Below are 288,358 nucleotides of genomic sequence, written 5' to 3' on the forward strand. Positions count from 1 at the left end.
TTTGTATATGTTGTATTACACTAGATCGCCGTTCATATTCTACTTTAATTTCACATATTTTACAAAATAAAACTCTTCCGTCTGCGGAAAATACATTATCCCCAAATTCCGAAATAAAACTTTTTAACCGACTAACTTGTGTTTTTTTTTCTTTTGGCATATTATAACACAAATACGAGCACTAATAAATACAAAATAACGAATACAAATACAAACACGATAACGATTGACGATATATGCATTGACACGATAACGATCGTAGTCCGTCGATCACTGTGTACTGGCAAACAAAATAATACTGTAAATGTAAAAGACAGATTTAATAATAATAATATTGTCTTCAGAGCTATAAATAAAATGGGTTCCCCATAACGCTATTGATTATCGCCTTATCGGTATTATTGCTGACAAAATCATGTAGATAAAATTGATTAATTTACTAAAAATATGATTTAAGAAAAAAATAATCAAAAATAATTTTAAAATATGCAATAAAAATCAATAAATATTAAAAAAATGCATTTGTAGAAAAAAATTCCAAAATATGCAAACATATGCACAATAAACTTTTAAACTTTAACTCCAAACACCACAACACAAATTTGTATCGGATCAGTTTTATTTTATTTACGTCCCGAACAAATATGCAAATGCATAAAGTCCCGAGCCCTGATAATTATTATCGGCGATAAACGACGTCGTGATTTCGGGGAAAAATAAATATCCAAACTAAAAATAAACAAAATTAAAAACCAATGGTATCGTTTGATTCGTAACAAGGAACCTGATCGCCTACAATAAATTTCAGACCGTTATCCCGTAGCCAGTAAAAATTATAAACCATCAAAGTGAACACTATATTTGTCGAGGAGTAGTCGACAAAGGCGACCCGGGCAATGTTGCCGATGTCGACTACCCGTCGACAATGGCATTGAACGTGTTAATGTTATTAAGTGTCAATACTTTCGGTATAAATGATAGACTTTAGCAATAATGAATACATTCCATTATTAACGTGTATCTTAAATGACAATCCAGGTTATTACAAACAAATTAATAAGTATTAATCACTTATATACCCGGCTGTATTGGGAAATGTGTGTGTCGTTTTTTATTATATTTTAATCATTACACATATTTATGATGTCTACCCTATTAAAAATAAACATTTCTATACTTAATCACATTTCATAATTTTAATCTGACGTATTAATATTTATATTTTAATCATTACACATATTCACGATGTCCACCCTTTTAAGAATCAATAGAAACTGTCATTAATTTCTATACTTAATCACATTTTTGTACATTATTATCTCACGTATAAGATTCGAAGAAGGAGCTGTATGGATATGATGCTAGTGACATTCAAATGTCAATGATAATGTTAATTTTAATAATGTTATATCTAATGGCAATTTCTTTTTGATGCTGCAAATCTTCCTCCGGGTTGAAGCGAAGCCGAATGCCGACACATTTTCCTTAACAAGTTAACTGCCTTGTAAATTTCACTGATCTTGCCACGAACGCCTTGAGTATCAAATATGATACACAATCTTCTTTCAAATGTAGCCCTTCTAAATTAACACAAACTTACCAATTACGCCTCGTGTATCACATTTGCTTCTCAACACAACTTGCCACGGTTGCCTTGAGTATCATATATACACTCATTTATTTAATTAAACTATAACTTCATAAAGATAGTTAATGCCAATATAACAATTGGATAAAATACTACACAATATTTTGAATCTTATGGTGTTTCGGCCTCTCGCCTAACTTCATTACTTTTTATTTTCTATAAATTATAAAAATGAAAAAGTTTTCACAAATAACGATTGTTTTAACAATTATAATAATCATTATACTATAATATTATAATATTTATTTTTATTATTATTGTTCATAATAATCAAAAATTAACAAATATAATCAAATAATCAAGCATATAAAATTAAAAAATGTAACAAACTTGTTAATTTAATTATTATCAAACTGATATTCAAATTTTAATAGTAAATACAAAAACAAAACATGACATTTTAATATATAATCAACTTTTCAAAATAATATTATAGTAAAAAAAATCATTTGGTTTTACCTATTTTGTGTTCTTCAGAAAAACATTGAATACAATAAAACCGCTTACAACTAGAACATTTAGTTCTAATTTGTCTAGTAATACTTTGAGCATGTTTACGTCCACCTTGTGCCACCATATGCTTATAACAATTAGAACATCGCCCTCTAGACTTAGTTTCTAATAATTTGTGTGAATTTTCAGTTGGAATCTCTTCTTTTTTTTCTAATAAATTTTCAATCAATATTTCTCTAAATGAAGTAATACTTATTTTTTTTTGAGTTATTTCTTCATACAATGATAAAGCATTCAAAACTGAAGTATTTAAAAGTAATTCAAATGCAATTTTCTTATACCATTTTAATGTTCTCCTTAATGGATTATGATATGAGTTTCGAAGATCACACACATCCACCAGGGATTTACCTTTATTATAATCCAATATAAGTTTTGGTTTAACTATATCTGATCCAAATTTATTAGTTGTTTTAACCATGAGTGCAGAGTGTTTGGTAGAAATAGCTAGTACGTCACGCTTGTCTTTCCATTTCAGTATTGTTATACCTTGATTGCATTGCTTAGCTATTACTTCTCCTCTTTTTAATTTTTTTTTTATAACTTCTGTGGGGTTGTTTTTTCTATTTGATCGTAGAGTACCAACTAGATGAGTAGATCTTTTTAAGAGTTCAGTGGCTAAGTCATAGCTGCTATACCAGTTGTCAGTGTACATTGTTCTACCAATATCTAGGTATTCTTCTGCCATTTCAGTTACAATTCTTGTTGATAATCTCTGGCCAACAACAGCTTCTTTACCAGCATAAATTTTGAACCCAACAGTATAGAAATTGTCAATGCATAATTTAAATATCTTAATTCCATATCTGTGTCTTTTATTTTGTATATATTGCCTAAAAGAAAGACGACCCACAAAGGGAACAATGGATTCGTCAATGCACATAGACTCTTTTGGTGTACGTGCCATTTTATATTTTGATAAAAGTAAGTCAAGTAGTCCACTTATTTTAAATAAACGGTCACCAGGAGGACAGTCATCATTATTACAACAATGAAATGAGCGCAAAAGAATTTCGAATCTTTTTCTAGTCATATATTTTGGTATTTTAGATGCATATATTTCACTTTTTTTCCAATATGAAGCAATTGATGGTTGGGGACATAAACCCATCCACATAATAATACCTAAAAAGGTTTTCATTTCATTAGAAGTTACATCTACCCACTTATGTAGACGTGATTTTGGACTAATTCTAGTTGATAATAAAGACTTTGCATATCTGTTAGTTTCTTTAACCAATAAATGTATCACATCATTATCCAAAAATAAGGAATAAAAATCATAAGGGGTACCTTCAGCTAGTGTATCAATAATATCATGATTGATGCCCACTGGCTCATTATTTGGGTTGAATAATATGTTAGATTGAAATGCATCATCAACATCATTCCAAGAGGGGTTTGATGCATCTTGATGACATTTGTTTTGTTGTGAAGGAACAGTATCAGGCGTAGGCGGAGTAACAAAATCAAAATCATTTTCATTGAATAAGTCATCATTCGAATCGTCGTTTGAATCACTCTGTAAAAAATAGTGCAAAATAAAATACTATAATGTACAGATAACACTAAGTACAAATTATGTACAGTCAAAGATATACCTCTAATTGAAAATCAGAATCAGCATCCGTCTCATCATCGTTGGACCAATCAGACATATCCAGTAACTCTGATATGTTGTACTCATCCATAGTTAACTTTTTGTTGAACAAATACGAAAAACGTTTTATTATTGCCGTCGAAATGGTAAAATAATTGAAATGATAGCGCAATAGGTTATCCATAATGATTAATCAATTTATTAATAATTATAAATAACTATTTAATATTTATAATCAATGTAAAAATATAAACACACAAAAATTGTATACAAATAGATTGATAAGTATTCCACTGGGGCCTGAGTATCAAATATGATACTCAACTTGAATCGATTAATTTTTATCAAAAATTGAATTTTTATCACGAAATAAATAAATGTGTGTAGAAAAATATTGATAATATTCAAAAAAAGTAGTGTGACCAACTTGGATTGACTACAACATTTCTCTAGGATGAGAATGGTTTGATAAGTGAGAAGCATATATGATACTCAAGGCAAGGTTGAAAAGTCTTGTTAAAATGTATAGAACGAATTTGGATAGTTAGCCGTGTATTATATATGATACTCAAGGCAGTCAACTTGTTATGCTCAATGACACATTCTCCGTCGGTGAGTAGTCCATGATCCAGCCAAATGTTCGGTTCCTATAAAACTTCAACTAATGTGCTGATTAAATGTAACTTAAACTTATAGTAAAATTTTTATGTTTAAGAAATCTATGTTGGTGTTCTTTTATTTTTGAATTTAAATTAATTTGAAATTTTATATTCATAATTTATCAGTTAAAAATGTAAATAAGAACTAAAATGATTATAGTATATTGCAGTTTAACTTTCTGTTCGGTGGCCACCTTTTTAATTCCTCACTCTTTTTTATAAGAAAGTTAAACAGCACAATAACTATAAAAAATATAAATTTAAACGTACACAAAGACGAACTAGCTTTGTGATAAGAAAAAAAATTGGTAATTTATCAACGTATTATTAAAATAAAAATAACACCTAAAACCGTAGTACAGTATATTATCTAAAAAAAAAAACCATAAAAATTAAATATAATTTAAGTAAATATTCATAATATACTGTACTACTGTTCAAAAAATTATAGTATTAAACAAAAATAGCCTTGTGACACTTATTTTTGTTATTCAAATGAGCTTCTTAATGATATTGCCAATCATCCACCAGGTTGACATACAAGGTAATAGCGTAGGGGAGACCCGTGCAAAGTGAATATGTTAAGTTCAAAACCAAAAAATAACATTAAATAATAGTTTTAAACTTAATTCAATAATAAAGAATGTTTAGTAGTTATTCTAATTTAAGAATTTTGAACTTGGAATCTACAATAACATAACCCTTACTGAGCAATAAATTTTTTTAAAAAAAAATCAAATTATTCATTTTGCCCGGGTATCCGGGCAAAGTGAAAACGAGTTCAGGGCAAAGTGAAAAGAAGAAACTATACTATATTTTTTAATAAAATAATAATAATTAAAACATGAATTTCAAACAAATAAAATAACTTTAATCCTTCGTATATAAAATATAAAATAAAACAAAATACTTTATAGTATTACTTAAATAAAAATAAAAGAACCATTTAAAAAATATAAAAAAAAATAAGTCTTAATAATGAGATGTACGAAATACTTTTTCGTGGTTTTTAAACAAATATAAAATAATACAATCAATTAATATTATTCAGTCAACATCTTCACAGAAATCACAAATGAATTAAGATTTTCCTAGGTAAGATGTACAGTCTTCGTGCTACCATTTCTCACAAATACAACACATAATGCAATCTTCAAGGGGTTTTCCTTCAGGTCCCTTTAAATATTTTTCTGAGCAAATAAGGCACATGATTACTTTCAGATTCATCTTCGTTTTGATTTGGCTTCTGTTTTGATGTTTTTTTCGCCTTGCGTTTTGGTAATATTTTTGTCGCTTTAACTTGCACTTTTCAGTCTTTCATATTGTAATTTTTTAATAGGGCTACTGGTTAAAATGTCTGCCCGTTGTCCTTTTCGTTTCCTAGTTGATATTTTAGCTAAATCAATTTAGGTATTGGCCGAATTTCCGATGGAGAAACTTTTTGATCATCAATGCAATTTGTATACATTTTTTTGTATTTTTTGATGTAGTCTTTACATAACTTGTTGGTTTTAAAATAGTAGAGTTTATTATTGGTTCTAAACTTGTACTAGGTATATTAGTGTCCGATTCTGATATAGGAAAGTTTATTATTGGTTCTAAACTTGTACTAGGTATATTAGTGTCCGATTCTGATATAGGAAAGTTTATTATTGGTTCTAAACTTGTACTAGGTATATAAGTGTCTGGTCTGAAACAGGCAAGTTCATCATTGGTCTATCAGTAACTGATGCTGGAGCATAGTCTTCATCTCCAAAAATAAAAGGATTTAAAGGCTACAGCCCCGTTGCTTTGAATCCATTTACTGCATTTAAAGGAGTAGCTCCTATTAAATAAGCAGGACTGAAAATTTAAATTCAATACATTTTTTAAGAACTTTTAATCTATCAAGAGGACATATACCACACGTAGAAAATCCAACAATTAAGTTAGTGTTCTTTGATTGTAGTGTATCAACTGTAGACTTTAGAAGTCTAGGAAATTCACTTTTTGGTACAACTCCTCTGTTTGAAATTTTCCAAGTTAATAGAATTTCTCTTCATTTCCTATTAAGGGGCCTAAAAAATGCCACATCTAAAGGTTGACATATATGTGTCGTATTAGGTGACAATAAAATTAACTTTATATCATGTTCTATACAAGTATAAATTACAGATGTTGTAAGCCCGGTTGAATCCGTGCTTACAGAGTTCGTGGTTTGCCGTTTGTCTGGGTTTATCCAACTAGTACTTTCGAACTGAGACGTTTGTTACAACGTTGGTTAGGTTACCCTTAAATAATTTACACTCAACTGTTCGTTCTAGCTATTGGTTTTTTTATTGTACACGTTATAATAATCAATTTAAAGACAATCTCGTAGCTCTACGTAATACAGACTGGCGATCGTGTGAACCCACACGTCCGCTCATACCCGATATGCTGAGTGAACATAACCGTGCGGCGCGTGCAGGGGTTAACAACACAGAAATGAAAACACGACTAGATAAATTGTCACCTATAAGTACACGTGAACTAGGTTTTTTCTTCAAAAATGGTAGTGCAAGGGAATGAAACTAATCATCAAAAATCCTCTCATCAAACAACCACTTTTACTACGATTATACCTAGTTCCTTTAAGTCCGTTTTTTGTCCAAGTTGGATATAAATTCTCAGCCTTATAAACAATGTATGGAGGTAATAATTCACCTTCAGCATTTCCTGCCATCATTACAGATATACTAGTCTTTGAAAAATCTAAAATATTTTCGGGGTGTTTGGAACCCCTTTTTTAATAATATATTTGTTTTTTCGGTTCATCAGTGAAGTTTGTTTCATTGTAGTTTACAATACTACAAGGAGAAACATTGTCAATTGACTGTGATAAATTATCAAAATAATTGTTTACCACTTCGTCAGTTATATTAGCCCTAGCTCTTTTAATATTTTCTCCAAATCGTTCACTTAATTTTGGATGGTGGTTTAGAAAATGTTTTACAAATTCAATTCCAGGTAAATTATTTTTGAATCGTTTTTCAGTACGTCCTATCTTATCAATGTAACTTTTAATTAATAATCTTAAGTCTTTTCTTGTCATATGAAACCCCCATTTAGCACACAATAATAAACCTTCACATAAATTAGTTTCCTCTAGTTCGTTTAAAACTTTTTGTCCTCCATAATTAAGAGTATGAGTACCGCTTACTTTTCTTTCTAAAGTTGATCTTGAAATACCATATTGCTCTGAAGTTTTTCTAAAGGATTATTGTTTTTTTTTACAGCATTTACAGCCAAAGATAAATTTTCGTTATATACTTCAAATTAAAACGTCCTGTGAAGTTCTTTTTATGGTTCCTAGGCATTTTTACTTTTGGTATGATGGACCACTTTAGCCTATGGTTTTAAAATGTAGTACAAATTGTTTCACCAAAAGCTAAAAAAAAATAAATTTGCAATTATAATTGAAAAAATTAATTCATATGAACTTATTGAAATGTTTTTTAAATATGAACATTTGAGACCTAACCTAACCTTGAACTTTTGAGATTTTAATAACTTTTTGACAACTATTGTACAAAAACAAAAAAATGAGGTTAGTTATCAAAATTATTCTGATAACATATTTTGTACGTATTGTTATCACTAGTATCAACAATTGTTCGTTACCATACTGCTATGCAGGTAGAATTTATTAAATTAATTTTGATAAAACTATGTTAAAGTTATGCTGATAAACATTCAAAAAAAGGAGAATGGCCCACTTCATAACTGCTTGTACACTTCACTAATGAAGATAATTAAAAAATATTGAGGAATAGTGCAATAAAGATAAAATATTTCTAAACTTTAAAAAAATATATATAAATACAAGTAATAAATGCCTATAAGAACATAATATGACATATACTTAAAAAAATAACAAAATAATCAATATAATAACATTATATGAAATATATATTTTACAACAAATGAGATAATGAATTAACTGTACTATGATACTATAACAGTATAACATATTAATAATTAAAAAAGATTATAAGTTTGATAATTTATTGAAACTCATAAATGTGTTACATGTAATTATTGTTGAAACTATTTAATTTCATCAGCCTACTCACTTCTATAAATTGAGAATCCACTACGTGGAATTTGTTGAAAAGACATGTTGATTGATTTTTTTTTTATGTGGACATTTAGTCAGATACATTAAAAGGGTTTTTCTGGTCATTTTATGCCCAGAATTAAGCGGATAACATACTAGATTTCTGTAGTTGTTAATATTTCATACTTGGGGCGATTGCGGCATTGTCTTATATGTTCCTAAGACTTGTTTGACGTTTAGATGTAAAATATATTTTTTTTTCATTTACTCTCACTTCTATAAATTGTGAATCCACTACGTGGAATTTGTTGAAAAGACATGTTGATTGATTTTTGACCCTCTTTATGTAAATAAACTAATAATGGTATAGAAGTGAACCAATTATCATAAAAAAAATTATAATTACAGTGCCTTGGTATAAAATAACTCATTCTAATAACTACATTACTACTAGCAGATAAATTTGGGCATGATTCAGGTACCACATTACTTGAGCCCCAGCAAAAATATCAAAGTCATAACAGAAACCTGATTTACCACGCAACACAAAAACTTTGTAACCCCATTTATGGGGCTTTTTTGTATTATATTGTTTTAGTGATGTTCTACTCTTGGTAAGGATTATTTGTTCATCTACTGCTAAATGTTCTTCCTTAGGTATGTTTCTTATAATATTTCTCTTTTAGTTCCTCAGATCACGCCACAAGTCATCGTTCCTGATGAACAGCCACAACATGCTCAGATTGAGATTGCGCCGCAAATCTTCGTTCCCGATGAACAGCCTGGGACGTCGAACCAATGCTCAATAAATTTATGGGACGATGGCATCAATGAAATGGAAATGGTCAAAGCAGTGGACAATTACGAAAAAAACGAAGAAAAATTACGAAAAACCAAACGCATGAGAATGAGCACTACGACATCGGGATTTCGAGAAGTCGCTTCAGCATTTAATGGTATGTGCAAAAATTTTTTTAAAAAAAATGTAGAAAATATTAAAGACTACGATACATTTTTGGAGTTTTCTAAATCTAGTATTAGGGATTTGCTTTATAATAAAGTACCCCATAAAATATAGTATTAAAGTTGAAGCGACGTATGAGATCCCCAACACTCAAGTGAAAGAAAATAGGTCATTTAAAACATTATGCACCTCGCTGTTCTTAGCCTCGGATATTGATAAAAATATAGACGCAGATTTTATTAAAATCAAACAAGAGGAAAATGACATGATGTTAAAAGGAAGTGTTTTTTCATTACTCAGTATTGATGGTATTCTAATTAATGTAAATAAATATACGCCAATAGGAGGTTCCTCATATATACCTTTACCTGCATGTATAGAGAGAAAAAAAGCAACTATCAACGTGCAGAACACAGATGAAAAATATTTCAAGTATAGCATCTTAGCTAAGCACGTATATGCACGTATATGCACCCAATACATGCAGAAAGAATAACATCAAATTATAGTGAAGTTGAAAATATTTATGATTTTTCTGGTTTGACTTTCCCAGTATCATTAAAAGATGTTGAAAAATTTGAAAAAAAAAATCCTGGAGTTTCAATTAATGTTTATGGATTGAAAACTGGAAAGCTGTTACATAAAAATAATGTCAAAAATAATGGTAAATTTAAACAAAAATTCGAACAAACAATCGGATACCCAAAAAAAGTATGTGAGGAAGAATTGGAAGATCACCATGATTTATTATTGATCGGAGACGGCATGGGTAAAAAACATTATTGCCGAATAAATAATTTATAAATTATAATTATGTCATGTGTTTATGCAAACGGTGTTTTAAAAGTTATTCTGGCTTGAACGCTCAACATAGACTCAAACTTCATAAAATTAAATGCAATAAAAATAAACCCATCACCCCAATATTACCTACCCCGAAATCTATCATGAAATTTGAAAATTGGAACCACACACAAAAACATCCATTCGCCATTTACGCAGATTTCGAATCGATATTGAGAAAGGAAAACGATGTAGACGATGTGTCAAATACACGGATAATTCACCACCACGATTTAATGAGCTATTGTTATTATGTTAAGCCATATGACGATATGCCACAAGAATTATTAGATCAATACGAAATAGAGACGGGACCAGTTATTTTCAGAGGAGATTCTAATTCAAACATAGGTGATGTGGCGAAGAAATTTATGTATGAAATTATTGAAGTAACTAAAAAAATAGAAAAATTACTGAATACAAATATTCCGCTTACGATGACTGCTGAAAATAACACCACTCACCGGCAAATTGCGGACCGTGGAATATGCCCGTTGTGTAAAGTTAAATTTAGTAGCAATAACTTACCTGCAAGGGATCATGACCATCTAACCGGGAAGTATAGAGGTACGATGTGCAATAAATGTAATTTAACAATGGTGAAGCCAAATTTTGTACCGTGTTTCTTCCACAACCTTTCCGGTTATGACGCGCATTTTCTTATAAAACAATTAGGTTTCGATACAAAATTAATAACAGTAATACCGAATACAGAAGAAAAATTAATATCGTTTAGTAAATATGTTTCCAATTCTTTCCAATTACGATTTGTTGATACTTTTCGATTTATGGCGACAAGCTTACAAAAATTAGTCAATAACTTGGGTAAAGAAAATACGTCGAAATTTAAAGAGACCGAAAAAATATTTTCATCAAATGATATGGATCTTGTGACACGGAAAGGTTTCTATCCTTACAAGTATACCGACTGTTGGGAAAAACTTGACGAAACTGCGCTACCGCCAATAGAAAATTTTTATAATATACTAAACGAAGAGCATATAAACATCGAGGACTATGAGCATGCGAAAAAAGTTTGGGATCGATTCAACTGTACTACTCTCGGCGAATATAGTGACTGCTATTTGAAAGTTGACGTGATGTTGTTGGTTGACGTTTTTGAAAACTTTCGAAATTTATGTTTGAAGACGTATGGGGTGGATCCAAATTATTATTATACTGCGCCAGGAATGTCGTTCGACTGCATGCTCAAATATACAGAGGTTGAGCTGGAACTTTTGTCGGATTATGATAAAATTATGATGTTCGAACAAGGTATATTTATTTATTTATTTTCATAAAAAAAAAAAAAAAATATTATTAACTTTTAACGGTATGCAAAGGCTAATAATATTATGATTCCTGAATACGACCCAACAAAACCTGATTCATGGATAGTATACTTGGACGCAACTAATCTGTATGTATATATTGTTATTTGTTTTAAGTGATACATTATATTTATTTTACAGTTATGGTTGGGCAATGAGTCAGTATATGCCCAAGGATGGATTTAATTGGTATAAAGAAGACCTGAGCGTTGAGAACATTTTGAATTTGTTAGACGGGATGGATGAAACGTCAGAGGTGGGTTGGGCTTTGGAAGTTGACGTCTCCTATCCCGACTCATTGCATGATGACCATAATGATTTACCATACCTTCCAGAGAAAATAACACCACCTGGTTCTAAAATAAAAAAACTTGTTGCTAATTTACATTCTAAACATAAATACATCGTTCATTACATGGCATTGAAGCAAGCCCTGAAAGCGGGGTTAATATTGGATAAGGTAATAATTGTATTTATTGTTTATTATTTAATTATTAATTTATTTGTTTTATAGGTGCATACAATTTTAAAATTTAATCAAACATTTTTCACCTGCCGAATTTACATTTGCTATAGTTATAAGTATTTTATTCTGTTTTATTTCTCATTTCGTATTTAAACATTAATTTATTTCAGATGCCCAATGATAATTCTTCTCCGATTTTTTCCCCAAACATGGAACTCTCACCTGTACCAGATTATGCGTATGAGGTACAGCACGATCATCAACAGGGTGAAATGATTAATATGTTTAATTTTGAGGTATGTAGAAATATAATAAGTTTATATATTTTTTTTTTCATAACAAAATAAAATATATTATAATTATTTCAGACTCAATCCGGGGATAGCGGTTATAACACGCAACGATATGGGATTTTCTCCCCGTTGTCTCATATGGAAATAGAACCGCAATACGTCATCGGACTATATGATGATGATGAGCCGTTGCCAGTTATTCTATCACCTGATTTGGTAGAGTTTTTTTTACAACCTGGTGGCGAACATAGCTCGAAACCACAACAGAATATTTTGCAACAAGATTTTCTGTCGCCGGATATGTTTGGGCCGTCTCAACAATATAACATTTCAATCACGGCTCCGGGACAGAATAGCGAGTCAGAAGGGGAAATTTCCCAAAGTATATTGGCCCCCCAGCGTAACCGTAGGAAATTACGTCCTAAAGAATCAGACGAAGAAACCTGGATTAATGACGGTTACGATGAAGCGTTGTTTAATTTAATGGTAAAAAATAATATTTAAAAACATAAGTAAATAAAAAAAAAATATTTTGTACACTTATTCATTTTCTTTTTCTTACATAATCTAAAAGAAAGAATATCGTATGTAACACACCCCCTTTGGCTGAAACAGGTTGTATTGTTGCGATTTTGGTTATATTGTTTGACCGTGTTCTTTTGTGGTAAGAATCTCCAATAGTAAAAAGGGGATGATTTCATTGCTACCTGTTTATAAAATGGACACACCATCCATGGATTATTCAGTCGATTCTACACTTGTCTTCGACAACAACGTTTTCTCGTCAGCTCTCTAATGCTTCCTCTACACTCTCGCGAGCTTGCCTCGTTTAGAGGTTGTACGTGGCGAGGTGAGGCGAGGCGCTAGCTCTATACTCTCGCCGAACAGTCGCGAGGCAACCATCTACATTCTCGTTTTATTCAGTTTTTCGTACCTGGCTGTGCAGAATGGACGTGGTTGAAGTAAGTGTTGCAGCAGCATTGTGCGCCTTTGCATATTATAATTTTGCTAATATTTATGATAAAAAAATAATTAAAAAGCCTTGGAAAAAAAGGAGATGGTGGATGACTAAAATACACCGAAACAGAACAAAGTAAGTACAAGTTGATAATTTTTGACATGTACTATGTACAGCATTATGTTATATACATATTGACATTTACGGCTGTTTTTCAGAGCAACTATGGATCATGTATTTACGGAGTTGCTTTTTGAGCCATCAGGTGAATTTGAAAATTTTATACGAATGTCCTCATCAGACTTTGAATATATATTAAAAAATATATCACCTATAATATCTAAAAACGACACTCAATTCAGGGAAGCTATACCTGCCAAAACAAGACTTGCTATCACTCTAAGATTCTTAGCTACTGGGGATAGCTATAAAAGCTTGCATTTTTTATTCAAAGTGTCTAGTCAACTAATTTCACAGATCGTACCTGAAGTATGTAATGCAATTAATGACTTCCTGAAAGATGAAATAAAGGTAAATTTGTTTAAGTACTAATAATAAAGAAATTAAATTAAACTAGTCAATAATATATAACAAGAACATTATTTATTTAATAGTATAAACGTTTTAAGGAAAAAAACTTTAAAAAAATCATTTAAAATAAAAAATAATCATAACTTTCATACACCTTATTAAAAAACAAAACAACTTTTTTGTATATAAAATTAAAAAAATAAAATAACTATCTTTTAAAAAACAAAATAACATCTTATTAAAAAATAAAAATACTGTTTTGTATATAAAATTAAAAAAAAACAAAATAATATATTATTAAAAACAAAAAACTTTTTGTATATTTAATTAAAAAAAGCAAAATAACTTGTATCTTTTAAAAAAAAACAACTTTAATATCTTATTAAAAAACTAAACAACTTTAGTTCAATATTCCTCATTTTCATGAGCAATGTAAAATGCTTGACTTTTTATGTTTGAGTTAGTCATAGTTGGTTGATTTATATCAGTTACATGAATAGGGATAGACAGTTGTTCTGAATAGAGTTGATTTGTATACTGTGGATTGGAATATGTTCTATGCTGTATTCCTGCAGATGAAGAAGGATTGGAATTAGAGTACTCATCACTTTGCGGATAACTTGAAGTTATAATTTCAGGTTCAGAATAAGATGCAAGTGAAGATGGTGGTCGGCTTTGAATATTTGTTCCATGTATTGGTGTTGTGGAGCGTGAAGATGGTGGTCGGCTTTGAATATTTGTTCCATGTATTGGTGTTGTGGAGCGTGAAGGTGGTGGTCGGCTATTTGTTCCAAGTATTGATGTTGTGGAGCGTGAAGTTGATGGTTGATTGTTTAAACGGCGTAAGCAATTAATATATAGTCCATCAACTTCATACATAAATACTTCACGTTCGTTTTCTGGTAGCCTGCGTATTTTTGTTGCTAGTATCTTCGTATAGTAATCATATTCGTCCTCTTCTTTTCTATTTTTGATACAATTTTCCAATGTACTAAATGCTCGTTTCATCTGTTTTCCAGCTTCATCTAACTCGAGAGTAGTACCTCGTCGTCGAGGTTTAGACGGGGTTTGGTTTTCTCTTATGGTTTGGTTGTCTATTAACGTTTCATAATTGAGGGTGTTTGATAAGGTTGTTTCGTTACTATCATTATTTTCATCTTCTTCTGTCTCATGGTTAATTCCTGAATTACTCTCCTATAATTAAAATTAAAATAAATTCACCATTCCTGAAAAAATGTCTTTGGAAAGAACAAGTTTTGCTTAGAAACACCTCAATTTATTGACGTAACTTTTTGACTACGACAAAAAATAATTTATCGACATTAAAAAAAACAGAATATTTTAAAAGCCAATAAATAACTTAAACGTTTGTGAAATATTTTTAACCGTGAAACTCAGTTAAATTTGGTTTTCAGTTGCCGTCTTCTCCTGAAGAGTGGTTAGCGGTAGAAAATGGATTTAGAACAAAATTTCCCCATTGTATTGGAGCGATAGATGGGAAGCATATCGTTATACAAAGCCCAGCCCATTCTGGATCGGACCACTACAATTACAAAAACTCCTTCAGTATTGTTTTGATGGCATTGGTCAGTAGTGACTATCGTTTCATGTACGCAGACATTGGAAGTCAAGGGCGAATTAGTGATGGTGGTGTATTTAGAAATTCATCGTTGTGGCAAAAAATGAGTTTAAATAGACTTAATTTACCAATGCCATCACCCCTTCCTGGTTCAAATAAAGACACTCCATACGTTTTTTTAGGGGATGGAGCATTTGCTCTTGATACGAACCTAATGAAACCATATCCTGGAAATCATACATCCGAATCACCACAACGTATTTTCAACCAAAAATTATCAGGCACCCGAGTTGTAGTAGAAAATGTATTTGGAATATTAGCAGCAAGATACAGGATTTTTAAAAAACCAATTTCACTAGCTCCAGAAAAAGTATCAATTATTACCATGACATGTATACTGTTGCATAATTTTTTGAGAAGGAGCGAAACTTCAGCATCAATATATACTCCACCGGGAACGATAGATTCATACGATAATTTCGGTTCTATAACTCAACCAGGTTCATGGAGGAATGAATTTGTGGGAAATTGTGCATTAAGGCCTTTAAATCAAATACCTCGAATATCATCAATAAACGCAAACCAAATAAGAGAAGAATTCACATCATATTTTTTCAATAATAGGCAGTACCATGATCAGTCAACAGAGTAGGCAGTAACTTCAAAATAATTTCAACTAATTTAATATTAAAATACTTATTTGTAAATTATCAAACATTTATAATAAAAAAAAAAAATTTAGGAACTAAACTAATTTGTATTTTAAATAAAAAAATTAATTAAAAAAATTATTTTTATCTCTTTTTGAAGTCATCAAGTTTAATTTTGTTTATACATACTATTGTTTTATCAACTATTGTCAATTTGTTAATTTCTTGACAAATAAAGGTTTTTTTTTACATTTATATAAATAATATATTGTTTTTCTGTTAGGTGTTATGTATTAATTTTTTTTTTTTATTCAAAGATGATTTGATTTTGCTTTTGGAAACTATTATTTTTAATTTACTAAGTAATAATTCGCTACTGTCACTGCAATACCACGTAAATAACATTTCACAAATTGTTCAGGAGAGACATAAAACTAATTAATTTGTGTGCAAGAAATAATTTTACAATTTTTTTTTTCTTATATTGATATTAGGAGCTTAGTATAGTTTAAAAACAATGAAAATTATATTTTGTAATATCATTTAATTTAATTAATAGTACTTACGTGGTTTTTCAGCAATATAATGAAGATACGAGGTATTGAAGGATTTAGATACGTGTTGTTTAAATACAAATGTTGTAGATACGTGTAATTTATATTTATTTAATTTTATATAATACCTTATTTAATAATATTATTATAATATTAATTAATACGTCTTTAAAATATATCAAAACTGTATTAAAGCAAGCACGTACTCAGGATCAATTTTTTTTTTGGAAGGGGGGTGAACCCCTAAAATCCCCCTGGATACCGGCTTGTATTATAGTATCAAATAATAACCAGCTATAAATACATTTTAAATTTTGAAATAAATGAACCTGTTTTATTTTACAAATCAATAAAAAACATAAACAATAAAATATATTAATTAAAATCAAAAACTTGAACTAGGTGTGTAGTATAAATAATAATAATATAAAATATACAACAGTTAACTAAAATAAAAATATCTTGTTAAAACATAATAATTATAAAAAAAAAAAACATAATATCTGATTTTTACCACATTATAAATTGTTATAATTCCTTATTTAATATTATCTTAATTAATACTGAACACCAATAAAACTGCATTATAGTATAAATAATAATATACAAAATATAACAATTCACTAAAATAAAATAATAAAAAATCTTGTTAAAACATAATAATAATAATTATAACAAAAAAAAAAAACATAATAACTAAATTTTATCACATTTTCTTTCTTTATAAGTCTTTAAGTGAGGTATATTGTCATAATAATCATGGACATCAGTTGGTAGAACAGTTTTTAATTTTTGGAGATCAATCCACTTGGACAGAGTAATAGGAATTCTGCTATTATACAAACAAGGTGTGTTGATGGACAGATCTATAGTTTTTTTTGTTCGATGGTACTGGGGTAATTCTGTATATTCATGTTCAAAATTTATTTTGTAATATATTTTTTTGGTTGTGGGATCATATTTAAGAGCTCTTATATTTCGAACTTCAGGGTCACCCTTTGATCGCCCAGGTCGGATAGACTTATAATAATTCAATTTTTTGTAGTCATAGAAATCTGAATAGTTAACAGAGTGGGATTCATAAGGTGATGGATTTTTCCTTGCTAGTTTTGTTAGTTTCATGTAGTCAGATGGCAAATAGATTTCTTTGTTTTTTATTGTACGTTCGATTGAACTATGTACACTGTCGCATGGCATTTGTGTATGTCCTTTGACAAGGAACTTTTGTTCTATAATAACATTATTTTCTATAGAAAATTTAAGTAACGCATTGGACAATACCGTGTTGCGGTTTTGATACCCACAACCGTCCGAGTATATAATAATGTCTTTTTTTTTATTTTGAGTCTCATCTATGCATTGTTGTTTAATATGATTCAATATAATTGATGTAAATACCGATGCTTCGAGTTCCCCTTGACTTTCATCCCACCAATAATTAGAACAAGGGTGGTTAGGTTCTAAATTATAAACTGTAAAATTGTGTACTTTAAGTTTCATGCTGTAATACAATGCACTAGCATTCAGTGCAGGGCATAGTTTCACAGCTTGTAAATCCATTGTCAATACTATTTTTTTGAAAGCAACTGCATCAAGCGTATCAACTTTAAGCTCTTCTCGGGCTTGATTTTTTTGAGCAATATGTAGCTCATAGTTTTCTTCATTTACTTGTTTGACTTTATAACTTGAGCAGGTATCGCATAAATCTTTTCTAGGTTGGTATATGGAAAATTTTTTTTGTGTCATAAATCTGGAGAAAAAACTTCTACTTAATGGTTTCATATTCTCTTCTTTACATTTCAATAAATATACATCATAAACTTCTTGTTTGCTATTAAACGGACCCTCAAGGTATAGTCTTTCAGACCTCTTTCGACAATAATGACTGGGCATTTTCGGTAAAGACCCAAACCAAGATATGAGATGATTATGTCGTACAGACACTGATACTCGTGGTATAGGTTCTTCAATTTCCTCTTCATTATCAAATTCCAAATTTAGATTGTTTTGTAAATTATTTTTCTTTATATTCTTTGTTGATTGAGGTAATCCATTAATTGAAGAGTTTATCCAATTCCTCACCATCCATTCATTCAAACAGAGCGTATTCAAAAACATTTTTTTACAGACTGGTAATGATATGTCTTCTTTTTTTAAGTGATAAGTGTAGGAATAATCTCTTCGACTTTTTTCATTTTCGGTCATTATACGTTTTGTTTCTGTCTTGGTAATCATATTTACACAAAAAGTTTTCTTTTCTGCCCAGGATGTACAATTATTCCAAAAATGGTTAAACAGCTCACTCCTCTCAGATTTAGAAAAATTGTCGCAGTATCTGTTTTTTGATTTATTGCAAAATGTTGAAGCACATGTTGGTTTCATTTTCCTTTCATCCTTATTTACATCTTGAGATACTTTCTTGCCTTGCCTCTGAAACCCTATGTATGCCTTTCCTAGCAATCTATTTTGTTGCATAACTTCCCTATTCCAATTTTTTTTTTGTGATATTATACCTCTTTTACGCACTCTTTTGTCAGTGATTGAATCTGAAGTTTCAATTTCAATTTCTTTTGAATAGTCATGATCATAATTAATAAATTCATCATTATCAGTTTCAAAATTAGTTATACAGTCAGTCTTGTCATAAATACTGTCATCAACTTGATTTTCAATGGTTGGTGAAGTATTATTAGGAACATTTAAATTATTTTCATTAGAAATATTACCTGGTACATCAATGGAAGTTACAACTTTTATATCCTCATAAGTTAATTCAATATTATCCTTTAAGCAATCTTCATAATTATTAAATTCATCATTATCAGTTTCAAAATTAGTTATACAGTCAGTCTTGTCATAAATACTGTCATCAACTTGATTTTCAGTGGTTGGTGAAGTATTATTAGGAACATTTAAATTATTTTCATTATAAATATTATCTGGTTCATTTATAGAAGTTACAACATTCTCATAAATGAATTCAATATCCTTTAAGGAATCTTTTGTTAAAACTTCATAATATTTTGTTTTTGAAATAGATGAATTGGCTATTAAATTAGTTTCATATTTTGGTTTCCTATTAGAGAAATTGGTAATATTTGTCTTACTTTTTTTTTTATAATATGTAATGTTGTTCATAGCGTCATCTTTATTATTAGCTTCATTAGCAAGATCCAATAGGTGTTTAATTCTTCTTTTTGATGTCATGATGTATAATGCTAAAAAAACATAAATAATAATAATCATACAGTGTACCTAATTATTATAACTATCATCATAAAACTGTAATTTTATTTGAGTAGATAATAATATAATTGAAACTAACTACTTTCATACAATGTTTTATTGAAATAAATTAACTATAACTTAATATTTATAATTACCTGTATAGTAAGACGTTCAATATTATAAGGTCTGAACCGTCTTAGACTAGCAGTCTAGCTCCACCAGCGTTTATGTTGAATAATATTATAATATTGTTCATTATGGTAGATACGTGTTATCAAAATCAAAATGTAATACGTGGTATCACAAAACCTTTAATTTGAGCGGGAAAAAACAATATAATGGACTCGTGGTACATAATAAAAGTGATAGAGAAAATTATAATCTATACAGTGATACCAATATGTCATTTTCAAAAAAAATGTTATTTACGTGGTATTGCAGTGACAGTATCGAATTTTTATTTTGTTCACTTATGTTTACATAATGTTTAATATTTATAAAATTGTTTATTAACTATTTGTTGACTTTATATAAGTAAAGGATTTTCACATTTATATAAAATATTATATTGTTTTTCTACTATTATTTATTATGTTTTTTTTTGTTCAAAGACATATATTATATTATAACCTATTTTACTTTTAGTACCTAACTATTTTCATTTCTTTTAATTAAATAATATTAAGGCGTCCCCTTATTTATTTGTACAGTATACGTACCTGTTCAGTATTAATCGTAGGGTTACAATCGTTGATAGACCCTAAAAAACTATCGATCTGGTTGAACAAAAACCATATTGGCTGATAAACCTCATTTTGTCCAACTCCTGATCTGATGGAAGCCTTTTTTTTTCTTAAATGTCCCCGAAATGTTGCCATTATTGAATTTTTCTTATTTTTCAGCTCTTCAATAGGTATATTTAATTCTTTGCTGATTGTGGTCCAGGCATCGTTAGTTTTTGCCTTATCTTTATGACCCCGGAGCTTTGGGTCCCATAAAATGGGTTGAGATTGATAATACTCCATAAACTTAACTGACAATTCGTTTGTCCAGTCGTACATTTTTAAAATATAATATATAATATTCAAAAAAGTTATTAATTAGCTACACTGATGACAAGCGAGACTATACAAGAGTGTAGTTGATAAGCCTCGCCTCGTGGCACGTGTCCTTTGACTCGTGACAAAAATACCGACACCGAACGGAGCGCGCACGAGACGAGGCGAGACGAGACGACACGAGTGAAGCGACTACACTCTCGTGCTCGTGTTGCCTCGCGTCGCCTCGGCGAGAGTGTAGAGCTAGCATAACAGTTTAAATATTTTTACTATCATAATCATTTTTTTCCAGTGTGACTGTTGTATTTTAAAAAATGTTTAAGTGTATTAATTGTTCGTCTACGTTTTCACGTAAATACTCTTTAAATAGACATATGAAAAAACATGAAGGTATTATTTTCAACTGCGAAAAGTGTTCGGCTACCTTTACCTATAAAACGCACTTGTCGCGTCATATGAAACAAATTCACGGTATTTATTAAGCCAATTTTTTAATAACTCTCTTATAATAATATTTTAATAATTTTTATTTTATTTTTTCTATAACTATTTTCAATATTTTATAAGGTGTTTGCACACAACCGATGAGAAATAATCACTCTGCCCACCCCGAAGTTGGAAAAGAACAAACCGACGATTTTTGGTTCAACGATGGAAATGAAGATTTGTTCGTTGAAGCCGACGATGATTTAAACCCCCCAATTAGCTGTGTTATTTTTAGTTTGTTCATTAATTTTATTTTTTCTAGAAGATAACGTTGCCCCATCAAACCCTAACGAATATATACAGATTGCAGATCGAATTTTTGTCCCGAATGAACAAGCAGGCCCCTCAAATCAAGGTAAACATTTTTAAATATTATAATAATCCAATTATTTATTTATTTTTTTAATTAGGTGTTAAAAATAGGCCTGAAAATCAGGAAGCCGGTAACAAACCGAAAAAAATCAAGTTATCGGCCAACTCGAACGATTTGTGGGGCGATGGTGAAAATGATCAGATGGTAAATGTCTTGGATGCGATATTATTTTGAAAAAAACTTTCTGTAGGTTTAAAAAAAAAAAAAAGTAGAATGACCAACATAGTATCGAAGGGGTTTACAAAAATCCAATCAATGTTCGGTGGAATAGCAGAGTGTTATTTTAAAAAAAAACATTGAACATATTCTATCATATCGTGCCTTTTTAAACTCGTCGAAAAAAGAATTGGTTGAAATACTGTCAGAGTGTGTTAAAAAACATCCGATAAAATTCCATTTAAAATTAGAAGCAACTTATCATAAACCTCTCGTAGAATATTCACATGAAAATAGAGCATTTAAGACGTCGGCGCGAGAGGTTTTTTTCATCGGTACATCGGTACATTAATCGAAGAAAGTTTCGATCGACTTCTTTTTGAGGAAGAAAGTTACTCAGGTAAAGGATCGGGATTTTCTTTGTCATGTATCGATGGGTTACTTCTATGGGTGTGTGAATACTCCCCTTTAGGGTAAGATATAAAAAAAAATAATAATAATAATAATAGTAAATTAAATAAAATTCTGAAAAAAAAATTTTTTTTTTTTGATCGCCATAGTTTGAAATAATCTTCATCATACACTTCGTTGCCGCCATTTATTTTGAACAAGCGAGCTGTTATTAACCCTATTAATAATGATCGTTTATCGTTCAAGTGGGAAATATTGGCAAAGCACGTTTCAACGGGTACTTCGAAATATGTTGAGGAAAATTTTTTATCCGAAGAATATCGTTATAATTTTTCGGGGTTAGATTTTCCAACCCCGTTAAGAAATGTTAAGACTTTCGAAAAAAATAACCCCGGCGTTTCGGTGAATGTTTACGGGTTGATAAAGGTTGTGAAAGAACATTTGAAATACCCCGTAGATAAAGTGATACCGTTGAAAGTGAGTGATGAAGAAAAATCTGTCCACTTTGATTTATTATTGATGACCGATAATGAAAATTTGCATTATTGTTTCATCTCTAATTTTTCAAGACTTGTGAGCGCCCAGCGGACAGCCCATGCCCATAGAGTTTTGTGCTGCAAAGGTGTTTCACAGGTTTCAATTTGATTTCCCGAAAAACGAATTAAGTGGACAGGAAGCGCTCAATCAACACAAATTGATTTGTGGCCCACACAAACCAAATTTACCGGAAATGCCCTAAAAAAACACTATGTTGGGGTTTGAAGGGTGGCGTAATACACAACGTCATCCGTTTGTGTTTTACGCCGATTTCGAAGCTATACTACCAAAGTGTCATGAAAAGAAGCGTGAAAACACTTATGCGATTCATTCGCATAAGCCAATGAGTTATGGGATTTTGGTAGTAACTTCGAAAGACGTTCCGGTGGAGCTGCTAGAGCGCTTCGATATTCCTCAGTCGCCAATAATCTATCGTGGGTATGAATCAGATTCGTCAGTCTCCAAATATTTTATTCAAACGTTGGTTAAAATTTCTTTGAATATTGCAAAGCTTATGAAGGCCAATGTTCCGATCAAAATGACCGAGGGTGATCGACGAGTGCACGACGGTGCCACCCATTGCAATCTGTGTAGTACAGTGTTTACGGTACGAAACCATAAGACTGCTGACCACTGTCATTTGACAGGTAAATATCGTCAAACACTGTGCAATACATGTTATTTAAAGCTGCAGATGCCTAGTTTTGTCCCATGCTTTTTTCATAACTTGACAAGTTATGATTCACATTTCATCGTGAAAGAGCTGGGATATGATACGAATACGATCACTGTGATAACTAATAGTGAAGAAAAATTTATTTCATTTTCTAAATATATAACGAACGTCTTTACTATTAGATTCATCGATTCTATTCGTTTTATGGCATCGAGTCTAGCGATCTTAGCTGAAAATTTGGTTACGCCTGATTTAGCTAAATTCCGCGAAACTTCGAAACATTATGACGTTTCGGCAATGCAGCTAGTTACTCGTAAGGGGGTATACCCTTACGAATATTCAGATTGTTGGGGTAAGCTGAATGGCACCCAGCTTCCGTCGAAAGAGTCATTTTATAATTCATTGACAGAGTCTCCTATAAACGATGATGATTACGCTCACGCTAAAAATGTATGGAATCACTTTAACTGTAAGACTTTGGGCGAATATACCTTTTAATTTACGTGCTGTTGCTATCTGATGTTTTTGAAAATTTTCGTGACATTTGTAATTCAACATATAATTTAGATCCTGTATATTATTATACTGCTCCAGAATTTAGTTTTGATTGTATGTTGAAATACACTGGAATGAAATTAGAGCTCTTAAGTGACTATGAAATGTTACTAATGTTTGAGAAAGGTAAGTTTAAAAGTTTTGATATTGATTTTTATTGTTATAGGCATTCGTGGAGGATTGGTTCAAGCTAGCAAGAGATATGCTAAAGCCAACAATAAAAAATTGCTTGAATTTGATTCTTCAAAACCTAAATCGTCGATTATATATCAAGATGGTAATATAAATTAAAAATAATATTTTTTTTCTTTAGGTAATAATTAAATACGAAATTAGTTAATATATACCCTATATCAGATATTAGTTATATTTTCATAAAAAAAAAATATTTTTTTTTCTGTAGCTAATAATTTGTACGGTTGGGCTATGAGCCAATATATGCCCTACGGAGGGTTTAAATGGGTTGACCCGTCGTTGGAAGGACTTGATGAGCTTACTGATACTTCGGATATAGGGCGAGTATACGAAGTTGATATAGCTTATCCAAAGGATCTCCACGACAAACACAATGATTTGCCGTTTCTTCCAGAAAACTTGATTCCAACAGGTTCTGTCGAATATAAATTGATGGCAACGTTGGATCATAAAAAAAAGTAAATAATTCACTATAAAAATTTGAAGCAAGCTATCGCCAACGGGTTGATTGTAGAAAAGGTGAAATTTTTTTTAATTATTTATTTTATGTTTCCATGATTGTAATTTTTTATCGGAATTATTTTAGGTTCATAGAGTAATCGAATTTCGACAATCACCTTGGCCTGCAAAATATATTGAATTAAATACCGAAATGAGGAAACGAGCAACCAACGAATTTGAAAAGGATTTCTATAAGCTTATGAATAATTCCATTTTCGGTAGAAATTCATTAGTTAATATATAATTAAATACAATAACTAAATATTATTATAGGTAAAACAATGGAGTCAATGCGTAAGCGAATGAAAATGGAATTATCTTCATGCCCACGGAGGTTAAAAAAACTTTTTAAGAAGTTGGTTTACAAAGACTGCCATGCATATGGCGATAATTGAATGGCAGTCACATTACATAATAAAATTATTAATTTTTGTAAACTAATGTATATAGGTATGGGAACAATTTAATATCGATCTCGCTCCATAATCAAATTAATTAATTTATTGTAATGTACATAGGCTTTGCTGTATTGGAAACTAGGAAGACGCTCATGTACGATTATCATTACAATACCATGAAAAGGCATTTTAATGATATAGAGCTAATGTACACGGACACAGGTGATACTTATTATTAATTTCCCATTTAATTATTTAATTTTTTTTTTTATTTTTTTTTTTATAGACTCTCTAATATACAGGGTGGGGCGTGGTTACTTCCTTATTTTAAAAAATCATAACACAAAAATTATTGGCAATATTGATTTAATTATTTTTTCTGTGTATAGAAGTACATTTAAAGTTTTATTTTATTTGGTTTTAAAAACGACATCTCGAAGGTGGCCACCGTTCTCATCAATGCACTGAGATAGTCGGAATTTGAAATTGTTGTCCACTTTTCCAGCATATCTGTGCTTATGTCACCGATAGCATCACGAATATTGTTTTTGAGATGACGAAGGGTCTTTGGACGATCAGTGTATACCGACGATTTAAGGTAGCCCCACAGGAAAAAATCACATGGGGCTAAATCTGGCGATCGTGCTGGCCACTGAAGATCACCTCTAAGAGAGATGAGCCGTTCGGGGAAGTATTCACGCAAAATATTCATTGACCTTCTTGCCGTGTGAGCTGTGGCGCCATCCTGTTGAAACCACACTTCCCCTACATTCATTTCTTCAAGTTTGGGCAGAAAAAAATCCACAATCATGCTGACATAACGTTCAGAATTGACCGTAACTGCTTTTTCGTTCTCTTCAAAGAACCATGGGCCAATAATGCCGATTCTGGATATTGCACACCAAACAGTCACACGTTCTGTATGCAGAGGCTGCTCATGAAGTTCTCTCGGGTTAGTGGGGCTCCAATATCGCATGTTTTGTTTGTTCACACATCCTGAAATATGGAAATGTTCCTCGTCACTAAAGAAAACAAGGGCGTCCTGAGGCAGGTTTTCGAGGAAGGCTTTACATGCATTTTTTCGCGCAACGTAATCGCGTGGATTAAGTTGTTGTACCACTGCCAATTTGTATGGGTGAAAATTAAGTTCCTCATGAAGAATTCGTCTCACTGTGCGACTAGAAATCCCTAAAGCAGCCGAATGTTTGTGTGCAGATCGCCTAGGGGATTTCAAAATCGCCGCCCTTACCCTTTCGATGTTTTCTGGCGTCCTGACGGTTCTGGAAGGTCCATTATGTTTCTTCTGTACACTACCGGTATCCCTAAACTCCGGATTTTAAAATTTCCTATTTTACTCCAGATTTCCGATCTGGCACACGACCTACAGGTGCGATATTGAAATGGTTTCTGAAAGCACACTGAGTTGCGATGATCGAACGGCTGAAAGAAAAGTAGGCCTCCACGGCGAACGCGCGCTCTTGCTTTGTCCACTGCATTGTTGACACTGAACTAGTCATAACAAAAACCTTAGATAACGTGCTTTCGAACAAGCCATAAACCAACGCTCTACTATTAATAGCCGCTCAGTTGCGAGAGTTTCAGATAAGGAAGTAACCACGCCCCACCCTGTACCATGTTTCAACTGAAGATTTCTACGAAGATCTTAAGAACAAACCTGGTCTATTAGAGTGTATGGATACATCGAGTCTACCTCAAGACCATCCGTGCTATACTTCTGCACGGAAAAAGGTACCTTGGCTATTCTCCGATGAAACCGATGGGCGTCTTATTAGCGAGTTCTGTGCATTGAAGGCAAAGTCATACGCTTATGTTATAGCTGGAGATGAGATAATCAAGGCTAAAGGGGTTCGAGGACATGTGGTTAAAAATCATATGTCTTTTGATGACTATAAAATGTGCCTATTTTCCACTGATGAGGGTGATCACAACCCCTACAGAGAAAATGTATCTATTCGATCATATAACCATGAAATAAAAACAATAAGGACTAGAAAGCTGGCTTTGAACAGATTTGATGATAAAAGAGTTGTGTTAAATGATCGAGTACATACTTTAGCACATGGTCATTTTAGGAATAAAATTGTAAAATATTGCATGTTTATTTTACGTATTTGTGAATAATTTAAAATGTATTATATATTTTATAAAATAATTCAATATGTATTATATATTTTTGTAAAATAATTGCATGTTTATTTTACGTATTTGTAAATAATTTAAAATTATTATATATTTTGTAAAATAATTCAATATGTATTATATATTTTTGTAAAATAATTGCATGTTTATTATATTATACTTGTAAATAATACAATATGTATTTTATATTTAGAAAAAATATTTATGTTTCTATATTTATTTATGAATTACGCTTATAAATGATTGTATATCAGGTTATATTTGGAAAAAAAAAACATTGTTAAAATATAATATTCGTTTATTACATATGTTGTAATGTTGTATATATAACGGAATATACGAGGCGGGAGTCAACAAATACCGATTCGACAAAAATTAGTTATTAAATTGTCAACGGCGATGACGGAAACGGAGTGATTGAGCAGTCGTGGTGTGTTACGGCTAACAACTGTTTTATTAATTATTTAATATCTTTAAATTATTTCGTTGTGTTATTATATGCTTATTTTATTTCAATTAATATAACTTTGTTTTTCTTCTCATATCGGGGTACGCACCCCGTAAGCGTTTGTGGCGAGGAAACACAGTAGAAAATAGCAAGACACTATAATACCTTATTTCTCTTCCAGTACTCGTTATCGTGGTCAGTTGAGAAATAGTACGATTTTGTCCAGGTTAAAGAGATCTCACTCTCAAACATCCAGTACTCGTTATCGTGGTCAGTTGTTTGAGAGTAAAGCAACCTCAGAGTTGTAACGTATAAACCCTGCGAGGTATTATTAAATAGTCCTTTGCGCAGTACTCGTTATCGTGGTCACCAAAGGATTGTTGAGTAAGCGCTTACCGCAGGTGTCGGTACTACTTGTTTGACGGTTTGGGAATCGGATACCGAGATACCTATTTTATACGTAAACCATCGCGTGACGTATACGACAAAGTGGTGCCCAACGTAGGCTCGTTACTTCACGGGATTACCCTGATACATTAGTTTAAAATTTTTGTGTTTTTAAACAGAAGTTTAGTTTTATTGTTTTATTTTATATTTTTTTTTTATAAAGTAAGCTTAGTAAAAAAGTGCACGCACAGTGAGTAGAAGTGCATTTACAAAGGATATTATCATTTTCAAGAAAAACTCGAGCCAAAATATCAACTCAGAGCGGAAATAAGTCAACTAACAATAATAAGGTAATAATAATAAAAAAAAAAAAATTATATACACATATTCATATAAAAAAAGTTAATCGACAAAATTTATAAAACCACCTTTCATAAAATAAAAAATTCTTACTAAATAAATACAAATCCTCATGCCTTAATGAATGAATTAAAAAATACCAAATCGGACATCTCAATTTCCATTAATAAAGCCACAGACATTTACATTTTAAAGAAAGAGGATCTTATAAAATATTGTAAAGCAAAAAAATTAAATCCAACTGGTAAATCGGCAGATTTAAGATCTAGACTTAGTCGGTACATAAGAGGTATTTTGAACCCAGACGACGTAGAAAATACACTGAGCAACGAAGAACGTACAGAAATTTTAAATAAAGCAATAACCGGGAGAATTGATCTTGATAAACTAGTAAATGAGGCAGGGTTACCCGTTTTAAGTCCTGAACCCGTCCAAGACAATACAAAAATTACAAATAAACCCACTTATACAGCTACAGACAATTTAAAATTATTTGACAATCTAAATAATAGTGTTAATTCATATTCAAATAAAATTCAAGACATTTTTAATTCAACCGAATTTGTAATGTGTTTTATGTTATTATATTAGAGTTATTCATTTTTATTTAATAATGTTTGTAACAAAAATTATTATTAGGTAATAATTATTTAGATACATAAAGTACATCAAAAATGTGCGCAATACACGTTATAAAATTGTTCGGACTATAATATTTTATACAGATATAAAGTATACAATTTTTAAATCATAGGTAGGTATTTATAATATTAAAATTAAATTTTACTTAGTTTCCACATCACACCACGTCTTTTAAAGGTTTAAGCATTACCTACCTACTAAATGTAATGTCACTACAGAAATTATTTTTAACTTAGCTTTTTATACACGGAGTTATAACGAAGTGTTTTTGTATATTATATACGTCTACACAGTTTTAAATTATAATAGCATAATTAATAATTATACATTGATACTATAATAATACGAGTAAGCGCTAGATACTCAGTAATCACTAATCAGTACGGAGACAGACCACTGTATTACTGCAATACAATAGTGGCTAGGAAACAGGTTGTACTGATAGTGGTTATTCGGTTCGGTATCGCCGTATCGGTATTCGGTACTCGCCAGTCGCCAGTTCACCACTCGGTAAATAATGACTAATGATATGATAATAAAAAAAGTACCGAAAGGAACGATGGAACGAGTCATTTGGAATCGTTCCTTCTGTGAACCTGAAGCGAAAGTAACGATTCACTAAAAGGAACGGAAATTCCCATCACTATTAGGGCAGCAGATGGACTAAACAGACACCGACTCTTTAAGTCAGGAGTCTCTATAATAGGTGGTGGGGGGGGGGGGGCATTTTTCAATATTAATGGATTTTGCTGGAATGTGAGAGGTGGTTTAACCCTTTGTCGACCGACGGTACATGTAAGTACCATCACTTTTAAAATATATATAAAATCAATATGATACAATTTGTACGTTATTTCCCGTCGGTACTCTACAGTACCACTATATCTATCGAAAAAAAAAAAAGTAAGACATAATTCTATTTAATAACTACGTAACGACTATTTTTGGATGGGATTTTCTTGAAATCGGTATCGGGAGATTACTCGTACAATATTATCGTTTATATTTATCAATAATCATTGCATTTAAATTATAAAACGGCAATTATGTTGGCATGTGTGTGTAGATTAATTATATTACTCGGTTAAAATGTTTTTATATAGATTTCATGTTTATAATGCGATTATAATCAATTGGACTTGTGCGTACCGTCGGTCAGCAAGTGTCGTCGCGTCTGACGCGTCGTGTTTTCGTGTCTGTAGCGTTTATTGTCGCGTACTCGCTTGCGTCGTGTGTTTGTCGTTTTGATCCATTATTATTTTATAATTTGATCATTAAATTGCCGTACAAATATGACTAATATTAATGAAGACGAAAATATACATAACTGGCTAAATGAAGAATTTCCATTGGATAATAACATGCTAACAGATGAAGAGATCTCGGATGATGAAAATATTGATTGCGAATCAGATAATGATTTTAGTTTACCCTATGTTGATGAAGTTGCCGAATCGATGGAAAATAATCCCTTCGACAACTATTTAGTAGTTTTGGATACTGACGTACAATCACATTTACCCACTGTAGAAACTCAAGAGCCAGTCGTTATAAATGTACCTGCGACTCCGGTTCCAGGCCCATCTACTAACTTTCTGCCCCAGTAAAAAAAATTAAAAAAAACTTATTACAGACAAATAAAAAAAATAAAAATCAAAGTTCGGACTCTATAACTTCCTCAATAACTACAAATACTGACGAAACTGAAGAATCATATTATGAACCTAATCGAAAATGGTCTAAAAAAAATAAAACAACTGATATACCAAATTATTGCCTTCCAACTGGACCAGTAGATGAACTTTTTCATGGTGAAACGGCTACATCGGTTTTTCTTGAACTTTTAGACGGCTTTCTCGATCATCTTGTTTTTCAAACAAATTTATATGGTACTCAAAGAGATAAAATACTGAACATAAAACGACACGAAATGTTGAATTTTATTGGAATTAATTTTTTTATGGGTTATCATAAATTACCTAGCTGGAAAAACTATTGGTCAACTTGTCCAGATCTTGGTGTTAATTTAATATCTAGTACAATGCCACGAAATAGGTTTGATCTAATATTATCAAATTTACATGTCCAGGACAACACTTTAATTCCTCCAAATAATACAGACAAACTTTTTAAACTTAATCCATTGATTGATTATTGTACTGAAAAATTTTCTAAATCATATTATGGCACGAGGGAATTATCAATAGACGAGTCTATGATAGTTTTTAAGGGAAGAAGTAGTATGAAGCAATACAACCCCATAAAGCCGATAAAGCGTGGTTATAAAATATGGTGTATGTCTGATCAGAATGGTTATATAAACAATTTTAAAATATACCAAGGTAAAGATGAACAAGTGTCTGACGAATTCAAACATTTTGGGCTTGGAGAAAGAATCGTACTGCAACTGTCTAAAAGTGAGTGGCATAAAAATAGATGCTTCATTTTTGACAATTATTTTACGTCTATTCCTCTTTTAGAAAAACTTAAACTCGAAGGTTGTTTAGCTTATGGCACTATTCGACCAAATCGTAAAGGTTTACCAAAATTGGCTGATGATACAAAATCTAAAAGGGGAACTTATGACTACCGCATATCTGATTTAGGTATTAGCGTCTTTAAGTGGAAAGACACAAAAACTGTTCATTTTGCATCAAATTATCATGGATCTGAGGTAACAACAGTTTTACGTAAAAACAAAACTAGGGAAAAAAATAATGTCACATGTCCGCAAATTGTCAAAGACTACAATCGTTTTATGGGTGGCGTAGATCACGCAGATCAATTGCGCACGTCGTATGGAGTAGATCGGAAGTCAAAAAAATGGTGGCACAGATTATTTTGGGGTATTCTAGATATAATGTTCATAAACGCATTCGTAATTTATAAGGAACGGCATGGAAAAATACCACTTTTGGTATTTCGGCGTCAAGTTGTACAGGGCCTTTTATCTGAAAAAGAAGTTATTACTCCGTCTCGAGCACATTTATTTCAAAAACGTAAGAATACAGAAAACACTGAAGTACCGAAAAAAAGAAGAGGAAAACAGCTATCAGTTTCTAAAGACGTCAGGTTGCATAATCGAGGAATTCATTGGCCAAAATTCACTAAAAGTCGTGGTCGATGTGAATTATGTTCATTTAAATATCAACTACAATCAAGACCGTTCTCAAAATGTTTAACGTGTAACGTTTTCTTATGTTGTAATGACAAGAAAAATTGTTTTGCTGAATATCATGACATAAACTGTAATGAATAATTTTTTGTCATGTATGCTCTTAATAATGTTAATAAATGAAATTATTATAACGATAGTACTTTTTTTATAACATATTTTATAAGGTATTCTAAATATTGAAAACCAAGTACATTTCTACAATTAATTACAGGACTTAAAAATTCTACATCAATAGCAACTTTTTAATAACTTGTTAAGTGTAATTTATTTTATACGATATTTTAATTATCGAAGACCTAGAACTTTTTTTAAATTTATTAAAAGGTATGGAAATTTATTTTTAAACTCAAAATATAACCTCAGGTAAGAAAAATATATAAAATGTATCATAGATAGGGCCCAACGGTACTTATGAGTACCATGTTAAAATTGTGAATTTGACCGACGGTACTCTGTAGTACCACCATCGCAAGTCAAATTTGGGTTTTGAAAAAAAAAAAAAATGTTTTCTCTCTTTTTAAGTAAGTATAAAAAAAAATATTGGGTAAAAAAAATTTGAAAATTCATATTTATTTTATGGTTGGTCTACAAAGGGTTAAGGATATACATTATGAGTCGGCGCCATCTTGGCGACACGAGAGAATATGACATTTTAGACACAAAAGTATATCAGTTATTAATGTGTGTGTGTGTGTGTGTGTGTGTGTGTGTGTGTGTGTGTGTTCACTAATAGGCATTTTAAAACCTAACCTAACCTGCCTCTTTCAGAATATATATAAAGACGAGCAGTTAGTGTGAATTTCTATATAGTCATTTAGTTTATTAAATAAGGTGTAAGCTATTAATATATCGAATAATTCTAATGGTAGGGATTGTATCTTATTGTTAATCCGACGCCAAACGTCGGGGCGGCGACGGTAAAGTTTTTGCAAGGTATTGTGTGATTGTCGATGAATTGAATATGGATCTGTGATGGTTTAAGGATATACATTATGAGTCGGCGCCATCCTGACGACATGAGAGAATATGGCATTTTAGACACAAAAGTATATCAGTTATTAATGTGTGTGTGTGTGTGTTATTCACTAATAGGCATTTTAATATTATTAGTGGGCGGCCGGTCGGGGACAATAAGCAGATCGTATCTATTTTTGTATATTATTTCCCCAAGTATATAAGAGGGAACTATACGTTGTGAGAATATTCATATGATTATGTATATTATTTAGAGTGTACTTAAATATATATATATATATATATATATATACAATGTTACCCTCACGATTCGATTCTAACCCATAATATTATATTTTTAAATATATGATAACTGATAAAAATAATGTGTGGTAACTGATAAAAATAAATTATTAACTAATAAAAATAATGTGTGATAACTGATAAAAATAATAAGTGATAACTGATAAAAATTAATTATTGATAACTGATAAAAATAAATTATTGATAATATATGATAACATGTGATAACTGAAAACGTATGTCGCGCACATACGCGATCGTTCGGCGGCGGCGGTGTTTGAATCCCCCATTTCATACTACTAGTTTCTAATTTTAAATCATGTTTATGAATGACTTTATTTTCTTTCATATTTTTATTTGTGTCTATATAAGCATTATTTTTATAATTTCGACGGTGTTTTGTAGAAAGGGCGTAACCCTCATAATTGAAATTGTTGAAGAGGAACATATAACTGCATGAAAAATACAATTTTTAACATACAGTTAGCGAAATTATAATTTTAGAAAATTGAAAGAATATCGATTTCATAGATCATTATTAATTTGCAATACTTACCTGAAATAATTATGTAATTAGTATTTAAAACACATGATTCGAGGGTTAAGCCCATATTGCATTATGTATTATACAGAAGCCCTTTTGATTAAAATAATTTTTAGTGGTAAAAGCCCTTTATGTATTTTTTTTTCACAAGCCCTTTTTAACTTATCATAAAATATTATTATTTAAGTGGTATGTGCCCTTCTTACATAATATTATTTTTCAATAGTCTTTTTTTATTCAAATCATCACATATTAAATTATTATAAACTAAAATATAAACTTGAATAAAATAGTTTTTATTAATAATAATAGGAATTATAAAAATTAACATGAATAAAATAGTTTATAATATAACAACAAACTTAATTATCAACATTTTATAATAAAAAATTAAACAATAACTTGGTTTGTAATATTAAAGGTATTCTTCTTACATAATATTATTTTTCAATAGTCTTTTTTTTATTCAAATCATCACATATTAAAATATTATAAACTTGAATAAAATAGTTTTTATTAATAATAATAGGAATTATAAAAATTAACATGAATAAAATAGTTTATAATATAACAACAAACTTAATTATCAACATTTTATAATAAAAAATTAAACAATAACTTGGTTTGTAATATTAAAGGTATTAGGTAGGTATAATAATAATAGTGATCTAAAAAATAATTTTTGATTTCAGTCTTCTTCGTCAGTTTCAGCTAACTCATCTCTAATTATTGATTTAAATGGGATTTCCAAGTATTCACTATGAAATTTATCTGGGATTGTTTTTTTGGTACATAATTGTTTAAGGTCATTGTATTTGGTTTCGGTTATTGGAAGTTTGGAGAAATATAACTGTTTTGGTTCAACATTTTGTAGTTTGGATCTTAATCTATTCTTAGTAATACTTACATTTTTGTAATCTAAAATAATATTATTGTCATCATTGTGTTTAAAAGAGTAAGCTATCTTAAAATTATTAAGATACTCTTTATTAAAATATACTGTTCTAATCTTTTTAAATTTAACATCACAGCCATCTGTATCTGTTAATTTTGGTCGATTAAACATTGTTTTACATACTTCAGACCAATCTAAAAAGTCTGAATGATTTAATTCAACAGTATTATATGGACCAAATTTAGTTCTTGAATTTCTGATTATAGTAGGCCATTCAGAAGGAGCCCATACAGTTTTTCTTTTTAAATGTTTCTCAATACATGCATGCACAGAATCAACTGGCATGTATGTATGTCCTGGCAATAAATAATTAATCGTTAAACTGATAATATTTTTTGAAATTAATAAGAAATATCGCAACATAGACAAAACAACATGATTTTTATTTTGTCCAGGACAGCTATCACAATAAAGTGCTATTTCTTGAAAAGTACCTGTTTCATCAATAGTTTTTAAATATTTAAATATAATGGAAGCAATTTCATTTGAGCCCCTTTTGCCATCAGGCTCAGACCACAGATAACAATGTCCATTTTTTGTATTACTTTCATAAATACTTAAGTTATAATATGCTAATTTTCTTGAATAAAATAATAGCATACTGTTGCCACATGGAGTGTTCAACACTTTTTGCAGATCAAAGCTGCAGCACAAAAATCCATTTTTTCCACTTCTCAGTTGGTCTTGCTTAAATACTTCATGTGTGAATTTTTTTTCTGCTATGTGATGTTCATAATTAAGTATATCTTCAGCTGTTTTAGTTTCATTATTTGTAAATCCTTCACAAAAAGTGCATTTATCTTTTTTTGGTACATGAATACCTATGTTATATTCAGTATTCCATCTTTTTTTAAATACACCACAGGATACTGATGGCTTGTTATTCAACTTACAGTCTTCAATATAAACTCTGTACACATGTTCCAAGCTATTAAAATCATTAGTAATATATTTTTTACTAGAGGAGCCTTTACAGTAGTGGGATGGGACAGCTGGTAACATTTGTATAAATCTGTCAACATTCCCAATTATGACATTAGCAGTTTTATTTTTTGATGGTTGCTTACCTCTATTGTCATGTTTAGAAACATAGAGATCAATTTTGTTATCACGAGTATATCTTAGTAATTTTTCTGAAATGTCCAATGTACTAAGAATAAATTTCCTACATACTTCTTTTTCAACATTATCAACAGAGACAAAATAACGATAAGTACTAGAACGATTACTTGTATGTAAAACATAAGTCCTTTTAATGGGGACTTTTTCCATACAACTTAATAAATAGTCTCTTTTTCTATTATAATCATTAAGTTCATACCAATATTTATTAAATATAGCTAATCTTTCAGTTTCACTGATGGTTGCACATTCATTTTTACATTTTTTTTTAACCAAACAATCATTTTCCTTCATTTTTTTCTTTCTGACAACTTCAAAACTATTATCTTTCTTCATTTTTTTATAGCTTTCACCTATGGCACGGTTTTGTTTTTTATTTAAACGAATATCAATCTTTCTTTTTTTTTTACCAGACACTCCAACAATCAGATCTTCAAAAGATGGGACATTTATATCAACACCAGATATAATATTATTATTGTCTATAGCATTATTAATATTTACATTCATTTCTGTCTCAGTAGTATTTATACTAATATTATGATCAATTTTATTTTCTAAAACAACCAACTCATCAATGTTTTCAATATTAAGGTTTATATCAGACTCTCTAACAATTATATCTTCATCAGCTTCAGAAAAAGATGGGAGTGGGACATTTATATTATTAATATTAGAAGTAATAATATTATTATTAGTATTATTTCCAATACCATTATTAATATTATTTAAATTAGTTTTTGTCCCATAAATAGTATTTATATCAATTCCATCTTCTAATAAAACAAACTCGTTAATATTATTGATATCTAGGTCGAATGTATAATTGTCGAGTTCGTTTAGAAAAGATTCATTGGCATTATTAACAGAATTATTAAGATTTATATTCTTATTATTAGGTTCCTCATTAACAGTAATAATATCATTAGCTTGTTCATTGACAGTAATAATATTATTACTATGTTTTGCATTATGGCCATATTGTGTACTAATACTAGTGTTACCTTTTAATGCCAATCGCATCAGCTTTAGGGTTCTTGAAGTCATGATGAAATTAATTAAAATATAACAAACACGAAACTGACCAAAACGTAGTGCAACTATGCAACAATGACAAATCTATTTTGTCATGTGTTCTGTGCAGTTCACTGTGTATACTGTATTGTGTAACATTAATTAATACGACCATTACGACCATTGATTATAAATACTAGGTTAGGTTAGATATTTTAATATTTATAATCAATGACAGGGAGTATACATGATTATTAAGAACTTATTATAAGTTATTAATAATCGTGAACGTAAACAACAACTGTCCGACAAACGGACAAACCGACAGACGAAGTGATAAATTATATTTATCATAATAATATTATTTAAGCGGGAACTCCTATGATAACAGAATAACAACAGACTGCCATGATAATAATGGGATCAATTGACGTTTAGATAATATAAATAATATATTATTATTGTATATTGATAATAAATTAATTACACAACATAAACAGTTGAATACTAACAAGTAAAAGTATAAATACTGTAAATTCTAAATTGTTACCCAATAAATATATAATATTTGTGTGGAGAACGCCCTTTTTACAAAATCATATTTTACTTTTATTTTATTAAAAGGGCGCCTCCAATCAGTATAATTGTTATCAGTTAGACACATTTCTTATCCAATGAACGACGTTTTTACAGTTTATGCGTATAATTTTTCTGAAAATTTTGATACCAAAAAGTCGGTTTTCGATTTTTTGAGGGTTACGCCCTTTTTACAAAACACCGTCGATTTAATTTTTGTTCATGTGGTATCGTTATATTTTCATTTGTAATAATATTATTTTCTTTTTCATTATAATTTATGCTGGCAATATAATTGATTTTTGTATGTTTATTGGTAATATTATTTTTGTTATAATCGTACCAGAGTTTGTTCATTTGTATTGTATTATTTTTAATCTATATGTTTTTAATTTTTATTTTTAAAATCGATTATTACGTTATTATTGATATTAAAATCATTTCCCAAGAGCAGTTTGCAATGTAATCCTTCAATTACATATGCGTTTATATGATAATAGTCATTTTTTATTTTTATTGTTATCTCAGTTCTACCTATTTGCTTTAGTTCCGTATTATCTGCACCAGTTATTATGATGTTGTCTTTAGTGTTAATAACTAATAAGTTGCTTATTTTTTGTTAACGAAAAGTCTATACAAGAAAGATTTGACCCTGTGTCTAATATAGCATATTTTTCATTTCCCTCAAATTCCACTATCATTGATAATACTCTTTGTCCACATTCTGTATTTATTATTGTGTTGTCGTGATTTTTGTTTTTATTTTCTACGAAGTTTTGATTTGATAAATTATTTGGATGTTCGTTTAAGTAGTCAGTCCTTGGATTTAAGCATTTACGAACGTATAATAACAATATATCAATATGTCGATCTCATTTTTCGACGATATTCCCAACACACGATGCGTGGTAAGTTTTCAACTATCATTTTATATCGCTCTATTTAAATTAAAATTTATTTTAATTTTAGTCACCTGATTTATTCCCGAAATCGTACGATCTACACGGTTACACACTACGTGTAGCCGGGCCAGGAGAACCCGCCGTCAATAATTCGCTCGGGTTTCAAGCAGGACAGCGATTTCCGTGGGAATCACCAGATTCGAGATCATCATCTTCTGTACTAAACCTGATATCTGGTCAATTCCTCAGCGGTGAAGAAATATTAAGCAAGTCTTAATTTATATATATATATAATACAATTACTAAAAATTAAATCGTGTGTCATATTTTCAGACGACGCGCAGACATTTCATATGAGCTGCGACTATCAGTGGGATGCCAGCCCTCCTAAAGAAAAGATGCATTGGAAGAAAATAATGTTACTGAAATTCGACCTTAAAATGTATATACATAATATTATGTAAATAAAATATTATTATATACTAAATTAAAACCTCTTATTTTGACGAAACTATTTATATTATTCAACTTGTTAAATTATGATGTATAAAAGGATTGACCTTATAATAATTATTAAATAATATATTTTTTAAAACCGACTCATTGCTCGGACAAAATAATTATATAACTTGTTAAATGCATATAATTATATTAAACGCTCCTTATAACTATAGGATCTAGATAAAATTAAAATAAAAACATATTTTTAAATTTTTTTATTAAAAACAAGACATAAAAATTTTTTTTTAAAGTTACATTAGACATCACACGAAAAACGAGCTTAAGCGGGTACGAATGTAATTATAAAGCTTCTTTTACTCATCCCCCGAAAAATGAGGTTTACCGGATCAGCCTCATGTTGATTGTACCGTTGTATTTCATCATTTGGCAATTGCACCGACTTGGGGAGAAATACATTAATTATCCCACCGACAGTCGGATCTTGTAAGACGCACGCCACAGCCGTTCCAAATTTCGTCTCCGCATTATCCATCGATTGTACCCGGTATTCGATGTCCTTTGTCAGCTCCCCGATAGATAGATTCAACACGTTCGTCTGCCGCTGGAGCGAATTTAAAACATCCATAATTAACTGTGAACAGAAAAAATAAACGTTAGAAAAAAAGTAAATTATTTAAATTAATTGAATTAACTCACTTTTTTAATTAGACGACGTGTGTGAAGAGTCGTGTGATGAAGTCGTCTTGATATGGTTGAATGATGATGAATGCAGAACTAAAAAAAATATCGTCTGTTAATTTTATATAAAATATAAAAATTCTCCACTGACATTAGACTTTAACAAGACATTAGTCCCGTGTAATACGTCGGCATATAATGATAATAATTAAATAAAACTCACTTTATTCGTATGGAGGCGTTGTAATATTTATATTTTGAACTGGCGAGCGATGATATCTGGAGAGGTCTGTTTAGTGCTGTAGAGAAAATAGGACTGATTCAATATTGAGCGGACAGCGGACAAGTGTCCAAAATTATTGCCATCGACGGTCACCCCCACCTACACCGTTTAGCGTGCGCAATATTGAGCGGGTACACCCATTGATGTACAGACATGTGTAAATTACAGTGAAAAAGGCCGATCTCCGGGCGGATTTATTGGTAGAAATACGTTGATCACCCCGCCGCCACTATCGTGCTCGCGCAAGACGCACGAAACTGCCGGACCGAATTTGGTGTCCACGCCCTTCATGGACTGGACGGGGTATTCAACATCTTTCATCAAATCTCCGATAGAGAGATTTAGAATGTTCGTCTGCTGTTTTAAATTTTTCAGGAATGCCATTGTTACTGAGAACAGAAAAAATAAATGTTAGATAAAAAATAAATTGTCTAAACGCAAGCATATACGCGTACTTTTATGTGTAAATAGTTATTTTTATTATTTTTTTAAAAAAAATATCTCATTATTTTATTAGAGTAAAAATTAACTCACTTTTAGTATGTATTATGTCTAAGACGATGAAGAAGAAGATGATCACTGATAATATCGTAGACGTCTAAGTTGAGCTAAATTTTAAAAAATATCGACTATTAATATCAAATAAAAATGATGCTTAATTATATTATATTATATAATTATTTAATTAATTAAATTAACTCCGCTTATATTTTCAAAATTATAGTCATAACTATACGACTGCATATAATAATAATTATTATTAAATAAAACTCACTTTATTCGAACGGAGATGTTGATTTAGAGCTTAGACTGTTGCTTGACGGATAAATGTTAGTGCGAAAGGACTGTTTTGTGCTGGCTAGTATATTAGACTGATTTAAAATTCACTGGTCGACGGACAGGCGTCCAAAATTATCATCACTAGACACCACCCCCACCGATATCGATCGGTGCGCGTAATATTGAGCGGGTATAGCGATAGCGGATCTTGCGCGTTGTAATCGGAATGCGCCGCTTCGACCACGCGCGACTGACGGGTTGACCTTTTCCGTCAGATGATGGTATTTTACACCCCGCCCGTAGGGTGGCTAACGAATACGATTGTATTAAAAACTCGACATTCGTAGGCATTATATTATGTATATATATATATATATATATATATATATGGAGATAATAATAATAATATCGTGTATACAGAAACGAAATTATATTATTCTACGAATTATTTTAAAAAATCGTATTATGGAATGCGAGGTCGTTTGTGTGACTCTGACCAACCGTCAATCCCAGATGCGGAGTATATACATGTTATTCACACGCACACAGATATATGCGTAATAAAACTATTTACACGATTATATAATATAATATACATTTATTTCAGAAATATTATATACAATGATTAAATAATATAACACATTATTTTTACATATTATTTTTAAACCATTTAAGCAATGCGAAAACTCGATTATAATATGTACATTGTGCACTATCTAAATTCATATGGTATAAACAGCACGGTTGTATATTTTTGCCCGGTCCCGCGTGTAGCTGGTCGAGTCGCGGACAGTCCAAATCCGCGTCCATCTCGATGATTTCGACATTGGGAATGAAGTCTTGAATGATCTGGCGTTTTTCCTCGCCTTTCACGTAAATGCAATCGAAATGTAACGATTTTAAAATCTTTCCTATTTCCGAATATTCAACGTCCCCGCAAACCGACCACAGTTGATGGTAATTGCGATACAACCACATGTTGACAGAATTGACTTTTGACGTATTTTCGCGCGTTCTAATATGTTTAAAAATCCAGTGTTGACTGGCAAGGCCCTCCAAGTCCACTACCGACATTTCTTTTATCAAATATTTCGAGTCCGACCCTAGCACACACTGAATATCTAGAATAGCTGACGACATTATTCACGCGTTTTGCACTTGCTATATTATAATATATAGATATATAATATCATAACGTCTTACTAGCGGTAGTCTTCGATGAATACTGATATTTATCGATTTTATCCTCGAGTATAACTATCCTATCGTGTGCGTGCGCCAAGTTAGTTTTCAAATTCACGATGTCATTATTAGCAATCTCTACTGTTTCGATTAGAATTTCAACTTTATTGTCGTTTTCCGAAAAATATTTATCGAGAGACTGTACGAGTGTCGAGATTTTTTTCTCGTTTGCGTCAATTATATTATTATGCACAGCTAGCTCTTTTGTAAAATTTCCACCGACTACAGTGATTTTACCGTCGATTATCTCGATTAAATCGACGTGTAAGGCGAGCTCTTTTTCGAATTTTTCCTCCATATCCGCGATGGCTTTATTCGACCGGCTGGCCGGTGAACCTCCAAACGCGTCCATCGTACCGCGGTAACTGTGCTTATATTTTTAAATCGGCCTTATTTATCCAACTATTATGCTCGTCCGTAAAGCCTAACCATCGAACGAATACACGGCGACCCTTTGTGCGAATTACTTTTTCCACCAGATAGTCGTCGGGGTACATAGTCCTACGTATTTTTTCGGCGTAAAAACCGCCAGCTATCGGACTGCCCGTATAATCTTCGAGGATAAATGTTGCCGGCGTAGTCTTATTCACTTTAATAATAGTAAATATTTCCGTAGACCAATTGGGTAAATATCCTTTGGTGAAAACACCCTTGTACACGCTAATGCGGACTTTATCACCGACGCTAAATTTTATTTTCCCCGTTTTTCCAACGTCGTATTTTAGTTTTACCCGCAACGGGCGGGCGTCGGCCTGCATCGGCGTCATACCGATCGTTCTATGCATCGAATTATTATAGTCGTCAACTAAAGCGGGTAAAATCGTGATCCAAACGTGCGAGCCTCTGCTAGTGAATTCTCTAAACATACGAGCTTTAATCGTGCGGTTGACCCTTTCTATTATCGATGCTTTGAGCACGCTGAAAGTACTATAGGGGAGAGCGGGGTAAGTTGTTACAATTTCAACATATATAATTTTGATATTTTTTCTTTCATCAGTATCATAATTTATGTTATACCATTTTATTAAGTAACTTCTTAGGTATCTTTCTGTGTAAAAAAAGTTAGAAAAAGTCAATTTTTAATACTTAAATAAATATGATTAAGTCACCTTGTCAAACTGTAACAACTTGCCCCTGGGTGGGGTAAATTGTTACAGCCCAGGGGCAAGTTGTTACAATATACATTTTTTTTTATAATATGATATATTATTCCTAAAAATAACAAATATTAAGCACTTTTTTATTGCAGTTTATTATAATAAGAACAGCCTTGTGTATAACAATTAAAAATGAATTAAACATATTACAAATAATAATTAATAAATATTTTATTACACAATTTTATAACAAAAAATAACTTTTAAACCTTTTAGAATAAAAACTAACAGTCCCATGTTTTATTTATTTATCAGTCTTACACAAATATTAAGTATTTTTTATTGGAAAGTATTATAATTAAAACAGTATTCTGTATTACAATTACAAATATTAAATCAAAAAACTAAATATTCTTTTACACAATATTATATAACTAACAAAAAAATAACTTTTTAAACCTTTATGTATACAAATTAACAGTCTTATACATTACATAATTGACTCTTAAACTATTCAGTATCTTCAAAATCTTCATCAAGATCAGAAGAACAGTTTTTACAATTATAAAACAATAACCCACCTGCTCCAGCGCATTTATCATGAGCCCACTTCTTACAAGAACAACATTCAACCCAGTCTTCTCCTTTGCGGCTTTTAGAATATGCACCAAGACAGATTATACAGAAATAATCATCATCTTCTTCTTCTTCAGAGTCTACTGTATTGGACTTATGTTTTTTAGTTTTTGGTTTTTGACTAGATTTTTCATTGGTTTTATTTTTATTAAAATCTAATTTACGTTTAGATCTAAGGTCTTTTTTCTTATTTTTCTCATCACGAGCCTCTTGTTCTAGTCTCAACTTTTCAGAAGTTATATTTTTTGGAGTGGCTGATAATGGGAGAGATTCTTTTACTAATAACGGTATATCATAGATTGATATTGGGATTCCAGGATGTGTGTCCATCCAGCCACTAGCTGAATTATTATAAAATGTTTTAAAGGGACCATAGACTGACACATCCAATGGTTGTAAATTATTCGTAGTGTGTGGTGGAAAAGACAGCAACACAATACCATTTTCCTTACAAAAATCGACAACAGTAATAGACAAATGTGAAATATGATTGTCTAAAATGAGTAGGACTGGAGATGATGGACTACACTTAACATGTTTATGAAAATGCTGAACAAACATTAAAAAAGAAGATGCAGTGACCCATCCACTAGGGTGGCTTGCTCCAATGCAACCACTAGGTCCGTTATTTACAAAATGCTGTTTAAAATTAACTCTTGGAAATATGAGCATAGGTGGCAAAGAATTACCTATTGCATTGACTGCAAACACCATTGTTACAGTTGTCCCTCTTTCACCAGAAGTAGACCTTCCAACTTGTTTCTTCCCCTTTTCTGCAACAATTTTTTTTGGTTTTTGCACAGTTGTGACACCAGTTTCGTCAACATTCCATACTCTATGCCCCTCAAAATTATGCTTCACATACAGACTATGTAGATTATCAAAAAAAATAGCAACATTGTGTCTATTAAAGCTGGTGATTCTCCCAAGACTAGTTGCTTCAGGTAAGCGTAATGATAAAGTATGATTTCTTTTTAAAAATTTAGTAAACCAGTCTTTAGAGGCTATTTTGTGTACATCCCACCCTTTGGGATATGCAACATTATTTAATTTTGCATATTCATATGCCAATACCTTAACATCTGATGGTGTAAGACCATAATAAATTCTGCTACAATGTACCAAGTAATTAGATAAAGTAGATTCTAACTCATCTGAAAAGATTTGTTTGTTTTTTGCATAGCCTACCAGTTTACAATATGGTTTTAATGGTAAATTTGATTGTTTCTTTATATATCTTTGAAGAGTCATAAAGTTTATTTGATATTTTTCTGCAGCATTTCTTAGTGAACTTTCTTTTGATGACACTTCAGCAGCAGCATTTTTATAAATATCTTCAGATATTGTACCACGGTTTGTTCTTTTTATATAGTTTCTAACCATCTAAATAAGACAGTTATAGTAATTAATAACTTGTACATACAAATTCAATTTTTTTTTGTAGTGGGGTAAGTTGATACACTGTAACAACTTGCCCCATACAGAAATATTTCGTATGCAGTGTTATCACATGAAAGTAAATGGTTAATTTTGTAATTTGTGAATAAAAAATGAAATAGTATTACCTAATGAATATGTACATAGTAACAAAAATGTCTTATCTTAAGTACTTGCTACGAAAAAAAATAATGAAATTGTCAACTAGAATTTATTACTGATATGTAAAAACAGATATTTATAAATATATTTTGATATTGATAATATACAACCGTTGTTATCACGAAATATTTTTCTCGTTAATTTGTTTTACAAAATCATCTGAACGATACAGTTCTACCATAATTTAAAGTGCAAAATATCCCCAATGTAACAACTTGCCCCTGTAACAACTTACCCCGCTCTCCCCTACATTTTTATATTGTGTTTTTTCACTAGGGCTTCAAAATTTTTATTGTAAAATTCGCGGCCCTTATCAACGTGCAATAGATTAGGTCTGTTCTGTGCGAAAATTTTACCAGCTGCCGCAGCGACTTCCTCGCCCCTTTTGGTCTTCAAGGCCGCGTAAAATAAACGTTTAGTAAAACAATCGATAATGAACAGTATATAGTTATACGATTTATTCACGGCGGAAAATTGTTGCATGTCGACGAGGTCTGCTTGGAATAAATCGTTTTTACCGTAAACAATGACTCGACGCCGCGGATAGCTCCTTCTGGCCGACGCGTGAAGTTCCGTCGCAATCGCCCGCTTAGACATTGGGTATTTTTTTCAATAGTTTAGCCTCGACTAATTCTTCACAAATCGATATTATCTCGTTACGAACTGCCGTGTTGCCCGCAGCGAGAGACGAATACAATAAACGCAGTCTATCGACCAACTCGTTAGGATCGTTCCAATAAGTGATATTGTGCTTTTGCAATCGTATATTAATACCCGCACCCGTTAAAATATTATTTTTTCTCGAAAACAAATTCGATATTATTCCAGATTTCGGTCCTTTAGATTTACGAATACGTTCGCCGTTCGACGTCCTGTGCGCCGATGTCTGAATTAAGATCAGTTTATACGCATTTAAATCCGCCCGTGTATATTTCTCCGAGTCGGGGGATTTAAGGAATAATAAATCGATAAGTCCCGACGTTACCGGGTATGTACGTGTATCGCCTTCTATGCGTATCGCGTTATCGAAAAATTGTATTTCTTTTCCGCCCAATTCGAACGCGTCGTTAGATAATTTTCTCGGACCGTATATTCGGTCCAATGCCGGTTTTGTCCAAGGACCGAAACGTGCGTTCAAATCCGCATACGTTGTAGGCGAGGTCTGTTGCGGCGGCGGTGAACTGTTCACAATAGAATCCTCATCTGGCGATGGCGACGCCGCTCTCGACGGCAACGATGCGGGCGGTGACGATGCGGTCTGGAAAGGTTTCCTTTTGTTATTCGACGACCGTATCTCGTTCAGAGGTCCAATAATGGGGCCGAATGTGTTATTTATTAACGCGTCCGTTTCAAACCTACCCGTTTTTAACGCGTTATATTTTTGTTTTATATTCGCCCTCGCTTGAATTATATCCGTCAATATCGTTGGCGATGATACTGTCGAGTTGTTCTCCTTATCCATGATCTCGAGATAATGTGTAAAATTTGAGCGCGCCGTCTTTTTATATAATGACGTACTTGTCGAAGCCGTGTCTATAACGCCCGTTATCGCGCGCGTTTTCACTACTGATAACGACGAATTCAAATCTTCCACCCCGCCAACACGTCATGCAAAAATCTTTAAACTCCGTGTATTTGATATCGCCAGAGCAATGCTCGTCGTAGACGTGTTTTAAATTCATTTCGTCTTGTTTGAAAAGCACTATAAAATTAGCGTTGTCGCGGATCAATTGTTTCGGGACGCGCGAATACGATTGTGCCAAATAACACACATCTATAAGGTTGTGCCTCGATCTACTGAAGTACGAACGTATGATTCCTTGATTGCAAATTATGACATCGTCAAATAGGAAAACTGAGTTAGGTAGAGCTTTTTCAGGCTGAATAACAGTTTCGTTCTCGCTGAATTTATATAATTTAACGTCCGGAACACCGCTCAAAATTTTATCGAGCATTACATATTAAGCTTGTTCTAACGTTTTTGAATAAATATATACATTTTCAAATTTAATCCCGTTCTCGTGAACCAAAAGCGTGAAAATAAGATTTGTTTTACAGCACCCGGACGGGCCTACGATCAGCGCGCGTATCGTGTTCGGAAACAACGGTCCGTGTGTCGGCGCGTGCAGTGCAGCTCCGTTATTACATAACGATAGCGGGTCGATATTGTCGACTCTGAGCTTTATCACTTGGTCTACAAACCGCATTGTATAAATACGCGTGACGTTCGAGCGACGTGCTCATATAATGTTACCGCGTTCGAAGTACAAGTCCAATAGCGGTGCAGGTCTACTGAACACCGTAATAAATAGTCTACCGTTTGAATTACATCTGCCCGGTTATCAGTACTGCGGGCCGGGGACCGATTTAAAAAAAAGACTCGCTCTCAGCCAGCCGGGAATAAACGGTTTGGACTCGGCGTGCAGGGAACACGACATAGCTTACGAAAAAAGTAATTCTTTGTCCGATCGCGGTGCGGCCGACAGTGTATTGGAAGAACGTGCTTGGAGCAGAGTGGGCGCGAAAGACGCCGATTTTAAAGAAAAAGCCGCCGCGTGGTTTGTAACGACGGGTATGAAGGCTAAACGCAAAATCGGTGCTGGATGTGGGTTCTCTAGTATTGTCGGCGTGTGTAAAAAAGCGTTAAAAAAATCGTTAAAATCGTGTTCGGGAACACCGAATATGAACAGTTTAATTAAATCGACTGTCCTAGTCGCGCGAAAACATGTAAAGTCTGTGGGGACTCGATCGAAAAATAAAAATAAACCGCCTCGCGTCATCAGAGTTCCGAAAACGGGGGGCTCTTTAACTTTAATCCCGGTGTTGGCGGGACTCTCGGCGCTCGGCATCCTGGCCGGCGGCGTTGCTAACATCGTTAGAACGATACGCGGTATTAGATCGGACGTCGGCACATCCGTGCATTTAGGCAAAGGCGTGTATCTAAGGCCGTATAAAAGCGCGGGCTCGTATACTATAGCACGGAAATCCAGCGCTATTACATCGCGGATTAACAAACGAAAAAAATCGGTGACGCGAAAAAAACAAAATAATAAATCTCGAAAAATTAAATCTAATAAACAAAATAATAAATCTCGAAAAATTAAATCTAATAAAAAATCGTTGAAATCGAAAAACTAACTCTGCCCAATCGTGCCCTTTACGATTTTGAAATTAGTGAATACGCTAAACGCGCGAAAATATCTCATTTCAGAGGCGTATATTGCATAGACAGGTTGCCCGTCAGTGGCGTGCAGAACATTTTTCAGATCTGAGGCAAACTATACAATTTGACCACCCACCCACCCTACCACCATCAGGTTTTTCGTTATTATTATTATTTTTTTTTCATTAAAAATTATTATAAATATTATTAAGTTTTATGGTATAATACAAAATAGGACACATTTTTTATTTAAAAAAATATCAACTATTATAATATAAGATTATAAAAATGATTTTATTTAAATAATAAAGCTTTCTTTAATAAATCAGATGATTTTCCAAAAATATTTAGGACTTCATTGATGTCAATGGAAATATTTCTTTCGCAGCTTATCAACATCAGGCTTTCTAATCTTTCTTGTTGCATTGTGGATCGCAGTCTTGTTTTTATCAATTTGACCTGAATGAATAAATTTATCCAAATAAGTTAATATTATATTTATAATAAATATAAATTTTATATACATAATTGGTAATTACATATTGTATAATAATTATATAGATTATAATCATATATCTAAAAAATTGAATAAAGAGTTCAAGTTTCTTTTATTTCATTATAAAATTTGTCATCTGGGGAAAGTATTACCTTTGAAAAAGAACGTTCAGCTGATGCAGACGATGCTGGTATAGTACCAAGTGCTTTAAAAGCTTGATATAAGTTTGGAAAAGCAGCCACTAAAGTGTAATTAGAAAGTACATGAAGAATTGTCTCAATATTAATTGCATTTTCTGTTCCTTCGCCAAAAGAAATGTCATTAAATTCTTCATCATCGTCATCACTACTAATGTTTGCATTAAGTGGCTCATTGTAATTGGACTTATTATTATCCCCATGTAACTTAGTAGTCAAGTTTAATCCAGTTAGTAACTCACTTAAACTACTACTAAATTGGATATATTCTAATCTTAAACTTGCTGTATCAATACCTTTTACCCAATTAGAAATATAGTTAAAACAATCTACTGGAAGTGGCTTTTTTTCTTTAGAAAATTTTAATAATCTTTCAGGTGATAAAAGACATAAATCCTTCAAAATTTCCCTTGCATCGGAGAATCGTGAATTTATTGACATTATAATGTGATCAAGAACTTTATAAAATGTATTTTTTCTATACCTTTCAATAGGTGATTCAGGAATTTGGTCTTGTGTATTTTCACCGGGCATTTTTTTTATTTTCCTCATCCTCACTGATTTAAAATTGCTTGGTAAATCATCATCAAGTTTATGAGTTCTTGTAAATAATTTTGCTTCATTTATAATTGAATCACATTCTTCTTCAGAACGCATGCCTGTTAACTTTACTTTACATGAATCTACCAATTTTAAGGCTTGTATAAAATCAAGCGATTTACTTTGCAAATAATTGGAAAGTGGAGTTGTAATATTAAATATATTTTTTAGTAATATCATTGATAATACAAATTCAAATGTTGTTATTGTTATTGTAAGACTTTTAGCTGTTGAAGCAGTTACTCTATCATTTGACTCCTTTAATATACTTAATGTTTTTAATAATTCCTTATATTTTAAATGTATTACATCAATAACACGACCATGTGATGCCCATCTTGTATCAGAAAAGTGCTTTAACCGTCTTACTCGTTCAGTTGGGTTCAATTCTTTTTGACAATTTACAAATACAGCTGTTCTTTTTCTAGCTCGCATGTATGCTACTAATGACTGCACTTCACCAAAAAAGTTTCTTGTGTCTTCACAACAATCACATGTATCGACTATCACTAAATTTAGTTGGTGTGCAAAACACCATATGTATAAAGCTCTAGGGTTTTCCTTTTGAATTAACGTTCTTAACCCGGAATATTCTCCCTGCATTGATGCAGCACCATCATACGATTGAGCGCACAAATCTTCCCTCCAATTTATACCATATTTTTCAGTAATATTTTTAAAAGCATGAAATAGTCCCATACCAGTACCATCAGTTGCCGTTTCTAAAGCAGCCAATCGTTCTTCTATCATACCATCATCATTAACATATCTTAATACTAAAGAAAATTGTTCCTGGTTTGAAATATCAGTAGTAGTGTCAATTATGACAGCAAATAATTGAGATTTTTTTACTTGATCTAGAATATTGGTACGTATCATGTCACCAATTATTTTTAATAAATTATTTTGACTTCTATTGGATAAAAACGTTAAACGGTTTTCTTTAGTCATATTATTAATTTTATCTAAATGATTATTTAAAGATGGATGAAATTTACTTATTAGTTTAACTAGTTCTAAGAAATTTCCTCGATTTTGTGAAGTAATTTGTTCATCATGACCACGAAGTGGAATATTTTGACGAGCGCAATATATTAATATTTGAATTACAGCTAGAACAATCTCACGATTTGTAGCAACTTGATTATTAACAGACTGAAGTAAAGTTAAATCTAACCGTAAATTTGCAATATAAAGGCCCCGACTTATTTCAGCCTGTAAATGTTCAGGAATTGATTCATGAACTTCAATTGTTCGCTTCAAATTTTTCCAATCATTCGAGCCATTTGTAACAAATTTATTTTTTTTTATTTTCGATAAACCGAACAATTTACATGTAGTACAGTAAATTTTATCCAAGATTGGTGAGTATGATAACCAGATTCTTTTAACTAATTTTCCATTTGATAGTGATTTGTGAAAATATGATTGATGAAATGATCTAGAAAAACCACTTGAATCCAAAGATTTTGGATATATATTATTGAGCAGATCGAATGGGCTAGGTTGACATGGTCCCATTTCCATAAAATAATGAAGTAAAGTATGGGAAATATTATCTGGTATCTTTGATGGATCGTTTGGAAATTTACTTTCATAACTATTGCCGAGACTATTGCCTACGATAAAATAAAAAAGTATTTTAATTTGATTAAAAAACAAAACATGATGTAATATATTAATATCAAAAACAAAATTAAATATGATATTAATTAGAGTATTACATTTTTTTAAATATCAAGAATTCAAAAATAATATATCTAGTAAATTTCTATAAGAAAATATTAATTCATTTAATTTAGCTATTTAAGTATAACATTATCATATTCCACGTACCTGTCAAGTTTATCGATTCAGTTGCCTTTGAAATTGTACTGCTTTCATGGCTATCACATAAATCTCCAACAAAATGCTCTGGTTCGATATTTTCTATATTAAAAAAATAAATAATTAAAGAAAATGTATGTACACAATTTATGCCTATTAATTTTTTTAAATATCAAAAATTCAAAAATAATATATCTAGTAATTTTCTATAAGAAAATATTAATTCATTTAATTTAGCTATTTAAGTATAACATTATCATATTCCACGTACCTGTCAAGTTTATCGATTCAGTTGCCTTTGAAATTGTACTGCTTTCATGGCTATCACATAAATCTCCAACAAAATGCTCTGGTTCGATATTTTCTATATTAAAAAAATAAATAATTAAAGAAAATGTATGTACACAATTTATGCTTATTAATTTTTTTAAATATCAAAAATTCAAGAATAATAAGAAAATATTCATTAATATGGGGCAAATTGCAACAATTTTTTTTTGTCTATTATTGTCAAAGAATATTCAATTTTACTATAATGCTTTAAATAAAAATATATTTCAATTCTTAATGATGAATTTAACCTTAGCTTTTCCCAAAACTAATAAACTTTTCCTAATTAAGAAAAATATTTACTTACCAGAATTAGAATTTTGACATATTAAATAATTATGCTGTGTATGTTCTGTATAATTTTCTTCAATACTAGAGGGTGGAATATCTTCGTTTTTAACTTGAATTACAAATTTACAAATATTATTTATTAAAAAATTTAGAATTAACTATGTAGATATGTTAAGAGGATTTAAACATTGTTGTACAAACTAGCAAACTATAAATAAATACAGTACTGTAATAATATATTGTATTGTTGAAGATATTTTTCCGTCGCCCAAGTCAACATTTAAAACAAATAAGATAGATAAATAGGTACCTAGAATTTATAATGTATTATTATAATTAAGTTTGAGGACTTCTAGTTCTAAAAATCACTAAATAGTGAATATGAAAGTCTAATGTCTTTATGACTTTATGCAATAAAAAACTCAAAATATACATTTAAAAAGCCAAAAATATCCATTAAAATTTTTTTTTATGATTTTATTGGTTAAATATTATGAATTGTATTGTAGGTACTACTTAATTTGTTAAAAGTAAACGATAACAAATAGTTGAAATAATTTTTTTATTAAAAAAAAAAACATAATAATCTAATATAAATAATTAGTAATTAAGATAATTTAGATGTAATTAATAATTTATAATTACCTTTTTTTGGAGAATCCCGTTCTTCATAAATCTTGCGTTTTGTAGTAAAAAAACTAGACACATCGTTTACAACGTTAGATTTTTTTAATTTGGCAATACTACAAGAAGTTAAATGTCTTCTCCAATTGGTGTCATTCAAATTTAATCTTTTTTTACCACATAAACATTTCATATTTGTGGAAATTGTTTTTATGTTTTAAATTTAATATTCAAATGTTCAATATAATGTCACAAGACACAAATCATAAAACCATATTTTGACAACAAGAAAATAAAACAAATACGTTGTATAGTGTATACGACAACGACAGCGTCAACGACGAATTGTGATGATTAAAATGATTAAATATTAAATATTCGTAGACACTTGGTAGCCAGTAGGTATTGGTAGGGGAAAAATAATTTCATGATTATGCCTATTTCTATTTTTAAAAATAGATTATTATCGCAACACTTCGTAATAATATTAAAGATACTTACACTACACACACACACACATATATAATGTATGTACGTATTTATTAGAATGTAATAAACACAGCCCTAAGCCCTTATCTTATTCTAAATTTATATTATACTCCCAATTCACAAAACGACAAAACACAATTAATATGAAGAAACCCAGAAATTATGATAGCATTGATAGCATGACAATATTAATTATTATAATTTATCATCATTGATTTATGTATAATACTATAATATTATTATTATTATTATACTTTTACAACTTTTGACACATTTATAATGCACTGATTTTAAACGTACTGATTAATATTTAATAACATACTTTTAGGGCTTAATAATACTAATAATACCAACTCAATAGATACACTATTATTATTTATTGTATTATCATTATGATTTATGAATTATTAAGTCTAATGAGTTAAGATACACGTACTCCACACACGTTTTTCGTACTCAATATTGATACTTTAACAAACTATATACATTTATATGATATTTAAAACGTACGATCAAACTATTGCCCAGTTCACAGTTGCACACCTAGCTACCCACCCACCCCTATTTTCCCTGAGGCAATTGCCTCAAAAAATAGCTGTTCAGCACGCCACTGTTGCCCGTCACACCTAGACGCGAAGAAGCTGCTGTCGTTAATCTAGACTTTGAAAAAAATAAGGGTACGCCAGGGGCGGACTGGCTCCTTCAGAGCGGCCCGGGAATTTTTTTTCAAGCGGCCCATCGCCCATAAACCATTGTCTAAGGTCTTTTCGACGGCGTTGCCGGAACTACTTAATCATTATATTGACATATTGTCTAAGGCCTAATCTAATACACTATTACAGCACTTACGTTTGAAATACCAGACATTTTCTCAGTTGAATATTTAAATTATAATTAATACTAACAGAAGATAAATAAAACATTTTAGAAATACATGGTAATGATTATTTATTAGCTCAAGGAATTAATAATTTATGGAGTGTTTTGCTTTTTTGGGCTAAACGGTCTATAACAATTTGGTATGGTATATCACTTAAAATACTTTTTTCTGTAGCCATTAAAACAAAAGCTTCTAGGTTGTCCTGTGTCATACTGTTCCTATAAACGGTTTTCACCTGAAAAATAAAATCGCATTCATTTTTACAGTATAATAAACAATTCAAAATTCAATAAATAAATTTATATTTATTTTATTATTTAAAAATGTAATGTACCTGCTTTAATTTTGAGAAGGATCGTTCACAAGCTACTTGCGTAATGGATAAAGTTAATAATATTTTATAAGCTTTATATAGCATAACATATGCTTTACTATACATATTATACTTATGTAATAAAGTAAAACAACATCTCAAACAATTTCTGCAAGACTCCTTTTTAATTATAGTGCATACGTCGTTCACTACAGACTCCGATTCATCATTTTCATCACCACTGTCTATAAAAACCATAAATTATTAATTTACAGAATACTTAAGTGTATATTATTTTACCTGGATTATCGAGGTTTTCGTGTTCATATTCATCTTGAATAGTTTTCTTAATATTGGGCCATTTTTGTGAAAAATCTATTAACTCATCTCGTAATAAAACTTCAATACGTTCTGTCATACGAGATTCATCATCACCGAACTCTGACTTTTCATTTTCACTCAAATGCTGACATATAAGCTGAGTTATTTTTTTAAAAATATTTTTTCCTGAAATACTTTCAGGTTTCATTGGAAAATTTCGAGGGTCAAACAATGACATGTCGGTGTACAAGTCCTTGTGCTTAGTAAATCGTTCCTGTAAGCTTGAAATAATAGAATCCATTATGCAATTAAAACCACTTATTTTATATCGTTGGGCTGCGTCAGTTGGTAATTCATCAGTAGTTTTAGTTTTATATTTATCTTTTTTACCACGATATCTAGTGAGCGAAAATGATGTTTCTACCTCAACTTCAGAATCCATTTCTTCTAACTTTCTGTTTTGAATGACTGCGAAAGTTTTAGCAGTTTCATATATATCTTCAAAACATCTGGATTGTTTTTTTAATGTATCAATCGACGACCGTACTAAACGATGAGCTTGCATAAAATCTAGTCCAGACGTTTGTAAATAGTTGGACAAAGGATTGGTTGTTTGCAATATTTTTAAATAAATATTGGCTGTTATTATAATCTCATATTAGTTAAGCTGTTAAGTAATGTCAAAGCATCAGATCTAGTGTTTTTATTAAATTTTTCTGAAGACGATATTAAATATAATGAATGAACTAAATCTACAAACAGTGCTGTATCTGAATTTCCATACTGGCCAAAAATTCTATTAAGTGCATTACTCTTTGACCACCATCGTGTTGAATTTGCTTTGATCAAACGTTTTAATGAATTTTGTTTTGAATGACATTTTTCTAATTGATTAACCCAGGTGTCCATTCTACGATATGATTCACGAAAAAATACAGCACATTTATTTATCAGACCAAATAAACTAATGGAGGGCACATTAGTCTCACTAGTATCTTTCATAACTAAATTCAGCACGTGTGCGTAACACCATGTATGGATATGTCCTGGAGATTTATTTTCAAGCCATGTAGTGAATCCTGCATACTGACCTTGCATGTTTGATGCACCATCTGTGCTATCTGAAATGCAATTAGCTATGTCAAGATCATGTAATAATAACGTTTTTTCAGTTAATTCAAATAAATTGCGTCCCTCGCCTGAATGACTTTCCACCATTGATAATAGATGCTCTTCAACTCGATCTGTTACGTAGCGTATAATTATTGATAGCTGATCTTTAACTGATACATCTTGAGTGCTGTCAATTTGAATGGAGTATATTCCTGCTTCTTTTATGTTTGCTACAATTTTTTCTTGTATTAATGATTTAAGTATTTGTATGATATATGTAACTGTAGTTTTTGAAATGAAGGTGATAAGATTTCCTCTGCCTTTAGTTATACTAGAATTTGATTCAAGTCTGTTTTTGCTTTTATTAATTACGTTTTCTAAATGATGCCTTAAAACATCGTCAAATTTTGATATTAAACATAATATTTCTAAAAAGTTGCCATGACTCACATTATTATTTTCTAAAGTATATGAAGATTCATTTGTATGAGATCTGTAACTCATACAATTTTTTCCGATACACTTAATAGTTTCAATTATTCTTTCTAGTACTCGGTGTCGTTCCATAACTTCTTTACGTCGAATTTCCCTGGCTGATGAAAACAACATGTGTGGAATATTTGCTCTATGCTCATGATAAAGAAAAGCATCCACTGATTTAACATGGCAAAATGTATCCTCGTGTTCCGCGATACGTTGATAAACATGTTTCCAACTGTTCATGCCCAAAGTAAATGGGTTGCTATCTGTTGACGCACAAAATGCAATGCATACTGAACAGAATAATTTACTCTCAGCTTCAGAAAAAGTCAACCATTTTCGATGTATCCCGTCTGTACGTTTATATGCTTTTTGTGGATTAAATGGAATATTAATAGTAGGTTGGTATGGATGAAATTTAAAAAATGCATCAACTTCATACTTCTCTGGTTTTTTGAATTTGTCAATAATGTTTGTTGCATTTTCGAAATCCACAATAGTTTCTTGATTATTGTCTTGTTTTGTTTCAGTACTACATATAAGTTTTATTGAAGTTTGCTCACATTCTAACTTATTTGTACTTATATTTGGGTTAATTTTTTCTGGATCGTCTATATTAGGGAAATCCACAATACTTCCTTCATTATCGTCTAGTTTTGTTTCAGTACTACATATAAGTTGTATTGAAGTCTGCTCACATTCTAACTCATTTGTACTTGTATTTGGGTTCATCATTGATAAAGTTGGATTTTTGAGGGTAACTGATTCGTTCAGAACGTTTTCGTTCATTGCCATATTATGATTTATTTTTTTAATAAACATGTCTCTTAAGTTGCCACATCTTTTTGCTTCTTTGTTTAATAATTTCGCCTTCTTATCCCGTTGTTTTTCCGCGCCTCCTTTACGTTTTTTTGTTTCATCAATATTCATGATTGCTCTCTTAAAATAATTTTTTTAATTTTTTAATTTGCAGGGTAGATATTTGGTTCTAAAATTTTTACAAAATATAACAATTAGGGATGTTTGATGTAACCAAAAGTTAAATGAGGATTATTAAAATACAGTAAAACGCTAAAACCCTCTACTCAATTTTCAAGCCTTAATTATTAAAATTGAATGTTATATGAATTTTCAAAAACTGCCACTATTATATCTTTCTATATAGTTATTTCTAATAATTAATTAACGATAATTAAATACCATAAAATAGGGTGAATAGAAAAAAATGCAAATGTAAAATTTTGTAACTTTGATGTCCACCCTATTTGCTATCAATAGGTTGGTATATTTCTTTTATATTATTAATCGGTAATCGTCAACCAGAACAAAAGTATATTTTCCTTCTGTGACGTACAAAAACTAAAAAGCTACATAGGTATCATAATTCTTTTTACTTTTTATAGTGTTAAATAAAACCATATTGAACATTTACTATTTATAATGTTTAGTTATCCATAATTTTAAATAAAACACTTAAGAGTAAAAAATATTTGAAATTTTCTATATAAACTTTAAAGTTTTTCTCTTTTTATTACTGAAGAACCTCAATATATAATATAACTCAATAGTAATTTATCATGTAAATAAAATTATATTTTATATTATAGTTATAATTAAGATACATAAATTATAATTGAATAACAATATAACATAAATAACAAAAGGTAGAGTTAAATTATTATTTATTAATAATAATCTAAAAATATTACGTTTGGATGCAGAGCCTTGGTTTTTATCAGCATTTTTATTCAAATACTATAGAAAAGTATAAAATATGTGGTCTTAGGGAACCGTAACAATATGAATTAAGAAGAATTCAATTTAAAAACGACAAAACAACAACACTCGTTGGGGTACAAAATTCAAATAGCTAATAGGGGATAGCAGGATAGGCCTCTAAAACTAATAATTCTATTATATTTTAAACCATTTAACCAATTTTTAATAATGATTGAATATAGATTAAAATGTATAGGCCTTATAACAATAACTTTATTTTTTTTACAATAAATTATAATAATATATTATTTAAAAATTGATTTGACTTACCTTTAAAAAGCTGAAGTTATAGTACAAAATACAAATGAACTAGGTAATAAGTAATATTTATATTTTATATAATATCACAGACGACAGTGTTGTTAGTCGCGGACGAAAACAGTATATTTTTAAATTATATAACAACTAAAAACAATAATACATCGAATTAATAATATATCGTTATCGTATATTATAAACAACACGGCGACGGCGGCCGGCAGGCGGCAGCGTAATTTATATTTATATAAATACCTTATGTTTCGTATGTTTCTTAGAAAAGCAAATTTATATTTAAGGTACGATTATTATCGTATTGACGTATTATTTATGTTATATTCTATAGATTTTAAATTTACCAAAAACTGATAAACTCTTATTATAATCTAAAAATTGTAATTAGTTACTTGTACAACCAAATTGTCCGGCCCCATAATTCGATTATTTGACCGGCCCATCGGGAAATTTCCCGATCTCCCGATCTGCCAGTCCGCCACTGGGGTACGCATTGGGTGTGTTATAAAAAAACCGGAAAATCAGTTTTGTATTTCGACAGTTTCGGTAATCTCCGTCCTCCATTAGAGTTGGAAAAATATTTTAAGGGCTGCGATATCGAATATAACTACGAAAGGAAGCAGGCATACGATACTTTTAATTGCGGACATTTATGTTTAAAATTTTTAACCGCGAAACCATAATAATATATAGTTAAATAATATAATAGAATTTAAAATATTTATACATTTATTATTTAAATTTTCACCACGCCGGCATGTCGTCGCAAACAGTATCGTTGAGCGGTAACAGTTCCGAATTGGAATGTCATTTTTTCCCGCCCCTAGAATTGCCCGATAAATCCGTAATCGGACTTTTAAGCATCCAGACATATAATTCTATACCTAACGTCGAAGCCGGATGCGATACTCTACATATTATACACGGTGGGCTGCAGGGGACGACTAAGATTAAAATACCGACCGGATGTTATGAAATAATTACTCTGGAAACTAAAATACGCGGACTTTTGAAAGACATCGGTGTAAATTTTTTCAGTTTATCGACCGACAATAGCACGTTGAAATGTACAGTTTATTGTAATAGCGATATCGACTTGAACGTCGAGAACAGTATCGCTCCGTTATTGGGATTCGATAAGCGAGTTTTAACGCGCGGTCGTAGACATGAATCGGATCGCGTTGTGAAAATTATGAATGTAAACACGATAAAAGTCGAATGCAACTTAGCTTTAGGTTCATTCGACAACGGACGGCAATCGCACACGATACACGAATTTTATCCAGTCGTCCCACCCGGCTATAAAATAGTCGAAATACCGAAATATTGCGTGCTGTATAAATTGAAAACAAATACGATTGATTTCGTGCGAGTATCGTTGACCGATCAAAACGGAAAATTAATCGATTTTCGTGGCGAAACTGTGAACGTTCGGCTCCTCATAAAAAATGGGTTTGAAGTTTAACGTCGATAAATACGCGAACAACAATGTCGACAACCGCATTAAAGCTACGGCGGTCAGCAGGAGCACACCACAGCACACGGAACGTCATCGTAAAAAAAAAAAGTCGATAATATTTAAAAAAAATAAAAAACTGACATTAGTTAATCGTAAATTTTTACGCTTAATTACCAACAAGTAAATATCTATTCCGTGTTAAGAGGCCGTTCTGGTAGCGAAAAATCGACCGTAAAAACATGCTTTCGTACTTCCCATTTTCCTCAGCTCTCAGTAGTCGTAGAAACATGATTTATACACCAAAATAAACTTGAGAAGTTCCTCTAGATGATCTCGTTCCAGATTTTTGAATTTTTTTTTCAAACCGGAGATATTTGCATTTGAAATTTTCAAAATTTTTAACATTTTTAAAAAATCATATAAAATAGAAAAAAAATGATATCAAAAATCTGGAACGAGAAAATCTAGAGGAACTTCTCAAGTTTATTTTGGTGTATAAATCATGTTTCTACGACTACTGAGAGCTGAGGAAAATGGGAAGTACGAAAACATGTTTTTGGTTAAAAAATCATAAATTTACAGTCGTCATGTGCTGCTCTGCTAAGTATAGCGGCAGCGTTCGAGAACATGAGGTCTCCCGGGTTTTGTTGCCTTGCGGCTACAGCCGCGGACCTTATATTAGCGCTAAGCGCTAGTCAAGAGCCGCGGAGGTTCACGGTCAGCGCCCGGTGGTTTTACCCACCGGACGCCGGCCGCGCGTCGTCTAAGGACCACGAGCACCGGTCACACACCCGTTCCCACCGGAGTCGAGAGTGTAACCGTACCGTTGGCTAAGGCGTGCACGTGCCCTTCACCACCCTGGTAGGGTCGCGAGCTATCCTCATCGCTTCCCGTTTTTGGTCACAGGCAACCTTCGGTGTATATAGCCCTCCGATATGCTGGGTGGGCGCTAAGGAGATACTCACTCGGCAGCCTTCCCCTAGACCAAGCATTGGTCTTTTAACCACACGGTAGCTCCAGCTACTGCCACTTCGAAACCAAACCACCGTCGGCCGCGCCCGGTGACCGTGCGCGACCGCGCTGTGTGGGGGCACAGCGTCAGTTTCCCGACGCTGCGGGCCCCCCACATCCCGAAGCACCATTCTCGCCCCCGTTAGGTAGGCACATCAATGGTGGGATGCTCGGGCCGAGCATCGTCAGCATTGCGCCTCCGCTGTGACCCTCCCGAGATTTGGGCCGTGTACCGCGGGCTCACGGTGGGCCCTTACCGGCAGCGCTCGCTGCCGACGCGGAGGTAGCGACCCCCGAGTTTAAGGCTCGGTAGCCTATACCACGCCTCCCTGAGGCATCGCCGAGACGATCGACCCGCTCTTCTTGAGGTCACGGTCAGAACCTCCAGATCATCGATCTGTTCTTTGTCTGAGACTATCCTGCGCGAATGTTCGGAAGGCCTCGTATGTCGTCTTGTTAGTGATTATGGCTCCATCATATGGTGGCCAAGGACTTTGTTCTTGTCGTAGTTTTCTCTTCAGATTTTCTCTTTGGACTTTTGTTCTTGGGCAGGCTAGGAGAACATGTTTTACTGTTTCGCTGCCATTTCCACAGGCGCATCCTGGAGCCGGTACTCTGTTGAACGAGTGGAGCTTTCCTCGAAAGTCTCCATGTCCGGTGAGCATTTGGCTCGTATAGTGGTCCATAGTGAGTGGCAGTCCGTACCGGATTCTCACGTCCGGAATGAGTTGGAATGTCCACTCCCCTTTGTCCATTGTGTTCCATCTTTCTTGCCAGACCTCTAACAGATCATGCAGGTCCCTTTCATATTCTTGATGTGTGATGTCGTTTGTCTTTAAGGATCTTCGTAGGATAAAGCGTTTCACTTCTAAGTCCAAAGGCAGTTGCCCTGATATGACTTGAAGGGCAGCTGTTGACGTTGTCCTGTATGCGCCTGTTATGGCACGTAAGGCGTCTCTTTGAATGCTTCCTAGTGTTTTTATTGAGCATTTGAGCTCTAGTGCTTTTTGCCATATGGAGGCAGCGTATGTAATTCTCGGCAAGAACACCGATTTGTAAATTATCAGTGACGTGCTTTGTTCTACTCCCCAGTTCGCCGATGTCATGGAGCGTAGGCGTAGGAACATTTCTTTTGACTTGTCTGCAATGCCTTCAATATGTTCTCTGAATGACCTTCTCGGGTCTATAATGACTCCGAGGTATTTTACTGTCTTTGTCGCTGTGATCGGTATGGCGTCTGCACTTGAGCCAAATGGCACCGTGTATGTGGGTTTGACCCCACCTTTTAGTGTCATGATTTGGCTTTTTGCCATTGAGAATTTTAGGCCGTATTTATTTGACCAGTTTGTAAGTTGGTCAAAGTATTGACTAAGTCTTTTCTTGACTGTATCCAACCTTGCAGCCCCGACTGCAAGTGCTATGTCATCTGCGTATGCAATCATGTGTGATTGGTGTCCCATGGGCTCGAACGCATCTGACATCGCTACCTTCCAGAGTGTCGGTCCTAGTCTCGACCCCTGTGGGCAGCCTCGTGTCATTTGCCTCGATCTGATCTCTTTGTCTATCGTGAGTGTCGCTGATCTGTTCATGAGGTAGCTCTCAAGCAGTGCAAGCGTTCTTTTACTGATCTTGAGGACTCTTAATCGTTCAAAAATCGGTGTCCATCTGACGTAGTCAAATGCACCAGTGATGTCCAGGAAGGCACCGATTACTATTTTGTTGGGACACTGATCTGTCCAGTCGTATAATGCCTTAACAGCTGTCTCGGTTGATCTTCCGGTGACATACCCGTGTTGTTGGCCTATTTCGTTTAGTCCGGTTTCTTTTTCTAGTCTTGATGTTATTAGAGACTCCAATGCCTTACCGAGGGTAGGTAGCAGACTGATTGGTCTGTACGACCCCGTAAGAAGTGGGTTCTTTCCTTTTCCTTTCGGAATGATCACAAGGTTAGCGGTCTTCCAACAGTTAGGAAATCTTGCAATTTTTAGGCATTTTTCGTATAGATCCGTGATAGAATCTGAAATGACTGGCCATGCAATTCTTAGCATCTTGGCAGTTATTCCATCCAGACCTGGTGCTCTATCTGGCTTCATTTTCCATATGGCTTCTTTAACCTCCTGTGCGGTTGTGCTATCAGGAGGTGTGTCATCTGCCTGGTGATCATAAGGCATAAAAGTTTGCGTATTCCGATCCTCGGGCAGAAATGCCTCGAGAAACGTGTCTAATGTGTCTTTCATGTTGGTAGTGTAAGTCCCAGCACTGGTTTTCACCGTGGTGGGCATCGGATTCTTCCGAGAGCCGCTCTTAGCCCATTTAAATGCTTTACCCCATCGGTTTGTGTTCATGTCTGCACTGAACTCACGCCAGGAACTCATCTTGGCGAGTCTGATTTTGTGCAGGTGTTGGTTTCTTTGCTGTTGGTATGCCTGTCTGTTTGTGTTAGGGAGGCCCTCTCGCCTGACTCTCTGTAGCGACTTTTTTGATTCGGTGAGTTCGTCCGTCCACCACGGTGGTGTTGTTATACCAGTTTTGGTTCCTCCTCGCTTTGGCATGGAGAGCCTTGCCGCTTGGACGATTGCCTCTGTTAGGCTGCATGCGATTTCGTCAACAGAGTCGCCGAGGATATTCGTCTTTAGGCCTAGGAGCGTAAGTCTAAACTTGTCCCAGTCCGCTTTATCTGTTCTAAACCGTGTACCTGGGTTTACAATTTTCTTTTTAGGACTCTTAAGGTTTAAAGTGAACTCCAATGACCTGTGATCACTGTCTGTCCGGTCAGTCACGGTCCATCCTCTTACTGATCTTTTGATTGAGGGACTTGCCAGTGTTATGTCGATGTTCGACTCACCCATTTCGTTCCTTTTATAGGTCTTTAGGTCTTGAGGGGTATTTATGATGCGGAGATCCTGGTCATCAACCAGTTCCTCAACTATCTTTCCCCTTGTGTTGGTGGAGTTATTGTGCCATCTTGTCGAATGGCCGTTGCAATCAGCACCAATCAATAGGCGTCTATTTGCCAAGCTGATGTTGGTCAGTAGTTCGGTGAACATTGTTGTGGGCTTGTTATATCTAAAGTAAGACGACACTATCACAACGTCATCTTTGCTGGAGCCAATGCCAATTCTGGCAACCGCAATATAACGAGTTGTGAATTGTCCCAATTTTATTGCCTTGATTTTGTTATTTGTTATGATTATGGCAGCTTCGGGATTGTCTTCAGACAGGATCTGACGACAGCCCTCAAAGCAGGTTACGTAGCCATTGATTATCAGTGGGTCTTGGACGAGTATGATATCAATATTATCTTTCAAACATATGTCCCTCATTTGTTCGGAGGCGATCATTTGTTTGTTTAAGTTGACTTGAATAATCTTCAGGCCATTCATTATTTTTCTTCGTTTGTAGTTCCTGTTGTAAGCGGTTGACCGAAGTCAGTCCGCTTTGCAAGGCGCTTCAGAGCTGCTGTCCTTGCGGGACAGTTGTTGCTTGAGGCTTTATGTTTGCCCTTACAATTGCAGCATTTAAATTCTTTGATCTGACATGTTCGGCTGTCATGGCTTCCAGCACAGTTTCGACATGTCATGTCCTCTTCACGGCAATTCTTTGCCGTGTGGCCGTATTTCTGGCACTTGAAGCACTGTGAAACTGAATGATTCAGACTCAGTGTGCTACGTATGCCGCCGATATACGCTTTCTTTCCTTCGATTCTTCTAAGAATTTCAGGACTTACCTCAAGGACAAGGTCGGTGACTATCTCCGATCTTGGCCCTGAGTGATAGACAACTCTGATGTCCCGTACATCGGTCTCGGTTAGACCCAATTCCGGATTGCAATCTAGCAGTTCCTGGATTACTTCCGCGTCCGTGAGGCTGCTGTCTAGGCCCTTAAGAGTCAACCGTGGTCTTCTTGGAATGATTTCCGAGACCAAAGTATTTTCTCTTAGGGCATCTAGGGTGTCCTTATTGTCCGGTATCAGTATCGTCGGACCTTTTGTGCGGTTTTTATGAACCGCTAGTCTTGGGTTTTTAATATTATTCCTTAGTTCTGTCCAGAAACTTTTCCATAATTTAGGATATTCTTCGCTTGTCGCGGAATCCTTTAGGACAAACCTTTGCATGCCTGGTGGTTTTCTGATTTTATTCAGATCTACATTAGTCTTCTTATTACCTGTTCGCTTTTTGGTCCTTTCAACTACTTGGAATGTGCTTTCCGTTGTAGGTTGTCGGACTTTTGGCGCTGAGTTTTCTTCTACTGTCGCCGGTGTTATCTTTGTTTTTGTGTCTTTTGGCTTTTGTTTAGTTGTCTTTTTGGTGGTCTTTTTTCCAAGCCTTCCATCGTGGACACTGACCCTGCCGTATTCGGTGTTCGGCTTATTGCGTTGGACCACGTTTGAATAAGACGTGCCCTCGTCTGTTTGCGGTATAGATGTTTCATCATCATCATTTATGATGATAGTTTGCGGCCTACTGGGCTTAGTTGGCCTTTCTATTTTATTTTTTAGTATCTCTGTGTAAGCCCCTTCGAGCTTTGCGTGTTGATACGTGATGTCTCTTACAATCGAGCAGATGCGGTTGTAAGATCCCGTAAGTTCTTTTCGCATTGAAACTGTTATTCGCTTGCTCAAGCTGTCGCTTTCTATGATTGTTTTGAGGTTGTCTAGTTCCGCGTGGACTAGGTGGTTTAATTCACCAACAGTCTCCACGGGTGCCTCTTCTGTTTTTGTCTTTTTAGTTGTGGTCTCAGTTTTATCAATGGGACTCATGTCTTTCTCGGGTTCGTGTCTCTTCTGCGAAGTAGACGGACCCCCCGGAGTTTCAAAGCTACCCATTTCCAAAAAAGTGTTCTCGGTCGCCGAGACGACCGAACTTTGGCTATCCACTCGTCTAAAGGTCAGTTGTTGTGGGCCCGGGCTTTTCGGGCTATGCAGGATCCTCATTTGGTCGTCTTCAGATAGTTCCTCGTGCATGTGTTCATGAAGGATCAACTGAGCCGTCTCAAGAGAAGCTTTTGATTGTTTTGCAAGGTCGTGTATTTGGAACCTGTTTTTATTAGATAGGCCTTTGATCGCTAATGTGTCGAGGTCTTGTAATACTTTATCTATTTTGTCCTTGACAAGTTCTAGGTTAATGCCTGATTTGATCTTGCATTTATCAAGAAATAGTATTTTGTATATTAGACTGTCTAATACTTGTATCATTTTACCTCGATTGTGGTCGTTAACGGTGTTGTGTTTTCCCGTTATTGCGTTCTTTGGCCAATAACTGTCATCCTGAAAGAACTCTTTAACGCAGTCCAGTTGCCTTTGCATGTTTGTAATGTCCGATTCCGATATATCAAATTTATCCATTTCCGTATTCCAGCTTACATTAACCGAGCTATTGATGACGACCGATGTGGCGAGCTCACCCACATCTGCCGGGTCTGAGGTTTCCGAGGCCTCTGTACCAGTAACATCATCTTCTGTTTTATTTGTTGTGTCCATATTGAGTTTTGATGGGAGCGCCATCTTTTAGCCCAAGTCCCTCTGGCCGCCGGTGGGCTATGCCGGCGGTTGCATGTTTGCCAAGGGTGGATGTCCAGAGTCGGCCTGCTCCGGACAGTTGAAAGTCTCTTAGCGCCGGACGTGTGTCTGGTCGGGCGGGGTCACCGCGACAAGGTGGACTTTCTTCGACCCCGAGCGTTCGAGAACAGTGTTCATGCCACCACCCCGCACGCGACTGCAGCCGTACCGCACCATAGGTTTAAACTGGTTTTCATATCGCAGTTTATAAATAAATATTGTCAATACGATAACAATTATGTTGGCGACCGAATAATATTTTAACCGATATCGAATTTTATATTTCGTGTATTATTATTCTGCACGCCGTATTAAAGATCTCACGTTATCATAAAATTATTATAATTTGTTTAATAAAAGTACGATTTGAATAATTATTTTTTTAATCTTGAAGAGAATTTGATGATTTAGTTAATTTTATTTACGCTGAACCACATATGAAAAAAAAAATATGAAATTTAAATCGATATAACAAAAAAACACCTTAGGTACCTACAATCTGCACGGTTACATATGAATAAATAATAGCCTGTTGAATAAAGTGACAAATTTAATTAATGTACTTACGATATAACTCGATAACTTATAATAATCTAAATAATAAGTGATATAAATCCCTAATTATATTAATTATTTACATAAATCAGTCAAATACTGTAATTATTTTTAATTAGTAGGTACGTCTATTATAGATTATTTATTTATTAAATTTAATAATAACAAATAAACAAATTGAAGCCAATTAAAAATATGACAAAACTAGTTGGCACCAATATACATTTATTTTTTTAAAATTATTAATTAAATAATTGTATATTCATATTTACAACAATTACAACCTATATAATATACAATAAGTACATTTGATACGAGAATGAGAAGCACATAATAAATTGTCAAGTCGTATAAAATAAAAAAACTATAATATAAGAATAATATATATCACGATATGATAATAGTAGTAATTACTAATTATTATTATTATATAATGTTAAAAAATATACAAATATATAAATTAAAAGCTGTATATCATTGCACGTCAATACATCTAGAAACAGCTTTATTTATTTATTTCGTTTTTTTACTTTAATTTTTTTGTTTGTTTTGTTTTTATATTTTCCAAAATATGTTGAGGATCTAAAATGTCATCTACCAACAGTCTCTTTCCATACTGGGGATTGACTATTTCTGGAAGTAAGCATTCTGTATAAAAACTGAAAATAAAATTTGTTATATTTATATAATTACATCAAAATATTCAAAATCCAATTATCATAAATCTAAAAAATAAAGTTAATTTACACTTTTAACTTTTCAATCATTTTTTCGCGCCAGAAAGAATCATCGAAACCAATTATTTGTGTTTCTATCCAATTCGCCGAATAAACAACGAAATAGCAAAAATTTCGTTTTGAAATTTGCATTTGTCCTTGAACTTGATAGTAGTAACTATGATCCACTTTTAATTTCATTTTTCCGTTTTCACTGAGACGACAGAAGGATAACTTTTTTTTTTTTTTTTTTTTTTTTTTTTTTTATTTTTAATCTAGAATTTATACAATCTATACTACAAAAAGTACAATAAGCATAATGTATGTTTAATTAAGTGCAATAGCTTGAATGTCTTGAGAGAAGAAACCGTCCAGTGAAGATACTTCGACTTGAATTTACAATTATTTAGGTGTATTCATATTATGTTTACTTTATAAGGTCACGGGGCCATTGTCGTTTAAGTCTCCTGGTGGGATTTCCTGGGATGGAGATGGATAATAGCTTTTTTATATGGGGATTAGGGTGATTTTGAAGGCGATTCCTAAATTTTGAGTAGTATAGCTTGGCTGTATCAGTGACTTTCGGAATGTGAAGATCTGTATGAAGTGTGTGGTTTGAAATATAAGGAGGAGCATTGGTTATGAGTCGGAGGATTTTTGATTGAAACACTTGTATTTTTTTTGTATTTGATATTTTTGCCGAGCCCCAGAGCTGTATGCCATAGAGCCAGATAGGCTTAAGAAGAAGATTATATATATGAATTTTTGTTTTGAGGGATAATTTTGAGAATTTACCGAGAATAGGTCTGAGAGAGTAGAGTCGTTGATTTAATTTTAATTTTGTTGTGTGTATGTGTTTAGCCCATGTTAGACGTTTGTCGAAGGTTAGACCTAGATATTTGGCTGTTTCGGAGTTTGGTATTGGTTTGCCGTTTATATGTACCGGAGGAGGTTGTCTGTGGCGAAGAGCAAAGGTGGTGTGTACAGATTTGTTTTCATTAATTTTGACGCGCCAGAGGGAGTACCAGTGTGATAGATCATTTAGGTGTCTTTGGAGAGTAGTTGAAACCATGTCAGAATCGGTGTGGGTGGCATATATTGCTTTGTCGTCGGCATATTCAGCTATTTGTGTATTCGGATTGGTGGGTTGGTCTGCAGAGTATAGATTAAAAAGAGTTGGAGATACAACAGCGCCTTGAGGAACACCAGCTTTTATTGGGGATATACTGGAGTATTCGGTTCCTGACCTGACAAAGAAGTAACGTTCGTTGAGGTATGATTTAAAAAAAAGGTAGTATGATGGGGGTAGGAACGATTTTAGTTTATAAAGAAGACCGGGATGCCAGACCTTGTCGAAGGCCTGTGCAACATCAAGAAATACTGCAGAAGTGTACAGTTTCTTTTCCAGAGAATAGGCAATAGTATCGGCTAGTCGGTGCATTTGATGGATGGTTGAATGGTGTTCTCTAAATCCAAATTGCGTGTCAGGAATTAGTTTCTTTTCTTTGATGATTGGGTAGATTCTGTTTAGTATGAGTTTTTCTAAAAGTTTTGCAAAGAAAGGTAACAAACTAATTGGCCTATATGAGGAGGGGTTATCTATTGGTTTATTTGGTTTAGGGAAGAGAATAATTGTGGCAAGTTTCCATTGAATCGGGAAATATGAAAGTCGGAGTATTGCGTTAAAAATATGAGTGATGTGTACTATAGCTTTGTTTGGAAGTCTGCGGGCTATTTCGGCTGTTATCAAATCATGACCAGGTGATTTACCTAGTGGAAATTTTTGTATGAATAATTTTATCCCATTTGGAGTGAATGGTTTGGGTGGAAGTGTCATTGGGAGTGGGCTATCTAGAAAATTGCGTACTTTGTTTTCTATGGAAGGAATGGTGGAATCGTTTGGGTTAAAGACTTGGGAGAGATGATGTCTGTGTACTTCTGCTTTCTCTTTATCGTTTATAGCGAGACTGCCGTCTATTTTTTTGATTGGAAATGACATTGTTTTGATTTTTAAGATTTTTCTAGTGGTTTTCCACAGAGAGCCATCTTTTTCAGTTAAGAGGCTAGTTTGTTTGGCGAAGTCTTCTGAACGTTGTTTCGCCATTTGTCGTTTGAGTAATGTGCATAGGTGATTATAATTAGTTTTATCGGTGGGATATTTTGTTCTCTGCCAGGTTGCTCTGGCACGACGTTTTTGGACAATAAGAGATCTTAAATAGGTAGGCAAAGAGAGATTACTTTGATTGTAATTATCAATTATTTTTGGTTTACAAGAGGACCATGCTGCATTTTGTATTGTTGATGTTAGATATTGTACTGATTCCTCAAGTTGATTTGGAGATTTTAAACTAACGTTCAGGTTAATGTCGTTTGTGAGTATCGATTGGAATTTTTCCCAGTTAATTATTCCATTGATTAATGATGGATTCATTAATCTTTTTTGAGGAGAGGTGTCAAGGGTGAGAAGTACTGGCGAGTGGTCTGAGTGAGGATTCGTTAGATTATCTATGATGGTGTTAAATCTGTTCGGTATTTTAGAGACGAATATGTCAAGGATATCTGGTCGCTTTCGGGGTGATGTTGGCCAATATGTGGGGTCTTGGGGTGAAATGATTAAGTAATTTTTGGTAGTAATAACTTGTCTAAGAGAGTTACCTCTTGGTGAGTTTGAGTGACATCCCCATTGGGTGTGTTTGGCATTGAGGTCGCCACCAACAATAAAGTAATTTCCGAGAGAGTTGAAAAATTGCTCAAATAGTATTGTGGTAATGATTTGGTTAGGGGGACAGTATGCTGCCGAGATGGAGATAGGAGAATGGTCTAGAGTAATTTGTATGGTGAAAGATTGTATGTGGGGTTCGCTAATTTGAGAGACATTGTGAAAGAGAATTGTAGATCTAATGATTATCGCCGCTCCCCCGTGTGCGGTACCGTCTGGGTGGTTTGATCTCAGTATTGTGTAGTCGGGTATGTGTATTTTTGTTCTGTTAGTGAGGTGTGTTTCAGATATTAGAGCTATATCTATACGTTTTTCATGAAGTACAAGTGAGAGTTCGGCTACATGATTATGAATACCATTGGCATTCCAAAGGAGTATGAGCAATGATTTGGAGGTTTGGGTATTATTTGTCATTTTGGGCTGCAAGTTTGGCAAGGACTGTTGTAAGAAGGGAGAGCAATGGATTTATGATAGCTTGGAAGTCACTGATAAATTTAGATAATAAGGTACCTGTGTCTAATTGATTACTGTTGTTAGATTTCGGAGGTTCCTGATTCGAGGTTACATTTGCATAAGTTCTATTTTGAGAGGGCGAGGGATTGGATTCAGTCGAAGAAGTCTTCACTGTGGTTTTTGGATTGGACTGGTTGTTGATTGAAGTTGATTGGATGGTTCTTGAGTTTGGGTTGCGACGTCTTTGAAGCTCCTTGTGAATTTGGCATCCTTTATAGTTTGCAGGGTGTTCGCCCTGACATAGCGCGCATTTGGCGGGTAGATTTCGAGGCTTTAAACATTCTGAGGTGATGTGATGTTCAGCACACCGAACGCATCTTGGTGTATGTGCACAGTACGTTTTTGTATGACCGTATTCCTGGCAATTCTGACATTGTACTAGGTCACGTTTTTTATATGGTTCTTCTATTTTTACCTTAGTATGAAGTATGTGGTTTATGTGGAAGATGTCTTTATTTAACTCTGAAGGTTCGAGATCAACAAAGAATATTGGAAGATTTAATTTTGTTGTTTTATGTAGGACATTTGTGATTTGGCGTACTTGAAAACCGATTTCTTCTAAAGCTGTTCTAATTTCTGCTGTGTTCGTTGTTGGGTGAAGATTTCTTATGACTATGCGGTAGGCTTTGTCTTTTTTGCATTTGATAGGTGTGGAATTCGGCTTCTGCACCTTGTAAGAAACGGATGATTGCTCGGTAGGTTTCTGGGTTTTTTGTTTAGGATTTTGAGGTTGTTAATGCTTGACTTAAATGTGAAGTTTTCAGGACCCACAAGGTCTATGAGTTCCGAGCGTAGACTTACAAAGTCTTTAATTCCTTTTACTATTATGGGAGGGGGTAGATTTGTACTTTTTACCTGTGAGGTGCGCTCTTCAGGGTTGCTTACATTAGGATCTGGGTTTGGTGTTATTGTGTCAACTTCGATTGCTTCAGTTTGCGATAGAACATCAAATCGATTTCTAGAAATAAATAGCTTTTTGTGTCTGTTGGTATTTTGAGTTGGAGAGCTTGGTTCTGAGGAACTTGAGCGGTTTCTTTTCTCGGCTTGATGTGTCCAGCCATCATTATTTGGACTATTTAAGTTATTTTGTGTGGGTGAATGGCTCACGTTGGGATTATTTGTCGATAAGTTTAGGCGAGCATCCTGTATAATGGTTTTATTATTTGTATTATTATTATTAATATTTTTATTTTTAATATTAGTTTTAGTTTTTGGATTCGGCGATTGTGGCATGTTTGTCACGGAGACAAAGGTCACGCACCGCTACGCGACGTATGCGATAACGGCGGCCGTGCGGCGTTCACGATAACGCGACGGCTGTACGGTAATTAAGACACTGGAAATTTACGAACGAACTTGATTCACTTATATAACAGAATTACTAATATAATATAATATATTACATTTGTATTATGTATATGTATATATATATATGTATGCTACATAATATAATATAAACATATATAAATTTGGAAAAATTTGAGCATCTATGATCGAGATCTCGGCGGTATTTAACGGAGCGACAAAGAGGCGTGCGTTAGGTACGGCTGCTCGCGCGATACTATAGAAGGATAACTAAAATTAAAATATATTATATAAGAACATTTTACATTTTTCAAATTTTGATTTTAAATATTTTAATAATAAAATAAACTTTTTATTATATACCTTTTTACTGTTTATAGCTTCTAAAAATGTCTTAGTGTCTTTTATTCCAAACGGACATTTAATTTCCACTATAAAATCATCACCGACAAGGCCATCTATAGATGTTTAAAAAAATTAAATTAGTATTATTGATTTAATTAATATCTATAATTGAGAACTATAATATATTTTACCTGGAGAAGCTGCTAAATAAGGAAAATGTTCATCAATAATAAGTCCACATTGATTTACTTTACATTGTAATTGTTTTTCCAATGCGACGATAGCTTGTGGTTCAGTGGCTTTACCATAATCTGTAGCTTTCGAAGAAAACTTCCTATAAATTATATCATAGACTGTATTCTTGCACGACGTAGTTGGTCGAAGTTTACAAACGCGACCAAAATTTGACGCCGTGAGTCGACTTCGACGTTCAACATGCCAAATTTGTGAATTGGCCTGATCTCTTGTTTTTTCTTCAATGGCTAACCGTTCATGTTTGTCCAATCGTAAGGCATTAATGAAATTTTCTTTCGTTTTTTCTAGTTCTTCTTTTGAAATATTATCTTCCGGTAATGGTTCAGCTAAACCATAATGTTGATCCGGGCCATTATTATACCTTTTTTCCGAATTTCCAGGAAAAAGAAGTTTTTTAGATTTTGGCTGACATCTTTTCTTTTCACTCGATGCAAGAAATTTTTTCCCTATTTCCCCTAAAAAAAAAACATAAATGTGTAAATGATTTAAAAATAATGACTTGACATTTTTAAATACATATTTACGTTTTAAAAAATGTACGTTTTATAGGTGCCTATATCATTTTTCTTTAAATATTAATATATGTCATATTATTATTTACCTGGACTTATTTCATCGACCATATTTTTATGCATTAACCGGAGAAACTTTCCACCTGAGTTGCATGATATAACCGCAGCTTCAACTCGAGCATTATATGAATTTCTTTGGGAATAATTTATTCGTTTACCCGCTAAATATTTATTAATTACACTATTGAATTGTTCACATACGTTATTGTCAACATTCATCAGTAAACTATCAACATTTACTACTAAACGAGATATTAATTGGGATATATCGCTCACAAGCCCTGATCTTTCGGCATCTTCGATCATATTTTTTTCATTTCCTTGCGTACCCTTACAAAAGTATGATTCACATCGATCATGGGCTCCCAAAATGTGTCGAAAACTGTTATTTATATCTTGTCGTAATCCTTAAATAATATAATAATATTATAATACTATAATTGTGTTAATTTATAATGTTATCAAAAAAAAATAATTATAATAATTAACTTGCCTACTGATTTTTGGTAATCTGTTTGGCCTTGTAAACTATTACGATACTCAATTGCCTTAGTTATTGAAAATCTAAAGCGTAATATATTTGATTTTAAATGTTTTCTTAACGAAATCGGATACTTGGTATTTAATGTCATAGCTACTAATTTTGTCCCATAATTTCGCAATAAATGGTTGCGACATTCTATTTTTATGACGGGTAGTCTAGGTCCATAAGGCATTATTTCAGCTAATCTTTTTGTAACGCTTGAGTCTCCGTCTCCTATGCATTTTTTCATTATATTTATAAGGAATTAACTAAAATTATATAGTTGAAAAAATATGCACGATTGTAAAACGTGGAGTAGCTTACCTATTAGTTTATTGTATTTTAGACCATGCATTTCTAAACTCTGTTTAAACCCATCAGCAACACCATCAGCTTCCATACTTGTAGCATCCCTTTTCCAATTTAAAAAACACGTATGTTCAGGTGGATTTAATTTTTTATTTTTCGCCCTCTGGCAAATCACACAAAACCGATTTCTAATGCCCACAAATAAAATTTTTTTCGATCTATAACCAATTATTGTTGCCTGAAATTATGCAATGTAATATTAAAATTTATAAAATTGGTATATGTACATTTTTTACCACTCCAGATAATGCATCATATTTAGTCTTATAACTGCGTTTAGACCATTGTCCATCTGCGACAACCGTACACATAGGAATTCCATCAGTATCTACTGATCCCGCTTCTATTGCTAAACGACGTTCTTCATCACCGGCGATTTTCATTTGTGCTTCTGCGACATCATGAATTCTTTTGTTGATAAATCTTTGAACTAATACAAAAGTACATGACGCCATACATGGAATATCCATTGTCGCGCACAATTCTGATAATTGCGTATATCCAATTCCAGCTGATATCGACCCAGCAACGGCGGCTTCGTTAATTGGTAAATAACTTTCCGGTTTCGATTTTTCCGAGTCAATAAACATAATAATATGACAAATATCACATTTAAATTTAAAAGTTGATCTTAATCCATGTTTTTTTTCGGAAATAAACGTCATGTTTAAAAATGAACAACCAAATGGTCCTTTGTGATCACTATTTTTAATTTGATAAAAAACGTAATTCATATCTACTATTCGTCTACCGGAGTTTTCATATCCAACATATTGATTACTAGATATAGATTGTTCACACACCAAATCATGTTTGTGAAAGGTTTCTTCAGTAACCAAATCATTAATTTCAATGTCTTCCGGTTTAGTTATTTCACTAGAAAAAATTTGAAAAAGCTATATAAAACTAATAGATTGTGTTTCATAAAAATCACAGGCTCAATTTCAATTTGTATTATTATTATTTTTATTATTATTTTAAATTGAAATTGAATTGCTTTTTACAAAATAATAATAATTATAAAATTATAAAAAAATACTTAGGTAGGCACAATTTTATAAGCATTTAAACTTAAGGTCCACCCTAGTCCCCTAAACTGCGCCTATGCATATAATCTATTTAAATAATACATAATATATAATTATAGATTTAAAGCTTACCTGTTTGTTTCCCTTGATGAACATGGTGGTTGATTATCAGCACCTAAGAAAAAGGGTTCCACAACAGGTTCTATTACCTCAGAATCGTTCCTTGAATTAAAATAAAAATGAATTATATAAAATTATATACTTATTTAATTATTAAAAAAAATATTTATGTTTAATTTAAATACTTGTTTTGGTTACGAATTCCAAAAAGGTCCCTCATTCGAGAACTCAGGTTTTTTTTTTAACGATAACTTCTTTGATTGATATCGTTTTTTATTTTTTGATGGATCCATTTTATATTAAAAATACGATGAGTACGTAATAAAATAAAAGTAAAGTGAGAAAATTTAAAGTATAACAAAATGATAATATTATAACAGTGATCTGTGTTTTACTCACTCTTGCGCGCGTATGCCTAAGACTAACTAAAATAATTATAATCGTTTAAAAACTGTGGGGTTAAAATTGATGGCACTCATTATTATTATTATTATAATTATCACAAATATTTAATTGAAATTTTAAACTTTTTACCAATATAATTGTCTTATACATGACATTATGTTTACCATAATCTTACTCTAAGTATAATAAATTAAATGTGATATTTGCATACGTTTATAATTATTTATCAATAATTAAAGGACATAAAAATTATAATTTAAATATAATCTATTTAATTAAATTAGCTAATCTAAAATAATAGCATGTAAAGTTACAATTAAACAGCTAAAAAAAAGGTTATAAATTTGTTGTCCACTGTGGAAATCATTTAGTCTACAAGACAATAGTTACAAATCAAACATCAAATCACTTTTCACGTTCTGGACCAGCGTTACGACCATTTTCAACTTTTCAAGTAAGCGTAAATACTTATTATTGTATTATTTATATTTTACGAATAGGCACCAGAAATTTATGCATTTTTATATTCTTACTAAATAGTCAAAAAAAAAAACTAAAGCAATAAAAATTTGTATTACATCTCAACAAATCTAAATAGGTACTACAAAATTTCATTTTAACTTTTTTGTATATTTCCAGTTTTTTTTTTAATTTTCAGCTTATTAATTTTTATTACTAAATTTCAATAACAAAACAATAAATTAATATACTTTACAAATAATAGATTTTATGTATTTTAAATACACACTAATTTCGTCGATTGACGTGTATATTTGAAATAAATTTACAAATATATACATTTATATTATTTTATACATTTTTACTACAACTATAATAATTTTAGTTTTTATTTTTAAATATATTAGGTGAAAAATATATATTATTAATAACTAAATGTTTATATTAAATTTGTAATAAATACGAATTCAAAGTAAAATTGTATTATTTAATAAGTATTTATTATTATTTTTTAATTCTATTCGATATTTACATTTGATAAAGACATATTTTAGCAATTTTAAGTGTGTATAAATGCATGCTTTTTTGATTAATTTTTAATACATCCATTTCTGAGTCATACTTATGGATAATATTTATTTTATTTAGTTAATTTATTTACTTTTAAATTTTATAGGTTAAACAATCAACAATCAACATGTATATCAAAAATATAATACTTGTTATCATTACCAATTATATACATTTTAATGAATCCGAATTCATTGCGTACGATTGTGATGGGCCTGCTCAAAATGTTACGTCGTTTAACAGTTTAGAAGTGGATAACTGCGATTTTCCAATACCATCAAAAACACAACAGGTACCAAGAATACAATTGCTACAAAGGATTGAAACCTACCCTGTTCATTTTAAATCGTGTTTTCATATCAGTTGATTATTTAATAACTAGATGCTCGATATTTGAAGACGCGCAAGCCGTAGAGGGAGGGTATTTTTCTGAAATAGTAGAATTAGGAAATGCTCGATGTTGGGAAATTCATCAAAAACGATCCTTTACTTTTCCCCTGGGAGGTTTAGTAACGGATTTGCAAATGAATGAAACAACATTAATATCGCACACAGTAGCGGGATCTCTGGACAGATTTGGAAATTGTAAAGGCACCAATTATAAATCAAATAGGGGAGAATGGGAAAACGTTATAGTACAGGCCAAATTTAAAATATATTTATCAGAAGGTACGGCGATAGCAAACAGTAAAGACAACACCCTTATTCTTCCGTCGGGTACAAAAATGAAATTATCTGATAATTATGGTGTTGATACGTTTAAAGGCGAAACTGTATGGACAAACAATCATTATAATTGTGAAGAACAAGATTTTGTTGTTCTATTTGACGGTCCAGCATCATTAATTACCTCGATCACTAACGACAACTCGACTTTATATACGTATATCGTAGAGACAGACAAAATAGTGTTTGCTCTCAAAAAAATTAAAAAAACATTCGCTTGTGAAATCCCTGTAATTCAAACAGAACATACACAATTACTCATTCTTACGGATACCATGTTTTTAAATAATTTTCATATAAAATCAATTTCTCCGCAAAACACTGATTTAATAGCGTATGTAAATACAAAATTTGTATACGTCGAAAATTTTTTTAAATCAACAATAACAGCATTATATAATGATTTATTACAAAAACAATGTGTGCTTGAACGGCAATTATTACAGCAAAGACTTACCTTAGCCTCAAACAATCTTCCCGAGTTTGCATATATTATGGGTGGAGGGCCTGGATTCACTGCCGTCAAGCACGCCGAAATAATTTATTTAATAAAATGTAAAAAAGTTAGTGTCGAGGTAACTAAAAAAGACACGTCGTGTTACAATGAATTAACAGTTTTGTATAATAACAAAACTTATTACATGGCTCCAAAAACGCATACTTTACAAAAATATGGAACGCAAATTAATTGCAATTCATTATTCCTACCTGCATTTAATTTAGATGGAAATTGGTATGGATTTTTTCCAAATATTCAAGAAATAAAAACGCCACAGAAATTAAAACCAAATACGGCATGGACGTGGACATACAAAAGCTTAGATTTTCTCATGAATTCCGGTATTTATACAAAAGATACAATGAAAGCTTTCCAACAACATATAATATATCCCCAAGAAGTGGACGCTGTCAAAAATAATATAATTAGACAATCTATGGGTTACGAAACAGTAAGCCAAGGCCTTCAATTTAAATATTTGATAGACGAGAATTCACTAGGAAAAATGGTTGAAGACAAATTATTTAAATTATGGGGTTGGTTTACTACAATTGGGACTTTTGTATCGGGGTTAATGGGGATATTGTTTGTCGTAAAAGTTACATTAACACTCGTCGATACGGGTATTAATATTACTTTTTTGTATAAAACTTTTGGGTGGAGTACGAAGCTTTTAGGTTGTTTTTTTTCTAGCATTACTCATCATTTAATACTTAGGTATAATAAAAATAACTATTCAAAAAATAAAGAGTTTGATGAAGACTCGTTAGAAATAAAAACCTTTCAATGTCAAAAAAATAAAATAAATATTTATCCAAATTTACAGCACGAAATGGTATAAAGTAAAAAAATGAAAAAATAATTATTTAAAATTTAAGTGATAAAAATCAGTATCAAATGTATTGATTAATAATTAATTTGTTTAATTTGTTTGTACATTTAATATTTTATTTATATTGTAATTATATTTGTAACGTATGTTTATATTTTTTGTATTGATGACGGCAATAAGCTATTATATTATCATTGAATTGTTATACATTATATTTTGTTTCATTATTTTACATTTAATTATGACCTTTTTACATAATATATAATATGTATATGTACATTATAACTATAATGACATTTCATTAAAAAAATATATATTATAATATTATACGTAAGTTATCCATTATCTGTGAATACTAATATTAATTTAAATTATCAATTATAAAAATTATCTTTAATCTAAATGTTGTGTTTAAATCAATTATATTATTAAAAATGTATACTATTATCGCAAGTTAAAAACCTAACAAATTGTATTGTCATTTATTAATTAACATACATTTATATGTATTTATATATATAATATATATTTATTATTTTATATGTCATATCTAAAGTAATAATGCAATAAATATAAATTAGAACTATGTTGTAAAAGAGATTGTTTAGTTAATTTATTTCGTTCCAGATTTTTGATATCTTTTTTTTCTATTTTATGTGATTTTTTAAAAATGTTAAAAATTTTGAAAATTTCAAATGCAAATATCTCCGGTTTGAAAAAAGAATTCAAAAATCTGGAACGAGATCATCTAGAGGAACTTCTCAAGTTTATTTTGGTGTATAAATCATGTTTCTACGACTACTGAGAGCTGAGGAAAATGGGAAGTACGAAAGCATGTTTTTACGGTCGATTTTTCGCTACCAGAACGGCCTCGTTTGTGAACGCGCGCCCGTATCATATTTAAATTACGTAAGTGACCGTATTGATACGAAACGTTCTAGACGGCGGTCCGTTGAATAATAATGTGCCGCTCCCGAGACTATTGCGCGTAGCCCCTCTTTGGTAAAAGTGGGCGTGGTTACGGGTGACCGCCGCCGCGGCGATATGAAATTCAACGCCATCTCTTGAGCGTTGTATACGTTTCACTTTTACCAGAACGGCCTCTTAATATCGCGCGGAAACGATGGATAAATCCTTCTTGGATGTGGGCGGGGCGTATGTTAACGAATCTCCGATACGCGAAATGTTTTTACATTCTTTTTTACCGTTTTCATCGTCCGCGCTCGACAACGGTGACGAAATACGTATATCCATTCAGAATCGCGATGCGCATACTTTACCGAGCGATAGTTTTATCTATATAGAGGGTAAAATAACGAAGCCAGCCGGACTCTTAACTGAGATATCTATCGCGCACAATGGTTTAGCAAATTTATTTAACGAAATGAAGTATGAAATAAACTCTACCGAGGTACAGCGGGTTAAAAAACCGGGAATAACTAGTGCCATGAAGGGTTATTGTTCGTATTCGCCCGCCGATGCGAATATCCTGCAAAACGCTGCTTGGGATATCACTAACAAAAATGCTAGTTTCTTGAAAGACAACACGTTCAGTGGTTGTATTCCGTTAAAACACGTTTTTGGTTTTTGCGAAGACTACAAGCGAATATTGATAAATTGCAGCCAACAACTGATATTGAATAGATCGATGTCGGACACGAGCGCGCTACATTACACCAGCGTGGTGGGGCGGGGACATGGCTACCGAGTCGGTTAAGGCGTTGGTGGCAAAAGTCAAAGTTCAGCTAACGCGAGTGTTGTGGAAAGTTCCAGTGATCAAAGTCGACGACCGGGAGCGGTTGAAGCTGATGAAAATCATCGACAGCAAAAAAATGATAAATTGTGCTTTTAGAAATTGGGAGCTCTGCGAGTATCCGAATCTGCCGCAAACGAGTAAACACTCTTGGATGGTTAAAACTTGCTCGCAGGTGGAAAAACCTAGGTGTTTAATAATCGCTTTTCTCACGAATACGCCGGGAAGCGTGTCGGACGGTTACAGCGGCGATTACGACGCGTGTTCGCTGACAAACGTTAAAGCGTATATCAATTCAATCGAATATCCGTATGAAGATTTCAACGAAAGTTTCGACAAAAACCTGTTTACGATGTTCTATCAAAATTACGCCGACTTCCAGAAACATTATTACGAACGGGATACCGCGCAGCCGTATCTGCCGAGAGAAAAATATAAAGAGTTGGGACCATTTATCTGCATAGATTGTTCGCGACAGACCGACGATGCCAAAATTTCTAACGTCGATCTCCGCCTCGAAATAGAAGCATCCAATAATTTTCCCGCTAACACGGCCGCCTACTGCCTGGTCATTCACGATCGCGTGATGCAATACAATCCGTTTACCGGAGAAGTTCGGAAACTGTAATATTTGCTATTTTATTAAAATGCATTCGACCCTTGTACGGTATATCTGTATTCACATTTTACCATAGAATGCATACGATAAAGTAATATAACTATATATATATATATATATATTATATATTTGTAATTGTGTTTTTGTAATAAATGGAATAATAAAAATACATAACGACTTTTTTTTCTAAAATATAATATAATATGTAATGAACAGTACAAATCTTATTTTATAATAATAATATGCTTATGACAAAAATAATAGCACTCTATACAAGCAGATGGTACATATATATATTTGTATATCATAATACATGTGTTTCATCTGAATATTATTAGCCCCTGGTCAGCATTCGGAATGTCGATGTCGGACATATGGACGCCATTATTCTTAATATGTATACATGGCCGGCCCCTCGTTTTCGTGGAATCCTATAAGCTGTGAAAAATAATATACGTATAAATGCGTGATGTCATAAGATATATTTTTATATATAATATTATATATTTAATCGTAATACGAAATAATATTATATTATTAGATATATTTTAATATTTTACTGTATAATAATCACCTCTTCAATGTCGGCGGGCGTCGCGTCATTGCTCGGGATGTAATCTATTCCGTTATTTTGAATATTAGTCGCCCAACACATCGCCAACTGTTCGTTCGCATACAATTTGATCTGATTTACCAAACTGTTTTCGCTATTCGGGAATATATTCAACGCATGGAAATCGGGGTGGATATTGTGAGTGGCTGTTGAAATTTCTTCTGCGGTCGACGATTTATCTGCATAGACATTTGTACTTAGATAAGTAGCTATCTGATCGATCTGAACCATAACTGCGCATCGCGTGATGTTAGATTTGCGTGAGATCGATTCGCCGATGGCCCATTGCATCTCGTGTATTCTTAATAGATCGCTCCCGCTCAACAGCACGCGACATCCTTGTTGTAAGTGCGATTCGACGGCTAGCATCCCTTCGCCGCGATAAGTGGTTCTGGACAGCGTGTTATTTTCGTCTTTGAGAAAAAGTCTATCGCGGCTTTTAACCGACGGGTCGGATATATTTGAGAGTATGTACGGCATAAGTGAGAAAATTCGTTGCAGAAAAACACTTGTTATGCATACATGGCGAGACGGCGTTATAATCTGTACGGTCACGTTGAATACGTTCGCGACGTCGAGTCCGATGTTGATGGATTTCCGTCCCGCAAAGTCTATGACAAAGTTTGTGGTATCGATTAAATCGTTAGGCGGCTGCACGATACACTGTAAATTTTTTCTCGCGCGTTCACCACGAGTCGCAGAGATTGTTTCAATTTCGCCCGACATTTTTTGTCCTTTAGAATGAAACTCACTTGTTACACGTTAAGCGAATAGAGTGTTACTGATTTGTTTAAAATAATTATTGTACTTAGCTGGCCCGAAAATCCGCGTAATTATTTAAACTTAATCTATTCACGGTGCGAGTGGTGGTGGTGGGGGTGACGTGATAACACAGAGATATCGTACGGATGCGAAAAAACCGCGTCAGCCCGATTTACGGATACGTCTGGACCGTTGGCATTTCGATTCAATAACTAATATGTTTTTATACGTATATGTATATGTTTTATACGTGTATGTATATGTTTTATACTTGTATGTATATGTTTTACATATTTATGTATATGTTTTTATACGTGTATGTATATGTTTTATACGTGAATGTATATGTTTTACATAATTATGTATATGTTTTTATACGTGTATGTATATGTTTTATACTTGTATGTATATGTTTTTATATGTATATGTTTGAAAAAACCGCGTCAGCCCAATTTACGGATAGATGGCGCCACCGTCGACGACATATGATATGATAATTTCGGATGGGCTGGGTACCGGAGCGGTTGGAGGGGTCGCGCGGTATGGAGGCGGTTGCGACGTAGATAGGGGGTGAGGGCGGCGGTGGCCCGGTGTCCAGAAGCCTATGACGAAGGCGACGCGGTACAGCGGTAGGTGTGGGGGAGGGGGTGGCCTGGACGCCTATGACGTAGGAGGCGCGGTGGCGCTGTTGTACGTGAGGGAGGTGGGGGAGGGGGTGGCCCGGGCGCCTATGACGTAGGAGGCGCGGTGGCGCTGTTGTACGTGAGGGAGGTGGGGGAGGGGGTGGCCCGGTCGTCTATGACGTAGGCGGCGGCTGTTGTGCGGGAAGGGGCGGGGGAGGGGGTGGCCCGGACGCCTATGACGTAGGAGGCGTGGTACAGCGGTAGGTGTGGGGGAGGGGGTGGCCCGGACGTCTATGACGTAGGCGGCGGCTGTTGTGCGGGAGGGAGGTGGGGGGGGAGGCGGTTGTTGTGCGGGAAGGGGTGGGGGAGGGGGTGGCCCGGACGTCTATGACGTAGCAGGCGCGGTGGCGCAGGCAGGAGGGCGGGGGGGTGAAGCGGAGAGGACCTCGGAGCGGCCTTTTCCTACTACTACTATCTATTCTTGGTTTCACAGGCGGCAAGCCCACGAAAAAGCGGAACGCAAAACGCAAACTCTTTGATTGATATTGTTTAAATAATTTTGTGTGAAATAAAAACAAGCGTGATACTTAAAACAAGTTTTTTTTTATTTATTAGATTAAGTTTTTACAATAAGGTTTACAATTTATATTTTTAAAACAAGGTATAAAATATTTACAAGGTATAAAAAATAATTATAAGATATTTATAAAATATATATACAAGGTTTACAATTGAATAAATTTGAATTAAAATGAATTTTATCGTCCAATACCACTCTTTTGTCATTGTAACTGTTGTACGTTAATTTTTTCGTTCTTATGGTCATCAACTGGTGTTTGAATGATCTAATCGATACATTATCTCGGTACGCTTCCACTCCAGCTTGACCAAACACCTCCTATGGTCCTCCAACGTCATGTGGGTTTTAATCACATGCTGCTTTACCCCCTTGGCTTTGATCTTTTCACCACCAACTTTGAACGTATTGTCTCTTACCGCATCATCTTCTCCTGCATATATGTTATACGCGTATGATTTTGCACGTAGTGCACAAAACTCCGTCATCGTATGTCCTTTTAATTCATCCGAGAAAAACCCGGGCACCTTCTTCCTAGCTGTAGTGTAACACGGATGGATAGGAGGCAAGTCCGCCGTGTCTAACCTATCCATCAAGTTGGAATTCTCAATCAAGTCTTTGTAAAAATCTTCGGTTTGAATAAGGTATACCAATGAATCTGAAATAATAATATTAATAAATTTATTATGTTTATACTTGAAATTAATTTTAATAAATTTACCAGTATCAGTATACATAAGTTTGATATTATCACCATAGTGCTTCTGCATTACGTTGTAGTGATAATCATACATCATTGTTTTCGATATATCCAATACTGCAAATCCTATACAAAATATGTTAATAAATGTAAAATAGAAAATTTAAAGTAGATTTACCGATGTATATAAGTTTATCAAATTTGATTATTTTGTTTTCCAGTGTCACCGCGTTCAGGTTTTCGCTATAGTTGGTAGCATGTTTAAATGTCGTCTTATTAATAAGTTTTTGTAATCGTCTCTCACACGACACCAACTCCATCTTCATTTGTTTCCTTTTCGATTGCATAGTCTTCCCTGAAAAAGAAACTGTTGGTAACATAGCTAAATTGGATTAAATAAAGTAACATACCAAATACAGCGTTGTTCATTAATTTGAAAAAGTCTTTCTCAAAGTCATTTTTTGATTTCTGCCTCATCTCAGTGTTGAGGTTAATATAATCTGCCAACCATGCGGACTGGCTAAACTCTAGAACTCTATGTACCTATAAATTAAGAAATAATGTTAAAAATTTAATTTAAATATTGTAAAATAAAAATATTTACTTTTTCAACTATCAACCCATTTTCAATTGCCTGCTGTAGGTTCCGGTAATGTATTATGTAATTTTTTTTCTGCTAAAACGTTGCCATCAATTTTTTCACCTTTGAGCCGGGTGGTATACACGCACACACACACATTAATAACTGATATACTTTTGTGTCTAAAATGCCATATTCTCTCATGTCGTCAGGATGGCGCCGACTCATAATGTATATCCTTAAACCATCACAGATCCATATTCAATTCATCGATAATCACACAATACCTTGCAAAAACTCTACCGTCGCCGCCCTGACGTTTGGCGCCGGATTGACAATACGATACACCTTATTTAATAAACTAGATGACTATATAGAAATTCACACTAACTGCTCGTCTTTATATATATTCTGAAAGAGGCAACAGTTCTTCAGTACGTTTTAAGCCGCTGTACACACATCGTCATCGAGTATTTTTGAGTGTTTTTAAACGTTTATACTTTTTTTTTTTTTTTGTTTTACCTTAAAAATTATCAACATGTTTAATTGTGATCAGTGCCCGTTGATGTTCACGCGTAAAGACAGTTTGCTCAGACACAAAATCATACACCGAGGAATTCGTTTTCCGTGCTCTGTATGCATCAAGACATTCAGTCTCGTGTCAAGTTTTAAGAGGCATGAGAAAAATTCTCATGGTATGTATACTTATTAATTTTTATTATTAATATATATCTAACATTTTTTCCAAGGCATCGTTCCGGCTCATCGTCAGCCTGCACCGATTGTTGCTCAACCTACTCGACAGAGCGTTATACAGTTTGCGCCTAGCGTTGCTCCACAGGGAGACTTACAGATTACCCCTCAAATTTTCGTCCCCGATATCCCGGCCGGTGGTTCGAACATGTTATCCGAGGACGAGATTTGCATGGCAGCTATGGACGCATTTGAAAATGAAAAAGTTCAAGACGATAATACAGGTTAGTTTTATTTTTAATATTATAGATGGGGTATAATTTTGAAAGATTCGTATAAATCATAAATATTATTTATATGCTGGCGGGTTGCACCGGTTGTTTATAATTCTCATCGATACGAAATTTATTTTCCCCCGTCACATGCTTGGCTAATACAGCCCACTTGAAACACTGTTGGTCTACATTCTGAGGATTTATTGTGCCCCGTTTTCCTTCGATATACGCAGGCAGTGGTATGTATGACGACCCGCCCATCGGCGTGTATTTGTACACGGCCAACAATAGCCCATCTATGGACTCCAGGGTAAACCCGCTTCCTCTGCTAGTATAAGCTTCTTCTTCGGTCAATAACTTTATAAAAGCCCTTTCAATAATCTCACCAATATTACTACCCGAAAAAACTTCAACTGCTGATGTTTTAAACGCTCTATTTTCAGATGAATTAGGTACGTTTGGTCGGTTATACGTAGCCTCCAGCTTCAAACTAAATTTTATCGAGTGTCTCAAAACATGATTTTTCAGCATGTCTGACAGAGCCGGTGCAAGAGGACGTAGAAAGTCGGTATGATTTTTAACATTATTCAAATTTATTGCGAAATACCAAACGATTTTTCGACCCGCTGACGATAAAATTTCAACTAACCCGGGGGATTTCACCATATCCATGCGCGCTTTTTTTGCTCTAGCAGCCGACGTGGTGTATGCGGTGGAAACTCGTTTGCCGTTTACACCCGTAAATACGAGTCTTAAAAATAAAATTAAAAAAACCTAATAAATCTAATTTTCCTATAATAGTATAAAAAATTTATGTATCGTTTAAAATTAAATCTATCAAACGGTCTGACAACCGGTGCAACCCGCCAGCATATAAATAAAATTTATGATTTATACGAATCTTTCAAAATTATACCCCATCTATAATATTAAAAATAAAACTAACCTGTATTATCGTCTTGAACTTTTTCATTTTCAAATGCGTCCATAGCTGCCATGCAAATCTCGTCCTCGGATAACATGTTCGAACCACCGGCCGGGATATCGGGGACGAAAATTTGAGGGGTAATCTGTAAGTCTCCCTGTGGAGCAACGCTAGGCGCAAACTGTATAACGCTCTGTCGAGTAGGTTGAGCAACAATCGGTGCAGGCTGACGATGAGCCGGAACGATGCCTTGGAAAAAATGTTAGATATATATTAATAATAAAAATTAATAAGTATACATACCATGAGAATTTTTCTCATGCCTCTTAAAACTTGACACGAGACTGAATGTCTTGATGCATACAGAGCACGGAAAACGAATTCCTCGGTGTATGATTTTGTGTCTGAGCAAACTGTCTTTACGCGTGAACATCAACGGGCACTGATCACAATTAAACATGTTGATAATTTTTAAGGTAAAACAAAAAAAAAAAAAAAAGTATAAACGTTTAAAAACACTCAAAAATACTCGAAGACGATGTGTGTACAACGGCTTAAAACGTACTGAAGAACTGTTGCCTCTTTCAGAATATATATAAAGACGAGCAGTTAGTGTGAATTTCTATATAGTCATCTAGTTTATTAAATAAGGTGTATCGTATTGTCAATCCGACGCCAAACGTCGGGGCGGCGACGGTAGAGTTTTTGCAAGTTATTGTGTGATTATCGATGAATTGAATATGGATCTGTGATGGTTTAAGGATATACATTATGAGTCGGCGCCATCCTGACGACATGAGAGAATATGGCATTTTAGACACAAAAGTATATCAGTTATTAATGTGTGTGTGTGTGTGTTATTCACTAATAGGCATTTTAATATTATTAGGGGGCGGCCAGTCGGGGACAATAAGCAGATCGTATCTATTTTTGTATATTATTTCCCCAAGTATATAAGAGGGAACTATACGTTGTGAGAATATTCATATGATTATGTATATTATTTAGAGTGTACTTAAATATATATATACAATGTTACCCTCACGATTCGATTCAAACCCATAATATTATATTTTTAAGTATATGATAACTGATAAAAATAATGTGTGATAACTGATAAAAATTAATTATTGATAACTGATAAAAATAAATTATTGATAATATATGATAACATGTGATAACTGAAAACGTATGTCGCGCACATATGCGATCGTTTGGCGTCGGTGGCTATTGTGGCGGGGTGGGGGGGTTATAATATACGTCACAAACGTAGTGGATGCGTCGGTGGCGGCTGCGGCTGCGGTGTTTGAATCCCCCATTTCATACTACTATTCAACAGTATTTCGGTGATCAAAAGAAAAAAAAAATTAAAATTGGCCGATACTAGATGGTTGGCAATGCATCAGTGTGTTGTGATAATACTATTGAGTGCTGGAATAGTCTCACGCATTATTTTCTTTTAGTCGTCAATGAAGACCACTTGAAAAGTGCAGAAACCATTTTAGAAACATTAAATAATGAAGTAGTAAAAGGCTACTTTTATTTTCTTAAATATTCTTTGAATTTATTTAATTTTTTTAATGCTATGTTCCAAACTGAAAAGGTAATTTCATGAAATGTATAGTCAATCAATTAAGCTCTTAAAGACTCTCGCTCAAAACTTTGTCAAACCTGAATTTCTTGTTTCTCGTGAAATGGATAAAATTTCATTTTCAAATCTTCAAATATTTTTACCTAATTCTCAAATTTTTGTTGGTGCAGAATGTCAAGATTTTATTAAAAATTTTCCTGAAACGATTGTAAATGATTTCAAAACCACTTGTTTGAAATTTTATATCGCAGCTACTGAGGAAATAGTTGCCAGTAAAAATCAATTATTTAAAGAATTTGAATTTTTTAATCCAAAAATATGCCTTGATCATAGGCGTGCGCAGACTTTGTTCGCAGGGTATGCAGACATGCAGCTGATAAAATGTGCCCCCCCCCCATATATATAAATCCCCCTAAAATTAATGTGCATGACATTATATTATAAACTTATGGTTACTTCTTTAAATAAGAAAAAATAGATAATTCATCTTTTTTGATTTTAAGTATTTTTTTTTTTATCAATGAAAAGCATTTTTTTTACAAACATGTTTATTTAAATGAAAATGTATATTATACAATATAATTGTTATAATTCAAGCCTTCTCTTCCCTGGTATAAGGACTTTAAATTCTTCAATCACATCATCTATGTCAATTTCAGTAGAAATGTGTTGTTCTATGAATATCAACATTAATGCATCCAGGCGCTTTTGGGTCATCACTGACCTTAACTTTGATTTAACAATAGTCAATTTTGAAAATGCCCTTTCACAAGAGCAACTTGTAACAGGAATGGTAACAAATAATTTTATGGATTTATAAAAATCTGAAAAAATTTCTGAACGTCCACTATCTACTAACCAATCTAACCATTTTGAAATGTTAATGTTAGATGAACCGCATATAGATTCTATTTCTGGTATATTTATAAGTAGTTTAATTTCTGTATGAATATTTTTTAAATTAAATGCTTCTGACAATATCTTAATGTCTGCATCATCCGTTTGAAGTTTTAACATTTTCCCCATAGATGCAATTAAATTCAATGTTTCTTGTGAAAAACGTTCATCAATTCCTTGAATCATTTCATCTAACATTGGATAAGAAGTAAAATATCTCATTTCTTCAATTTTACTATCAACAGTATAGAGTGTAGAATTGTCATCAATTTTTCTGGTAAATTTTCTCTTTTTAACTTCAGGTATAGAGATAAGATTTTTTTGACAAACACTTAAAACTTCATTGTAAATAACAATAAAGTTATTATCATCAGATCTCAATTTACTGAGGTGTTCTCTAAGAGACTTCACTAGAGATACTGCAGATAACAAATCTAAGTTTGGTGATTGTAAACTGGCACTCACTTTTTGGATCATAATTAAAACTGGACTTAATATATGCATAGAAAAAATAAAATCAAAAGTTTTCATTTGAAAAATGAGACCTTTAGCTTTGGCTCTAACTTCAGATAAATTTGTTTTATCGGAAATTTCCTCTAAACAAAGTAGTAATGCTGAATAGTTGTTTTTTACTGCTTCGATGGCTTCCGATCTACAAGCCCATCTAATAATAGATAGTGTTTTAAGACTTCTAAGTTTCAAGTTAATATCTTTTGAAACGCGTTCTAAAATAGCATGACGCACTGGACTAGCTTCAACAAAACTATAAATAATTTGTAGAACACCAAAAAAATCAAATATTACATTATTTCCCAAAGAACTTACCAAGACTAGATTGAGGCAATGGCCATAACAATGGACATAATATATGCTGGGTTTATTTTCTTTGACTTTAGCTTTTACTCCATTACAACTACCAGCCATCGTAGCAGCCCCATCAAAACATACAGCAATAACATTTTTCCAATCAATCCCAATTTCATTAATTGCTTCAGTTAGTGAGTCATATACTGACTGTGCATTAACTGACAATAATCTTTTGACACCAACAAAGTGTTCTACTGGACGGTTTTCTTTTTTATTAAAATAGCGTACACATACAGATAGTTGTTCGTAATGGCTACAATCACTGGTCTTATCAGCTATAATAGAAACCATTGTATTCTTTACTCTACTTGAAATGTTTCGTTTCATAACATTTTGTATAGATAGAAGAATATCATTTTGTATACGATTACTGATATAACTTGCATTTTTAGGTCCATTTTCTAAATGTTCACTCAACAATGAATCATATTTTTTTAACAAATCAACCATTTCTAAAAATAGTCCCTTTGAAACACTATTTGTATTTTCATTATGGCCACGTAATGATTTCCCATTCTTTGCTAGACACAGTGCAATATCTATTAGGCGGTGCATTATACTTCTGTTAATCATTCGCTGTTCTTCGCGTTTTGAAAGTTCTATTTCTTTTGATTTATTTAATACAATATCAATTGAATCAGAATTTAAAAAAGTTGCCATAGATGATTCACTTATTATATGTGACTTAGAGTTTTTGTGTTTTATGAATCGAGAAGTTGCTATATGCCAGTTATTAAATCCGGTTTTGGAAAAAGTTGGGTCTTGATGACCAACATTTAAATTAGAGTGCATAAATAACCGACATGAGAAACAAAATACTCTGTTCAAGTCAATACTATATTCTAACCATTTAAAACTGTCATACCATTTTTCTTGAAAACTTCTGTAATAATTACCAATTTTAGTTCTTGAAAATAATTTGAGACGGGGTTGAAATGGTCCTTTTAAAACTCTTTGTTTAATTTCAAGTCTCGATGTTGGCAGAGCATGAGAAGGATCATCTGGGTATTTTAATGAAGCTGTGTCAATTATTGTGCTTTCTATTGGGGAAGAAAATAAAACAGATATTAACAATTATATTTACAAATAATTCTATGTAAATTATTCCAAAGAAAAAAAATACGAACCCATTTCAACAAAATATACAAAATACAAATACCTAAAACACTTAACAAATAATTAATTAGTTTCACTCACAAAATATTCATAAGAAAAATTAAGCGTTAGTATTAATTATTAAACTGCAAAATATATAAAAAAAAAATTATAGACAAATAATAAATATCAAATTAATTAAAGTATAGTAAAATATAATATTTACATTAGTAATATTTATGCAAATCTAATATATTTTTATATCACACATAATATGAAACACAAACAAAATACATATTATAATACCAAATAACAATTAGTACTTACCTGTAATTAAACAAAAATTTGGAAAACATATGGTAGTCAACACATTAATAGCCTATTAATTAAAATTAAAATACCTACTAAATATCTACAACCTTCTATCTGCATTATAAAAATAACAAATATGTATTAGAAAAAAAATACTCAATTAAATAGACTATGTTTTAATATTCTTGTCATTATAATATTACCTATGTACAATATACATACCTTCAAAATCATCAACTGATGCATTATTATTATTATTATTTCGTATGGCATCAACTGATGCATTACCTTCACCTATGTAAAATATAAATTGTCTTAATAATATTATAATTATTTAAGTTTTTTGCAATATATTTTTTTTTACTTTGACTTATATCATTAATAGTTGCTTTAGATTCATCATAAATTATTTTGGATGTTGATTTTTCAACACTCAATGATGCATCACCTTCACCTGTGTACAATATAAATTGTCTTAATAATATAATTATTAAGTTTTATGCCATATTTTTTTTTTTTACTTTGACTTAGATCATTAAAATCTGCTTCTACAAGCTTAGTGTGATCCAAACCTTCACCATCTGTAATACAAAAATATGAATCACTAATTAAGTCAATTTGTTTTAATATTTTAAAATACCTTTAAAACCACCAATAAGATTTTATAGTAATCATGTACTTGATAATCTGTTATTTAAGTATAGATTTCTAAATATTATGAAATAAAAGTTAAATATATAAGTAAGTTAATCACTGTACTTACCATTATTTGTATCGCACTTTAATATAAATTTGTCCATTGCACCTCTCATTTTATTTTTCTCGTCATTTATGATAGCAGCTTTTTTGCGTTTCGCGCTACCACTTAATTGCTTAATTTTTGAACTTGACATTTAAATTTTAGCACAAACCACAGTAGATAGAAAAAAATCGTAAATAAATAAAAATATTCGATTGAGTTGTAACAATAATACGTAGAACGTAGAACAAACTAAACAACTTAGTACACAAACGCACGATACTACGATAAGTTAAAAGTCGGTGCCCCGGTAGGATACGCAATTTGATTATAAATGCGCGGTAAAAATATTATTATCAATGTTCAATAGTCAGTAGTGGTCAGTGGTTACAGATATCTAAATTATAGATAGCCATACAAGTGATTATATTGGCACAGAATAGATTATCAAATAATTTAATAATAATATTATTATTTTAGTATCAACTACTTTAACTACTATATTATATTAATTATTATCAGTATTTAGATATCGTCAAATTAAAGAATACATGTAATCGCTGTCATTTCTTGGGACATATAAATAGTAAATACCTACACTAAAAATAAAACCCATATTTCCTTAAATTATTGAGAACCGTCCTAAATTAATTTAAAAACAAGTCCCTATTCCATATCGATATCGCATTACTATTTTATAAAAATCCAGTTTAAATTATGAACTGAGACATTGTTCATGACGTTCATGTGCCTTAAGCGTCTGGTTGCAGGGTATGCAAGAGCATACCCTGCATACCCCGTGCGCACGCCTATGGCCTTGATTATAATAAAAGTATTACAAATTTAAAAATTACAAGGGAAAAATTTCAAAGATATATTAACAAACATGATGTTATAGAAGAATGGCGAAATAACTAAATCTTATTTATCAGAGCATAATAATCTTATTTTAAGCTTTTTTAACACATAAATCTAATCTCTACTTATTACTATTTTATATAGGTAGTACATATCTATTTATGTTTAATTTACAAATATAAAAGTTAAATTGATCATTTTTTTCATTGTAAGTAATCATTATTTTAGTTTTATGAAATAGTATCGTTTTTTATATCGTAATTAGCATCAGTGGCATAATATGTATATATTGTATATATACATTTTAGGTCAATGACCCTGGCACCACAAATTAAAAATTTTGGGGTAAAAATGGTATCACAAATTTGTAACCAACTCGTAATAATTCGTAACCAAAAATTTGGAAATCAATAAGAATACTTAAATATTCTAAAATAATAAACATACAACTCAGAAATATACCTAGTAATAAAATAATTAAAATAATTAAAAAACTAAAAAAGTTCGTTCGGCGATCAATAATCCTGGCGATCAATGTATCATATTATTACATTTTCTTGTTAAGTATAATACAAATAATCTTTATACAATATAATATCTGCGTGAGAATAAATCTAGTGGTAATTTAAAATTGACCAATGATATTGCGTAGTTGAACACAGCTGCTGAAACAGACCTCATGACCTAATATTGTTCATTCCCGGCCCCAACAAATACCATCATGAACTTATTTACACTACAGTGTTTACAGTACAGTGGTATTGACTCAAAAGTTGATAACAAAAATTTAATAAGATATAAGAATATACAGTATTATAATAATAACTAAATACAAATTATATAACAAATGCAATGTTTTCGGAAAAAATGAAATCAATCTACGTAGTAATTATAATTAATGAAATTACTTTAAAAGTATTACATAAAATAAATAATAATATAGGTACCTAGATACATAATAATAATAGCAGACTATAAAAAAGTCTAACAGACTTTTTTCTGTCCAGAATGGCTTTAAATAGGTACATACAATGATAACTATTTCATTGAATTCAATTATAACATATCCACTCGACACATTGTGTTTTCATTTTCAATACAATGTCCATATTTTCCAACCAATATAATATTTGTAATTAATTTAAACTTTCAAACATTTCATAGTAGATAGAAAAAGGGGCTTCTGGAGCCGCAACCCGCAACCCGCAACCCGCAACCGCAACCCGCAACCCGCCGCCGCAGCAACCGCAATCGGCCGCCGACGCCCGATCGCGTACGTGCGCGACTTGTATTATTGTTATCATACAACCAGTTATCATTTGTTATCAGTTATCATTTGTCATCAGTTATCACATGTTATCATATATTATCAATAATTTATTTTTATCAGTTATCATATATTTAAAAAATATAATATTCTGCGTTAGAATCGAATCGTGAGGGTAACATTGTATATATATATATATTTAAGTACACGCTAAATAATATACATAATCATATGAATATTATATAGTTCCCTCTTATATACTTGGGGAAATAATATACAAAAATGTACATTAAGCACCTAACCTGGCGCCGACTCATAATGTATATCCTTAAACCGTCACAGATCCATATTCAATTCATCGATAATCACACAATACCTTGCAAAAACTCTACCGTCGCCACCCCGACGTTTGGCGTCGGATTGACAATAAGATACACCTTATTTAATAAACTAAATGACTATATAGAAATTCATATTAAGCACGTCTGGCGACAATAAATTCCTGACATTAGGTAGCCCTCGATATTAGTACAATTAAAAGACATTAAGAGACATATCAATTAAATATCGATATTCACTCACTACCTTACAAAAAACTCTACCAACTCGACATAAGGGATTAAGCATATTTGGCGTCGTATTGACAATACGATACATTTCCTGCCATTAGGTGGGTATTTGGCGCTTTCGCATACCTTTTCTTAAGGTACGGTTCCCCTGCAGCGTCTAGACGCCATAGAACGACGCGTCTTGACGCGGCGCCTGAACGCTGCAGGGAAACCGTGCCTTTATACGATATTAGAATGCCTATTAGTGAACAACACGATAATGATCGATATTAGTGCCCTTTGCCGGACGTATCTTCATACAATGTAATTTTAATTAAATACCAATATTCACACTGCCTACCCTCAAAAATCTTTACTCCACCTACTTAAATTTATCTTTATGTATTCTGAAAGAGACAACAGTCTTTTAGTACGTCGTCAGTCTTAAACCATCGCGCACTTATTTTTCGTTGTATCTACCACAAGAAGCATTAGTTCTTCATAGCGTACCTCTGATTATATATCACCTAGTGTAGCTGAATCGGTTTAGTCTGCCCCGAGACATTTATCGTTCTCATTCGTTCGCACCGGCTTTAAAAAATTTCCAGTGTTTTAAAATTTTTACAAGTGTTTAAACATTTTGTTATTTTTATTTCGTTTTCACAATTTAAATATGTTTAAATGCGAACAGTGTCTTTCGGTTTTCACACGTAGAGATAGTTTGGTCAGACATGGAAAAACTCATACCGGTATTCATTTTCCATGTACTATATGTCAGTCATCATTCACATACAAGACCAGTCTCACCAAACATTTGAAAAATGTTCATGGTATGTATACTTATTTATTTTTATTATTAATTTATATCTAATATTACATTATATCTAATGTTTTTTCCAAGGCATCGTTCAGGCTCATCGTCAGCCTGCACCGGTTGTTGCTCAACCCACTCGACAGGGCGACATACAGATTCCCCCTCAAATTTTCATCCCCGATATCCCAGCTGGTGGCTCGAACATGGTATCCGAGGACGAGATTTGCATGGCAGCTATGGAAGAATTTGAAAAAGTTCAAGACGATAATACAGGTTAGTTTTATTTTTAATATTATAGATGGGGTATAATTTCAAAGATTCGTATAAATCATAAATTTTATTTATATGCTGATGGGTTGTCAGACCGTTTGGTATATTTAATTTTAAACGATACATAACATTTTTATTCTATTATAAGAAAATTAGTTTCTCTTTAGATTTATTAGGGGTTTTTTAATTTTATTTTTTAGACTCTTATACAACTACGAGCGTAAACGGTAAACGAGTTTCCACCGCCAACACCACTTCGGCTGCTAGAGCGAAAAAAGCACGCATGGATATGGTGAAGTCCCCCGGGTTAGTTGAAATTTCATCGTCAGCGGGTCGAAAAATCATCTGGTATTTCACAAAAAATTTCAATAATGTTAAAAATTATACCGACTTTCTACGTCCTCTTACACCGGCTCTGTCAGACATGATGAAAAATCACGTACAGCAACATCCAATAAAATTTAGCTTGAAGCTCGAGGCTACTTATAACCGATCAAACGTACCCAATTCGTTCGAAAATAGGGCGTTTAAAACATCAGCAGTTGAAGTTTTTTCGGAAAGTAACATTGCTGAGATTATTGAAAGAGCTTATATAAAATTATTGACCGAGGAAGAAGCTTATACTAGCAGAGGAAGCGGGTTTACCCTGGAATCTATAGATGGGCTATTGTTGACCGTGTACAAATACACACCGATGGACGGGTCGTCATACATACCGCTGCTTGCGTATATCGATAGGAAACGGGGTACAATAAATCCTCAGAATGTAGACCAACAGTGCTTCAAGTGGGCTGTATTAGCCAAGCATGTGACAGGGCCGGCGGTATACCGTATAGGAGAAAATTATAGACAACACGAGGACAAATACAATTTCAATGGTATATCGTTCCCAACGCCATTATCCGACGTTAAGAAATTCGAATATAATAACCCGACTGTCTCTGTGAATGTGTATGGGTTAGACAAAAAGTTTCAGCCACCGCGTAAATATCCGACGTACGAGGTGTACCCGCTACGTGTCGTTGATGAGGAGAAAGCCAACCACTTTGATCTGTTGTTGGTAGCAGACGAAAGCGGGTCGCATTACATCTACATCTCGAATTTTTCACGCCTTATACGCTCTCAAAAGACTGGACATAAAGAGACTGTCGTATTTTGCAAAAGGTGCTTTACCAGCTTTGACAATCAAAGATATAAATATAAATTGAATGGGCTTGAGGCGTTAACTCAGCATAAGCTTATATGCGGTGCACATAAGCCAATATTACCGGTGATGCCGAAAGAAGGTGAATGTCTGCAATTTGAAGCATGGAGAAACACTCAGAGACATCCTATAGTAATATATGCAGATTTCGAAACTATACTGATGAAGACGGATGAGAAGAAGGGGGGAAATACAAAAATAATGCACAGACATGAAGCGATGAGCTATGGACTCATTGTGAAGGCGAGCAATGACGTACCGATAGAGCTATTAGCGAGACATGAGATACCAACGGAACCAACATTATATCGAGGAAGTGAGAGTCGACAGGACGTGGCGAGACATTTTGTCGAAACCGTGTCTGAAATAGCATTAAAGATAGAGAAGTTATTGAAAACGAATATTCCAATAAATATGTCCGCAGACGACATACAAGTTCATGAAGCAGCGACGCACTGCAATCTATGCAAAATCGAGTTTACCCCACCTTCAGAGGTACTATATCGTAAGACAGCTGACCATTGCTATCTCACAGGAAAATACCGTCAAGCTCTCTGCAATGTATGCAACCAAAAACTACAAACACCCGTTTTTGTACCGTGCTACTTCCATAACTTGTCCAACTATGACGCGCATCTGATAGTCACAGAACTTGGTTATGACACCCAGACTATTAGAGTAATACCAAACACTGAGGAAAAATACATATCATTCTCTAAATATGTGTCAAGTAAATTCCAAATCCGTTTCATAGACACTTTTAGATTCATGGCATCAGGACTATCAACTCTAGCTAAAAATCTTGTAACACCAGGTCTGGAGAACTTCAGAGAGACCGCTAAAGTTTTTAATAAAGTCGATATGTCGCTCGTGACTCGGAAGGGAGTGTACCCGTACGAGTACACAGATAGTTGGAGCAGGTTGGATGAAGAGAGACTACCGAGGAAGAGGGACTTTTATAGCACGTTAAACGAGTCGGGAATAAAGGAAGAGGAATACACGCATGCAAAGGAGGTCTGGGACCACTTCGGTTGCAAGACGTTGGGCGAGTACAGTGATCTGTACTTGAAAATCGACGTGTTGCTGCTGGCGGACGTCCTTGAAAATTTTCGCGATGTGTGCCTTAAGACATACAACTTGGACGCGGCGTATTATTTCACTGCACCAGGATCAAGTTTTGACGCGATGTTGAAGTTTACCGGGAAAAAGTTGGAGCTGTTGAGTGATTACGATATGTTATTAATGTATGAGAATGGTTAGTATATCAATATAATTTTTAAAAATACGTGTATAATAATAATCTTGTATATTCTTCATAGGTATTCGTGGTGGATTAGTGCAGGCAAGCATGAGACATGCCAAAGCCAATAATATAAAGACCCCAGACTATGACGAAACTAAGGAGAAATCGTGGTTGATATACCAGGACTGTAAATATATTTATTTATTTATTTTATTTTACTTTTTTTTTTTTTTATTATTAATTTTTCAAACTTAAACTTTACAGGTAATAATCTCTATGGCTGGGCTATGTGTCAGTATATGCCATACGGTGACTTCAATTGGGTTGAATCCAACTTGAACGGACTGAGTGAGATGTCACCAACGTCAGACAAAGGGCGAGTCTACGAAATTGATGTCTCATACCCACAACATTTACATGATAAACATAATGACCTGCCTTTTCTGCCACAAAACGGTATACCATCAGGCTCAAAGGTGAAAAAATTGATGTCAACGTTTCAGCAGAAGAAAAATTATATTAAACATTACCGGAACCTATAGCAGGCAATTGAAAATGGGTTAATAGTTGAAAAAGTAAATATTTTTATTTTACAAGATTTAAACAGATTTTTAACATTATATCTTAATTTATAGGTGCATAGAGTTTTAGAATTTAGCCAGTCTGCATGGTTGGCGGATTACATTAACTTAAACACAGAGATGAGGAAGAAGGCACAGAACGACTTTGAGAAAGACTTTTTCAAATTAATGAATAATGCGGTATTTGGTATGTTATTTTACTTAATCCAATTTAACTATATTACCAACAGTTTCTTTTTTCAGGGAAGACTATGCAATCGAAAAGAAAGGAAATGAAGATGGAGTTGGTGTCGTGTGAGAGACGATTACAAAAACTTATTAATAAGACGACATTTAAACATGCTACCAACTATAACGAAAACCTGAACGCGGTGGCACTAGAAAACAAAATAATCAAATTTGATAAGCCTATATATATTGGTAAATATACTTTAAATTTTCTATTTTACATTTATTAACATATTTTGTATAGGATTTGCTGTTCTTGACATTTCCAAGACGATGATGTACGATTATCACTACAACGTAATGCAGAAGCACTATGGTGATAATATCAAACTTATGTATACTGATACTGGTAAACATATTATAACTAATTTAAAGTATAAACTTAATTTATATATATATTAATTATTATTTCAGATTCGTTGGTATACCATATTAAAACTGAAGATTTTTACAAAGACTTGATTGAGAATCCCAACTTGATGGATAGATTAGACACGTCAGACTTGCCTCCTATCCATCCGTGCTACACTACAGCTAGGAAGAAGGTGCCCGGGTTTTTCTCTGATGAAGCAAAAGGACATATAATGACAGAGTTTTGTGCACTACGTGCAAAATCATACGCGTACAACATATATACAGGAGAAGAGGATGTGGTGAGAGAGCAGATCAAGGCGAAGGGTGTAAGACAACATGTGGTTAAAAACCATATGACGTTGGAGGATCATGTTAAGTGTTTGTTCGGAGATGAAAGTCTTGATAAATATACAGAAAATGTATCCATTCGCTCATTCAAACACCAGCTAATTACAATCAAAACAAATAAATTAACATACAACAACTACGATGACAAAAGAGTGGTGCTAGACGATAAAATACATACACTGGCTCACGGTCATTATAGTTTAGAGTAAGTTTTTAAATTATTCTATATTTTTCAAATTATTTTACTTATATTTATAATTTTATAGGGATGATAACGAGCAGATTGTTGATTGGCCAGATCATGAGTTTACTGTAGACGTTGCTGGGCGTGAGTGGGAGGAATCGGATAAAGATTTAATGAGATTACTTCTAAGGGAATGCATGTCAAAATAATTAAATACTATGTTTTTTTTTTGTTATGTATTGTAATTGTAAAATATATCACTTGAATAATTTTTATATATATATATATTAATGTTATCTATAACCATTTATTGGAAATATTAGGTTACCTATGTAAAATAAAAAACAATGTTAAAATATTATTATTGTTATATTTTTAAGAATTATTTATAAACCATTTTCTTATAGCAAAAACTTTATAAAATGTACATTGTTTAGGATTAAATTCCATATGAAAAATACAACAAGGTAAAGTTTCGTCATCACATATTTGATCCATACGAGGGCAGCCCAAGTCTTCAATGTTGATGAGTGCGACGTGTGGTATATACTCCATAAGAACTTGTTTTTTCTGTTCTCCTTTGACATAAATGCAGTTGAACTTTAATGAATTCAATATTCTACTTAGTTCCTCATATTCGACATCACCGTAATCTATAGACAGTTGATGATAATTGCGTTCAAGCCACTTATTAGTCTTTCGACTTTTGTTGTCTTGCATACATTTTGAATTTTTAAAAACCCAGTGTTAAGTCGCCCATGTTTCTATGTCTACTATAGACATTTCTTTAATCATATATTTATTGTTTACGCCAAGAACGCATTGCATGTCCAAGATGGCCGAAGACATTATGGCTTATCTTTATAATAGTATTAACACGAGTGAGTATAGCAGGTATTATGATTTTCTTCGAGTAAATACTCGATTTTATCTAATTTAGACGAAAACGATTTGATCGACTGTTCGAGATTTGAAATAATTTTATTTGTTTCACCAGACTGAGAACTAGCAAACACGTTTATGTCTGTAGCTCGACTGACACTATTTTCTAATGTCACTTGTATTTATCCAGCTATTGTGTGTATTATCGAACCCGAGCCATTTGACAAAAATTTGATCCCCCTTCTTACGTATAATTTTTTCAACTAAAAAGTCATTTGGATAGTTTGTTTTCAATATTTCTTCTGAATAAAAGCAACCAGCAATCGGTTTTCCACTATAATCTTGTAGCTGATAAGTAGTAGGTAACGTTTCATTAATTTTAACAATTTTGAATATTTCTGTAGACCAGCTCGGCAAATAACCTTTTGTAAACACACCTTTATATGTGCTTATACGGACATTATCGCCTATGTTAAATTTATTTTTTCGTTTAATTATTTTACGTTGCTTTATCATCACAGATGTTGGATTTGTATCAGCTTGCACCGGTGTCATGCCTATTGTTCTATGTTTTGAATTATTATATTCGTTGATCAACGACGGTAGAATAGAAATCCATTTGTGCGATCCTCGTGCTGTAAACTCTCTATACATTTTTTCTTTTAATGTACGGTTGAAACGTTCTACTATACAAGCTTTCATAGTACTATAAGTCGAATATTTATGTATGTTGTGCTTCACCATCAACGCATCAAATGTAGAATTGTAAAATTCTTTACCATTATCGAGCTGTAATAGTTTTGGTGTGCGTTTAAGCAGTATAGTAGACATTGCTTTGGAAACTTCTTTACCAGTTTTAGATTTTAATGCTATGGCCCAGGCAAACTTTGTAAAACAGTCTATGACACATAGAATATATTTATAGCCATTATTTTTTTTCGAATACGGTATCATTTCGACTAAATCTGCCTGCCATAGATCGTTTTTGCCATAAACATTAACTCTACGCCGTGTGTAATTTTTTCTTGCCGGTTTGTGTAATTCGACTGCGATTTCGCGTTTAGACATTTGGAATACGATTTATTAACCCTGCTTCGTGTAATTCTTCGAAAATCGAAAGTATTTCGTTTGAAACACCTGTATTACCAGCTGCCTTTGACGCCAATAGTAACTGCAATCTTTCGACTAGCTCGTTAGGGTCGTTCCAGTATACTAAATTATGTTTTTGTAGCTTCATAGATAAGCCTGTGCCCGATTGAAACAAATTTTGGATTATATCATGATATTTGTTTCCACCTTGTTTAATTTTTCTCCCGTCCGCTTTTAGATGCGCCGATGTTTGAGTTAATATAGACTTGTATGCTTTTAAATCATTTTTGGTGTATAATTTTGGATATTTTGAAAATATTAAATTACCAAGTCCTTGTGTTAGTGTGTACGATACATCATCAATAGTCAGCGAATTGTCAATGAGTTTAATTTCTTTTTTACCTAAAACTACTTTTCCATTTTTTTGTACTTTAGGTCCATACGTTTTGTCTATATCGTAAGATTTATACCAGTCGCTTATTTCAAAAGCTTTCGAATCGCCTGTGTCGTTAAAATATTGAGAATCTTGAATATCAATGTCTTGCTGTGTGGGTGGAGTTTGAAATGTTGTTTTATTAATATTTTGTTTCAATGGTTCGATAATCGGACTTAACGACTCTGATACTATTGAATGAATATCTGCTTTTCCACTTTTTAATGCGATATACTTGCGTTTGATATTTTCTTTGGCTTTAATCAGTTCTCCGAGTACTTCACCGCTAGCAGCCATGACTGTGAATGAAGCATTTCCACAATGACAATACTTTATATAACGACAAATGTGTCAAATCCATGACGATATCGACCGTTGTCACGTTCACAGTCTTTGTTTATCACGATAAACTCAAATCTCCCCAGACGCCAACATGAAGTGCAAAAGTCTTTAAACTCTGAGTATGACATATCACCAGAGCAATGTTCATTGTATACATGTTTTAAATTAGTCTCATCTTGCTTGAATAATACAATAAAATTAGCGTTATCGCGCAAAAGTTGTTTTGGGACTTTTGAATAACTCTGAGCCAGATAGAATACATCAACTAAATTATGACGACCTCTGGAGAAGTAAGTTCTTGCAATCTTTTGGTTTTCAGTAATAATATCGTCGAAAATAAATACAGAGTTTGGTAAAGCTTTCTCAGGTTCAATAACTTGCTCATTTTCATAGAACGTAAATAATCCAACATCAGTGCCCGATAAAATATCTCCAAGCATTTTGTATTTAGGCTGATCCAATGTTTTAGAGTATATGTAAACATTATGAAATCTTATTCCGTTTATATTTGTTAATAAAGTAAAGATTAAATTCGTTTTTCCACAACCGGAAGGTCCTACAACGAGTGCACGTATCGTATTAGGAAGGAGCGATCCATGTCTATGATTTTGAAACGAAGTAGGTGGATCTACGTTTTCAACTGTTAGTTTTATTTTTTGCTTAATGAATTTCATTATAAATATCTATGTACCTACAAGAATGAGATCAGTACACAATGTCACCCGCTCGAAGAAGCAACAAGAATAAAGGCGGTGGTCTCATCAACACACTTATAAACAAACTGCCGATCGAGCTTCACGTGCCTGGTAAGTCTAGAATAGCAAATCCGATATTATCATAATAATAATAATATTTCTTTGTAGGTTATCAATACTGCGGGCCTGGTACAAATTTGAAAAAACGATTAGCTCGAGGTGATAAAGGTAAAAACCTACTGGACTCTGCTTGTAGAGACCACGACATAGCATACGAGCGTAGTAACTCTATCACAGATCGTAACGAAGCTGACCATATATTAGAACAAAGAGCCTGGGACAGGTTCAAGTCAAAAGATTCTAGTTTAAAAGAAAAAGCTGTAGCTTGGGGCGTGACTACTGCCATGAAGGCAAAACGAAAAATCGGTGGAGGTTGTGGATACAAAGTGGCGATTAAAGCAGTCAAAAATGTTATCAAGAAAAATATGGGTGAAAAAAACTTGTTGAAATTGACCAAAAAATGTTTAGCTGTTGCACGAAAAACATTTAAAACTAAGAAGACAAAAGTTCCACGAACAATAAATATTCCGAAAAAAGGCGGTGTGTTACCACTCATACCGATTTTCGCCGGGTTGTCAGCTCTGGGAGCCCTGACTGGAGGCGTAGCCAACGTTGTGAAGGTTGCTAATGAATTTAATAGAAACACTCCATCGCATTTAGGCAAAGGGCTTTATCTCACTCCGTATAAAGGCAACTCATACAAAATAGAAACACCACAAAAAAGTGGTGGGAGTGTAATAGCGAAAAAATATAGAAAGTCAAAAAACTAATTGCCACGTTACCCAGTAGAGCGTTGTACGATTACGAACTTATAAAATATGCTCGCATGATGAAAATACCTCATTTCATCGGTGTGTTTACCAGAGATAGGTTATCTAGACGTCCTAAACGCCTAGAATCAGCGATTATTAACTTGGATACAGTAAACGGATCAGGAACGCATTGGGTAGCGTATAAAAAAATCGGAAAAAAAGTCATATATTACGACAGTTTTGGGAATTTGGTTCCACCATTAGAAGTACAAAAATATTTTCACGGGTGTGACATACATTTCAATTACAGCAAAGAGCAGAAATATAATACTACAAACTGTGGACACTTGTGTTTAAAGTTTTTATCATGTTCACATTGACGTTAAACGGAAACTCGAGCGAGTTGTCATGCGAGATCTTTCCACCGTTGGAAGTAGAAAATACTGCACAGATTTGTCTTTTGAGTTTACAGACAAATAATTCTATACCAAACATAGAACCTGGTTGCAATACTATTGCCTTCCGTAATTTGAACAATGAAATTGAGTACGTAATTATACCTACGGGGACGTATGAGTTGGATCAGTTAGAGACAATTATACAAAAAATGATGCCTGACTATGTCAGTATGTTTGAATTAAAAACAAACAGCAGAACATTAAAGTGTATAATATCGTGCAGTCATAACGTTGATTTTGGAATCGAGAATAGCATAGCTAAATTGTTAGGGTTTAGAAATGTGCTATACACTACCGGTGCTAGTCATGAATCTGAAAATATTGTCAACATAATGAAAATAAACTGTATAAAAGTAGAGTGTAATCTAATCATCGGCTCATTCTGTGACGGAGTACCGAGCCAGTTCATACACGAGTTTTATCCTACTGTATCTGTGGGATATAAAATCGTTGAGGTACCTAGGCATCCAGTTTTTTATGGTCTTAATACGACTTCAATAACTAAAGTAAATATTGCGCTAAAAGATCAGGACGATTGTCTGATTAATCTGCGTGGTGAGCCTATCACAATTCGTTTACAAATAACGCGTGGATATGGCACTAAAATTTAATATAAAAAGAACTACAATCAAAAAACCTATCAGTTTACCGTCTGCCGTTAAGAAGTCTACATCTAAACCGAAAAATATCAAGCTCACGAAAAATAATTTAAATTTTCTTCGTTCTTTACAATGATGGATGACTCATATTTAGACGTGACGGCCGACTATGTCGACGATTGTAAAATAACACAAATGCAATATCATTCGTTCACACCGTATTCAAGCACCGCTCTATCATACAATGAAGAAATTAGAATTAACGTTCAGAACATGGATTCTTACACTTTGCCGTGTGAAAGTTATATTTTCATCGAGGGTAAAGTAAACAAACCTACCGATGCTGCTGGAGACGTACGTTTTTCAAATAATGGATTGGCATTTTTATTCTCTGAGATGCGATATGAAATAAATGGAATAGAGATACAAAAATTAAAATCACCCGGAGTGTCGTCTTGCTTGAAAGCGTTCTGCTCCTATACTCCAAATGAAATGAATACATTAGACAACTGTGCTTGGGACTCGGCAATGGACGGTGAAGATAATAAAAATTTTATGACCGGCAATGTATTTACCGGATGCATACCTCTAAAACATTTATTCGGATTTTGTGAAGATTATAAAAAAATTTTACTCAATTGCAATCAACAACTAATTTTAAATCGTTCGTCTACTGATTTGGATGCAATACGTGTTGTGGATGCCGGAGCCACCGAACACGTTGAGAAAAATAAAAAAATTACAATTGAACTGACTAAGGTGACTTGGAAGATGCCTATTATCAAAGTCAGTGATAAAGAAAAATTAAAGTTATTGAAAGTATTAGATTCTCGTAAAACACTATCGTGTGCGTTCAGAACCTGGGATCTATGCGAGTATCCAGTACTCCCTAGAAATACATCGCATTCGTGGACTGTTAAGTCTAGCACTTTGCTCGAAAAACCTAGATTTGTTTTGTTCGGATTACAAACAGGTAGAAAAAACAATATCGAAACTGACGCTGGTCGATTTGATCACTGTCAACTAAAAAATCTTAAGGTACACTTAAACTCTGAAGTGTATCCATATGAAGACTTTCGAGCTGATTTTAAAAATAATACCACCAGCATACTTTACAAAGCTTATACAGACTTTCAAAAATCGTATTACGAAAGAGATTATTGTGAACCATTGTTATCAAAACATGTTTTTCAAACTTATACTCCAATCGTCGTTGTTGATTTGTCGTACCAGAATGATAACGTTAAATCATCGACCGTAGACCTACGAATAGATTTTGAAACGGACACAGTTATTCCAGAAAAGACTGCAGCTTATTGTTTAATACTACATGATCAGATTATAACTTACAATCCGTTTAGTGGAGATGTTAGAAAATTGTAAACCTTGTATATTATAACTCTTATAATTTTAGACCTTGTAATTATTATTATTAATACCTTATTTTTATACCTTATTTTCTAATAAATAAAAAAAACTTTTTTTTAAATATCATGCCTGTTTTTATTTTACACAACATTATTTCACAAATATTATTCACAGTTTACGTTTTACGCTCCGCTTAGTTGATTTTTTCATGGGCTTGCCACCTGTGAAGTCGAGAATAGATGGCGAGTGGTTGAAAGACGACGGACCGTCGTTTTCGTCAACAGCAGGGCCCGTAGATTTTATACGGTTATTATACCATAGGGGGTGCTCGTCCGAATCGTGTCCTGTAGAATGATTGTCTATGAGCACCGGTAATGATGATAATGATGGCAGACTGGTAGGAGCATCATTCTGATTGATATACTAAATAATTATAATCTGTCAATATAAATATAATAAAATTAAATATATGTATATTACCACATTAATTGGTCCATCGTTCTCGTCAACTGTGGAGCTTGCTGGATATGTTGCCTGCGTAAGATTGATCTGCGAACATTCACCATCGAAAAAAGACGGTGAGAATAATTGTCGCGGCGTTATATCCCATGGTTTGGTCGGCGGCGGCTGCGCATCGGTGTCATCGGTATATTGAGGGGACGGTGATGAATATTTGTTCGGAGCCAAAATTATGTGATTGGACATGGACGGCGAATACGATGACGATGTCATCGGCGACAATGGCGAAATGTGGTTAACGATTAACTAAAAATAATAAAAATTAAATAACTATTTAATAGAGCTAGTATTAAGATTTAATTACCTCTGGTGACATTCCTCCGCTCCATCGTTGAGACCATTGTTCAGCTAATTTCCGTGCTGCACACATTTTCAGCTGACTAACAAAATTTAAGTCGATATTCTTGATGATTTGATCGGTCTGAAGGTTTTTAATAAAAATTATCATTTCGTCAACTGTTTTCGGTGGCGATTGCACATTGGTAAATTCCCGGTCTATATAATTTTCAATAATTTCAAATTGCCTTAATACAACTGGACGTATGATGGCTGACTTTCGTGCGAACGTTTCGAAAATACTCTCCTCCATGTATTGTAATTTCATTAAATCTGCACGATTTAGCAATACTCGACATCCAGCTTGTGTTTTTGATTCGATGACAAGCATATTTTCCCCTTGATACACCATACTAGACAGCGAAATAATTTCGGTTTCCAGAAATAAATTTCGCTTATATTTTTGCGGTTGATCCAAAATAAACGACAATATATTCCCCATCAGGGAAAATATACGTCTTAGAAAGTCGGCTGGCATATTAATATACCGCGATGGTGTGATAATTTGTACTACGGTGTTGAATTCGTCCGTAGGATCAAGTCCTACATTCAAAAACTTACGGCCGGTGAAGTCTAGTGTGAAATTATTACAGTCGATGAGCTCTGCAGGCGGTGTTGGTGGTACATATGTGAAATTCTTCTTGTACACTTTAGCCATGTTTCCAATTGAACCAGCCATGATTAAAATTATTTTTGAAAATAAAAACACACACTTTAAAAAACACTAAAATTTATAAAGACGGAGCGAACGAAAACTACGTGTACACCAGTTTAGGGCAGTAGACGGACTAAACAGACACCGACTCTTTAAGTCAGGAGTCTCTATAATAGGTGGGGGGGGCATTTTTCAATATTAATGGGTTTTGCTGGAATGTGAGAGGTGGTTTAAGGATATACATTATGAGTCGGCGCCATCTTGGCGACACGTGTGAATTTCTATATAGTCATTTAGTTTATTAAATAAGGTGTATCTTATTGTCAATCCGACGCCAAACGTCGGGGTGGCGACGGTAGAGTTTTTGCAAGGTATTGTGTGATTATCGATGAATTGAATATGGATCTGTGATGGTTTAAGGATATACATTATGAGTCGGCGCCATCCTGACGACATGTCGATTAAATATCAATATTCAAACACATTTCTTAGCGAAAACTATTATTATTGAAAAACGCCATAGCCCACAAGAAGCAGCCCACCAGAATTATATACAAATGCAGTTTGGCTCAGTCTGCCCTCAGTTTGCCTGCAGCCGTCCAAGTGTCCTGCACAGTGTTTTTACAGTGTTCAAAAATTTTCAGCAAAAATATTAAACATGGCTAAGAATTTAATCGACTGTAACACATTCTTTATCGGCAACGATGTTTACATACATATAGGCTTAGATCCAGAATTTTTATTTAATTGTGTTGTTTTTATTTCAAGTAAGACTCAGTGCGTGAACATGAATGTTGAGTTGTTTAAATCTTTAAATGCGGTTCTTAATATCCTAAACTTTTCACGTACGTCGCACGTAATGTTAAAGGAATTTAAATTGATAAGAATTAAGGAATGCAACGGTATCAATATTCTGTCAATCTATTGTTTGCAGCAAGAGCAGGAAATTAAGTTGACCAAGGAAAATACCCAAATTATTTTGCGATTGAGGGATGCGATGGAAGAAGATATTTAGAAGAAAATTATGCACGTCCGACCCGCTGCGTTGCTCCAGGTCTGTAAGATTTCGATGTTTCTTGGGAAAGAAATGCCGTTACCCAAAGACACAAACATAAATGATGTTGAAGATTATTTGGACCACATCGAGATAAAGAAATTGAAAGACAATATTCCAGTCACAGGTACTTGCTTAATAGCAGATTTGATGGTTAAAGCACTCAGTCAATTGGCAAGAGGATGGTTATATTCATCGTCTGAAACCGAGGTAATACGATTATATTTTTACATAATATTGTATACTAAAGCAAATATTTTTTATAGTCTGAAGACAACAGACCGAGGACTGAAGACAACCGACCGAGGACAAGGGCATTCGTAGCGCGTGAAAGAACAAGACGTAGATTAAGTTATCAGAAATAATGTATGTAATATTTTATTTGTAATAGAATCAGAAAAAAAAAATGTATATTATTATTATATTTTAATATGCCAAATAATTAAACAGCAATATATTTTTAAAAAAAAAAACTTTTTTTTTTTATTTATTTATTTTCTACAAACTATTTACAATTTCCATACAAAAATCGTCTAGAAAGATAGTAGAGTCAATGATTGATAACATGTGATAACAATTATAATAAGTGATAACTGATAAAAATAAATTATTGATAATATATGATAACATGTGATAACTGATGACAAATGATAACTGGTTGTATGATAACAATAATACAAGTCGCGCACGTACGCGATCGGGCGGCGGCGGCGGGTTGCGGGTTGCGGGTTGCGGCTCCAGAAGCCCCTTTTTCTATCTACTTTTCATGTATTTAATTTTCATGTAGGTATTCAAAAAAACTACAATACCTAAGTCTAACTAAAATTTTTCAGATGCTTGTCAATAAATATAAATACCAATAGATATACCTAAGATGTTTGATATTAATTAAAGATTTTTTGAGTAATTGCGACACTTATATAATAATTTTAGCAGTACCCATAAGGCTAAAAAAGTATTATCCGACGACTGAGAAACACCTTGTTAGGCATATATTAATATATTATACGTATTTTGTTATAATTAATTCGCATTAAATGTATTGATCTACGCTAATTAAAATACATATATTTTTTATGTACCGTGTGATTTATGTGTGTGACGCGTGTAATGAATGAATGCAGCACATATATCTAAAAAAATTAGCAACTATACGATAAAATGTTTTTAATTATTTATTATACGTATCGCTTATTTGTTACACTATTTGGCTTACAGCTGTTAGTTCAAAATCTGCTATTATACAAACATAACATACATTATACATTTGGTTACAAAACAATTATGAATTCCTTTTTACGAAAACCACAATTTTTTCATAGTATAGAGCTAAGAAATGTATAAACAATTACATTTTGTGTGCTAAATAAATGTGTATAATATGTATATATATATATATATATATATGCTTACTTACAATATTATGACTAGGGAACGGATTTTATTGTAATAACAAAATCAATATATGTATCAATTTTACATAAAATATGGAATAAAAATCCAAAATATGTAAATATTAAATAAAAGTAATACAAATTATGTAGGTATATAACAGTGGCGTAACTTGGAGTCAATCCTGGGGGGGGGGGCAAGCAGTAGTAAAACTAAAAATGCGTTATTACTATTAATAAATAAAAAAATACTTAAAACTCATTTTTTTTTTGTTTTACATTATAAAACTGATTTATAATGTAATTATTTTTTTTTAGATAGATACTATTTATTGTACCACATGAATTATATATTTACGTTATTTTACTAAGTATTAGTTAATATTTCAGCACCCCCTATGAGCTAAGCTTGTGCTGGACACACAATTCTTATATCATTCAAAGAATTTTCACAATGGGTAAATATTGAATATTAATATATTAATTTACAAAATAGAATAAACTAATTGTAAAAGATGTGTTCACATATTTACAAAAAATTCTAATATATACATACATGAAACACAAATAACTAACTAGTAAAATCTAAATGTTTTACTTATTTTTTAAATCACATTACCTTGATAAAATCGTTTACATTGATATTTAGTAAATGACAACATTTCAAACACTTATATAACCCAGATAGCAAAAATAGATTTTTTTATCATTTATTTGATATTATGTTTCGTATGATATCATTCGATAAATATTATTTTTCTTTATAATTTTTGTTGAAAAAATGTTTAAAAAATGATTATAAAATGACGGTTGGCCGCGAGTTTTACATTAATAAAATATTACCAAAATAATAATTATGAAATAATAAAATTGTAATATCATTATATTATTTTCAAAAAATAATTATTTAACAATACATTTTAGTTGTATTTAAAACGTTAAATATTAAATAATAATAAAACAATACCATTGTAATATTGATTAAATATTATTTTCATGTTATTAATATATAAAAAAAATTGAATTATATTCTGTTAATATTATAATAATATATCAATAATATTAAATGTAATTATATTTTTCTTAATTTATACTTAAAGTTTCTCTTCAGTATTTTAATCATTTTATAAATAAAAATATTTATGACCTAAAAAGAATGTATAAGTGTGTTATAAGAAGTTCAAGTATAATTTTGCTAAAGCTCCTTGTTATAGTCCTAACCACTCTCCTCGTCGTCATTTCATTTCCCACACATTTTGATCGATGATTATTGGCATTATAATTAGTGCCTTGGATTTTATAGTTAAATAAATGTTCATAATCATAATATATATACATATAGAGTATATTCTTTAAACATAATATTTAATTAAAATACAAATATAAAATTTTAATTGCATATTTTACAATTAGAAATCATATCAAATATTTAAATTGACAATTTTTTTTAAATTAAAATTCAGAAGGTTCTGTCTTATTATTTCTGAATTTGGCCCCAGCAATGAATACTTTGATCGGTGTCTCCACATCAATTGAATTGAAGTTTTGAAATTTGTTAATTTTTTTAATAGAGTCTATAATCAAAATATAATGTTAAAAACAAACAATTAATAATTAGCATCTGAACTAGTACTTAAATATTTAGTAAAATAGTATGTAAACTGCTTGGTTTAATATTCAAAATAAGATTTTGAAGATGCAAAAAAAAAAAATCATTTTGACCACTTTTAGGAGTATTGTGGAATAGGGTCGATATCATGTATTTTTAAAAGCGGCGGGTTTCCCGCCATTTAATTGTGACGTCACTCCGCATGTTCTATATCACCCGTGCGCCGTGCGGTCATGCATTCGCGCTCAATATTGTTATTTGTAGACTGTTGTTTTCATGATTCATCAACATCTCCGACTTTGAATGTGCTTTAATTTAAACACTTTATTTTTTAACAATTTAATTTTTGTCATTTGATATTTATTTTAATAATTCTACACAATGGAAACAAACAAACTTAAAAATAGCGTTTATAAATACTGCTTTGTTCCACTTTGTAAAAACACAAGTGTAAGTACTATACCAGATAGCTTTGGTTTTTTCCAATAACAATCAACTGACGTTACTGATGACTCTTCACTTTTTCTATGTAAATACATAAGAAATGCTAAGCTATGTTTACATCCACCTAAAAGTTTAATAAGAAAGAATAATTTTAAAAACTAGGTATAATTTTACATAAATATGTACTTTAACCATAATACTTAAAATGTATACTTTTAAATAATTAGGTATAATTAGTATTTATTAATATAAAATATGTTTTTTACCTAATGAAGCTGCACAGTCATCACAATTAACATCCACAATTTTCTCTTCCTCTTCATCCTCAGTTAAAGCTACTTTATAGTTTTTCTATCTTACTCTATGTTCTGGACATATTTGTCCTTTAACTAAACAAATATTTCCTTGGCGCAATAGTTTGACATATCCAATAGCTGAATCACCATAGCTTTCTCGTGTTGATCTATATACAATTAAGTAGGTACTTAATTTGAGTTTTGTACAATATTGAAATATAGCCACAAGTAGTAAGGAAGGTATTACCTATTGAAAATGTTATAAGTGTATAGCAAACTTACCTTTGGGCTTTTGATCCTCTAAGCTCAGGATCATTAAAACAATCACTGTTTTTTATATAATCATTAACCATGTATATATTTATTTTGGGTATATTACTAGCACAAGCTTTATCAAACAGTTTAGTTGACATTATAATTTTTAAGATAGAAAATAACTCTTTTATACCATAATGAATTGTTCAAAAAAAAATAAAGATTTAATGTTATATAGAAAAACAATATTTTATCACTGCCACACATTAAAACAAAACATCAATAATTATTTTAAACGTTTAATCATCATACGGAATTTCAAGTAGGAATCTATTTTTAAAATCATTGTAATACTAATAGTGTTGACGTGGTGGTGAGTGGTGAGGCTAGCAGGGCCTTTGCCCGTGGCCTCGCAGCTCAAACCATGTACTTTTTTTAATATAAAAGGGCCTCGTAGTATATTTTGCTCAAGGACTCGCAAAAGCTAGCACCGGCCCTGAATACTTACTCGTCTATTGTATTATTATTACTATTACTATTTGTATTTCTATTCGCCATGGTCATTGCGACACTACTCCTAATAAATTTAATATTATTTGTTTTATACCTAATATTATATTATTATAATATATAGGTGTATATTTAAAATACCTACTTTAAGTTATGAATAAATAGTTAAACACATCTACATCTTATATAATAATGCAGTCCATAAACACTAATTTTGTTATTATTAAGGGTTTTTTTTGTTATGTTATATTATGTAACTAATCAGCCCCATCAAAAAATATTCCTGGATTCGCCACTGAATTTATATGCAGTAGAATAATATAATAATCGTATAAAAGTGATATCCTAGCACCTAACTGGGCTTAGGTTGCTTAAACAAGCAAATTGCTTTGCCGGATTGTCGAGTAAACAACGCCTCGCCGCGGTGCCGCGGCAGTCGTCATGCGGAGTGACGTCACGGAATAGACACGCCTACTTATTCCATACTACAGCCGCCCGCGACATTTCGAAAGCCAGTATATCCATAAAAATCCAAAATAAAAAAAAAAAAAAAAATACCATTCTCTATAATTTTTCACGTAGATTTAGAAAAGTATAGAAAAAAAAATTGTTCAGATACTAATTCTATATGATTTAACATCTATTTTAAGTGATTTTTATTTTACTCACCAAAAATAACTGAACAACATTTTAAAGTATAAAATACTTTTTTTTTTTTCTGGCCTTTGAAACTATATTGTTCTAATAGTTGGTCTTTAAACATATATCACATGATGGAACGTACTGTGCTTGGTAGAGTTCCACGCACCAAACGAGATAATTCTGAAATCTAAAAATATTTATATACAATAATATCCTACAAATTTATAATATTAAATTATATTAATTTTATACCAATTTTTTGTTAAATGCTGTATCTAGAAGTTTTTTTTCAAAGATTTCCAATTCTTCCTCATTTGATAGAGGTAGTGAAAATATTAAACCATTCTCCAAATCATCATTGAAAACTTCTTTGAAACCTTTGTTTAAAAGTGCATTCTCGAGACTTTCAATCCTTTCTACTAACCCTTTTATTTCATACCATGTATTTAATGTTGTTCGATTGATTTTGGTTAAAATATCTAAATAATTAAAAAATATAAACATAAATGTCAAAGTATATTTTATTTTAATTATAATAAGACTTTCTATTTAATAAATGTATGTGAATTTACTTTAAATACTGTAGACTATAGTATTTGTTTAAATGATCTTCAAGGGACTTAGAGAATTAGATCATTAAATCCAGATACACGTATGAGGTATAAAGCCAGATATACAGCCGTTAATTAAGTACATATCTATGAATTTTTATCCAGAATATTGTTATATACTGAAGGTGTTTTATTGTTTTTAACTTATTTAAGATATGAAAATTAAAAAAGAAATATAATATTATCATTTTAAGTTATTGTACTTACCATTATTAGAATGCGGAATAGAATTACTGACTGTTACTTTGAATGGCGATGATGAAGTTGTTATTATCTTCTCTACTTCATCAAAATTGATTGCATCTAAAACAAATTAGTATAAAATAAATATTTTGTATATCTTCAAATTATGTAGGAAAGAAATTTCAATACCATATCAACTAACTTACTAGACATTTTAGGTTTTGGGCTCAGAGATTTGCATTTGTTCATTGTACTAAAGTCTAGTTTTCTCTTAAATGATGTACCAGGAAAAGTTTGTGGAAGATCTTTAGAGATTAATTTTTGCTTAGAAGGTGGTGTTTCTGTAAAATAAAAATATAACTATTATTTGAATGATTTAATTACAAAGAATAATTTTTAAATTTGGATTAACAATAATTATCTGTTATAAGAATATAATATATTATATAAAATAAATACAAAACTAATAAAAATATTACAAAAAAATTGTATTACCATGTATTATAGTATTTTTCTCACAAATAACATTTTTAGAATAGCCTGGATCTTTTTCTGAACTGTCTTCTTCTTCATCGATAGATGAAGCTAAAAAATATATCAAGTATAGGTAAATTAAATGGTATATATAAACAAAAAAAAAACATAAATAAAAATTACTTGGGCTTTCTAAAGAACTGGTGTTCCACTTAAGTTTCTCTTTAATTTTTAAATTATTTTTCATAACCTTTTTCTTGGTTTTTTGGAACCGTGTGAGTCTTTCCTCATAAGTTTCATTTGAAGACGAAATATTTGAAGTATCTTCAGATGCTTTTGCTTTTTGTTTAGCTATAATATAGTCATCTGTAATATAAATAAAAAAATTAACTTCACAGTCACAAAAATATTTTCAATTTATATTACCTAAATCATTACACATTTTTTTGGCTGGTAAGTAGTTAAAATCAAATTTATTTGGAGGAATTCTTCGTTTTATAAAATGTGCTGCATTTTTTTTTGGCCATGCACAATTAGTTTTGTGGACCCAAAACGATGGTACAACTTCAACAGTATTGTCATTAATAAAATTAATAACTGACCACATGATTGTAAGATTTGTGCACTGTAAGAATTAAGTGTGAATTAAAGGAAAAGCAACTAAATTATTATCTGAAGGTAATACAATCAATTTTTTTTTTATATTGTTAATGGAATAACAGACTAATGTATCACTCAATTTGTCAACAATATAGATATCTAACTCTGTAGATTTAATAGGTTTATCGAACAATATACTTGTGTCCTCAAATTGCCTACAAATTAAATGTATAGAACTTTTGTGTTCAACTATATTAAAAACTTTAACAATTTTATTATTATTAGTTAAAAGATATCTATCGGCTTGAATGTGTGTTTTAATAGTATATTTCTCCATCTTAAGTGTTGTATACTGCAAACCTTCCATATTTTCTATAAGTGGTCCGCTACTATGAAGGCCAGTACATTTAAATAGTTTTTCTTCTTTTTGAGAATTTGATTTTAGTGCATGAATTTCATTAAACCTTTTAATAACTTGAATGAGGGGTTTATCTGGTTTCCTTATAAGGTTTTTAAGAGTACTCATATAGTTCTCAAATGGAAATGTCGAACAATTATCCAATGCACCAAATTTAATATAATCATCACATAAATGAGTTAATCCATGCACATTGTGAGATATGAGATGACGACCATACAAAATTTCAAAGTTCTTTACAAAATTACTCAACAATTTTTGTGCTATACTAAGATGACAACCATAATCAGGGCTCAATAAGATAATCATCGCCAAACTCAAATTAAATAAGTGTGTCCAATGTTTATTAGATAATACTGGTTTAGTAACAGTACAACCTAAATAAATTATAAACATACGTAATTCTGTAGATTTCCAACGATTAATGAGTTCTAGGCTTCTTGGTTTTCTAGCCATTTCACAGGGTATGTTAGTTTTTAAGCTTACCAATGCCTTTGATATTTCTTTTATTTTCCATGATGCATAACGTATTGGAATTGGCCCCTTTACCCATAATAAAATTAATTTTCTGACAACACCTAAACACACTAAATGTTGGTAGTCTAGAGAAAAATCATTGACACAATTAAAGTTTGTTAAAGTACTTAAAATAGAAATGTTTCCAATATGATGCTCTTCTTTGGATTGAGTAATATAATTCTGATGAGTTCTTTTATGAGGCTGTCTATCTGGTGATGTGTATGGAAAACATATTCGGTTAAGCAAGTATTCTCCTTCATGCTCACACCTTGAGCATGAAAAGAAACCAGAATGTTCTTTGATTTTTAATAAGAAAGATTTGGCAGGTGCGTCACAACATAAAGTATGGATTTCAATTTTAAAAACTTTGTTATCAATTTCTATACCATTGCTTATTAAATCATTTGCTTCCTCGACAAAATATTTTAAAAAATTATTGCTGTCTAAAGGTTTTTCTTTCCCATAATAAATGCCTATTGGAAACACATCACTTTTAGGGCGTATATAAGCCAATATTGGCCAAAATTGTTCTGGGCTACTTTTAAATAACGGGAGGCCATCCACACCAGCAACAATTTGGATAACTGACATATTATCATTTTGTAATAGACTACTAGGAATATTTCTTTTTATTCCAGTAGATAGACCAAAATGATAATACTCTCCGGGTTCGACTTTGTGCAAATTAGAAACATCTATTGGTTTGGAATGCAAAATAGTTCTTGAATCTTTAGGTATTGATTGAAAACATTTATGTTGTTGTAAAACACTTAATAAACCATTAAGAGCAATATGACTTATTTTGTATTTAATAGCCCATTCTCCAATGAATGATAAAAATGCTTGATCAGATTTAATATTATCATTTAATGAAATTGAAACACTACTTTCATCTGATGAATACCAATTATTATAACTAACATCTGAATCAAAACTAATATTTAAATTATTTTGTACATCAGAATTGGTATCAAAAGAGAAATTAGTTTCTGGTATATCAATCACACTATCAGATAAAGGCATAAATGTACAGTCATTAAGATTTAAATTTAGATTGGACATAGAAGGAACATTTTGAGTATCATTAGATGATAACAGTGGTATGCTATTCAGTTCTTCTTCAACTCTTCTCCTTTTAGACCGAATACTCAAGTTGGACTTTTTATGAAATGACATGGTTTCTATTGATAAAAAGAAAATAGACCTTAAGTACTTGAACCACTAAAAAGGTTACAGTAGATATAAATAAAACCAAATTTTTAAGTTATACGTTTCAAATAAAAAAAAATAATTAGCCTAGCTATATGAATAAATTGCTTTTATTTTTTTAACATTATATTTAATATTCATGCCATATTAAATTTAAATGTAAGTACACTGTATACATTTCCTATACGAATGATTTTTTATGAAATTTAACTTTAATAGTTAAAATTACAATTTTATTTTTAAATATAAAATCATATCTATAGTATTTTATTGGGATTGATGTGTGCATAACATAAAAAATTGACACTTAGACATTAAAAATTAATAAATAAGTACTTACCACAAGTTAAATTGTACGGCTTGACACGAGTCAGTACACAACGTACGAAATACAAATTGAACAGAACGACTGATGAAATTCTACCTTAAAATAGTTAATATTACAATTTTATTTTTAAATATAAAATCATATGTGTTTTATTGGGATTGATGTGTGCATAATATAAAAATTGACACTTAGACATTAAAAATTAATAAATAAGTACTTACCACAAGTTAAATTGTACGGCTTGACACGATTACAAATTATAATTTCAATTACACGAATTGAACAGAACGACTGATGAAATAACCATCAAACGATAATATTATTAAATATTATAATTATTATAATATTATATTTTAATAAGTAAAATATCACCAATAATGTGACGAACACGGAAAATATTGTTGACTCGTAGACAAGAGACAAGACGTGTACGAAATAACGCTTCAAAATAACTACAAAAATAATCTTATCCCACATTTGTTATCCGTTATCGGTCAATAATATTTTGTTCTGTGGTCAAATATAGTAAGCGGGTAGGTAGTGGTGCGCCGTGCGATGGCTTTGGTAGATCTTTTTGGAAAAACTATTTATAAATTATAAATATAATACATAATAACTAATAAGAAATAATAATGACGTCATTGAACATGAACAAATAAAATTATTATTATACTATTTTGTGGTGTATGGACGTATGGTACATAATAGCTACAGTCGTAGATTACTTATAATTTATATAACAAAAATATTATTTGTCTTTAATATGTTTCAGTAACGAGTAACGTAATAATTCGTAGTTACTATAGTTGACATTTTTGTAAATATAATTATAATTAGGTATAAAATATTAGAGAAAAAATTAAAGAAATAAGTTAAGTATATTATATATATATAATGATAATATAATATAATCGGCTTTCAAAAATATGTTAGTAGAATAGGGTGACCATAAAAATAAAATAAAAATACGGGACACTTTAGTTACTTAACTAAAAAAAAAAAAAAAAGGAAATTCTAATTTTAACTAAATATATTAATATAAAAAAAACAAATTAAATGTATGTTGTATAATAGTTTTTAAATACAAATAAAATATTAATAAGTATAATATGTACACAAAAGTCCAAAAAAAAATTATTTTGATGACGATGGCATGTAAATTTCTTCTTTTGATGTTTTTGTATACTTTTGTGCTGAACCGATTTCATCAAGTAACCTAGTTTCTTTTAATAGAATATTATAAAACTCATTACAAGATAAGTTTTTAAAGTGTGTTTTTACGATTATAATTGATTTGATAGTTTCAACCAAAAATCGATTTTTTTCATCTGTCCACAACACATTAATGGTTGAAAAAATCCGTTCTACTGCAGCATTTGTACCAGGAATTGCCAAAGAATATTCTACGATTTTTGATATGTTAGTTGTATCAATGTTATGAGCTTTAGTGTATTCAAATATTTCACACCACTTAACTTCTACTTTAGCGGAATTTTTTTGCCATTCATGAATTCGTGATTTAAAAATTTGTTCTACATGACTGAATTCATCAAATAAATTATCTTCATCTAATTTTATGTTAGAATTATTTCGGTTGTTTTCCATAAGAAATTTAATACATTTTTGAACATTTTCCCAAGTAGGACAGTTTATTAGTTGGACCCAATGAAATATTTTCAACTGGTCAAAGTGGCAACCCCATTTTTCTACGTAAGATAAAAAAGTATTATAAAATAGATCAGTACTTTTTTTGAATGAGCTTTCATTATACATATTATTGTTTTTTAAATCATTTAAAAGCGATAAAATATTTGTTGTAAGGAAGTTTAGATGTTTTCTATTTTTTATTTTTCCAACTAAAATTTCTAATTCCTCTGCAACTTCACAGGCTGATATTTTATCTCCTTCTATTTTAGTTACAGTATCACAGACAACCTTTAATTGGCTTTGTAAAAAATGAAACCACACTATAGACATAGGATCGTTAAAAAACGATTTTAATATTGTAGGACACTTTTCCTGTTTCTCGAAGTATGATTTTAAGCCCGGGTAAATATCAATAATTCTTGTTATTGCAGGTAATAAGGATAACCAACGAGTTTTTACACTTCCAAGAATATTTTTATATTCAACATTTGCATATTCACAAAACTCTTTCAAATGTTCAACTCGAACTGTATAGATATGAAAAAATTGAAAAATTTTGTTAACTATGATTTCTACATCAATAGGTAACACATCAGCACTTGATTGCATAGCGTTGTGCAAAATATGAGCAGCGCAACCTACTCCAAAAATATTCGTTTTTAAATTGTTATTTAAAATTGAAAAAACATTATTTGATCCTTTTCTTAAAACACCTCCAAAGTTAGTATTGCAATTATCTCCAGAAAATGCAACAATTTTATCTGACAACTTATGCTTTTTTAAACTTTCAATTATATAAGTTGATAAAATATTTGCTGTTTCTCCTTTTAAATTTGTTACTTCAAAAACTTTGATTTGTATTCCCGAATTTGGTTTGAAATAACGTATTAAAATTGGTACGATTTTTAGGTTCTTATGGTTAGAAGTATCTATCATAATTGTAGCAAAATTTATATTTTCTATTTCCTTATAAATTTGTTGCATGGCGAAAGGAGCTAACACATTTAAAACAATCGATTCAGCCTTAGTTCTCGCACATGTAAATTTTTTATTATACATTTGTTTTAAAAGAGATGATGTGCAGTCCATTGATCGAAATGAGTGATTGTGTATCACGGTATGAAATGCGAATATCCCTTCTTGTGCTGCAGTACGTCTACTTTCGTCAGTGGACCCACTCGGATCATTTTTTAAAAAAAAAGAAGTTACCTTTTCGTGTTTTGATGCAGCTGATAATGCCAGTAAATGTTTTTTTACTTTTGTAACATGTTGTGTTATGTCTGAACGTCCACCATGTTCTATAGAAAACACTGACTTACATATGGTACAAAATATTTTTCCTACTTCGTCAGCATCTTGTAAAAAAGGAAATTCTAATTTTAATTGTGGAGTAAAAACGCACCGTCTTTTGGGCATTTTAAAAAACAAATTAGGTATTATGGTACACTGAATTTTAAATAAGCTTAATAAACTACACGTGACACGTCAATACGTCACTACGACTACGACTACACTGTGAATGTCATCGTGAACTCGACACTCACGTATAAATATTAATAACAAATTATATTTATAATTTTACATAGATATTATAAAATAAAAATAGACATTATATTTGACAACAAACTGGTTGTGGTGAATGGAATTGTACTTATTTAGTAGACGACGTCACACATCAATATAATAATATTAATAACATTTTGTACGTTATCGTTATATCATTAGTATTTATAATCGTCGGTTTAACGTGTCGATAATAATGTGACATTATTAGTTCTCTATTTTCAACTCGCAGCAATTATAATAATTTATTGTTAAGACAAGAATCTAAAAATAATTCTGATAAGTATAGATTAGATGTTTTATTGAATATTGTGATACAAAAATATCGTAGAATAAAAAAAAAAAAAATTATAAAATTATAAATTAACAATAAAGAGAAAAACGGGAATAATACGGGACCTACTTGAAAATACGGGACAAAATGCGTCCCGTATAACTTTTGTCGGGACAACGGGACACAAAGTGGAAAAACGGGACAATCCCGTATAATACGGGACGTATGGTCACCCTATAGTAGAATCACAGTGAATCACCGTGCCTGACGGGTTCACAATGTTCACGTCATGTAAGTCTACTTGCACGACGATGGCGCGTTTTGCTCGCCGATATGGCGCGTGTGAACTTAACTAAAAACCCGCGCGTACGATACGCGTCCATATGAAACAAGTCTAAGGCCGGGGCTATACATGAAGGATATCATACGCCGCATTTTCATCCGCGGCGGAAAATGCTGGTCGACTTGCGTTTTGGCGGACGAACACCGGAATAATAAAAACGCTAACTCCTAATTTTCATTGTATTAAATTAGGATGGACTATACTGGTGACGAAAAATGTCGCGTTTATACCTACATTTTTAGATAATTTTGTACGTGGCGGAATACGCTCGACGGATACGCATTGTGGCTTGTATAGTGAGTCCGTAGGAAAAAAAACAGTCTTCTTTTCTGATTATTGCCCTCATGGATGTTTTTCCACATTCATGCCACCAGCTCGACAGCCCACCAAGATATCAACCTTACAAGGTCATAATCAGAAATTTGCACTGCATAACACTATAAATATCTGACGCATTCTTGGAGCGTCATTTGAGGGGGGTCAACTTGGGAATTTGCCCTAGTCTAACATTTACATCAACCTTAAGTCGGCACATTTAAAAATTATAAGAAGTATTATTATTTTTAATTACTAAAGCCATTTTATAAATTATAATATTGAACATTGATTTGAGTCGGCAAATCAGTGTGTATACACACTGATTTGCAACTATAGTTGCACTAGTCAAACAAAAACTGAAATGACACTACTGTCTTGGAGTTAGGTCATTATTACCATATTATATAATAAATAAATATACCTATATAGTATTTTAGAAAATAATTATATTAAATCCTATTCAGTGGCGTGTCATACATGTGTGCGATGTGTGCAAATGCCACGGGCCCTCGGCTTGAGGGGCCCATTATTGCTCAACATTCCTTAAAAAAAAATAATTAAATAAATACAGTTATGTACGAAAAATTAAAACAATTGTTTTCAATTTCAAATGGTTCTCATTTTCTCAGTCTGATATCAGTATATCATTGTTATAAAATATAAATTTATGATGTATATCCAATATCCATATTATTTAGAATAAAAAGATGTAGGAGGGGGGCCTTTTTTAGTTTTGCACACAGGCCCGTTTTTGGTATAAACCGCCACTGATCCTATTCAATGATTTTATTTTTAAATGAAATTAATGTATTGTTAATAAAGCATCATTATCATTACGAAAATAAATTCATCTAGGATATCCAGCGCCACGGTCGTGGCGCGAGCTAAGTAAAAAAAATAAAAGCGGCGGCACGACAGTGTATATTATCTCGAAGCAGGAGTTTCCCATTAAAACCGTGTAAATTTCGGTGTTTTTTGTCAGATGAGATAATTAATTATCTACTGAATCAATTTATACCTAGTAAATTGCAAAACATGAGAAAAATCATGCAGATGATCCTTTTGTAAAAATCATAAAAATCGTACAGTTAGAAATTAAGTTATTAAAGGAAACGTGAAACATTTTTAATGAAAAATTATATTGAAATCTGGAATCACGGCGGCCGCTTCTCCCGTTGTCGTGCCGACCGGCCTCCACTCACGATCCCCCACTCCCAGTCAACCCTCCCGGTCACCCACTACTATGTACTACTATGTCACTACTATACGGCCTCACACTATTATGTGTATTATCTATGGCTACGTCGCATTTGAGCATTTCATTATTACTACTTCATGTTAATATTTTGTTTCATTTCGTTATCGTCGTCAGCCTGCAGTAGACGCGCACGTTCCGTTCTTTGCATTGCTGCTCATAGCGTGTTGTCTAGTCTGTCTTATCTAATATTAAACCATTTAAAATACGTGCATAGTACATGTTGTCTATTTGTCTCATAGCTTTTAGTTATTGACGCTGGACTTACGCTGTACATGCTTTTTATGTTACGTGTCGTTATTGGTCATTATTTAATTACCCTAAACGTTACACTGTAGACATAGAGCTGTCAGTTGTCACAGTTAAACTGTGTTCGCAGTATTCGCACTGCGCGTACGGCTCACGCTGGACTTGTCCGGTGTATTCCGTTTTAAACTGTGTTCGCACCTCGCGTATAACTGACCAATAATTTATAAACCGTTTAGTACCTATTACTACGTACTACGTATTATTATTGGCAATCATTGCTGTTAAAATAGTCCGTATTAAATTATTTTCGTACCTCGCGTACGACACACTGGACTTGCAAATTAAAATATAAATTAAAAAAAAAAACATAATGTATCATTAATATCTTTGTCAACAACATCTTTAAAAGTTGATGAAAAAACGTATAGTATATGTTCTGCGATTTGTCATCACGGGGAATCATTACATCATGGTCATTATACAAGTTTAATAAAAAAATCAAATCTTTGGTTCAGATGTAATGATCTCACTTCTAATAAAGAAAGATGGCCTAGAGGTGGCAAAGACATTTATATGCTAATCCTCGAGAAGCAAAATTAATAAAAGTGTATTGAGGTATAAATGATAAAAATTGGTGATATCAAAACAAAAACCCTCCGTCTAACTACGTGTAAAAATTAGCTAAGTAAAAAAAAGAAGAAAAAAAATCAAAAAAAAAAACATTGTATAACCAAAACATTTTTCACATAAAACCAGTAATTTCAAAGCACTATAAAGATGTGATATCATAAATAAATGCTAAGTAAACTGAATTTAAGTATATTTAGTCTGTTTCGATAATTTATTTACTTGGCGAGGAAATATTAGTATTAATATAGAGTACACAGTGTTATTATTGGTTGTAGAGTATTATTTTGATTAGTATAGAAATGTTCACTGTAATATTTTTAATTTATAATGTCTTATTGTCTAATTATTCATCCAGCGCCACGGTTCTTATATTGTATCGTATGAAGTAAAAAATTTCCTCGCCAAGTAAATAAATTATCGAAACAGACTAAATATACTTAAATTCAGTTTACTTAGCATTTATTTATGATATCACATCTTTATAGTGCTTTGAAATTACTGGTTTTATGTGAAAAATGTTTTGGTTATACAATGTTTTTTTTTTTGATTTTTTTTCTTCTTTTTTTTACTTAGCTAATTTTTACACGTAGTTAGACGGAGGGTTTTTGTTTTGATATAAATAATCAGATTTAAATGATATTATGATATTTTTATCCCGATATTATTTTATAATTTCGTTTATGATGTCTTATATTAATACATTTAAAATATCATTTAAACAATTCATGTATAATAACATAATGATATTATATTCAGAATATTATTTTAATATTTTGATTATGACGTTAAATTATTAATATTTTCATAATATTATTTAAAAAAATCATAATTTGATATAATATAATTATTTATATTATAACATTATTTTTTTAATGAAGATATGATATTAATGAAATATTATCATTACGAAAATGCTATCTGGGAATACACTTTATATTTACATTAATGATTAATAGTTTATTCAAAAAGGAAATACTGAGTAGAAAATGTAATATGTCAAAATACGAAGTTTTATTAATATAATTAAAACATACGATAAATGACAAGGCCAAACATGGCAAACATATCAGAAATGCTTACATTTTATTTAAAAAAATTTGTTGAGTCGAAGTTGGCCGGCCGTGCTTCGTTGAGCTTTTTGAACCTTGACCGTGTTAACTTGTCCTGCGCAATTTGTAAGCACAAATTTAAAACTTTATACTAGGTGAGCTGATTATAAATTAAGTTTTGATGATAGTTTATATAAATACTTACCTATTTATGTGTTATCTATTTTCATGTGTTTTTTTTGTCATTGTCATCAGAAAAACGGTAATTTTCTAAGGTAAATTTATTATGTTTTTTTTATTATTATATATGCGTATATCTACCTTTTTTCCAGAAATACTAGAAAATTGCCTTTTTCAAGTAAAAAAAAAACACATTAAAATTAGTAAGTATTTATATAAAATATCACCAAAACTTAATTTATAATCAGCTCACCAAGTATAAAGTTTTAAATTTGTGCTTACAAATTGCGCAGAACAATTTGGCAACGTCAAAAACTTTGAATTTTCGCGGAAAATAGCCATGATTTAAACTTTTGTGGATAAGTGAAAACGACTAAGCTTACAAATTTCCAATTTGTGATTAAATAAACTTACAAATTATTGACAAAATTTGGGGAAAAACTTTTCACTTTGGACGGCCAACCTCATGGAGCCCATAAATCCGTCGCACATAGAAAACACTAGTAAAATTTGCCAAAAATAAAATATTGATTTGCAAATTCTGAAAACCAATTTGCAATTATTTGCAATTGACAAAAATATTGACATATTTTTCGAATCGATGGGACAAAGTCAAGGGGCTGCGTGAAATAGGACCCCCGTAATGTTTTTTATAATGATTTATTCGTAAATTCTAAAAATCGATTTACCTACAATTATTTGCAAAATATTGGCATATTTTTCGAATTACTTAAGTAACTTCACATACATCTCATATTCCGTATTAACTCGTACATAACTGGGGGGATTCCTGAGTGCGTTGCGTTTTTAATTTTATAAATAAATAATTTTGTTTCTTCAAATCCAATAAGTTATTTTACTTGCGTAATAATAATAACGTTTTATAAAATTCCCGATACTATTATAAAATATATTATAATATGTCACTTTAACCAGTAATCAAATGATCAATAACCGAGTTTTTAATTTCAATCATTTTTGTTTAATGTTCTTGGACATTGTAAGTTGTAAAATGAAGAATCATCAGTTTTGAAGGTAGTTTCTGATAGGAAACTGAATAAATAAATTAATAATTAATACATTAAAAAAATTTAAATAAAAAACCATAGTTTTTTTTCAAAACAATCATACAGTTAATTAAATTGGGAATTTATATGTTTTTTCAAAAACGAATAACCGTCAAATACATATAATTTTCAATAAATATATTAAACTTCAGCTAAACAAATTTTATAATTTATTAGTTTATGACCAGTTGCGCAATTATGACTATAGAACATGGCTTACTTATTTTTGTAGTTTTAACAAAATTCTAATTCATAAAAGATGTTTATAAAAAAAGACTTTTGGACAAATGTGTATTTAAATTTTGTATGTAGCTATAACAACAGTTTTTGGGATGCCTTGTTTTAAATTTGGATTACACAGTGAAAGCTTTACACTAAACATATCATTAAATATATCCTCCATTCATAATCAAAAAATAAGTTTTATAAGTAATTTATAAAATCTACCTATTCTACTTATTTTATAAAAAAGAAATTAGATATTTGAATTATGAGTATGATGTTAATAACAATTTTAAATGTAAAGCGTTTGAAATTTACAATTTTTATTTCATACAAAATATTATAAGAGTGTATAAAATATAAATTACTCAAGTTAAATAATACTGCACATAATAACTGAAAAGTAAATACATCACATCTGTATTACATATTATACAAGTGTTATTTTACAAAATAAAAATGTTATTATTCCACATTGAAACATTAATTATTATTGCATTTGTGTGTCACACTCACAGCTATTCGTTTCGATTGATTTCGTTATTTAAAATAAGTCACAATTATTTCTCTATTTTATTAATTCAGTTATTAAGTAAAATAAATTGTTATTTTATTGACACCATGTATCACATTTTCCATGTTTTATTGGGACTTCTATGGTTAGGTCTCAAAATAATTCACGGAGAAGTAATTCAATGTGCAATTGGTAATTAAGTTTATTATAAGACTGTATGTTGAAACAATTTAAATATTGTTTAAATAGTTCAGTAATCAAAATAAAAAAAAATTATAATATAAGATAATGAATTTATATTACAATAAAAATCTATTGTTTTTTTTTTTTTTTAATCAAACACTGTTAAAGTATTTTTAATGATTATTCAATATTCCAAATACAATCAATATTTATTTATTTTTTTACTAAAGTTTTTGAAATTAATTATAATAAAAAATAATTTATTTAGGTGGATTAACTGATGAGGGACTCTGCGACAACTTAATTGAAGGTAATATATTAAAGTATCTATTTTTTTTTTAAAAAATCAAATTCATAATACTATGCACACCTAAAAAATAAGTATAATTTAAATTAATCTGTTAAATTTTTATAAACAAAATGCACCATTACCAAAAAGAGCTTAATAATATGCAAGAAAATGTACTGTATTAAAATTACATCTATTTATTTATATAAGAGATGCTTATCTAATTAAATCTAAAATTTTGTAACATTTATTTTATTTACTATTTATAAATACTTCTATACCTACATAATTGATAATAGCAATAATAGACGAATATTTAAGGTATAAATTATTTTAACATTAAAAAAGCTCTCCCCACGACCAAACTTATTTCTTTAAGCTACCATGTTAGATTAGCCTGATTTTATAAGCTTATAGCGTATCAAAACTTGTTTTTACATCGAGTATCGCCTATCTTCGGTACAGAATATAAGATGGACATAAAAAAAACCGACTAAGCAATGTTATTGGAAAATATCTTTCATCTGCATTATGGCTTTATTTGTTATAAGTTATAAGTTATAACTTATGTTGCGGCAGTTTGTTGACATACCTACTGTGCCGTCACATAAATGCGCTCGAAACGATCGGTTACAAACCAATTATGAGCATTTTAAAATATTTATATTTTTCATACTCATAACTCACTTAAAAATTAAAATATTGTTAATAACCAACGAGAAAACACAGATAATGTTCTTACCTAAAAGTTTAATAATAGGTCAATTCACTCTATAATATCGAAACTAAAAGCACTCTATTAAAACTGATGAACGAACATTTACTATGCCGTACGTGTGTAACTGTGTAAGACGGAGACAACACATGTGGGTGCGACATCCTCTAACTACTTAACTAATACAAGGATAACTAAAATCGAGTTGGAGGGGACGACGTAGTGTGGCGCTGCAATGTTATCATTTCTTAAGACTAAATATTTGTTATTATAACATAATAACAATGGCATGATGAATATCAAATGTATTATTATTATTATTTATACATAAATAAACATCATTTACATTTTGCATTTATATTCAATTCGTCATTACTCATAAAAACTAAATCAAACCAATAAGGGCAGTAGTATGAAATGGAAAATTCAAACACCGCAGCCGCAGCCGCAGCCGCCGCCGCCGCCGCCGCATCCACTACGTTTGTGACGTATATTATACCCCCCACCCACCTCGCCACCACAACCACCGCCGAACCCACTACGTTTGTGACGTATATTATAACCCCCCCACCCCGCCACAATAGCACCGACATCAAACGATCGCGTATGTGCGCGACATACGTTTTCAGTTATCACATGTTATCATATATTATCAATAATTTATTTTTATCAGTTATCAATAATTAAATTTTTATCAGTTATCACTTATTATTTTTTATCAGTTATCACACATTATTTTTATCAGTTATCACACATTATTTTTATTAGTTATCATATATTTAAAAATATAATATTATGGGTTAGAATCGAATCGTGAGGGTAACATTGTATATATATATTTAAGTACACTCTAAATAATATACATAATCATATGAATATTCTCACAACGTATAGTTCCCTCTTATATACTTGGGGAAATAATATACAAAAATAGATACGATCTGCTTATTGTCCCCGACTGGCCGCCCCCTAATAATATTAAAATGCCTATTAGTGAATAACACACACACACACACATTAATAACTGATATACTTTTGTGTCTAAAATGCCATATTCTCTCATGTCGTCAGGATGGCGCCGACTCATAATGTATATCCTTAAACCATCACAGATCCATATTCAATTCATCGATAATCTTGGAAAAAATATTAGATATATATTAATAATAAAAATAAATAAGTATACATACCATGAGAATTTTTCTCATGCCTCTTAAGACTTGACATGAGACTGAATGTTTTGATGCATACAGAGCACGGAAAACGAATTCCTCGGTGTATGATTTTGTGTCTGAGCAAACTGTCTTTACGCGTGAACATCAACGGACACTGATCACAATTAAATATGTTGATAATTTTTAAGGTAAAACAAAAAAAAAAAAAAAAAAGTATAAACGTTTAAAAACACTCAAAAATACTCGATGACGATGTGTGTACAACGGCTTAAAACGTACTGAAGAACTGTTGCCTCTTTCAGAATATATATAAAGACGAGCAGTTAGTGTGAATTTCTATATAGTCATCTAGTTTATTAAATAAGGTGTATCGTATTGTCAATCCGACGCCAAACGTCGGGTGGCGACGGTAGAGTTTTTGCAAGGTATTGTGTGATTATCGATGAATTGAATATGGATCTGTGATGGTTTAAGGATATACATTATGAGTCGGCGCCATCCTGACGACATGAGAGAATATGGCATTTTAGACACAAAAGTATATCAGTTATTAATGTGTGTGTGTGTGTGTTATTCACTAATAGGCATTTTAATATTATTAGGGGGCGGCCAGTCGGGGACAATAAGCAGATCGTATCTATGTATCAAGGCTTAATGTACATTTTTGTATATTATATCCCCATGTATATAAGAGGGAACTATACGTTGTGAGAATATTCATATGATTATGTATATTATTTAGAGTGTACTTAAATATATATATATATATATATATATATACAATGTTAACCTCACGATTCGATTCTAACCCATAATATTATATTTTTAAATATATGATAACTGATAAAAATAAATTATTGATAATATATGATAACAAGTGATAACTGAAAACGTATGTCGCGCACATATGCGATCGTTTGGCGGCGGCGGCTGCGGCTGCGATGTTTGAATCCCCCATTTCATACTACTAAGGGCTAAAATTATAAGGTTATATGAAAAATTTTAAAATTTTAATACTAAAAAAAATATTGAATAGTTTTTAAAATGATGAGTGTCTTTCGTTGAATGGATCACCCTGTATAATAGCAGACTTATTGTCTCAAATATAAGAGCACTAGTACGAACTATGACTATTCACGTATAAATCCATAAAATAACTAAGAATCATTTTTCATGAAGACAAAATGACAAAATATGTAACTTATAAGCTCCTGTAGAAATAAAATGAATGTAATCAAAATTCTATAATTATAACAAACAATAGACATTCATACGTCAGTCTTGAACAAATTTATGTTTCAAAATTTACTTTCTTGGAAATGGGAAAAAACTGAATACAGAACTTCTTAATTTCAATACTAATAAAACAAATGTCATAATACTGACGCGGCCCCGCGCAACGACCGTTTGAATTCAAACGGCATTTGCGCGGAAAGCCACGCAATGACTTCTCTCTCTCAACCACTAGTCGATGGCGGACGACACCGACGCGTGACGAACCGCATCGGAACGTCGAACCCGACGCGACCATGAACCGGCCCTAGGCTAATCAGTTTAAACCACCGCACCGTACGCGGACAATAACGGACTGTGCCCCATCTCAACTCGCAACCTCTAGCTTTGCCGAACACTATTAGTTTATTTTGTTTTTTTTTTTTGACGCCTTCCACCGAGGTCAATAAATCACCATTTTTACCCCCGAAAACCTTTGTGTTTTTTTTTCTTTTTGTTTTATCCGCTACACCTTTTCCCCTGTCCCAAGTGCACAGTTCACCAACTCCGACGCTACCTCATCACCACACCGTGACAACAACAGGTACGCGTCATTGCCTTCTAATTTCAAAAATATAATTCAACACATATTCCCTAACTAAATCTAAATTTATAACACATTATGGAGAAGTGTACACAATATCGGTACTTCAACAGCATAGACCGAATATGCCACCCAACATAATAAAATCATACGATGAAAGTCAAACATTGAAAATTATTGCATTATTAAGTATCACAACAATTATATAAGCATATTTTAACTTTTAAAACTAACCTAACCTATGTAATATCTAATATCTAGTATCAAATGACGTATTAATAACTTTTGCTGTTGAATCCTTAATTTTCATATAAAAAAATAAAAAAATAATAATATGAAATACAACATTATTTATTGACTAAGATCAATATAAACATAACGTATAAAGTCCTACATTATTTATGAGAAACTCGGAGCAATATAAAATATTAAATATACTACAAAAAGTAAACACTATATTGTATTGGTTGATAATAATTTATTAACTATATTAGCGGATTATATGTGATAATAAAATATTGAAAACGAAACTACAATTTAATGTAAATTTAACCAAGGCATAGGATAATGAATAATCGCTTAGGTAGCTTTCGGTGATCTTACGTATACGTATATGCTGAGATTTTGCTTTTTTTACAGAAAGTGTCTTGCATAAATTCTATATAGGTAAGTAATATAATTATAAATAAACAAAAGGCTATGTAAGTATTTTAAGTCAAGTATTTTGGAGTATCCCATACCTTTAAATATTTGAATAGTACAAAATAAGATGTTTTTAAGATGCTACCGCATTAGAGTAAATATTTCAAATTTTAATTTACAGTAGTACAGTAGATTCCACTATAACAATAATTACCCGGTAATAATTTGCAAAAAAATATTCTTGTTCTTGAGAATATACTTTTAAGAACATTCTCTTATCGCCTCACTATTCGTAACACGTTTAAAAAAAGATTAAAGCTGGAAGGGAGATATATATTTCAATTGGAATCAGGTCCTACAGGTTCCCTAAGAAGATAAAAAATATATTGACACGTAAAAGATATTACTAAAAATAGTTTAAGAAATACAATGCATTATCATTCATTAGATATTTTAACATATTATTTAAGATATAGAGCACAAAATATTTCAATACAATAATAATGCATCAACATAAACTTTGAAAGTAAATTTTAAAATTATTTTAATTCAGTAATTTTAATCACTTTAAGACATTTACTTCAAAATGACTTCATGTCAAAACGTCAACGACAAAATGTCTTAATTTATAACTTAGATTCACAATCTTGATTTAGACGTTGGTTGTTTATTTAAATAAAAAAAAAATTTCACCGTAATGTTACACAGCGTAATAGAACAGGGAAGACATAGTATTATCGTAGAATAATAATGTATTCCTGAAAATTGATAATGCAATAATTTTGTTATAATATGAATTGTTGCTATTGTTATAAAAATAAATACTTAGAAGTTTGAAATTATTTGACGTTGCAGACAATGTATTCTGTGGCATTTCTATTTCTAATTATAAATATTATTCAAATTTTAGCTAGTTTATTTAAAGAAATAAGTAAGTTATTTTGTAAGAATGATTTATGTTAAAAAAAAAATTAATATATTCAATACATTGACAAACAATAGTTTTAGTCCACAGAAATTAGGCGCAAAAATCAGCTTTATTCGGAATAAATCAAACAAAAGGTTTTGATTGGTTTTTCGTTATAGTTTAAGGTCCTGATTATTCTCCTAAAAGTCCCCGGTGATAACGCATGTGCTAAACTTTTAACCCTTTCGGTCCTGACCTACTCGTATAGGTAGGCAACTTTCGATAAATTGTTTTAAATAAAGTTTTCATCGCAGCAAACCAAATGTTATAAAAAAATAATTCTTAATATATGCACATTCTTATAAAATAATAATATTCATCGATTTTCAGTATAATTGTAATCTTTTAACTATTTTCTTGAAAAAATAATAAAATAAATATAGTCATGATAAGGTCATTATCATCATAACTACATTTCCCGCCAAAACTACCTAACATATGATTCTAAAAATCTGGAAGTTTTTAAATCAATAGTAAACACGTTTACATATAAGTAACAACCATAACCAATATTTTATAATCAATAACTCAACAATTTTACCGCCAAATTTTATCAGTCTTATCACCTACTGCTACGAGTAGGTCGGTCAACAACGGAGTACAATATCAGCATTAGATAACCGGCGTGAACGTCATAACATTGCATTTGTCATTTGTTTTCTTGTTTTCTGTTATTACTTTTTCGTGTTATTTTATTTTTATTCGTTATATTATATTATTTTTTTTAGACTACTTATATTTTTAACATGTCAGACAAACGTTTGAGAGATTGTGATATACTTCAGCTTTTAGATGAACAGTTTGATTTTCCCTCTGACGAATTTGATAATTTGCTACACGAATACGAATTATTTGGTATTGATGATGCTGTTAACACAGAAGAAAGTGAGCAATCAATAAATAATAACATTTTTTCGCCTACGTTGTATGATATTAGCCAAGAAAACAATGTTTCTGCGGCAAATATTACGTCCCCACCGCAGAATCACATAAATTATCGAACTGTTTTGCCTGGATTTCCTAAAAAAATATTAAATGGTCCGAATCGCCATTTGTTAGACCTAAAATCCATTTAAAAGAATTAAAAAAACGTCCCTAATACTTTGCCACCGCCTATACATTATTTTTTAAAATATTTTACTGAAAATGATATTGAAGAAATGGCTGGCTATACAAACATATATGCACAGCAAACAGGTGTGAAAAATTTTATCGAAACAAATTCTTCGGAAATAAAAACATTTATAGGCATTCATTTACTAATTGGGGTTTATGGCCTCCCTTGCGTTCGTATGTACTGGCAACAGAAATCGAGAATTAATATTATCGCTAATAACATGCAAAGAAATAGATTTTTTCAACTGCGGAGAACATTCCATGTTGTCAATAATGATACGATTCCTTGTAACAATAAAGATAAATTTTTTAAAGTGCGTCCTTTGTATAACTGTTTAAAAAAAAATGTAATTTGCTGGAAATTGAGCGTAATTTGAGCGTAGACGAGCAAATGGTCCCATTCAAAGGGCAAAGCTACGTCAAATATTATATGCGTGGAAAACCACATTCTTGGGGCTTCAAAATTTATTTATTATGTGGGTCAAGTGGTCTTGTGTATGATTTGTTAATGTATCAAGGAGGAAATACAGAAATTAACGAGCAAGAAAAACAAATTTACGGGTTTGGTGGGGCAGATGTTCTAAAACTTATAAATGACATAGTAAAACCAAGCCAACATTATTTATACTTTGATAATTTCTTTACCAGTTTTAATTTAATTCATGCATTAGATGAAATGAAAATTTATGCCACAAGTACGGCCAGAACTAACCGTTTTGTGATCCGCCTCTACTTAGTGATAAAACTATGTCCAATTTAGGTCGTGGTGCTTCTTTTGAAATTTCTTCTGCTGTGCCTAATACTAATATAGGTATGCTAAAGTGGTACGATTCAAGATCAGTTGTATTGGTGACTAACTGTGTTATATCAGGGACGCCTGATACGGTAAGACGAAGGAATAAAAACAAAAAAATTTACGAAAAAATTGATCGCCCAGAAATTATTCAAAACTATAACACTTCAATGGGAGGTGTTGATAAATAAGTTTATATTGATTAGTTTATTTCGAACTCACATAAAATCTAATAAATGGACCTTACGTCTCATAACACATGCGTTTGATATGGCCACAACCAACTCGTGGCTGGAATATCGTATCGATGCAAATAATTTAGGCATTGAAAAAAAAAATCAACTGGATTTACTTCAATTTAAGGAAAGGTTAGGTGAAGAATAAATAACAGTTGGAAAAGTTAGCCAAATTAATCCATCGACGTTGGGCATAAAGCGAGGACGTCCACGAAATAATTCAACATTGGGGTCTCCAGCACCACCCGTAAAAAAATGCTTGAGGCTAGATAATTTACCAAATGAAACTATGAAACTGGATCATGTTGGACACTATCCTAAACACGATAACAAAAAGCATCCACTTTTCTGCAAACGACAAGGTTGCAAGCTAGAAAGTCATTGGGTTTGCTCAAAATGCAATGTACATTTGTGTATGACATCATCTAACAACTGTTTTTTTAAATTTCACCATAAATAATGTTGTAGGTACTATATATTTCTATCAACATTATATTATATTTTAATAAAAAAGTGAAAAGTCATCAAGGAATATTGTGATTATTTGTTTTGTTTTTTATTTAGTTTGTTAAAAAAAATGTATTATTTAATTAAAAAAAAGTTAATGTTGTTTATTTTGTTTTACATACTCGTATTTTTAATGATATTTGTTATTTGTTTAAAAAAAAGTTAATATTTTTTATTTTGTTTAATATACTCGTATTAAAAGGTTTTGCTATTATTTTGTTTTGTTTTTTTACCCGACCTACTTGTAGAAATTATGTGATGAAAATTTGCATTTAATTTGGTGAAAATTAATTTTTTTTCCGAAATTGCGTGAATATGTTATTAATGGCTATTTAACCAAGGAAAAAAATTATGGATTTTTTTCCCCCAAAAAAAAATCGGGACGAAAGGGTTAAGGGTGGTCTTTAGGGGGTGAAAATTGCTCCAAAATCAGTTTTTAACAAATATCTCCTAAAATATCAACTGGACAACTAAAATACCTATATACTAAATTAAAGTTGAGTAAATTATCAATAAAAAGGATCCAAAGTCATTAAGTCATTTTACAATTCATTTAAGAACTATGACGTTGATATTTTTATTTGGTTTTTATAAAAGGCTACTAAGTATTATTTTTTGTTTTAATTTGTTTTGCTATCACTAATTACACAACGTGGGCGTGGCTGCGTGGGGTATACATGAATTAAATTATATATTTTACCTTTTGAAAAAAGTTAATCTCTTTAGACGCTTTCATTTTATTAATTATTATACTTTTTATTTTTTTATTATAAATTAAATTAATTTGAATGTATATTTAAATTATATATTTGATTTCATGATTATGTCACGTTTTTAAAGTATTACACTACCTGTAATAAAACATTTTATTTATTCAATTTATATTGTATAATCTACTATTTTAAAAATATTTTTTTGTGTTCTTTAGATAAAATCCCAAGTAAGTGTTTAAATGATTTATTTTAGTTATTAAATTTTCAAAACAAATATCATTGTAAGAAAATTCATGTAAACATTTATATTATAATGTATTTTAATTCTTCATAAAAAAAAATATTGGTTATAATAAAATTAAAGGATACGTCGAAAATAACAGTACACAATTGTTTAATTAATATTTAAATAATTATGAATACTTAGTTCAAAGATAATAATTGTGATCATTTATTGTACTCTTTTTAAAGAAGCATATAATTATTTATTATTTATTTTAGATGTTAAAAATATAATACCTAATATTGTTATTATTTTTACGTACTACAGGTAATAGGTATGAAGACATTGATAGTACGATTGGAAGTACGAAAACAATACTTAATATATCATTATAATTTTCTAAATATTTATTTAAATCAACCATATTATACAATATGAATTAAAATTAAATTTTAAATTATGTATATATATATATAAGTTATGGGCAAAGTACGAAGAAAGATAATGTATATCATGTGGCTTACTATACAACTGTAACCGTTCATAATGTAATAACTACAATACTTTTGAAGTAGTGGTGAGGGGGGGGGCACAATGAGACACTCAATTTTCAAATAGACATATCTCAATCAATTTTAATTATATAAAAGTAATTCTTATTTTGTTTTGTTCTTAAACAAATGTACTTTTTAGTATAATGTTGTGTTTTTATATTTGTTCATTTTATAATCATTTTTAAAAAAAAACCAAAATGTCTCATTGTACCCCAGTGATTGGGCACTACAAGACATAGGGTAGTTTATAATGAGACAGTAATTTATTAAATAGATAAACAAGATATAATATAACAATGTAATAGTAAGTTATAAATCTGTTTTTCTTTTAAATAAAATTCGTCTTGAAAATGTTTGGTATGTATTAAATAAACAAAAACGTACGTGTCTCATTGTGCCCCGTCTCATAGTGCTCTACACAGTTTAAGTTTAATATTTAAAAGAATAACCTTAACGCAAAGTTTCGTATGTTTAATAAATCTCAAAATATGTATTTTTTTCTTCTAGTCAATATAAAACAATAAATACGTATTTTAAAAAAAAATTATGCGAAAGAAAAAAAGTGTCGGCTGACATTTTTACTTTTGATAACAAAAAATGCGGTAATATTGATAAATTTGATAAGGGTTTTTAGAATCAATCTAAAACAGAAAATTTACTTTATGCTCAACGTTATATATCATTGCATATCGGTATGAACCGCTAGATTTTATTCATCTGTTATCTATTAACGTTGTCTCATAGTGCCCCCCTCACTCCTACCTACTGACATTGGAAATACTAATTTGTCTTCTGTTAATAGTAATAACGTCTGAAATGTTGTGAAATGTATTAGGTTTTTTTTCTCCAGTTAATTTCTCATTTTTAATTTCTGCTATTTATCAGAATATTTTGATTCTGTTAAATACACCAAATTTGTATTCTTTTCATTGATTAAGTTAATAAAACTGATAGTTCATAAAAAAAAATAGGAATTTAAAAAATAGGGAACTTTTTTGTACGCGCCCAACAATAAGGAATACGTGGAATGTTGTAGTGTGGTACCCAAACAATAAACTATCTTTACTTGGCCAATGACTACACTATCGCCGATTGTCTAGAGGTAAACTACTATTATGTTTACCCTTTATATTTGTTGGAAACTATATGTACACGACGACACCAAGGAACGGGAAAGTGCTTTTTTGTGAAGAAGGATGCTACAAGCTAATTATCGGGAGGGGGTCTTTGTGGTAGATCCGGTCTGGTGCAATGACCACAGAACTAACAAAATAGGGACAATACTTAAAGTAACTTAACAACTACTGAAGTCTGATAATGGTGCTAATCTGCCGTACGGACTACCGAATACTAGACGACCTGGGCGGTCTCTCACACAACGGAATAATTGCTGGCGGACTTACACGTTGGCACTCTCTCGGTGGTGATGTTGATTCGAGAACAGCGACACACAGTACTCGGGAGACGCTGGCTATGTTTATTGGATATAATGAGATGATATGGTATAGCAATTACTTATGGCGAGATGGGTATTTCTTATAGATGGATTTATTTTGCCCTCACAATGACGAGGAACTCAGTATATTAAGTATAATAGAATATGTGTAATGTGTTTGATTGATATGAATCACTACTTTATAATAATAATAATATCACAATGATATGCGCTCAATGCGACTTCAATAAAAAATGTAAAATAAACAAAATGCTGCAATAGCGGGGACAAATATTTTACGTACGACAACAGTAATAATAATAATAAAATAGGGCGTTGGCCGCAGAACAATAACAAAAACAGAGATAGTAAAAACATAACGATAGTGGATAATATGTTTCTAGTGTCGTTGTGTGCACACGTCTGTTGCTATCGCTCCCTTATCGCGTTCCGATTTCATTATGACTATATGTGTTATTTGCTCAACCACAATAAAATGTGGTCTTTCTGATTCTATTACGTGCATATTATGCAATAATATATTCCACTTAAATTGTATTCCATTTATACAAAGTGATGCAGATTATCTTAAGTGCATTAAAAAAACTTGGTCTTGTAAAAATTGCTTAAACGAGGGAGCCATGTCTAGTAACTCTAAATCTGTTCTCCCAGTTCCGTTATCTACAGATTCAAATAACATTGAGTTAATACTAAGGAAAATTGAAATTTTAACTTCCGAACAATCCAAACTCATCGTTCTCGTAAATAAACAAAATGAGAAGTTAAACTCGTTTGAACGTAAATTGTCCGATTTATCTACACAACTTGCCACCATCAAAACTGAAAGTAACACTCTAAGTAGTAATTTGACTGCTCTGACTCAACGTGTCGTTTTTCTTGAAACAAGCAAAATCTACACTGAGAGAAGATTCTTTTTCTGATTTTATTGATCGTCAAACTCGCTCTAAAAACATTATTTTATTTAATGTACCCGAAAGCCAAAGTGACGCTAATAATTCTGACATATTAACTACAAATCTAATATTTCAAAAACTCAATGTTGAAATGAAATTGGTTACAATCCACAGACTAGGAAAGTTCAATGGACAAACTCGTCCATTAAAAGTAACGTTAAATACAATTTCCGATGTTTTCAAAATCCTGGGTTCGTCTAGACACTTAAAATCTGACCAATCTTTTAAAGATGTGAGAATCGCCATTAATAAAACTCCGAAACAGAGTGAATACTTCCAAAATCTGCGTAAAGAATTAAATGAACGGCACTCAAATGTTGAGTCAAATTTATCAATAAAATATTACAAATGCGTTCCATCAATAGTCTCCACCATTACCGATCAAAAAACCTTATAAAAATCTCAAGCTTAAAATTGTATTACCAGAACGTCAGAAGCATAATTTCAAAACTAAACCCTCTTTAAACTTTTTATGATATAATCACTTTATATGAAACCTGGCTTTCCCCCTCTATATCAAACTCTGAACTTAATTTTAATAATTATATAATTTATCGTTGTGACAGATCCCCATTAAGAGGCCGTCGTGGTAAAAGTGAAACGTATACAACGCTCAAGAGATGGCGCTGAATTCCATCTCGCCGCCATCGCGATAGGCCGTAACCACGCCCATCGTGTACGCGACGGGATCCGCGTGTTGTAATCGCGGGAGAGGTACATTATTATCTCACGGAGATCGTTCTGAACCTTTCTCGTCAAACGTCATTACAGGTCGTTACGTAAATTGTCGCCCGTGAATTCTATACGGTGCGCTGGCTCGCTACTAGCTCGCAAGTCGCAAACCTATTTTTTAATTAAAGCTCCTATTTGCTTAAAAATATTAACCAATAAATTAAGCATACAAATTATTATACACCAGAAATCGATTTATATTTCTAACCCAATTACTTTTTAAAATACATGTAAAATAATAATTTCATTACGATTAAATAGATTTTTTAGTATACGTGTGGCGTATTTTACATTGTAACTTATAAGTGACATTAAACTGTGATCATTATGATACCTTAACAACTGTCTACGATTTAATTTATGATTTTAATTATTGCAATTACGTCAAAATCGTCAAATTTATTGGCGACTCACTTTCTGCTATCAATTTAAAACCCTACAATATTAATGAAACACTTGACCGACTTTATTATATCTTATACGAATCAATTAATAATTTTGTCCCTATGAAACGTATATATAATAATTCATACCCAATCTAGATTGGATTGGTAATCTAATTCGCTAAAATCATTATTAAAAGATAAAAAAATTGCTCATCTCGCCTATAAACAATCTAATTTATTCATTATTTATACAAATAGTTATTTTAAATCTATTTTGATAATATTTATTTTTGTAACAACTATGTAAAATCATGGAAGAAAATTGAAAAAGTATAGCTTTTTTAAGGGTAACACTTAAACTAATTGATACACGGAATACAAATTAAACTGTACTTAAGAACTACAATTAAGTTTAGTAAAGCTATAGCTTAAATCATATATGAAATACCGGCCCTAAGACTGTAATCAATAAGTGCTACCAAAAGTCACCTGCTACGTGTGCGTGTCCTCGCATATGAGCTGGTTAAAAAGTCCGATTAAAAGGGTTTGTTCAGCAATTCCTTAGACCATTCGCATGAAAAAATTGCACACGCATATTAGTTTACAATATGCTGTTTAATATTATATATAAATATAAACGGTTCTTAATAAGGGGTTTAAGTTCTGGAAAATATTTAAATAACTATAATTGCATATGTAGAATGAAAAAAGCAAAAATGAATCAAGAATTCAAATTTCTATTTTTGCTGAATATAAAAACGATAACTTTGAACCTAATAGAGAAAAGTTAAGATATGGGATTAATAATTAATGAAAGTAAAACGCTTATGTAGTATCCACAACCAAACAAAATTAGTAGTAGGACAAATTAGATTTAAAAGGGTAGACACTCTTAAGTACCTAGGAGTAGGACTGGACACAACCAATCAAAGACATGATAAAGTACAAAGAAAAATAACTGCAGCTAATAGATGTTTTGGAATGATGAAATAGTTCTTTAAATCTAAAATCCTCTCAAAAAAAGTCAAAAATAACAATTTATTAAGTAAATTAAGTTTTACGCATGTGTGGCATGTCCTTCAACAAAAACTGATTTAGCAATATTTGAAAGGAAAGTACTAAGACGAATATTTGACTCCAAAAAGAATGAGGAAACCAATGAATATGAGCGCAGAACTAATGATGACTTACCATCTACACAACCATTAGTAGAAATGAAGAGCTAAAGAATCGCATGATGGTCATCAAGTACGATCCTCAATTTCTAATATAGGTTTCCACACCATCATTATGGAGTAGAGCGCCCATGATCGTTTCCCCGGCGGATATGCCGAGTGGGCAACAACGATGAGTGACGTGGTGTTTGTGTTTTGTTAGTGATATATGTATTTTTATATCCAGCCGGTATGTGCGTACAACATTCTTTCTATCTTATAAAAATAAAAATTATACATAATGAGTTATGGTTGTAATGTGTACCCTCGACGTCTACGAGCGTCGGGGCCCCCTCATGAGGTTTTTTTGTAGATACTATAAAATTATATTATTGTTATTATTATATTAACAGTATATGTCGCTAATATTATTCAGATAATTTCTTTAAGTCCGAGTTTTATGCCGTTTGGCTTTCTCGGCACAAAATTAAACTTTTAAATATCTCCACAAAATGTCTTAAATTATTTCCTCCTATTTTTTCTCATCTTTATATATAAATCCACGATATTCCGGCCCAATAGAGCCTCGGTTCGTGGTTGACGACCTTCTTAAAATATAAAGTGTTTGTCATTGGGGCTCCATGAATAGTGAAGCTTCTCAAACCACTCAGCAATAAGCAATGAATAAATTACCTGTATAGTGTATAATGTAAAAAATATAATACATAAATAATATTTTAATTTTATTCAATAGACATATAATGTACATGATTAAATCAAATTATATATTATTAATTTTAATTTTTATAAATTTAAAAAAATTAGATTATACCTGTCTTATGTTAATATTATTTTAATTCAATGTGTTTTATGTATTTAGTTAAATTTGAAAATCCTCATGGTAAATATAATTTATGAATTATTTTACTCATCTAAAAAAATACAGAACTTTCATTTTTATATGGTCAAAAATAAAATAAACATATGTTAGTGTTTCTCGGGATATAGATTTCTTACAATAACGGTGTCCATAATTGACGGAGCGACAGCATTATTCAGAAAAATAAAGAACACTTTTTAAAATTATCATGTTAAAAATTATGATCTAGCTCTATTTTTAAATGAAGTTTCAAGTTTTAAGTGTGAGTCTTGTAACAATAAATTTTTGCTTCCAAAAAAATAAAAAACATAAATATTGTGTCAAATTATTTGGACAAATGTTCTAGATAAATATGTTCATTTATACTTATTGAATTACATCTGTAAATACTAAGTGTCGTATTGAAATTTATCTGGCTGATGAAAGTGATGATCAAGTGGTACACGCATTAATGATAACGTACAACCATCACAAAGATAAGTAATAACTGCACAAAATCAAAGAATAATTCTTTAAAATGATTTCGTTTGCATGGGACTTATGTAATTAATAAAATAATATTAAATCGAGCAAAAATAATTTATTTTCATTAAAAACAAAACTATATTTCAAGTATCACCCTACACTTTGGTTTGATTTTCTTTAAAGTCTTGTTTTATTTACCCTACAGCTACGTCCACAACAAATTGTTTTAAAGCCTTGACATTACGTACACGTAAGTAAATACATACTCAACAATTTACTTTTCAATTAAATTTTTTCATTCTAACTATACAATGTTATCATAGTATAAACTAGACAATTGCAAACGATCTAATCTTGTCAATATGTCATAACTTACTAAATAATATTATGACGATACAGTGGCGTCATTTCAATTTTTGTTTGACTAGGACAACTACAATCTGATTTGCCGACTCAACATTTTTTCCATACAGTTCACATAGAATAGCGCCATAGTTGATGAGGGGGTAAATTTTCGGGTATATGAACGTCACAGACAGGATTTTGAAGTATTAAATTCAAACAATTTTGTCAAACATAGAATAATTAAGTAATGTGTAAATAAATAATAAATAGGTAAAGGTACTTTTTAATACTGCAGATTTACAAGTAGTTAATTGTATTTATAGTCACATGATGTAAATACTAAACATCTTGATATAATATGCTTCTTTAAAAAATACAACAACAAAATTAACAATAAATCTTTATTTATAAAATACCATTATACAATTTTATGATTTACAACAATGGCCTTTAGTAGTTAAAAATAAGACTTCTTATAATTTTTAAATGTGCCGACTTAGGTTGATGTAAATTTTAGACTAGGGCAAATACCCTAGTTGCCCCCCCCAAATGACGCCACTGTGACGATATATTGATATTATAATGATAGTTGTTGTGCGAGAGGTAGCACAAGAAGCCGGCGGACGAGTGTACATGTGTATGTGTGTGTCGCGCAACGACGACGACCTACACGCAACCCGTCGTACGTGAATACTTACGTCGATTGTCGATAACCCTGGGAAGAGATGGGAGTGATGGAAAGAGTGGACTGTATAATATTAAGGTTGATTCAAATAAAAGTATTTAACTACAAGATCGATGTTGAGTACGAGATCCCTAAGATGTCAATTACAATATTTAGTGGTATAGAAAATATTAGAATAAATGTATTGATGTCCCACAATTAAATAAAATATCTTATAACTAGTGTTAATCAGTTATAGCACAATCACAACCCGATCGGCTAGATTAAATAATTATAAAATAAAATATATGCCGTACCACATTGGTGAAGAGCAGAATAATAATAATAAAAAAATAATTAACAAAAGAAAATATTTATGTACGACCTGATAACTCCGCCGAACGTCGGTTGGACAACACAGGTCAACGACCGCGTATACGTACTGCGTACGAGCGTTACAGGGGTTTTATACAACAAACCTTGTATCGCGGACACAAGATTTACGGAGTTGAATTGCGTTTGACTGTATTCCGGTGTTAATAGTATAATACACCGAAAACAATAATCAACCGTTTCGCACTTCGAGAACAAACGGAAGCACTTGTCGCGATCTGCTTCGGTCGCACTGCGAACACTAGGACGGGCGATGGCACGAAGCGAAAGGGGCTATTTGTTTGACGCAAAAGCCGGAACAAAATACAAATAACGGGACGATGAGCGCGAAAGCTCGGATGCGCGTAAACCAAAGGGCGGAATACGGCGATGGCGCAACGGTTTTGCGATGAGCAACGAAAAACAAAAGACTGCTTCGCTAGACGGACAGTAAATTGTAAAAGACAAAGGACACGGCGGTGGGGGCGGCAGCATCATCGGTTATCGGCTAGACCGCAGCGGTACGGTCCTGCTCCGGAGGGACAAAGTTTACACGGAACTGTGTCTGCTGTACATCGCCAGGGTGGCAACTTTACGACGCAGGACTTGTCGCCGCACCAAATTAAAATATTAAAATGTGTATCCAACAGTTGTTGATTAAAGTAGATTGATTTTTGACGAATCTAGAGTATTTTACTAGAAAAATATTTCAAATTTCAAATTTTAAAAGAGATTAAGTTATTTACTAAATAGAAAAAACTAATAATTTCAACTATCAAGGTTATCTTCTCAAAGTCAATATACGAAATTTGATTCAATGTATTATCCAATAATTATAAGTGTGATTTTTTTATGATGGTTAATGTCATTAACTTAATGAATTCTTTGAGTAAAATATTATAGAATGAATTACATTTTATAGATAGTTTTATATAATTGTATAATGATTTAATATTAATTATGGACAGCAAAAGAAGATCTCTATACGATATTTAGTGAGTACAAAATTAAACTTTTATTGAATTTATTTTAAAAATAATTATTTATATTTGTATACAATATAATTATTAGTGTTACAAAGATTTAGTAGTTACGTTTAGGCTAGGGCAGGGATCAGCCAATTTTTGTGACGGAAGAGCCAAAAGTTACAATTAACAAAATTTCCCAGTTTTTAAAGAGACTCTAAAAATTTTCGCTTCAATATTTTAGTATTTGCTTATACATAACTAAACGAATTTATACACGTCTATGACATAATAAAAGCTTGTTGCAATGCTTCACAATTATGTACGAAGAAGAGATGATTAAACATTTGAAGATACTCTTTCTAATGTCACGGAGGACTTTGGAAATGACGGTTAGGTTAGGTTAGGTCTAGCTCATCTGGAAGTTACACAAGTATGCGAATATTTTGCAGACTATTTTATGGGCTCTGGGTCGGTACCCTTTCAATTGAGATTTTCTTACTAAACTATTGAAATTATTACATTATCACTATAATAAAATTATGATACTTAAAATTACAATTCTACATATATTATTTATCTGTCATATAGACATACAGTATTTTGGTATTAACTATTGTTTAAATTTAATATATTATAATATACGTCTTATTACCCTAGTAATTAATACTTGATTGTTTAAAAATAAAAGTCATAATCGTGTCTTTAATATTACTAGGTAATTAATTTAAAAAATGTACTTACTTTTTATTCTTTTTTCATTCTCATAGTTTTCCCATTCATCAAATAAATCACATCCAATATCATTCCATGTTCTCAATATTTTGCATGCTTGTCTGCATAATTATTGCAACTTATTTCCCATAAACACTCATGTTTTCATGTCTCTCGAATACATTAATTTTTATGAATTAAAAGAAATGTAAAAAATTAGCCCACAAAATAGTTTGTATATATCCCCTTCTACTTTACTTTCTGAGAGTATATACATAGTACATATATGCAAATTATATTAACCCTTCCCCCAAATTTAAAATTAAAATTGCGTCTGTGCTCCCGTCTCAAGCTTTGCTTAAAGGGAGTAGGTACTAGGTATCGAACAATATATTAAATTAATGTTACCTTGTAAAGGTATAATATAGAAATACAAAAAAAGAAAATAATGTGTTTAAATATGATTAAATGATAGCTTTTGCTCACAGGAAAAACTTTAATTTATGATATCGATATTCGTGAGTATCTATTTTATTTATTGCATAATTTATAAAAAATCCAGAATATAAAGAAATTTTTTTTTATTATATACCTATAAATATAAGTGTATTTAGTTTCTAGAATTATAAATTCACGTTACGTACGACCACAACAGTTAAACCTAGATTAAATATAAGTACTCCCTTGAACTATGCACGTTCAAATAAAAAAACACTAATTGTATTAATACATTATCAAAGTTGGTAATAATAACATTATTATAATAATGTTTTCTTTGTTTTGGTTGGGGTACTTACGTATACCGCAAGCGATCTAAGAACTTAATCAAAAATAAAGAGAAAAAAAATAAACATACGTATTAGGGATATTCGCATTACTTTATTTTGACATAAAACATAATCTTGATGAAAGGACGAACACGTCACACGGACCGCTATCTTGATATACTAATCGCCGATCATTGTCGCGCAGTGATATATATAGGTATATGACGACTCTAGAATATTCGTGAACTACCGATACACGATCGACACGCGTCATCGCATGGACATTGGCCGGCCGCGTAACCATAGTCACGAACATTCTAGATCATTCTCACATAAATACCTAACAGTTTATAGGTATTTACTACGATAATAATAATAATAATATGATTAAATAATAAAATAACTGATGTGAAAATTTGTACTAATTGTGTACGAAATTCACCATTCATAAATACTTCGAAATATGTGTAAAGTACCTAAATATGTAATCATATTCATATCAGCACGATAATACTGTTAAAATCTAATATATTTTTATAATATATTGTTATAGTATAATAATAAATAATAATTATATTATAATGTATATAATAATATTATATCTAAAATTCGTGTATAGTGACGTGAACGTCAGCAGTCATTTAATATAATTGTTATTCTAGGTTTTTTTACTTTTGAAGCTGTAGTCGGCACCTTGCTGATAACATAATATTAGTGTATCCGTGTAGATATACCGGACGGGGTTAGGGAAAAAAAGCAAATGAATAAAATGCAAGGAAAAAAAAACAGTTTTCATATTGACTTCGAAAAAGCAGCTATAAATGTAGGCACATCTATAATAGGTAGTTAAGCACAGGCGCGGATCTAGAAATCACAAATGGGGGGGGGGGCTACGTATTGTAATAATAAAATAAATAAATAAATAAATACGAAAAATAGAAGAAGAACATTTATTTTATTTTGACCAGTCTTCTATTTTCATTCGCCTTGGCTTTTGTCTAGAAAATCGAGTTATGACATAATCTATATCAATAGGTAAGTGTTTGTGTATATGAAGAACTGCTAAACCATTCAGCCTATCTTCGGACATGGTGGATCGCATATAATTTTTAAGTCGTCTTAAAGAAGAAAACGATCTCTCGGCAATAGCGGTTGTAATTGGTATCGTTGCAAATATTTGTAATAGAACTTTAATACTTGGGTAAAATGTATCACAATACTGTAATGTCTCTATAGCTGATTTTGGTTCTACTATATCTGTTTTTGTCCATTTCAATTTCCAAAGTTCCAATTCAGCTTGTAACTCCATATCTGAGTTTGCCGGTAGGTCCTTCATATAAATTAATGATGCTTTCAAAATGTCATCAATATTGTATACATCTTTATTAGCTGGAATTAAACCTTCCAAAGGTATAATTTCTTTAAATCTGTCAAATATCTTGTTTTTAACTCAATAATAAAATGATCAATAAATGGAATAAAAATTGTAATTCTAAACCACTCCTCAGGACTTGATATATTTGGGTTGGCTCTTTATGTTTACCGACCACATACTCGTGGAATTTTTATTTCTTCCCCAACTAAAAGTTGCTGCTTGACATGCATTTTTGAAATAATTAGAAAATTCAATTTCAGAGTTTCTTTTTTTTTCTTCAAATAAACATATAATTTTTTCAACATATGAAAATGCACCTGACAAATCTTGTTTTGGACTCTGTAGTTGAATACTCAAGGTTATTGTATATGAAAAAAGATTAGCAACTGTTTCTAGACTAATAAGAAAATCACTTCTTTTTATACTAATTTTGTTGTAAAAATGCAATAATTTCTAATCGTAAAGTAAAAAACCTTTGAAGAACTTTTCCTCTACTTAGCCAACGCACCGAAGTATGTAAAAGATCGTCACTGTAATCACCATTCATTTCTTCTAAAAGACTTTTAAATTTTCTATGATTGAGTTCATTTGCTCGAATATAATTAACTATTTTTATCACGCTTTTCATTACTAAATCTACTTCTGGAATAGAGACGCGTGCTGCCAAGTTTTCTTGATGAATAATACAATGAAATGACAAGATATTTGTTAAATTATATTTTTTTTTCAACAGAGAAATAAATCCTTTGTCACATCCGGTCATCGATGGACATCAATCGGTACACACACAAACCAATTTTTTGATATCAATATCATTGTTGTCAAGAAAATTAGTAATCACATTGAGATAATCGATGCCTCTCGTTTGACCTTTCATTGGAATGAATTTCAATAAATCTTCATTAATAGAATTTTGTTCAGTACAGTATTTAACAAAAATAGAACATTGTGATATGCCTGAAATATCAGTGCTAGAATCAAAAGCCAAGCTAAAAAATTTACAATTTTTTAAGTCTTCGATGGTACGATTATAAATATGTTTTGCAATATTTTCTATACGCCTAATGCAGGTAGAATCAGAAAGCTGCATTTTTTTAATTTTCGATATTATTTGATTTTTATTGCTAAACTTATCAAATAGTAAAGAGGAAGCACTTATAAAACATTCCTTCACAATTTCGGCGTCAGTAAATGGTTTCATATGCTTACCGAGTATGTAACAAATTTCATATGATGCAGTTGTGACAGCTGCATCTTGTGATACCACTGACATAACACTTTGTTGTTGTTGCAATGACTTCTTGAAAGAATTTAATTTTTCTTTTCTCATCAAAGACCCGGGACTATAAATACTATCAAATGATTCGTGTTTTTTAGTGTAATGACGAATAATATTATATTTTTTAAGTATAAAACTTTCTCGACAGATGAAACAAGTAGCAGAACCCTTTTTATTTGGTACGACAAAATATTCTTCTTCCCGATTTTCTTCGAAGAGTTTTCGTTTATTTTTCGAAGATACGCCTGCCATAATGTCAAAAAAAGTATTAAAAAATAAAACCACAAATTTATGTCACAACTGACGGTTGAAATATTTAATAAATAAATGTGCCTGACACCAACACTATTACACATTTATAATGCGACTAATAATTCGTTTCGTATAATAATAATGCGTACCTACAAACGAGCTACGGCCAGTTTAGCGATAAGATAAAATACATAAAAATCATTATAAAATATTAATAGTGGAAATACCAAAAACATAATCATTCTTAACGCAATCGCGTAGGACACACTTTAATTGTTCTGTTATACCTATTTTATACTTATATTAGTTTTAACATTTTTTTTTATTAATTCAATGAGTTCTGTTTGGGCCACATATAAACCATTGGCGCGATCTAGGACACATCGCCGTCGCCGTTTCGCCGTCGCTACTTCGCCGTCGCCACTTCGCCGTAAAACCATATCGCCGTCGCCATTTCGACGTAAGACCACTCCGACGTTAAAAAATACCCAATAGATTAAAAAAAGTGTACTCATAAAAAAACATAAACTCGTAAATATTTAATAATAATAATTAATTTTAAAAATGTATATTGATCATTAGGTACATATATAACATTTGTCAATATTTAATAATAAAAAGAATAACTGTGAACATTACATATATTTTTCATTTGTTAATATTAAAATAATCAATAGTAATAAATAAATAAATAAATAAAATAATAATTTTAAGCATTATAGGTACCTAATATGTACCTAGGTACATAACATTTGTCAATATTTAAAAATAATAATTAATTTTAAAGATATATTTTGAATTCAATAATAGTAAAAAATGTTTATTTTTCGTCAATATTTGATAATAATAAAAAGATTATTTTAAAGATATATTTTGAGAAATTCCTCGTAAAAATGAAATAAAATTTAGATTTTTGTAATTACTCACAATTTTTGTTAATCTTTTGTCGACGTCTAAATATTTTTTTTATTTTTTTGGTGGACTTTTCCCCGCTTCCAATTGTGCATAGTATGTATCACTTGGATTTTACGGAGACTTGAAATAAACGACCACAATGTTGGATGGCTGACACCCATTTCAGTATTTAATCTAAAATATTACGAATTTTAATAATATAATATAATATTTTTTTGGGATTGTAAATAATTGTTAATTATTTTTATTTACCTCCGGTTAGCAGCTTCGGCATAATTATTTGTACGATCTTGACCATTTATTACTCGATCGTGTACATTCCATAATGACGGGGGGGAAAGTGCTGGTCTACGTCCATTTTTTGATCTATTTTTGCGGCCAATATAGTTATCCTCAAACCAATCCAAAAGATCCTGCAACTCGTCTGGCAAGTACTCTGCTAGCTCATCTACGGCTTTATCGATGTCTTCAATTTTAACAAAAGCTAATGCAGTTATCATTTTAACGGAGAGAGCAAAATCTGCATTATTATTGTAATTTGAAATCAAACCTAAACTACACAACTTTAATCGAAAATTTTTCGTCAGATGATACAAACATCCATTGATTTGAGCATTTTGAAAATTATCTTTCATAGATATTATAGCAGCATTATCAAAATCACACGATATAAAATCAGGACATAAACTTGGTTTTAATTGTTTTAATCTATAAAAAAGTTGTTGGTATATTTTGGCTTGTTTATTTGGTAAAAGTGCATAGATAAGTGGATGTACGCCTCCAAAATCTTTGGCCAGTATAACGTAAACTTGCGCAAAAAGAGGAGGTGCAATCTTAAATGTTCCGTCACAAAACCATATTTTTGATCGTTCTAAAATATCTAAACTGCTTAATCTACCAAAAATCAAAATTCTATCTAGACCTGGGCCACTGTCATCGAGTAAAAATGTCTCATTCACACCTTCAGATGGTGAATAAATTATATAAGCTTCTGGAATTATCAAAGAAATTAAATCTTTAGGTGCAGAGGGAGCTTTTACAATTTGTTGACGTATACGCCGGATTTTTTTCTTTAATGCACAGGTGGATGTTAGTGTACCCTAAAAATCATAATAATAATATTTATTTTACTTTTTATTAGCTTCTAGCATAATTGACGCAAAAATATTATATCACTTACTTTAGCTGCTTGTGAAAGCCCAGTCGTACATTTGTTCAATACTATTGATGTAGATTCTAACGTTTGTTGTGATAGAATTTTAATTTTAGTCACAGCTACTTCTGCTTCAACTGCCGCGGCATCTGAGTCATGAGAGTGCTCATTGATTCTTTTTAACACAGTCAAATCATCAACATCTGTGTGAATCCTAGCTTTACATATATTTCTATTTCTACATCGCCAAAAACGTTTTTTCCCGTCTGCACTAAACGCATCGAATATAAACATATAACCATTATCTACGAACACATTACGCCGACGAATAGTTTCTACACCTGCCATTTTGGTACTGACAAGCAAACAAATGTCTTAATACTCAGACAACTTTGGGTTAAGAAATACATGTTATTAAATTATTATCTTATGTACCTATGTGCGTTTATCGCTAAAAGCGATTATAAGTTACAATAAAACTCATACACACGAATTCTGCACACGTATAAAAGCCACCGGATATGGGAACGTGATAAACTATTTTTGCCATAGCCGTATTTGATCTATAAATGCATCCTATCGGCTATCGGGTATTTTTTAACGGCGAAGTGGCGACGGCGAAACGGCGACGGCCATTTGACCGTGTTCGCCATTGGCGGGCCGCAGGTTGAGTATGGCTGCCCTAAGGCTTTATTATTTAAACGTCCCAAAGGTTATAAGTTATAACATATGTTTAACAATTATATATATATATATATTACATACTAGATATAAATTATATATTCTTTACACATTGATGGAGTTACTTTCAATGAGATGGCCTTAAATTAAGTCGTATGGTTTTAGACACCAGACGTCTGATGTAATTGGAGTTATCTTATAAATGGATGGCTAATGGATTGACATAGTGATCTAGCCTCATCTCATGTTTGCGAATATATCTTTGGATTTCGTCTGATATTGTTGGCAGCATCATGTCACGGTGAACCACGTTGTTTCTTTCGAGCCGGCAGGCTGCAACAATGGCTCGAAGTGCGATGTGTTGGCTGCGTTGTATTATATATTTTATTATTATTATTATATATTATATTCGACTTACTGGCACTACCCCACAGTTGAATACCTTAAATCCAGATCGGTTTTATAATAGCTATACGGTGGACAATTGTTTTCGATAGTTAACTCGGAGTAGGGTCCGACTAACCAATAAAGTTTTCGCATTTATTTATTTTTAATCTTAATTTTTTCTGATATACGTGGTTTTTCCAATTTAGGCGGCAATCAAGATATATACTAAGGCATTTAGCTAAATCTTTTTGTGAGATTGGTGATTGATTCAATAATATTTAGACTTGATTAGGTGTGCCTAACTTTACCTAACCCACAAACCCCAGGTGCCGTCTTCTTTACGGATAGATGATATCTGAACACGAGGCTCCTTCAAGGATCTTTTGGCTTTCCATAACAAATAATCAGTATTAACGGTCACTATGAGACAACTAAAGTATGATTTAACGTTTAATTTTTAATTTCTTTGATTTTGTAATGAAGAATTTTGCTTACAGGATCCATTCCATTATTTATCGAGTTTCAACAACTTATGCCATGTTCGTCTCACTTGACGTTTTTGATGGATTAGTTTTTTTTTTTTAATTTATTGAGTAGTTTAACTGAAACATTGATACCTAAGTTGCTATTTCTGGCGCATTAACAATGTCAACGGTTAATTTTTTTACTGCAATTTAAATTGTTCTTAGTTGTGTTAAAATAATAATGTATTTTCGAGGGTATTTCTGAATAGAACCCAACTTTTTTTTTGTTTGTTAATAAAATTGTCTTTTGTTTTGCTATTATATTGGAGCTCAGTAAGAGAAGCACAGGGATGTAATCTGACGTTGGATCTATTAATTCATCAACTTCCATATAATTTGATGAAATACCCTTCATCACGTACAAGTTAATGAGAGTAATTAATTAATTTAAATCAGTATTTCAATTTTCTAGTTGAGATGAATTGTGCTCTAACTGTATTTGCAGATTTTAACAATTCCCTCCGTTTGGTAGTAATCAATATCGATCCTCAGAAGGTGTGTTTGGCATTATAATGTCCTTCGGCAATTAATTACTACAGAGTGTTTATATATAATATATATTACAGAGATAGTTAAATCGTTATGGCCTTCATTAATATGGACACTAATTGCTTGAATACGTTCTTGAGGATATTTAACATGTTCGTAATGTTTAATTAATTAATTTACTATCGCTACGGTTTCTTCATAAACGCGATTGCTTGGATGTTCTATAAAAACTGTACACACGTACAGTCCCAAAAAGAAAGTTTTTTTTAAATTAGCTAAAAAAAAAAAACATTTTATTTTTTAAAAAATTACAAAAAAGGGATAATATGTACAATTTCAGTGTAACATCAAATTTATACGTAAAAAATAATATTTTTCGGTTGTCCTCCACTAGCATGTTGACAAGCGGAAATGTGGTCGTGGTCAAGAAATTTAACAATAACATCTTCTCTATGCTCTCTGGTGAGTTTCACGAGGATGTCTTAACCTAACTGGGGCTTTTGAAATCAACAGTTGAACCAGTCTTTCGAATTTTCTATTGTATTGATGACGCTTTGAGAGTAACGTCCCGTCCGACTGTCCGAGTAAGATACGAAGTCGTCGCACAGTCTCTGCATCACTTTCGTTAGATTGGTAAAAGTCTTAACAACCAACACACGAGTTTCAATTGACATTCGGTCTATGGTGGTACTTGTTAAAAACTGATTATATAACAACAAACTGAAATGATAGTAGATTAAAAAATGATGAAAACAATGTTGTAAACATAAAAACAAAAAAAAATGGCAACCGATTTAAAAAAGCGTTCTTTTTGGGATACTCTGACTGTATATATATATTCGATAAGCTTGTAATTTGGTTTCTTCGAGTTTTAAATTAATCATTAATTGATTAAAATTGCTTACTCCATTGGAGATAGTTTGTGGATTTTTACAGAAGTTCTCTTCTTTCGAAAATTTGATTGTTTTTTTTTTTTTAGGAGGTCTCACAATTTATATAGAGTTTCCAGCATTCATTTAAAAAATGTGAAGTAATAATTTCTTACTGCTTTAGTCAATTTTGTTACCATATTTTTCAAAATCACATTGTCATTTTGTATTTATGTCCAAATAATAGCATCAACTGTTATATTTTGCGATGGATTTGTACCCCGACATCCATATTTTTGTACATAGTGCATTTCTGTTAGTTTGAGTGTGTCTAACTTAAAATATATTTGTTTATAAGACCCTACTATCCGTTCAACATTTTGTAGCTGGCTCGTATTGTTAACACTAAAAAAAATTATAATAATTTAGGCAGCACTATTTCGCGGGACTATGAGAGCGAAACATATAATGTATTGATTTCGGTGTTACGGTATGCGATATGCAACAAAAACTAAACATAATACTTTAAATCTCTTCTCAAGAGGTGCAAGAGTACTACATAGAAAACCTCCAGGCAGATAATCAAGATAAATTATAATACTTATTTTATTTTTTTTTGTATTTTAAACATTAGTAATTTTAATTAAGTTACCTTAATTTACAGTTATTTGAATTAAATATTTAAAAAAATAAAACAACAAAAATCAATTCATTTTTTTCTTCGAAATCATATTAATAATGATATATTAAATTATCTAAGTATCTGGTAAAAGCTACCATGACGAAACTGTATTTTTAACGTACAATATTCACCAGCAGCCAACTAATGATTTTTGAGAACAAAATATCCATAACAAAAGCAAATTTCGTGTTGCTTAAAACTTTGTTTTTAATTATATAAATTAGTATTTCATTTTATTTTCAGCAATCCAAGAATGTTTAGATCAAGCTCTTAAATTAAGAACGGACACGTATTTAATTAAGTTTTATTACATGTTATTATCCCAAAATAGAGTAAGTATTTATATTATTAATATTTATTATATAAAAAAACATATGTGTGGCAATGGAAATCCCAAATATGATATATTGAATACCGTGGAAACTTTTTTAAATTAATAATGCCATTGAATATAAAATAAAAATCATATTATGGTATAGATACAATAATAAACAGCCGATTTAAAAGAATCCAATATACATCAATATACTTAATTTAAATATCTCTTAACTTACTATGACAAAGTAATAGATGGAGGAAAAGGAATACTTAAAACTAATTCTAATTATATTTTACAAAACAATTAAATAGATTCTTCAATACATTTTTATTAGTCATATTTTGAATCGAATTTCGTGTGAGTTGACCACAATCATTAGATGACATCAGCTTTAGCTAGTATCGAAAAAAATGCTCTCAGTACCAATGCCATATGTTTGTACAGCTGCCTAAGGATAAAAACATAAAATTTAAACATGAGTACAAAAATTATTTTATTTTTAATAATACAAGGTGTTACCAAAAATTACCAAGATTTTTATTAATTAAAAATTTCAATGAACAAATTTTAAAATATTAGTCTCCTTCAAAATATTCACCATCCGATGTCGTGCTCTTATCTCATCGCTACTATTACTTCATACAGCAATGTTGGATTTTTTTAACTTTAAGATCTTCGAGTTGATTCACCGCCATTTTTTTTTATTATTTCAATTATCACATTAGGTTCATATAAAATATATTTAGGTAGTACAGAGCTTTATTAAAAAACAGTTTGCACGATTATTATATGATAAATTTAAGATTTTCTATAACTTTTTAGTACATAAGTTATATTATATATTCTTAGATTTACTAATATTTACCAATATAATACTTTTAGAATAATGCAAAATGGACAATTGAAAGAAATATGGTGGTTTTTCAATCGTACTATTATGCAGCGAGTACCCATTATTTTTTTAAGGAATATAATTTAGCAATGGCTGTGATCAACTCTGGTGAATACATAATAACATAAATACAATACATAAAAACATAATACACGCATATTTATGAATATTGTTAATTGTATTATATAAAGTATAAAAGAAGATATTATTATTTCTACTTGTTCAAGACGTTATTGATCCAAATTGGTCAAACTAATCTAAATTATTTTTAAATGAAAAAAACATTATTCTACGATAGTTTATTTTTATAGTTATTTATAATCTTACATTCTTATCTTGATGATAAAGATTTTTATTTTACAATGAGTTGCGTTTATATACGATAAGTTGTATATAAAATATTTTGATTATTCTCAATTAAATAAAACTTAATATTTGAAAATCATATGATTAGCATGATTAAATTACAATACCTTACCACATACAAAGGAATAATATAATATTATAATAAAGTAAAAATAATATTTTCTATCGATAATATAATTTAAAAATATTTTGACAAGCTACTTATATACATTATTTATCTTAATTTTTTTTTTTTAATTTTGATAAAAAACTATTCACTATTTTAGAAATTCAAACAAGATCCCATTTTATTGTATTATTTTTACAGACATTTAACTGGTTAACACTGGTGGTTGGTCGTTGATTCAGCTCTCACAGTCTGTGGTTCGGTGACATAAGTTAAACCCACGATTAAAGATATATATATTATATCTTTAATCGTGGTTAAACCGTTCAAAGCGATTCTCGGATGAGTTGCATATGGCCCCATACCGGTTGGATCTGATGGTTGGTTGTTGACTCGGCCGGTCGGCTTTTGAGGTTCCTTCAATCTTCGGTTTTAGTTGTGTTTTGATTGAAAACTGGTGAATAAATGGAATCGAATGATGACTCTCCTTTTGCTTTGCACGACAGCCTTTGTTTGATCTATACACTAGTATCAGGCATGACTGGTTGTATGATTTTAATGGTTTAATATTTTTATTTAATGATAGTGCTCAATCAAAGAGCCGGGTGGTTCTTATGAAGAATGTCGGTGTCAATGATGCTGAAGGAGGTATTTGATTTCTACGGAAGAGTGTTCTACTGTTTTTCTTAATTTAGTTTTTAAGCGTGAAAGTACGAGTGAAGTTGAGTAGCACTGTGCTGGTCATAAACCACAGCCAGTTGGCGACCATTCGTAAACCGATATTTTGTATACCGATTCGATTCTTTCCTAATTTGAGGTAGACCGTAGTGAACCCCACCAGGCGGATCCGAAGTATGTGAGAAAGGAATTCATGTATAAATGAAGCCATGAAGGTAGGTGATCTGAGCTGCAGTGATTTATTACAAGGTAGAGCATGCCTCTTACTGCGGTAGCTCTCTTGGTTTCATTTTGGATATGTTGGTACAAGTTTTCTTTTATTTATTTAAAAAAAGCAATGTATACACTGATATGATAAATTTACATACACGGCGTTTGCAATATTTGCCATTTGGTATAATTATTATTATTAATTTAATACAGAAAATTACAATAAATATTATATTATCATAATCAGCAGCTTGTTGTAATAACCACTCTGTACATTTTAATTTTAATATAACATAGTTAGAATAATCTCGTAATTCATATGATAGATTGTAAATATTTGAACCCGTGTAAAGGAAAGAAGATTATGTGGTGGATTTACGGTACATTAGGGGTAATAATATTATTCAATTTACTTAATGTGTTAAAATTATGGGAAATAGACTTAAATTGATTATTTTTTATTATGAAAGTAAATTATATTTTTTAACACATTTTTTTAATGTTAGAATATTTAGTTTTATTAAAAATTATCAACATGGAAATCTCTGGTTTTATTTAAGATTATTATTAGAATATTATTTTGTGCTATTTGTAGTTTATTTAGATTCTTCTTATTTGCTGCTCCCAATGCAATTATAATTATGCCGTAGGATAGTGTTGATTCTACTAGTGCCTTGTATTAAGTTTTAATTTGATTTTGGTTTGAAATGGTCAATGGAACAATGTTGTTTAAAAGCATAAGAGAATTTCGTTATTTTTGTAGTAAGTGTGTTAATATGCTCTATCCATCTTAGATTAAACAACAGTGTCAAATGCTTTTGCCAGGTCTTAATATACTGAAGTACATTTTATATTTTGAGCTAGTGCAGTATAAATTGAGACGGTAACTTTAGTAATTGGTTGATCGGTGCTTTTTTTTATCTAAATATAGTTTGAGAGATAGAAGATTTTGGGAAATTGATTTTATTATTTTTTCGGATAGATTTGTTACATTCGATATAAGAGAAATTAGTCTATAATTGTCCACATCAAGTTTATCCCATTTTATAAAAATAGGGGAGATTAAGGAAGTTTTGAATATAGTTGGGAATATTTCCTAATATATTAGAGTTCAATATATGAGAAAGTGGTGTCAGAAGTGCAAAAGAATTTACTATTAATATTTTTAAGTTATGTTATCGAAACCAGATGCTGTGTTGTTTATTTAGTGAATAAATTACTTTTATGATTGTTGCATAATTTATTATACCATAACTGTTCAATGATGCCAATGTGTAGGTACTTGAGTGTTTATATTTCAGGAGCTTAGGGTTGAATTTGGTTGTGATTTTGATTTTGTTTTACATTTTAAGTGCTACTACTATAAAATGATTAGGTATTAAAGAAATTGATTATTTGATATCTTTATTATGTTTTTATTTAGTACTATGCGAGAATTTGTTAATTAGTTCCCAACATTGTTTGTTATTATTTTTTGCTTTAAGAATTTCATTATGATAGTAAACTTTTTTAGTTTCTCTAATAAGATGTGTTAGATTATTTCTAAATTTATCATACAAATTCTTGAGTTTAGTATTATCTGGATGTTTACGCCGTTTACGGACCTGTGTGAGCAGATGATCTCTACGTCTAATAAATAATTATTTCTATAGTAGCCCAATGTTTAATTTTATATGTTTTAGCGGATATACTTAATTTACTAGTGGATTCGTTGATTAGATAATTAATTTGTTTAATAAAATTATCTATAGCTGTGTTTATATCAGATTCATTGATTACGTTTTCTCAATTTTGTATAGATAATTTGTTTACAAGTGTATTGTGATTTAGTTTATTATTATTAATATTTCAAAATATGGAATAATGATCAGTAATTGTTATATGGGCTACATATATTATGTTTTTTGAAAAAAATAAATAACGATATTCGAAACCAAAAACGAAATCCAAAAAAAATAAAATTCGATTAATAAATCATACAATTTGAATTATTTCAAATTCTATTATCAGATGGCTAACTGTTGAGTCGTCCGACTTTTCAGAAAATACAGTAAAACGTATAAATAAGGAGATGCGGGTAATTAGATTACAAAATTATTCTGTACTTAATGACAACTAATAAGTGATAACTAGTAAAAACTAATAAGACGTAATAGACAATAGTATATAAAATATAAATGTATAATTATATTATACGTTGTACCTATATAAACTTTACTAGGTATAACCATTGATTTTATAATATACAGATGAGCCATGCTATAGGAATTATTGGAAACACGTTTTTAGTTTAATTAAAATCCGAGAGGTGTCGTTATTATATTTGTAAACAATTATACTTTATTTGGTAAGAAATCTATTTTTATAGACAATAGACGTCTTGAAACTTGTGCAGGTTATACCAGTATGCCACTATTATATGAATTGATCGGCTTCGCGTATTATCAGTTTATTACAGCCTGCTGCCTGTAATATCGTATAAACAAGAATAATAACATAAATAAAAGGTTAAAACATAATTAAAGAATTATTTAATCAAGATACATAATATTTTTCAAAAAAAACTACACATAAATCAGTTTACAGTATAATTTGTTGTAATTTAATATTTTTATTGAGTTACAATACAATAATAAATTTATTACGCATAATAATAATATTTAAAATTACAATATTATATATCTAAAATGTATCGTACTATTACTATGTTTATTATAAAATAATAAAATAACATTAGAGTATGAAAAAAAATTATAAAATTAAACTTTTTTAAACATGACTTAAAATTTTTAATTTTTCAATCTTAGCTAATTTAGATGTTGTTGCATATAGTTGAGTTTTTTTAAATATTTTACAAATTAAAAGTAAATTTATGATATATTATTTATGATCAACACAATTGGTATTAATATTAATCCATGTATTTATAATATCACAATTTTGTAATCTTTACATTACATTTTGCCTAATATTTTTTCGATGCTGCAGATTATCAAATTTTTTTTCAAAAATATTTAATATTCTATCAATTATATTATTGAAATCTTTTGTTGGAGCCCAAGTCCAAGTCCAGTGTCTAAAGAGGAATAGTTTTTGTTCAATATTAACAGTTGATTTTTTTCATCTAATAATTTTTTCGTTACTAATTGACATTCGCAATATTTACAATTAAATTGTTTAATACATTTAAATGCTAAATAGCCAGCAAAATATGTAACGGAACAATCTTCTAAACTCACTGTCGATTCTGAATATTCTTCATTTGAAGAATTTGTACTGGACGTTGAATTTGTAGAAATAGAAAGAGATTCTTCATCAGTATCTGAAGAATTGTCATTTATTTTCGAGTACTATATACTTAATAAAATCGACTCGTGGTTATTTGGTTCTTCTTCGCCATCATCAATATCTTTGCAGTTAGCTCCTTTAGAAGTACACAATGAAAAAATGCAATTGCTTCTAATAGATGTTCTAATTGTTCTTGCAGTCGGGTTTTTATTGTAACCACCTTTTTGTCTTATTACACTAAATAAATTTTCCAATGCGTCTTGATTTAATCTATTAGTTAAAACAAAAGTTAATCCACTACCCGATTTTTCTTCTTCAAAAAAAAATATAATTCCATTAATTGTTTGTGTAAGACCTTTAAAACATGGAGGAGTAGTTGTCTTTTCGTTTTTTATTTTTTGTACATTTTGAAAATATGTTGATGCTTTGATTAAAAATGGTTTTACAATACCTGAGTCAGATAATACACAGTTGTATTCATTTTTACTAAATAATGTTCTACTATTTAAACAGTCAAATAATTTATTAACAAATTCTATAAATTCTGCAGTGTTGTTTGCTGTTTTACTTAATAAATGTTTTGTTCCAATACATATTCGTATAGTGGATGCCATTGTGTGACTCAATAATTGAACAGCTAATTTTACTCGCATTTTTTGGAATGAACTTGGATTGATATGAGCATCCGTTATTTTTAAAAGAGCTCTACTTTTTGTATTTTTTTTTATCTATTTGATATGTTTCCACTATATCACTGAATAAAATTATATCATCGCCCTTTTTAAAACAAGAACCAATTAGGTTGTTACGAATACTTTTGAATAAGTGCGGAACATCAAAAATATTTTATGTTCTTCGACAAAAAAAATGGTTTATTTTCATTAATTCCTAATGATTTTAATGCACTTTGGTTGTTTGTGCCTTGATCACAAATCAACATTTTTGGACATAAACCTATTTTTAATAATTCTGTAAAAAATCAACTATTAAATTCTTTAGCAATTTATGATTTACCCCAGAGTGAGCTAAGAAATATGCAACTGGAAATTTCCATGAGGTATATATTCCTCGAGCCATAAATACCATTACTGAATTTGCGGTTTTTTTTTATCGTCCGTAATGTCCAAAATCTTCGAATCCTTCGATAAAATCGTAATCTTTTGAATATTCCAAAAATTCTTTTATGTATATTTCGTCAAAACTAATACTGCATATTTATCGATGTTTGATTTATTTTCAATTTTTTTTTGAATGTGACTAAAAAATGATGTATTAAATCCAGGTAAAAATTTTGACTCGCCTATCCAACGATGAATTGTAGATGGACCAGGTAAATTAATATTTTGAAGTCTTAAAAATTTGTAGGCTGCAGGCGATTTGTAAAATAATGTTAAAGCTAAATTTTTTTCTGCTGATGTCCAAGGAGTTCGCTTATTTTTAAGTTGCATTATAACTATTGCTCGAGAATTTTCGGAAGTGAATTTGTGTGAATACATAAGACTTCGTAATGTGTTGCGTGTTTTAAATCGAGTTACACACCATTTTAATTTACTAATTTGAGCCGTTATATTACGTAATTTATTCTTCTGTTCATTTATTATTTTATTTTATTTAATTTTCCTTGGGGTGTCATCATTTGTAAACAAAATTTTTTTTGAACATGAGCTAGGCATATCTATTATGTCATTAATTCTAGTTCGTTTTGGAGTGTCACATATAGAAGACGGGCTAGGAAAAATAAGTTCAGTAACATCACTTTTAATTCTGTTGTATATTTTAGTTGGAGTTAGTGTTTTTAATTGTAAATCAATTTCATCCATCTCTTTATTTTTAATAACTACAGGTAATAATAATAATATTACCTATTAAAAAAAAAAAAAGAAAAATAAATTGTTTTAGTATTTTTTATTTGCATTTTATTTCACCGTACATTTTATTTATCAATAATTTTCGAACTATTACATATTTTTAAATGTGATTTTGTCAATATATAAATTAGTCAGATACAATTTGCAATTGCAATTTTCATTATTATTAATTATTGATTTCATATTAAAGGATATCACAACACTAATTTTTTTTTTTTAATTTTAAGTTTAATGGTTTATTATTGTAGTCAACACAATAAAAAACATTTTGGTAAAGATCCGAAGTTAAAAAATTGAATAGCCGCGTGACGTCATAAAGCCGACGACAGATGAGCAGCCGCTTATATTTTACGTGTAAAAGTAGTTTGATTTATACAATGATTTTAATAACTTAAAATAGTATTTCAGATATTTTATTCACAATCCAAAGTACTTATATTTATGTGCTTAAGACGATGGTGTGATTTAAAATTGAATATATCTTGTAGTTTCATACATATTATAAATTATAATCTAGTAAAATTATTGAGTTCGCGCAAACCAAATTTTACGAAATTGACTATAGTACTTTTATTTTCTATAAAAAAATTATAAAGTATACCAAAATTATAAACACAAAAAAATACTTAAAAAAAAATTTAAATTATTATATTTAACGATTGAAATTGTTGTGTTAATTTAGACACTTTTGCACGTAAAACATATGCTGCTATTCGGACTTCGGCTATATGACGTTATACTCGCGTATTTTCAAATGCTTGTATCCAGTGCCGGCCCAAGATATTATGGCGCCCCGTGAACATTTTTTATAGGCGCCCTTAAATATAGCTTAAATATATAACAATTTATTATTATAGAGAAATGTAATTATTACACACCGTTATTATTTAAAATTGTATTTTACTAAGACATCATTTTACAATTTTTTAAGCACCTACAAATGCGCTTCCGACGCCACTATTCTGGAGGCGCCCCGGGCGACCGCCCGGTTCGCCCGTGCCTTGGGCCGCCACTGTTTGTATCTCATTGAATGATTAGTGTTTAAGTGTGAGACCCACACCATATTTCTTAGATAATGACATACTTTAAATCTAAGCAAACTAGTTTTAAGTGTTGTGATGTCCTTTAATATATGACCAAAAAACTTAAAAACATACACTAAAAATAAAAAAGCACTTAACAAATAATTTAAAAAAAGGATTTATTAGGTATGAAAAAATTGTTATTGTTATTAGATATTTTAATATGATTATAAATATTAAAAATTTATAAATCAAATTTCTAAAAATATGGTTTTTGAATATTCTAAAAAAACTATTCATAAATATTAAATAGGGGAGACCGGGTCTAGTTGTAACACTTTTAATTTTTGTGGCTGTATCTTAGAAAATAATATTCACTATCAGTTTTTTCTTATACCAATAGATAGAGAATGTTGTCTTGTTTCATATTATGCTTTGTAGGCGCTTAGTTATAAACACCTAAATTAATATAAAGTTGAATATCATAATTTTTTTTTTGTTACATTTTACCCCAGTAGTGGGGTAAATTGTAACAGGGTGTGGGGTAAGTTGTAACACACACAAATATATTGTTTAATTTCTATATTTATCAAAAAACAAATAAAACAATTCTGTTAGAATAATAATAATAGTCATATAAATTAGGTATTTAAAATAAAATAGTTCTGTCATGTGTAATAGTTTTTACACATAAGTAAGTTGTATTAATAAAATAATAACATTAATAAAAGTAGGTATACATATTAAAAAATAACGAACAAAATAATTTAAAATAAAATAGCTCTTTGTGTCATGTGTAAGTTTTTACACATGAGTATAATATTAATAACAGCATTAAAAATAAAAATAATAATAATAATAATAAACATATTAAAAAAATTAATTATAATAAAATCACTTTTCAGTATTAAGTTAGAGGAACCTTCATTACTTAAGAATAATAAAAAAACATAGCTAATTAGGTATTTAAATTGTTCAGTCTTTTAGTAGCAGTTATCACACCTATAAAACGGACTCTTACATTCCCTTGCACAGTCTACATGAGTCCAGAACTTACACTTACTACACTCAATCCACTGTTCATTTGGTTTACTTGAACTGAAAGTTTCCATGCACACTAAACAAAATGTCTCATCTTCATCTGAAGTATAATTGTTTTCCTTAGTCATTTTAGCTTTTTTGCGTTTTGTAGTTTTGACTTTCTGTTTTTGTTTTGATTCAAAAATGTTTCTTTTAACAGCTTTTGCTTTAAATTTTTTTTCTATTTCGTTCTTTTCTGGGGTATCAGTCAACACAGCACTTTTGCCTTTTTGTCTACCTTTTTTATTTAATTTTTGTTCTCTTACTGCCTTAGGATATGGGCGAATACTTTCTGGTGATATCATATCGGAACTTGTTGAAGGTATTGGATTATCAGCCAGTATTTGGTTTAGAATATTAGAATTTGAACAATTATCATTTGACGCTTGAATAGCAGCATTTGAACTCACATTAATTTGATCAGGACTGATGTGTAATTCTGGTTCAAGACTGCTGTGTTCAGGACTGTTCAGGACTTGTTCAGGATTGTTGACTAATTCTTGTTCAGGATGAGTATCTTGATTTATTTGATGTGTTTCCAGTTCGTCAACATCAGTAACTAAGGATGGTGCAAATTCGTCTTCTCGAAAAATATTTCTATCAAATGGCCAAATACCAGAAACTTTAAAACCACTCATTATATTTCGAGGTGATACTGCATCGGGCAATGCCCCAGCCACAATTTGAGGAATATCATATATTGTCATTCTAGACCCTGGGTGCATGGTCATCCACTGATCCATTTCCCTATTAACAAATTTTTTAAAAGGACCATATACACTACGGTCTAGTGGTTGGAGCTTATGTGAGCAGTGTGGTGGAAATGATAATAAAACAATGCCATTATCTTTACAAAAATCAATCACAGGCAAATATAAGTGTGACTCATGGTTGTCTAAAAGCACCAACACTTTTTTTTCAAGACTTGGTCGAACATGATTTACAAAATGTTCCATGAATGTTAAGAATTCTGGACCTTGCATCCACCCAGATTTGTTGGCTGTACCAACACATCCAGCAGGTCCTCCCCTTAAAAAATGTTGATGAAATTTGACCCTAGGAAAAACAAACATTGGTGGTATAGCACAACCGATTCCATTTACTGCTATACACATAGTAACTAAAACACCCCGTTCAGCTGATGTTATAGCACCTATCTGCTTTTTCCCCTTTGTAGCAACTATTTTGGATGGTGTTTGAACTGTTGTTACACCTGTTTCATCAATATTGTATATGTGTTGAGCTTCAAATTTATATTTTAATAACACTTGTTGAAACTTATCCATAAATAAATTTACATTAGCTTTATTGAAATTCATGGCCCTGGATAAACTGGTTGCTTCTGGTTGCCTGAGAGAAAGACTAGAATTTCTTTTTAAAAATTTTGTAAACCAATCAGGCCCAGCCATAAGGTTTTTTCCCCATACCTCAGGATACTTCAGGCCTAGTTTGTGTGCAAATTGGTATGCTAGTTGTTTAATGTCACGGGGGGTGAGTCCAAAATACATATCTGCCGAATTTTTTATGTATTGAGATAGTATTTGTTCTTGGTCTACACTGAATACTTGTTTAGGCCCCTTATATCCTACATTTAGTGTACTAACATCACCATTGTTCATACTAGCTTTAAATTTTGCTACATACCGCGACAGACTGACATGACACAAATCATATTTTTTTGCAGTACTTCTTACTGATTTATTTTCAATGATAACTTCATCTGCAGCAGCTTTAATCAACTCTGCTGTGAATCCTCTATTTGTTTTTCTTATATAGTGTCTAGGCATATTGAAAGTTCTATAAAAGTATAAATGTGTAATAATAAATTAATATGTTATTTAAATACTATTCATGTGTGACATAATTAAATGGTGAATTTGTTTAAAATAAACACTATGATAAAAAATGTGTTACAACTAGCCCCAAACAGTTTGTTACATTGTATCCCAACATGACTTTTTTAATATTTATTGTAAATAAAAAGGTAATATAATACTTACGCTAATGAGTGTTGTTGCAATTAAATCTGCACAACATTTGGATCGAAGTGTGACTGAAACTTGTGATTAAGTTTTAAAACTGTGATAACAAACTGAATAGTAAGATAACAAAATATTTTCACTATTTACTGATAAAATTAGTTTTATGATTGTTATCGCTTTAATAATTACAACATGATTCTGATAACAACAAAACATATAATAATCCTTATTTATGAATCTAACGCTATCTATTAGAATTCTATAGAAGCAATTTACAAATACTTAACGCCTATGTTACATCTTACCCCATGTTACAACTAGACCCGGTCTCCCCTACCTTAATTATTGATAAAATAGTAAAAGACTAAATATATTACATTAAAAAAAAATTTTTTTAAATAACAAAAATCGCTTACCAGATGAAGTAGATGGCCGTGCTTGTTCAGAATTATGTTTATAAGGAATTGCCGTTGATTTCAAATTTTTATTTAAAGTATTCATGAATGAATCTGGAGAAAAATAACATATATATCTATTATATAGCTGTGTCTTGTCTAAAGACAATAAATTTACATTTCCTAAAAAATATTATTATGATATAATTAAAATATTAATACTTTAACAATAAATATGTATACTATTGTACTACATGTATATAATTTTTTTTTTTTTTTTTTTTGGCTTATTCCGGGCCTTGAAGGTCCATCGCCGCTTCTACTACACCTCTCCACAATTCTCTGTTCTTCGCCAGTTGTTCTCCCTCTCTAATCCCCAGGAGCTTGAGGTCTTCTTTAACTCGGTCTGTCCATCGCTGTCTTGGCCTCCCTATCGGTCGTTTCTTATTTGGTTTCCACATTGTGACATTATGTACTGTTTGGCCCTCCGCTCTCCATACATGCCCGGCCCAGCTTATTCGTCTGCTTTTAAGTATTCCCACTATGTTTGGCTCGTTGAACATTGCCCTTAATTCTGCATTAGTTCTTCGTTCATATAAATTTCCCTCGTTTCTTTTGGGTCCATAAATTCTCCGCAGTATTTTCCTTTCAAATAGAAGTAATCTTTTCTCGTCCGACTTTGTTGATGCCCATGCTCCACAAGCATACAATACTATAGGTCTAATGAGTACTTTATATAGTCTTATTTTTGTATTTTTGGAGATTAACCTTGATTTAAATATAGGTACGAGCGCAAAATAGCTCTTATTTCCTGCAGTTATTCTCCTTTTAATCTCATCATGGCTGTTTGCTTGTTGGTTAGCATCTACTCCAAGGTATTTAAAGTTTGTTACCCTTTTGAAGGTACATCCACCGACTACTAACGAATTTTGTACTTGTTCTCTACGTGATACTATTAAGTATTTCGTTTTTCCTTCATTAACTTGTAGTCCAATCTCTTTTCCCTTACTTATTAGTTTTTCTGCCGACCGTTTTAGGTCCTCTTCGGTTTCTCCCATAATTATTATGTCATCAGCATACGCAGCTAGTGTGATTTGGTGTCCTCCTCCAATTCTTAGGCCCGTGACATCATCAAATACTTCTCTCACTACCGATTCTAAGGCTATGTTAAATAATGTGGGGGATAACGCATCTCCTTGTCTAAGACCTGTTTCAACTGAGAAATTTTCAGATATTTCTCCGTTGAACTTAACTATACACTTGGACTTTTGCACACATATCTTTATCAATCTCACCAATTTTGTAGGGATTCCGAGTTGGGTCATTGCTTTCCATAATCTACCTCGATTTACGGAGTCATATGCTTGTTTGAAATCCACAAATAGTAGGTGCACATCTATGTCGAACTCGTGACTTTTCTCTACTATTTGTTTTATTGTATGAATTTAATCCACTGTAGATTTCCCTGACATAAAACCTGCCTGATATTCCCCTATTATTTCCCTTGTGTATGGCTTGATACGGTTTAGTATGATGTTCGAAACTAATTTGTAACAGGTGTTTAGTAAGGATATTCCTCTGTAATTCTGGCAAACCATAGCGTCTCCTTTCTTGTGAACCGGGCATAGGACTGACATATGCCATGTTACTGGTATTTCTTCTTGTTTCCATATATTATTATCTACTAGTCGTTTTAGTCGTGTCATTAGTTCTTTTCCTCCTTCTATCAGTAGTTCTGCAACAATTGCGTCTTCCCCTGGTGCTTTCCTATTTTTCAACATATTTACTGCCCTTTCTACTTCTTCTAACGTGGGTTCGTCTAATCTCTGTTCGACCGTGTTGAGGTTTTCTTCCACTTCTCCTTGAGTAGGTTGGTTCAGCATTGAACTATATATGTATAGTTCACATGTTGCACATGTATATGTTACCGGAAATGTTGACATTTAGGAAATGATGACAATTCCTAGTAAATGTTGACAATTCCTAAAATCGGAAGGAAATGATATCATCGCCTAGTATATGTTATCATTAACGATAGTAGGCAAAGATGCCAGATTTTTTAATTTAATCTGACTTATTTAAATATTACTTTTATTAAACATAATTATTAATTAATCTAGTATCACCTTAATAAATAATCAATAAATAAACAATTATTTTTTTAGCTTTTTAAAATTTTTTTTATGATTTGCAACGTAGTTACTCATTTTTATTTTCACATGGCAAACTTCCATGACATTTAGAATTACAAATTCTAGATGCCGATCTGCAAGCACACCTGTTCGTCTTGCATTTTGTCTTACATTGACATCGGGTATATCCTTGTGCCCCTGAAATACTATTTACAGTAGCTGCCTCCCGAAGTGATAACGGTTTTTCTGATTGACCTGCCGATTTTAAAACAGTACTTAGATCCAATAAATTTGCTTTGCAAGGATTTATTTCTGATCTCGTGTACATATGTTTTAAAAATCCACTTTCAGTGCCTACAATTAGAAAAAATAAAATAATTAATTTTTATGACGAGTTTGAATACGAAGATGATTAAGACGTTATAAAAATACTAGTGAACTTCTTACATAGCTTGTATAAATCGTCCTTAACTTCTGTTACAACCGCTAATACATTTCTTGGTGATCCACGAGCACGATCTACATCTGGAATACTCAGACGTACTGTAGTTCCAACACTAAGTTCATCATATTTTCTATTGGATGTTTTAACCATTTTTAGTGCTTGTTTTTCTAAATTGTGTGCAGATGATTGACGTGCATCAAGTATATTTTGTTTTCGTTGATCAACTAAATAAATACATTATTAACTTAAATATATTAAACTATATTACATTTTTTTTTTACCAAGTTCTATGTCACTAGTCACTTGTTCCAAGTTACTAGTACACGGTACATTTTCTTCGACTCCCTCGTCTTTGTTTGACTTCAAAATACATTCAATATCTTCCTCAGATTTCAAAGAGCTAATTTCGTCAACCGGTAAACCAATTGATACAACACCTAAACGAGCTGGACAACCAAACATCGCCTCATAAGGTGATCGACCGATACCTAAAAAGAATCAATTAAAATTATTTTTAAAATTAATTATAAATTTTTTAATTACTTATCATACCAGAATGAAAAGCACGATTTTTTCGAAATTGGATAAATTTTAATCCAGATGGCCAATCTGTTGAATTTGTTTCCGCCATCCATGTCGCCAACATATCTTCCACGTCCCGGTTCGCACGTTCTATAGACCCCTGACTCTGACTATGTCTTGGTTTTCCGTGCACTATTTTAACATCACCCCACATAGTATGTAATTCATTAATTACACTATTAACAAACTCTCTTCCATTATCGGAATGTAGAATTGCTGGCGCTCCAAAAGTTGTATAAATTTCCATTAAGTTATATGCTATTTCTTCTGCTCGTTTAGTCTTTAGTGGTTTAAGTATAACAAATTTTGTCAAGTGATCCTGATAATTCATTATAAATCTGTAATTGTTTATACTCTGCGATTGCATATCAATTAGATCTATTTGTGCACGCGAGTTGTATGCTGAATGCAAAATTGGTTTAGAAACAAGACCTCTTTTTGGATTAGATGATTTTTTATGACAGTCGGTACAAAAACTCAAAAAAATCATTATTGTTTCTTTTGTTATATTACAATATTTTAACTTTATTTCAGCCATCATACGATCGCGGCCACCGTGGCCGATAGCTATATGCGTAGAGTGAAGAATATTGAATAGCTCTTCATTTTTAACGAAATAACGTATACTGTCATTATCATGGTTCATGGCTTTAATTAAGCGTTCTTTATCATTTATTAAAATAACGTCGTACTTACGAATATTTCTATAATCTTTTTTGCATTTTGTTTGAGTCTTGGATAATTTTACGTCTTCTATGCGACGATCGTATTCTTCATTATTCATGAACGATTTGTTGTCATCACGTTTAGCATCAATAATTAATGAAATTGCTTTATTAAATTCATTTTGCATTTTATTTAAATCCATTTTTAAGTTAATAACAAAATAAATAAGTACTGCACTACTAATAAATTACTACTAAACGGATCGTGTTGAATGTACAGGTTATATATTAAACAGATAAATACTGCGATATGCGTTATCCATGACATTTTTCAATCAACCATTTTATCGATATCAGTCATTTCCCCACCTGATATTTTTAGATCTCGGAAAATATTGACAGTTGACACCAAACTTAGTGGGTGCCATTACGAGTTAGTCAATGCTTATGTGTAAGAAAGCTTGTTGATTATTAACGTTCATTATCTTTATCTTTATTATTTTCGCGATCTACGATTATTAAATAAATTGTAGGCAGATACTATTTTATGCCCGGGACACACATGTGTTTAAAATCGGCTATCACAATCGACATAAACCCGTGTTTGATATAATTTCATGTCTCCGCACAGATATATAAAATAATTTTATAAGCTTATTTTATCTTTGTTGTCATTTCTATTAATTTTTAACGTACATTTTTAACTATAAAAACCTAACCTAATCTAATATAAAAAAAAATAATTGGAGTAGGTATATAGGTAATATATAGTTTTATTTAATTAATGAATAATAATAATTTGTATCGAAACAATATTAATCAATTTTTACAATAAAATATACATTTTTAATATCATTTAAAAAAAAAAATAATAAATAAATGTCATTTTATGAATTTTTTTATATATTTTTTTAGAACATCAAATTCCTGGGCCTAGTGATAACATTGCCTAATAAACTACGGAAATGATGACAACTCCTAGGCAATGATAACATTGCCTTCCGCTTTTAGGAATTGTCAACATTTACTAGGAATTGTCATCATTTCCTAAATTGTCAACATTTCCGGTAACATATATAATATAATATAAAATTTATTTCTCACCTGAATTAATTATCCATGTTAGATGTCTTTCATCTTTTGGAATTCAGAACATTGATAAATTAGGAAATTTTGTTGTTGTTTTAAAACAATTAAAATATTGACATTTATTGCCAGGCATTTTGTATATACTCGTAATATACTTAAAAAGTCCCAAAGTAAAATAATTTAATCGTAGGTACACTATTCAGTATTCAATATATATTATTCACTTACTTTAAATCACTCATTAATAATTACCTACTGTAATACATTGTACGTAAATTATTTTTCAGAAAATTGTATAAATATTTTTAAGATTATAACACATTAAAACGCTAGGTATTGCAATAATTTTATACACTCGTAGTTCCGTATCCGTACACGTACACACAACGACAGATGAACAGGGATTATAATTTGGTCAGGATAACCGATAAAATGTATTAAACTAGTACCTGCCTGTCCTACCAATTTTGTATAGCTACATTAAACCATTGCAGACTCTCCTTCTTTTCGGTTTGTTTGGGTGTCCGAAGTTCAATGTCCTAATCCCAATAAGTGTCCCGTAGCTATGTTCACAAAACGAGGGAGCATTGTTAATTACAAATACGCAAGATGTACCATGATAATATATGGTGTGTTAGACGTTAGTTGTTTAGAATAAGTTTAGATATATTCAGATAGAATCAGCGCATGATATACTAATTCATGGGCGCAGTACTAAAATTTACAATTTTGGGTCCTAAATTGTTTATTTCTATTTTCTTTGATTCCAAAATATAATTTATACAAAATATATTTTTAATTAATGTTATATGTAATTATGTAATTAGTTGCTTATAAATGAGTATATGGATCATATAATAAAATGTTATTGTCAAAAATATGATCATTTAATATACTGCAAGAACACTTTACATTTTAAATGTGCCTAATTAATGTTTAATATTTATTCAAGTTAGTATACCAATTAAAAAGCAAACTTTAAAAAAAAATAAACATTAGTATTTTGATTATTACTAATGCTAGGGACTTCATGTCCTAAAAAAACCTTGAAATATGCATGCATTTAAGTCAATAAGCCCTAAATAACCACTAAATATGCATTAAAAAAAAATTAAAATCAAATATGATTTTTGCAGTATATAGTAAATCTTTTTATTTTAATGCAAATGATATATTTTACGGACATCAAGTGAGAAACTAATTTGTAGACATGTCATTGATGTGAGTCGTGAGATTGAGTTTTTAATAAGGGTAATTTTAATGGTATTTTTAATAAATATAAATACTCCGTCATTTTGGTTTTTTGGGCGTGATGTAAAATGAGTATTGAAATCAGGTTTATTTAAACTATCTGGGCCGATGTCCTGAAGTCCTAACCATGCTTCTGTTAGTATTATCATGCCAAATTTTTAATGTTTAATTTCAATATGTATGCATAGTTCTTCGACAATTTTATTTATACTGAGAATATTATTATAAATATAATATTAATATTATATATATAGTAGAAAATAGGATATTATTCTTTCTACTTGTTCAAGATATTATTTCATATTTATGCTCTAAATTATTTTTAAACGAAAAAAAAGTTATTCTATTATAGTTTTTCCTGATCAATCGTGATATTCTGTGGTTTAAATTGAGGAAATGTATAGTTTCTATCAGTAATAGAAAACAATCAATTGAATTATTATAGTTTATTTACTTTCTCAGATTTTGAACATGCTAATAAATGAGGTAGGTTTGATAAATGTTTTGATTTTAAGATGAAGTGTGTATGTGTATACAATAATTTGTAATTAAAATTATTCGATTTTGAATAATTTCATCGGAGTATTACTATTAGTTCCTTGGTTATTCGCGATTAAATAAAATTAATATTTTTTGTAATATATGAGTAGTATGATTAAATTACAATTTTAATAAAATTTCTTAGAATCACGAAATTGTAGATATATCCGCAGTTTATAAAATGTGCAATTTTTATGTATGTCTTGAATTTTTAATTAAATTTCCGGGGTAAGTATGTCATACTGAAATCAAAAAAATCTAATAAATACATATTTACAATTAATTGTTATATGCACACTAACTTTTGGAAGAAATTATATATTTTAACTATAAAAATAATAATATTCATTATTTGCTTATAGTTCAAAAACGTGGATACATAGAACTTTAACTTATATTATTATATTTTATACACACAATGATGTAATGATACACTCGCATATTATTGTATAAAAAGAAAGTTTAAAAAAAATAATAATATATGTCAACTGATCAGTGATCACACAAAAATTGCTTGAAAACTTTTAATCGAAAAACAATTGCTCGCAAACATTATTTTAAGAAAAGAATAAGATTTAGCAACAACAGATAATTCCGTTGACGGCAGGCTTAATTGTATTATTTTGATCATAATTAGAAAACATCCATCAATGTGGCGTTTTATTAGAGCTTTTAAGAAAAAAGAAAGCATAAATCGACTCAAAATTGAGCAGTATATATTTGGCACTAAACCTCAGAAAAAAATACCAACATAGAGTTAAAAAAATGTACCTTGATTATAATGTTCTGGACATTATTGATTATCTACTTGACTATGAGCTATAATTTTTAACTACAAATTTAACTTTTAATTATACGTATTTTATAAATATCTCATCAATTTTAGTTAACTTAATTATTTAAATGCAATTTAATAACAACATCTTCTTCTCCTCCTTCTTCTTCATTGGAGTTTGTCGGCCATTAAGACCATCCTGTTACACATCCAATTCTCCAGCCTTCCCTATCCAAAGCTCGTACTTTCCAATCCAGTCCTCGATTCAATGCCACCACATCTTTATTTTTATCATATCTTCCCACCTTAATCGAGGTCTCCCCAGTGGTCGTTTACCAACTGGGTTCTCGCCCATAATCATCCTTACCATGTTGTTCTGGCTTCATCTAGCGTGTCCGGCCCACTGAAGTTTTCGGTTTTTAATTGTATTTACTATGTTTTATTTTTTAAACAGACTTTCCAATTCATTATTCTTTCTTATTCTCCAACCTCCCGTTTCTCTGTCTTTCACTGGTCCAACAATTTTCCTTTCAAAGACCATTAGTTTTCTTTCCTCATTCTTTCTTAATGGCCAGGTCTCTGTCCCATAAGTAACAACTGAGCGTATTAAGGTTGTATATAACTGTTTTTTCCATTTCTAACGACAAGGATCGTGATCCTAGTATTTTTGAGAGTCCATAAAAGCATTTATTTTCTGATACAATTCTTGCCACTACATCTTTGTCAGTTACATTTTTTTCTGTTACTATTGAATAGTAAAGAACAAGTATCTCTTTGTCAAACTACCATGCTTTTTGGAATGGCTGCCTGTGGATGAATATCCTAAATTGTTTATTTGATTTTTTACCTCATCTAGAGTGGGTTCTACGCAATCTTGTGCATCACCATTTTCTATCTTAAAAGAAAAGGTTTCTTCTGGTTCTTCACAGTTTAGCAAGTCTCCAAAGTATTTCCCCCATTTTTAGGCTAATCGTCGTCAGTTGTTATCAGAGAACCATCTTCGTGTCTCAGAAATTTTTCTTTCTTTTTGTAGTTTCCTCTTAGATTATTAATACGACTGTACATATCTCTAGTCCTATTTACTTAATAGTTCTGTGCCGCAATGTTCATTTTATGTTGCATTACATATTTTTATTACTATATCTTGTTATTTATTTAGCAATTTTATTTGACATATTTTTTAATGTATATTTATGAGTAACATAATTTTTAGTTTTCAAAAAACTTTCATGCGATCATTGAAAGGATACCAATAACCAATAGCCAGATAATTATAAGAACTTCCATTATAAATCTTAATTACTACTAAAAGGGACTTATTATTACTAAATAATATATTTTTTTTATTACAAATGTAATGTTATTAAAAATGGGATTTGTGTTGTCAGTTTTAGAAAATTATGATGAGAACTATAAATCAAAGTTTGATGAAAACGAAGAATACAAAAAGCATGCAAAAGTATGGTATATACTATTTCTAAGATTGCAATTAGATACAGTGAAACGTAATGATGAATACTATGGGCTGAGCATAAGAAAGACCGAAAAAATTGAAAAATTAAAAAAAGAAGAAGAGGAATTTGATAAATCTGGTTACGGATCGTTCCCCAGTTCAGCAGTATTATTGTTTCGAAGTTATTTTTTGGACCATGTAAGTATATTCAATAAATAAAAAAAGGTGAGTAATTGGATATCGCTCTGCTGTATAGAAAATGGAAATGAGTAGGTCACTATAATGGATGTGTTAAATTTGAATGCAACGACTGATATCATTGTATAAGAAAAACAATTCTGAACGGATATGATTTGTCAGTAAATGGTAATTAGCAGGATATATCATATTATTACCTATATTTAAATTGTAATATATCGTTATTTTACGCGATTTCGCAAAAAATTTAACTTCATACGCTCATCAAATGTTTTCTATATTGACGCTGGAATTTTTTTTTTCAATTACTTAAAGGAAAACTTATGGATAACCTAGTATTGGATTTTTAAACCTTAAGTATAAATCAAAAAAATTTTATGAATTTTCAACATCAAAATTCCTTGCAAATTTTCGCGATTTTGATTTATTTCGTAAATATTTGAACTTTAAATGCTTATAAACAAAAATTGTGACTAACAATTTTTGATTTTTTTTACTACGATAAGTTCAACTTATAATAAACCATGTATTAAATTTTAAAGATTTTTTGGATAGCCAAAATTTTTTTTTAAAAAATAAAAAATTTCAATTGTCTATAAGTAAATTCTAAATATTTTGAAAATTTAATCGTTAATATATAACGCTAATATAAACATTTGGTGAAAATTTCAAGTATTTACAACGATTCATTTTTGAATTACAGCAAAATTATTTATTTTGTATTTTGTAGCGTAATTTTTTCAGGGTTTTTCCAGACGCTTTTGAAAGCTATTGGAAATTTTTTATTGACCCCCCAAAGTACCAACTAGATGAATTTTCCTTTTCAAAGAGGGGTTGAATTCAAAAATCGAAGCATTATTACTACTCCAAAGCATGATAGACACAAAAAAAAAAACACTATTAAATTTTAAAGACTTTTTGGAATGCAAATATTTTTTATCGGCATTTCAAAAAAAAACTTAGAAAAATCAAAAATTTGTATTGTCTATAAATAGCTTAAAAAAAGTATAATATATAGTGAAAACTGCATTTCAATAATAAAAAATTAATGATTTTGACTATAAAAAGAAAAAAAGAAAGAAATCTACGAATATTACGCCGGGCTTAAAACTAAAATTAAATGTATTACACTGTTCTGTAAGTCCATTAAATGCATTTTGATAGCTTTCAAATTTTTTATCCGATAATAAAAAATAAACAATAGGATAATAATGACCATTATTATCCAATGCATGGATAGTAAATAATTGACAAAAATATTTAGTACAGCATCGGAATGTCCCACCGACAGAAACTACTAATGATAAACTTCGTAAGTCACTTTCACATGAAAATAGAATAAAATTCTTAATATTATCATTGATAAGTAAAAATTGTTCCCTTCGTTTTTTTGATATCAATGGACCTTAAATCGTTATGCACTTATTTTATATTGGTTAGTTTAGCTAGAAGGATTTAGCTGAATGAATTCCTTTTCGAAAACAATTCACATCTGTTGTAGTGATATTCTCAGCTCCTATTAATACAATCGAAAAGAAAAATGTTGTAACTAACAATATGTATGTATGCGAAATTATAAATTATGAACTCGCCACTTTCTTTTAAACCACCATGGATTAATGTTGACGGTCGCTCACAAATATTTTCAATTGCCTTTCTTCGAATACCATTACATATTTGTTGACGTTTTAATATCTAATCAGTATTGGCTTCAGGATTGTGATTATTAACGTCAAATTTACTTTGGCTTATTACAATATTTCTTTATTGTATCGTTTAACAAAACTTTTATAACTTTTATTCGTACAACACCATTTTTATATTTCATTTACTAATGAAATCGAAATTTATATTTAAATGTTACTAATATTTGTTTATTTTCGTGAATTTCTATCATTTAGACTTTATATTTTAAATAACGGTCATGTCTTACACTCGTACGCGTCGTCACTTGAGCGCGGTGTATAATAATTAATAGTTAATTAATATCGACGTTCTGTATGCAATATTAGTGGTGCCTAACTATGACAAGGTTGCGGTGGGGAACTGGTCTGCCACCGGCGCGACGAGGTACGTTCTTATTCCGCGGCGAGTATAGGTAGTATAGTTTCAGAGGCCGGTCACTAAATTGGTTTGAGCTTCTTGACTTAACAAATCAAAATATAATTGCCAATTGGTTAGTTTGATCTAAAATTAAGTAAACAATTTTCATCCGAGATGTCCATATTCAACATACTTAACGATAATCACATTATATTTATTTTCTTCTTTGTCTTGAATAATTTATTTTATTACATCATCCTTAGAGCATTGATGAAAATGAAAAGAATAAATTTAAAAAATGGTTAACGAATGATGAATTATGGTTATCCATAGATGACGATCCTTTGTATAAAAACTATATTTCTATGTATAAGTTCTTAGTATTTTACCATAAAAGCCAAAATCAGTATGAAAAAATAATTTATTTAATTGAAGCGATTAAAAGGCCGGTCTTATCCACAGAAGTAAGTACATTTGTAATTTTAACCTTCGGAAAAAGTATAAATAATAAACTTGTAATGTAGCATTTTATTGTTAAAAACTTAAATATTACTATCACTAAATATACATACAAATAAAATGTGTATTGTATATGTGTAAGCTATACACTATTTCAATATGCATGTCATCAATGTCATTATGTCGATATTGGTAAGTAAAATATAAAATATTGATACTAAATTAATTATATTAATAATTTATGAAATAATGTCAATAACCATATTAATAAAACATTATTATAAATTATAATAACAAAAAAAAAAAAGTGGGCAAGTGGGTATCGCTCTGCTGTATAGTAGTGATGGAGAGTAGGTCACTATAATGGATGTGTTAAATTTGAATGCAACGACTGATATCATTGTATACGAAAAACGATTCTGAACGCAGATGATTTGTCAGTAAATGGTAATTAGCAAGATATATCAAATTATTACATATATTTAAATTGTAATATATCGTTATTTTATGCGATTTCGTAAAAAATTAAATTTCTTAAGCTCATAATTTTTTTTCTTTGTCGACGCTAGAATTTTTTTTACAATTACTTAAAGGAAAACTTATGGATAACCTTGTATCGGATTTTTGAACCTTAAGTATAAATCAAAATTCCTTGCAAATTTTTGCGATTTTGATATATTTCGTAAATATTTGAACTTTAAATGCTTATAAACAAAAAATGTGACTAACGATTTTTGATTTTTTTTTACTACGATAAGTTCAACTTATAATAAACCTTGTATTAAATTTTAAAGACTTTTCGGATAGCCAAATTTTGTTTATCGGCATTTTAAGAAAAAAAAACTTAAAAAAGTCAAAAATTTCAATTGTCTATAAGTAGCTTAAAAAAATTCTAAATATTTTGAAAATTTAATAGTAAATATATTACGTTAGTATAAACATTTGGTGAAAATTTCAAGTATTTACGATTCATTTTTGAGTTACAGAAAAATCAAAATATCGATTTTGTCAAAAAGTGGTTATGCATAAAAATTCCCGTTTTTCCGTAATTTGTTCAGGGTTTTTCCCGACGCTTTTGAAAACTATTGAACATTTTCATTTCATTTGACCCCCCAAAGTACCACTAGATAAATTTTCCTTTTCAAAGAGGGGCTGAAGTCAAAAATCGAGGCATTATTACTACTCCAAAAAGTGATGACAGGCACAAAAAGAAAAAAAAAGAAAAAAAAAACACATCATTGTAAAATCAATACATTTATCACTCCGTTCAGAATCTAAAAAACAATCAATGTACTATATTTAAATATATATATATATAAATTATAAAATATGTTTAATAAATTTTACATTCAAATATTGTATTTGGATGTAATCTATTCAAACCATTTTTCAGAAATACTACCTATCTTAAAACTAATTATAGCTTATAGCTTATAACTCATACCTTTATTATTATATAATATATTTTTTCTCTATTATAACCATTTACTATAAAAAATAGAGTTTTCCCCTAAACATTTGATGTATTATTTTTCGCTATAATTTAGTTTCGTTATTTTTATTTTCGATATTTTAAATTCGCAATTTTTCAATTTGAAATTTTTTTTTTTGCTTTTTTGGCCAGTTCTAAAAACTGTCATTTGTACTATGAAAAATTTGATGAAATCTATCTTGGTTACCTCTTTTTACAATGAGTAATGGGCACAAAACATAAAGGTAGATAAATTATACGCCAAAATTATTTTTGCTTATTAGCTATTAGTATATATAGTATTAGTATATCATATCATATGATTTTTATAGTACCCTACAGCATGCTTTTTCATATAGATTATCAATATAATAAATATTAAACTACACAATTTTTATTTGTTACCCAAGTTGTATAATAAGCACTACATATTGCATTAGCTATCATGATTTATGGTATAACATAATCTTATATCAAATAAGAAATTCTTTAAAGTAATCAACACGAGTTTATATTATGTATAAAAAAATATCATTTATATATTTTTTAAACATTCTAAATATAGACATAAGAGTTACACCAAAATACAAAATTGATTTTGTGGAAAAGTAGATTTGAGTAAAAAAAAATATATTTATATATTATATTATGTACTTATTCAAATACATCAATACGTATTTACCCAACCATAAAACAACTTCTGTATTGGTACAAAGTTCTATTACTAAATGTAATAAAAAATATCTTAGCTCACTTTCAAGATTGAAAATGTAAAGATAATTATTGGCAGTAGCAGTAGTATAAAGTAATTATTTAGGTATTCGAAGAAACGTGCATGTAAAAGTAATTACCCATACCTATTTCAGTTAGACTAGTGCCAACCCAATTTTTCAAGTAGATTAATAGGTAGGTACTAGAACAACGTACTAAAATCAGTAAAATCACAATGTTAAAGATTAAAATAAATAAATAACAATAAACATATATACACATCATTGTAAGATAAATACGTTTTTTATTTATTTCATATAGAATCTAACAGATTAACAGATGATCATAATTTGATAACTATTTATGTCAGTATTAATTTTTTTCTTAAAATAATAATAAAAATATTATTTTTTTAGGATAGATTATTAAACTATGAAGCAATTAAATTGATATCGAAAGATATTGTTAGATTCTGCATCGATTCAACTGAATTGGCAAACAATTTTGAAATATGTAAACAATTTAAAGAATATAAAACAAAAAATGAAAGTAAATATATTATGATTGCTATTTTTATGACTGATATATTATGTAAGAAAAATATCTTAAGATGAATTTGTTAATATTAATTTAAGAACACTTGTTTCATGCAAAGTCAATGTAAAAATCAGTAGTAAAATATTAATTAATTTAACTTATTTTTATTAAATGCTATTTGACTACATTTTTATGCAATACATAGTTATTGAACTGTATCATAAATTCAGCATAACTAAATCAATAGCTATTCTTTATATACTTCACCTACTCAATTAAATTACTTTATTATTGACCTACTATGTATTTTCAGATTTAATGTCAAAAATAATTCCCAAATTACATATTCTACATAAATTACAAAATATACCAAAAGAAAAATTTATAGAAGACCTTCATACAGTAAGATTTATAAAAATATAATTTACTTTAAACTTTAAATGTAGAAACTTTGGTTTATGATGAAGTATAGTATTATTGCTGCCACAAATGTCATGATATATTACTATTTTTTTTTCATTTTTTCAGGAATTAAATAAGGATAATTATATGATTCAACAGGACGTATTACATTTAATTATGAATGCGGCTATAGATATCGACACAAAATCAAACAATTATGAAACAAATATTGAAAATGTTAAGCTTGGTATATACCAACTGCAATATTATACTATCTTAATCATTCAATTATTGCTATCAATTTAAATGATTCATATTAGAATTAAACAATTAAATAGTTAATATACTATGACTATAACTGTATATAATTGCGGATATACTTAAGTAGTTAGTACCTCTTTCCCCACTATCTCCATGTAACGCCCATTAAAATATGCAAACTAAATTTAAAACATGAATATATATTAATTCATAATTTGCTTTAGCTGTTTTTTATTTATACATTCATAATAAACGATTCAATGTATTTTAATAAACATTTAATACTAAACAATTTTACCTAACCTAATATAAGTATTGTAAATATAGCTTTATAATATTAAATTTAAACATATATTGTTTTTATTTTTAAGCAATCCGGTTACTTAATAGTTACGTCAAAGGTCAAAAAAAAATCCTCAGTAATACAAGAAAGTGTGAACAAGAGAATTTGGAAATAACTAATGAAATGGCTAATGAAAAACCTAAAGAAACTATTGACGAAAAAACTAAAGTAACTGATGAGGACAATACTGAAAAAACTGATGAGGAAAATCTTGAAAAAAAGGAATCCATAAAAATTAATTATGATGAGGAATCTACAACAAAATATTTAACGGCTCAAAGAATCAATAATCTTTTTATTGCCTATAAATGGTTAATAGAACTGAATGGAGTTCTTAGTAATAATTCACAATCTGATATATATCAAAATGGTTTATTAAATGCTATAGAAGATGCAAATAATTTAATGATAAAGTATAAATCTGTTTCCGATAGTATACAATTAAACGTAGATGAACATTTTATTTATCTAAAAGCTAAACAAAAGATCAAAGTAATTAGTCTTACAATGTTCAATTTATTTTTTCATAACACTAAAATATTGAGAAATGTTATGTTATTTGAATTACTTTATAATAATATGTGACCTGGGAATTTGGATCATAACTCGAATATCAAATTCAGCAATATCTACGTAATACATTTTCTAAAACAAACTGTAGTAGTAATAAAGATTCCCCGCGCACACATTCACACATTTCTTTCATGAGTTTGATTCAATAAATGTTCACGACATTCAATAGAAATATAATACCTAAATTAAAATCTTAAATATTATATTATATTACTAATTTATGGTAACCTATGACTTTTCCATGACTCATTTATCTGTACCATTGTAGGTTATTATAAAATTATGAAATAGAAAAATACCGTATTTTACGAAAAAAAAATCACTAGACAACAGTCTCAAAACAAATTTATTCAGATCCAGAATAAAATATTTCTGAAGTTTTAGCGTTATTTTTGTTTTATACTCTGTTATTTTTACAACTTTTTTTTCATTTTAATAATACAAGAATAAAAATAAAACACTACAAAAGTAATAAAGTTCCCATCTGCATTGTTATATTAATTTGGTTTCTCAGCAATAAATATTGTTATAGCCTGAGCAGTTATTTTTCATGGAAAATAGTTTTTCAAATAATTATAGGAATATAGACTATGATAGTTTTCTTAAGTATTATAACAACAAGTTTAATCAAATTTATAATAGATTTTTAGAGTGTAAGTAATTTGTACAGTAATTGATTAGTTAAATGTAGTATTGATAAACAAATAATAGTATAATGTATTCTAAATTTATTTATTTATTTATTATTAAATATTACGGACAGTGTCAAATTACAATAAAGTGACATTGATAAAAATAAGTTATTTTAAATAACAGTTTAAAATATAAAATATAGACTTTAAAGACGTATAAAAACACAAAAATTAACAAAATGATTACATAACAAGAGATTAACAGACAAAATATTTATACAAATAGAATATTACATTGGCGAGTTTATTGCCTGTAGACATAAACATATTTAAAGACTAGAAATATAGGTAGTTTTTATTATAAGGAAGGGATATAAAATATTTCTCTGTCACGGGTATCATGAGGACTGATTTTAAAGTTAAAAAGGCTAAGTATGGAAGAGTCGTCAATGTTATTATTTAATAATTTATTAAATGTATTTACTTATTCTACTTTATTTATTATTTCAGATTCTAATTCCCCTTAACGATTGGGAAGCCTCTAATAGGTCTGGTGATTGGAAACTATCAACAAATATTTTTAAAAAAATTAAAGTCAATTTAAGTTTCGGGGAAGAATTAATATATGATAATCTAACGTTTTTAGAATCAAATTATCAAAACTGTCTGTACATTAATAAGATAGAGTTGTATACGTTAATGTTTAGATATCATAGGAAATATCACCAAGATGATTATGATAAAATGTACGAATATATAAAAAAGGCTATGAATGAAATAGTCATTACACCTGAGGTAAATCTATTTTTTAAAACTTCATTTTTTACATACCTAAATAATATTTGATAGTTTTTAAGGAAATTCCAACGGTTTATAACAAATTTAAAAACAATTTTACATATTTTTTCCGAGCGATATCGAATCACACTCAAAATTTCAAATCTATTTAAGACTTAAAAAATATTTTTTACATAATTTACAGTCAAAAATCAAAATAATACTAAATTTATAAGAAATATATATTTCTGGTAGTTTATCTAACCTTTGGTAGCTCTTATGATGATCCTTGTAAATTTATGTGAGACCTCTATAGGTCTGATGTGCTCAAATTTTTGTTTTAAATGTTATTCATCCGGTTTTTTGGTGTTGGAAGTAAAAAACATACCCGAAAATTGCCATAGCTCCTTGATGTCCTTTGGTAGACCATATTCTTGAACGGTTTTTACTCTTTTCGCTGCTGGCATCCATAGTAATATCGATTCCTATAAAACGCACTTTATTTTGCCCAAAAACGCTTTTGTGAACATTAATATTTAAATTAAATTTAGAAAGTTGTTCGAATACCTTGCATAAATGTTCCTTACGTTGTTCCATATTGTCTGGATATCATCTTACACAAAATAGAATTCAAAATTTATATACATGTCGTTCACAAAACGTTGAAATATTCAAGCTGCATTTTTTAGTCAAAATGGCATTAGTACAAACTCAAATAGGCCAAAATTTGTTTTTATTGCTGTATTTTATATGTCATAACTCATAAGCATTAATAGGTATTTGGTTATAAACACGCTTTAAATCTAATGTAGAAAATATTTTCTTACCAACAATTAGGTGGTTGAAGACTGGTGTAGTAATATCATTTAAACGTCTATAGTCAGTAGTCACACAAGATCTACATTTTTGGTTGCTCTTTTATGCCATTTGTAGTGGAGATGCCCAAGGACTATTAGATGGACTGCAAATTCCCAAATTCACCATATTCTGGAATTGTTTCTTAGCTGCAAATAGCTAGTCTTCTAGGTTTTTCAAATACAGGAAGCCCCTATGTTTCAAATTTCAATGAAATATAATGTTTGATGCGTGGTTGTAGATGTATATGTCTGTGGTATAGATACTGTAGGGAACTCACGTAAAATGTCTGCAAAATTATGATTGTCAGAATACTACGTTCTAATTGAACACACAACTGCATTTGATTGTATACCTACCTACTGTTGATAATTTAATAATATTGCCAATTAATCTATGGTTGTAGATATCAACTAATAGGTTGAATTAATGTAAAAAATCAGTACCTATGATTTACTTTTCAATGTCTGCTAATATAAAAGAAACGTCAAAGGTTAAGATTAATTGTTAATGTGACTTCACCGTAAGTATTTATTCTTGTGTTGTTTACTGCAGATAATTTAAGATTGGATGTTTATTAAACCTAACCTATCCGAGGCTGTCGTCTTGATTCGTTTAATAAAATATTAAATATACACGTTAAGTATACATCTTTTATACTATAGAAAATCGATCATATTATATTGTACTAACTAAATTACCCGGTTCTGGCCGTGTGCAGTTTTACTTTCTCTAGATGAAATTCTTACATCAATACACATAGTTGTGTTTTAAAGAATAAAAATATGTATTATCAATATTTATAATTAATCGAAAGATAAATAGTTACAAATGATTCTAATGATTCTATAATAACAATTATAATTTGTATAATCTAACTTTATTTATGAATATTTAAAATTATATAAATTAAATCTTCTTGGTTTACCACATTCAGAGTTTTATTTTGTGGGGCATAAACATATAAATGGGCATTTATTCAAGTTCTAGAAAATGCTACATTAATTGTCCGTATGCGAAACAGTTATTTTTCAAATCTACACCACAATAAGTTAAAGTCTGATCTTGTGCTTTGTTTATTGTCATTGCAAAATAAACTTTAATTGAAAATTTAACTCCCCCCTCTCTATCCTATTAGACAAAAAAAAATGAAAAATCGGGTGACATGGTGACACTAAGAAGAGTATTTGGAACATCTCTGTGAAAATAAGTTGGTAAAAAGTTAAATGGTGTCGTCACAAAATTTGAGCAAAAAAGTCCAGTTATTTTATATATAGGTATAAAGGAAAATGATTTAATAGGACAATTAATAGTTGTTTGTTTATATTACACCTCGTAACACTATTGTACATCTTATAATTATACTTATTTTATTAAGTTTATTGGTATACTGTATATATTATGTGCGATTTTATTATTATATACCTTTGGTTTCTCCATATATCATCTGTGTACACAAATTTGATCACATTTTATGAAATATTTTTGTCATTAATAATTAAAGTAATCTTTTTTTACAATATTACTGATGGACATTAAATCTGCAGATGAATATTTTATAATATTATTAACTGTAATTTATTATTAGTCCAGGCAAATTAAATAAAATAGCGGAAAAAAAAGCAGGAAAGCTGAATTTTGGTATACACCTTTATTAAAGGGTACTTAGTAACATACTAAAAGTCCCCTAAGATCTGATGACCGCTACCTCCGCTAGAGCGCGCTTTGTGCAAGAAAAATCAGTTTTTCTCAAATAACTCGGTTATTATTTAGATTATAAGAAAAATACCTATATACTATATTATAGAAGAGGTAATTACCTATAAAAAATGTACTTACAACATATTTTGTGGGATCAATATTTACCTTGATAATCGGACATCAAATATTATAGAATTGGTAATTTCTGTCTTATGGCGTCCGTAATTGTGACTAACGCAGTTTTTTCTTTGTATTATTTTTTATAAATGAGTGATTTATTGTTTTATAATTATTATTATCTAAACATAAAATAACTATTACATATAGAGGTAACCGGTAGGTATATAATAATACAAATTTATATTGGTTAATATCGCGATGACACAATTTCGGTTACTGCTTGACAAACAAAACATTATTTATTTATTAATTTAAACAAAACTTTATATATAATATAATTATCTTAATTTTTATGTAATTTTAGTCGTTTTTGAACACTAGTAGTAGGTGTATCATCATCACTGGAATGTACCTATTTGAATAACACGACATCGAAATAATTTATATAGAAAAATAATCTATTATTATGTTTAATAATTGTTTAAAATATATAATTATTATCTTGTTATGTTAAATGCACTTTATCAATTTTGACTGATTTGTGTTACTGTTGGTTATAAATAGTATATATTTTTTATGTCCTATTATAATAACTACTATAAAAAAACCTATTACTCTTACTATAAGAATACCCCGTAGTGGCCCATACATAGTATTTCTTTAAAAATAACTTTGACTATCGCAAATCAGTTCGCGTCACGCTAATCTACTTCAGTTGTGTGTCTGCAATATAATAGAGCTTATCGTGTCAATACGTCGCGTATTTTTTATTATATTGTTTTCGATCAATTTATATAATTTTAATTATAATTCATCGTTTATTTTTTATTTGAAATTAGTAAATAGAAGTAGATAGGTATGTCTTTAAGTAAGTGTTGCATTTGTGAAAATCTAATTAACTCGGATAGTGAGGTGGTAACTTTAAAATCTAAAGGTTTAGATTCATTAATAAGTTCAAGTAAACAAAGATTTGACGATAAGTGGTTAACATTTAACGAAAATATAAAAGTGCACCCAAAATGTCGTAAAGATTACACTCGACCCCAAAGTATCAAAGCTGCAATCAATGCAATAAATGCAGCGAAGGATTTACACGGTACCAGTTACACCTCACCAAGAAAAGGAAAATTAAGGTCAGCTATACCAGAATTTAATTTTAAGTTGCAATGTTTGTTTTGTGATGAAGTCATAGATGACGAGTTTTTTAAAAAAGAAAAAAAAAAGAAAATTGAAAGTAGGAGGTCTGTTCATGAAGTCCAGAGTTTAGAAATTAAGATTTCAACTTTAGATATTGCGAGTAAGAGGAGTGATGATTGGGGTAAAAAGATTGTTAATCGTATTACTAATGTGTTAGATTTAGTAGCGGTTGAGGCTAAATACCACGGAGACTGTCATAAAAAGTTTTTTACTCTGCCTAAACAAGGTACAAAACGTGGTAGACCCGCAAGTGAGGAATTGAATATTGCGATGGAAAAAATATACAACATTTTGGAAAGTAGTGATGAATGTCAATATGCAATTGAAGATTTGATAAAACAGGTTCAAGGTGATGGTTATGAGCTCGAAATAAAGTCTGTTGTCGCTCGTTTGAAATTAAAATATAAAGATGACGTTATAGTGTCAACTTCTAAAAAACAAAAAACTACTATTTGTTTTCGTGATACGGGTTATAAAATTTTAACTAATCAATGGTATACTGAAAAAAAAAGTGACGAAAATGAAGAAAAGTTACGGATTGTAGAGACTGCAGCTAAAATTATTAGGGAAGAAATTAGATCTCAAGTTTATGAGCTGGATACTTATCCTTCATCTGACAATTTTTATGTGATTTGCAAAATCAAATTCCTGAAGCTTTTAACTTATTTCTTAAAACGCTTATTAAAGAAAAAAATGAAAAAAATGAAAAAAAATTAAATAGGAAACGTACCGCTGCGGCTCATATTATAATAGCTGCAACTAGACCTAGGTCATTTAATTCTCCATTACTAATTGGAACCTCCATTTACTTACATAGAAAATTTGGGTCTAAAGATTTAATTTCAATGATGTCAAGTATGGGACTTTGTTCAACATATAATGAAGTAATGATTTTTGAATCGTCAGTCCTAGTTAGTGCACAACCCACTTTTATTTCGGGCGCATTTTGTCAGTATGTTTTCGATAATGCGGATCATAATACTAATACATTAGATGGTTTAAATACATTTCATTCTATGGGTGGTATACGTTGTATTACACCAAAACAGTTTGTAAAATCAAATGGTCCGATAAATCGATTAAAATCAATTAAACCATCAAGTAAAATAGGTACTATACATCAAATTGCATTTCAAACATTTGAGAAAGAAGGAAAAATGGGTTTTACAAAAATTATTTTAGAAGATTTATCAAGACTAGGAAACATTAGTGATTATAATTCATTAACAGAAACCTGGGATTTAATTTGGATATGTGGTAAACACTTGACATTAATAAATATTCCTAATTGGAGTGGTTTCATGGATAAAATAACACAGAACTTACCTTTTGAAAAATCTCAAGTATTGTTTTTACCATTTGTTAACCAATCACCTAGTAATTACAATACTATATACTCTGTTTTGGACTTTGCATCGAAAAATATTTCTGAGTTTAACCAAAAAATGTGTTTTGTTACATTCGATCAACCACTTTATATTAAAGCGCGTGATATAGTAGAAAGTTGTGAACAAAATACAAACATTTCTAATATTACTGTTCGCTTAGGAGGCTTTCACTTACTTATGTCTTTTCTTGGATGCATTGGTTTTTTAATGGCTGGAAGTGGACTAAAAGATTTACTCAGCACGATTTATGCTCCCATTTCTGTTGATAAAATGTTAACTGGTCATGCATACTCGAGAAGTTTTAGGGGACATGTATTAGTACAATTAGTATTGGGTAAACTTATTTTCAAAGAACTCAATTTAAATACGGAAGATTACCATGATATTGTAAATAATTTAAATAATTTTCAAAATGATCCCCCAAAATATGGGCAAACTGTTGTAGACATGACAATTTTACATACTCGCTTTAATGAGTGCCTAAAAAACCTCGAAAAAAGAGGCCCAACTTCAAAACTATGGGTTCAATATTTTAATATGGTAACTCTAATGAAACATTTTGTAATGGCTGAACGAATAGGGGATTGGAAACTTCATTTACAGTGTGTTCAAAAAATGATTCCATATTTTCATGCTAGTGGACATTTCCCTTATGCTAAAGCTTCACATATATATTTACAAGATATGTACAAGTTAGAATTCAAAATGGAAAAGGAAGAATTTCAAAAATTCACTAGCGAAGGATATTTTACCATTAAACGAACTGATAAGTTTTGGTCGGGTGTGTGGTCTGATATGACAATAGAACAGACACTTATGCGATTGATGAAAAGCTCAGGGGGGTTAACTCACGGACGTGGCATAAGTGACAGTGTAATTATGAAGTGGACACAAAATATGAGTGCAGTCAATGAAGTATGCCAGAGTCTTGAGGATTTCTGTAGTTTAAGTATGGTTTTTTCAGAGCAACACGTTGAACTAAGAAGTGCAAGAATAAAGAGGGACAATTCTGACATAGTAAAACTGACCAATTGGCTATCTTCTTATTATCCATTTCCGGAATGTAAAGTAATTATGTTTATATTTAGTGGACTAATTGGCGATGCTTCTATTAATTGTCATGAAGCCGTTGAAATTGGTAGAGTTGCAATGGACTCTATAGTAGGCAAACATTTCAGTGATGTATCACTAAAAAGAAGTAGCCGTGTTTTGACGCTAGCCAGCTTGAATTCCTCAATCAAAGTTAATGGCGAAGTAACTCCGATTGATCCACTGTTATTATTTCAACGTATTTCGTTCATTAAAAAAAGTGATGAAGAACTAAAGGAATATTTGAAATATGAGTTAGCCCCGTATCCTCTTTCAATTTATAATGAATTAGGGATGAGAAAAAGTCAAAAATCATTAATGTATAAAATGTTCAAACCTGTTGTAAATATGGAATTATCAAACTATATTTGTGTTGTTGATGGTGGGTACCTATTGCACCGAGTTATATGGCCATCAAATCAAACGTTTGGTAATATTTGTGATTCTTACATATCATATGTTAAACAAAATTACGGAGAAAAGTCCGTTATAATTTTTGATGGGTATGAAAAAAGTTCACAGAACACAAAAAATGTAGAACGCCTAAAGCGCTCTAATAAAACTTGTTCTATGGAAATAATATTTAATGAAACAATGCTGAGTACAGTTAACCAAGAATTATTTTTAGCAAATGAAAAAAATAAAACAAGATTAATTCACATGTTAGCAAACAAATTTGAAAAATCTAATATAACTGTGAATCAAGCCTTAGACGATGCAGATACTTTGATCGTAAATACTGCCATTGATTTATCGTTAACTAATGAAACAGTTGTAATAGTTGGTGAAGATATTGACTTATTAATTATTCTAACAGGCCTGGCTCCTACAACCAATAACATTTTTTTCATGAAACCAGGAAAAGGTACAATTGAAAGAAGAATTTATTCAACTAATAGCTTACAATCACAAAAATATACAAAAAAATCAATTTTATTTGTACATGCATTTTGTGGTTGTGACACGACTTCCTCATTTTATAGAAAAGGTAAAGTACAGTGCTTTAATATTGTTGAGAAGCGGCCTTATTTATTACACTCAATAGAAACATTTTACGATCCTATTGCAAGTAAAGATAATATATGTAAGGCAGGTGAAATGTTTATTCTTGCACTGTATAATGCCAGTGAAAAAGAAACAAACCTCAATAACTACCGTTATCAATGTTTCGCAAAAAACGTATCCAGCAGTAAAAATGTGTTATTAACACTTCCACCTTCTGAAGCAGCTGCGCGAGAACATTCATTTCGAGTTTACCATCAAATTCAAATGTGGCTAGGAAATGAAAAAATACCAGTAGAATGGGGTTGGCATCTAAAAAGTGACTTATTATTGCCAATACCCTTAAAAGGTCCTCTGATTCCCGAAATTTTATTAAATTTAATTTCATGTAACTGCACAAAAGGTTGCACTACTAGTTGTGGATGCCGAAAACATGGATTAAAATGTTCCACGATCTGCGGATACTGCAAAGGAAATTCATGCCTTAATGCGATGGAAGCTATTGATGAAGATGATTTTGAATCAATATCAGATGAAGGTAACAAATCAAAAAAAGAAGCAGATGAAGCAGCGTTTACTAATCAGGTATATATTTTAAACAATTATTAAACATAATAATAGATTATTTTTCTATATAAATTATTTCGATGTCGTGTTATTCAAATAGGTACATTCCAGTGATGATGATACACCTACTACTAGTGTTCAAAAACGACTAAAATTACATAAAAATTAAGATAATTATATTATATATAAAGTTTTGTTTAAATTAATAAATAAATAATGTTTTGTTTGTCAAGCAGTAACCGAAATTGTGTCATCGCGATATTAACCAATATAAATTTGTATTATTATATACCTACCGGTTACCTCTATATGTAATAGTTATTTTATGTTTAGATAATAATAATTATAAAACAATAAATCACTCATTTATAAAAAAATAATACAAAGAAAAAACTGCGTTAGTCACAATTACGGACGCCATAAGACAGAAATTACCAATTCTATAATATTTGATGTCCGATTATCAAGGTAAATATTGATCCCACAAAATATGTTGTAAGTACATTTTTTATAGGTAATTACCTCTTCTATAATATAGTATATAGGTATTTTTCTTATAATCTAAATAATAACCGAGTTATTTGAGAAAAACTGATTTTTCTTGCACAAAGCGCGCTCTAGCGGAGGTAGCGGTCATCAGATCTTAGGGGACTTTTAGTATGTTACTAAGTACCCTTTAATAAAGGTGTATACCAAAATTCAGCTTTCCTGCTTTTTTTTCCGCTATTTGTCAAAATTTAGTCTTATTTGCCTGGACTATATGTCTTATGATTGTAGTATTATTATAGTATATTATTATCATTAGTCGCGGTTGCTGTCTATTCTAGCCATAAATTGTAAAATTTCTCAAGTAATTAACAATATGGACAATTTAAACGAAAAAAGTATTAATGATTGACCGAAACAAAATTGTTATAAAACGTTTAACGTATCTTCATTTAAATATCCAATTGCATAAAAATTTAAACTCCACATTTCTAGGAAAGAAAATTATGCTTTTTTAGTTATTCGATTACTGGGTTTTAGTTAGAATAACTTATTAAAAGGACGCCATACCCGCATGCGTTGTTTCTGTCTTACTAACGTACATCATAACAAATTTTCGTTCAGCAGAATACATTTTGTGATGTTCGTTTTAATATTAGAATAAATTTACCCATTATCAAATTTAAAAGTAAGAATATTATCTAGACAATGACATATGCTTTTAATGATAATATTATTTTAAAGTGAGTTACAGCTATGTAAAATATAACAACTTTAAAATGTTCATAACTCACTTTAAAATAATAATATCATTAAAAGCATATGTCATTGTCTAGATAATATTCTTACTCTTAAATTTGATAATAGGTAAATTTACTCTAATAATATTAAAGCTAACATCACAAAATGCATTCTGCTGAATGAAAATTTGTTATGATGTACGTTAGTAAGACAGAGACAACACATACGGGTTTGGCGTCCTCTTAAAAACATGATATTACATTTTAAAGCCATATACATAAAAATGAACATTTTATCATTTTTAGCAACAAAATAATCTGCATATTTTCGAGATTTTGAATAAGCTTGTCAATAATAAATAATTTTAATATTTTTATCATAAATGGTCGAATATTTTATATGTTAAAATAAATAACTTACAGTTTATTTTTTTTTTAAATATCATTGAGTATAAAAAATAACAGTTAGTCGTTTGACTACTTACATATAATAAACAAGCTATAGTGCATAAAATGTTATTCAGTGTCTACTGTACTACAGTTTAAATAGTTTAGGTACTTATAAACTGTATAATAGAAAGAAAGAGAGAATGAGAGAGAAATGTATCTAACGATTAATTAATTAATTAATTGACTGATATTTTCATATTAATTTGATCAATTCTTAGTATCTTTATTTTTATTTACTTCTATAATTATTGATTTTAGGACCGCATAAAAAATTTGGAAGCGCATGAACTATTTACTATGTTTTTGATAGATCGTAATGAAGTCGCAATTAAAAAAGTAAATAAACTTATGAATTATACTTATTTAATGATTTCTGAATACTCATATTGTTATAATTAGAGTTAAGATGTTGATAATCTAAAAAACACACAAAAATGTCCTAAAAAAAACGCAAAATGCCCTTAAAAAAAGTACAAAAATGCCATAAAAGCTACAAAAAATTACCTTAAAAATGGTCTAAAAAACTAATTAAGCGAAAAAAATGTATTTATAAATAATAAATTTTTATTAGAGATATGGGCGTGATAATGGGTGTAATAGTAATTTAAAATATGAATTATAGATAATAATATTAAAAAAATAATAAACAATATATACATTTACATTTTAAGCATTATATAAAATTATTAAAAATAAATTAAATTTGTTTCTAAACTTGCTCTAAAATCTAAAATTGCCCCACATTGTACAAAAACTACAAAAAATGATCTAAAACATGAAAAAAATGACGTTAAAACACAAAAAACATGCATTTACCTATATCTAAAAAATGCCGAAAAATGCAAAATAAAAATAGAATATTCTGCATCAATAGAGCATGAATCAAATTATTAGCTAGAATAGCATTGTATAGAATTAAAGGAAATAAAATGCAATTCATAAACATCCTAACTCTAGTTATAATATATTTTCCAATTACCAAAAAAATATTACTTTGTTGATGAATTCTCTTAAGCGAATAATTTTCTTAAATGGTAATAAGGTCGATAACTTAAACACAACACTTAACAATTTTTAGTTATTAAGTTAAAGACTTTAAGATACACTGATATATACAATAAAAATATGTTTTATGTATTACTAAAGTTATATTTTAAGGTATATCTTATATATTTTTTAGGCGAATGTAACAGATATTAAAACCGTATATAACGATTTTCTGAAGGATCCTGACCAGCATTAAAACGTATAATTAAGGTGCAATGAAAACAATAATTACATTTTATTAATTCTTAAAGAGTCATAATTTATGGTACCTAATGTATGTTAAATTAATACTATTTATTTATTTATCATTTGTGAAGAGTGAATATACCTACTACAAATAATATTTATAAACTGTTTTTATCGATATCATTATTAATATAGGGCAGAGATGGGCAACTGAAAGTTATTAGAGGGCCAATTTTTAGAAAATTAAAATTTAGCGGGCCAGAGTATGTAATATTGTAATTTGAAAATGTAGCAAGGGCCAAATAAAAGAGGTTCGCGGGCCGCCAGTTGCCCACCCCTGATATAGGGTATAATTAATAAAATAAGTATGATATGTTACAATTGACATATATCATGTATATAGTATATATATAAAATACTAACCATTGAATAAAAAAAATTAGAGTGGAAATGATAAATTATTAGTTTGTATTTCTAATACCACGGGTTGCATAAAACCATTCTTTCAATGTATTATTGAATGATTTTATCGAATCATTAATTTTTTTTTACTGAGCCGTTTGGGATGCACAAACAGTTGAATAAAAATATATTGGTTATAAACATGGCACTAAGGTTTATATCGAAGTTTGAGCGTATCACAAGAAAAATTATCTCCCCTCTTCAGTTGTTATAATTTAGCTGTTTTTGATAATAAAATTTAACGAAATTTAAGAGGGAGTAAATCCAAAAACATTTAATCTGTCACGCCGTGCAGATCAGCTAGTTATAAAATAATAAGTATTATTAATTTTGACTGCAATTTGTTCAACTTATCGTATTACTAATTTTAATTTTAATCACTAATAGCAATTTACAAGGCGGGACATTAATGAGTTAAAAAGCTAAAGTTAATATAAGTTACTTGACGAGTCACTTTTATTTTCATAAGTAACTTCTAACTCAAGAATGATTTTAAAATATTCATTATTTAGCAATAAATTCGTCGTGTTGTCAACAATTATTATATTTTGTTCATAACATTTTATTCGTATTGATTCCTATGACTTTTCATGTAATTAATTTTACATGAAAAAAGAAGTAATTTATTTTTAACTAAGTTAAGTTACTTTTTTCAAATTAATTTTTAGCGAGTTAAATAAATAAGGAAAGTAACTTTTTAAGTTTTAAGTTTAAACTTAACTAACATTTTTGTGTATTAACTTAACTTAACGATTTAAAATAATTAGTTTACTTGCCCAGCCTTGGCAATTTTAATATACGTAATATGATAAAATATCATTTTTAAATAATTTAATGAGAGAACTATATCTAATCAAAATGTTATTCACTTACAATGATTTATCAATGGATTAAATATTAAAATGACACATTTCCCATTTTCCTAGTACCGGAATATACTTAATGAGTAGCATAGGCGCAAATAGCGTTTGAGATTTGGGGGGAGGGCGAAGCCCTAGCTACTGAATGAAGCATTTATGCAAATAATTAACACCTAAAAAATGTTTTAATACAACATATAATAGGTATACCATAACTGCGTACTTAATTACAATATTGACAGAAAATAAAACTTACTAAACATTTTTTCAAATGTACTATTTAATCTACTTATAACAGTTATAAAATTATATTTATAATTAGGGCCTGGAACTTGATGACCAAAAAATCTTTAAAATATGCACACAAAAAAGTATTATAATGACTTAAAAACATCAAAAAATGACCCTAAAATACCAAAACATATCATAACATTTTCAAAAATTACGTTTTTTATTAATAAATTATCGTTTTTAAATCATTTATTTATTAATTATTATTTTATTCATCTAAACAATGCTAATATTTTTATAAATTAAATATGTTTTTATAACTTAAACGATTAAATGTTATATAAATATTTTTAAACAATAATTGTGTTACATTGAACTATCAAAGTGTGTTTAATTTTAATATTTTCGAAAAGAAAAGATCGACGATTGTCCGATATTAAAGTTTTGTAGGTAAAAAAACTCATTGAGTAGATACATTCGACACTTAAAATATCTACACAGCATAGTGACTTATTTAGTTTTTACATTACAAACTTACTTAGTACTTATATTTTTTCGTATTTTTCATGTTTTACTCTACCATATCGTACAGTTAAATAAAATAAGTATCTGAAATGCTTATTCTTTATTAATTATCAACTTTCAGAATTGGTCAAGGCCGTACATTATAAACTTTATATTTATAAAATAATATCAATAGACAATTTCTTAAAATCTAAATTCTAAATGGTTTAAAATTATAATATGTGTTTTACATTATGTTACAGAATTTTATTGATTCTAGAAATGTATCGAATAATTAAGATGACGATGATTCAACATGGGAAAATTAATATTACATTATAATTTAATATTATAATTAAATTACACTATCTATAATATATTATTGTAATTATTTTTAAAACTCACATGAGTATAACATTTTATTTTCAATTAAATTTCATTATAATATATAACATTTTTTGTTGTATGATATAGTAAAAAAATATATTTTAATATTATATCTAAATAATAATGCATTTAAAGTAAAATGATTTTTAGTTTATCCTTCAATTGTATATGGTATTATTATAAATATTTGAAAAATATTTGTATTAACTTAATAGTTGCTCTTAAAACTTGATAATATTATGTTATAGCTACGCCATATTATTAACAGATAAACGACATTATTAACGTAGCCGTCACTAAATGTATTGATTTTATGTTTTGTTGTGTGTTATTTTTATTTCTATCGACACTTTTTAGTAAAAAAAATGGTCTGGTCATTAACTTCGATGAAGGTGGTTATTATAAGAGGTCAAAATTGAAAATGATCAGTACAATTTAAAAAACGATATAAAATAAATATGAACATTTATTAAGATTTTAATATTATTATTAAAAATATAATTCAATCCGTTTACACTGAGAGTCGTTTTAACAATAATTTATTTTTGAAATAAAATATGATATTGTATTTATTAATAACAAGTATGCGTAGTTATAAAAAATCATTAAATTTTAACGCGTATTCAGAAAAACTTTATAGGGTATACAGTTAAAATGCATAGCAGCCATAACAGTTCTTAGATTGTTTTCATCAAAATATTGATTGACAGATTTTTCTTCGTGTATTCTATGTTTAAGATTTCAGATATTTACTTTATATTTAATAGACATACTAAGCACATAAAACCAGTGATGTTCCCATCATTTTGTATGAGAGTATACTACGCTGAAGAACGCCAAAATATAGGTATTTCATTATTTTTACGATAAAAGTGGTGGAGAGGTTTAATTAATAACTAAAAAAATTACTATTACATTTTTATTATATCAAAACAAAATTATAAAAATGAATTATTTAAATAAATTGATAAAAAATTGTTTTCTTAACTCATCTTCTTCGTCGACGGTTTTTTTTTTGTTATTTACCACGTGGAGCTGAATCTGCTGATCTGTGGTTTCGCAGCCAAATTTTTACGTATGGTCGTGGATTGAAGTCTTCAACTGGGGGGCCATTGATGGAGATAAACATTAAATCTGACACATTTTCAATTGTTAAACGAGTTCTAAGATCAGTTATGGTGAGATTCATATCAGAAAATCCTCGTTCACATTCGGAAGTTGTTGTTGGAAGTATGTTTAGTGTTTTTATAAGATCAGAAGACGCATTTCGTGAACGAAAGTTTACTAAACTTTCAAATTCAGATAGACCAAATCTGCGTGACACTCTTTTAACTTCTTCTTCTCCTCTATCATCATCGGTTTCTATTTTAAAGACTTCTCCAATAACCTACAGAATGAAAAAAAAATAAAATTTAAATATTTGGGTACAGTAATAATTATTAATTAGATTATATTTTTCAATATTTCTTACCTTTAGATCTTGTAATATTGTTGTATTTTTATAGTCATTGAATAAGCGCTGACGCATTCTATCGACTATATTTTGCAAGAATTGCAATCTGTTGATTCCTCCAGACTTTGTGATTGTAATATTTATGCCTTTATGAATTCGTTTTTGTATAGCTTCTATGATTTCTTTTTCTTTTTCACCAGGTTCTGTCTTCAGGCTTTCTAGAATTCTAATTGTTCTACACATTTCTGATAGAGCGCGCATTAATGTTGTTTTCCTTGATTGAAGTATACAAGACAGCATTCCGAGTTCAAAAAGGACATCATAAAAGAGTCCAAGCTCCTCTAGGAAAGAAGAAGATTCTAATTTTTTTTTTAATCCAGTTTCAAGAGTTTGACTCAAGTGCTTATGTATCCCTGGATAATTTTCCCACACGGCTTTAATCGTACGAAAACTACTGGCAGACCAACGCACGTTTAAAATACGACCAATTTTTTTCATTTCAATTCCAACCTCCAAACAAGCTTCGTCTAAGGCCCTAGAATTTTTAGGACTTTGGTGATAATAAGAGTAAAGTTTATCCATTAAACTTTGAAAACGAGAAACACCTTGCACATCTTTTATGACATCATGCACTGAAAGTTCAAGGCGATGACATAAACAATGCCACGTAAATAGTTGCGGTATCTTCTCACAAAGTTTAGCAGCTACTCCAGATTTCGTGCCTGTCATTACACTAGCTCCATCACTTGCAAATGCAATCCAATTCTTCAATGCAAAAGACTTAGAAATTCCAATTTTTTCTAAGCTCAACCACAAGGCTTTCTCAATATTTACAGCGTCTTGCCCATCCAGCTCTATTAAGTCCAAAAATACTACAATAGGAATCTCTGAATCGAAGTTTGATAATAAAATATATAAAATAAGTGTACACTTTGTGCTCAGTGTAGTCGATTCGTCAATCATTATAGTGAATTTTGAGTTTGACTCTATAAGACGTGTGATTAGCCGTTGGCGCATTTCTTTTGCGATAACGTTAATTATTCGAGTGGCAGTTATTCGACTGTGCAAGGAAGATCCCATGTTTAATCCATTAATTTTCTGCAGTTCAATAAGTTCTTCAAACTGTAAAAATGGACGATGATGCTTTGCTAAGCAATATGCAGTTTGAAAAATTCTCATATTACTGTTAATCACAGTTTCGGACATATGGTCAAACATTCTATCCAAAACCTTTTCAGAGCCTTTCTTTAAGACGTTTTCAGCTAATAAATGAGATTTACTTTCTGAATGCTGTTTAATTTTACTTCTTAAAGAAGATAGCTGATTCGTACGATTACTTCCAGCAGCCACTATTTCAAAGTCCATCCATTCACGTGACATTCGAAGTTTACCATCAGCAATGGATTTTTGTAATTGAATACTATTTTTTACCTATATGCAAGTACTACAACCTAATTTCCCATCTTTACAATCTATCCACGGATTTTTCTTCTGAAATTCAGTTACTTGTTCATTAGTTCATAACATGGGCCAACTTTTATGTATTTCCGTAATTTTTGGATCACATCCAACGACCCCATCATTATTATCTTCGATATCATTATTTTTCTCGTTGTATGGTACAACTGATGGACCAGCTACAGCAATATCAACATTAGAATTACTTTTTTTTTGTCTGGGGGAAAAGAAACTATCAAGGGGGCCACGTTTCAAATTTGAACTCATTATAACAACAAGAAATTACAGTAAAAAAATGACCTACATAATATGTAATAGACAATAGTAATTTATTTGCAATGTGCTCAAACAACAAAAAATAAAACAAATCGAAGTAACGGCGGTTTACATATCACTGACGAAGGCACGACGCACGAACGATGACTAACATCCATGTGTTAATACTAAATACTACACAGTGTAATATATTACAATATAATATAATTCATCCTGAGTAATATGGTGTTATTTTTGATTATTATCGTCGTACTCTTCGTAGACTGACGACGACGACGACGACGACGATTATGGGAAATACCACCGATAACGATTATTTTGTCGACGTTTTGTTCAACTGCCCGTGACTATTGTTACTGTCGTTATTGAGCGTTGGATAAGAAAAACATAGGCCCTCCGCACACGAGGCGATTGTAACGCGACACGATGTATGCGATATATGCGATACGAGCGATTTCCTTTCAAAGTGAATGGGGATCCTCTAACGACGCAATTTGATAACGATGCGACTTCGACGCGACTGTGACGCGTGCGACGGACGACACGTGCGACCGGCAGTGCTGATCGCTTGGCAGTCGCGTCGCTCGAATTGCGCGTAATTACATTTTTTTTCGTTGTATTATATTATTATTTTAACTATGGAGGCATTCAATATTAAATTTGTTGGTGAAATTGAAAAACATCCTGAACTTTATGATTTCTCTATGTCGGAGTATTCAAGACGAGATTGTCAAGACAAAGCTTGGCATGATGTGTCAATTGAAGTTAATTTATCTGGTAAGTGTACAAATTGATGCTAATTTTATTTTAATATATTAATAATTGTTTTTATTTGCAAACTAAATATTTACATATATAATTATATTCCACAAAACACACTAAACACGTTCCAAATATATAATATTATAAAATAGTATACTTTTACTATCAATTTTAATTTCCAGTCGTATTAAACCAAAATAATTGTTGATTATTTATTTTTACTTTGTTTATTTGCCAACCAATGGGACTTTCCAGTCCTCTTTATATTGTACACGCAACACGCTTCTTAAATAAAACAGAATAATAATATATACTACTTAAATAATGATAATATTAGTATATAATAAAAGCAATATGGAGACCAGTAAGAAGAATAGTTTATTATTTAGTTTATCATTATTATTATAAATGTTACTAATTTATATACAATTATTCCATTGCCATGGAAGAGATGCTTGTGGAGTAGTAAAGTATCGTGATAAATAATCTCTCAAATCATAACATGACGATTGATCGTTTACTGTTTTCTCATTTGAAGTCGAATATTCTGTAGTGAAGTTGTTGGTGTTACGCAGATCAACACTTTCTTCAAAGTTTCGCATTGCATACCGAATACCTTCCCTTTTACGGATAAAATTGTGGAGTATACAACATGCTTTTACGATATTATTGATTTTATCAACATCACGACAACGAATAGCAGTACTCAGCACTTGAAATTTTTCCGTCATCATACCAAATGTGCACTCAATCGTTTTCCTACCACGGCTTAATCGGTAATTAAATACTCTTTTAATGTTATTAAGAGTCCGTCTGGGGTAGGGTCTCATTAGATATTTCGATAATGGAAACGCTTCGTCTGCCACAAAATAATAGGGAAAGTTACAGTTATTGGTATCGTGAGGTAACTTTGAAGGTAACGGAATATCAAGTTGTGAGTGAGTTATATGATATTTCATTGCTGAAGCTCGAAATATTCCACCGTCACTGTTCCTACCTGCATATCCGGTTTCTACCATCGTAAAAAGGCCATCAGCATCACAACATCCCAATAATACTATCGAATTGTAGGCTTTATAGTTGAAATTACTTGAACCTGTATTCGGCAATTTCTCTATTCGAATATGTTTACCATCTATACTGCCTATACAATTCGGTAGATTCCACAAAGATTCATAACGTTCTGCAATATTTTTCCATTGATCCTTATTCGGTTTCGACATCCAATATCCATTCATCACATCCCATATTATCTGTGTCGTCTCTGCCACGATCTGACCAACTGTTGATTCTCCTCGGCAAAAGTACAAGCCTAGCGACACAAATGTACTCCCTGTAGCCAAATATCTGTAAAATAAATATGAAAATGCATTATATGTATGTTTTTTAGTGAACGATTGCAAAGAAAAATGGAGGAATTTAAGGACTACGTTTGTAAGAAGAATTAAAAACTCGACAAGTGGATCAAAAGCCAAAAAGCCGTATTATTTGAATGAGGCAATGCAATTCACGTTACCTTTTGTCAAAACATGTGCTATGCCTAGTGGAAATTTACCACCTATTCCCGATAAAGATTTTGAGACCGCCGATGTGTGGGAAAACTCGGAAATATCGGAGTATACTGAATCAAACCAGACGGACATCGTGTCAGTCTCATCACCAGATATGCTTCAACCACTATCCCCTCACCCTTCTACTTCAAATAGCATACCACTAATTACGACACAATCTGAAACTGAACGCGTTACTACTCCAGAATCGACATTTTCAAAATCCAAATCTACTCCAGGAAAAAGAGTAAAAAGAAATAAAAATATTTCCACTGATGTTGACAAAGCCTTTACCGAATATTTTGAAACCAAGAAAGCTAAAATAGCCGCTACTGCTTCTGATGTCAAGACAGATTCAGTGAAACAGTTTCTAAATAGTCTTATACCAGATCTCTTAACAATGTCAGATTCACAACTGAGAACCTATAAGCGCAAATCTATTGAACTCATTGACGAAATACTTAGTCCTCCCCTAATGAATAGTCATTCTTCAGTTGCTACTTATTTATCTTCGTTTTCGGACGAAAGTACGGTAATTTCAAATTACACAAACTTGTAGTCAATAATGTTTTTTTTTATTATGATTAAAATTATAAAGCCTAATGTTAAATAAGAAGTTAATGTTTTTTATTATGATTAAAATTATAAAGTCTAATGTTAAATAAGAAGTTAATGTTTTTTATTATGATTAAAATTATAAAGTCTAATGTTAAATAAGAAGTTAATGTTTTTTATTATGATTAAAATTATAAAGTCTAATGTTAAATAAGGATATGTTTTTGGTTATTAATATTATAAGGTTTATTATATTATAAATATTAAAAAATATTATTAAAACTATTATTATAAACATCATTGACGTACCTTAATGTGATTAATATTCGTTCTTCTGCACTCACACATTCTCTCATGTTAGTATTCTTCTGATAAATGGCAGGAGATATAATATCTACAATTTCTTTGTAGGATTCCTTTGACATTCTGTAAAATGCTATAAATTTAACGTCGGTTTCCTGAAGTTCTCTAGTCGCAACGAAAAGTCGACAGTGGTTATTTTTTTGAATATAAGGATGAATCCAAAATTTCCTTCTATGATTCTTTTCTTGCTTTTTTCTACCAACCAACATTTTGTACAAATAGTACGTAACAATTGCTTCTTCGTCACTAGATGAACTCGACATTTTAAAAAATGTAACCAAAGAACTGCACAAACGTCAATAATCGACTGATTACAAGCGAATAAATACGTAAACAACGATAATAATAATCGCACAACAATCGCATCGTGTGCGCCCCCGTAATCGCACAAATTGCTTGTATCGTATATATCGCATAAATCGCGCAAGAATCGTGTCGCGTTACAATCGCCTCGTGTGCGGAGGGCCATACTATATTTTTAAGTTTTAAAAAAAATTACGTATTTTTTCATTTTGTATGGTTTGTTTGAGGGTATACGTAGTATAACCATGATATTTTAGAAAAAGCTTGAGAGTATACGGCGTATATGTAGTATACCCTATGGGAACACTATTGCATAAAACGTTCTCATTCCTTACATATTATGTTAGTTTTGGCATTAAGTAAATTTAACATAGTTCAACCTGAGAGAATTATTGAACAACATTTTAAAAATGAATAAAATTGAATACATACAATGTGTAGAACAAGAAAATACGTTTTTAAATTATCAAAACTACTACCGCGGCCCTTTGGAATATAAAAAATAAAACAAATATTTTAATACAATTTTAAACTAGATAGCGCTTACAGTACCACGCACAATGCACAACTTACAATATAAAATTATTATTTTTCAACATCATTATAATATTTTTTAATGTTTAATTAACAATATATTCTGAAATAATTCGAATTGTATTTTTTTACTTTAATTGTTTTAAGTTGCTGTAATTCAAAAGTTTTATTTGGGGCTAAAATTGTTTTTGTTTATTACAAAAACTTTATAGAAAGAATACAATTTAGTAAACGTTACTTTCATTTATATGGACGTTTTTTTTATTTAAAAGTGTAGTTCGAAAAATGTACAATACATGGCTAATATTAATTTATTTTATAACTGTTACGTATAACAGGGTGAAATCTTAAACCATGTTGCACCTCGTATCTAACTATATCATTGTTTAAGACTGAATTCATTTTTAATGTTGGTGGTTAATTTTATATTTTAATTATAAATTTAATTTTATGTACAAAGAAGTTAATAATAGTCATCACATATTAAATTTAATTTTACTTCAGTTACTATTGATTACTATCAATGATTATAGTTTCAAATTTATTGAGTTTTAACATCTATTAATAAGTGTTATAATATTTCAGCTAGTTGATTGTGATTGTCATTCACAGAAATGTTTTAGTTCAGTAATTTATTAAGTGATTTCAGTTGTACACATAATATTCAGTTTTATTCTAAAACAAATTAGGGTTTTCACTAAAAATTGGTAATCATATTTTATTTCTTATGCAACTTGATACCAAGGAGTAATAAGCAATTCTGGACAGAAAAATGTTTGACTAAATTCAATTTTCCATTATAATTTAGAAAACTATAAATGACTTAAATTCAAATTATATATGTTAGCTAGTCTGAAGAAGTTAAAAAAATATATATGTACTTAAATAAGTAAATTTAGATATTAAGAGTAATATGTAATTAAATATATTATCAAAATATTTATAGTTACCAATTTATCATGACTGTCTTCTTTCTCCTTAATTGCATTAGTAATTATTTCTAATTAAGAAATTGGAAATGTTGAAAAAAAAAAGATATTGCCTTATTACTGTTATTAAAATCAGCTGGTGTTGAAGATTTATTAATATTTCCATACATTTTTTCTTTGATATCATTTATATCATTTATATTGAAACTCTAGATTTTGACAACATAATATTAGTTGATTTATATTGTAGTTACATATTTTATTATATAATTTATTCATGTATGGAATTCATGAGGAATTAAGAAAACAGTGAATTACCCTTCAAATTTTCATTTGGATTTATTTTTTGCATATAATTAATTATTGAAGTGTTTCTTTCTTCTAGAGTAGTCTTTCTATAAAATATATTCATTATAAAAATATAGGAGAAAAAATAATTAAATGCACACCATATATTGTACATACAATTATTAATTTTTAATGATCATAAATTATGATATGTTTTACTACTAGCAATCATCACTTAAATGTCATAATATTTATATAATTAATAAGTTGTGTTATGAATCGTAACACTAGCTATTATAATTAAATTAATATTAATATATATTTGTCTGAAACTAATTTTAGTATTATTATTATATTAGTAAAATAATTTATATTTATATTTTTTTGTGTGCCCATAATATAAAAATTACCATTAAGCATAGATAATACTTCTTCATTTACATCAATACTTTTATTTAGAGAATTCAATACATTCATATCCCATTCCACCTCATCTGTAGAATTATGATTACTTTCTGTAGTTATGTATAGTATATTTATTTACCATTGTTTTTTTTTATTTGTGGAAAATCTGGAAGAATTGCAGTGTTTATTTTACTAGTTTTGTATTTAGTTTGCAATTCTTCATCCGACGACGATTGTGATACATTTCTTTTCTTTTTAATTCTTTTTCTCTTCAAATCGGTTGACTCTTTAATTTTTATAGTTTCGCAGTCTGATGTAAACTGTGCTTTATTAGCAATCATTGTAGCATTGTGGAAATTGGTAATTAGAGATTTGCTGAGTATTTTAATAGGACATTTTATCCAATCTTCTGAAGGTTGTAAGCTGTTTCGAATTGATCCAGATATTTTCAATGGGCCACAGTTGTTAGGCCAAAGACATTCACTGAAATTAACTATCCAATTGCTGGGTATTACTTCTACAATGTTCTCCTCGACAAATTGTGCCACATACCATCCAGCTATGATACGCTATATAATAGTTATGCGATATACTCACATTTGAAAAACAAATATATAAAATTATTATAATATACAATTTTAACATATTGTAATGAGTTAATTATATAAAAATATTATACTAACTGTTTGTTTGTAAAATATATATACTATTAATATTATTTATATTTGCTTAAATATTTAAAAATTATGCTTTAATCTTTAACTTAAAAATGAAATTTACTAAAAAAATATTAATGAATATTATTAGAAGTTAAAATCTTATACTTAAATAAAATTTAATATGTATATATTTACTGATTTAAATATACACTATTATATAATTGTATGTAGAAGCGGAAAAACTACAAATCCAGATTTATAAGGAAATCTAGCAAACTTGCAACAAATATTAGTAATAGGTCAATAAGTAAATTCATTATTTAAATTGTCTACATAATAAATACCAAACAATGATGATTTACATGGCTTTTCATAAAAGTCAACTGCAATATTATATTTTTTTCCAATTATTACATTTTTATATAGAGAAGGACTGAATGCAAAATTGTAAATTTCTACGATTGAATTACAAAATAACTTGCAACAAGAATTTTTTTTGTTTAATGTTAACTTAAAATTTGAAAATATTGCCATCTTAAATTGAGGGTTATTTGTACCAGGGATTAGTATACCATCATTGTTTATATTTTCTTTTTCTAACTTATAACTTTTTAATGTTTGCTCATTGTCATTAATTAAATATGTTTGTTGAGCATTTTCTTCTGATAACCTCCTTATGACCTGGGGTAAAACATGATGTGACTTTCTAACCAACTTTTTTAACTTTTGTAGGTAGTTTTCTACAGGGAAATTACTAAACAAATTCATATTTCCAAATTCTTTTACATTCGAAGCTATATGTAACAAGTTATGAATATTATGTGTTAGAAATTCTGGACCATATAAATGCTTGGTACATAAAACAAAGTGGGTTAATAATTCTTCTGCATAATCATTGTAAAGTTGGTATGTTTCAGATAGTAATATAATAGAAGCTACGTGCAAACTTATAAAATGATCATATTTAGTGTTATGTCGATCTCTTTTTAGTACAATTGGCCCGGTATAGAGAAGGAATTGTCGAAATTCAGTTGCTTTCCGACGTTTGCTTTCTTTTAAAGATCGTGGAACCCTTGCAAATTCTATAGGTACAAACTTAGTAAATGAAATTAATGTATCACTCATTATGTTGATTTCTCTTGCAGCAAGCTTTTGAGAGGGTCGACCAAAACACCAAGTGTTAACTACAAATTTCTTTACAACTCCAAGACATATTAAAGGCATGTAGTCCAAAGGTACATCAGTAACTGGACGAAAACCAGGAATTTTTTCTAAAATGGATGTACCTGTGTGATGATCTGAGTAAATTTTTGCTAGAAAATCAAGATCATTTCTTTTAGTAAAATTTAGGTCAGGAAAACATACTCTGCCACAAAAATATTCCCCCTCTTGGGAACATTTAGTACACGAGGAGTATCCAGAATGCCCTTTAATAAAAAGAATACTAGCCTTTGCCACTGCATCAAATAAAAACAAAGTAATTTTAAACTTGATATGTTTATTTTTAATAATTAAACCATCAGTGGTTAATTTTAAAGATTCATTTACAAAATCACTTAACATATCATTGAAATCGTTAGGTTTCTCTGAACCATGATAAATATCAATTGGAAAAATGTTGGGTTGAATTTTCACATTATTTACTATACACAAAATAGGGTATAACTGGCTGGAGGAAGATTTGAAAAGTGGTAAACCATCAATGTTTATACTTACTTCAATAATATTAGGAATATTTATTAAATTAATATGTTTAAACATATTATCCAAACCATTCATTATCCCCAAATGAAAATATGACCCAGGATTAACATAACGCGTAATCGTTGTTCGCGGTGTGTTTAAAAATGTTCTTGGATCCTTTGGAATATTTTTTAATTCAGGCACCAAACATATAATTTGTAGCAATTCTTTTAGTGCTAAATGGGTGATTCTGTTTTGTATAGCCCAAAGTTTAAAGTGCTGTATAACTTGTTCAGATAATGATAAATTGTCAAATAATGTATTTACTGTTCTAGGCTCATTTTCTGTATTAATCAAGTTAGTGTATGTAATTTGATGTTCTATTTCATTTGTATTAATAAAATTATCATAATATATAGTGTTTAGTTTAATTGGTTCACACGGAAGTTCTACAGTTTGGTTTAAGTTTTCTAGTTCAAGTTTAACTGACTGTGACATGTTATTAACAACTATATTATTATTATTATTTGCTAGATTAGAATTAGAATTGGTAGCATTATTATTACTAGTTCTTAATATTGTTAAATTATTCAATTCATTTTGAATGGCCCTATTGAGTCTCCATTTAGTTCTGCCTAGCTTCTTATTCATATTGTGTTTATACAAGTTGGCATACATGCCACAGTCCCCTTGGTCGAGAAAGCAGCGCCGCCCGTTCAGCTGGAACGTGTGGCGTCCGGCAATACTGCGCGACGTTAGAGAAAAACAATAATATGGCCGCCGTTCATTGTCGATGTCATGCGCTCGCTCGCGTCTGTTATAAGTTGTTATTTATTATTTACGAAAGTTACGTTATGTTGTTGTAAAGCCGAGGAGAAGCACGTTTTTTTTCCTTTTATTACTCCGGTTTTTTTTCTGTTATCTTCCGTGGCCAGTTTCGGCACAGAGAGTGATCCCGTGACCAGTTCCGGCTCCGGTCACTTGCAGCTGCACATTTTTCATTATTCACCAGTTCCGGTGCAGTTCCAGATCAACATAAGAAGTGGTCCAGTTTTCTCCTCGTTCCTTTTACGGTACCGTTTCTTTTTATTATATTATTATTATGTGTTAGTATAATCAAGACGGATTGTCTTTGCCCGTTAGTAATATGTTGTTTATATGAAATATTATTTGTAAGACTTATATATATCGTTGTTTTATCTTATTTATTAACCCTACCCTCTCCTCGTCATAGTCAGAACCCTAGTCATCGCCGTCCACAAGCCAAAACAAAGGTAAGTCCGGCGTTGGCGAAACATTTGTTTTGGCTTGAGATTATGTTTTAGCTCACGAGCTTCGTCTAATGTAGCTGCGTCAGTACAGATATCGTCCATATATGTTTGGAGCCGCTTCGCCTTCTCAACAGATATCTGTGAGATGTACAGACAAATTAAGGTGAATGTGGATTATCGCGGTTACCAACATATCCTGTGGAGAGCTACTCCAACGGATGCTCTTAAAGAGTATGAGCTTAATACCGTCACGTATGGTGTCAACAGCGCTCCTTTCTTAGCTCTAAGAGTATTACACGACATCGCTGATCGTTATGGTACACAGTCCCCTTCAGTTCAGAAAGCTCTCCGGCTCCAAACATATATGGACGATATCTGTACTGGCGCAGCTACATTAGACGAAGCTCGTGAACTAAAACATAATCTCGTCAAGACACTGGAAAATCATGGGTTTGAGCTGAAAAAATGGTCTTCTAGTACTCCAGAATTTCTTGAAGGGATTCCAGAAGAGGATTGCGCCTCAGGCACACTGTCCTTCGACGATGAAAGTACTGTTATCCGGGTTTTAGGTCTGAATTGGAATTCAGAAGAAGATTCATTAGGTTATGATTTTAGTTCTATAAAGTTTGTTCACACAAAACGTGGTGTGCTTTCGGTTATCGCTAGGATTTATGATCCTTTAGGGTTTTTGTCGCCAGTCTTGTTGTTTGCAAAACACATAATGCAGCTAATATGGTCATCAGGGGTAGCTTGGGATGATAGACTACCACTTGAGATTGAGAAAATATGGTCACAGTTCGTGTCGGATTTACCCTCTCTATCATTCATTCGCGTCCCTCGTTTTGTAGAAACTCAGTCGGAATCCACTTATAATCTATGTGGGTTTTGTGATGCTTCGATGCGTGGATATGCCGCTCTTATTTATCTGCGCATTGTTCTTACGGGCGGTCAGATAAAAATTCAATTCTTAGGGTCCAAAACCAAGTTAGCGCCACTTCATGACATGACAGTTCCTAGGTTAGAACTGTGTGGAGCGGGTCTTCTGGCACGTTGGATGGCTCGAGTTCGAGAAACGTTATCGGCTCAGTTAACGATTTCAGATTGGTATGCATGGACAGATTCGTCCATCGTTTTATCGTGGCTCACCACTCCTCAGGTTTCCTATACAATTTTTGTTTCGAACAGAATTAATAAAATCAACCAGTTATTGCCCGATTGCAATTGGTTGCATGTATCGTCTGAAGAAAACCCTGCGGATTGCGCGTCCCGCGGTTTGAAACCATCAGAACTGAGATATCACGAATTATTTTGGAATGGTCCTAGTTTTCTTTCTAATAGTGCTGATAGTTGGCCATCGGATCTACCGCGGGTTCCTGTTGAACAACTTCCAGAGATTAAAATAACTTCGTTGTTAGTTAGCTCTGACCAAAACCACGAATGGTTTAATCGGTTTTCCTCCTATCAACACATGCTCCGGGTAGTAGTCTGGGTAAGACGTTTTGTGGCCTTGTGTAAAAAGAAACCGGCATCTCTTGGGACTTTGACGTTCATTGAATTGAATGAAGCCTTAACGGTAGTCGTTAGACATTCTCAGCTCGTTCATTTTAATTTGTTGTATCGTGAGCTCTCTCGAAAGTCCCAGGTTTCCTCAAAACAGTTAGCTCGATTGTCACCGTATCTTGATTCAGCTGGAATAATACGTGTAGGTGGACGGCTGCTTAATTCTCAAATGTCGATTCGTCAGAAACATCCGATTTTGTTAGCAAAAACATCGTATCTCTCCATGTTACTGATACGTCATTGGCATATTTTCTCTTGTCATTCAGGAACACGCTTAGTTGTTTCTCTCGTTTCGAAACAGTTTTGGATCCTGTCAATTCGAAGAGTAGTTGGAAACGAATTGAAGAGGTGTGTTACCTGTGTTCGGTTAGCAGCTGTTAACCCTCAACCGGTGATGTCTGATTTACCGCCCTCTCGTGTCATACCATGCCGACCCTTTTCAAAAGTAGGGATAGATTTTGCCGGCCGTTTGACTATGCGAGAACTTAAACTCCGTAAAGCCCGAGAATACAAAGTCTATATCTCTGTCTTTATTTGTATGACGGTGAAGGCTGTTCACCTGGAAGTCGTCACGGATCTCTCAACCCCTGCCTTTCTGGCCGCATTAGATAGATTCGTTGCACGACGCGGCCTACCGACAGATATCTATACAGATTGCGGTACGAATTTCGTAGGCGCGTCAAAACAACTCTGTAAGTTTTTCTCGGAGGCGAAAACCCAGGATCACTTAAGCTCGCACCTCCCATGCAGTTGGCATTTCAACCCCCCCAGTGCGCCACACTTCGGGGGCATTTGGGAAGCTGCGGTAAAATCTATGAAGAGGTTATTAATACGGGTCGTAGGGGTCCATACTTTAACATGCGAGGAGCTCGTCACTGTGATCTGTCGCATCGAATCGGTCTTAAATTCAAAGCCACTGACACCGTTGTCACCTGATCCAGGAGACCTGGAAAGTTTAACCCCAGGCCATTTTCTGATAGGTCAGCCACTCCTGTGTGTCCCCGAACCCAACATTTCGGACAATTCCAGCTGCTTAACCTCAAGATGGAAGCTCCTCCATCAGTGTCATCAGGCGTTTTGGAAAAGGTGGTCCTCTGAATATCTTAATACCCTACAGCTTCGTTTAAAATGGACCTCCGCTGATACTCAGCTCAGAGTAGGTGATCTGGTATTAATAAAGGATAACCTTACAACGCCATTAGGCTGGCGTTTAGGTAGGGTAAGAATTACTGCCGGTCCAAGACGAAGTAGTTCGTGTAGTCAAGTTGATGACCGGACAGGGTACGTTGTTTAGACCTGTAGTGAAGGTGGTCCGCTTACCTACAGAATAATATATTTAACTTTCAGGTTCCTTAATAACTCTAAGGGCACCTATGTACAGCTTATCTTCTTTGCTCACTCATGTACCCGGGGTTGTTGCTACTCGCTATGTTACCGATGTATGGGCGTCGGTGACTCGGTCTGATTGGGTGAGGGGATTTCATCATTATTATTATATTGTCATTATGCCATTATTATTATTATATTTTTTATTTGTATTATATTGTATTATATCGACTGTAGGTATCTGATATGTATGTTAGGACGTTTTATTTTGTATTGAAGAGATTTTATATGATGTTAAAGTTGAAAAAAAAAAATAATGTAACTAGGGAATCCTTAATTTTATCCGTTTCCTTTTCCTTCAATACCAGCCATCTACATCAAGGCCAAGAAGTACAAGTTCCAGTTTTGTGAGACTACGTCTCCTAAGGGGGGAGTATGTTTATGCAAGTTGGCATACATGCCACAGTCCCCTTGGTCGAGAAAGCAGCGCCGCCCGTTCAGCTGGAACGTGTGGCGTCCGGCAATACTGCGCGACGTTAGAGAAAAACAATAATATGGCCGCCGTTCATTGTCGATGTCATGCGCTCGCTCGCGTCTGTTATAAGTTGTTATTTATTATTTACGAAAGTTACGTTATGTTGTTGTAAAGCTGAGGAGAAGCACGTTTTTTTTCCTTTTATTACTCCGGTTTTTTTTCTGTTATCTTCCGTGGCCAGTTTCGGCACAGAGAGTGATCCCGTGACCAGTTCCGGCTCCGGTCACTTGCAGCTGCACATTTTTCATTATTCACCAGTTCCGGTGCAGTTCCAGATCAACATAAGAAGTGGTCCAGTTTTCTCCTCGTTCCTTTTACGGTACCGTTTCTTTTTATTATATTATTATTATGTGTTAGTATAATCAAGACGGATTGTCTTTGCCCGTTAGTAATATGTTGTTTATATGAAATATTATTTGTAAGACTTATATATATCGTTGTTTTATCTTATTTATTAACCCTACCCTCTCCTCGTCATAGTCAGAACCCTAGTCATCGCCGTCCACAAGCCAAAACAAAGGTAAGTCCGGCGTTGGCGAAACATATTGTATTAATTGTTGTTACAAGTTAGGTACAAATTATACTTATAATATTATATATTATATAGGTACTTACTTTATTAATATGGTATTGAAGTTCAAAACCGTTTCACGTTTGAATACTGCAGTATTATATTATTATACTCATGTACTAATAATATGTTTGATACGGAAGGAACAGTGTATAATTATATATAACTTTACTTAATTTAATTAACACTAATCATTGCAAACACGTTTAAACCTTTGATTGCGGTAAAATAATTGTAAATAGCAAATCACTTAATTTTAAGGTTAAAGTCAATACTCAATAATAGTCTGTGGGTTATTATGACTGGAAAATGGAATTATACTGGTGCGTCTATAATAAGCGCGCGCGGTGGTATATAAATTATTATTATAATAGTTAATATTAGTTTATAAATAGTTGTTGATAATATTAATATAATCATAACAATATGTCAATAAAAGATTATTCCTGTAGAATAATCGTTGATATTATGAATTGTATATTCTTAATACAATATAAAGTTTAATATGATATTTCGTAAGAATAGAATACGAATGGATTGATATTATTTTTTAATTGATTGTGAATATAATATATTATTATGAATATTCATAAAATTATAAAAACTCATCAAAATATATTACCCTTTGAACATCCAGAATAATCAAAGAAGGAATGGAGGATTGAAGGATTAATACTAGAACAATTGGTGTTATTTTGGATAGCTACGCATTACCTACAAATTATGTGTACGAGTATGTATATGCATTTATACTAATTGGTATTAATCAAATGACATAAATATTTTAGGACGAAACAATCTAAATATAATGTCAGGTACTTTTTGTAGAACAGTTCTATGTAAGCAGAAAAAAAAATCACAATCGGAAAAATCATTTTACACTTATTTTAACGTTTATTAGATTTTCATTTTTGTTTGCAAGAATAATCTGCTATATTTCGCTTCGCTTCTTATTATTTCCGAACAGGTTACAGATATGTATTCTCATTCTATTTTATGTACTATTTCTCAATTATTTTGAAAGTGTCACCACTGTGGGATGGCTTTTTTCATCAAAATAAACTCATTTTTTTTTTTTTTAACTCGTATAGCCTATATGTTTATTGTGTCGACTGATGCCTACAGAATGTCTAAAACTTTTTTAAAATAAAATAATAAATAAATGAAGAAAATATATTATAATCTCAATTATACAGTCATATTATGGTGTAGTTGTGTCTAAGATGTTCAGGCAGTGGCGCCAAAGTATATGTTTACCTATGACAAATGTCATAGGAAAATTTGGTGGGTGGGTAGGGGTGACCTTAGTTATTTAGTCTACAAATTTAGAAAATTGTAATACCTACTGGCTTCTACCTACTATCTACCTACAAAGCTATAATATTATTCTAGTAATCTGTGATACAACTAAATGTAATCATAAAATAAGACGCTTCGAAAATACGGTTAGATAATACCGTACCTATACGTGGGAATAGGAATTTAATAATCTGTAAAATAAAACAATATTCATAAATTCATTTCCGTTATTATTTTTTTATTTATTAATTTAATTGGATATTTATAGACATTCGCGGTTGCGATAAGAAACCCGATTTTGAACTGTTATGTACTTGTGTGTGGTGTCGCGCGCAGGTCGGTGTATGTACATGTTGTACAGTGTATGCCGAGTATCAAATTTAGCCGTAACCTAATATAGATATAATTTACTAATTTAGCTAATTTTACGGTAAAATATGCTTTCGTACTTCCAATAATTCGGCTTAATGAATGGTTTTACTCTCGCTGGACAGACTATAGAGTTGTATAGGCCGGTTCTTGACATGTTATTTTGATCGAAATATTTAGTAAATTCATAACAGTGGCGGTCAAATGATTTTGTCATGTGGGGGGGGGATGAGGCTGATTTTTTAATATGCACTATTATTAATCATTAAAATATAATTTATGGTTATGCCTAATATCAATTTTTTTAAATTCAGGTAAATTGTTACTTTATTTATAACAATATAATATTACTAATATTAACAATATTTGTATTATATTATTAAATCTATTTTTTTGTTTTTTTTTGCTAATTCATCCAACACTTCATTGGAAGTTATATTTATAATTCCACGATGAACAGCCATAGTGGCTAGACAATTGAGACGACTCTAGAATAATAAAATTACACAATTAACAAATATATATATATATATTAACATAATGTACTAATATACAAAGCATTATATTGACAGCTCAATCATGCTTACAAGTTATAATTTTACTATAAAATAAATTAACAAAACCTAAAAAGTTAGTGTATAATGTATTTATATTTGAACTGTTAACTTAATACTTATTCCAATTATAGGTTATTATATTATATTGTTTTATAATAAGTACAGCAAACTTACCTCCCCCATAGTATTTCTAAAATATGTGTTAATCGTTTGAGGCATGAAAACATTCTTTCTGGTGTGGCCGTTGATACCGGAAGTGTGCAAAATATTTGTAATAAAACAAACAAATTAGGAAATAATTCATGATTACATAACTTGATAGCATCAAGTCCTGTTTTTGGAGATTTTCCTAAGCGTAAAAGTTTTGTATGCCATAAACTCAATTCTGCTTTTACAGTTTGAATATCAGTAGGAAGTTAAAGATGTACTAAATCATCAAAACCATCAGATTCATAATCATTCGAAAATAAACATTGAAAACCTAGAAAAGTTATTGTTAAATATAATTAAACTTAATTTACAATAAATTTATTAATTTTGTAAATAATTTAAAATTATATGATGTTTTATTTTCATTTTTAAAATAGTGCTATTTAAGTATTCAACTATTATTTATCAAAATATGAAACAAACCTCCAAAAATTCTACGATGTGCCAAAAACCTATCCTCCAATTGGTTTATAAAAAAGTCAATATAAGGGAGACATATAGATACTCGGAAATATTGCTCAGGATCGGGTATAGAACCATCATCTGTTAGAATTGAGTTATCTCTGTATGTTTGTCTCTTATTAATCCGTTTAATTTTAATATGAAAATCCAAGAATTCAGCCATTTCCTAATCAAATATTAAAATATAAATGTTTTATTGCAGTTAAAATTGTACACTTCCATGTTTACTAAAAATATTTAAGTCTCAATCAAAGTGAATCATGTATTGCTTACTTGTGCTTTTTTGAACATTTTATTAAATTCTGTTCTAATATTAGTTCTTAAGTTTTTAAGTACGGTAACATTATCATCTGCAAGATCTATAGCTTCCTTTAAATCAATGCCTTTACTTTGTAGTAATTTACATAATGGTAAACCATAAGAAAATAATACCTAAAATCAATATATTTTAAAATAATTTATATAAATAAAATATAATATAATATTTTAAAGATTCTATACTTACATTTACAATTTGAAGTGATACCAAAAATTCAGAATCAAGCGCTTTAATTAAAATAGAAGTATCTGTTGCAGCAGTATCTTTCCAACTAGAAATGTCTTCTAAGGACATCACTACAAAGTTAAAAAGCTCTATAAAATCATTTATAGCTTCATATCTCTGAACCCATCTTGTTGCGCATAATCGCTTTAAGCTTTTTACATTTGGGTCTAGATCACTTTCTTTAATTGTATTTAAAAGCTTATTTTGGCGTTTAGGAGAATTAAAAAAGGTATACATTTTTTCTATAATGCCCAAGCAATTTCTAATAGGCTGAATATTCCTAGCTTTAGACACAGCTAAATTGACGCTATGAGCAGCACAAGCACATATAATGCTCTAGGGTATGAATCCCTTATAATAGTTTGAACACCTTTTAGATGTCCCGACATATTATTCGCACCATCATACCCTTGTCCTACCATGTTATTACAGTCAATTCCACAAGCATTTAAACCTTAAAATTAAAAATAATTTACATGCATACAATTTTGTAAGAATAAAAGACTAAGTTGCTATGAAATAAAATAATCTTATTATTTATTACCATTGAGAATAACTTTAGCCAAATTTTCTCCTGTAAGACTTTGAATTTCTATGAATTTCAAAAAGCTCTCATTTATGCAAACGTTTTCTCCAGAACCACTTAAATACCTGACACATAAAGTGAGTTGCTCTTTTACTGATACATCTGTAGTCTCATCGACCAACACGGAAAAGAAACCTGATTCATTAACAATTTTAACAATTTTCTTTAAAATAATATCTCCACATGTTTCTATTATCTCATTTTGTGTTCGATTACTAATATATTTGTTTTTAGACTGCGTTTCTAAATAAGATTTCATATAGTCTATATCTTTAGTCTTATACTTTAAAATTGCACGAAAGTTCCCTTCATTTTCATTTGATTCACCTAAACAATAAAACAAACTTACAATACCAACTACTATAAAGTATAAAATACACTGTGTTATTAATTACTCTAAACCCTTATAACTTATTAAACAGTCTAATTAAATAATAAAATACCAAATATTAATTTTAGGCAATTAGGCGTATAGCATTTTTTTTTTAATTTCTACTTGAGACTTAAAAGTTGTTAATTATAATATAGGTAGTGTTATATATACATACTACTGAAACAAATAGGACCATAATCTTTATGACCTCTTAATGCTATTTCCTGTTGGCCACATAACATAATGCATTCAATAATTGGGATTAAACGCTTTCGATTTGTTTCAATCTGTTTTGTTCTAAAAATTAAATTGAAAAATGTAGTTCAAATATATTTCTTACATTTATAGATTTTTATAAAATTAAGTTTATTTATTAATTTGATGTACCTTTCACTATCAATACGAGTTATTATTGAAGAACTTTTATTTGAATAAATATTTAAAAAGTTGTCATATTTAAGCAAAGCTGTTTTATGGTATTCTAAATTTCCATGTTTCTTAAACACCCATCAAAAAATTGAGAAAATATTATATATAACATTTTGAATAAATAAATTTATAAATATACATACTTCTGTAGCTTTTTTGTAATTAGTAAAAGCCTCCACTACCAGGGTTCCTAATTTTTGACCACCAACGCCCCCAACTTTTGAAAATACAACACAGAATTTGCAAAAAGCACCTTGGTACTTTTCAGAATATGCCAGCCAATTATGAGCATTCAGCCAATGGTGCTTGAACTTTAAACCTCTCTTGGCATTACAATCGAGTAAAGGATATGTAGCTGGTGGTATCCACACATCTTTAAGAATCTTAATCAATTTTGGTTGTATTAGTTGTAATAATGAACTAACACTACACATGGTACATGTATAATTAACGATTGACAAAAGATTTAATTCTTACCAAATATCTATCAGCATCAGTCAAAGTACTGTTAATATAACAGCCAATATCATGGACATTGAAATCAACAGCCTAATACAATAGGTAATTTAAATTAATATTACCATTTCCCTTATAAATAAAATATTTTACATTAATTAATTAAACAAATATTACCGGCAAGTCCACAACTTCTTTTTCTGTAATTATCTTAGGGATCTTACTATTTTTTTCATCCGCATCCGCGTGTTTTATGGTAGACTTGGTAGAGCAAGTAAAATATGTGGTTATTTTTCTTTTATTAGACATTATCAATCACAATTTATAGCAGTCACAGTTTAAAAATGTATAATGCGCACACAGTATAACTGTACGAGACACGAGTAACAATTTACGAGTACGATAGTCAAAACAAAACACTGTGGTCTGTGTAACAAAATATTGTGACAAACGTAATAATAATCAATGAATTGGACAACTATAATGACATAGCTACGTATTATTGTATTAATACATTTCGGCCGATGGCCCGGTCAAGGGAGGAGTGTGTTGTTATTGAATATTCACGATCACCGAGCTGGGTAATTCCCGTATATTTTGTATAAGCAACTAATTACTAAATATTAATAATAATAACAGCCTTGTTCCTAGAACGAGTCTAGAATCAAGATAATAATAATATACGCTCATAAGCGTTATTTTCAGAAAAATTAAAACAAAATATAATACATTAACATTATAGTACAATATACATATTATATGTAATTGTTATAAATATTAAGGAAAAAAAACCATGGGGGGGATCTATCCCCCTCATCCCCCCCCCGTTTGACCGCCACTGATTCATAACGAATTTTAAAAATAAACCATATTTATGATAATATCATGTATACTCTAAATACGTGTTGTCTATGTGTGTGTAAACGCGCGAGTGCGTTGTTAATTTATTGTAGTCTATCTGGCATCTACCTGTAGTAAAGAGAAAACGGACTGTGCGCGCAATATATATGTTTACCTTTTCTTTATTAATTATGACTCGTTATTTGCACATATTGCGCACACAACCACACATCTCAAGTTACTACCTTCTTATATGTATATATATCCACCTTCGTCGAGATATATATATATATAAGGATTTAATTATATGGTAAATTGACTTACCTTAATTTGATTGGAGATCCGCTTGATATTAGATGGACGAACAGTGCCGGGTTAAGGGGGGGCAAAGGGGGCAGTTGCCCCCGGCGGCAATTTTTTAACGGCCATAATGAAAGTTTTTAAGATTTCTAATATATTCTAATTTTTAGGAAGAATTATTATTAATCATTGAAAAATGTGGGAACAAAATATAATAATAATTGTAATATAATATAATATTATATTACGACTTACGAGTGTATTGTCAATCAATAAGTTATCACGTCGAGACCATACTATTAGAGAGCTTGGATGACCGACGCATTTCTATTTTCGTCCTTATTATCGTATTATTTTTTATTTTAATTTGTACATGATATGTTTACAACAGTACACACTAATACATTGACACATAATCAACACATTAATGTGTTTGTATTTGTATACTTGTATTATACATTTATAACCAACAGATTATTATATTTAGTATTAATAGTTTCGAATGATTTATTTATACACTACCAAGCAATTGTTTTTAATTTGTATTATACTATTTATTATTTTATTATTCGTCTCTCGATTCTCGTCGACACTAGTCGTAATCAGTCATAATATTACTGAAAAAAAGTGCAACATTTTTGTTAAAAGCGTTAATTTTTTTATAAATATGAGTGGAAAACGAACAAAATTAAGTGGCGCTGAATATTGCAAAAGAGCTGAGGAAAAAAAGAAAAAAGAAAAAGAAACTATTTCTCAAACTCTTAACATTCAAATTTCTTCAAAAAGGTAAAAAAATAACGTACATAATAATTAATTTATAATTAAAACAAAATAACAAATTTATACAAAATAGTACATTAGTACCTACTCCGTACTCGTAAATAATAAAAAATAATTAAATATATGTATTGTATTTTATATTATTTAATAAACAACAATGAAAAATACTAATTATAAAGTCGCAATTAATATTTATAAAAGGTTTTTTAAAACCAGTTTTAAATAACCTAATTTATAATACTATTTAGACTATGATTCTATACTATATTACATTACATTTTACTATTTATTGTTTATTTAATATAAATTGTAGACAATTATTTGACATATGCAATAACTTTTGTTGTATTCAATGTAATTTAATTTTAATTTTAATTTAATTTTTTTTAAATTAATACTACACTAACTTTATTACTTGGATTATTTAAAATATATTTTTAATTATGGCATTTGTTAAATATTGTTGATAAATTTATTATAGTTGTTTTAATAATTAAATAGTTTGCTACTCTGCAGCATGTAAGTTTCTTTTTGTATTCATCTGATTTGATAATTACAACAAATGTGCTGATTAGTTCCTATACTTATCGTAAAATTATGTTTGATGTTTTTATTTTATATATTTGGATACACAAAAATTTATTTTAAAATGTATTTACTGCGTATAAAAATTCGGCGCTGTGGATTGTAAAAATGAATTTAGTTACTAAAATAGTATGGTATTTTAAAATTTCTAGAAACCCGATTCTGATGAATTAATTGAAAACTCATTGAAACTCGATTCTGATGAATTAGTTGAAAATTTGATGAAAACCGATGACGAAACTTTGAAATCTGACATTAATGTCTCTTGTGAAATTACTAATGTTCCAATTTGTCCATCACAAGATCCAGCCTTATGGGATATAAATTCTGATATGGTTGATTATTTTATTCGTAATCCAGTTGAATCAAATCCTAAAATAATCAATTTTGATAATACTATTCGTAAATGTGGTGAATTTAATAGGAAGTTACCATATGATATTTTCAAAAGGAAACTTTTGAATGGTGAAATAAAAGATAGAGAATGGTTGCTATACTCAACATCAAAAAATGCACTATTTTGTTTTTACTGCCTTCTTTTTTCTAATAAAAAAACACAGTTTAGTTCCACCGATTCAGGATTTACTGATTGGAAAAAATGTTTTGAAAAAGTTGAACACGAAAAGAATTTGACGCATAACGAATCTATTCGCATATGGTTCTCTAGACGTAAAATAACTACCGGTATTGATGTTGAGTTAAAAATTGAACTTGAAAAAAAAGAACTTTATTGGAGAAGTATAATACACCGTTTAATTGAAACAATTATATTTTTATCGGGCAGAGGTCTTGCATTTCGTGGCGATAATGAGACGTTGGGTTCTAAAAATAATGGAAATTATCTCGGCTGTTTAGAATTAATTGCAAAATTCGATCCATTAATGTCCAATCACCTTGATGAGTATGGTAATAAAGGCCGTGGAAATGTCTCATATCTGTCCCACACTATTTGCGATAAGTTAATAACACTTATGAACAAATCATCTGTACTTCATAAAATAGTAAATGAAATAACGTCCGCTAAATATTTCTCGTTAATCGTAGATTCTACTCCCGACATCACGAAATTTGATCAATTAAGATTGCTGTTAGATACGTTAATTTAGGTGGGACTGCAGTAGAGCGATTTTTATGTTTTATTCCATCGGTTGGACATAAAAGTAAAGAAATGGAAGTCGCAATATTAACGAAATTATCTGAATTAAATATCGACATACAGAACTGTCGTGGACAATCATACGACAATGCAAGAAATATGTCAGGTATATTTAATGGTCTGCAAGCTCGTATTAAAGAGAAATCAAAAAATGCAATTTTTAGTCCATGTTCAGCACACTCATTAAATTTAGTTGGTTGTCATGCTGCTGATATAACCAAAGAAGGTTATCACTTTTTTTCACTTGCCCAAAATATTTATGTATTTTTTTCTGCATCGACATGGCGGTGGGAACAACTTTCAATAAATTTAAAAAATATACCAAACTCAATGTTTGTAAAAAACTTATGCCCTACTAGATGGTCATCCAGATATAGTGTTTGTAAGAGTTTAAAAATTGGGTTTGAAGCTGTATTAAGTTCATTGAAAACTATTGCTTTGAACATAGATCAGAAAACTAATGTAAGACACGAAGCAGAATCGTTGTACAAAAAAATTGAAACTCTCGAGTTCTCATTTATGATAGCTCTATGGACTCCAATATTAGAAAGATTCGACGCTACAAGTAAAAATTTACAACGTATTAATATTGATTTATCTTGTGTTGTAAAATTGTACGAATCTCTAGAAATGTATGTACAAGATTTAAGAAATAGATTTGATAATATTTTAGCTGAAGCAAAGCAAATGATTGGATATGAAAGGACATTGTACCAAATGCTGAGATGAAGGTAAAAGTATTAAAAAGACAATTTGTTTTTCTGATTTCCCTGGTAGAAAACGAACTGATGATGAATTTTTAATGAATTCTGATGACGATTACCATTTAATAACAAGTGCATTAGAAAAATTCCACACTTAGGGCTAGTAACACAAATCCCATTAGATTATTTGTATTTAATAATAGGAGTTATGAAAAACTCATAAATTTATGGTGTTGTGATGAATTACATGATCCACTACCATTTCGTAAGGTTACAAATGTTTCTAATCAATTAGAAAGTCCAATTAAATATTTTTCTCCGTTTGAATTTCAAAGAAAGTCCTGATGCCTTTTACATTTCCGCCAATGGAAAACAACTGAGTTCAGGCAGTTATTATTATATGCAGAAACAGTTATATTCAAAAATATTTTATCTTTGAAAATTTATAATCATTCTCTCACATTCCATGTTGCCATATCAATTTTGATTTCAAAGAAATTTTCTACTGGAGAATCTCATTTAGATTAAGTTCAAAAATTACTGCAACATTTTGTAACTACATTTAAAATTATTTATGGTGAGCATCATATTTTACATAATTTACGTGGCTTTTTACATATTGTGGATGATGTTAAAAAATTTGGTAACTACAGTTGTTTTTCCTTTGAAAACTATTTGCAAAAGTTAAAAAAAATTACTCAAAAAGGATGATAAACCATTACAACAAATCGTAGAACGTAGACTTCAAGAGTTAGAAAATTGTGGAATTAACCTAAATATTAGTAATATTGAAGCTGAAATTTTTTTTTTAAAAGGTCACGTCTCTGGACCTCTTATTAAAGGATGTACAGTTCCTCAATACTCAATTTTGAAATTTAATGGAATGAAATTGAAAGTACAAAATAAAGCAAATAACTGTGTGGTGTAAAGAATGGAAAAATCATTATAATAGAAAATATTTGTTATAACAAAGATATTAATGATTATTTCATTATTGGTAAAGAATTTTTGATCAAAAAGTTATTTTACTCTCTTCCATGTTCATCATCATATTTAGGCATCTTTCAAGTCTCAAGACTTTCACATAGGAACATGTGGCATTGTGGCCAGTTAAATATATTATGCTAAATTCTTATCTGTTTTCTATTAAAAAAAATAACTCTAACTTTGCTGTTTTACCACTTTTGCACATAGAGCAGGAGAAAAGACCACAGCTCTGTAAGTTGTAATACATATATCACAAAAATAATTAAATGTAAATAAAAATTGTATTAGGTAATTTACCTAATAGAATTATCAATCAAGATGAAAATTAAGATGTACTTATTGATTTATTATTTACTGAATTGAATAAAACATATCAAATAATAATAAAATGATACTTACAATTTATATAGGTATATTATAATATTAAATAAGTACTGTTTTAAGAAATTACAAATATTTATGTTAATTTCCATGTTATATTTTTAGAAAATATGTAGTGATTGAATTCAAAGATGGATTACAACTCGTCCCACATAATTGGATTTTGTTTAAGCAACCATGGTCTTATTTCCCAGACTTGAGAAATATAAGTTCAAAAAAAAAAAAAAATAGTATTGTGGTATTGAATACTGAACCATACAACCCAGTATGGAACACATACACTATTATTAAAGCGTGGGCTTTATCAGGTAAACCAATACATAATAAGAAATGTAATGTGTTATAAATTATAATAATATACTACTTAACTACAATATGCAAACATTTTAAAGGTAATTTTATCAGAGCAAAATAAATAAACCTTAAACAAGCTATTGAACTTTCAGAAACAGAGAATCTGAATTCATAAAAAGATGAATACTTTTCAAAGTATAAAAGACGTAAATTGGCAGCAAAAAAAGTAAAATGCTTAATAGAATTTTCTCCAAATCATATTAGACATATTGCTAACAAATCCAATTCAATTTCTTAATCATTACAAAACATCCATTTATGAAATCACTTGATATAGTATATATTGATACGTTTATTGATACTTTTATTGGTTTCAATATTTTTTTTTTTTAGATGATCAAACTTAGGAGACTTAAAAATAATACAAAATACTCAACGAACAAGGAACAATCAAGATGTTGATTAGTGCAGATGAATAGTGTGATGGTCTGCCACAGATTTTGAAATATGACGGTTACGGAGTACCAGATGGACATTCTACAAATGGTTCTCCTGCTCTTATATTTGCTAAGCATTGGGTACTGAATCCATTTCCAGAACTTCCAGAATATGATTTATTAAGTGACATGTGTGCATTAGGGTGACTCTGTACCTCCCTTTATAAATATATTATTATTAAAAACCAAAATGTTAATACCTACAAGATCTGTGTGCATATTCATTTTTTTTTTTTAACTTTTTAAGCTAGACATAAGAATTTTTAATTTGTGATGTTTCTTATTATTATAAATTTATATGTACACAATATACATATCTCATAAATTAAATTATTCAAATAAACGACATGAAAACACAGATTATATTATTCTTAGCTTTAAGTTTAATAATTTTATCATAACATTAGGCTAGCATTTAATTGTTTGCTATTTGTTATAACTTATAATATACATAGTTTAAAATTTAATAAGTTAGCTTTTTATTGAAAAATATTTTTTGTAAAATAAATAAATAGGTAATTAACTCTTCATTAACTCCTCCCAATTTATAATATTATTATATTATTATATTTATTAAGGATTTACGCCCAGTAAATTATATTTCCACAAGATAGTTATTGTTGTGTAGATTTTAAAAGCGTGTAAAAAATGTAGAAAATATGTTGTTTCCTAATATTCTTAATACTAGTACAGAAAATAATCATAATATTATAAATCCGCCTTTTGTTGATAATGCATCTTTCCACCCTGAAAATAATTTTGAAATCATATTTATACTATATATATATATAGTGGAGACTTCAAAATTATATTTCAACTTCAACTAATGTAAGTACTAAACGTAGAATACATTCAATAGTAATATAAACCAGTATTCGCTTTGTTTGAGTTATAAGTTTTAAAATAAATATATATTTGGTACCTTTACACTATAAATGTATATTAACAATGTGTCTTTATGTTCTAACTATCGTATTTATAAAATTTGTTTCATTATTTTGATAAAAAGTTAATATTGGTTTTTTCGTAGTATAAATATTTTATACTTAATAATTTATGAGTTATGAGTATGAAATAATTAAGTATTTGAAAATGCTCATAATTCACTTAAAAATTAAAATATCGCAAAAAGCCAACAAAAGAACACAGATAATTTTCTTACTTAAAAGTTGTATAATAAGTCAATTCTCTCTAATATTAAAACTAAAAACACACTATTGAAACTGATGAACGAAAATTTACTATGCCGTACTTGTGTAAGACAGTGACAACACATGCGGAACCCCTGGTGTGCAAAATCCAATATGATAGAAGTCACATAGTTACATATGAAGATAGATACATATGAAGTTACAAATAAGTGCCAATTTACTTCTCTGAGATACAACATGGATGCCAAACGCCAGGTTGAGTGATGGTACAAATGCGATATCAAAATGTGAGTACTATAGGTAAGTCAATAAAGCCTCTTCTATTGCATATTGTACAAACTACCTAAAAACTCCACAAGGTAATCACTAGAGTCCAGATTTATATTCTGTTAAAACGTTTGAAATATGATGTTTATATGCAGCTAAAATTGATGAAATATTCCCAAAAATATTCTGAAAAATATTAATAATTCTCTAACTAATAAGTAAAAAAAAAATGCAATATGATTATTGATTATGATTATGAATTTATAATTTATCATTATTTATATAATTATATCTTATGTTACATTATGCAATACATTAACATAAAAAAAAATATATTATACAATGTTTTTAAAAGGATGTACAATAATATATTTTTCCAAATTTTTTCGGAGTAAAGTTAGTACGGTGGTCCATGATTATTGTCTTATATATGCTGAATATCCTTAAATATAATACAATATTACGGAAATATGCTAAAATATTCTATAATATGTACCTTAAACTAAAATATTCTGAAATATTCTCTGAAGTCAAAATAAACTTTTTTTGACAGATTCTACAGGTTATGAAATGCAAACATTTTTTACTCCCATCAAACAGCATACACTTGTTAAAAATATGTTTTCGTAAAAAAATCGGACTCTAGTCATAACGAAATGCCGGAAAAAAATCATACTTACGTGATTATTTGGATGTGTCTCATAAAGAAAAGAATGAAAATTATTCAAAAACTACCGTTCAACCATTAACAAATTTATCATTGTACAATTTTATGGATAATTGTAGTATACCATTCAAGAGACAAGATAAACCTTGTACACTATGAGTATAATTTAATTTAGTAGGTCGTTGTATTGTGTGTAACAGATGGATAATACCCAATTACTCTCAAATAAAGTATACACATAGCAAAGATGAGACACCTTTTTGCGAATTTTCCATAGGTTTTTTAATGCAATTAATGTCTTGTATTATTCTAAATAATTGTAAAAGACCAAGAGAAAACTAGCCAGGGAGGCAAAGGGGCAATCGCCTACGATACCCAGTCCGCCCCTGTATAAGACCATTTGAAGGATAAGTGTAATAATTTATTAATTAAATAGTCATATAAGATTTTACATATTCAATATCAATTATTGTTTTTTCATGAAATTATGATAATTATTGTACTACAACTAAAAAAATAAAACTATAAATAAGTTAATTATTTTAAATAATAATTAATAAATCTAACGTTTATATAAATATTTTTGATTTTTAATAATTCCGTGTGTTCCTAAATTCATCAACTAATCTAGTGGATTGTTCAGTGGATTGGTAATAATTTAGGAACGCTTTTTTTGTTAATGATACCGTGATAAGCTGGAACATGTCGGTTAATACATAACCACAATATACCACAATTATTATCATTGTTTTATCAATTGTATGATTCATTGATATTTGATTTAAAATTTAAATTGTGATTTGAATAAAGTACCTATTTAATTCTATTAAATTTACATCTTTTTATAATTTTTGTATGTGATCAAATTCTTAAATAATGAATAATAATTTAGTATTATTATTTAATTTAAATCACCTACAAGATATAAATAAGTCTTTGGATAAAAAAAAAAAGCTTTTAATTCAACTGCTTTCAAAAAATGTGAAAGCACGTATTACAAACTTCATGTCAATAACAAGTCTATATGATGACATAGATTTTAAAAGTCATTTCAGACTCACAAGAAGTTCAGTCGAGGTAATTAAATTAGGTTTATATAATATTTTTTATATTACTATAAAATATTTTATTTTTACTATTTGTAATATAGGTTTTAATGTGTAAAATGAAACATTTATATAAGTCTCCCAATATAAAAGGAGGAAGACCTGGGGTTGATTTTCATAAAGCTACTTTGTTAACTATTTGGTACTTAAGTAACACTGAGACATTTCGGTAATTATCAAAAATGATTTATTTTGATAGGTATCATTCAGTAATATGAATTATTATTAATAATTTTATAGCCAGGTCGGTGATCGTTTCGGGTTAAATAGAGGGCTTGCATGTCGTACTATACATAAATATATACGTGCACTGTCAAACCTTCTTGATGAATTCATAATATGGCCTAGGGGAAGTTCTGAAACAAGTACCTAGAGTATGATTTTTTGTAAACATTAACATAATTTAATACCACTTTTTATTGTTTAAGAAACTGTACAAGATTTTAAAAATTTACGAATAAATTATGTACCAAATACTATTGGATGTATTGATGGCTGCCATATCCGCATGCATTCAGAAAAAGCTAAAAGGAGTGACTACACCAACCGCAAAATGTTTCAGTCAATTGTTCTACTGGTATGAATTACTTTATAAAATATAGAAAAAAATAAATAAATTTTTTTTTTAATTTTTAGGCTGTTTGTAATGCTCATTTAGAGTTTACTTACATATTTTCTGGTTGGCCTGGGAGTTCGCATGATGCAAGAGTTTTTAAAAATTCTTCATTAGGAAATACTTTAATAAATAATCCACAAGAAATGATTTCTAAAGATCTTCATATTCTTGGTGATTCTGCTTTTCCATTACTTGAAAACCTTTTAGTTCCATACAAGGCTACCCACATATTGTCTGATAGAGAAAAATTATTCAATAGAAGATTAAGTTCAACTCGAGTGGTTATAGAACAAGCTTTTGGATTGTTACTAGGGCGTTTTCGAAGACTCAAGTAATGATTTTTAATTTAACTTAATTTACTGTAGTTTATGATGATACAAATTTAATTTGGGTGCGAAAAGAATACTAAAAATATTACTTAATTTTTAGGTCACTAGAATCAAAATCAGTTGAATTAATGAGTCTTACAGTAACTGGTGCTTGTATTTTACATAATTTGGCTCTTAAGAACAATGACTTATTTGGAATTGAAGATAACGACCAAGACATGGACGTTTCAACTGATGAAATTCATCAAGATGTTGGTGTTTCAATAGCAGTCACACAAAGAAATGGTATAGACAAAAGAAATGAGTTGTCTCTTAGGTAATTTATTTAAAACATTGAAAACTAATTATTTATCAATAGTTTACTTTTAACTAACACTATTCTTCTTTTTTGTTTTAGGTTTTATGAACATTGAGCAAATCATGACATTTCAATTTAATATTATTTATATTTATTTAATATTATTATGTTATTTATTATTATTGTGTAACCCAATTGTTTTAAAAACAATAATAAGAATAAATGATTTAGTTTATACTGTATTTTAATAACTTGAAATCAAAAACAAAATTATACAAATTTATAACCATTCAAACACAACTTAACAAAAAAAACATAACTTTTTATAGATAAATGAAATTAAAAAAAAACTGTATTTCTTAAAATAAACAATCACAAATAAAACACTAATCAGGTCATTTTATCTAGTTTGGCATTTTCTATCTTTATCAACATGTCCATAAAATTTTCTAATTTTTTTTGAAATTCGTCTCTGGACTTACGGTCTTCTTTCATCTCTTCTAATAAAACTTCATGAAAAGTTTTCTTCTTCTTTGTTGGCGGAGTATCTGTTAATTCTTCATCATGAATGGATGATGTGCTTGCTATTTGTCTACTATCATCTAAGTTAGGTTTTGAATTGGGCAAAGAACTTTCTAACAGAGTATTTTTTTTGGGTGCAACAGAATCTTTTTTCCCAAAATATTTTTTCATTAAGGGATAATATTCCCAGCTAATGCCACCTTCTCCTGATGTGTTGGCTCTATGGACATTGTCTCTAAATGTTGCCATTAAGTTTTTAAATTTTACATTGCAATTTGATCCAGATACAATAATTCCACTTTTACATAATTTGTCTGCTATTTTTTCCCATATTTTGTAATTTTTTTTATTACTATTGAAATCTTCTTCAAAAGTACTTCGATTTTCTATAAGTAATTTAATACCTGTTGAAGTCCACAGTTTTGATTCAGGTTTATCTTCAAGTTTTTTAACTGCATTCAAATTTGACATTATTTCTAAAATTGGAAAAGTAAATTTGTATTCATTTTAGAGGACTCCACACAGTCATTTGTTGTCTCCATCTTACAAACGTACAACATGGCAAATTATATGTTCACAAAAACACTAATTTGCCATATTTTACGTTTGTTGGATGGAGACAACAAATACTTTTAATACTATTCAGCATTCATACCAGTTGTACTTTTAATTGAAGCTTTGTTATTTTCAAACTTTCCATTCATAGTGACATCATATTTCATACCCCTAAATACATTTAAATATAATATTGCTCTGACATTGTCCAAAATTACATAACAAATTATAACATAATCATAACATTTATAACAAATCTATAAAAAATCATACATACCATTCAGGTATTTCCACCCTTATTACGTCGTTTTTTTTTAGATGAACACACTCTTTTGACAAAATTGTATGTATGTTAAAACACAATACATCATTATCAAGATCTAAACATTTTTTTAAGATAAATTAGTACTAGATAAATACTTGACTAAATATTTATTATAATTGATATATTATTTAACAGATAATTAATATTAATGGTAATGTGATGCAGTGTTAGATCTAAAGTAATGGTCTGAGCGAATATCTATCATATAAACTTATACTTATAATAAAACTGTATACAAACCATGATCAAATGATGAACACATCGTTTCTATGTCTAAACATTTGACATAAACACAATCTTCATGTGTAAATGTTATTTCCATTTTTATAAGGCTTATAAGAACACAATACTAAATAAAAAATAAACGGAGATACGAATTACGTTTATTCTCAACTACAGTCACTAGTCATAGATAAGTAATAGGTACGGTCTCATTAACTCGATATGACGAATGACGATATAATATTATAGTTATAATATAAGAATGGTTATTTTCGTCTCGAATACTTGATCAATATTCAACGGAATATAATTATAGATATTTACTATTTACAATTCATATCAGTGACTTTTGGCGCGAACAGTTATTATCAATTCCATCTGGTTATAAATTCGCCCAGCCGTAAAATCACAGATTAATGATAAGTCAATCAGCTTGATTACCTCCCCTCCAACGGATTGGCCATCTGCTGTATTTAGGAACAATCAAATCCAGCGGCTGACCAATCTGATGGATTTAGGAACACACGGTATATTATATTATCGTGGTATAAGGCACAAATAGTAGTGACGTCACATTGTCTATTGATAAGACCGACGGTTCATTCCATAAGAAATACATGGGTCAAAAAACATGTTTGAAAAAAAATTGGTTTTAAGTGCATATGTATTTTTTTCTTAAAGTTCTAACTATTAAAAACATGTTCCTTACAAGTTTATACATATGTACCGACCAAAAATATGAAGCTAAACGATTTTTTCGTCAATATAAACAAAGTGTAGTATTTAGTATTTCTATGGCACACACATTATACCATAATATACTCTATGCATTATACACAAATCAGTTAAGTATTATTAATATTTTTTACTATTGCAATTTTTACATAGAAGTATGTACTATTTTCCCTCCATTTTACATAATAAGTATGTTTTATGCATTGTCTATGGTTTTATGACTTTTATATACATATAATAATTTGTTGTGTTTTTCTTTTTGAGCTATTTGCTTACCCAAAGCTCTGTTTCGGCGATCTTCAGTGAGTCAATAAACTGTAGTGTTAGATTTCCTTTTTGAAAAGATTTTTCAATGTGAGTTACTAATTAAACACATTTTACATAATATTTATTCCAAATTAAAATATGTTAAATAATTGTTGTCTTAGTGTTAAAATGGTACAATGTTGGGTACCGCTGTGTTCTCACATTTCCAACCGTGAAACTTGTTAATTTTTTAGATTTCCAGCTAATGATGTTGAATGTAAAGTCTGGGCTAAATCAGTGAGGTAAAGTATTGTTAGGAACCCTCACACACACACTTTAGATTAGTAAGCATATTATACAATAATATAGTAGTGTAAGCAATATGTGTATTCTTTTTGCAAGCGACTGCGTCGCCAAGACAAGAACGTAGAATAACCAAGAGTTAGTCGTGAATAAGTAGCCGATTCGTATAATACTGTGTTGTTAAAATATTCTTATAATCAGTGGTGTAGTGGAGGGTACACGGGGGTACACGGCGTGTACTCACCTCCTAATTTTATCACTATGCGTGTACCTTTAACGAAAATCGTAGTACGCGGGTACACGGAGCATGAATAAGATGAATTAACGTTACCCAGCAAATAATATGTATATTTATTAAATTTTGATATTTAATAGGTAAAAAAAGATAAGCGTAATATGTTTATTCCACGGACTAAGAAAAGATCATAAAAGTCCGTGGTTTACTTGTACCACGGCTATAGTAGTACTATCTTAAATCGTGTTGTACAGAGTCTTTTGTACACAAATCTATTTTTAAACCATTTGGTAACGTTCACAATATTGTTGTTTTGCCCAGTTATCAGTTATTGTTCCAAGTATTCATTACAATTCTATATAAACCTTCTGTCCCTAGTACGTTTTCATATTATTATTATTATAGTAAGTTATGTTATTTTATAATTGTTACTACTTTATTAGCAAAGATAATATTAAACAGTATACACGTACATTTATATAAAATATAATATTATTTTGCACGTTATACATCGAATTTTTGTATAGTCGTGTCTCGTTTTCTTGTGTTCTTGTTTACTTAATATGGAGAGATTTCTCACAAGAACAACCAAGGTAAGACAATTTTTATTATTTATTGGTAGCATCATGTTTTTTTACGTAGGTAAGTCGCTAGTATCTACTGGACATAGTCTAATTTAGAAATGTCGAGGCCTTAAAAATATGATTGAATAAATATGACAGATGTAGGTATCATGTATATTATATTTACAAATTTTTTTTTCAAATTTAATAATACAGTTTTTATGTTTAGACTAAAGTTAGTCGAACTATTGAAATTAGTTTAGCCAAACCAAATATTGTGAAGACTAATAAAAATTCAGATGATGAAGATGATCCGTCACCAGTGGCAAAGAAGAAATCTAAAATGGTAAGTTTTACCAAATTACTTTAAAACACTTTAATCAAAACTTTAATTGTTTAATTAATATAGGATAATAAATCAACCCATCCATTGATTTCAGAAGATGATCAAAACTTAAATCAGGTATAAATTAATAATACTTTTGTAAAGTAACAATAGGTAGTTTAATTTATTATTTTTATGTGACCTGTGCATTAATTTATGTTTATATATTTTATCCACCATTGTAATTCTAGAATATCTAAATTATCTTAATTATCTATATTACCTAATTTGTTTAATATTAAAAATTACAATGATCAAATATTAAATTAGAATTTAATAAAATGTATTAAAATTTAGTAGAAAATATCAAATAATCAAATTTAAGATAATTGAAATATTTAAATTATTCAAAAAGTTTTTAAGTTTTTAATTAATATTAATTTTTTACATAAAATAGTATATTGTTATATAGTTATATAAATAGTGATAACTAGTTCTAAATTTATCATATCAATAACCAATGTATTTATTTTTTCAGATGTGCGACACTATTAACTGCATTACTAAAATGTCAGTACCTTGGCCATCAGATTGGTCTTATGATCAATGGGTTGAAAAAAAGAATAAATACCTTTGGCTTATATGCAGTGATGGAAAAATTGGTTGTGAATATTGTAAGTCAGTAGATACATTAAAAACATTTAAAAGTAAAGGTGTTGAAATATCAAATGAATGGTGCTTAACAAAGATTGATGGTGGTTCAAATACAGTTAAATCAACCAGATTGACTAATTTACGGCACAAAATTTTAAAACATAAAAAGTCTAAAGCACATATAGAAACTGAAAAAATTTCGCAACAAAAATCTTCTAACTTATTAAATAAAACTTTTCAAACTGGCCAATCTAATTTCTATGAAACAACACAAAAAAATTTTCGAACAGCTTACTATATTGCCAAGTATAATAGACCTAATGATGACCATTCAAAGTTAATTGAATTACAGCATCTCAATGGACTTAACCTTGGTACTACATTGCATTCTAGGTACTCTAGTTAAAAGATTATTTCACATATTGCAGATAAAATGAAAACTAAAATAGTTCAAAATATTATGGCAACTGCATCTAAAATTTCTATTCTTATAGATGAATCCACTACTGTAAGTTCTTTATCAGGTATGGTGGTTTATGTTAAAGCATCAATATTAAACTCAGAACCTATTTTTATATTTTTGGATTTGGTAGAATTAAAAAGTCAAACCGCTTCTAGTATTGTCAGTCAATTAATAGAATGTCTTTATGCTTCTGGATTCACAGAAAATTTTTTGGTAGAACATTGGGTATCATTTGTAACAGACGGAGCTAGTGTTCTCCTTGGAAAAAGAAATGGAGTGGCTGTGCGCTTGAAAGAAAAGTATCCCTTAATTTTTAGTTGGCATTGTCTTAATCATCGATTAGAGTTAGCAGTTGGTGATACATTAAAGGACATAACTGCTACGAACCATTTTAAGCATTTTTTAGATTCTTTATATTCCTTATACAGCAGATCTCCAAAAAACCAAATTGAATTAAAAGAACAAGTACAAGTTTAAATGAAATTTTTTTAAAAATTGGAAAAGTTCTTGACGTTCGCTGGGTAGCAAGTAGTTTTAGAACAATTAGTGTAATTTGGAAAATATATCCAGCATTATACAATCATCTTATTCAAGCTTCTCAAGATAAATTTCGTGATGGTAAAATTAAGTCTAAATACAGTGGACTTAGTAAGCGTTTGGGAAGTATACAATTCTTGTTAGATTTAGCCTTAATGTGTGATGTTTTATTTGAGATATCACAACTATCACTTGACTTACAAAAACAAAATATGTCTCTATTGCAGGCTGATGTACTAATAAGAAGAACAATTAGAGTTATTGAGTCATTGAAAACTATGAATGGTAATTATTTTTCAGAAGCTGTTAAAGCAAAAGAAAAAATGATATTTAAAACTGTTGTTTTATCTAACAACGAAAAGATAACTTGTATAAATAAGAACCAGTTTATAACAAGTGTAGTAAATAATTTAAATATGAGACTTATACCAAATGAAGGTGAAGAAAAAATAATACTTGAAGACTTTCAAATATTTGATAAAAAATTATGGCCTTCTGAAGTTGAGATACGCTTTGGTGAAAAAGAAATACAACGTATTTGTGACAGATTTTGTATTAATAAAGTAAAGACATTAAAAGGAATGCGAATCTATATTGATGACAAAGATAATAATGATATAACTTTAATTGAAGAACTTAATGACATAAATATTTTAATCAAGACATTTCCATGCTCAACATCTGAGTGCGAACGTGGATTTAGTGTTATGAACAATATATGTACAGATCTTCGTTCAAGATTGTTAATAAACAACATTTCTAATTCAATGTTCATAAATATTAATGGTCCCCCTTTACAAAGATGGAATCCTAAAGATTATGTAGAAAGTTGGTTAACCTCCCATAGAGATGCTGATGACAACAAATCAAGAAAAGTTAATACCAGCACTGCAACTGAAGATCCAAAATATAAACTTTGGCAATTACTTTAACTATGTAAAATGTATTAAAAATGTTTCATAATAATATGTTAATAATTTATATTTTGTGTTAAATTATACAGTTTTTAATTTTATCAAGTATATTATTTTTAAACATTATTTATGGATCATGAGTTTAATTATCAATCATTCTGTAGTAGGTATTATTGTATATTATACTATAGACAACTGATAAATAGACAAAATATTGGTTACTTGTTCAATATGCTATCTACCCTGAGTATTTGTCTACCATAAATTTATTTTGGTCGATGGTTTAATATGCTATTTATAAATGAAAATGGTGGTTTTGTTTACCAAATATGTTATAATCACTAGTAGATAACATGAACGAGTACTAATTAGGGGGGTGTGGGGGGCATAGCCCCCCACGTTTCATTTTACAATGATTCAGGCGTGTACCCATAAAAATTTTTAGGACTACATCACTGCTTATAATAAAATAATAATAGTTAAAATATTTTGATTTGCGCTTATTGCGCACAGCGCAAAAACAATGAATAAGATTTTTTTTTTTTTTTAACAAAATTTTATATTACGCAATCTGTTACAATTAATGAACAATAAGCTTAAGTGATAAAATAGAACAGTAGACAGAGAAAGACAGATGAAAAACAATGAATAAGATATTGTAATATTGCAAACCTTAAATTGTTAAATAGGTCTAAACCAATAAATTTTTTAGTTGAGTTATAACTGAGAATTGTAATATTCACGTAATAAAGTGTATTGTATACTTAGTATATGGAGGCAACGAAATTATGACGTCACCCGTAGTTTTTTTATTAATTATGGCTTGCTAAATAATTGTTATAAATATTTTTTAATGATATTTCTGTTTTCATTCTTTTTGTGTACTAAATATTTTTAGTGTTTTTTTCCTAAATCTTAATGTTAAGTAATTATAATAGGTACATATTTCGTACATGAAGAAATAAAAACTATCGATAACGTTTAATACCTAGCTTGAATCGCATCATCTTGTCACTAATTTTAATAATTATATGCTTTAGATGTCAGATACACAAGTACTCGGTATAAGATAAAATATAAAATTATAAAATATAGGAATTCGAAATTCAATCGAAAAACTGCGTCGTATATGATATTATTAGTGTTGTATATATGTATGTATATTATAAGCGTAAAAATTTATTTTTATTTTGAACAAACACACACGGGGCCGACTGTGACAAACACCGCCCCACACCACAATCATTGTGCGCGGGATTCCTATAACAGCGGGCACCTGTATTCTTTACATCAAAACATAATACACAAAAGTTTAAATGCGCAGTAGAGATCGGCGGTCGCCTTTGGTGAGAAAAGAATGCCTACCCGAAATATATCACCCCTGACTGAGCGGTGCATTATAATTCCACAATTGTTACAATATGGGTACCCATTGAACCACACTTTATGTATAATAAACGAAGGCATTTCCGCTCTTTATAATATAATCGAATGTACATTTTCTTTTTCACCATATAAGGGCATGCGATTTAAAAGATACCACATTCGTACGTATTGTATTATATTAAGTCCATTATTGATTATTTTTGACCGAAAAAATACATTAGAAGACACCCGCCTACTTATTATTGTTATATAAATTGTAATAATATGTCCATTGGCGTCTATACAGAATAACTATAAATGCGTGTACAATACCTACATCCGTTAACATTTTTTCTTAAAAATATATATTTTTTTCATGTGAAGAAAAAATACAGACTGTTTCATTATACAGAATCAAAGCAGATATGTACTGGACTTGTATTAAACACGCTATTAATTTTTCGTTAATTTAAAATCATATAAACTGGTAATCACGGAATAGAAACATAAAAACGTATTATATTGTTTATACTCTGATGGTCAGAAATGGTTTCTATATAATATATATATTATACATTTTTTTAGGTAGCAGTAAAGCAGATCATTGGCTTTCATACCACTTGGGGAAAATAACAAGGTTTTATGTTGAACTACTAGTTTATTGTTGACTACTAGATTAACAAAATTATTCTTATTTTTTCATTAAACCTGTTACTTCATAAAAATTATAAAACGATCGTTTTTAGATTATTTTGACAAATGTTACTAATTCATATTTTTAACTACTTATAAAACACTAAATTCACAAGTTATTATCCAACTAATATATATATTTAACTGACTACATTTTTTTAGATAGCAGTAAAGCAGATTATAGGCGTTCATACCACTTGAAGAAAATAACAAGGTTTTATGTTGAAAATAAACAAGCAGATACAGATAATAATTATGGATTTATGCAATGTACATATGTAAAGCTGAATGAATGTAATTCATACTAATTTTAATAGTTGTCAAAAAATTAGAATTTGTTAATCATCTGAATAATTAATTATGTAAACACATTTAGCTTGTAATCTTCAATCTTAAAATTTGCTATAGCTATAAAAATCTTTTTATTTTTTTTACGTTTATGTGATAATTTTGACGAAGGTTGCTACTTCATATTTTTAACTTTTTATAAAACAAGTTTTTCTAAAGTTAGTGTCATGAAACCTTGACTACTAGTTAAGGAAAATAATTTTAATTTTTCGTTATTAACTTTCTATATTTCATTTATGCTGATATAAAGAATACACTATAAAACATATGTTTATATAATAGTTATGACGGATATTACCAATTCATATTTTTAACTGTTTATAAAACAATCAATACTCAAGTTAGTGTCTTGAAACCTTGACTACTAGATTAAGAAAATTATTCTTATTATTCATTAAACCTGATACTTCATAAAAATTATAAAACGATCGTTTTTAGATCATTTTGACAAATGTTACTAATTCATATTTTTAGCCACTTATAAAACACTAAATTCACAAGTTATTATCCAACCAATATATATTTTTAACTGACTACATTTTTTTAGATAGCAGTAAAGCAGATCATTGGCGTTCATACCACTTGAAGAAAATAACAAGGTTAAATATGGGCATTGGCTGATTCTTATAGTGGTTTTTTACTGAATCTCGACATATACACTGGAAAAAAATCAAATGGAATACCTGAGTATGGACTAGGAGAAAATGTTGTGTTATACTTGACCAAAAAATTGAAAAACTTATTTTATTGTGTTTTTTTTGATAATTTTTTTACAAGTATACCTCTAATTTTTAAACTTTTGTGTGATGGTATATTTGCATGTGGGACATTTAGAGTAAACAAAAAGTATTATCCAAAACACCTTATGAAAACTGATGGCAAATATAATTCTGGTGACATTGAATATGCACAAAGTGAAGATATTGGTATTATGCGATGGAAGGATAGAGGAAGTAAACCAGTGACACTTGTTAGCAATATGCATAACTCTTCAGATACATCTACAGTACTGAGAAAAAATGGTAAAGGGGAAAGGATTCAAGTAAAGTGCCCTACTGGAATATCAGATTATAATAAATACATGGGAGGAGTTGACAAATTTGATCAATATATGTCTCCATATTCAATTTCCCAGAAGTCGAGGAAGTGGTGGATAAAACTTTTTTATTATATGGTTGATACTGCTATTGTTAATTCTTATATTTTATATAAAGAAAGTTGCAATAAGAATAAAAAAAAATACATTACACATTTAGAGTTTAGATCAAGACTAACAGATGAACTTATTGGAAATTTTTCATGCAGAAAAAAGTGTACATCTTCACCCCACGAACAAAGAAGTAAAAAAAAAAAAAACTTTCCATCAATCATAATTTTACAGGTGTTGATCATATGCCAAAGTTCATTGATAAGTATAGAAGATGTAAAATGTGTAGCACGAAAGCTAAAGAAAAAAGATCAAATATGATTTGTTCTACATGTGAAATAACACTATGCAAACAATGTTTTGAACCCTATCACAAACCTACCTAGAACTGATTATATTTTATTACTTTTCATTATTTATATGGAAAATTTCAGAAGTGTATTGTTTTATTATTAATATTGTACATAATTATTATTTTAAACCAAATTTTTTTTCTTACATTTTTATAAAGAAATTAAAATACTGTGATAATATTGTGATTTATGAACTATAGGTGCAAAGTAATTGATAATGTTTTTTTTTAAATAAGGTTTGTTTTTTAATTTTATTTCATTAGAAATTTATTGGTTGATTTTATTGAAAGGATGTATATTTATTATTTATTTTTTATCAATTTTTTGTTCTTACATTTACATAAAGAAATGAAAAAAACTGTGATTTATGAACTATAGGTACAAACTACAAAGTAATTAATTGTTTTTTTTTTAATGAGATTTGTTTTTTAATTTTATTTCATTAGAAATTTATTGGTTGATTTTATTGAAAGGATGTATATTTATTATTTATTTTTTATCAATTTTTTTTCTTACATTTATAAAAAGAAATAAAAAGAATAACATTATGATTTGTAAACTATACCAAGTAATTGATTATATTATTTTTTAAACGAGGTTTGTAATGTTTTGTTTTATCAGAAATATATTGTTTGATTTTAATAACATAATATTATTTACTTTTTTTTAATATTTATATTAGTTTGAATGAGTCTTATATATTTATCTAAGTAACCGCATAAGTGGGAAATATATTACCATTGCCCGTTCAGTAAATCCCATGGTCGTAAAGGAGCAAAGGGAAACTATTTTCCCACCGCTTTTCCAACCATGCAAAACAAATAAAAAATTTTCCAATATTTTTCCCAAAATCAGTGTACTCCATAGTGCATGTACACCAATTTTTAGAATAATCTGACGATTTTTTTGTTCTGCCCTATAAAGGGTTAAAGTAGATATTTCAACTCTATGGATTAGTTTTTGATGTAATAACATAAGTATTATATTTTTCAGGTTTCTTCAACAGCTGAATGAAAGATTTTCAGAGAAAAGCAAAGATTTGTTTAAGCTGTTTGAAATTTTTGATGTAACCAGCAATAATTTTTTTAATCCTAACTGCCCTCATTTAATATTCTTTACAAACCATTATAGTTATTTTCAATTTAATGAGTCTAAAATGTTATCCGAATTTCCTTCTGCAAAATCCTTGATTCTTAAAAAAAATATAACCAATTTGAATTTAAGTGACATTATTTCCTGCTTAAAAGATTTTCCAGTTGCTTTTTCAGAAACATTAAAAATAATATCTTTAGTTCTAACTTTACCTATAAGTACAGCTTCTAATGAAAGATTTTTTTCTTCACTTAAGAGAGTCAAGTCTTAAATTAAATGAACCATGGGAGATGAACGCTTAAGTGACTTATTGATGGTTAGTGTGGAGAAAGAAGAGGCAAATAAAATTAATCTAAATGATACTGTAGATTCATTTTCAAAATTAAAAAATCGAAGATATCCGCTAATGTAATATACTACCTATGGATTATAATTATTGCTTTATTATAATAAATGTTTTTATTTGTGTAACTAAATGGTTTGTTATTAAATTGAATTTAAGTTGTTAAATTAAAATTAGAAGTGGAAAATTTAGAAATATGAATTAAGTATATTGTAAAATTTTGAACAAGGGAACCAATAAGACAAATTTCAGGTTTAGCTATATTATTTATTTTGAGTGTGCAGGGATAAAAATGTATAGGTTAGGTTCAGATAAATATTATTAAGGTGCTTTTTACCCATAAATTTACTTACCAAATACCACTGGTATCAGCAATATAATATAAATTCATTAAAAGTACCTACACATACTACTTCAAAAAAAGTAATAATATTGTGATGTTTTTATACTAATATAGGTGACATATTAAATAAATTAAACAAAAATTTTCAGTTGTTTTTGTCACCACTTAAAACCACCCCCTTATCCACCAAAAAAAAAAAATGTCCATGTTGCCTGGTAATGATTTGGATGGCCTGCAAAAATTTTGGCACCAACAACAAAAAAGTTGAAATGACGCCCCTGATATAAACTGGTAATCACGGAATAGAAACATAAAAACGTATTATATTGTTTATACTCTGAAGGTCAGAAATGGTTTCTATATAATATATATATTATACATTTTTTTAGATAGCAGTACAGCAGATCATTGGCTTTCATACCACTTGGGTAAAATAACAAGGTTTTATGTTGAACTACTAGTTTATTGTTGACTACTAGATTAACAAAATTATTCTTATTTTTTCATTAAACCTGTTACTTCATAAAAATTATAAAACGATCGTTTTTAGATTATTTTGACAAATGTTACTAATTCATATTATTAACTACTTATCAAACACTAAATTCACAAGTTATTATCCAACCAATATATATATTTAACTGACTACATTTTTTTAGATAGCAGTAAAGCAGATCATTGGTGTTCATACCACTTGAAGAAAATAACAAGGTTCTATGTTGAAAATAAACAAGAAGATACAGATAATAATAATCGATTTATTTATTTATTTTTGTAATGCTTAATTAATGTAATTCATACTAAATTTAATATTAGGCAAAAAATTAGAATTTGTTAAGAATTTTAATATTGAACAGGGTAAACATATTTAGTTTGTAATCTTCTTATCTTCTTATTGGGGGCTGCGTGTCGTTCCAAAGTATTTATTGTTTTTTTCGAATGGTTCCACGGGATCCCAGGCTTTTGGGGGATGACCAAAATTTGGGTCGCTGTACCCTGCTGTTGTTGTTGTTGGATCGGAGAACCAACTGCACCTCTTCTTCCTTAATTTTTCACCCATCACTTGTAAATATATTCATTAATTATTGTTATTCATTTGTATGAAGTGATGTATAAAAATATGACAATATTACATAAGTAGGTATAAAAGCGATAGTTACTTGCGTGCCAATGTTAATAAAAAATAAATAATCATTTACATATTTCATATTTAAGAGTATGTTAGTGCAATATTTGTTTTTTCTCTTATACCCGCATGCAACATATTATGTAATAAGTTTTCACCTAAAATCGTTTTTTATGGCTGAGTGTAAATGATAAAAATCACAATGATTGCAATTGAAAAAAAAAATTTTCACATCTACAAAATAGTATTTTAATTGATGTTCCAATTTTAAATCTAAACAAAATGCAACTATATGAATAATTTTAAAAGATATATCATTTAAATTTATTGTAATAATTAATGTACATATATAAACATTTTTAAAGGGTTAAAATCGTATTAAAAAAAACAAGATAACACTGGACACATTACTATTTATCAACACAAAATGTTACCATCTCAGTGAAATTCTAACAACCAAAAACATGACGATCAAACGGGCACAAACTAACTTATTTAATTTTAATTTTTGTTATTTTTATTATTTTTTTTTTTTGATAATATTATTCACATCACAGAAGCAGACTTATTATTGGTTATTTAAATATTACAATTTATTAATAAAGGAACAAAGAATTTGTCCATATTATGACTATTATTTTCTAATTATTTATAGATATAAAAATTGAAATACAATGAGTATTTTAAATATCTGTTTTTCATTTTAAAATATTAAAAAATGCTTTTTCTCACAATTGTTAAGTATTAAAAATATTTTTTAATGATTTTTGAGATTTTTAATCATTTGTAATCATTTAAATAATTTTTTTAAAAATATTGTTTTCAAATAATATGAATCAAATGTATTTAAAATAATGTTTTAACATTTTATTTTGATTGGAAATAAGGCCATTTGAACATTTTATTAACATTTATAAAATAATGCATAAACCATTTTTAACTTTATTTTTAAACATTTAAAAAATATTTTTTTGCTACTAGGTATAATATAAGCTTAAAATTAAATATCATTAAGTTTATATAATAAATAATATCCTCAGCATATTATATCATTTTATTACCAATTTACCATTATTATTATTTTTTATTTTTAGTGGAGTAAAATTGTGAAATATTAGATTGTAAGAAGTACTTATAAAGTATTTACAACTATCACAGTAGAAAAAAATATAAAATATTAAAAGCAAATCAATAATATATAATGTTTAGAAATAATAAAACAAAATAAAATAATAACATTGGTAATGGTAAAATAAAGTAATAAGTCTTAACAATAAATAAAAATATACATGCACAAAAAATAATATCTATAAATATTTTATAACGATAAAGATTATAATTTTTTTACCTTCTTTATGCGGGAGCTGATGCTGTGCTTTTTCTGGTGTTGTTTGCGGAATCGCGTCGGGTGCATCATAGGTCGGCATCGCCTGTACATATATAGTGACTGCCATAATAATTACGAACAAACTTACAATGGATAATTTCATGTTGATGCAGAGCTGAAATGATACGAAAAATGTTATTTGAAAAATTCCTGAATAAAATATAAACGACAGGCAAGAGAGTATAAAATATGTCATGGGACAAAAAAATAATGTTCGGAAATCGTGGAGTACTTACGTGTAAAAAATATTCTTGAAAATAAAGGTGACTGTTGAGACATAAATGGCGATCGGCGCTCCTACGCACCCCCTTTTATGCCCTGGCTGCGGCGGCGGCTTCTTCGGCGTCAAACTGGTGGTGGTGGTTTCCACCACCGATTACGCGTCGAAGGCCTATTAGGACAGGAGCCTACCGGAGCATCGGGCGAACGGAAATTCTATTTGCTGAACTGCCCTCCGACCTTCCTGCTCACCCATCGATCGGTCAGCCCACTCAACCACCCTCATCGACAAGTACTGCGAACAAATACAGACATGCGCACAAGGTCAAACACTCTCACTAACACACATACATCTGTACAGCGGAGTTTCGGTGGTGGCGGCGATGTTGAATGCCCGAAACCGGATGCCTGGACGACAAACGTCGAATGTAGAGTACCTACCTATATCAAATATAAAAATTTACGATGTATTCGAAATTATATATTTCAATAATATTTCGTAAAATGCAACGCGTTTACCCCTTCTCGACGTCTGACTGTACAGCGTTCACACGAATTTTCTAGTTTATAATATTATATATTATATTATATAATAGGATTATGTTAAATTATTATTATATACGTATATACATACACGGTTACACAGATTGCGGACAAAAAAATTTGACCACCACTGGTTTATAATAATATATTAATATCACATTCAAAATATCCAAAACATTTATTTACCCATAAAAAGTTTTATACCATAAATTACACTAATTGTATTAATAAAATATCATAAGTATTAATATGTTTTGCTTGTTCGTAATCAGTCCCTATTTTAATGTACAGTACATAAATGCATGTGTAATATACTGTGAACTAATAAAGTGTATACGTGTATTTACAAACGTTTTTAGTTTTTAATTATGTGCTAAACAAAATGTGCAAATTTAGTATAATTTTTAGTATGGTATTAAGTACCATATAACACAATATCACTACCGCAGAAATACAAAAACAGTCCTTTTATTCCAGTGGGTAAGTATAGAAACACCTCATATATTATATTATATATTGTATGGTGCAGTTTACCGACAGAATCTTGGCGCCCGATTTTATGTAGACCCGCCAAGTACAACAACAACAATGTACCTACAAATTCCATTTTTGTAATTTACCTTTTACAGTACTCAGACGATGGCAACAATGATTTTTTCTACGGTAAACATTGGACGACATGCGTTCTTATGGAAACTTTTTAAAATGGTAGGCAGGACCTACTTAACAATATTCATTCTACGACGTGTGACCGTTTTCTTTGTACGTGGTATTTGTACCATAGCTCTTATACGTATTGCATTTTAGGTGTTATTGTTGCTTTCAATGTTTTCTACAGTGTCGTACGGCCCCTTAAGAATTCGTGACTGACGGGTTGTTTTAGAAATGAAACTATAACTGCAGGAAATTTATATTGAGATGGGTCGTCACTCGTCGCCTGCAGTGAGTTACGGTGGTTATTTTTCTATAAAGCCAAGAAAATGTTCGAATCTCACGTATTGCTCTCATTCTTCGACTTATTAGTTATTATTACCAGGCGGCCGGTGCCGTGTTCTGTGACTGACCGTACGCGTCCGGTGCCGTGTTCTGTTACTGACCATACGCACGAAACCCTAGACATGCAATCCCCGATGAGCGCATCATTTGAATAATGTGATAAATAATAATTTAATAATAATATTAGTTTAATGAAAATAATTATAATAATATTTTGATTTGCGCTTATTGCGCACAGCGCAAAAACAATGAATAAGATATTGTAATATTGCAAACCTTAAATTGTTAAATAGGTCTAAACCAATAAATTTTTTAGTTGAGTTATAACTGAGAATTGTAATATTCACGTAATAAAGTGTATTGTATACTTAGTATATGGAGGCAACGAAATTATGACGTCACCCGTAGTTTTTTTATTAATTATGGCTTGCTAAATAATTGTTATAAATATTTTTTAATGATATTTCTGTTTTCATTCTTTTTGTGTACTAAATATTTTTAGTGTTTTTTTCCTAAATCTTAATGTTAAGTAATTATAATAGGTACATATTTCGTACATGAAGAAATAAAAACTATCGATAACGTTTAATACCTAGCTTGAATCGCATCATCTTGTCACTAATTTTAATAATTATATGCTTTAGATGTCAGATACACAAGTACTCGGTATAAGATAAAATATAAAATTATAAAATATAGGAATTCGAAATTCAATCGAAAAACTGCGTCGTATATGATATTATTAGTGTTGTATATATGTATGTATATTATAAGCGTAAAAATTTATTTTTATTTTGAACAAACACGCACGGGGCCGACTGTGACAAACACCGCCCCACACCACAATCATTGTGCGCGGGATTCCTATAACAGCGGGCACCTGTATTCTTTACATCAAAACATAATACACAAAAGTTTAAATGCGCAGTAGAGATCGGCGGTCGCCTTTGGTGAGAAAAGAATGCCTACCCGAAATATATCACCCCTGACTGAGCGGTGCATTATAATTCCACAATTGTTACAATATGGGTACCCATTGAACCACACTTTATGTATAATAAACGAAGGCATTTCCGCTCTTTATAATATAATCGAATGTACATTTTCTTTTTCACCATATAAGGGCATGCGATTTAAAAGATACCACATTCGTACGTATTGTATTATATTAAGTCCATTATTGATTATTTTTGACCGAAAAAATACATTAGAAGACACCCGCCTACTTATTATTGTTATATAAATTGTAATAATATGTCCATTGGCGTCTATACAGAATAACTATAAATGCGTGTACAATACCTACATCCGTTAACATTTTTTCTTAAAAATATATATTTTTTTCATGTGAAGAAAAAATACAGACTGTTTCATTATACAGAATCAAAGCAGATATGTACTGGACTAGTATTAAACACGCTATTAATTTTTCGTTAATTTAAAATCATATAAACTGGTAATCACGGAATAGAAACATAAAAACGTATTATATTGTTTATACTCTGAAGGTCAGAAATGGTTTCTATATAATATATATGTTACGGTAAATGATGTAAACGAGGTAAAAGACGTCATTCCCCGGTAAATGACATCATTTACCTAAAAATTGGTAAACGTTGTAAATGCAGACATTCTCCGGTTATTGTCGTCAATCACCAGTTTAATTGGAGAATGATGTTCAATATTTTTATGTCGATGTGAACGATCAGCGATAAGCGTGTAGGTGCTGAATAAGCTTCGTTAGTTGAAAATATCATGCCGGAAGTAGATAGATAAACGAAAATCCCAACTAGCAATAACGTCGATAACCCGAGTAATAATATGAGATAATCTTTTAGTTTATTAGTTAGTATCTACGGGCATATTATAGCGAGTTGTATATGCGACGAGTGTGTGTTTAATAATATTATTTGTAAAAATTTGTGTCACCAGTGAACAAAATATATTAAAAGTTCGATTAAATTATAGTGTCATAGTTTTATTTAATTTTAATATTAAAGTATGGAGAACAAATTTAAAGCAGCAATTGACAAAATTGTCAGCAGTAAAAAGAGAGGTGACAATATATTTTATTTTAGTTTTGAAGAATACAACAACAAGATTCAAAAAATAAAAGAATTAAAAATTGGAACACTAAAAAAAACGGTAACGAATAAAAGACTTATACGTAAATATGATGTTGTGTCAATTGGGGGAAAAGAAAAATTGATTAAACCTATAGTTGATAATGAATCTGACGTTTTATATTACGTCACAGTAGACGAGTTGTTTGAAGTAATTCATGCCGCACATTTATCAGTAGGGCATGGTGGTAGAAATAGGATGATGGCTGTGTTAAAAACAAAATATTGTAATGTGACAACGGAGGCAGTTATGGCATATTTAGGTTTATGCAGTAATTGTCAAGTAAAACAATCAAATCCGAAAAGAGGGCTTGTGACAAAACCAATTCTACATTCCGCATTTAATTCAAGAGCGCAAATTGATTTGATTGACATGCAATCTCAAAACTATAATAATTATCGCTATATAATGAATTATCAAGATCATTTAACGAAATTTGTTATTTTAAAACCTCTGAAGACAAAAAGGGCCGAAGAAATCGCTTTAAATTTGATAGATATTTATACAATATTTGGTGCACCCGCTATACTCCACTCGGATAATGGTCGTGAGTTTGTTAATTCTATTATAACAAATTTAAATGAAATGTGGGGAGACATCAAAATTGTGCATGGCAAGCCTCGTCATAGCCAGACCCAAGGATCAATTGAACGCGCGAATAGGGACGTTGAAGAAATTTTGGCTTCTTGGATGACTGATAATAAATCAAAAGACTGGCCAATGGCATTAAAATTTGTGCAATTTCAAAAAAATCGGGCTTTGAACTCAGGTAAGCTATTAACTAAAAACAATTTTTTTTAATAATTTTTATTTTTATTAATTAATTAATTTTTTTAATAGGTATTGGAAGATCACCATACGAGGCGATGTTTGGTTGTACAGCGAGAACAGGGTTAGCTTCAGTAGGGATACCTTACGATGAAATAGAAAAACTTAAGTCAGAAGAGGATATTGAAGAACTATTTAATAACAGCAACCATTCAGATCATATTAATGCAGTAGAAGACGATTTAGTCAGTGTTGGAGATCTTGAAAATGAAGTAAACTTGGAGACTGAAAATGATTTAAGAAATACTAAAGACATAGGTAATTATTAAATATTTATTATATGTAATTTGGTAAAAATGCTTGCATATTTCTGCATATTTAATGGTATATTTAATATTTTAATATTTAATAAAATAATGTATAAAATAATAGTTTGTAAATTACAAAAAAAAAAAAAAAATAGCAATCGTCATCTATTTACAGATAAAAGGATTGAAAAAATTAAAGACCAACGACAAAAATCGGTTATCTGTCTTGAAAAACAAGCGTCAAAAATGTTGAGATTGACTAACGAAAAATTTTCAAAGCTTGATGTCGGTACAACTGTTCGTGTCCCAATACCAGATGTCGATAGAGCACGAGGTTCTCCGCGTAATTTACTTGCTGTTATTATTTCATGCGAAAATGACATGTATAAATTATGTAAGCCAACTTTAATTTGATAATTTTTATTTAATTTAAATAAAATAAATACCCGAATGTTTGAACCAGGTACAGAATATGGGGTGTTGAAACACAAATATACACGAGCACAAATTTCTCCGTGTAAAGAAAAATTTCTAGAGCTAGATGAAGCCATGAAAAAAATTAAAGACAGGGAAATAACATTAAGAGAAGCCGCAGGACACGGAATAGCTGGTCATCAAGGATTTAATCGATGCAACTGCAAAACTGGTTGTGGTACTAAAAAATGTGCTTGCAATGCAGCGGAAATGTTGTGCAGTTCAAAATGTCATGGAAACCAAAATTGTACAAATAAATAATTTGTAATATGCACGTATTTTATTATTTTTAATCAACCTATTATCCCATTCAAATAAATACCTAAAATAAAAAATGAAACATCCACCAACAATAAATCATTATTATAAATAGTACCTATAGTAAAACAATCAGTGTATTATTTGAGATTTATCATCATTTACCACTAGTTTTGGTAAATGACATCAATGACCGGTGAAAGATGTACATTTGAATTTAAAATCTGGTTTTTTACATCATTTACCTATATAATCGAATCATTTTGGTAAAAGACGTCATCCACCGGAGAATGACGACATTCACCAATATTCATCTTTCACCGTAACATATATATATGTATAACTGTATAAGTTTTAATTTTTGAAGTACATAGCATAGTGCGATTGGGTATAATATTAATATTTATCAATATATGTATATTGTATATAGTACATGTTTAAATGTGTTTATGAGCACGATAATCTGTAGCAGCAGACTTATTTTCCTTGTTGATTCTAAAAAGTGTTTTTATATTAACTGGGCCAAAGGCCACGGTGATGATTGATGAGATAATTCTATACGAGATCTGAACACTTTTGAACATATGTAGGTAAAATGTGCACCACCATATGAAACGCCTGCACGTATTATTTTATTCTACCATCTATTGTATACTAAACACATAGAAATTTCGGAGTTAAATCTACAATAAATATGGGAGTTAAAAGTATATGCAGAGTATATGCAATGTATAAAGTAAATTTAATATGCATACTTAAAGGAGGGATAGTACGATCTAAATGTATCAATGATTGAAATCATAAGCGACTTGTATTTAAATATTTTAACATAATTTAATATACATTATTATTATAATATAAACGTTACTAAATTGCTGTCTGGGATATTCTGTGTATTTATAGGTATACAATGTTCATAATGTTCATAATGTTCGTATTAAACTTCTAATATTCAATTATCATATTAAAAATATCCAACCCTTTTTTCAATTTTATTTCAATTATTTTACGGATGTATTTTTAAAACTTACCAAGAGCTCTGAGGGTCCCTAAGATCTAGGGGCCCCAGGGCACTGCCCTGCTTTGCCCGATGATAGCTACGCCACTGCGCACGACGTGTGTTCTTATGGATAGGTACTTTATAAAATGGTAGGTAGGTCCTACTTAACAATATTCATTCTACGACGTGCCGAAATATTATCTAATTACGGAAAATATAATATATGTTTTAAACAAATGTAACGCAGTATACGGCGTCAGAAAGCCGGACATTTGCATTGCCTGTACCATGTATAATATTATACATAATATATTATGTAAGCGATACACGTGCACTGCACAAGATCTTGTCGTCTTCTTTGTGTTTCTCGTTTAATTATTCTACCCTATACAGCGACAAGTAAAATAAATCGATCTCTGTATAGTTTCTGCTTAGAGACCGTGTGACCGTCTTCATTGTGGGTGGTATTTGTACCATGGCTCTTATACGTATTGCATTTTAGATGTTATTGTTGCTTTCAATGTTTTATATACAGTGCCACCCCTTAAGAATTGTGTGACGGGTCGTTTTAGAAATGAAAAGAACTGCGGGAAGTATATATTGAAATGGGTCGTGTCCAATGCGTTACAATGGTTATTTTTCTGTAAAGCCGAGAAAATGTCCGAATCTCACGTATTGTTCTCGACCTTCGGTTTATTATTACCAGGCGGCCGGTGCCGTGTTCTGTGACTATAACCGTACGCGTCCGGTGCCGTGTTCTGTGACTGACTATACGCACGAAACCCCAGACATGTAGGTAATCACCGATGTACGCACAATTTTAATAATGTGATAAATAATAAGTTGATAATAATATTAGGTTAATGAAAATAATAATAATAATATTTTAATTTGCTCTTATTGCGCACAGCGTAAACACAATGAATAAGATATTATTTTAAATCTTAAATTGTTAAATTGTTAAAATAGGTCTAAACCAATAAATTACTTAGTTGAGTTATAACTGAGATTTGTAATATTCACGTAATAAAGTGTACTGTGTACTGAGTATATTATAATATATATATATAGCAGCAACAAAATTATGACGTCATTTGTATTTTTTATTAACTATGGCTTGCTAAATAATTGTTGTGAATATTTTTTAATGGTACACATTTCACTATTTCTGTTTTCATCTCTTTTGATACTAAATGTTGTTTTTTTTTTTTATTGTGTTTTTGGCCTAAATCCTAATATTAAGTAATTAGAATAGGTGCGTATTATGTACATTCTTAGGAACCCTTGCACACACACTTTAGATTAGTAAGCATATTATACAATAATATAGTAGTGTAAGCAATATGTGTATTTTTTTTGTAAGCGACTGCGTCGCCAAGACAAGAACGTAGAATAAGCAAGAGTTAGTCGTGAATAAGTAGCCGATTCGTATAATACCGTGTTGTTAAAATATTCTTATAATAAAATAATTAATAAAATATTTTCTTAAAGTTAAACAGACCTTGTGTAGTGTTTTGAATACAACCCGTAAGTGAACGAACTCTTTTACAACATATATATACCTTTTGGCCTTAACCGAAAGAGTATATAACAACTGGTGGCAGCGGTACCTTTTCGGAGTATTCTAACACAACGAAGTCTGTCTTTTACTCAGGTGACACAGTCGTCAATTTATATAAATTTTAAAATTATATACGTAACAAATACGTATCTTTACAATATACGTATAATTATATACGTCTATTGTCTATACATCATTCATGCTATGGTGTCTTTATACGTAGCATAATACACCGTGTATAGTGTATTACGCAACGTCAACAACATTCCGGAGTGCGACATTGCAATCATCAACATCGATATTAAAATCGTTTCGATTGTGACGTTTACTCATCATCCGTCACGAGTCGCTGTCGTCGTCAACGCCGCCGTCGTTATCCTTGACCGTGACAGAAAATCTAAGTGGGTCAAACCAACGGAGTGGGACCGCTGAGCGTCCAGGAACGTCACGAGAGCAGCTACGGTGTTTACATTGTGACAATCTATCACTGATAATCAGCCGTATCAATCAATAACAACAACAAACAGCATGTATACGTTAAGCATAAGAACTATACTAGTATTACTGTAAGTTATTAATTTATTATAAAACTTTAACGTAATATTAACAAATTAATATTATAATCACTTTTTATATACATATATATATACATAAGAATATTAATGCATGTCAACTCATACGATTGATAGTGAGGGTAGCAATTCTGATTCAACTGAATTAGATCCTGATTTCGTCCCCACCGAACGGTTGTACCTGATAATCCGTCTAATAAACCATTAACTAGGTTACAAAATAAAACAAATTAATAGACTTAAACGATAAAAACACTATTTTAAAACCAACGAACATAATGGCGAATAATAAACAAACATTACTTTCTTTAGAAACAGCTATAAGACTCGTACCGCAGTTTAATGGAGAAAATCCACAGGATGTATATCCATTCTTTAGTGCATGTGACTTTGTGATTAAAACTGTAGATGAAGAATGTCGCCCTATTCTTTTGCAGGCAATTTTAACAAAATTAGCAGGTAAAGCTTTTGCGATAACACAACATCGAGAGGTCAAATCATGGGACTCACTTAGGGAGTTATTATCAGTTACATTTTGCGCTAAACGAACTCCAGGTTACCTTCAACTAGAATTGTCCACAACCCGATTTAAATCAGGAGAAACTATTCAAGAATATTCTTCAAGAGTCGAGAAATTATTACACGAGCTGTGTAATGTCAGTACAAGCAAAAGAACAATAGCAGAAGCTAAAGCAGTGCACGACTATATCAAAGAAACTACTTTAACTACTTACATTGAAGGATTACCAGATAGCATCCGAAATATCATAAAATCTAGAAACCCATCCACTTTGGAAGACGCTATGAAAGTAAGCTTAGAAGAAGAAAAAATATTTTTATCAAATAAAGAAACACGACGTTTGTTCCAAAATAAATCTAACGCTAATAGCACAAATAAATATTGCAAAAACTGCCAAAAAAGTAATCATAATACGAATGAGTGTAGATATGTAAATCATAGCATAGACACAGGGCAAAACAGCAAACAAAAAAACTCAAATACAAAGCAAGAGACATGCGCATATTGTAAAAAAGCTGGTCATTCCATAGAAAAATGCTATAAAAAAAAAGGAGCGGATGAAAGAAAAAATAATCAACAAGAAGGTGATAAAGGAAATCAACAAAATTATTCGGGAAACGGATCGGGACCGAATGCCTCGGGCAGTCGTTCGGTCAAAGATTTAAAAATAATAGCCCAAACACAATAAGAACCTTACCATTTACAATAAAATTACATAACGACCATGCAATATTTCAAACCTCACAATGTACGTCAGGAAATGCAAAACTCCTAATAGATACCGGCGCAAAACTAAACCTTATCCGACTTGACGTATTGCATGACGAAGTTCTAGTTTCGGATACTAATATTTATCAGTTACAAGGAATAAACGACCGCTTAGTCAACACTATGGGTGGTGTTGTACTTATGATTTCAGATAAGAACCAAACTTTTGAAACCGAATTTCATGTGGTACCATCGTGATTTCCAATTGACGGGGATGGAATTTTGGGTAAACCTTTTCTAAAAGAAAACAAAATCATCATCAACGTAGATCAGAAGGAAATAACTTATCCTGACAATGCCACAACAACCATACCAGCCAGAAGCGAAGCGATAATTCCTATACGAATATTAAACGAACCTATAACTGATTCACAAAGTATTCTTATTCATGCCCAAAACATTAATGAACATATAATCTGTGGAAATGTCTTAAACGAAATAAAACAAAATCAAATACTCATTGCTGTAATAAATCCAACAGAAAACCCACAAACTGTGAAAATTCCAAATCTAAACGAATTATCTCATGAAACTTTTGAAATAGTACCTATAAAATTTACACAAAGTAAAGAAATTCCAAAAAATGCAAATAATCGTATTCAACTATTAAAAGAAAATCTTAGATGCGATCACATGAACAATGAAGAAAAAGAATCCATTGAAAGATTATGCAGTGAATATTCAGACATTTTTTTTCTTGAAGGAGATACATTATCCTGCACAGAAACAATACAACATGAAATCAAAACGTCAGAAACAAACCAACCCATATTTCAGAGACCATATCGTCTCCCTTATTCTCAAAAAAAAGAAATAGATAAACAAATTGAACAACTCGAACAAGATGGAATAATTAGCCCCAGTGACAGTCCATGGAACGCACCATTATTAGTAGTACCAAAGAAAACAGACGCATCAGGTATCCAAAAATATAGGGTAGTAATCGATTTTCGTAAACTTAACGAAATCACTGTGGGAGATGCATTTCCAATGCCAGACATATCAACGATCTTAGATCAGTTAGGAAAAGCCAAATATTTCTCATGCCTAGACATGGCAAGTGGGTATCATCAAATAGCTCTAAAGCCAGAAGATAAGCACAAAACCGCTTTCAGCACGGAAAAAGGGCATTTCGAATTCAATAGGATGTGTTTTGGTCTAAAAGGCGCACCAGCAACTTTTCAAAGGTTGATGAACCGAATCCTAATTGGTTTAAATGGTGTGAAATCATTCGTATATTTAGACGACGTGATTGTGATAGGAGCAACAATCAAAGAGCATGAACAAAATTTACGTCAAATATTTGAAAGATTCAAAAAACATGGACTACAATTATAACCGACAAAATGTGAATTCCTTCGACGAGAAGTAATCTACCTCGGACATGTAATCACAGAGCAAGGCGTAAAACCAGACCCGAAGAAAATACAATGTATGGTAAACTACCCCACACCAACGAATGCAAAAGACGTAAAATCTTTCCTAGGTCTAGTAGGATATTATCGAAGATTTATCAAAGATTTCAGTAAGAAAGCTAAGCCACTTACTAATTTACTAAAACAAAATCAACAGTTTATCTGGTCAGATCTTTGTCAAGAATCGTTTAATTACTTTAAAAACATTTTAATAAATGAACCAATCAACCATTTAATATCACCACAGATGCAAGTAATATTGCAATCGGAGCTATTTTATCGCAAGGGAAAATTGGCTCGGATCTACCAATTGCATACGTGTCACGTACACTCAATAAGGCGGAAACCAATTATAATACGACAGAAAAAGAATTACTGGCGATACTTTGGACAGTTAAACAATTTAGACACTACGTGTACGGGTGCAAATTCAACATTGTGACAGATCACAAACCATTATCGTGGTTATTTGGAGTCAAAGATCCTGGAGCTCGTTTGACCAGGTGGCGACTACAATTAGAAGAGTATGACTATAATATCATATATAAGCCAGGAACGCAAAACACAAACGCAGATGCTCTAAGTCGAATAGCAAAAATCGACAAATTATCAAATGTAGATGACTACAGAACAAAAACATACGAAAAATTCGAAGAAGATATACAGAAAACATTAATAACAAATTCAAATGTAATCGAAATCCAGGGTGATATATTCGAGGCACCTGAAGACATAACTCTTGTAGTTTGTGTATCAAAAAATTTTGAGATGTCACAAGGATTAGCCTTAGAATTCAGAAGTAGACTCGGTCAAATTGAAACATTAAAAGAACAAAACAAAGAAATCACAGAAGTCGCACATATTCAACATAATGAAAAATCTCTAGCATTTATAATCACCAAAGAATTATGCCAACAAACAACTACTTTTGAAACATTTTATAAATGCATCATTAATCTACGAACTTTTTGCGAAGAAAACAATATTACAAAAATCGGATTATCTAGAGTCGACAATGAACTTGATAAACTAAACTGGGAAAAAGTTCGAGCCATTATTAGGTACATTTTCAAAAATTCAAAAATAAAAATCATTATTTATGTCGACATCGAATATTCTGAAGAAGAAAAGCTCAAGATAATCGAAGAATTTCATAATGCTCCACTTGGCGGTCATCAAGGCGTGTCAAGGACAATCAAGCGAATCAAATTACATCACCAATGGAAAGGACTTAAAAGTAATGTTAAAAAATTCATAGCTTCTTGTCAATCATGTCAGCAAAACAAAAGCATGAACAGGACTATCAAACAACCCATGGTAATTACAACAATGGCCAAAAAACCGTTCGAAAAAATATTTCTTGACATTGTGGGACCGTTAACAACAACAAATGAAGGTCATTCATATATACTTACCATTCAAGATGATCTAACCAAATTTTCAGCGGCGTTTCCATTAGTAACTCATGATGCTAACTCGGTAGCAAAAACATTTGTTGAAAAATTTATATGTCAACATGGCATACCTGAATCGATTGTAACTGATTGCGGCACTGAATTTATGAGTAAAATATTCAAAGAATGCTGCAAGCTACTTAAAATAGAAAAAATGAATACTACACCATACCACCCACAATCCAATAGCGGTTTAGAAAGATCTCACCGAACTTTGGCAGAATATCTTAGACACTATGTCAATAAAAACCAAACAGATTGGGATGATTATGTAGCTTTTGCTATATTTGTATACAATACAACAGTTCACACAACAACTAACCATCAACCGTATGAACTTGTTTACGGTTTTCCTGCTACAGTCCCTCACACATTAAGTCGAACACCGCAAGCAAGATATAACTACGATGATTATACATATGAATTAAAACAAAAACTTCAGGAAACATGTAAATCAGCCAGAAATAATATAATAAAAAACAAAGAGAAAACAAAGAAAAAGTACGATCAAAAAGAACTACAAGTAAATGTAAAAGTCGGAGACCAAGTATGGGTAAAAAACCACCAACAGAAGGGAAAGTTAGGACCAAAATGGGTGGGCCCTTACAATGTAATACAATTAAATAACAACGAAAATATAACAATTCAACGAGGCAGAAAGGAAATAAAATTACACAAAAATGAAATAAAACTTGCAAATTAAAATTCAATAATTCATAACACACAATGCAAATATAATAATTACTCATAAATTTGTTTATTAAAATATTCAAAGCCGTATTATATCATTTTGTTTTTCCAATCTTCTTACATTTTTTTTTCTTCTCATTTTCAGAATTGTTTTTGGAAAAACGATGGCAAATTCATTCAATCTAACTCCAATATACAACTCATCAGGAATCTATTTTCACACAATAAACAATTTACGGATATACAACTCTCACTGGCGCTTCTTAACCTATATTAATATTACAAACTATAATGAAAAATACAATAAAATCGGTAACATGATAAAGATATTAAAACACAATTACCCATAGGAGAAGGCATACCAATAGATTTAGATAATTCAGGAATATCAGAATTGTTACGACTAATTACAACTAACATAGTATATATAGAAAATGTATTAATTTTCGTCATAGAAATACCTATAGTTAACAGTTATGAATTTATATTATATAAAAACATACCTTTACCTGTTAACATATACGATAACGACTATGTAATGATAGCTCCAAAATCTGATTATATAGCTATAGATAAATCTAGATTATATTACTTAGAATTAAGTGAAATACAAATATCAAAATGTAAACAAATGATGAATACGTTATTATGTACTTATGATCAACAGTTACATCATTTGGATGAATCCTGTGAGCTAACAATATTTAGAAAGCCAGGTATATTACCTAATTTGTGTAACTTAAAAAATGTTAATTTTAATTTTAGTATATGGCATAGGTTAGACCAGGGTGGTCCAACCTTTTGTAGTTGGCGGGCCAACTTACACTTTCATAAAAACACCGTTGGCCGCCAGATGAAAAAAATTATATTATTACCTATTTATATTTTATTTTATATAATACACAAATAATTAATTATTATTAAAAAATTACAATAATACATTACAAAAAAAATAAACTATTAATGTGATGATTGGCATTGTTTTTCAGTAGCCAATTTATCAATTTCAATTGAACACCCTGTGGTGGCTAATCTGATGCACGATTCTAAAGACGAATCGTGAATACGGTTTCTTGATTTTGACTTTATTAAATTCATTGTAGAAAATGCCGATTCACAAATATACGTACTGCCAAATAATGACAAAATTTCTTATATAGCATACACATTTTAAAGAATAATGATATAAAATATTTATCATTAAATAACATATTGGAATATCAATATTTTAATTTATATTTATATATTATGATCCAATATAAAAATAATAAAATAAACTATAAACATAAAATGTATATCACGTATCATCAAATAAAAATAAAAATATAACTGGTGAGTATTATTATATATAATATTAACTATATTATATATTATAAAAATATTAAATTCATTACCTACATTATATATTATATTGAATTTGGAGTTATTGGAATGGAACTACTAGTGACCTGACTAGTATTAGTCAAATTACAATAGATTATGTTACTATTACTGTTACTACTACTTCTAATGTTGGAATTATTTTCAATATATGAGTGAAACCTACGGAATCGTTGACTTCTACTCAATTCGTTGACTAATTTGTAAGATTTTTAGGCATTTTAATTTAACTAATTATCATACTTACCAATGACAAAATATGTTGACTGTTGAAATTCCGTCCGCAATGAAATAAATATAAAATAATAATAACTGCTGTCTGCTAGTGTATATAGGTACAGGTACAACTGTCAAATGATGAACGCCGAACGATAATGCATATCAGATTGGGTTATTTTTTCACGACCAAGTCGACTATGCCATTGCCATAGCCCATAAGGTTTTTCCGAGGGGTTTTTCAGACGAGCAACAATCACTGTAGATAAAAGTTACTACCTATCATTAAGACTAGAAATATCTCTATAGTCTTTACTCTTCATAATACCAAATACTATAAATGACAATACGGGACAAACAATGATAATTGTAGACGACATAGCCCCATAGTATTATGTACATTCTTAGGAACCCTTGCACACACACTTTAGATTAGTAAGCATATTATACAATAATATAGTAGTGTAAGCAATATGTGTATTTTTTTTGTAAGCGACTGCGTCGCCAAGACAAGAACGTAGAATAAGCAAGAGTTAGTCGTGAATAAGTAGCCGATTCGTATAATACCGTGTTGTTAAAATATTCTTATAATAAAATAATTAATAAAATATTTTCTTAAAGTTAAACAGACCTTGTGTAGTGTTTTGAATACAACCCGTAAGTGAACGAACTCTTTTACAACATATATATACCTTTTGGCCTTAACCGAAAGAGTATATAACAGTATATTTCAAATAGTTATATTCTGTTAAATTTTCACATACATAATTTATTGATTTAAGTTAAACCTTATTTTCGATTATACAACTTTTTACATGACAGAAGATCAGATACATATCCCACAAAAAATAATAAAATATGTGGTTGCCATTTTAAAGATGGTTTAAGAGAAAATGGACCTACTGAATTTAAATGGAATAAAAACTCATCCTTTTCATTTACATCTCCTGAAAAACATACCAAGTTTGCAAAAGAAAATAATTAACATTTAGATTCAATTCAATATTAACTATGTTTATTTTTTGTTTTTTTGTTTTAGTAATTGATTTGTATTATTATTGTATTTTATGTTAGTTTTCCTTTTTTTTTTGCAATACTCTCCTAATAATACTTGTGGGATTAACCTTGCTAATGATACTAGTCCTTTACTTAAATCAATCCAGTCTACTAGTCATACCAGCTATCTTCATATCTCTGTACTCTATTTAACTATCACTCAATTATTTTGTATTCCCATCCATTTCCTTCTTTCTACATTCATCTTCATAAAAAACCCTCACTGATTTATTTTTTTTTTGTTTTAATTGTTTGTAATTATTGTATTTGTTCTTTAATAAAAAGTTGTGGATATTAATATAATGTGTGTATATATGGTTCAAAATAAATTAAATATATGATGTATATTAAAAAAAAAATCTGTTTATTTATATTTTATACAACTCTGTATTTATCTCAAACTAATAATTAATTATAAGGTATAAATCATATTTTGTTTATCACTAATAAATGTGTTAGAGTAGAATTTAGTTAGAATAAAGTTGTATAAGCTCATTGTAAATAAATTAATAAGTAGGTAAGTATTATTAAATTATTTGTACTGACTTAATTATATGATGCATGCATAATTATATTTGTATTGTCAGCATAACAAAATATTATTAGCATTAAAAAATGAAATTTTAAAATCAGAATTTATTTTTTCTATTATTATTTTAAAGGCGTAAGAAGGTAGACAGTGCATCATGTTTACAGGAAAACGAATGCTCAATTATTATTGAAAATAGTATAACAACTGAAACTAATGTTTTAACACCAACAAATAGTAAAAGTGATGAAGTTGAAAAGTATTTTCTTCATAAAGAAATTGAAGAATTAAAAAAAGAAAAATTGTTTCTTAAAAATAACCCTTTTGGTTACCACTCTATTGAATATGATAACAAATTATTTGAGTTTTACTGTGGTATTAGTAAATCTATGTTTGATATAATTGTTGATTTATGTTCAAAAGTTTCTTTTAAATATTATTATGATTGGAATGTAGAAAAATTCTGTTTAAAAGACCAAATCCTTATGACTCTTATAAAACTAAGATTGAATTTAGCTTATCCAGACTTAGCATTTAGATTTAAGACTAGTGAATCCACAGTAGGTAATATTATATTAACATTAATAAGTGTTCTTCATGAAATTTTATTTATTAACTTAATGAATACAGTACCTTCATAAAATAAGAATCAAAATTGCTTACCAGAATGTTTCAATAATTTTCAAAATTGTAGAATCACATTAGATTGTACTGAAATTTCATGTGATATTCCTAAATCCCTGTTGGATCAAAAGCTAACATATAGTTCTTATAAGAATAAAAATGCATTGAAAGGGCTTATTGGAGTGGCTCCTAATGGTGTTATTACTTATGCCAGTAAATTTTATCCTAGATCCACTTCTGATAAAAAAATTGTAGGCCACTGTGGAGTATTAAATATATGACAACCAGGTGATTTAGTGTTCCTAAATAAAGGCTTCCTAATTTCAGACTTAATGCCTCCAGAAACTTCCTTAAACATTTCCCCTTTTCTTATGTCTCCGCAATTCACTCCAAGTGAAGTTCTGAAAACAAAGAGCATAGCTAGAGCCAGAATTCATGTTTAAAGGGTGATGGTTAGGCTAAAAAAGTTAAAAAATTTAACACACATACCAAAAGCACTTTATACAAAATCATCTTTAGTATTTAAATTATGTGCTGCATTAGAAAATTTCCAAAATCCAATAATAAAAGAAGTTGATCATCTGTTTGTAAATAATGACAACACATAAAATATAAATTCCAATATTCAGTTTTTATTTGTTAAAAAAATTATAATATAATGATGATTACGTACTATGTATACAAATATTAATACTAATAACATTTTTTTAAATTATATTATTTAATTATTTATTATATAACGGATATAAATTTTATAATGAAATTGTAAGTATTATTAATCCATTTGTTATAAATTATAATTATATTATTAAATTAATCCAAGTATATATTATAATATGCATATATATATAAAATGTGATATACAAGATATACATTTTTTTTTGTATAAAAATTAAAATATAAGGAATTAATTTAGGATAGTAAAAATGTAATAAGATATGAATATTTGATGACCAATTTGGATCTGTTACTATATTGTTTAAAATTATTTTATTATTTATTATTTATATATATATATATATAAATATAAATATATATAAAGGATATACATTATATAATGAAAATGTAAGTTGTATTAATCCATTTGTTATAATTATATTATGAAATTAACCCAAATATATATTTTTTTTATTTTTTTTATAAGAAATTCCTAGACATAAGGCTATCTATTCCAAGTATATAAAATGTGATAATATATAGAAGGATATACATTTTGTTATGTATAAAAATTAATTGTCTGTTAAAATATAAGGTATGAATTTATGATGATAAAAATCTAATAAAATATCAATATTTGATGACCAATTTGGATCTTTATACATTTTGAAAGCAACTAAAGATTTAGTAGTCCATATAATAAGAATTGCAGAAGACATTTTTGTCATGTGCATTTGACCTTGTATTTGGTCATAATATTCATCGTTGGAATTTAAAACAAAATCATTTTTATTTAAATCAAAGTTAATGATGTAATCATTTGAATTTGAAAGTGCAATTTTTAAGTCTTCATTCTGAAATTTATAAGGACACTTAACTTCACTGCAATAAGAAGAATTTTCATCGAAAAGCAAACCATCTGGACTGGCTTCCAAAAATCCAGATTCATGTAACCAAATGCCAGTTTTAGTCACAATAGAATTGTTAGCCTTCTCAAACTCATCAATTGCAATACTTTCATGTGTTTTCCCCCATTCAATCGATTTAACTCCATCCACAAAATATTTTCCTAAGAGACCTTTAAAAAGTGAATTAGGATATCGATTACTTTTGACTGATTTTATTATTTTATGAAAATTACTCGAAGTAAGACGAAATTTCCTAGAAAGACACCATTTTACATTTGCAGATTGCCCTATGGTCTTTGAAGCTATATCTTTAACCTGTTTAAAAGATAACTTACAAATGTCAGACAACATTTGAACACTATTTTTAGAATTTCTAAATTCTGAAGAATTAAGAATATTTTCCAATAGAAGAATATCACTTAAATCCTGAACTGAAGGTTCTGGACTTAACAACCATGAAAATCCAACTGTTTGATTAGTTGCTGTTAATTTATCAAAGCATAAAGCTTAAAAATCAATATTACACACAATATCAGTAACAGCTTTAAAATTATTCAATACTTCGTCATTTTCTCTTACAGATTTTTTTGACCAGCTGCATGATATATCAGTTACAGATATATTATTATGCCCATGTAAAAGAAGAGAAACCATATGATGACATTTTGTCAAACCTGTCGGACATGTACAGCTGGCATGTTCAATACTTTTATCTTTGAAAAATATCTATAAAGATTAAATATTATATTTATTTTAGGGATCATATTATAAATGATACAATCAAAATTACAAAGTTATTTACCTTAACATCATACAATTTATTTTTCATACTTGCATGCACTTGACCACTAAGTATACTCACATCAGGTATGTAATTAAAACTTTTGACATAGCCACATTCAAAAGAATTTTCTCCTTTAGAAAATATTTTTTTATCATCAATAAAATTAATGGTGCACGAAAGTTTGATGCTGTTTGACGTCATATTTTTTACTGGAATAAATTAATTTTCCTACATTAGTAAATTGACTAATGAAGGATAATATATATTATACTCACTTCAAGAAGGAAATCTGACACTACAGTATATTGACTCTAATATCTTTTAATTGGTTTTTAAGGGTATTTATATCTAATATACTGGAGTGAACGAAACCTTGTAGGGCCATATTTATTATATTTAGTAAATTTTCTGTTTCAAATGCGTATTGTGTTAAAATGATATTTAATAATGATATTCTTTCTTCTAGTGCTGTTTTAAAATTTAAGATACCTATTGCAGCTTTCTCTGCTTGCATTTCATGAAGTAGATAACTGTATTTGTCGGCTAAATTAATATCATTTTTATTTATTTCTAATAGCGATGAGTTTACGTTTGATATAATTGATTGCATAATTTGTATTTGTACATCAGATAATTTAGAAACGCGTGAATTTGAAATTTCAAGATCTCTTATTTTACTGTAAAAATATTCTGCGTCGGTGTCGTCACATACACCGAATAGGACGTTAGATACTCTCCCAACTAAATTGATTAGACCTCTCTTGGTACGGTAATTGTTTTTTGGTTGATCTATAATTTTCATTATATGTTCTTTATTACTACTAATTTCTGATAAAAAGTTATATGCTTGATAATTATATTGGGAACAAAGTTGTTGTAAAGAATCTATCTCAAGGGATTTACTCATTTCACAGGACTCTTCAAAATTTACCTACATGTCTGGGGTTTCGTGCGTATAGTCAGTCACAGAACACGGCACCGGACGCGTACGGTTATAGTCACAGAACACGGCACCGGCCGCCTGGTAATAATAAACCGAAGGTCGAGAACAATACGTGAGATTCGGACATTTTCTCGGCTTTACAGAAAAATAACCATTGTAACGCATTGGACACGACCCATTTCAATATATACTTCCCGCAGTTCTTTTCATTTCTAAAACGACCCGTCACACAATTCTTAAGGGGTGGCACTGTATAAAACATTGAAAGCAACAATAACATCTAAAATGCAATACGTATAAGAGCCATGGTACAAATACCACCCACAATCTAAAGTGTGTGTGCAAGGGTTCCTAACACCCCCGGGGTTAAATGAAAGTTCATTGCCTATTGCAAACTATATTATTCTAGGCAATGGATTTTCATGATTTGGATTGTCTACGGTTTCATATATTATCTTACCTTCTATTGGGTTTTTTACAGAATTAGATGTTTTACAATGTTTGTTTTTGATTATTAAATATAAAATTATTATTATTACTAAACCTATACTGATGATACTTATTGTTATAATTATGTATAATTCATTACCTATTGTGCCCATAACATTACTACTTGTTTTTGTGTATTTTAATTCTTCTAGTGATTTGGAGTATTCTATTAGTTTGAATAAATTTTTTTTTACTATAGAATTACCTTTATCTGGAATATTTGAATTTTTTAAAATTCTATTTGTAATGTTTAATTTAGTTTTCCAGTTAATTGAAACGTTTAGTTGTGGAATAAAGTCTTTATACATTTTTGTAGTTATTTTTCTTTTTGCTATTAATAATGTCCCGTCATCAGTATTGGCTTCACATTGATTGTCTAAATCTAAAATGCCTGTGCCGTTTATACTTACTACTATTGTTTCTGAATTATTTTTACATTTAATGATAATATTATCCCTAATCGTAACATATATCCAAGAATTTGTATTGTCTAACCTATGCCATATACTAAAATTAAAATTAACATTTTTTAAGTTACACAAATTAGGTAATATACCTGGCTTTCTAAATATTGTTAGCTCACAGGATTCATCCAAATGATGTAACTGTTGATCATAAGTACATAATAACGTATTCATCATTTGTTTACATTTTGATATTTGTATTTCACTTAATTCTAAGTAATATAATCTAGATTTATCTATAGCTATATAATCAGATTTTGGAGCTATCATTACATAGTCGTTATCGTATATGTTAACAGGTAAAGGTATGTTTTTATATAATATAAATTCATAACTGTTAACTATAGGTATTTCTATGACGAAAATTAATACATTTTCTATATATACTATGTTAGTTGTAATTAGTCGTAACAATTCTGATATTCCTGAATTATCTAAATCTATTGGTATGCCTTCTCCTATGGGTAATTGTGTTTTAATATCTTTATCATGTTACCGATTTTATTGTATTTTTCATTATAGTTTGTAATATTAATATAGGTTAAGAAGCGCCAGTGAGAGTTGTATATCCGTAAATTGTTTATTGTGTGAAAATAGATTCCTGATGAGTTGTATATTGGAGTTAGATTGAATGAATTTGCCATCGTTTTTCCAAAAACAATTCTGAAAATGAGAAGAAAAAAAAATGTAAGAAGATTGGAAAAACAAAATGATATAATACGGCTTTGAATATTTTAATAAACAAATTTATGAGTAATTATTATATTTGCATTGTGTGTTATGAATTATTGAATTTTAATTTGCAAGTTTTATTTCATTTTTGTGTAATTTTATTTCCTTTCTGCCTCGTTGAATTGTTATATTTTCGTTGTTATTTAATTGTATTACATTGTAAGGGCCCACCCATTTTGGTCCTAACTTTCCCTTCTGTTGGTGGTTTTTTACCCATACTTGGTCTCCGACTTTTACATTTACTTGTAGTTCTTTTTGATCGTACTTTTTCTTTGTTTTCTCTTTGTTTTTTATTATATTATTTCTGGCTGATTTACATGTTTCCTGAAGTTTTTGTTTTAATTCATATGTATAATCATCGTAGTTATATCTTGCTTGCGGTGTTCGACTTAATGTGTGAGGGACTGTAGCAGGAAAACCGTAAACAAGTTCATACGGTTGATGGTTAGTTGTTGTGTGAACTGTTGTATTGTATACAAATATAGCAAAAGCTACATAATCATCCCAATCTGTTTGGTTTTTATTGACATAGTGTCTAAGATATTCTGCCAAAGTTCGGTGAGATCTTTCTAAACCGCTATTGGATTGTGGGTGGTATGGTGTAGTATTCATTTTTTCTATTTTAAGTAGCTTGCAGCATTCTTTGAATATTTTACTCATAAATTCAGTGCCGCAATCAGTTACAATCGATTCAGGTATGCCATGTTGACATATAAATTTTTCAACAAATGTTTTTGCTACCGAGTTAGCATCATGAGTTACTAATGGAAACGCCGCTGAAAATTTGGTTAGATCATCTTGAATGGTAAGTATATATGAATGACCTTCATTTGTTGTTGTTAACGGTCCCACAATGTCAAGAAATATTTTTTCGAACGGTTTTTTGGCCATTGTTGTAATTACCATGGGTTGTTTGATAGTCCTGTTCATGCTTTTGTTTTGCTGACATGATTGACAAGAAGCTATGAATTTTTTAACATTACTTTTAAGTCCTTTCCATTGGTGATGTAATTTGATTCGCTTGATTGTCCTTGACACGCCTTGATGACCGCCAAGTGGAGCATTATGAAATTCTTCGATTATCTTGAGCTTTTCTTCTTCAGAATATTCGATGTCGACATAAATAATGATTTTTATTTTTGAATTTTTGAAAATGTACCTAATAATGGCTCGAACTTTTTCCCAGTTTAGTTTATCAAGTTCATTGTCGACTCTAGATAATCCGATTTTTGTAATATTGTTTTCTTCGCAAAAAGTTCGTAGATTAATGATGCATTTATAAAATGTTTCAAAAGTAGTTGTTTGTTGGCATAATTCTTTGGTGATTATAAATGCTAGAGATTTTTCATTATGTTGAATATGTGCGACTTCTGTGATTTCTTTGTTTTGTTCTTTTAATGTTTCAATTTGACCGAGTCTACTTCTGAATTCTAAGGCTAATCCTTGTGACATCTCAAAATTTTTTGATACACAAACTACAAGAGTTATGTCTTCAGGTGCCTCGAATATATCACCCTGGATTTCGATTACATTTGAATTTGTTATTAATGTTTTCTGTATATCTTCTTCGAATTTTTCGTATGTTTTTGTTCTGTAGTCATCTACATTTGATAATTTGTCGATTTTTGCTATTCGACTTAGAGCATCTGCGTTTGTGTTTTGCGTTCCTGGCTTATATATGATATTATAGTCATACTCTTCTAATTGTAGTCGCCACCTGGTCAAACGAGCTCCAGGATCTTTGACTCCAAATAACCACGATAATGGTTTGTGATCTGTCACAATGTTGAATTTGCACCCGTACACGTAGTGTCTAAATTGTTTAACTGTCCAAAGTATCGCCAGTAATTCTTTTTCTGTCGTATTATAATTGGTTTCCGCCTTATTGAGTGTACGTGACACGTATGCAATTGGTAGATCCGAGCCAATTTTCCCTTGCGATAAAATAGCTCCGATTGCAATATTACTTGCATCTGTGGTGATATTAAATGGTTGATTGGTTCATTTATTAAAATGTTTTTAAAGTAATTAAACGATTCTTGACAAAGATCTGACCAGATAAACTGTTGATTTTGTTTTAGTAAATTAGTAAGTGGCTTAGCTTTCTTACTGAAATCTTTGATAAATCTTCGATAATATCCTACTAGACCTAGGAAAGATTTTACGTCTTTTGCATTCGTTGGTGTGGGGTAGTTTACCATACATTGTATTTTCTTCGGGTCTGGTTTTACGCCTTGCTCTGTGATTACATGTCCGAGGTAGATTACTTCTCGTCGAAGGAATTCACATTTTGTCGGTTATAATTGTAGTCCATGTTTTTTGAATCTTTCAAATATTTGACGTAAATTTTGTTCATGCTCTTTGATTGTTGCTCCTATCACAATCACGTCGTCTAAATATACGAATGATTTCACACCATTTAAACCAATTAGGATTCGGTTCATCAACCTTTGAAAAGTTGCTGGTGCGCCTTTTAGACCAAAACACATCCTATTGAATTCGAAATGCCCTTTTTCCGTGCTGAAAGCGGTTTTGTGCTTATCTTCTGGCTTTAGAGCTATTTGATGATACCCACTTGCCATGTCTAGGCATGAGAAATATTTGGCTTTTCCTAACTGATCTAAGATCGTTGATATGTCTGGCATTGGAAATGCATCTCCCACAGTGATTTCGTTAAGTTTACGAAAATCGATTACTACCCTATATTTTTGGATACCTGATGCGTCTGTTTTCTTTGGTACTACTAATAATGGTGCGTTCCATGGACTGTCACTGGGGCTAATTATTCCATCTTGTTCGAGTTGTTCAATTTGTTTATCTATTTCTTTTTTTTGAGAATAAGGGAGACGATATGGTCTCTGAAATATGGGTTGGTTTGTTTCTGACGTTTTGATTTCATGTTGTATTGTTTCTGTGCAGGATAATGTATCTCCTTCAAGAAAAAAAATGTCTGAATATTCACTGCATAATCTTTCAATGGATTCTTTTTCTTCATTGTTCATGTGATCGCATCTAAGATTTTCTTTTAATAGTTGAATACGATTATTTGCATTTTTTGGAATTTCTTTACTTTGTGTAAATTTTATAGGTACTATTTCAAAAGTTTCATGAGATAATTCGTTTAGATTTGGAATTTTCACAGTTTGTGGGTTTTCTGTTGGATTTATTACAGCAATGAGTATTTGATTTTGTTTTATTTCGTTTAAGACATTTCCACAGATTATATGTTCATTAATGTTTTGGGCATGAATAAGAATACTTTGTGAATCAGTTATAGGTTCGTTTAATATTCGTATAGGAATTATCGCTTCGCTTCTGGCTGGTATGGTTGTTGTGGCATTGTCAGGATAAGTTATTTCCTTCTGATCTACGTTGATGATGATTTTGTTTTCTTTTAGAAAAGGTTTACCCAAAATTCCATCCCCGTCAATTGGAAATCACGATGGTACCACATGAAATTCGGTTTCAAAAGTTTGGTTCTTATCTGAAATCATAAGTACAACACCACCCATAGTGTTGACTAAGCGGTCGTTTATTCCTTGTAACTGATAAATATTAGTATCCGAAACTAGAACTTCGTCATGCAATACGTCAAGTCGGATAAGGTTTAGTTTTGCGCCGGTATCTATTAGGAGTTTTGCATTTCCTGACGTACATTGTGAGGTTTGAAATATTGCATGGTCGTTATGTAATTTTATTGTAAATGGTAAGGTTCTTATTGTGTTTGGGCTATTATTTTTAAATCTTTGACCGAACGACTGCCCGAGGCATTCGGTCCCGATCCGTTTCCCGAATAATTTTGTTGATTTCCTTTATCACCTTCTTGTTGATTATTTTTTCTTTCATCCGCTCCTTTTTTTTTATAGCATTTTTCTATGGAATGACCAGCTTTTTTACAATATGCGCATGTCTCTTGCTTTGTATTTGAGTTTTTTTGTTTGCTGTTTTGCCCTGTGTCTATGCTATGATTTACATATCTACACTCATTCGTATTATGATTACTTTTTTGGCAGTTTTTGCAATATTTATTTGTGCTATTAGCGTTAGATTTATTTTGGAACAAACGTCGTGTTTCTTTATTTGATAAAAATATTTTTTCTTCTTCTAAGCTTACTTTCATAGCGTCTTCCAAAGTGGATGGGTTTCTAGATTTTATGATATTTCGGATGCTATCTGGTAATCCTTCAATGTAAGTAGTTAAAGTAGTTTCTTTGATATAGTCGTGCACTGCTTTAGCTTCTGCTATTGTTCTTTTGCTTGTACTGACATTACACAGCTCGTGTAATAATTTCTCGACTCTTGAAGAATATTCTTGAATAGTTTCTCCTGATTTAAATCGGGTTGTGGACAATTCTAGTTGAAGGTAACCTGGAGTTCGTTTAGCGCAAAATGTAACTGATAATAACTCCCTAAGTGAGTCCCATGATTTGACCTCTCGATGTTGTGTTATCGCAAAAGCTTTACCTGCTAATTTTGTTAAAATTGCCTGCAAAAGAATAGGGCGACATTCTTCATCTACAGTTTTAATCACAAAGTCACATGCACTAAAGAATGGATATACATCCTGTGGATTTTCTCCATTAAACTGCGGTACGAGTCTTATAGCTGTTTCTAAAGAAAGTAATGTTTGTTTATTATTCGCCATTATGTTCGTTGGTTTTAAAATAGTGTTTTTATCGTTTAAGTCTATTAATTTGTTTTATTTTGTAACCTAGTTAATGGTTTATTAGACGGATTATCAGGTACAACCGTTCGGTGGGGACGAAATCAGGATCTAATTCAGTTGAATCAGAATTGCTACCCTCACTATCAATCGTATGAGTTGACATGCATTAATATTCTTATGTATATATATATGTATATAAAAAGTGATTATAATATTAATTTGTTAATATTACGTTAAAGTTTTATAATAAATTAATAACTTACAGTAATACTAGTATAGTTCTTATGCTTAACGTATACATGCTGTTTGTTGTTGTTATTGATTGATACGGCTGATTATCAGTGATAGATTGTCACAATGTAAACACCGTAGCTGCTCTCGTGACGTTCCTGGACGCTCAGCGGTCCCACTCCGTTGGTTTGACCCACTTAGATTTTCTGTCACGGTCAAGGATAACGACGGCGGCGTTGACGACGACAGCGACTCGTGACGGATGATGAGTAAACGTCACAATCGAAACGATTTTAATATCGATGTTGATGATTGCAATGTCGCACTCCGGAATGTTGTTGACGTTGCGTAATACACTATACACGGTGTATTATGCTACGTATAAAGACACCATAGCATGAATGATGTATAGACAATAGACGTATATAATTATACGTATATTGTAAAGATACGTATTTGTTACGTATATAATTTTAAAATTTATATAAATTGACGACTGTGTCACCTGAGTAAAAGACAGACTTCGTTGTGTTAGAATACTCCGAAAAGGTACCGCTGCCACCAGTTGTTATATACTCTTTCGGTTAAGGCCAAAAGGTATATATATGTTGTAAAAGAGTTCGTTCACTTACGGGTTGTATTCAAAACACTACACAAGGTCTGTTTAACTTTAAGAAAATATTTTATTAATTATTTTATTATAAGAATATTTTAACAACACGGTATTATACGAATCGGCTACTTATTCACGACTAACTCTTGCTTATTCTACGTTCTTGTCTTGGCGACGCAGTCGCTTACAAAAAAAATACACATATTGCTTACACTACTATATTATTGTATAATATGCTTACTAATCTAAAGTGTGTGTGCAAGGGTTCCTAAGAATGTACATAATACGCACCTATTCTAATTACTTAATATTAGGATTTAGGCCAAAAACACAATAAAAAAAAAAAACAACATTTAGTATCAAAAGAGATGAAAACAGAAATAGTGAAATGTGTACCATTAAAAAATATTCACAACAATTATTTAGCAAGCCATAGTTAATAAAAAATACAAATGACGTCATAATTTTGTTGCTGCTATATATATATATTATAATATACTCAGTACACAGTACACTTTATTACGTGAATATTACAAATCTCAGTTATAACTCAACTAAGTAATTTATTGGTTTAGACCTATTTTAACAATTTAACAATTTAAGATTTAAAATAATATCTTATTCATTGTGTTTACGCTGTGCGCAATAAGAGCAAATTAAAATATTATTATTATTATTTTCATTAACCTAATATTATTATCAACTTATTATTTATCACATTATTAAAATTGTGCGTACATCGGTGATTACCTACATGTCTGGGGTTTCGTGCGTATAGTCAGTCACAGAACACGGCACCGGACGCGTACGGTTATAGTCACAGAACACGGCACCGGCCGCCTGGTAATAATAAACCGAAGGTCGAGAACAATACGTGAGATTCGGACATTTTCTCGGCTTTACAGAAAAATAACCATTGTAACGCATTGGACACGACCCATTTCAATATATACTTCCCGCAGTTCTTTTCATTTCTAAAACGACCCGTCACACAATTCTTAAGGGGTGGCACTGTATATAAAACATTGAAAGCAACAATAACATCTAAAATGCAATACGTATAAGAGCCATGGTACAAATACCACCCACAATGAAGACGGTCACACGGTCTCTAAGCAGAAACTATACAGAGATCGATTTATTTTACTTGTCGCTGTATAGGGTAGAATAATTAAACGAGAAACACAAAGAAGACGACAAGATCTTGTGCAGTGCACGTGTATCGCTTACATAATATATTATGTATAATATTATACATGGTACAGGCAATGCAAATGTCCGGCTTTCTGACGCCGTATACTGCGTTACATTTGTTTAAAACATATATTATATTTTCCGTAATTAGATAATATTTCGGCACGTCGTAGAATGAATATTGTTAAGTAGGACCTACCTACCATTTTATAAAGTACCTATCCATAAGAACACACGTCGTGCGCAGTGGCGTAGCTATCATCGGGCAAAGCAGGGCAGTGCCCTGGGGCCCCTAGATCTTAGGGACCCTCAGAGCTCTTGGTAAGTTTTAAAAATACATCCGTAAAATAATTGAAATAAAATTGAAAAAAGGGTTGGATATTTTTAATATGATAATTGAATATTAGAAGTTTAATACGAACATTATGAACATTATGAACATTGTATACCTATAAATACACAGAATATCCCAGACAGCAATTTAGTAACGTTTATATTATAATAATAATGTATATTAAATTATGTTAAAATATTTAAATACAAGTCGCTTATGATTTCAATCATTGATACATTTAGATCGTACTATCCCTCCTTTAAGTATGCATATTAAATTTACTTTATACATTGCATATACTCTGCATATACTTTTAACTCCCATATTTATTGTAGATTTAACTCCGAAATTTCTATGTGTTTAGTATACAATAGATGGTAGAATAAAATAATACGTGCAGGCGTTTCATATGGTGGTGCACATTTTACCTACATATGTTCAAAAGTGTTCAGATCTCGTATAGAATTATCTCATCAATCATCACCGTGGCCTTTGGCCCAGTTAATATAAAAACACTTTTTAGAATCAACAAGGAAAATAAGTCTGCTGCTACAGATTATCGTGCTCATAAACACATTTAAACATGTACTATATACAATATACATATATTGATAAATATTAATATTATACCCAATCGCACTATGCTATGTACTTCAAAAATTAAAACTTATACAGTTATACATATATATATGTTACGGTGAAAGATGAATATTGGTGAATGTCGTCATTCTCCGGTGGATGACGTCTTTTACCAAAATGATTCGATTATATAGGTAAATGATGTAAAAACCAGATTTTAAATTCAAATGTACATCTTTCACCGGTCATTGATGTCATTTACCAAAACTAGTGGTAAATGATGATAAATCTCAAATAATACACTGATTGTTTTACTATAGGTACTATTTATAATAATGATTTATTGTTGGTGGATGTTTCATTTTTTATTTTAGGTATTTATTTGAATGGGATAATAGGTTGATTAAAAATAATAAAATACGTGCATATTACAAATTATTTATTTGTACAATTTTGGTTTCCATGACATTTTGAACTGCACAACATTTCCGCTGCATTGCAAGCACATTTTTTAGTACCACAACCAGTTTTGCAGTTGCATCGATTAAATCCTTGATGACCAGCTATTCCGTGTCCTGCGGCTTCTCTTAATGTTATTTCCCTGTCTTTAATTTTTTTCATGGCTTCATCTAGCTCTAGAAATTTTTCTTTACACGGAGAAATTTGTGCTCGTGTATATTTGTGTTTCAACACCCCATATTCTGTACCTGGTTCAAACATTCGGGTATTTATTTTATTTAAATTAAATAAAAATTATCAAATTAAAGTTGGCTTACATAATTTATACATGTCATTTTCGCATGAAATAATAACAGCAAGTAAATTACGCGGAGAACCTCGTGCTCTATCGACATCTGGTATTGGGACACGAACAGTTGTACCGACATCAAGCTTTGAAAATTTTTCGTTAGTCAATCTCAACATTTTTGACGCTTGTTTTTCAAGACAGATGACCGATTTTTGTCGTTGGTCTTTAATTTTTTCAATCCTTTTATCTGTAAATAGATGACGATTGCTATTTTTTTTTTTTTTTTGTAATTTACAAACTATTATTTTATACATTATTTTATTAAATATTAAAATATTAAATATACCATTAAATATGCAGAAATATGCAAGCATTTTTACCAAATTACATATAATAAATATTTAATAATTACCTATGTCTTTAGTATTTCTTAAATCATTTTCAGTCTCCAAGTTTACTTCATTTTCAAGATCTCCAACACTGACTAAATCGTCTTCTACTGCATTAATATGATCTGAATGGTTGCTGTTATTAAATAGTTCTTCAATATCCTCTTCTGACTTAAGTTTTTCTATTTCATCGTAAGGTATCCCTACTGAAGCTAACCCTGTTCTCGCTGTACAACCAAACATCGCCTCGTATGGTGATCTTCCAATACCTATTAAAAAAATTAATTAATTAATAAAAATAAAAATTATTAAAAAAAATTGTTTTTAGTTAATAGCTTACCTGAGTTCAAAGCCCGATTTTTTTGAAATTGCACAAATTTTAATGCCATTGGCCAGTCTTTTGATTTATTATCAGTCATCCAAGAAGCCAAAATTTCTTCAACGTCCCTATTCGCGCGTTCAATTGATCCTTGGGTCTGGCTATGACGAGGCTTGCCATGCACAATTTTGATGTCTCCCCACATTTCATTTAAATTTGTTATAATAGAATTAACAAACTCACGACCATTATCCGAGTGGAGTATAGCGGGTGCACCAAATATTGTATAAATATCTATCAAATTTAAAGCGATTTCTTCGGCCCTTTTTGTCTTCAGAGGTTTTAAAATAACAAATTTCGTTAAATGATCTTGATAATTCATTATATAGCGATAATTATTATAGTTTTGAGATTGCATGTCAATCAAATCAATTTGCGCTCTTGAATTAAATGCGGAATGTAGAATTGGTTTTGTCACAAGCCCTCTTTTCGGATTTGATTGTTTTACTTGACAATTACTGCATAAACCTAAATATGCCATAACTGCCTCCGTTGTCACATTACAATATTTTGTTTTTAACACAGCCATCATCCTATTTCTACCACCATGCCCTACTGATAAATGTGCGGCATGAATTACTTCAAACAACTCGTCTACTGTGACGTAATATAAAACGTCAGATTCATTATCAACTATAGGTTTAATCAATTTTTTCTTTTCCCCCAATTGACACAACATCATATTTACGTATAAGTCTTTTATTCGTTACCGTTTTTTTTAGTGTTCCAATTTTTAATTCTTTTATTTTTTGAATCTTGTTGTTGTATTCTTCAAAACTAAAATAAAATATATTGTCACCTCTCTTTTTACTGCTGACAATTTTGTCAATTGCTGCTTTAAATTTGTTCTCCATACTTTAATATTAAAATTAAATAAAACTATGACACTATAATTTAATCGAGCTTTTAATATATTTTGTTCACTGGTGACACAAATTTTTACAAATAATATTATTAAACACACACTCGTCGCATATACAACTCGCTATAATATGCCCGTAGATACTAACTAATAAACTAAAAGATTATCTCATATTATTACTTGGGTTATCGGACGTTATTGCTAGTTGGGATTTTCGTTTATCTATCTACTTCCGTCATGATATTTTCAACTAACGAAGCTTATTCAGCACCTACACGCTTATCGCTGATCGTTCACATCGACATAAAAATATTGAACCATCATTCTCCAATTAAACTGGTGATTGACGACAATAACCGGAGAATGTCTGCATTTACAACGTTTACCAATTTTTAGGTAAATGATGTCATTTACCGGGGAATGACGTCTTTTACCCTCGTTTACATCATTTACCGTAAACATATATATTATATAGAAACCTATTCTGACCTTCAGAGTATAAACAATATAATACGTTTTTATGTTTCTATTCCGTGATTACCAGTTTATATGATTTTAAATTAACGAAAAATTAATAGCGTGTTTAATACTAGTCCAGTACATATCTGCTTTGATTCTGTATAATGAAACAGTCTGTATTTTTTCTTCACATGAAAAAAATATATATTTTTAAGAAAAAAATGTTAACGGATGTAGGGATTGTACACGCATTTATAGTTATTCTGTATAGACGCCAATGGACATATTATTACAATTTATATAACAATAATAAGTAGGCGGGTGTCTTCTAATGTATTTTTTCGGTCAAAAATAATCAATAATGGACTTAATATAATACAATACGTACGAATGTGGTATCTTTTAAATCGCATGCCCTTATATGGTGAAAAAGAAAATGTACATTCGATTATATTATAAAGAGCGGAAATGCCTTCGTTTATTATACATAAAGTGTGGTTCAATGGGTACCCATATTGTAACAATTGTGGAATTATAATGCACCGCTCAGTCAGGGGTGATATATTTCGGGTAGGCATTCTTTTCTCACCAAAGGCGACCGCCGATCTCTACTAGCGCATTTAAACTTTTGTGTATTATGTTTTGATGTAAAGAATACAGGTGCCCGCTGTTATAGGAATCCCGCGCACAATGATTGTGGTGTGGGGCGGTGTTTGTCACAGTCGGCCCCGTGCGTGTTTGTTCAAAATAAAAATAAATTTTTTACGCTTATAATATACATACATATATACAACACTAATAATATCATATACGACGCAGTTTTTCGATTGAATTTCGAATTCCTATATTTTATAATTTTATATTTTATCTTATACCGAGTACTTGTGTATCTGACATCTAAAGCATATAATTATTAAAATTAGTGACAAGATGATGCGATTCAAGCTAGGTATTAAACGTTATCGATAGTTTTTTTTTCTTCATGTACGAAATATGTACCTATTATAATTACTTAACATTAAGATTTAGGAAAAAAACACTAAAAATATTTAGTACACAAAAAGAATGAAAACAGAAATATCATTAAAAAATATTTATAACAATTATTTAGCAAGCCATAATTAATAAAAAAACTACGGGTGACGTCATAATTTCGTTGCCTCCATATACTAAGTATACAATACACTTTATTACGTGAATATTACAATTCTCAGTTATAACTCAACTAAAAAATTTATTGGTTTAGACCTATTTAACAATTTAAGGTTTGCAATATTACAATATCTTATTCATTGTTTTTGCGCTGTGCGCAATAAGCGCAAATCAAAATATTATTATAATTATTTTCATTAAACTAATATTATTATTAAATTATTATTTATCACATTATTCAAATGATGCGCTCATCGGGGATTGCATGTCTAGGGTTTCGTGCGTATGGTCAGTAACAGAACACGGCACCGGACGCGTACGGTCAGTCACAGAACACGGCACCGGCCGCCTGGTAATAATAACTAATAAGTCGAAGAATGAGAGCAATACGTGAGATTCGAACATTTTCTTGGCTTTATAGAAAAATAACCACCGTAACTCACTGCAGGCGACGAGTGACGACCCATCTCAATATAAATTTCCTGCAGTTATAGTTTCATTTCTAAAACAACCCGTCAGTCACGAATTCTTAAGGGGCCGTACGACACTGTAGAAAACATTGAAAGCAACAATAACACCTAAAATGCAATACGTATAAGAGCTATGGTACAAATACCACGTACAAAGAAAACGGTCACACGTCGTAGAATGAATATTGTTAAGTAGGTCCTGCCTACCATTTTAAAAAGTTTCCATAAGAACGCATGTCGTCCAATGTTTACCGTAGAAAAAATCATTGTTGCCATCGTCTGAGTACTGTAAAAGGTAAATTACAAAAATGGAATTTGTAGGTACATTGTTGTTGTTGTACTTGGCGGGTCTACATAAAATCGGGCGCCAAGATTCTGTCGGTAAACTGCACCATACAATATATAATATAATATATGAGGTGTTTCTATACTTACCCACTGGAATAAAAGGACTGTTTTTGTATTTCTGCGGTAGTGATATTGTGTTATATGGTACTTAATACCATACTAAAAATTATACTAAATTTGCACATTTTGTTTAGCACATAATTAAAAACTAAAAACGTTTGTAAATACACGTATACACTTTATTAGTTCACAGTATATTACACATGCATTTATGTACTGTACATTAAAATAGGGACTGATTACGAACAAGCAAAACATATTAATACTTATGATATTTTATTAATACAATTAGTGTAATTTATGGTATAAAACTTTTTATGGGTAAATAAATGTTTTGGATATTTTGAATGTGATATTAATATATTATTATAAACCAGTGGTGGTCAAATTTTTTTGTCCGCAATCTGTGTAACCGTGTATGTATATACGTATATAATAATAATTTAACATAATCCTATTATATAATATAATATATAATATTATAAACTAGAAAATTCGTGTGAACGCTGTACAGTCAGACGTCGAGAAGGGGTAAACGCGTTGCATTTTACGAAATATTATTGAAATATATAATTTCGAATACATCGTAAATTTTTATATTTGATATAGGTAGGTACTCTACATTCGACGTTTGTCGTCCAGGCATCCGGTTTCGGGCATTCAACATCGCCGCCACCACCGAAACTCCGCTGTACAGATGTATGTGTGTTAGTGAGAGTGTTTGACCTTGTGCGCATGTCTGTATTTGTTCGCAGTACTTGTCGATGAGGGTGGTTGAGTGGGCTGACCGATCGATGGGTGAGCAGGAAGGTCGGAGGGCAGTTCAGCAAATAGAATTTCCGTTCGCCCGATGCTCCGGTAGGCTCCTGTCCTAATAGGCCTTCGACGCGTAATCGGTGGTGGAAACCACCACCACCAGTTTGACGCCGAAGAAGCCGCCGCCGCAGCCAGGGCATAAAAGGGGGTGCGTAGGAGCGCCGATCGCCATTTATGTCTCAACAGTCACCTTTATTTTCAAGAATATTTTTTACACGTAAGTACTCCACGATTTCCGAACATTATTTTTTTGTCCCATGACATATTTTATACTCTCTTGCCTGTCGTTTATATTTTATTCAGGAATTTTTCAAATAACATTTTTCGTATCATTTCAGCTCTGCATCAACATGAAATTATCCATTGTAAGTTTGTTCGTAATTATTATTCACTATATATGTACAGGCGATGCCGACCTATGATGCACCCGACGCGATTCCGCAAACAACACCAGAAAAAGCACAGCATCAGCTCCCGCATAAAGAAGGTAAAAAAATTATAATCTTTATCGTTATAAAATATTTATAGATATTATTTTTTGTGCAATGTATATTTTTATTTATTGTTAAGACTTATTACTTTATTTTACCATTACCAATGTTATTATTTTATTTTGTTTTATTATTTCTAAACATTATATATTATTGATTTGCTTTTAATATTTTATATTTTTTTTCTACTGTGATAGTTGTAAATACTTTATAAGTACTTCTTACAATCTAATATTTCACAATTTTACTCCCACTAAAAATAAAAAATAATAATAATGGTAAATTGGTAATAAAATGATATAATATGCTGAGGATATTATTTATTATATAAACTTAATGATATTTAATTTTAAGCTTATATTATACCTAGTAGCAAAAAAAATATTTTTTAAATGTTTAAAAATAAAGTTAAAAATGGTTTATGCATTATTTTATAAATGTTAATAAAATGTTCAAATGGCCTTATTTCCAATCAAAATAAAATGTTAAAACATTATTTTAAATACATTTGATTCATATTATTTGAAAACAATATTTTTAAAAAAATTATTTAAATGATTACAAATGATTAAAAATCTCAAAAATCATTAAAAATTATTTTTAATACTTAACAATTGTGAGAAAAAGCATTTTTTAATATTTTAAAATGAAAAACAGATATTTAAAATACTCATTGTATTTCAATTTTTATATCTATAAATAATTAGAAAAATAATAGTCATAATATGGACAAATTCTTTGTTCCTTTATTAATAAATTGTAATATTTAAATAACCAATAATAAGTCTGCTTCTGTGATGTGAATAATATTATCAAAAAAAAAAAATAATAAAAATAACAAAAATTAAAATTAAATAAGTTAGTTTGTGCCCGTTTGATCGTCATGTTTTTGGTTGTTAGAATTTCACTGAGATGGTAACATTTTGTGTTGATAAATAGTAATGTGTCCAGTGTTATCTTGTTTTTTTTATACGATTTTAACCCTTTAAAAATGTTTATATATGTACATTAATTATTACAATAAATTTAAATGATATATCTTTTTAAAATTATTCATATAGTTGCATTTTGTTTAGATTTAAAATTGGAACATCAATTAAAATACTATTTTGTAGATGTGAAAAATTTTTTTTTTCAATTGCAATCATTGTGATTTTTATCATTTACACTCAGCCATAAAAAACGATTTTAGGTGAAAACTTATTACATAATATGTTGCATGCGGGTTATAAGAGAAAAAACAAATATTGCACTAACATACTCTTAAATATGAAATATGTAAATGATTATTTATTTTTTATTAACATTGGCACGCAAGTAACTATCGCTTTTATACCTACTTATGTAATAATGTCATATTTTTATACATCACTTCATACAAATGAATAACAATAATTAATGAATATATTTACAAGTGATGGGTGAAAAATTAAGGAAGAAGAGGTGCAGTTGGTTCTCCGATCCAACAACAACAACAGCAGGGTACAGCGACCCAAATTTTGGTCATCCCCCAAAAGCCTGGGATCCCGTGGAACCATTTGAAAAGAACAATAAATACTTTGGAACGACACGCAGCCCCCAATAAGAAGATAAGAAGATTACAAACTAAATATGTTTACCCTGTTCAATATTAAAATTCTTAACAAATTCTAATTTTTTGCCTAATATTAAATTTAGTATGAATTACATTAATTAAGCATTACAAAAATAAATAAATAAATCGATTATTATTATCTGTATCTTCTTGTTTATTTTCAACATAGAACCTTGTTATTTTCTTCAAGTGGTATGAACACCAATGATCTGCTTTACTGCTATCTAAAAAAAATGTAGTCAGTTAAATATATATATTGGTTGGATAATAACTTGTGAATTTAGTGTTTGATAAGTAGTTAAATAATATGAATTAGTAACATTTGTCAAAATAATCTAAAAACGATCGTTTTATAATTTTTATGAAGTAACAGGTTTAATGAAAAAATAAGAATAATTTTGTTAATCTAGTAGTCAACAATAAACTAGTAGTTCAACATAAAACCTTGTTATTTTACCCAAGTGGTATGAAAGCCAATGATCTGCTGTACTGCTATCTAAAAAAATGTATAATATATATATTATATAGAAACCATTTCTGACCTTCAGAGTATAAACAATATAATACGTTTTTATGTTTCTATTCCGTGATTACCAGTTTATATCAGGGGCGTCATTTCAACTTTTTTGTTGTTGGTGCCAAAATTTTTGCAGGCCATCCAAATCATTACCAGGCAACATGGACATTTTTTTTTTTTTGGTGGATAAGGGGGTGGTTTTAAGTGGTGACAAAAACAACTGAAAATTTTTGTTTAATTTATTTAATATGTCACCTATATTAGTATAAAAACATCACAATATTATTACTTTTTTTGAAGTAGTATGTGTAGGTACTTTTAATGAATTTATATTATATTGCTGATACCAGTGGTATTTGGTAAGTAAATTTATGGGTAAAAAGCACCTTAATAATATTTATCTGAACCTAACCTATACATTTTTATCCCTGCACACTCAAAATAAATAATATAGCTAAACCTGAAATTTGTCTTATTGGTTCCCTTGTTCAAAATTTTACAATATACTTAATTCATATTTCTAAATTTTCCACTTCTAATTTAATTTAACAACTTAAATTCAATTTAATAACAAACCATTTAGTTACACAAATAAAAACATTTATTATAATAAAGCAATAATTATAATCCATAGGTAGTATATTACATTAGCGGATATCTTCGATTTTTTAATTTTGAAAATGAATCTACAGTATCATTTAGATTAATTTTATTTGCCTCTTCTTTCTCCACACTAACCATCAATAAGTCACTTAAGCGTTCATCTCCCATGGTTGATTTAATATAAGACTTGACTCTCTTAAGTGAAGAAAAAAATCTTTCATTAGAAGCTGTACTTATAGGTAAAGTTAGAACTAAAGATATTATTTTTAATGTTTCTGAAAAAGCAACTGGAAAATCTTTTAAGCAGGAAATAATGTCACTTAAATTCAAATTGGTTATATTTTTTTTAAGAATCAAGGATTTTGCAGAAGGAAATTCGGATAACATTTTAGACTCATTAAATTGAAAATAACTATAATGGTTTGTAAAGAATATTAAATGAGGGCAGTTAGGATTAAAAAAATTATTGCTGGTTACATCAAAAATTTCAAACAGCTTAAACAAATCTTTGCTTTTCTCTGAAAATCTTTCATTCAGCTGTTGAAGAAACCTGAAAAATATAATACTTATGTTATTACATCAAAAACTAATCCATAGAGTTGAAATATCTACTTTAACCCTTTATAGGGCAGAACAAAAAAAATCGTCAGATTATTCTAAAAATTGGTGTACATGCACTATGGAGTACACTGATTTTGGGAAAAATATTGGAAAATTTTTTATTTGTTTTGCATGGTTGGAAAAGCGGTGGGAAAATAGTTTCCCTTTGCTCCTTTACGACCATGGGATTTACTGAACGGGCAATGGTAATATATTTCCCACTTATGCGGTTACTTAGATAAATATATAAGACTCATTCAAACTAATATAAATATTAAAAAAAAAGTAAATAATATTATGTTATTAAAATCAAACAATATATTTCTGATAAAACAAAACATTACAAACCTCGTTTAAAAAATAATATAATCAATTACTTGGTATAGTTTACAAATCATAATGTTATTCTTTTTATTTCTTTTTATAAATGTAAGAAAAAAAATTGATAAAAAATAAATAATAAATATACATCCTTTCAATAAAATCAACCAATAAATTTCTAATGAAATAAAATTAAAAAACAAATCTCATTAAAAAAAAAACAATTAATTACTTTGTAGTTTGTACCTATAGTTCATAAATCACAGTTTTTTTCATTTCTTTATGTAAATGTAAGAACAAAAAATTGATAAAAAATAATAATAAATATACATCCTTTCAATAAAATCAACCAATAAATTTCTAATGAAATAAAATTAAAAAACAAACCTTATTTAAAAAAAAACATTATCAATTACTTTGCACCTATAGTTCATAAATCACAATATTATCACAGTATTTTAATTTCTTTATAAAAATGTAAGAAAAAAAATTTGGTTTAAAATAATAATTATGTACAATATTAATAATAAAACAATACACTTCTGAAATTTTCCATATAAATAATGAAAAGTAATAAAATATAATCAGTTCTAGGTAGGTTTGTGATAGGGTTCAAAACATTGTTTGCATAGTGTTATTTCACATGTAGAACAAATCATATTTGATCTTTTTTCTTTAGCTTTCGTGCTACACATTTTACATCTTCTATACTTATCAATGAACTTTGGCATATGATCAACACCTGTAAAATTATGATTGATGGAAAGTTTTTTTTTTTTTACTTCTTTGTTCGTGGGGTGAAGATGTACACTTTTTTCTGCATGAAAAATTTCCAATAAGTTCATCTGTTAGTCTTGATCTAAACTCTAAATGTGTAATGTATTTTTTTTTATTCTTATTGCAACTTTCTTTATAT

General features: G+C 30.5%; 37 protein-coding genes, 1 long non-coding RNA gene and 3 pseudogenes across 41 annotated transcripts; 20 read left to right on the plus strand and 21 right to left on the minus strand.

The window, feature by feature from the left end:
• Positions 1–1,878: 1,878 nt before the first annotated feature.
• Positions 1,879–4,319, minus strand: LOC132927304 (piggyBac transposable element-derived protein 4-like). The gene is made up of 2 exons (XM_060991816.1): positions 3,763–4,319; positions 1,879–3,683 (listed from the first exon to the last, which is right to left on the minus strand). The coding sequence occupies exons 1-2, from the start codon at positions 3,943–3,945 to the stop codon at positions 2,094–2,096; spliced, it is 1,773 nt and encodes a 590-aa protein (XP_060847799.1). The 5' UTR covers positions 3,946–4,319; the 3' UTR covers positions 1,879–2,093.
• A 5,004-nt stretch (positions 4,320–9,323) lies between these two features.
• On the plus strand, positions 9,324–12,938 carry LOC132923765 (uncharacterized). 2 transcript variants are annotated; one of them, XM_060987722.1, is made up of 5 exons: positions 11,462–11,580; positions 11,649–11,725; positions 11,778–12,096; positions 12,273–12,398; positions 12,471–12,938. In XM_060987722.1, the coding sequence occupies exons 2-5, from the start codon at positions 11,661–11,663 to the stop codon at positions 12,897–12,899; spliced, it is 939 nt and encodes a 312-aa protein (XP_060843705.1). In that variant the 5' UTR covers positions 11,462–11,580; positions 11,649–11,660; the 3' UTR covers positions 12,900–12,938. The 2 variants fall into 2 exon arrangements, with proteins under 2 accessions (XP_060843706.1, XP_060843705.1); XM_060987723.1 differs by lacking the exons at positions 11,462–11,580; positions 11,649–11,725 and adding an exon at positions 9,324–9,454.
• LOC132923766 (uncharacterized) lies at positions 9,334–10,277 on the plus strand. The gene is given in 3 exon segments (XM_060987724.1): positions 9,334–9,560; positions 9,562–9,919; positions 9,922–10,277. Coding segments are annotated over 3 exon segments (930 nt in total). The 3' UTR covers positions 10,267–10,277.
• A 97-nt stretch (positions 12,939–13,035) lies between the features above and the next one.
• Positions 13,036–16,384, plus strand: LOC132923764 (uncharacterized). Its single transcript, XM_060987720.1, has 2 exons — positions 13,036–13,884; positions 15,300–16,384. The coding sequence occupies exons 1-2, from the start codon at positions 13,579–13,581 to the stop codon at positions 16,113–16,115; spliced, it is 1,122 nt and encodes a 373-aa protein (XP_060843703.1). The 5' UTR covers positions 13,036–13,578; the 3' UTR covers positions 16,116–16,384.
• Positions 16,385–16,968: 584 nt separating this feature from the next.
• LOC132923759 (uncharacterized) lies at positions 16,969–19,772 on the minus strand. The gene has a single exon (XM_060987717.1). It carries the CDS (start codon positions 19,140–19,142, stop codon positions 17,364–17,366), a length of 1,779 nt encoding a protein of 592 aa, XP_060843700.1. The 5' UTR covers positions 19,143–19,772; the 3' UTR covers positions 16,969–17,363.
• Positions 19,773–22,534: 2,762 nt separating this feature from the next.
• Positions 22,535–27,926, plus strand: LOC132923760 (uncharacterized; annotated as a pseudogene).
• A 2,604-nt stretch (positions 27,927–30,530) lies between these two features.
• On the plus strand, positions 30,531–32,497 carry LOC132925707 (piggyBac transposable element-derived protein 3-like). The gene is made up of 2 exons (XM_060990078.1): positions 30,531–30,841; positions 30,898–32,497. Exons 1-2 carry the CDS (start codon positions 30,531–30,533, stop codon positions 32,495–32,497), a joined length of 1,911 nt encoding a protein of 636 aa, XP_060846061.1.
• Positions 32,498–38,166: 5,669 nt separating this feature from the next.
• LOC132925708 (uncharacterized) lies at positions 38,167–39,467 on the plus strand. The gene is made up of 4 exons (XM_060990079.1): positions 38,167–38,792; positions 38,854–39,052; positions 39,120–39,228; positions 39,461–39,467. Exons 1-4 carry the CDS (start codon positions 38,748–38,750, stop codon positions 39,465–39,467), a joined length of 360 nt encoding a protein of 119 aa, XP_060846062.1. The 5' UTR covers positions 38,167–38,747.
• An 8,343-nt stretch (positions 39,468–47,810) lies between these two features.
• Positions 47,811–48,854, plus strand: LOC132926627 (uncharacterized). The gene has a single exon (XM_060991001.1). It carries the CDS (start codon positions 47,811–47,813, stop codon positions 48,699–48,701), a length of 891 nt encoding a protein of 296 aa, XP_060846984.1. The 3' UTR covers positions 48,702–48,854.
• A 469-nt stretch (positions 48,855–49,323) lies between these two features.
• On the minus strand, positions 49,324–54,447 carry LOC132925710 (zinc finger MYM-type protein 1-like). Its single transcript, XM_060990080.1, has 6 exons — positions 54,441–54,447; positions 52,118–52,210; positions 51,856–51,948; positions 51,018–51,638; positions 50,343–50,960; positions 49,324–50,117 (listed from the first exon to the last, which is right to left on the minus strand). Exons 1-6 carry the CDS (start codon positions 54,445–54,447, stop codon positions 49,324–49,326), a joined length of 2,226 nt encoding a protein of 741 aa, XP_060846063.1.
• Positions 54,448–54,527: 80 nt separating this feature from the next.
• LOC132925711 (uncharacterized) lies at positions 54,528–57,617 on the minus strand. The gene is made up of 4 exons (XM_060990081.1): positions 55,907–57,617; positions 55,074–55,733; positions 54,795–55,018; positions 54,528–54,695 (listed from the first exon to the last, which is right to left on the minus strand). Exons 1-4 carry the CDS (start codon positions 57,615–57,617, stop codon positions 54,537–54,539), a joined length of 2,754 nt encoding a protein of 917 aa, XP_060846064.1. The 3' UTR covers positions 54,528–54,536.
• A 10,023-nt stretch (positions 57,618–67,640) lies between these two features.
• LOC132925712 (uncharacterized) lies at positions 67,641–76,631 on the minus strand. Its single transcript, XM_060990082.1, has 10 exons — positions 76,582–76,631; positions 75,799–75,918; positions 74,875–75,514; positions 74,594–74,816; positions 74,240–74,503; positions 73,776–74,153; positions 73,111–73,629; positions 72,938–73,032; positions 68,069–68,271; positions 67,641–67,980 (listed from the first exon to the last, which is right to left on the minus strand). Exons 1-10 carry the CDS (start codon positions 76,629–76,631, stop codon positions 67,848–67,850), a joined length of 2,625 nt encoding a protein of 874 aa, XP_060846065.1. The 3' UTR covers positions 67,641–67,847.
• Positions 76,632–80,974: 4,343 nt separating this feature from the next.
• LOC132925713 (uncharacterized) lies at positions 80,975–81,658 on the plus strand. The gene has a single exon (XM_060990083.1). The coding sequence runs from the start codon at positions 80,975–80,977 to the stop codon at positions 81,656–81,658; it is 684 nt and encodes a 227-aa protein (XP_060846066.1).
• Positions 81,659–82,010: 352 nt separating this feature from the next.
• On the minus strand, positions 82,011–83,199 carry LOC132926912 (uncharacterized). Its single transcript, XM_060991330.1, has 2 exons — positions 82,224–83,199; positions 82,011–82,087 (listed from the first exon to the last, which is right to left on the minus strand). Exons 1-2 carry the CDS (start codon positions 82,986–82,988, stop codon positions 82,040–82,042), a joined length of 813 nt encoding a protein of 270 aa, XP_060847313.1. The 5' UTR covers positions 82,989–83,199; the 3' UTR covers positions 82,011–82,039.
• Positions 83,200–83,229: 30 nt separating this feature from the next.
• LOC132925714 (uncharacterized) lies at positions 83,230–85,272 on the minus strand. The gene is given in 5 exon segments (XM_060990084.1): positions 83,230–83,236; positions 84,376–84,538; positions 84,541–84,882; positions 84,946–85,050; positions 85,103–85,272. Coding segments are annotated over 5 exon segments (786 nt in total). The 5' UTR covers position 85,272.
• A 770-nt stretch (positions 85,273–86,042) lies between these two features.
• On the plus strand, positions 86,043–99,040 carry LOC132925715 (uncharacterized). Its single transcript, XM_060990085.1, has 4 exons — positions 86,043–86,199; positions 86,254–86,481; positions 96,856–98,977; positions 99,028–99,040. Exons 1-4 carry the CDS (start codon positions 86,043–86,045, stop codon positions 99,038–99,040), a joined length of 2,520 nt encoding a protein of 839 aa, XP_060846068.1.
• On the plus strand, positions 99,040–101,044 carry LOC132923762 (uncharacterized). The gene is given in 8 exon segments (XM_060987718.1): positions 99,040–99,114; positions 99,179–99,289; positions 99,367–99,677; positions 99,738–99,870; positions 99,927–100,103; positions 100,156–100,260; positions 100,326–100,818; positions 100,880–101,044. Coding segments are annotated over 8 exon segments (1,527 nt in total). The 5' UTR covers positions 99,040–99,044; the 3' UTR covers positions 101,007–101,044.
• Positions 101,045–106,239: 5,195 nt separating this feature from the next.
• Positions 106,240–107,490, plus strand: LOC132925716 (uncharacterized). Its single transcript, XM_060990086.1, has one exon. The coding sequence runs from the start codon at positions 106,240–106,242 to the stop codon at positions 107,488–107,490; it is 1,251 nt and encodes a 416-aa protein (XP_060846069.1).
• Positions 107,491–107,507: 17 nt separating this feature from the next.
• Positions 107,508–109,175, minus strand: LOC132927631 (uncharacterized). The gene is made up of 3 exons (XM_060992211.1): positions 108,299–109,175; positions 107,956–108,240; positions 107,508–107,898 (listed from the first exon to the last, which is right to left on the minus strand). Exons 1-3 carry the CDS (start codon positions 109,007–109,009, stop codon positions 107,644–107,646), a joined length of 1,251 nt encoding a protein of 416 aa, XP_060848194.1. The 5' UTR covers positions 109,010–109,175; the 3' UTR covers positions 107,508–107,643.
• A 552-nt stretch (positions 109,176–109,727) lies between these two features.
• Positions 109,728–110,404, plus strand: LOC132925717 (uncharacterized). Its single transcript, XM_060990087.1, has 2 exons — positions 109,728–110,249; positions 110,306–110,404. Exons 1-2 carry the CDS (start codon positions 110,010–110,012, stop codon positions 110,402–110,404), a joined length of 339 nt encoding a protein of 112 aa, XP_060846070.1. The 5' UTR covers positions 109,728–110,009.
• A 4,842-nt stretch (positions 110,405–115,246) lies between these two features.
• Positions 115,247–119,934, minus strand: LOC132926640 (uncharacterized). Of its 2 annotated transcripts, none has more exons than XM_060991014.1 (9): positions 119,750–119,934; positions 119,541–119,620; positions 116,881–117,079; positions 116,638–116,820; positions 116,476–116,565; positions 116,187–116,321; positions 116,005–116,100; positions 115,439–115,665; positions 115,247–115,373 (listed from the first exon to the last, which is right to left on the minus strand). In XM_060991014.1, the coding sequence occupies exons 3-9, from the start codon at positions 117,059–117,061 to the stop codon at positions 115,311–115,313; spliced, it is 975 nt and encodes a 324-aa protein (XP_060846997.1). In that variant the 5' UTR covers positions 117,062–117,079; positions 119,541–119,620; positions 119,750–119,934; the 3' UTR covers positions 115,247–115,310. The 2 variants fall into 2 exon arrangements, with proteins under 2 accessions (XP_060846997.1, XP_060846996.1); XM_060991013.1 differs by having other exon boundaries at positions 119,541–119,624.
• A 577-nt stretch (positions 119,935–120,511) lies between these two features.
• On the minus strand, positions 120,512–123,240 carry LOC132927815 (uncharacterized). Its single transcript, XM_060992407.1, has one exon. It carries the CDS (start codon positions 122,589–122,591, stop codon positions 120,663–120,665), a length of 1,929 nt encoding a protein of 642 aa, XP_060848390.1. The 5' UTR covers positions 122,592–123,240; the 3' UTR covers positions 120,512–120,662.
• A 5,596-nt stretch (positions 123,241–128,836) lies between these two features.
• LOC132927562 (uncharacterized) lies at positions 128,837–200,099 on the plus strand. 2 transcript variants are annotated; one of them, XM_060992113.1, is made up of 22 exons: positions 128,837–129,031; positions 129,291–129,332; positions 133,657–133,683; positions 134,570–134,590; positions 138,207–138,218; positions 138,542–138,577; positions 144,330–144,350; positions 145,000–145,044; positions 147,144–147,170; positions 148,343–148,372; positions 157,471–157,559; positions 158,429–158,546; positions 178,301–178,563; positions 180,870–181,070; positions 183,664–183,796; positions 184,098–184,186; positions 184,313–184,433; positions 184,819–185,282; positions 186,506–186,790; positions 196,626–196,703; positions 197,548–197,624; positions 199,921–200,099. In XM_060992113.1, the coding sequence occupies exons 1-21, from the start codon at positions 128,947–128,949 to the stop codon at positions 197,608–197,610; spliced, it is 2,250 nt and encodes a 749-aa protein (XP_060848096.1). In that variant the 5' UTR covers positions 128,837–128,946; the 3' UTR covers positions 197,611–197,624; positions 199,921–200,099. The 2 variants fall into 2 exon arrangements, with proteins under 2 accessions (XP_060848096.1, XP_060848097.1); XM_060992114.1 differs by lacking the exons at positions 133,657–133,683; positions 134,570–134,590; positions 138,207–138,218; ... (5 more) ...; positions 157,471–157,559; positions 158,429–158,546 and having other exon boundaries at positions 199,921–200,097.
• On the plus strand, positions 135,373–136,726 carry LOC132923886 (piggyBac transposable element-derived protein 3-like). Its single transcript, XM_060987872.1, is given in 5 exon segments — positions 135,373–135,511; positions 135,658–135,718; positions 135,720–136,084; positions 136,087–136,461; positions 136,464–136,726. Coding segments are annotated over 5 exon segments (1,203 nt in total).
• On the minus strand, positions 152,395–153,943 carry LOC132923887 (uncharacterized; annotated as a pseudogene).
• LOC132928002 (uncharacterized) lies at positions 166,544–169,275 on the minus strand. Its single transcript, XM_060992554.1, has 2 exons — positions 169,057–169,275; positions 166,544–168,853 (listed from the first exon to the last, which is right to left on the minus strand). Exon 2 carries the CDS (start codon positions 168,841–168,843, stop codon positions 166,960–166,962), a length of 1,884 nt encoding a protein of 627 aa, XP_060848537.1. The 5' UTR covers positions 168,844–168,853; positions 169,057–169,275; the 3' UTR covers positions 166,544–166,959.
• Positions 172,275–172,746, minus strand: LOC132923894 (KRAB-A domain-containing protein 2-like). Its single transcript, XM_060987884.1, has 2 exons — positions 172,563–172,746; positions 172,275–172,498 (listed from the first exon to the last, which is right to left on the minus strand). The coding sequence occupies exons 1-2, from the start codon at positions 172,744–172,746 to the stop codon at positions 172,275–172,277; spliced, it is 408 nt and encodes a 135-aa protein (XP_060843867.1).
• A 963-nt stretch (positions 200,100–201,062) lies between the features above and the next one.
• On the minus strand, positions 201,063–201,572 carry LOC132924218 (E3 SUMO-protein ligase KIAA1586-like). Its single transcript, XM_060988392.1, has 2 exons — positions 201,516–201,572; positions 201,063–201,431 (listed from the first exon to the last, which is right to left on the minus strand). Exons 1-2 carry the CDS (start codon positions 201,570–201,572, stop codon positions 201,063–201,065), a joined length of 426 nt encoding a protein of 141 aa, XP_060844375.1.
• A 1-nt stretch (position 201,573) lies between these two features.
• Positions 201,574–202,877, minus strand: LOC132925718 (E3 SUMO-protein ligase KIAA1586-like). Its single transcript, XM_060990088.1, has 2 exons — positions 201,622–202,877; positions 201,574–201,580 (listed from the first exon to the last, which is right to left on the minus strand). Exons 1-2 carry the CDS (start codon positions 202,875–202,877, stop codon positions 201,574–201,576), a joined length of 1,263 nt encoding a protein of 420 aa, XP_060846071.1.
• Positions 202,878–203,022: 145 nt separating this feature from the next.
• LOC132925720 (uncharacterized) lies at positions 203,023–206,102 on the plus strand. The gene is made up of 3 exons (XM_060990089.1): positions 203,023–203,046; positions 203,876–204,008; positions 205,384–206,102. Exons 1-3 carry the CDS (start codon positions 203,023–203,025, stop codon positions 206,100–206,102), a joined length of 876 nt encoding a protein of 291 aa, XP_060846072.1.
• Positions 206,103–212,678: 6,576 nt separating this feature from the next.
• LOC132925721 (uncharacterized) lies at positions 212,679–215,387 on the plus strand. The gene has a single exon (XM_060990090.1). It carries the CDS (start codon positions 212,679–212,681, stop codon positions 215,385–215,387), a length of 2,709 nt encoding a protein of 902 aa, XP_060846073.1.
• Positions 215,388–220,262: 4,875 nt separating this feature from the next.
• LOC132925722 (zinc finger MYM-type protein 1-like) lies at positions 220,263–222,119 on the minus strand. Its single transcript, XM_060990091.1, has 7 exons — positions 221,988–222,119; positions 221,832–221,903; positions 221,498–221,737; positions 221,313–221,422; positions 221,101–221,222; positions 220,511–220,879; positions 220,263–220,420 (listed from the first exon to the last, which is right to left on the minus strand). The coding sequence occupies exons 1-7, from the start codon at positions 222,117–222,119 to the stop codon at positions 220,263–220,265; spliced, it is 1,203 nt and encodes a 400-aa protein (XP_060846074.1).
• A 1,498-nt stretch (positions 222,120–223,617) lies between these two features.
• LOC132925723 (zinc finger MYM-type protein 1-like) lies at positions 223,618–225,421 on the plus strand. Its single transcript, XM_060990092.1, has 3 exons — positions 223,618–223,736; positions 223,804–223,810; positions 224,468–225,421. The coding sequence occupies exons 1-3, from the start codon at positions 223,618–223,620 to the stop codon at positions 225,419–225,421; spliced, it is 1,080 nt and encodes a 359-aa protein (XP_060846075.1).
• A 5,625-nt stretch (positions 225,422–231,046) lies between these two features.
• LOC132927625 (uncharacterized) lies at positions 231,047–233,010 on the plus strand. The gene is made up of 7 exons (XM_060992202.1): positions 231,047–231,496; positions 231,570–231,694; positions 231,766–231,890; positions 231,954–232,102; positions 232,162–232,472; positions 232,571–232,786; positions 232,868–233,010. Exons 1-7 carry the CDS (start codon positions 231,296–231,298, stop codon positions 232,881–232,883), a joined length of 1,143 nt encoding a protein of 380 aa, XP_060848185.1. The 5' UTR covers positions 231,047–231,295; the 3' UTR covers positions 232,884–233,010.
• On the minus strand, positions 232,992–234,874 carry LOC132927626 (uncharacterized). Its single transcript, XM_060992203.1, has 4 exons — positions 234,411–234,874; positions 234,123–234,225; positions 233,946–234,016; positions 232,992–233,766 (listed from the first exon to the last, which is right to left on the minus strand). Exons 1-4 carry the CDS (start codon positions 234,490–234,492, stop codon positions 233,159–233,161), a joined length of 864 nt encoding a protein of 287 aa, XP_060848186.1. The 5' UTR covers positions 234,493–234,874; the 3' UTR covers positions 232,992–233,158.
• Positions 234,875–236,474: 1,600 nt separating this feature from the next.
• Positions 236,475–237,962, plus strand: LOC132925724 (E3 SUMO-protein ligase KIAA1586-like). Its single transcript, XM_060990093.1, has 4 exons — positions 236,475–236,504; positions 236,704–236,820; positions 236,884–236,937; positions 237,338–237,962. Exons 1-4 carry the CDS (start codon positions 236,475–236,477, stop codon positions 237,857–237,859), a joined length of 723 nt encoding a protein of 240 aa, XP_060846076.1. The 3' UTR covers positions 237,860–237,962.
• Positions 237,963–245,789: 7,827 nt separating this feature from the next.
• LOC132927428 (uncharacterized) lies at positions 245,790–248,237 on the minus strand. Its single transcript, XR_009661720.1, has 3 exons — positions 247,801–248,237; positions 247,526–247,679; positions 245,790–246,113 (listed from the first exon to the last, which is right to left on the minus strand). It is a non-coding gene; the product is annotated as an uncharacterized LOC132927428 (long non-coding RNA).
• Positions 248,238–251,323: 3,086 nt separating this feature from the next.
• Positions 251,324–253,257, plus strand: LOC132925725 (KRAB-A domain-containing protein 2-like). Its single transcript, XM_060990094.1, has 4 exons — positions 251,324–252,215; positions 252,287–252,532; positions 252,698–252,916; positions 252,986–253,257. The coding sequence occupies exons 1-4, from the start codon at positions 251,324–251,326 to the stop codon at positions 253,255–253,257; spliced, it is 1,629 nt and encodes a 542-aa protein (XP_060846077.1).
• A 13,280-nt stretch (positions 253,258–266,537) lies between these two features.
• Positions 266,538–267,589, minus strand: LOC132923984 (uncharacterized; annotated as a pseudogene).
• A 10,479-nt stretch (positions 267,590–278,068) lies between these two features.
• On the minus strand, positions 278,069–278,557 carry LOC132924071 (uncharacterized). Its single transcript, XM_060988152.1, has 2 exons — positions 278,410–278,557; positions 278,069–278,340 (listed from the first exon to the last, which is right to left on the minus strand). Exons 1-2 carry the CDS (start codon positions 278,555–278,557, stop codon positions 278,069–278,071), a joined length of 420 nt encoding a protein of 139 aa, XP_060844135.1.
• Positions 278,558–279,000: 443 nt separating this feature from the next.
• Positions 279,001–279,831, minus strand: LOC132925727 (KRAB-A domain-containing protein 2-like). Its single transcript, XM_060990095.1, has one exon. The coding sequence runs from the start codon at positions 279,829–279,831 to the stop codon at positions 279,079–279,081; it is 753 nt and encodes a 250-aa protein (XP_060846078.1). The 3' UTR covers positions 279,001–279,078.
• Positions 279,832–288,358: the final 8,527 nt, after the last annotated feature.

The sequence above is a fragment of the Rhopalosiphum padi genome, chromosome 3, assembly GCF_020882245.1.
Source record: "Rhopalosiphum padi isolate XX-2018 chromosome 3, ASM2088224v1, whole genome shotgun sequence".
In the NCBI taxonomy this organism is placed as follows: domain Eukaryota; kingdom Metazoa; phylum Arthropoda; class Insecta; order Hemiptera; family Aphididae; genus Rhopalosiphum; species Rhopalosiphum padi.

Coding starts and splice junctions, on each gene's coding strand:
- LOC132927304 (XM_060991816.1), bottom strand. CDS start 3,945: ATGGATAACCTATTGCGCTATCATTTCAATTATTTTACCATTTCGACG. Junction 3,684..3,762: donor ATTCTGATTTTCAATTAGAG/GTATATCTTTGA, acceptor TATTTTTTACAG/AGTGATTCAAACGACGATTC.
- LOC132923765 (XM_060987722.1), top strand. CDS start 11,661: ATGATTCCTGAATACGACCCAACAAAACCTGATTCATGGATAGTATAC. Junction 12,097..12,272: donor CGGGGTTAATATTGGATAAG/GTAATAATTGTA, acceptor AATTTATTTCAG/ATGCCCAATGATAATTCTTC. Junction 12,399..12,470: donor TTAATATGTTTAATTTTGAG/GTATGTAGAAAT, acceptor TAATTATTTCAG/ACTCAATCCGGGGATAGCGG.
- LOC132923764 (XM_060987720.1), top strand. CDS start 13,579: ATGGATCATGTATTTACGGAGTTGCTTTTTGAGCCATCAGGTGAATTT. Junction 13,885..15,299: donor TCCTGAAAGATGAAATAAAG/GTAAATTTGTTT, acceptor TTTGGTTTTCAG/TTGCCGTCTTCTCCTGAAGA.
- LOC132923759 (XM_060987717.1), bottom strand. CDS start 19,142: ATGCAACAAAATAGATTGCTAGGAAAGGCATACATAGGGTTTCAGAGG.
- LOC132925707 (XM_060990078.1), top strand. CDS start 30,531: ATGACTAATATTAATGAAGACGAAAATATACATAACTGGCTAAATGAA. Junction 30,842..30,897: donor TCTACTAACTTTCTGCCCCA/GTAAAAAAAATT, acceptor TAAAAATCAAAG/TTCGGACTCTATAACTTCCT.
- LOC132925708 (XM_060990079.1), top strand. CDS start 38,748: ATGTCGATCTCATTTTTCGACGATATTCCCAACACACGATGCGTG. Junction 38,793..38,853: donor TTCCCAACACACGATGCGTG/GTAAGTTTTCAA, acceptor TTTTAATTTTAG/TCACCTGATTTATTCCCGAA. Junction 39,053..39,119: donor CAGCGGTGAAGAAATATTAA/GCAAGTCTTAAT, acceptor TCATATTTTCAG/ACGACGCGCAGACATTTCAT.
- LOC132926627 (XM_060991001.1), top strand. CDS start 47,811: ATGTTACCGCGTTCGAAGTACAAGTCCAATAGCGGTGCAGGTCTACTG.
- LOC132925710 (XM_060990080.1), bottom strand. Junction 51,639..51,855: donor TGAATCGATAAACTTGACAG/GTACGTGGAATA, acceptor ATTTTATCGTAG/GCAATAGTCTCGGCAATAGT. Junction 50,118..50,342: donor TACAAGATGGGCATCACATG/GTCGTGTTATTG, acceptor ATTTTATACAAG/CCTTAAAATTGGTAGATTCA.
- LOC132925711 (XM_060990081.1), bottom strand. CDS start 57,617: ATGAATATTGATGAAACAAAAAAACGTAAAGGAGGCGCGGAAAAACAA. Junction 55,019..55,073: donor CGAAAACCTCGATAATCCAG/GTAAAATAATAT, acceptor TGGTTTTTATAG/ACAGTGGTGATGAAAATGAT. Junction 54,696..54,794: donor CCTTCTCAAAATTAAAGCAG/GTACATTACATT, acceptor TTTATTTTTCAG/GTGAAAACCGTTTATAGGAA.
- LOC132925712 (XM_060990082.1), bottom strand. CDS start 76,631: ATGGTCGTAACGCTGGTCCAGAACGTGAAAAGTGATTTGATGTTTGAT. Junction 74,154..74,239: donor AGATTACCAAAAATCAGTAG/GCAAGTTAATTA, acceptor ATATTATTTAAG/GATTACGACAAGATATAAAT. Junction 68,272..72,937: donor AAGCTATAAACAGTAAAAAG/GTATATAATAAA, acceptor AAAAAAAAAAAG/TTATCCTTCTGTCGTCTCAG.
- LOC132925713 (XM_060990083.1), top strand. CDS start 80,975: ATGGCTACCGAGTCGGTTAAGGCGTTGGTGGCAAAAGTCAAAGTTCAG.
- LOC132926912 (XM_060991330.1), bottom strand. CDS start 82,988: ATGTCGGGCGAAATTGAAACAATCTCTGCGACTCGTGGTGAACGCGCG. Junction 82,088..82,223: donor CGCCCGCCGACATTGAAGAG/GTGATTATTATA, acceptor TATTTTTCACAG/CTTATAGGATTCCACGAAAA.
- LOC132925715 (XM_060990085.1), top strand. CDS start 86,043: ATGTTTAATTGTGATCAGTGCCCGTTGATGTTCACGCGTAAAGACAGT. Junction 86,200..86,253: donor GCATGAGAAAAATTCTCATG/GTATGTATACTT, acceptor ATTTTTTCCAAG/GCATCGTTCCGGCTCATCGT. Junction 86,482..96,855: donor AGTTCAAGACGATAATACAG/GTTAGTTTTATT, acceptor TTTATTTTTTAG/ACTCTTATACAACTACGAGC.
- LOC132925716 (XM_060990086.1), top strand. CDS start 106,240: ATGATGGATGACTCATATTTAGACGTGACGGCCGACTATGTCGACGAT.
- LOC132927631 (XM_060992211.1), bottom strand. CDS start 109,009: ATGGCTGGTTCAATTGGAAACATGGCTAAAGTGTACAAGAAGAATTTC. Junction 108,241..108,298: donor GCGGAGGAATGTCACCAGAG/GTAATTAAATCT, acceptor TATTATTTTTAG/TTAATCGTTAACCACATTTC. Junction 107,899..107,955: donor ACGATGGACCAATTAATGTG/GTAATATACATA, acceptor ATAATTATTTAG/TATATCAATCAGAATGATGC.
- LOC132925717 (XM_060990087.1), top strand. CDS start 110,010: ATGCACGTCCGACCCGCTGCGTTGCTCCAGGTCTGTAAGATTTCGATG. Junction 110,250..110,305: donor ATTCATCGTCTGAAACCGAG/GTAATACGATTA, acceptor TATTTTTTATAG/TCTGAAGACAACAGACCGAG.
- LOC132926640 (XM_060991014.1), bottom strand. CDS start 117,061: ATGTGGTCAGTTATTAATTTTATTAATGACAATACTGTTGAAGTTGTA. Junction 116,322..116,475: donor GAAAAATACTATAATACATG/GTAATACAATTT, acceptor TTTATTTTACAG/AAACACCACCTTCTAAGCAA. Junction 115,374..115,438: donor CAGCATTTAACAAAAAATTG/GTATAAAATTAA, acceptor AAATATTTTTAG/ATTTCAGAATTATCTCGTTT.
- LOC132927815 (XM_060992407.1), bottom strand. CDS start 122,591: ATGCCCAAAAGACGGTGCGTTTTTACTCCACAATTAAAATTAGAATTT.
- LOC132927562 (XM_060992113.1), top strand. CDS start 128,947: ATGTATCACATTTTCCATGTTTTATTGGGACTTCTATGGTTAGGTCTC. Junction 129,333..133,656: donor CTGCGACAACTTAATTGAAG/GTAATATATTAA, acceptor CTTTTTTTACAG/AAAGTGTCTTGCATAAATTC. Junction 185,283..186,505: donor AAGCTAAACAAAAGATCAAA/GTAATTAGTCTT, acceptor TTATTATTTCAG/ATTCTAATTCCCCTTAACGA.
- LOC132928002 (XM_060992554.1), bottom strand. CDS start 168,843: ATGCCTAGACACTATATAAGAAAAACAAATAGAGGATTCACAGCAGAG.
- LOC132923894 (XM_060987884.1), bottom strand. CDS start 172,746: ATGTGGGGTGATGTTAAAATAGTGCACGGAAAACCAAGACATAGTCAG. Junction 172,499..172,562: donor AAATCGTGCTTTTCATTCTG/GTATGATAAGTA, acceptor GATTCTTTTTAG/GTATCGGTCGATCACCTTAT.
- LOC132924218 (XM_060988392.1), bottom strand. CDS start 201,572: ATGCGTCAGCGCTTATTCAATGACTATAAAAATACAACAATATTACAA. Junction 201,432..201,515: donor CAATATTACAAGATCTAAAG/GTAAGAAATATT, acceptor TTCATTCTGTAG/GTTATTGGAGAAGTCTTTAA.
- LOC132925718 (XM_060990088.1), bottom strand. CDS start 202,877: ATGTCACGTGAATGGATGGACTTTGAAATAGTGGCTGCTGGAAGTAAT.
- LOC132925720 (XM_060990089.1), top strand. CDS start 203,023: ATGGGCCAACTTTTATGTATTTCC. Junction 203,047..203,875: donor GCCAACTTTTATGTATTTCC/GTAATTTTTGGA, acceptor TTAACTATGGAG/GCATTCAATATTAAATTTGT. Junction 204,009..205,383: donor AATTGAAGTTAATTTATCTG/GTAAGTGTACAA, acceptor TATGTTTTTTAG/TGAACGATTGCAAAGAAAAA.
- LOC132925721 (XM_060990090.1), top strand. CDS start 212,679: ATGTACAGACAAATTAAGGTGAATGTGGATTATCGCGGTTACCAACAT.
- LOC132925722 (XM_060990091.1), bottom strand. CDS start 222,119: ATGTCTAATAAAAGAAAAATAACCACATATTTTACTTGCTCTACCAAG. Junction 221,423..221,497: donor ATTACAAAAAAGCTACAGAA/GTATGTATATTT, acceptor TGGGTGTTTAAG/AAACATGGAAATTTAGAATA. Junction 220,880..221,100: donor TGGTCCTATTTGTTTCAGTA/GTATGTATATAT, acceptor TTTATTGTTTAG/GTGAATCAAATGAAAATGAA.
- LOC132925723 (XM_060990092.1), top strand. CDS start 223,618: ATGAGTGGAAAACGAACAAAATTAAGTGGCGCTGAATATTGCAAAAGA.
- LOC132927625 (XM_060992202.1), top strand. CDS start 231,296: ATGAATAATAATTTAGTATTATTATTTAATTTAAATCACCTACAAGAT. Junction 232,103..232,161: donor TTCAGTCAATTGTTCTACTG/GTATGAATTACT, acceptor TTTAATTTTTAG/GCTGTTTGTAATGCTCATTT. Junction 232,473..232,570: donor GGGCGTTTTCGAAGACTCAA/GTAATGATTTTT, acceptor CTTAATTTTTAG/GTCACTAGAATCAAAATCAG.
- LOC132927626 (XM_060992203.1), bottom strand. CDS start 234,492: ATGGAAATAACATTTACACATGAAGATTGTGTTTATGTCAAATGTTTA. Junction 234,226..234,410: donor GTGTTCATCATTTGATCATG/GTTTGTATACAG, acceptor AAAAATGTTTAG/ATCTTGATAATGATGTATTG. Junction 234,017..234,122: donor AGGGTGGAAATACCTGAATG/GTATGTATGATT, acceptor AAATGTATTTAG/GGGTATGAAATATGATGTCA.
- LOC132925724 (XM_060990093.1), top strand. CDS start 236,475: ATGGAGAGATTTCTCACAAGAACAACCAAG. Junction 236,821..236,883: donor CAAAGAAGAAATCTAAAATG/GTAAGTTTTACC, acceptor TAATTAATATAG/GATAATAAATCAACCCATCC. Junction 236,938..237,337: donor ATGATCAAAACTTAAATCAG/GTATAAATTAAT, acceptor TTATTTTTTCAG/ATGTGCGACACTATTAACTG.
- LOC132925725 (XM_060990094.1), top strand. CDS start 251,324: ATGGAGAACAAATTTAAAGCAGCAATTGACAAAATTGTCAGCAGTAAA. Junction 252,216..252,286: donor AAATCGGGCTTTGAACTCAG/GTAAGCTATTAA, acceptor TTTTTTTAATAG/GTATTGGAAGATCACCATAC. Junction 252,533..252,697: donor AAGAAATACTAAAGACATAG/GTAATTATTAAA, acceptor ATCTATTTACAG/ATAAAAGGATTGAAAAAATT.
- LOC132924071 (XM_060988152.1), bottom strand. CDS start 278,557: ATGTTGAGATTGACTAACGAAAAATTTTCAAAGCTTGATGTCGGTACA. Junction 278,341..278,409: donor AAATGACATGTATAAATTAT/GTAAGCCAACTT, acceptor TGTTTGAACCAG/GTACAGAATATGGGGTGTTG.
- LOC132925727 (XM_060990095.1), bottom strand. CDS start 279,831: ATGATGTTGTGTCAATTGGGGGAAAAGAAAAAATTGATTAAACCTATA.